At 37.8% G+C, this 288,358-nt stretch overlaps 12 protein-coding genes across 22 annotated transcripts; 6 read left to right on the forward strand and 6 right to left on the reverse strand.

The window, feature by feature from the left end:
• The first annotated feature begins 5,606 nt into the window (after positions 1 to 5,606).
• cdk4 (cyclin-dependent kinase 4) lies at positions 5,607 to 17,515 on the forward strand. Its single transcript, XM_042733497.1, has 8 exons — positions 5,607 to 5,911; positions 7,496 to 7,723; positions 12,459 to 12,594; positions 13,911 to 14,078; positions 14,167 to 14,276; positions 15,099 to 15,149; positions 15,439 to 15,574; positions 16,859 to 17,515. Exons 2-8 carry the CDS (start codon positions 7,512 to 7,514, stop codon positions 16,931 to 16,933), a joined length of 888 nt encoding a protein of 295 aa, XP_042589431.1. The 5' UTR covers positions 5,607 to 5,911; positions 7,496 to 7,511; the 3' UTR covers positions 16,934 to 17,515.
• Positions 17,516 to 20,643: 3,128 nt separating this feature from the next.
• arfgap1 (ADP-ribosylation factor GTPase activating protein 1) lies at positions 20,644 to 45,889 on the forward strand. Of its 6 annotated transcripts, XM_019086583.2 has the most exons (14): positions 20,644 to 20,930; positions 24,181 to 24,245; positions 24,320 to 24,429; positions 24,547 to 24,718; positions 27,203 to 27,303; positions 27,389 to 27,478; positions 31,671 to 31,782; positions 31,866 to 31,922; positions 36,150 to 36,182; positions 38,052 to 38,081; positions 38,434 to 38,490; positions 39,522 to 39,581; positions 41,186 to 41,262; positions 45,085 to 45,889. In XM_019086583.2, exons 2-14 carry the CDS (start codon positions 24,186 to 24,188, stop codon positions 45,329 to 45,331), a joined length of 1,206 nt encoding a protein of 401 aa, XP_018942128.1. In that variant the 5' UTR covers positions 20,644 to 20,930; positions 24,181 to 24,185; the 3' UTR covers positions 45,332 to 45,889. The 6 variants fall into 6 exon arrangements, with proteins under 6 accessions (XP_018942128.1, XP_018942132.1, XP_018942133.1 ...); XM_019086587.2 differs by lacking the exon at positions 39,522 to 39,581 and having other exon boundaries at positions 20,645 to 20,930; XM_019086588.2 differs by lacking the exon at positions 39,522 to 39,581 and having other exon boundaries at positions 20,645 to 20,930; positions 41,192 to 41,262.
• A 3,497-nt stretch (positions 45,890 to 49,386) lies between these two features.
• elmo2 (engulfment and cell motility 2) lies at positions 49,387 to 101,763 on the forward strand. 3 transcript variants are annotated; one of them, XM_042733501.1, is made up of 21 exons: positions 49,387 to 49,642; positions 54,616 to 54,706; positions 54,986 to 55,026; positions 58,647 to 58,719; positions 59,005 to 59,055; positions 59,160 to 59,329; positions 59,737 to 59,836; positions 61,078 to 61,229; positions 63,390 to 63,468; positions 63,971 to 64,021; positions 65,652 to 65,774; positions 67,092 to 67,211; positions 69,777 to 69,881; positions 70,251 to 70,359; positions 77,347 to 77,483; positions 77,570 to 77,733; positions 86,100 to 86,212; positions 86,309 to 86,416; positions 86,507 to 86,589; positions 87,004 to 87,081; positions 90,871 to 91,455. In XM_042733501.1, exons 2-21 carry the CDS (start codon positions 54,620 to 54,622, stop codon positions 90,904 to 90,906), a joined length of 1,980 nt encoding a protein of 659 aa, XP_042589435.1. In that variant the 5' UTR covers positions 49,387 to 49,642; positions 54,616 to 54,619; the 3' UTR covers positions 90,907 to 91,455. The 3 variants fall into 3 exon arrangements, with proteins under 3 accessions (XP_042589435.1, XP_042589433.1, XP_042589434.1); XM_042733499.1 differs by lacking the exon at positions 90,871 to 91,455 and adding an exon at positions 100,476 to 101,763 and having other exon boundaries at positions 49,389 to 49,642; XM_042733500.1 differs by lacking the exon at positions 90,871 to 91,455 and adding an exon at positions 100,476 to 101,763 and having other exon boundaries at positions 49,389 to 49,642; positions 61,078 to 61,223.
• Positions 101,764 to 109,015: 7,252 nt separating this feature from the next.
• Positions 109,016 to 113,081, forward strand: LOC122138843. The gene is made up of 2 exons (XM_042733502.1): positions 109,016 to 109,546; positions 110,274 to 113,081. The coding sequence occupies exon 2, from the start codon at positions 110,462 to 110,464 to the stop codon at positions 111,890 to 111,892; it is 1,431 nt and encodes a 476-aa protein (XP_042589436.1). The 5' UTR covers positions 109,016 to 109,546; positions 110,274 to 110,461; the 3' UTR covers positions 111,893 to 113,081.
• A 15,491-nt stretch (positions 113,082 to 128,572) lies between these two features.
• Positions 128,573 to 172,237, forward strand: itga7 (integrin, alpha 7). Its single transcript, XM_042733503.1, has 25 exons — positions 128,573 to 128,917; positions 149,627 to 149,748; positions 149,854 to 149,933; positions 150,957 to 151,212; positions 151,297 to 151,398; positions 151,633 to 151,840; positions 151,919 to 152,112; positions 153,844 to 153,932; positions 157,753 to 157,880; positions 158,070 to 158,165; positions 158,368 to 158,429; positions 158,528 to 158,697; positions 158,831 to 158,980; positions 159,854 to 159,969; positions 160,195 to 160,378; positions 160,478 to 160,552; positions 160,634 to 160,713; positions 160,816 to 160,893; positions 161,092 to 161,194; positions 165,334 to 165,540; positions 165,621 to 165,737; positions 165,841 to 165,954; positions 167,283 to 167,381; positions 167,470 to 167,595; positions 170,344 to 172,237. The coding sequence occupies exons 1-25, from the start codon at positions 128,730 to 128,732 to the stop codon at positions 170,491 to 170,493; spliced, it is 3,294 nt and encodes a 1,097-aa protein (XP_042589437.1). The 5' UTR covers positions 128,573 to 128,729; the 3' UTR covers positions 170,494 to 172,237.
• An 8,373-nt stretch (positions 172,238 to 180,610) lies between these two features.
• tegt (testis enhanced gene transcript (BAX inhibitor 1)) lies at positions 180,611 to 190,075 on the reverse strand. Of its 2 annotated transcripts, XM_042733505.1 has the most exons (11): positions 189,244 to 189,304; positions 188,969 to 188,974; positions 186,533 to 186,621; positions 186,042 to 186,150; positions 183,322 to 183,439; positions 183,184 to 183,232; positions 181,904 to 182,000; positions 181,727 to 181,807; positions 181,550 to 181,650; positions 180,853 to 180,928; positions 180,611 to 180,744 (listed from the first exon to the last, which is right to left on the reverse strand). In XM_042733505.1, exons 3-11 carry the CDS (start codon positions 186,586 to 186,588, stop codon positions 180,721 to 180,723), a joined length of 711 nt encoding a protein of 236 aa, XP_042589439.1. In that variant the 5' UTR covers positions 186,589 to 186,621; positions 188,969 to 188,974; positions 189,244 to 189,304; the 3' UTR covers positions 180,611 to 180,720. The 2 variants fall into 2 exon arrangements, with proteins under 2 accessions (XP_042589439.1, XP_042589438.1); XM_042733504.1 differs by lacking the exons at positions 188,969 to 188,974; positions 189,244 to 189,304 and adding an exon at positions 189,930 to 190,075.
• Positions 190,076 to 195,644: 5,569 nt separating this feature from the next.
• Positions 195,645 to 208,407, reverse strand: avil (advillin). Of its 2 annotated transcripts, XM_042733506.1 has the most exons (20): positions 208,029 to 208,407; positions 207,750 to 207,830; positions 206,390 to 206,464; positions 205,651 to 205,847; positions 205,342 to 205,450; positions 204,624 to 204,734; positions 204,340 to 204,545; positions 204,138 to 204,216; positions 202,627 to 202,725; positions 201,998 to 202,151; positions 201,689 to 201,789; positions 201,338 to 201,475; positions 200,294 to 200,452; positions 199,763 to 199,942; positions 199,462 to 199,610; positions 197,953 to 198,097; positions 197,564 to 197,752; positions 197,365 to 197,433; positions 197,159 to 197,266; positions 195,645 to 196,314 (listed from the first exon to the last, which is right to left on the reverse strand). In XM_042733506.1, exons 2-20 carry the CDS (start codon positions 207,807 to 207,809, stop codon positions 196,201 to 196,203), a joined length of 2,442 nt encoding a protein of 813 aa, XP_042589440.1. In that variant the 5' UTR covers positions 207,810 to 207,830; positions 208,029 to 208,407; the 3' UTR covers positions 195,645 to 196,200. The 2 variants fall into 2 exon arrangements, with proteins under 2 accessions (XP_042589440.1, XP_018934924.2); XM_019079379.2 differs by lacking the exons at positions 207,750 to 207,830; positions 208,029 to 208,407 and having other exon boundaries at positions 206,390 to 206,485.
• A 2,603-nt stretch (positions 208,408 to 211,010) lies between these two features.
• Positions 211,011 to 225,773, reverse strand: si:ch1073-456m8.1 (leucine-rich repeat flightless-interacting protein 2). The gene is made up of 6 exons (XM_042733507.1): positions 225,553 to 225,773; positions 223,420 to 223,500; positions 222,676 to 222,711; positions 219,407 to 219,568; positions 219,183 to 219,266; positions 211,011 to 212,626 (listed from the first exon to the last, which is right to left on the reverse strand). Exons 1-6 carry the CDS (start codon positions 225,649 to 225,651, stop codon positions 212,231 to 212,233), a joined length of 858 nt encoding a protein of 285 aa, XP_042589441.1. The 5' UTR covers positions 225,652 to 225,773; the 3' UTR covers positions 211,011 to 212,230.
• Positions 225,774 to 241,430: 15,657 nt separating this feature from the next.
• Positions 241,431 to 248,945, forward strand: si:ch211-159e12.5. The gene is made up of 2 exons (XM_042733509.1): positions 241,431 to 242,127; positions 244,742 to 248,945. Exons 1-2 carry the CDS (start codon positions 242,048 to 242,050, stop codon positions 247,665 to 247,667), a joined length of 3,006 nt encoding a protein of 1,001 aa, XP_042589443.1. The 5' UTR covers positions 241,431 to 242,047; the 3' UTR covers positions 247,668 to 248,945.
• Positions 248,890 to 258,046, reverse strand: eef1akmt3 (EEF1A lysine methyltransferase 3). Of its 2 annotated transcripts, none has more exons than XM_042733510.1 (3): positions 257,790 to 258,046; positions 250,278 to 250,389; positions 248,890 to 250,068 (listed from the first exon to the last, which is right to left on the reverse strand). In XM_042733510.1, exons 1-3 carry the CDS (start codon positions 257,943 to 257,945, stop codon positions 249,728 to 249,730), a joined length of 609 nt encoding a protein of 202 aa, XP_042589444.1. In that variant the 5' UTR covers positions 257,946 to 258,046; the 3' UTR covers positions 248,890 to 249,727. The 2 variants fall into 2 exon arrangements, with proteins under 2 accessions (XP_042589444.1, XP_018958875.1); XM_019103330.2 differs by having other exon boundaries at positions 248,890 to 250,116; positions 257,790 to 258,033.
• A 2,960-nt stretch (positions 258,047 to 261,006) lies between these two features.
• LOC122133866 (25-hydroxyvitamin D-1 alpha hydroxylase, mitochondrial) lies at positions 261,007 to 269,546 on the reverse strand. The gene is made up of 9 exons (XM_042733511.1): positions 269,104 to 269,546; positions 268,121 to 268,311; positions 266,864 to 267,060; positions 266,184 to 266,384; positions 265,537 to 265,700; positions 264,519 to 264,685; positions 264,360 to 264,441; positions 262,689 to 262,886; positions 261,007 to 261,721 (listed from the first exon to the last, which is right to left on the reverse strand). The coding sequence occupies exons 1-9, from the start codon at positions 269,299 to 269,301 to the stop codon at positions 261,608 to 261,610; spliced, it is 1,512 nt and encodes a 503-aa protein (XP_042589445.1). The 5' UTR covers positions 269,302 to 269,546; the 3' UTR covers positions 261,007 to 261,607.
• Positions 269,547 to 273,448: 3,902 nt separating this feature from the next.
• mettl1 (methyltransferase 1, tRNA methylguanosine) lies at positions 273,449 to 286,693 on the reverse strand. Its single transcript, XM_042733512.1, has 6 exons — positions 286,487 to 286,693; positions 286,207 to 286,346; positions 283,087 to 283,271; positions 275,715 to 275,828; positions 273,851 to 273,952; positions 273,449 to 273,687 (listed from the first exon to the last, which is right to left on the reverse strand). The coding sequence occupies exons 1-6, from the start codon at positions 286,564 to 286,566 to the stop codon at positions 273,568 to 273,570; spliced, it is 741 nt and encodes a 246-aa protein (XP_042589446.1). The 5' UTR covers positions 286,567 to 286,693; the 3' UTR covers positions 273,449 to 273,567.
• Between the last annotated feature and the right edge of the window lie 1,665 nt (positions 286,694 to 288,358).

Below are 288,358 nucleotides of genomic sequence, written 5' to 3' on the forward strand. Positions count from 1 at the left end.
TAGCAACTAGAAGCCTGTATTTGACAAGAATGGGACAACATTCCTATTCCTAAACTTGAGCAACTTGTCTCCTCAGTCCCCAGACGTTTGCAGACTGTTATAAAAAGAAGAGGGGATGCCACACAGTGGTAAACATGGCCTTGTCCCAACTTTTTTTGAGATGTGTTGACGCCATGAAATTTAAAATCAACTTATTTTTCCCTTAAAATGATACATTTTCTCAGTTTAAACATTTGATATGTCATGTTTGTTGTATTCTGAATAAAATATTAAAATCTGAAACTTCCACATCATTGCATTCTGTTTTTATTCACAATTTGTACAATGTCCCAACTTTTTTGGAATCAGGTTTGTACAAGATACATCTTCAGTCTCGCTTTTGAAAGGTTTAGTGAGCACAGGGAAACATATTCACTGCTTTTACTGCAACAAAACCCCCCTATTTTGTGGGCTGGTGGTTCTCTAGGTACTGGTCTTGGCTCATTAATCTTGTCTGGATTCACCTGTGAGGGGATAGTGACCATTCATTTGCTCCCCTTTTCCACAATCCAAATTGGTGTTACTTTGAGATTTGTTGTAATTTATGTATCTATTTTTGGTAACATGCTATTTTGAAAGTATACTTTGAAGTAACTTTGTAACTACATGTCAACTTATTCTAGTAACCCTAACCTTAATCTAACAGTCTGCTTATTCTGAATCCTGCATTATTGTTGTGGCTTACAAGCCAGCTGTGACAACTCCAAGTCCATGTAATGTGAAGACCTAGCCTGTTTGCAGAATTTGAATATCTAGATCTTTTTGCTGCTTGTCATGGTAAGTGATTGTTCTTGTGGAACTAATGAAACAAGCTGTTTAGTCCATTTTGAGTTCTTCAGAATGACTGCAGTCACACACAGCTGTTCGGAATCAGCTGATTCCAGCCCTGAGCCAATGGGTGGATTTCACTCTGGGGAAGTCAAGTTTTAGCTTTGCAATCATAACCTTTTTTGGCCTGTTAAAACTGAAACCCTGCCAGTAGTTCCTCAAGGCACTGGTACGCTCTTTCAATTCAACCAGATCTAAAATCATCACTGTTTTCATTTCCTGTGATATGTGCTCGATGATCTCGAGAGATTTGAGCGGTGCATGTGTTTCATTCAGGAGCTTCATCAAAGGAGTTTTATATCTTTACTTTGCACTGGTGTATGCAGTCCTAAAAGAATTAGCTTTTTCATGGGCTACACTGGCATTGATTTATATTTCTGTTAGGACGTGTTATGTTTCATGGTGTGTAATTGTACACACATGAATTTGTTTTCTAAATGTACTTCATAATGTGACAACATGATCACATATTGATAAAGCAGAAAACAATTTGTCTTTGCAATAAATAAATAAAATATGGCATTGCATATGTATACAGACCCTTAACTCAGTGCCTTGTTGAAGCACCTTTGACAACGATTACAGCTCAAGTCTTTTTGGGTATGATGTGATAAGATTTGCTCACCTGGATTGGGGGAATTTCTGTCATTCTTTTTTGCAGATCCTCTCGCTCTGTCAAATTGAATGGGGACCATCGGTGGACAGACATTTTCAGGTTTCTCCAGAAATGTTTGTTTGGGTTCAAGTCCAGTCCTTGCTTTAACTGTTGGGATATTGTGCAGGTGCTAGGTGATTTGTCTGGACATGATGCTGAGGCTCATCAGACCATGGGTTGGTCCCTTTTTAAAAGAGGAATGGTGGATTTGATTTATTTATTATTTGTTGGATTACTTTTTCTTTAATATATTGGTATGGTATCTGTACTATTAAAGTCTGCATGAAATCCCAATGCACCCTGATCATTTTCTTAATGCATACTGGTCTATTTGCAAATGAATATGCATATATTTTCAAAATTATGAATGCCGCATTCAATTTTGTGAACAAACAGTTGCTTTTATTTTGATTGTGTGGATCAAGTTTTTTTTTTCACATAAGAAAGCATACATTTATACATTTATACTTGTTTTATAGACTTTAGGTTGCACATTATTTGGATTTAAACACTAGGCAAGGTGTGAATAAAAAAAACAGAAAATAATATCACACTTGGAATATCACACTTAACTTGGAAGTTTTTAGAATTGCGTGGAAAAACAATATGTCCAGCTATAGACAGGCTCTAAAAACTGCCAGGGCCGAGCATATCCACAAACTCATAGAAAATAACCAAAACAATCCAAGCTTGTTATTTAGCACAGTGGCTAGATTAACAAATAACCAGACACCACCCGATCTAAATATTCCCTCACAGTTAAATAGTAATGACTTTATGAATTTCTTCACTGATAAAATAGATAACATCAGAAATACAATAGCAAATGTCGATTCTACAGCGTCTAATACTTCAGTTTTATCCATCGCACCCAAAGATAAACTGCAGTGCTTTACAACTATAGGACAGGAAGAGCTAAATAAACTTATCACTGCATCTAAACCAACAACATGTTTATTAGATCCTGTACCCACTAAATTACTGAAAGAGTTGTTACCTGTAGCAGAAGAACTGCTTCTCAATATCATTAACTCATCATTATCTTTAGGTCACGTCCCAAAACCATTCAAGCTGGCAGTTATTAAGCCTCTTATTAAGAAACCACAACTAGATCCTAGTGAACTGGCAAATTACAGACCCATTTCAAATCTTCCATTTATGTCTAAAATTTTAGAAAAAGTTGTGTCTGCTCAATTGTGCTCCTTAAAACAAAAAAATGATCTCTATGAAGAATTTCAGTCGGGTTTCAGGCCCCATCATAGCACAGAAACTGCACTTGTTAAAATTACAAATGACTTTCTTCTTGCATCAGACCAAGGCTGCATCTCATTGCTAGTTTTACTTGATCTTAGTGCTGCGTTCGACACCATAGATCACGACATACTCATAGATCGATTACAAAACTATACAGGTATTCAAGGGCAGGCTCAAAGATGGTTTAGATCCTACCTGTCCGATCGCTACCACTTTGTTTATTTAAATGGGGAGTCATCTCATTTATCACCAGTAAAATATGGAGTGCCACAAGGATCTGTCTTAGGTCCTCTGCTATTTTCAATATACATGTTGCCCCTTGGTAATATTATTAGAAAATACGGGATTAGTTTCCACTGTTATGCTGATGATACTCAACTATATATCTCAACAAGACCAGATGAAACTTCTAAATTATCTAAGCTAACAGAGTGTGTTAAAAATGTAAAAGATTGGATGACCAATAATTTTCTTCTATTAAATTCAGATAAGACAGAGATATTACTTACTGGATCAAAAACATTACACAGAATCTTGTAGATTACAATTTGCAACTAGACAGATGTACTGTTACTTCCTCTACTGTCAAAAATCTGGGTGTTATATTAGACAGAAACTTTTGAAAACTGTCAAAAGACAGAAAGTCTTTTGAAAATCATATTTACCATGTTACAAAAACAGCATTCTTCCATCTTAGAAACATTGCCAAGCTACGAAACATGTTACCTGTTTCTGATTCAGAAAAGCTAGTTCATGCATTCATGACCTCTAGACTGGACTATTGTAATGCACTGCTAGGTGGTTGTCCTGCATCCTTTATAAACAAGCTACAGATAGTCCAAAATGCAGCACATACATTCCTTACCAGGTCAAGAAAATATGATCATATTACCCCAATACTACAGTCTTTGCACTGGCTACCTATTAAGTTCAGTATCAGTTACAAAACATTATTACTTACCTATAAGGCCCTTAATGGTTTAGCTCCTGCATACCTAACTAGTCTTCTACCACGCTACAACCCATCACGCTCCCTAAGGTCACAAAACGCTGGACTTTTGGTAGTTCCTAGGATAGCAAAGTCCACTAAAGGAGGTAGAGCTTTTTCACATTTGGCTCCCAAACTCTGGAATAGCCTTCCTGATAATGTTCGGGGTTCAGACACACTTCCTCTGTTTAAATCTAGATTAAAAACACACCCTCTTTGGCCAAGCATTCAAATAATGCATCTCATAATTTTGGACTGCAGTTATGTCTGATCAAATGTGCATTATTATTCTTTAGCTTGGGTTAAACTAATTAATTTTTACTTGGCTGGAACAGCGGCTACGCTAATTATGTCTCTATTTGTTTCTCTGTTTCTGCTGGATTTACATCCCGTGGTAACCTAGGATTTACACAAGCTCCAGTCTGGATCCAGAACACCTGAGAAGAGATGATGCCAACCCCTCAGAGGACCTCAGATGATGCTAACCCAGAGACAACATACAGAACTACTACGTTTTGCTATAAGTTTGAATGCATAATTGCTGTTAATAGTATGAATCTTCTGTTTGTTTACGTCTTTTATTGATTTTTCCCAACATTTCTGCCGTATGCACATAAACTGACAGTCATCACTGATAAGCTATTACTAAATATTGTTGAAACTTAATTTCCTGTAAAGTTGCATTGCAATGATTTGTATCATAAAAAGCTCTATACAAATAAACTTGAATTGAATTGAATTGAACTTTCTCCTTTATTTCTCATTAAGAAATAACTGATTTTCAAAGTAATCAGTACAATGTATTAAATCATGAATAAATAGTGTAACGTACATCCTATATTATCCTTTAGGCTCATTGCTGGTGTATTCAGTGTTTAAGGAGCCAACAATTTTGTTTTCTTTGTATTTTTTACTTGTGACACTGAAGTGCCACCTTAAAGGGACAGTTCACTCAAAAGTGACAATTCTGTCATCATTCACTCATCCTTCCAAACTCAAGAGACTTTCATCCGTTTCTGAAACACAAATGAATTTTTAATGGAATCTGAGAGATTTCTGTCTGAGTCCATGCAAACAAAACCCTGATACTTCAAAAAGTTTATAAAGGCACTGTAAAAGTGATCCAGTTATAAAGACATATGGATCAAGCAGTTTTATCCAAGTCTCCTGATTTTGAGATTTTGTTGACCATATTCAACGAGCTGTGAATAAAAGCCTACATACTTAGCTGCTATGTCTTTATGAATTTTCTGACATGTCAAAGTTTTGGTTGCATGGACTTTCAACGGAGGGACAGGTTTCATTAAAAATATCTTCATTTGTGTTTGCAAGAAGAACAAAAATCTTCTAGATTTGTAATGACTTTTTTGGGTTGGTGGACTATCCCTGTTAGTAGATTTAATTCTTAAACTCCTTCCCCTGAGAGTGATAAAGGTTTCACTAATTTTATGACTCATTTTAAGGAGAATTTATTTTAATGCCAATCCAAGATAAAGTACAAAAATATTACACATACAGGGTAGAGAAAAAATAAAAATAAAATAACTGCATGTGCTTATTACCAAGGATTTTTACATTTAAAATGTGAGTAAACTGTTTAATGATCAAGTCTGTTAAGATTGTGCACTTTTAATGAGAAGAGGAGTTATTTAATAGTTAAAGTGTGAGTTAAGTTTAATGATTAAAATGTGTCATTGAGGTGTTTAATGATTAAAATGTGTCATTGAGGTAAGTTTAATGATTAAAATGTGTCATTGAGGTAATTTTAATGATTAAAGTTTGTTATTGAGGTAAGTTGAATGGTTAAAGTGTGTTAGTGAGGTAAGTTGAATGCTTAGAAAGTGTTATTGAGGTGAGGCGATTGGTTGTGTGAGGGGTCTGATCGTGTCGCTCGACTCGCTCCGCCCTGAGATCAGACAGGAAGTGAATGGAGACAGACTGAGAACAGGCCAGAGTTTCATACACACACTTGCATGAAATAAACTCGTGAAATATCAGCTGAGCACGCCACTCAACAGCACACACTACAGAACACAGCACGGCACCTCTGAAGCGCGGCAGACGGAAGAAACTGCTCGGAAGAGATGAGATGGACGCTTTACTCTTCTAAACTAGTTTAACTAGCTCTACACGCGAGGAGAAACGTGGTGAGTGCCTCTCATTGAGTGTTTGCGTGTGTGCGCGTTATATTACACGCAATAGCGTTTCGTTTGATGTCGTGTTCAGAAGTGTTGACGCATGAGTTCGGCGGATGTGATTTGATGACGTGTTATTGACTCTGTAAGTTTAGTGAAAGTCATATTGTAACTGATGAGACTGACTGATCTGCTCATCCCTCTCATCCTGAGAGTGTGGGACTGTTACAGGCCCAGCTGAACTTTACCACAGTACTTCAGACAGCAATACTAACAGTTTGCTTTTTTTTTTTTCTTGAAAGATTCACTAATATAAAACACCATGATAAATGCATATTTTTTGGACAGTCCAACAAGTATCCAACCAGCTGTCTGGGACAATGGTCAGTTATACAGTGAGTTCCCAAACTTTTTTGGAAAGCCACTGATCCCCTTCCTCAAATACAATGGCAGCTCTATTTATACTGTAAAATGTTTCAATATTTTTTTATATTAAGTGAAAACTTTGGTTCCACTTTATTTACTACTATTATAATAGTAAGTACATGTAATGCGTGTAACAAGGACACCTAAAAACAAAGTGTTTTTTTTTTATCTCTATAGAATTACAGAGATTTTCAAAACAGTGTTTAGAAAGCACAGTGAAACACTATTAAAGGGTTAGTTCACCCAAAAATGAAAATTAGGCTGTGAAAAAAAAATGTATAGCCTGAATGCACTGTAAGTCGCTTAGGATAAGCGTCTGCTAAATGCATAAATGTAAATGTAAATGTTTAACTCACCTCTGAGGCATCCTAGGTGTATATGACTTTCATCTTTCAGATGAATCCAGTCAGAGTTATATAAAAAAATGTCTTTGATCTTTCAAGCTCTGTCATTGCAGTCTAGTGGGTGTTGCAGTGCTTCAGTCCAAAAGAAGTGAAATAAAAAGCGCCCATCTATAAAAAAAAAAAAAAGTGTCTCACCTGGCTCCGGGGGGTGAATAAAGGCCTCCAGCAGAGAGTGTGTTTTTGTAAGAAAACTATCTATATTCAAAACGTAATAATCACTTTAATCTAGCTTGCTCTCACTGCGGAAATGCAGCGGAGAGATCGAAACAAAACGAGGATTTGTAAAGAAGAATGTCCGAGGATTTCGATATAAGCCAAGAGGAGACTGGTTTACCTTTGCTAAAGTAAACAAAGCTTCCTTTGATCCTGTAAACAAATGTTGGTTTTCACCAGCCGTAAAAAAAAAAAAAAAGCTGAGAGACTTTTTTTTATGGATGGGCGCTTTTTATTTAACTTCTTTTGGACTGAAGCAATGCAACACCCACTGACTGCAATGATAGAGCTTGAAAGATCAAAGACAATTTTTAATATAGGATTCATCTGAAAGAAGGAGGTCATATACACCTAGGATGCCTCGAGGGCAAAACGCAGGCTAATTTTAATTTTTGGGTAAACTTACCCATTAATGTCAAAAATTTCATTTATTATTATTTGATAAACTTTGTTGGGGTTCCCCAGACTCCAGTTTAAGAAACCCCTAAATGGGAGAGTGTGGTGTCATACAGCAGTTGAGAAGCGTCTCATGAGGTGTTATGGGCTGGTCCAGCTGTTTACTGCAGGTCATGGAGAGTGCGGTGCAGTACGAGCCGGTGGCAGAGATCGGCGGCGGCGCTTACGGGACCGTCTACAAGGCTCGAGATAGAGACAGTGGGCAGTTTGTGGCTCTGAAGAGTGTGAGAGTGCAGACCAATCAGGATGCACTTCCCAAACCAACCGAGCGAGAGGTGGCGCTACTCAAACGACTCGAGCAGTTCGACCATCCCAACATCGTCAGGTACCGAAACACACACACTCACGCATGTTCTGTGCACCAACTTCAACAGGAACCACATTCGGGTTTCGCATCACATTGTACCATAGCTTCATTCAAATTACTGTCATTTTAATTTTTTAAAACAATTAATCCAGAGCGGATAATATTTTATTTCACATCAGGTCTTGCTTCTCCCTCAGATGATTACTGAATGGTACATCATTCCTTCTTCATTATTTAATCATTTAGGCCTGTATGACTCTTTCCAGTGGTGGTCTGTGTTCTGCTCTGCAATGACCTGCACATTAACAAAGATATAAACACTGAAAGTGAGACAGTCTAGAGAAACGGGTCTTCTGTTTACTCATTCTCACAGCTGGGATTTGTCAGCTGTTACTGATAAATCAACTAATTATGTTACATATTTACTTTGTATAGAAAGTAGCAAATTACAGTGTATCAGAGAGAGAAAAGAAAGATAAGGTCTTTATGGACCATGTAATGATGATAATTGCAAAATCAAATATGAAGCAGAAAGTAAAATCATGTCCTTACCCTCCCCACCCCACTCCCACCCCATCTTAAGCATCAGATTCAATTATTCAAATGCTAGATCAGTGGTTCTCAACCTTTATTTTTTTTTCCCACTGGGCCACACTATGGTCCATATATATAATAAATGTTTATGGCACAAATTTTTTTTTTAATATCTGAAAGTACACTCTTAACATCAGTCAGTCCAGCATTATAATAATCAAGTATTATTTAATAATAGAATTTTCAATAATAGAAATTTGATAACCATGTTTGACTGCATATTAGTCCTTTTAACTGAACATTTTAACTGGACTGGTGGTGGTGCTTTTTTGGTCATTCAGTGTTTCTGTAAAAAAAAAAAAAAAAAAACTTACAAAAATACTGATAAGATAATAATGATACGAATTCTACTAATAAGACCTATAAAACGCACTAAGGATTAATGAGCTGCTGGATTCATGAATATTAATCAGGTTTTGTGCATTCGCTCAAACTGATTTGCTGAAATCAAAACAGGTACGATAATAGGTGAGCGCCAGCCAATAAGATTGTCTTTTGCGCATAAGTTCCGCCCACTACCGGAAAACCTCGCAGTTCTTAAAAGCTGAAGAATTCCAAAGGAACGCTGTTATTTTGACAGGAAAATACTGCAAAGATTATCGTTAACATGTAGCGTGTCAATTCTCTCTCTTTCTCTCTTTCTCTCTCTCTCTCTCTCTCTCTCTCTCTCACTCTCTTTCTCTCTCTCTCTCTGAGACAAAGCAACGGCGAGTTGTGCGCCTTCACACTAGAGTTTACGGTATGTCAAATACAGGTGCGTTGCACATCTATTCAAATGAACTGAAAAACAGCACAGATCGCTTGATGGAGAGTGAAACTCTGAAGCGCGCAGTTAGTGTGTTCGGCGAGTGAAAATATCTATGTGCTAAACTTATACTTAGCCTCCAACTTACTCACTGGCGAGGAAAATCTGAGAATTTATTAGCCATTGGATAATATTAGAAATCATTTAGTGGCCCAGAGTGAAGATTTAGTCGCATATGCGAGTGATTTACTCACAATGTAGAGGGTTGTTTACATATTACGTCACCAATACAAACCAACCACATTTATAATATTATAGCTTAAATATTATGATATCTAATTGATTCATTACATTCACTGAAATAAATATTTCTACTCACCATTAATAAACCTGATGCAGTCGGGAGCTGACCAATTTTGTGAAATTTGGCTCGAAAGGAGTAACAGCACAATGAAGTTGCAGTCTTTAAGATGCACGACATTGCAGAAAAATGTGCGTTCACAAAAAATATGGAAAGTACTTTTGAATTCAATAATCTGAGGTTTTTTTCCAGAGATGTTTTGCCACATTTCTGCAATTAAGGATGATTGCTGCTTAGTCAAGTCAAGTCACCTTTATTTATATAGCGCTTTTAACAATATAGATTGTGTCAAAGCAACTGTACAGTATTAAATAGAAAAAGAGTGTCAATAATGAAAAATTACAATAGTAAACACTCAATTTTCAGTTAAAAGGAGTTCATCATTGAATTCAGCTTAGTTCAATTTAAATAGTATCCGTGCAGTCAAGCCGACGAAATTGCTCGAAATAAAGTGTCCCCAACTAAGCAAGCCAGAGGGGACAGCAGCTAGGAACCAAAACTCCATTGGTGACAGAATGGAGAAAAAGCCCTTGGGAGAAACCAGGCTCAGTCGGGGGGCCAGTTCTCCTTTGGCCAGACGAAACCAGCAGTTCAATTCCAGGCTGCAGCAATGTCCCATTAGCCGCTTTTCCACTGTCGGGCCAGTGTGAGCCAGTGCTTTAAAAGGGCTGGGCGGGGCTAATAGCCTTGGGCCTGTAGCACTGAGGCCAATGTAGCGCTGCGTTTCCACGTCGGGCCAGAAGCTCGGCTGCGCTTCACTAAAACCCGCCCTTTACACGCCTCTCAGGAACAATGTCACGCAACCCTTTCATTTCACCAAAAAAGAGAAGTTATCAGGAAACTAATAAGAAATAAGTCACTGGAACTGGCGCGATCACAAAACTAACATGATAAAAGCAGCCGTTTGTTTGCATGTTTTGTGATTTTATTTTATTTTTTAATCCAAAAGCATCGGTGTTTTACTATAATAAGTGATACATTGATCATACTGACATCACATTTACATTTACATCCTTTCATTTCACCAACGTGTTCCCGTCGCTTCTTATAACCCAGATTGCGCGTCTGATGGCAGATGGAGAATTCTGATGACGACTTTCATACCTTTTATGGACCTTGACACTGTTATTTACTTGGCAACCTATGGGACAGTCTCAAGCCGAAGACGAACAGAGCTTTTACGGGTTTGGAACGACATAGGGTTAAGTGATTAATGACAAAATTTTCATTTTGGGGAGGAGTATCCCTTTCACTATTTCCCCGCCATTGATGAGTTATCTCATAATTTAGAAGACGACGCTTCCCCGCTAAAGACGAGTTTTTACGGCTTATCGTTTTTTCACTGTTATATACTCGGGGGCGCTTTTACACATCTGAACGAGTACAAAACCTCCCGAACAAAAAACACACGTGAACAGGACAGAAAAACTAGTGACCTTTTATGTAAACAGATGCATATTATAAATAATGCGATCATCGGCAATAGACAGCATATAAATGAAAACTGCATAATGTTACAGAGTAAAATTATGATCCAGCAAGTGGTATATGGCTGTGCAAGCTTTGGAGGTGTTGATGGAAGCGATTTACAGGATTTATGCTTTGATAATCATACTTAATATTATCCTGATGTAGTTTTTGATGATTTTCTCACATTTTGCTCAAAATTATAAAAAGAAATTTTGGTTTAAAAGTAGAGGCTTTGATCTTTATTTTGGTGTATTGCATATTCAAATATTCGTACAGCAAAATATACTGGAGGCCATCAAATTTTATTGAAAATCATCAAAATCGCAGACGGTGGTTGGCAACTTTTTAAAAAAATGCTGGTGGGGAAAGAGTTAATGCGTTGATAACCACTGATAATACAGGTGCTGCAATTACTGGTTTTCACTGTATATTAAAATTGACCATTTTAACTGACAGTATTTTACAATAAAATCACATAATGTGATGTTAAAGCATGTGCAGTTTTTTCACTGTAGTTTACAGTTAACAAGTTTATACTGTAGTATTTTTCCCCAGTATTTTTCTGTAAAAATTACAAACATTTTAATTGAATTCTGTCTGTACTAGTACTGGTCTTGTTCAACATTTCAGTTTAAACTAGATCTGTCAAGTGATTAAAATTGTGTATCTAATTAATTTCATTGTGTCGTGATTAATTAGTCTAACTAACCCACATCAGATTTGGCTGAGAAATTACCCCAAAAGATAATTTAAAGCCAATATTGTGATAAATGAGAAAAACATCAAATACTTTACAAAAGAAAGGAACTTTAGAAAAATATTTTAATATGGTTCAACACTGAATTTATTACTCATAATTTTAGGCTTCAAAGGCCTAACATAAACTGTAAAATGATCATTTGGTAAATATCTTTAGTAATAGTTTTTTTTCTCTTCTCCATACAATGGAGGTCAATGGTAAGCAAGACAGTTTAGTTTTATTTAAAGACAAATAATTGTCATACAGGTCATAAATTATCATTTTTTTTTTACTTTTGGGCAAGCTATCCCTTTAATGGGATCTTTATTAATATGGAAATATGAAATTCTTTTTCAATAAAATTATACTGTAAGTAATAAAGACTGCCAGGAGGTGGTGATAAATGTCTTAATGAGTATGTCATTGGTTCCTTGATCCATTCATTTGATTTGTTCACATGGCTGATTCCTTCTTCAGGAATGAAGTAAATCAGTTTCTTTATGAATGGGTCTTTGAATCATTCATTTAGAAACAAATTAGGCTACTGCTGTGTGACACAACGGTTCAGCTGTAGCTTTATAGGTGATATTTTTGTTGGCAAAATTAGCGAAAACAGCAATATTGTGTCTAAAATAGGGGTGTGTGATATTGACAAAAAATTATATCTCTATATTTCTTTGGAATTTTGATGATGTTTTGCTGAGCGTGTTATTGTGCTGGTATTTTGGACGGTTTAGGACTTCTGTGGACAGATGACCTTTTTACCTTTACTTTAAATATAAAATAAATTCCTATTATCTGCATACAAACAGGCACATTTGATTTGTGTGACATGTGTGTTCAGGCTGATGGACGTGTGCGCCACACTAAGAACAGACCAGGAAACTAAAGTGACTCTAGTGTTTGAACACGTGGATCAGGACCTCAGGACGTATCTGGAGAAAGTGCCGGCACCTGGACTGCCCATAGACCGGATCAGAGTAAGATCACCAACATGTTCACTCGACTTGCATATCCAGCTCTGTGGAGATTTTCAGAGGATTTGTGTCGTTTGACTGAGCAATGAGAACTGAATTCCATGCTTATCCAGATGTTTACTGTGTCAGACTTCATCTGGAGCTTCATGTAGTAACACACTGGCGTAAATATAGATCAAGTCCAAATGTTTGTTTGCGGTTCAGTGATTTAATTAGTTAAATACACAGTGAAGGAAGCTCAGGCTGAAACTGAATGCTTTCAAAAGAGTTTTCAGACTGAGACAAGACTTCCGTCCACTAGTTCAGACGCTCCGAACCTCTTCTTTCCAGCCTTGTGGTGTTAAATATTTACTGGATGTTTCCCTTTAAATTATGTAATGTTCTAACTGTTCAGGGATGCGTTTCCCACAAGTCCCGTTAGCTAACTATAGTCTCAAATGTCTTTTTTGGTATCAACAGACTTTGAGAAAATGACTCCAGAAAGACGTGTTTTTACTACATTTTAAAAATCATTTTTTGGATTCAGTATTGGCATGAAAGCACTGCACTAGACTGTAGGGTCGTTAAGAAAAATAAAGAGATAAATACTTTTATTCAGCATGGACACATTAAATTAATCAAAAGTCACGGTAAAGACATTTATAATGTTAAGAAAGATTTCTGTTTCAAATAAATGCTGATCCTTTGAATTTTCTATTCTCTAATCCTGATTTCCAGAATGCTGAGAAAAAATAATTAAATCACAGTTTCCACAAAAAAATAAAATAAAAAAATAATAATGAACTGTTTTTAACATTGATATTAAATAATGTTTCTTGAGCAGCATAATAATCACCTTTGCATCTCTGGAATAAACTACATTTTAAAGATATTTCACACAGATTGTATTATTGTAAATGGTTTTTGCTGTATTTTTGACAATGTGCCATCATTACATATGTAATGCAAACGCTGATGGGCAGCAGTGAAACCTCACCTAAAACATGTCACAGAAAGGCTTTAAAATGAAATGAGCCACCCATGTTCCAATCACCCGAGACAGATGTAGTAACACATTTCATTTCAGTGTTCTTGTTACATGCGTAACAGTAGCACTTTATCTTACAGTCCTGTCTCACATGTACATAGTATGATGTTATAGTAATTACAATAACTAAATGCTAACCCTGAACCTAACCTTAACCCAATTTGTTACCCTATGTTACCAATACACTGTAAGTACACTGATATTTCAACCAAATCCTAACCCTCTAGTAGAGACATGCTGCAGGTATTATTATTACACTAGCCCAGATGCATTGTGTTTGCGTGTGATGCAGGATTTGATGCAGCAGTTGCTGTGTGGTCTGGAGTTCTTGCACTCGAATCGAGTTCTCCATCGGGACCTGAAGCCGGAGAACATCCTGGTGACAAGCAGAGGGCAGGTGAAGCTGGCTGACTTCGGTCTGGCCCGGATCTACAGCTGCCACATGGCGCTCACACCGGTGGTGAGACGGAAACGCCTGCTCTCGCGTCCTGAGCGCCGATCGCACTGCAGTGCAAACACATCTGATGCTGTCTTCTCTTGCCACTCAGGTGGTGACGCTGTGGTATCGCTCTCCTGAGGTGCTGCTCCAGACCACTTACGCCACGCCGGTGGACATCTGGAGCACCGGCTGCATCTTCGCTGAGATGTTCAGACGCAAGTGAGTCTGACAGTGATGCTCATAAAGGGCTGTGTGTGCAGTTTAATAGTTAATGAGGCTGAACGCATCTTCCAGGTGTCTGTAAATGCTCATGTGCAACTATTGAGTGTCCTATTAGTGCACATCAAAATGATGCTTTCTTTTAAAAGCCCTCAAAGATGCTGCTTTACCTGCATCCAGTAAATGATGAACCTTTTCATAAGAATTAGCATGATTAATGAACCAAATTCACAGGAATTTTATTTCTTAGATATATAATATAATATTTAGAAATGTTATTTAAAATCTTATTTAGAACATTCAATATATAGATTTTACAAATAACCTGGTTATTGATTTCTTTAAATATATTATCATTGTATCAGCTAAATTCAGTATCAGTCGACCTCTAATTCTTATATATTAACATAGTAGTGCAAACCAATTTCAGTTTATTAAAGAAAACATGTCTTGAGTATTTAAAACTTGCAGTCACCCTGTTTTGCAGTAAAAGAATCTGAAATACATGATTTATTTTGAGATGGGTTTGTTCTGCATGGACTTACACAGATACATTTACATTTATCAGACGCTTTTACCCAAAGCGATATCATTCATTAGAGAGCCAACAATATTTGTAATATACAATGGCAGATTATATACTACTCAGCAGTATATCATTTATTTCTCAGCAGCTTTGAATGTGGCTCATCCGCTCAGAACTATGCTTATGAAAGTTTGTATAAACCATTGATTAATGGCTCTATTTCTCATCAGGTCTGTTGATTAGCTTGTTGATTCATTGGTCATTAATGATTCGTAATGTGGCATCTCATCTTTCAGACCTCTCTTCTGTGGAGATTCAGAGGTGGACCAACTGGGCAAGATTTTTGGGTACGTAAAAACATACATGCTTAGGTTTGAGAAGCTGATCATGGAGAGACCAGCACAGTACATGTCATGGCAGATCATCATCATTAGCAAACATTACCTCTTGCTCTCATCACATGAGCGACAGCAGCAATGGCTGACATGTCAGAGCACTTGATGAGAATGAACCACTGAGTCGACATAAAGCTCATAGAGACAGTCGAAATGTCACATGAGATTCTTGTCCAGTGACTGTGCGTATTTCATTGCTTTGTTAAATCAGTGTGTGATTAACACTGGTGTTGATTGACAGGGTGATCGGCCTGCCGGCTGAAGACGAGTGGCCCACTGATGTCACTCTGTCCCGGCAGAACTTCAGCCCTCAAACCCCTCAGCCAATCACAGACTGCGTTCCTGAGATCAGCGAGAAGGCGGCGGAGCTCTTATTGGTGTGTTTACATGTACATTTACTGTCACTTCACATACAGCTACAATTTTACCAGAGTAAAAAAAAAAAAAAAAAAAAAAAAAACTGCAACTGTGTTAAAGGAGCTGTAAAACTGTAAAAGGCTAGATTATTTTTATGGGGCAAAGAAATCGCACATATTGTCAGATTCTCACTTCAAAATCTCTTTTGTATCTGGGCTAATAATGTTATTATCATCGTCCATAAAATTAAAAAATACAATTATTTCAGCTAGTAGCCAGTTTGATTTGAAATACTAAAACCACTGTAATTGAATACAAATAATAAAAACAAAATTACTAAAACATTAAAATTAAGATGAAAATATAAAAATATAATAGTAGAAAACTGTAGTAGTATAAGAGGTTGCATTTTGACGGACAGGGTCATAAAAATTCTGTCATAATCTATTATTACCTGTCATTTTAATTATTTAATTTCTTGTATTTTTATTCACATTTAAATTTTTAATAATGAACCTAGAGGGCAAGCATATAGGCTTATGCAGTTAATTATTAAGAGAACAGTGACAGCAGAGGCCACTAAAAACAACAAAATATGCTGGGTAAAAAAAAAAAAAAAAATTGGATTCTTTGATTTTTAAAAGATTCTCATTTTTATGAACCAATGTCGATTCTTAAATCCCAGTCGATTCTGTTTTCTGTTGATTAATGAACCATACATACATAGTGCACCTCCCATCCAGTTAATCGCAATAGGCTGAGCTTTGTGCATTGTTACTTTTGATATGAAAAATTCGGTCTCAGTTTCAAATTCTGTAAATTTTATTAGGAAATTAATTCAAGCAATAAATACCGTTCTTTAATGTGGCGTGATAGATCGCTGTAGACACCTCAGATCAAGCGAAGTGAACTGATCATCTCTTTCGCTTCATTAGTGGGTACTCGCCTGTGCATAATCAAAGGCATAGCAAAAGACTGGTGACAGTTTTATTTTTGTTCTGTATCTGATGATCCCGTGCTCTTCTGCCACACCGGAGCGCACTCGCCACCAGCTGGACAGGTGTGGGAATTACAGTTACAAGTTACAGTAGATCACCCTCAGTATAATCTGTCAAAGTGACGGACAGCCTTCAGATTTTTCAGTCTTAAATGACGGAAAATTGTCGGTTAAAGTAACCTCTGAGTTGTATATAAAATAGTGATACTAAATAACACTAATGTAGATGTTTGTTTTGACTGGCTTCTACACACAATAACTAAACAAACACCGTTTTGCTGACTCTCATCTTCCTCTGTCTGAACAGGAAATGCTGACGTTCGACCCATTGAAACGAATCTCTGCACTGAATGCTTTGGAACATCCATTCTTTAGCGAATGAGTGCTTTATTCCCTTTATTCACTGCAGTTTGAGGTCACAGATGCAGCCTGGACCGTGAAGAGCATTTCCCACCATAGGGCTGCGACGACACATCGATGCAGAACCAATACGTGGCTCGATTCTGAGATTTCCGAATGCATCGCTATTCTCTCTGGAATCGATTCTTAACTTAGTTTTTAACAGCAGATGGCGCTCTACTCTAGTTTTTATCTGCACACTCAAATGCTCACGAAGAAGAGCGCTTGTGCGTTCGGCTGAGTCTGTAATTTCACCTCGGCTCAGAATGCTTTTTTATGATGCCAGATTAATGTAAACACAGCCCACTGTGAACACTCTTGTAATTCGCTTCACCTTTTCGAATTTTATGAATGATTATTTTAGGTTCAAGTGTGTGTAAGGATTTGGAAACAAGCAGAGTACGGCTGTTTCTAAGGCATGCAGCGCCATCTGCTGTTCAAAACTAAGCTCAGAATCGATTTGAGAAAGAATCGCGATGCATTCGTGAAATCTCAGAATCGATGCCGAATCATTTCTCGATTCGCGATGCATCGATTTCTTCCCACCAGCCCTATTCCACCACATAAATAACTAAACAACAAACAACAACACCCTTCTTTTTTAAAAAAGCGCGTCCGTCAGTGATTTTCATTTCAGTGTTATATAGGATGAGCAGGGGTGATGATAGACTTAAACTGTCATTAAGTGTCATATTTCTGTGCCATTAGTGTATTGTGGGTCAGTGGGACATCATAATTTGCAGGTGCTATGATGCTGCATTTCATTTCTGGTGGGAGAGCACTCTGTGTGTGAGTGTGTGTTAGTCTGTTATCCTGTGTACAGCATCAGTGTGCTGATTTCACTGCCGCTCTCTATGTTTCCACCAGACAAAACAGATAAACAGCCCCTAAAACTCACTGATTAGTGATCAGGATCATGTCCTCACTGTGTGAAGTCTGCTGAGACAGACGCAAAACAAAACTGCCATTAGAGTCAGAGAAGCCATTCATGACTTTTCCCATTCAACTGAAATAAAATGATTTTGTTTATAAATATATGTGGATTTGAATTTTTTAATTTTAGTAATCATACATGAAATAACATCTAACTGTTACATGAGATATGGTGATATAATAAAGCTGCTGAATTGAATGAAATAGGTTGTAATGCGGCATGTTTGTTTGTGGGAAGGTTATGTAAGTGACGTCATGTTTCTGTCGTGTCATGTCTCATATTGCTGTCAGCTGATGGGTTTTACACCATCATGTTTTCTTGTTTTGGAGTTTTGTGCTGCTGGAAGCCTAATCGTGACTCTCATATGTCTTAACAGACCTGTATCATATCGATGATTAATGTGAGCTGCCTGCTCTCCTGTCCTGTGTTTACATTTACATTTCTGCATTTGGTAGATGCTTTATTCAAAGACACTTTGTAGTGTATTCAAGGATTGTATCTCATAAGTTCTTGCATTCCCTGAGACCCTGTGACTAGTGCCGTGATGCTTCTGATGGCAAAAAGACAAGACACCCGCAGAGGAAACGTTTCTGGCTGGACTCACCTTTACTGATCTAATAACGTCTTTAACAGTACTGGCGACGATCCCAGCAGAATCCCAGTCACTGTGTCTAGCCTATCTATTGCATGAAAGCCATTATGTATGTTGTTCTTGGCTGTTCCTAAAGGTCTACATTTTATTAAAATGTTATTTTATGTTGCAATATTTTTTTCTTTTTTAATTTTGTATATAATAAGGAATGTTTTTGTATTGACGCCAAGTCATTTTGTAGTCATGTCACAGCCTTTCTATGAAGTTCTGTCTTTTCTTGTTCATACTGTATTCTCTGATATTCTTCTGTCATGATTTACTCACCCTCTTGTCATTCCAAAACTACAAGACTTTAGTTAATTTTAGAAACCAATGAAAACATTTTTAATGAAACCTAAGAAGTTTCTTTCCTTCCATTGAAAGGGTCCTGATCAGAAAAGGGGTCCGATGCAACTTTCCCATGGAATGTGATTTTTACTGATGGGGCCCAGAAACCATAGCGGCGCCCCTGAGTCCATCCATGCTTGTACCTTTTGCATGCAGAAAATCAAGGTCTGTTTAATGTATGCACTATTGTATGCATGGATACTTTTGGGACTGTTATGCCATGGCCTTGATTCATAACTATGAACAAGCCAGTCTGTCCCATACATGCCTTTGCTTTGACGCTAGATGATGATGTCATGTGCTATATGGTCTCTTCCTCAAGAGGGCGCTCAGTCTCCCCTTTGGTGTCATATTCTGTTTTTAAGTACTGAATCTCCGGTTATTTCATTCTGATTTTGGCTCTCTCTTCCTTTGTTTTATTTATTGCACATAACCATCTGGATTTTTTTTTCCTTAAGGGAGAGGAAGACAAAAAAGGGTGTTGTAAAAATGCAGGAATTCAACAAGCACATGTGAAAACTTTACCATAAACCAGGGGCATCGGACGGGGGTAATAGTGGAAATGAGTAACAGGGGCCCGCGGCGGGGGTGGGCATAATGATATACTGATTATTATTAATATGATTGATGATGTGTTGTGAAGTGCCCACCCCCTTGGTTGTGTGACTGGGGCCCAACATTTGGTGCTACGTCCCTGCCATAAAAAATCTGAGTGACTTTGATAAGAGCTAGATAATCTCCCAAACAGCAGTTCTTGTGGGGTGTTCCCGGTATGCATTGGTGTTTGTACCTACCAAAAGTGGTGCAAGGAAGGACACCCAGTAAAGTGGGGTCATGGGCGCCCAAGTCTCACTTGCAGAACTACTGTAGTTCAAAATTTTAAACGCTTTATGCTGGCCATGATAGACAGTTCACAGCTGGACCATGGAGCAGTGGAAGAGAATGGTCAGCATGATCAAGAGAAACGGGAGGCAGCTGAGCTAAAATTCATTGGGTCTGAATACTTATGCAAATGTGATATTTCAGTTTTCTCTTTTTAATAATTTTACTGACATTTCTAAAATGCAGTTTTCACTTTGTCATTATGAGGTACGGAGTGTAGATTAATGATATTGTGCATGTTGTTTCAGACAGCGTTCACCTAACATTTAAATGGCAGGAACCTTTCTGTAACTGCTGCAACGTTTAATCAGATAATAAGACAAACCATGTCTTGTTTTAAACAATCCTTTGATGAAACATTAAAATATGCATTAACAAACACAATATGAGTTGCAAAGATCAAGATCATTTAATGATGTTATGTTTCTTTCCTAGCACTGTACACTGTATTTAGGGTGAATCACTTTGTTGTATTCCTGTTGTATGCTGTAGATTAATGCATCTGCTAAATTAATAAATGTAAATCAAGTCAATTATTCCACATCACCAATGACGGAATCACCAAAGATTTTATGCAATGAAGTGGATCAGACAGCACATCCCTGACCCCTGCTGGTTATTAATTAAATATTGTTATTATTTTCTTAAGGCAAAGGGAAAACAAAATAAATATGTGATTTGTAATATTTTTTTTTAATAAACAATTAAGGTTTTTTTTTTTTTTTTTACCTGTGGGGTGTGTTGTATGATCTCTCGCGATCTTCTGAATCGCCGCTCCGCCTCTCTCGCGGTCTCTTTTTTTTTTAGAATATTTATTTATTTATTTTGGTTTTTGTTGCTACGCTGCTTCACTACCGGCAGGGGCTACTAGACGCCGGCGTCACGACGCATGACGTACGCCGATGACGCAGACGTGACGCAGCGCGGATGTCCCAGAATGCCGCTGTCTGCCAGCGCAGCAGTGATCAATGGTCAGGCGAGTCGGATCAACCGGTGATTTAACGCGTTAAACGTTAAGAGATCAACCGACGATCGAAACGCTTCGTCTCGGATGGAAATCGCTCGACGTGACTTTTCATGAGTAAAAGAGATCTGCGAAAAGAGAGACAATCATCATCATCATCATCATCATCATCATCATCTCCTCCTCATAATCATTACCCGAGCCGAAGACAAACCCAGCAGGTAAGACACACGCGTCAGACCCTCGCACTAACACCGCGCGCGATGATCGATCGCATCAATCTGATCATGTTATTGACATATCAGTGTCTTTCAACTGAGAGCAGGCGGTGTTTCATTTCTCCATATTAACATCACTTCTCTGATTCACAAGCTAAAGCTCCGGGATCCTGGGCTTCTGTCGTTCATTTAGATTCCATAATGTAGCATGTAAATATTAAACACGGGTTTTCCCAGACATGAAAATATCCAAATGATGTGGTAGCTCTTTGCAATATAATTAGTTTTTGATATATATATATTTTTGATATTGGGATAAAAAAATGTGTTATGGTCGGCCACAATTGTGACCGGTGGGATAATGTGTAGGCTATGTCAAATTAAAATAGTTATATATCTCATCATGAGGCCCAGCTATTGTAAAATCTGTTTGATCACATTCTAGGGTTACTATTATGCATCAAACCCTTGTACAACACTGATAGGAATACTGAGATAAAATACAAGAAACAATAAAAATACAACCATCACCGTATTTCAAAATTGTTACTTTGTAACATATATCATAAATTTATAATAATTTGACCAGTACTACAGCATCAGTATTGTAACTTAATTTGTAACATTTGAACTAAGAATTTAGTGCAACTGTAACTTTGTCAGTGCAACATTGTAGTGTAGCCTTCACTAATAGCTGTAGTGTGTGATCCGCACGGATGAGAGGTCAGCGGCGCCAGCTCTGCAACAGAGCGCTGTTTCGTCCCACTTTCAGTGCATTTGGCTTCCCATATGAATGGCTAAACACCGGTTCTCTCGCTCGCAGTTATGTTGCTTCTGCCGGCTGTTTATTGCTGTAGATATGCAATACAGAGAGACTGGCGCCCTCTTCTGGAGACGGGGAGGGAATATGCGCTCATTTGCATTTAAGCGATACACTCCAAAACAGCTCTTTTTTTTTTTTTTAGACACAGTCACAAAAATTACATTTTCCAGCTGTTATAATAAATGATCTGTTGGGTACTGAAACTTCACAGAGACATTCTGAGGACACCCAGGACCAATATTACATCTTGTAAAAAGGTGCATAGTAGGTGCCTTCTCATGGTGCAAACAAGAGGTAAACTGCTCTGGTCATGTGACAGTTTGCACTAACCGCGTGACACTGCACATATTTAAAGGGGTCCTAATATTATGCTCTTTTACAAGGTCTTGATTTTGTTTTGGGGGTGTACTAGAACAGGCTCTCATACTAGGTTGCTCGAAAAACACATTATTTTTCACATATTTTACATTATTACAACACCTCTCTCCCCAGTCTGGCATGAACAGCTCGAATAGTTCCTGTATTAAATGAAGGCCCGCTTTCTGAAATACGAGATGTGCTGTGATTGGTTAGCTGGGCCAGTGCGTGCTGTGACTGGTTAGCCGGGCCAGTGCGTGCTGTGATTGGTTAGCTGGGACAGCGTGTGCTGTGATTGGTTAGCTGGGCCAGTGTGTGTGCTGTGATCGGTTAGCGAGTCCATTCTGTGATTTGATTTACAGCACTCGGCGCCTGGTCAGGAAATGTCATGCCCCTTACCATAGCCGCCTGCCAGCTTCAGTGTAAATATTGCGTCAAAATCAAATCAATTTGAGCGTGATTTAAACCCGGATGATTGTAACCACTCTAATGGTGCTTTTCCACTGCATGGTATGGTACGGTTCACTTTTAGGGGGTTTTCCACTGGGTACAGTACCTGGTACTTTTTTTAGTACCACTTCGGTTGAGGTTCCATGTGAACCGTACTGTTACCAAAACCTGACGTGTAAACCCTGCTGATCACTGATTGGCTGCAGAGAATCATCACTACCTGCATCACTGAACATGTGACACAAACACAACAGAACCACTAGATTTAAATCAGCACAGCCAGATAACGATCGAACACAACTGTTTCGAACGAGCGCACCTTTTTTTTAACAACCAAAAAATGGCTGTCGAGGAAGTACAGACGTTCCTCTCCATGATCGCAAAAGCGGATCCAGCGAGATCTTGATGGGGCGATGCAGAATGAAAAAGTTTTTCAGGAGTCGTGGCAGTAGAGGGGGCGCAACAATAACAATGTGAATAATCCCGCCCACTCTGAAGCGATACTAAACTGCAGTGGAAACACAAGCCGAGCCGAGTCGTACCACGCAGTGGAAAAGTGCCATTAGTTCTTCTGTCTTTTTTATGGCTTAATTTTTTTCTTTCTTTTTAAAACAGATAGCAGTTTATTTTTCCTAAATACAGACAAACACTTTTTTGCATAATTTGACAAAATTAAAGCATGACAGAAAATTACACATTATAATAAAAATGTTCTGTTCACAAATGAAGTCCAATTCGAGTTTTCTTTGTCTTCACACATCATGCTGCTCAGGCTCTTTACAGATGCTACAGTTTCATTAATGATGGCAATACATTGTGTGTCATTCTGTGTCAACTCATCCAGAGGTCCCCGCCTCAAGTTTTTGATTTTGGTCATGCTTATTCTGCAGAAAGATAAACATGTAAAGTGATGAAAGCCAAAATATTAAATGTCGTGGATGAATATTTACTGAGTAATCCACTATTTTGTAGAGATTGTTAGGTCTTTTAGTAAAATCTGTTGCTTGCAAAAATTTACCAATTAGTATTCTTAATTCCCAAACAATGAATCATTGTAATTAAAAGGAAGGTTGATGTGACACAGTGTTAAACGTGTCTCTGTCCCAATGTTTTTGGAGTGTGTCGCAGCCATCAAAATCATGATGTGTTCATATTTACAAAATACATGCACGTTGGTCAGTGAAAACTTTGGAAGTGTTTTCTTTGTACTTTTGTCGAATAAATTAAAGTTAAAGAGAACGAACAAATCACAGATTCTTGATTTTATTGCATTTTTACAAAACGTTCCAACTTCTCTGGAATTGGAGTTGTAAATATCAGCTAAATCAAAAATTTTAGCTGGGGACCTCTGGTTGAGTTGACACGGAATGACCCTTATGTATTTTTAAAAATGATAAAAGTTTTTGTAACTTAAATATTAAAAAAAATATATATTTTTTTATAAATTCTAGATAATTTTCTTTTTCATAATATGTAAAAGTCTCAAGATCATTGCATAAAACATTTGAAAAATACATGCTGAAGGCATGATGCTCTTAATCTTAGCTTTATATACTAGAGATAAATCCGTTGTTATCTGTTAATTGAATAAAAGCGTGTGCTGTTGTCTGCCGTGTGTTTCAGGGCGGATGGCGAGTCCCAGAACCAGACGTGTGCTGAAGGAGGTCCGGTCTGAAGACGAGAATAATGTGAGTGTCTTCATCAGCTCCTCGTCCTCTCTCTCTCATGCGGTGTGCTGAAAGCATGCGTGTTTGTGTGTCAGGTGTGTTTCGAGTGCGGCGCCTTTAACCCGCAGTGGGTCAGCGTGACGTATGGCATCTGGATCTGTCTGGAGTGTTCGGGCAAACACCGAGGCCTGGGCGTCCACCTCAGGTCAGACTCAGTTTGTGTCACTGCAGCGGTTGATTTGGGAGCATCTGAAGTATATCTGAAAGTATATCTCAAGTGTGATGCATTCATTTGTGAGTGATTCATTACTTCTCTTCATAGCTTTGTGCGGTCGGTTTCGATGGACAAGTGGAAGGACTTGGAGCTGGAGAAGATGAAGGTGGGAGGAAACAGGAAGTTCCGTATGTTCCTGGAGCTGCAGGACGACTATGACCTCAGCTGGAGCCTGCAGGATAAATACAACAGCAAAGCCGCTGCGCTCTTCAGAGACAAGGTGAGCCGCACACCAGGACCAGATTATTTTCATCATCCATTGATCTGATGACATCTCTAATCCAAAAATTATTTAAACCTTTTTTCATTTAATTATTTTAATTTCAACATGTCTTTTTTTGAAAGCGTTATTCACAAAATGGTGTGCATTGTTAATGTAGTGAGAAAACGTTTGAAATATTGGCTTGGACAAGAAATATTTTTCACTCACAATTACACTCCTCTTCAGATGAGCTGCACGATTCTGGATAAATTGAGAATCACGATTTTTTTTTTTTTTTGTCTCAAATAGAGATCATGATTCTTCTACAATTCTGAACTTAAGCTAAATAATGTGTGACAAAATACAAAATGCTGCAGTCTGTTTAAAAGTCTTTAATTAATTTGAATGAATTTTTACACATTTTAATATACATGTATTTAGAATGTAATATACCAATTTTAAAATTAAAATTATGAAAAAGCGGTTTGAATGAATGATTCAATGACTCACTCATAAATAGTTCACTTGTTTCATTACTGGACGAATCAGTGTGTTTGAACGAATCTCTTGTATGATTCAGTGATAAATTTAAGTGAAACAATGCAATGGACACAAACGTTATTTGAAGTGCCAGTTACTTTCAAAAGAGGATTTGCTCTATTTTGATCGCAACCATAGACATCAATGTTTATATCCGAACTATAAACTTTCATCCCAGTATTTCTGTGATAATATGAATGATGACTGTAAGACAGAAATAATACTGTATAGTTGAAAGACTAGCGCTGTGACTGTGGCAGATTTTTTCCACTGCGGGGGAACAAACGTGCTTGTTTATTTCTGTCAGTGAATACGCATTCTACAAAACAATAAAATAAATATCAAAGAAATAATACAGTTAAACAAGAAAGTAGTCTAAATAAGTTAAATACACCCTGTCTACAGGATGCGAGCGGTGTGACACGAAAAAATACTAGGCTATAGATCTCATTATAATCAGTGATGCTACACCGCATGCGGCGCGACACGACAAATCCCCGACAGTAAACTGTCTCACATCTTGTGTATCTTCATTTAACCAAGTGTTACAACCACCTGGCTCTGAGTGAAGTAACATTACAAAAAACAGGCCACACATGAGACTAAATTTAACAAATAAACATTTAATCAAAAATAAATTAAAATAATAAAAACTTTAAGTGTAAAAATAAAGAAAGTAAACAATCCAGGACTAGAGAGGGAAGATGTACGTCACCACAGTCCAGAACCTCCACTACTCTCTGAATCTTCATCTTTTAAAACCCAAGCGACAATCACAGGTAACACTCCACACCTGTACTTGACTCGCCGTAGAACAACACCACCTAGTGGACAAATGCAAAAAGAACACTGGCCGTAACATCAAGGTTGAGATTTGGTCTCACCACTCTTAGCCCTCAACAGGGCTGTAGAGTTTAAGATAGAGGAACATGTGGAATTGAATATCTCAAAAGATGCATTTACATCACAAGAGCCATCAAGAACACCGGAAATGTCCGATTCAGAAAATAGGGTCTTAAACCTCTCGACGGTAGCCGCGGTTACAGAGTGCACAATAACTCCTGAAAGAGGTCTGAATAGACCAATCTGGAGTAGACATCAGTTACGTCACTTGCGTCACATCGATGAAAACTGCTATGATTACTCTACTTTTAAAGCACAATTTTGATTTTAAAAAATAGGTGTATATAATATTCACATGTGCAGTTCATTGGGGAAGTGTTGTATTAGCCCTACAGTTATGGCATGAAATAATAAACCTATTACAATTTACATTTTACGTAACATTTATTTATTACACTTATGATTTTGTTTTACTCGCAAATGCAAGTTTATAACTCCTAGATCGGACTTTATAACTTGATTTAACTTTAAATTCTGAGAAAAAAGCCAGGATATAAACTCATGATTCCGAGCCGAGGGGAAAAGAGAATGACGAGTTGTCTTTCCTTATCAGAATTGTGAGATATAATATCAGAACTGCAAGAACAAAGTCAGAATTTTGAAATATAAACTCAAATTTACCTTTTTTATTCTTTTATCCCATGGCTATTTAAAAATTATCATTTTCTGCCACCAGATAGACTCCACCCACAAAAAACATCCTATGCTGTATTTTCTCATTCATGCATGTTTATTATTCACTCTTAAATTGTCAGTGAGTTTAAAAAACACATTCTTAAAGTACCATTACTAGTAAAATGCAGAATCGTACCATATTTAAAAGCAGGGTATCGCAATACCTTTTTAGTACCGGTATATCTTTTAGACACTTGATAACAACTTCCTTTTTCAAGATGAGTTTTAAGCTTTCCGATATCGTAAGGGTATAAGATCTGCCTCTCTATCTGGACTGAAGTTGTGATTGTTGTGAACAAATTTTGTGTGCTGAAGGTGTGTTTGATTGCTGGCTGCTTGTACACATGACAGTATTCTGCAGTAGTTTGGGGTTCTGTGTGTTGGGTGGCGACGCTGGCTGAAGGGAAGGAGTGGACGATCGAGAACTCGCCCGCCAGGAACTGGACTCCTCCACAGGCCAAGATCGGCCTGAGCGCCACCCACCGGTACCAGCCGTCCCTCCACTGCATCTGAAAGCGCACACGATGAATGATGATGCTGTTGCTGACTTGTGTGATGCTGTCGTTGTAGGTCCAGTGCCGCTGCGGGACAAAATCACACTCACTCCTCTGATAAGATGTTTGAGGACTGGCTGACTGATGATGTCAACTCCTATCAGAAGTGAGTTTGTGTGTATCACTCATCCATCATTACATGCAGATTTTGAAGAAAGAAGGCCAAAACTCATCACCAAACACCAGTGACTTTGTACATACACTGTGTGGACAAAAGTATTGGGACGCCCAGAAAAGTGGTATATATAAATGTAAGGAATTATTATTATTATTATTATTATTATTATTATTATTATTATTATTATTATATGTACAAGTCACTGGTGTTTGGTGATGAGTTTTTGGCTCAAGATCTGCATTTAAGATCTGTCACACCAGAGGTTTCTGCAGACCAGTCATTTCTTTTTGAACCTTGCCTTATACACAGAGGCATTGCTGTGTTAGAAAAGGGTCTTTTCCAAACTATTGCTATAAAATTAGAAGCGCACAATTGCCTAGAATATCATTATATGCTTAAACATTAATAATTGTACTCATGGAAATAACCAAAGTAGTCAAACCTGTTCATCTTTTTGCATTAAAAAAAAATAAAATAAAAAATACACACAAAACATGAGAAATAAAGGGTAAAGAAAAGTCCTCCCTAAGTGTTGATTTTTTGGTGAATTGCATGGAAACTAATGGGCATCATTTTGACCCTGAACCTTTCCAAAACACGTGTGTCACATTCATGACACTAAATGAGAAAATGTAACAAAATTTCAAGAAATAAATTATGGTTTAAAAATCTAATGTGTGTCAAATTAACCAACAGACAATATGCTTAAAACAGCAAGCTTAAGATTAAATTTCACCAATTTAAAATTGTTATACAAGCAATATCACACTCGTAGACGTGAGGTATGGCTGTATATCCGCACGGCTGTGATTCGGCCACAGCTTACCAATATATCGCCATATATCACGTCTACGAGTGTGATATTGCATTTATACAACAGTTCGACAGCACAAGTGTGTAAATACATGAACAAAAAACAACAGAGTGTGTGTAAAACCCCTCTTTTGTGCAGAACTACTTGGCTGCTCAGTGCATTTGATGGCTGTGTACAAGCTTTTTGAAAGAAAAAATAACTTCCTTGTTCAAAACTGCAGTTTACTGCTGACTCGTAAAACTCTTGTCACCGTCTAATGGTGGAACAATGAAACTAAAATCACCATCACGAACACACACACCGTTTACCAATACTACATACTACTATTATTTATATAAAATATTATTTATAGAATAATAGTATTTAATAAACAAAAACTGGCATCATAAAAGTTGCCTATTTAGTTTAGTCACTTTATTGTCCACGAATGGAAATCTGTCTTTGGCTTCACCACACAAATGCATTTAACATCATCACACAAATTACATGAAAGACAACAAGTAACACAATCAGCCCTGCTCTCATTCAAATCCCAGTATAAAGTTCTAGCAGCAGTTGGCACAAATTACATTTTTCCTTGCGTGAGGTTGCCTAAAACGCCTTTTTGATGGTAAATGCTGAAATTTAATATCCAAAGTAGGGGAACAATCTTCAATAATAACCTGTGCTCTTTGTTTGACTCTTGTTTGATAGATTTCATTCAGTTGTCTTTGTGGTTGTCCTAAAATTGCACTGCTCAACCCAGTTTTTGCTTTTCTTTAACTGGCACTAGTCCATACCACATTGTCATATTAAATCATATAACACTCTCACCAAGATTCATATAAATCATCTCTAAAATATGTTGACTCACACCGAAATGTTGTTACCTCCTAATAAGATGTAATCTCTGCATTGCTTTAAAAAAAAAAATATATTCTCAACATTTCCAGCAGATGTCAATTTACTATCAATAAATGTTCCTAAATATTTAAAACTTCCTACCATCTCTATTTGATGCCCATCAAGTATCAAATGTTCTAACCCTTCAATAAAATCTAGTTTATTCCTACTAATGACCAATTCCTTGGTTTTGTTCACATATTTCAACCTGCCAAAGTGGCTATAAGTTGCTTGGCAATCCAGTCAAAAGTACAAAGGCAGCGCTCTGATATACAGCATTGTTACATAAACATGATGAGATTTTGCCAAAACTATTTGCTCTGGAACAAGAAATAGATTAATGAGACTGAAGACTGGCCATTAGATTTGCCCAAAACGAATTACATCTCATGTTTAACCACTATAGAGACATCAGAGCCAGCGGTAAATTCCAGAAGACCTGGCCAAGGTGAGACTGCTCTCGGCAGGTTTATGAGCACTGAACGGCTGCTGTCCTGGAGCTCACATCTCAGAAAAAATCGAAGCAAATTTTCAAATAGACATTCTCTTTAGGGCTTGACATTAACACCCCCAACCTGCCAAATACAGGTGACACGGTCACTCCTACTAGCCACTTTGGCGGGTTGAATTTTATATACAGTATAAGAGCTCGATATTAATGCTTGTCCAGGACAAGCAGGTTTTTTTGAAGGAGCAAGTGAAAGAAGAGAATTTTACTCACCCAACCCGACAACCAATCACACTAAAGCAACAACTACTCTAATCACATAAAATTCGGTGTAAACGGTGATTGGTGATGGATAATCAACAATAACTCAAAGTACACACAAAAAAAAAACTAAAATGTAAGATAAATAAAATACAATTAAGATACACTTAACCAAACAATAGAACGCAACTACACACAGAAGAAACATAAAAATGTAACTTAATTTTAATATTTATAACATACAGTTAAGCAACATGACACGACCGAGAGAATTAAGTTTTCCTTGAAAACCATGATTGAAAATTTGACATTTTAAAGAGTTAAAATGAGTAGTTCATATACATTTGAGTTCAATATTTGAATTTGATATATTTGTCACAGTTGACTGTTTTTGCTCCATTTGGTTAATGAAAATAGTTCCAAACAAAGCTCACAGCAGAACAGTTGTGCATGTCTGAGCAACACACAGCGGTGTTTCGTTACTGAATGAATCGCCGTTTTGAATTTTGAATCATTTAAGTCAATAATTCAGTGGTCCATTCATAAAGACAGGCACTTGCTTCATTCTTGAATGAATCAGCTGTCTGAACGAATCGTTTGAAGGCATGCTTCAATGACTCATTAATTAAGATTGTCACTTGCTGCCACCTACTGGCGGTTTACTTTCATAGTAGCTTATCTTTGCATTTTTTTCCAACATTTCATATAAAAAAAAAAAAAAAAAAAAATATATATATACATATATATATATATATATATATATATATATATATATATATATATATATATATATATATATATATATTAAACACCAAGCTCACAACATTATTTATGTGGTTATAATTTTACAGTGTAAATGCATTTGTGCTATATTTCATCTACACTGAACTCTCTGTGTTAATGCATCTGAATGCCACTCCAGTCACTTCTGTTTCTTCTGCAGATACTGATTTCAAATGATTGGTAACAGCCCTATATTGTCTTTATTATATTAAGTGAAATTATTAATAAAATGTAAGATTTGTATGTAAAAGATGATGCATGCATTTAATATGGTTAGGGAAAAATGCCCTTTAAATAGGTAAAAAATTACCTGGAATTCAATTTAAATACATTTTCGCATGCAGTATTAAGTCATATAAAACGTCATTTCCCAATAACAAAATTGTGGCCAGTGAAAATGCTGAGTGGGTAGTAAATTTGGAAAACCACGAGCCACAGTGGCCGGTGAGCAAAAAAGTTAATGTCAAGCCCTGGTTATCTTTATTAACAAACCACATATTTGAAGTCCAAATAATTACATTGTCGCCTAAAAATTTATTAAAACTACATTCTGTGACACAAAATCATATTATTCTTAAATTATAGTGGATTTGGGCATCTGCCATGACACTCGCTGTGAGAAATATGGCAAGCGGAGTGATACAAACGGTGAAGCGGTTGGAGGAGCTCTGTTATCACTCTAATATCACACTCTTATCAGCCAATCAGATTCAAGGACCAGAAATAACTTTTGTAAAAATTTGTATATACTTGTACATATCTCAATGGTTGTGATGTATAATTTTTTTTTTTGCGATAATAGAGCTGCTTTATTGCAGTCACGTGACCCAAAAGCTTATGTTTTCTATGCTGACAGTCAAATAAATAAAGCACCTCAGCAAGTGTCCACATCACGTGTTTGTATGATCATATTATTTCATATGTTAGGGAACAGCTGTGATCTGCGGTCTGTTATTATGTGTGAATATTGCTGTGATTTTGTGGTGTTTCAGTGCTGGAGCGTCCGGTGCGCAGGAGAATCGATATGTGGGATTTGGAAACACTCCCAACCCGCCCAAGAAAGATGAAGACTTCATGAACAACGCTATGTCTTCCATCTACTCGGTAAAACAGCAGCAGCAGCTTTGAAATAACAAAGGCTGGTCCGTCATTCATCGTTACCATTGTCTGTGTCGTGTGTGTTTCAGGGCTGGAGCAGCTTCACCGTGGGAGCCAGTAAGTTTGCATCGGTCGCTAAAGACAGTGTAAGTACATTGCTGCACACACACACACAGACCAACTGTTCACCTAATTTTCATCCCACCTCTTAACCTGCTAGTAAAGGACGACAGCAGCCGATCTGAGAATTCTCGTGCCCTGAATATGTTTTATGAAGCAGTGAGACACCGAAGCTGGTGTTAATAATGTGTCTCCTCTGTGTGTTGTGTCTGTCAAACGGTGTACAGATGGGTTTTTCCTGCTTAGAGAATTGTGACCCTGGACCACAAAACCAGTCTTAAGTCGCTGGGGTATATTTGTAGCAATAGCCAAAAATACATTGTATGGGTCAAAATTATTGATTTTTCTTTTATGCCAAGATAAGAAGTAAAGATCATGTTCCATGAAGATATTTTGTAAATTTCCTACCATAAATATATCAAAACTTAATTTTTGATTAGTAATATGCATTACTAAGAACTTCATTTGAACAACTTTAAAGATGATTTTCTCAATATTTAGATTTTTTTGCACCCTCAGATTCCAGATTTTCAAATAGTTGTATCTCAGCTAAATATTGTCCGATCCTAATAAACCATACATCGAAAAATTGACACATAAGGCTGGTCCATGGTCACAATTATGAGGCGTCCGTCTCCATCAAATTTTGTGCCGCCTCTGGTTGTAGCGAAACTCAGGCAGACAGTCATGTGCAAGCATCACTGAACAGCGTCCATTAGGGCTTTTAGTCCAACTGCTCACATTTGAAGAAATACTGATATCTTTACACACATTCACTTTACATTTCTTTAGACAGAATCAAAATTTCTGTTCATTTTCCACTGAATTATGCAATGCGATGAGCATTAGCAGCTTCCAGCACGGTCACAGTATGTTTTCTCTTCCGCGATGGCTGTTCTGACTCGGAGGACGCTTATTCGATGTTCGTATGTCACTCCTATTGTGCGATCATAACCAGCACTCTCATTCTGAGGATGAGCTTCCATCACTAGGTTGAAAACCGATAAAAACAGGTGAGAGTTCAAATAGGTTGAGATGTTAAACAAATTGCGATACAACTGGGGGAAGGATTTATATGAATGTATTTTATAGATGGTATTTTGTTTCTCATTTTGCCTCCGTGTCTGCTGTTTCTATTTCATTCAGATATGTTTTATGTAGTACAGTTTCACAAAACTGCAGTCTGACCATTCTGTTTTTGCTTCAAATTTCGAAATTATACAATCTAATTTAATTAAAAACTGCTCGTGCTGCATGTATGCAGTAGGGTTGCCAACTGTCCCGAATTAGGCGGGACGTCCCGCATTTTGAGCCTAATTGATTTGTCCCGTACGGGACCTCACTTGTCCCGTTTTTTTTTTACTACTGCGCTGATCTAACCACTGATACAACAGCAGTGCTGATCACGACACTTGAGAATGATCACTAGAGTTGTGAGAAGTTCGCGAACGAACCGATTCTTTTGAACTGCTCATAAACATGAACGATGGGAGCCGTTCTTTCTGTCGTTCTTTTTTCCTATGCGTGTTTCACACAGACGCACACAAATGATCTCCTCCGCGCGCGATAGAACAGTTATAGGGGGAGGGGCGCACCCAGCGCAGGCCAACCCTTTATAGCGTGTTGATATTAATTATTAGTTGTGCACGCATCCTTCACGTGAGTACTCCTGTGGAAAAACCCATTGCGTGCCTCTGTCATTGGGTAGGAGCGGAGCCATGACATGTGCACACTGCCGTCACATGCTTACTCCAGTTTAAAAAAAATAAAATAAAAAAAAAAAAATTTCATTTAAAACTTGTTCTTTTAAAAACATTAAAAATGTTCTTTTGTGATACTGTTCTTGTATAGAAATTTTTCACTAAAAGCTGTTTTGCACAGACATTCATTGCAGCCCACTTTGTTATTGTTCATTGACTTGAAGGGGTCCTATTTGCAAAGTTTACAGTAGTAATAGTATGTAGTATGTAGACATTTCCATTTTATTTATTCTAATTTTTATCTACTTTAAATATTTTTTGTTTTCTATCAAAATGTTCTTATGTGATAACAATGTTCTTGTGTGGAAGTGTTTGTAGTAAAAGCTGTTTTGCACAGAAATTTATTGCAACCGGCTTTGTTTTTGATGTTTATTTGTGAGTAGGTATTGTATGAATAACATAAGTCAACGTAGCTTTACACACACACACACTTTGTACTAAAGGTAAATCCAAAACAGTGATGTCACTGTCTAAGCAGAGGGATTTGTGCAACCCTATGGAATATAGTCCACACATGACAAATGAGGTAATAATCAATACTTTCAGAATAATTCAAACTCAGATATGGGTGTGTGATATCTGAGTTTTAATTATTTGACTACAAATCTCACCTCATCATTCCTCGCAGTGATTATTTCCAGGATAAACTGAGATGCCCCCAAAAATGAACTTCAAATAACTGTGAACTGTCAAGTAAGGACTTTTCTCTGGCTGCACAAAAGGACAAAAGACTGCTTGAATCGGTCAAGGGGTAGCCAAAAATATCCATGGAAAAGTAGACTTGGTTAGCAGAGGCATGCCCCTCTTTTCTTCTTTTGCACTTAAATGTTCCCATTTTGTCAAGTTTTGTTTTCCAACTTATATATAGTTTGAGTGAATAAGAATGTTTAGAATTTATTCCCCACCACTGTTTGTGTGCACAGAGGTTGCATGTTCTGAGTTTGCTATTTGATTCCAAGCAAAACTCACAGCATACATAAGCTATGCTATTTTTAGTTTGTCACATGCAAGATTAACATGATTTTTTCTAACCTACAGTGCAGGAGTCACAAGTGGTTTTGTCTCAGTCCTTTAATTGAACCATTACCTATTACCTTTACTATTTGTCTGTGTTAATGCTGCTGTAAATGAACCAAACTATTATTAAACCTACTGTACGTTGCCAAGGCATGAGAGTTATGTATTAATATTTTATTAAAGGGATAGTTCACCCAAAAATGAAAATTATGAGCTTCTTTGTTCTGCTGAACACAAAGGAAGATATTTGGAAGAATGTTTGTAATCAAACAGATCTTGGTCCCCATTGACTTCCATAGTAGGAAAAAATATATACTATGGAAGTCAATGGGGACCGAGATCTGTTTGGTTACAAACATTCTTCCAGATATCTTCCTTTGTGTTCAGCAGAATAAAGAAACTCATACAGGTTTGGAACAACTTGAGGGTGAGTGAACGATGACAGAATTTTCATTTTTGGGTGAACTATTCCTTTAAATTAGCTATCATTATGACAAATGGCTAAAAATCATACACTGTATTTTCGCACAAAACCAGCCCACCTTTTGTCCCTCATTTCATAGAGACAAAGTTGGCAACCCTAGTATGCAGCATCTTTGTTTAGACTGTGATATGTAAAATGCAGTGTTGCCTCTAATTTTAAACTGAAAGAGCACCGGTAAAACCATTTTTTTCCTATTTGTGTTATAAAAATTCAGTTTAGTTTTGTTATTTGACATATTTCAGTTTCTCAAAGAATTGTGCAGCATTTTATCCAAGCAATAATGACTGGACACCTTTTCATTTACAATTTGTCTTAAATCACCTTTTAAAGGGTTAGTTCACCCAAAACTGAAAATTATCCCATCCTTTACTCACCCCCAAGGCATCCGAGGTGTATATGACTTTCTTCTTTCAGACGAATCCAATCAGAGTTATATTAAAACTTGTTTTTGCTCTTCCAAGCTTAAGAATGGCAATGGGCGGGTGTTTCTGCTCAATAGTCCCCGCACTTTCGTCAGTAATCATCCTGAGCTTGCACTACGCTGACGTCATCTGTGAATGTATACAACATTAGAAGTGAGAGAAAAGTGTTTATAACATTTTAAATATGAACTAACCCTTTAAATCGCGCATCAAGGAGGTCATAACTTTTAGCTGTTATGCTTTATTTAATTTAATGTTCAACAGGTTTGTTTTTGTAAAGTGTAACTTGATAATTATAATTTTCTTCAATTATGTAATTATTAGTACACCTAAAAATGTGTCATGTACACCGTGTTTGTTACTGCCAGTTAAAGGGTGGGTACAGTGTCTGCCTCAGTTTGGAAAAACCCTGTGTATTCATTGCACAGCACGACCTCTTCAAGCTGAACTGTTTAATGATTAATTGTGATGAATGATTTTTGTGACTTTATATGTGTGGCAGCTGCTCATGTGTAATAACTAAAGGGATTGTGATTATAAAGACACTTTTTCATCTTCTGTCTTTAACAGACCACAAAATTGGCCAGCCAAGCAACTCTGAAGGTACGTCTCATCAGGGTGATGTGAACCTCTCCAGTCTGATCACTCAAGTCTGTTTTCTGTGAGGACTGGCTTAAAATATCAATTTACCTATTTCAGACCTGCCAACTTGTACGCATTTTGCGTAGCGGATACTCATTTTGACATAAAAAAATACACATTTTGACTATGTCAAAACCTGGTGACTCCTCCGTCCACACCTGGTACTCAAATCAGGCCACCGCAAAAGAAGTGATCAACCAATCAAATTGTTTTTTCAGTTTTGCGTTTAAATATTTTCCATGCATTTTATTTCTCTCCAAACTGGCTCTGTTTGTGAGATGAGGAAACGCCTCTCCGCTATAATGAGCATTTGACAAAGCAACACACACCAAACATCTTCCCTTGAGATGAATTAAAATGACAAGGGTTTTAAAACCTGCTGTCCAACAATGGTCCAACATTTTTTATACCACAACAATGGTCAAGTGTTGAAATAACTAACTTTTGTGATCTGATGTGGCTTCTTATCACAGAATGACACCTATATATATATATATATTCTATACTGTATTAAATGCCATGTCTATTAGAAGTGGAGTATAAATATATTACAAAAATACCGGAGATGGCTTAAAGATGGCTTAATGTTTGATCAGTATAAGCATTTCTATATTCATTTTGTTCAGCTACAGCAATGCCTTTGTCCATATAAGGGATTTCCTGGAGCGTCATCAGTTCTAGTACTTCTGTGATGTTTATGTGGATTGTCTGCACGAGTGCGCCCTCCGGCTCCCAGAATGAATAAAACAGACATTACATGTGTTTATAGCACTAAATACTCTGATGTGCCAAGCCACCAGAACCTAACCAAAAACAGCTGTTAAAAACAGGGGTATTTATTGAAGTGGGGGCTAACTGTATTGTTGCATCACTACTGTTTACTCTAAAATACTGTATAACAGTAATCTGTGTGACTGAGTGCAGACCCTGAGTTCTAGCCTTTGGAAAATATTTAACATTAAATCTTACATTGTGCAAATTTTGACATTAGCCATCTTCACTTTAACAAACTGATATTGATTATTGAATCTTATTAAAATAAACGCATGTGCACGCACACACACACACACACTAATTGTGAGATGCTGAAGAACTAGTGTGTGTGAATGCAGGCACACATGGGCTGCACCTCTAGAAATTAATAAACTAAATCATCATAATCTAAAGAAAAGTGGTGGTTGTGTGATGTGAGGGACGCTGCTCACAGAAGACCATGTTAAAGGTATAGCTCACTCAAAAATGAAAATGTGCTCACCCTCAGGTCATTTAAGATCAGGATGAGTTTGTTTCTTCATCAGATTTGGAGAAATTCAGTATTCCATCAGTGTCTCAGCAATGGATGCTCTGCAGTGAATGGGTGCCGTCAGAATGAGAGTCCAAACAGCTGATAAAAACATTTCATTGGAGGAAGTGTTATGATGGGTAATGGACTCATTTTAGCCAGAGGTCATGGTTTGAAGTCAAAAACGTCTTGATGCTGGATTTGTTTCAGCTTGTGTCTTCTCCAGATGTTCACTGATGGACTGGAGTGCTGTGGATTACTTGTGGATTGTTGTGATGTTTTTATCAGCTGTTTGGACTCTCATTCTGACGGCACCCATTCACAGCAGAGCATCCATTGCTGAGACACTGATGCAATGCTACATTTCTACAAACCTGATGAAGAAACAAACTCATCTTGATCTTGGATGGACCGAGGGGAAGCAGATTTTCAGCAAGTTTTCATTTTTGGCTGAACTATTCCCAGAAGTCCAGCAGTGAGACCTCTGCCGTCTGTAGTTTATATACACTGCTTTATTCTGTCTCTGCCGCCGCCGCTGCTGTGGATGGTTACGGGGCTATAAACCACCGCCTGAGCCGGTAACACTCACCGCATGCTGCACGAATGTGTGTTTGTGTGTGTGTGTGTGTGTGTGTGTGTGTGTGTGTGTGAGAACACCGAGTCAGATGCTCGACATGTGACAGGCGTTCAGTGTGCAGATGCAGCTTGTTTCAGTATGCATATCATAACTTCACTTGATTCCCACCATTCACTGCAGCTAATAAAAACTCTGATCGCAGTCCGTTTGAAGGTCATGTGACAGATCATGCCTCCTCACAGTGTTGATGGTCTCTCATGCATGTGATGCGACTCATGTTTTCATCAGGTTTTATTTGTGTGTGAAATAAACCATTTTGTGAGAGTGTGTTCACCTGTGTGTTTCTCTCTCAGGCTACTGAATTGGGACAGACGTTAAATGACAGTGTTATCAAGCCCACACAGGAGAAGGTAACCAGCATGTTTGTTACTAGTGTGTAACTCGTCTAGTTAGGAGTGAGTCAGCGCTGCCAGTAAATGAGAGACGCAGAAAAATTTTCATCATGCCAACGTACATTCTCTACATTTAGATAAAACTAATTTTGTATACAGGTACATTTATCCAGGTTTAAAAATATTCATGCCAACGTTAAGAAGCTTAGGGCAGGTAATATTTTTATAAATGTTTTTGAAAGAAGTCTCTTTTCACCAATGCTGCATTTAGCTGATGAAAAATAGATAATTCATCTAAATGTTTTCTATGTGAATATCTGTTAAACTGTAATTCACAGCTAAATTTTCAGCATCATTACTCCAGTCTTCAGTGTCACATGATCTTCAGAAATCATTCTAATATGATGATTTACTGCTCTGGAAACATTTCTGATTAATATCAGTGTTGAAAACAGTTGTGCTGCCCAATATTTTTATGGAAACCTTCATACATAGGGTTTCTATGATTTAATAGAATTAATATAATTTTTAAATTTTTTTTTAAAAAAAAAAATAACATTATAAATGTCTTCACTGTAATTTCTGATCAATTGAATGCAGTCTTGCTGAATTGCTTTTAAAATTAATCTTACTGACGGCAAACTTTTGGATGGTAGAGTATATCATACATGTGGTGAGTTGCCTCTGTATAAAAAATTTAGTCTTAAGATTAAAGTTATGAATTCCTACAAAAGTATCTTTCTCAAAAAATGTGCTCACTGTGAGCCAAGTACTAGAATCAGGAGTGTTAGTTTGACCTCCGTCTCATTCTGTTACAGTATTGCAATCATGAAAGTGATATTTTGAACAAACTGTCAAAAATTGTAGCCTTATACAGATATGTTTTTGTGGTGAGATGTTTCTGTGTGAGGTTCAGCATCAGCAGTGGATCTCACTGAATGAGCTCTCTGCAGATGCCATCATGAAGCTAGTTCTTCTGTTTCTGATCAGTGCAAATGTTGGACGACATAGAAGTCCACTGCTCTCTAACACTGCTCTGACTCGTGTAGGTGAAGGAGGGAAAGTTGTTTGATGAAATGGCCGTCAGCATCACAGGTCTGGCCACAAAGGTACGAGGCTGCCGGCTGCTCGCGATCGTCTGATGTGATGCACTGACACACGTCAGCTGATCGGGAGCAGAGAGAAACCCTTGTGCACTTTCTGTGTCTCAACTCACTTTTCTTTCTCTTTTTCTGCTGCCATTGTGATTATGGTGGTGAGTACGGTGATTTAGACATAAAAGAGCTTATGTAATCATGAGAAGACTCTGTGGAAATCAGTCAGTAGCCATGGATGCTTGTTTTAAGGACCCCATGATAATCCAGATTACTTTGGAGTTTTTGGAAAAAATAAGTGATAAAAACATGATATAATTCAGCCATAATATTTCTCGCCATGAAAACAGCCGTAGAAGCTGGAATGGTGTTAAACACAGCCAGACATTCCAGATTCCAGCTCTCTGTGCTCCTAGTTCTAGCAGATTTAACACTTCATGTGTACAGTATCTTTCCTCTGGAATAACAGACTGAAATATTTTTGTTTTGTCTCATGTGCTGAGAATGTCGCCCTGTTATGTTTTGTCCAAACTTACTGTTTAATAGGAAAGACGAGAACTTAAAGTAAACTGTTTCATGGGGTCTTTAAAAATAAAATCATGTCATGTTTACAGTAATACATTACTGCTTTTTAACAAAATAACCTGAAGGCCCTTTCACACCAAAGCAAAAAAAGAAATAAATAATCCATAGCTCTGTTCGCACTGAGAGTGAACGAGTTGAACGAAATGCAAATGTGTCCCGTGTTGGCAAAATGAGTCGGAATGAGCAAATTTTCAAAAAAGATTTTAAAACATTTTCACATTCTCCATTAAAATACCTTCAATGATGTATGACTTGTAGGAATCGGACAAAAAAAATGGTGATGGAGAATTGATTTTGAGAACATAAAAGGCATATTTCGCAATAATGTACTTTATAGGGAGATCGCACGCTCTTCGAAAGGTGCATCTTATGCATGCGCTTTGCAAATGTCAGTTTTGTTTTCATCAGCATGGGTTTAAAAATCATATTAAACTGATTTGTACTCATCTCATTGAGAAATCAATATGAATATTCACAAAGCTGGAATGCTGTGCTTTGCAACAATAGACCTACAACTTGTGGTGAGAAGCAGCAGCAGTGAGCAGAGAAAAAGATACTCCTCAGAAAATGTACAAATAAAGATCATTTTAGATGTTTAATTACTATTTGGAGCTTTGGGATTGCTAGAAGAGGGCTTAATGAACTCAGGTTTGTGAAAACCTCAAATAGGACCAAAACTGACTTTTTTCACTTCTTTTGCCTGTAGCTCAAAATCAGACCATGCACATTCCAACTAATTTTGCCAGCACGGCTCACAAATGTGAACACCTCCGCTGCTGCTCCAGACTCTCATTTCAGTCATAAACTAATGACACACGCTCCTTGTGTTGAACTGAAGTTCAGCAACACTGGGAACTAAAGTGAGATTAAATCCATAAAGTCACTTGTATATACTTTGTCATTATTGGTAGTTTATATCTGTCTGTGTGTTTGATCATGAGGCGGGGTGAAGGGGTCTGAAGTCATGTTCAGCTGGTCTTCTGTGGTTGAATTGTTCGGGGTCAGTGGTGCTGAGGCACTGTGTGTTGTTGCAGGTTCAGGGTGCAGGCGCTAAAGGCTGGAAGGACATGACATCTTTCTTCGGTGGGAAACAAGAGGCCGCTGATGATGGGTAATTACAGATTTATTCAGTAACATTAATTATGAGAAGAAAATTATATGAGGTCTTAGGAATTTAAGAAGGGGATATGTTATTATTACTTCATCATTTTGAAACATACATTTATTGGGGAAAGTACAATACAGCTAGCATTTAAAAAAATATATACTTCTATTCAGCAAGCAAACTGAACAAAACTGACTGTAAAAACATTTAAAATGTTATATTTTCCATTTCGAGCAGTAATTACAAATGGCTCATGCAGAGAATATGATGGCCATGTCGCTCTACAAATGTAATATACGATTCTTTAAGCATCTTTGTATAGAAGTATTGTTGATCTGTATATACTATACTATGATCTGTATTATAACAGACAAATAATATCTTCTCTCCATTTTTAACTGGACATCAGTACATTCGGTCATGTCTGGCAACTTGACATGTTTTCAGTATTATTAGGATGTATAAAAATAAGTGTTTTTGGATATTACAGATTTCTTTGCAAACTGATTAGACTTAGGTTTGACTGTTAAACTTCACACAACTACAAGGATATTTCTGCAATTAATTCACTACTGGTCAATCTATGACATCATTGACACAGATTTAAACTATGAGATCTATAAAGATTTGTTATCTAGGTGACAACATTAGCATTACAGCCTTCATCTCTGAATTTTGTAGATGTAAATAGCTGATTTAAAAAAAAAAAATGCTGTTAGAGCCCTGAGCATCAGAAGCTTATGAAACTTCAGTTATTTATAGGCAGATTTATAGGCAGGCGCACCGGCGGGCAGCTAAGTGTTGCAGAACTCCCTCTGAAGCTGCGTGAGAGACGGAGCAGCTCACACTCTGCTGCAGCGGCTTGTTCACACACAGCTTCAGCTAATGGCAGGGCAAAACAGCCCATTTCGAAAGTGTAATACCTACAAGAATTGATGCCGGAAAGTTATCATATTCACAAGTCATTTGCATGTTAAAGTAGAAACATGTTCAATTCAGATGAAGCTTCTGTGCTGATTATAACGTGCACGTTAACTTTCCTCATGAAAAGTGTGTGTAGGTCCGACAATATCCTCCACAATGTCATCGCTCATGGCCAGTGCACTCTTAAGCAGTTAGGAGCAGCAGGCTGTGTAATATGTGTGAAATCTTTTATTTTTATTTTTGTTATCACTATGGCCATTTGACTTATAGCAGTGTCCAGTGTTATTTGTCCGAGACAAATAGATTTTCCAAAAGGCTTATACTTCGTTGAATAAAATGAGCGCTTCACATTTGAAAATTAAAATGCAGCGTGGGTGTTTTTATGTGTATGTATCTTTGAAAAGAACCGACTGTATTCAGAAAAGCTTTGATGTCATTTTCATTTCGTCTTTTCTGTAATGCCTGAAAAAGTAGTGTTTGTGAGCAGTGCTTATTTGATTACAGCCGCTCCAACAGTGCCTCCTACTGGCAGAGAATTAATTTGCAGTCTGTGGGAAACTGGTGTCTGTCAGTAAACATAGACAAAAAGCCTGCTTCACAACTGTTTTGAGAAGGTGCTTAAGTTTTGAGCCATGTATTATTACTCTAAACTGGGCTACTACTACTATTACTATCTTGTACCCTGCAATAATAATTTGCTCAAACTCACTTTTATGAGATGAATTAAAAAAAAAAAAATAGAAAATCGCCAAAAAAAATCGGCATCATATATTGGCCATCAGGAACCACACTCCATTGGTTTGAGTCTTACCTATCAGATAGGTCCTTCAAAGTATCTTGGAGAGGTGAGGTGTCCAAGTCGCAACATCTAACTACTAGGGTGCCTCAGGGCTCAGTTCTCAGACCACTTCTCTTCTCTGTCTACATGGCATCATTAGGTTCTGTCATTCAGAAACATGGCTTTTCATACCATTGCTATGCTGATGACACTCAACTCTACCTCTCATTCCATCCTGATGATCTGACGATAGCTGCTCGCATCTCAGCTTGTCTAACAGACATTTCTTGCTGGATGAAGGACCACCATCGTTTCATCACAATTTCAAACACAGAACAGCTTGTGGTTCCAGCAAACCCATCGTTTCATCACAATTTCACCATCAAGTTAGGCACATCAACCATAACTCCTTCAAAAACAGCCAGAAACCTCGGAGTTATGATTGATGATCAACTAACTTTCTCAGACCACATTGCTAAAACTGCCCGGTCCTGCAGATTTGCTTTATTCAACATTAAGAAGATCAGGCCCTTTCTTTCCGAACATGCTGCACAGCTCCTTGTTCAAACTCTTGTTCTGTCCAGACTGGACTATTGCAATGCTCTCTTGGCAGGTCTTCCAGCCAGTTCTATCAAACCTTTACAATTAATCCGAAACGCGGCAGCAAAATTAATGTTTAATGAGCTGAAAAGAATACACGTCACATCTCTGTTTATCAATTTGCACTGGCTACCAATAGCTGCTCGCATAAAATTCAAGGCATTGATGTTTGCCTACAAAACCACCACTGGCTCTGCACCCCTTTAACTAAATTCATTATTTCAGACTTATGTGCCTCTAGAAGCTTGCGTTCTGCAGGTGACATCACTTTATTGTTCATCCCAAAGAAGCACAAAGTCACTTTCACAGACTTTTAAATTAAATGTTCCCTCCTGGTGGAATGACCTGCCCAACTCAATCCGAGCAGCTGAGTCCTTAGCCATCTTCAAAAATCGGCTTAAAACACATCTCTTCCATCTTTATTTGACCCTCTAACTTTAGCACTCACTATTCAAATTCTATTCTTAAAAAAAAAAAAAAAATCTAACTACCATATCTTTTTGTATTCTATCTGTTTTTCTTTTCATTTATTATACAATTATAAAAAAGACCTCTAACACTAGCTTGCTCTATTCTTTTTCTATTCTATCTGTTCTGTTTTAATTTTTTATATTATTTAAATGCCCTTGCTACATGTACTGCGTTTAAGCTAACTGAGACTTGTTATATAATTTCTCTTTTGTTGTTTTTGATTGCTTCCATTGTCCTCATTTGTAAGTCGCTTTGGATAAAAGCGTCTGCTAAATGACTAAATGTAAATGTAAAAGAAAGTAAGTCATTCAGGTTTAAATAAATGATGACATAATAAAACTTTTTGGGGTGAACTCTCCATTTAAAGGTTGTTGTTTTTTTCTTCTCTCTCTGTCTCTCTCTTTTTCCCCCCTTTTATTTTTTAAATGAAATAACTCTAAATAATAAACTAAAAGTGCCAGCAGGTGGGAGTAAATGTCTTTATAAGTCTTTCATTCGATTTGTTCAAATGGCTAATTCATTCAGAAATTAAGTTAATGGCTCACTTTATGAATGGGTCTTTGAATCACTGGTTCACACGATTCGTTCAAAACCGCAGATTCATTTAGAAACTAAACACTGCTGTGTTGCTCGGAGACACACAACAGTTCTGCTGTGGCTTTATAGGTAATATTTTTGTTGGCAAAATTGAGCAAAACCAGGACAGTATTGTGTTAAAAATATAACACTATATAAACTTCTTATTTACTGAACTGTTGTGTAAAATCACATTTGTACTCGTGGTATTCGGACATAAGCAGCATTAGTGTGATATTGTTCACACTGCTGGTGTGATATCACTTACCGTGTGATATATATGAAACAAAAACTCATACAGGGCAGTTTTGCCCCAATATCTTGAATTTTAGGGCATAGGGAGCTGTTGCCCTGAATCATATTTGTGAACAGTCAACTATATGAAATGCAACATGACCAATGTATTCTTATAATGCAACTGGAAATGAAATGAAAAAAAAAAGAAAAGACGGTTGTTTGTTTTGCTTGTTTGATTTCAGTTCTGCATACGAAGAAGGATATCAGAACCAGGGGCCTAAGCCCAACTTCTGGGAAACCTTTGGTAGTAACTCAGCTCTCAGCGACAACAATGTAGAGAGGAGCTCAGAAGCCCAGTCCAACAACAAGAATAGTGCTGCAGACGGCTGGGACACCTGGGACAATGACTGGGAGAAAGCTGGAGATGACAAGGACAAGAAGAGCACGTCGAAAGCGGCTGAGGACTCTTGGGACAACAGCGGCTGGTAGACCTGCAGAGGGTTTGTGTGTTTGCTTTCATTGGCCTGTCCTGTACAACACGCATCACAAACACACCTCTGACTAGACATGTCCCTCGTTTCGCCTGTCGTTGTTCGTTTCTGTTGAGAATAAGTTGATAAAGATCTTTTTGATGTCCCTGTCCATAATGGAGATGTTTAATATTACAGTATAAAGTTTGTTATTATAGTGGATTTGACACCAGCAGAAATCTGCATGTCATCTGCTGTTTGTGGTCCGTAGATCATAAAGCTTCAGATCGCAGTGGCTTTCCTGTGTCATGACAGACTCCTGTTTGTTCATGGTTTATTTTATATGTATGTGTTTATTATATATGTGTATATATAATGAGCCGTCAAACAGATTCGTATTCAAAGAAAAAAAAAATGCATTTTTATCATTAAAATCATTTAGGCTTCCTGTTCATAATGTAATCACAATAACCAAATGGTCATCTGTAGAAGCATGACGCATGGGCTTTTCATCGTTTTAGTTATATCCTCAAATTCATCATCCATCACCTCATGCCCTTTTTATGGAAATTGCAAATTTTTTTTATTTTTTTTGCCATTTATAATCAAGTTATGTATTTTGTTTGTTTGTTTCCTTCTTTAATATCCTCTTGTGTTGTCCATATTGTCATTCCAGATGTGAAATGTGCTGTTTATGAGCTCTTGGATTACATGAAAGAACAAATTATCTCAAAGTTTTCATGTAAAACTCAAGACTTGGACATCAGACATCATTATTTATTCATGTTTTTTTTTTCATTTATTTTGGTCTTATATTTGTGATTTCGGCTAAACGGGATGTTTCTCCTTACACTACCTAACTAATAAGGTTAATAATTTCATAATTATCTTCAATATCACCAAGAACACCTCTAATCAAACTAAAAAAACCGAATATTGTTATCCACACATCATGTGTTCATGAATTCATTGACATCTACTGCTCCATGGATGTACCTGACTAGCACATCTCTGCTATGTATGTTTGAATTGTAACAACGCCTGCTGTGTCTGAGGAACATGGGTGAGCTACACTATATTCTGTTAGTTAAATAGTATAGTTAATAAAGCTTTAAACACCACCTGACTTCTGAACTTGGTCTCATATGTAACTTGAACCTGATGAGGTCATGAATTGACAGCTGGACTTTCCATCTGAAGATGTTTCCTGTGCAGTTTTTGAAAATCAGAGCTCAGGAAGCAAACATCTCGTCATTATGCTAGGCTCATCACAGATGGTGTGGACGACAGATGTGATGTGATGGTTGAGCTGTCCTGTGACTGCATTATATTCATCGGTGGGTGTAGAGTGAAGGTTTGAGGAAAGTAAGGAATCAGGAGTCTCTTCACTGAAACAAATGGACCAAAAAAAAGCTTTGGCTGTTATCATGATGCACTGCTCACAGGCAGATCTACTGAAGAAGAGGAATGTCAGAGTCACATGGGGTGCCTCAAGGATCAGTGTTTGGTCCCCTCCTGTTCTCCATAAACACAGCCTCACTGGTGCATGATCATAAGGGTACATGGGATTCCTGTCAGGATATGCAGTTCAGCTCTTTGTCCTTTTCAAAACTGGACTACTGAAATGCTGTATTAGCCAACTAGCACTACTAAAGCAGTGTTCATAATGTTGTGATTTCGAGATAACATGACATTCTACTCCTCAGACTCTGAATTGTGCATTTCTATGGCACCATCAATGGCTAAGTAGCGCCTAAATTTATCTGTAGTGGTCAGATGGTACCGCGGTCACATGGTCCAAGCTAGCCCACGGACCGTTGGCTGAATGTCTGATGCATATGGCACACAAAAGTTAAAACACTTTAGGAGTTTCGAAGTAGTCATCGGATTGGTTGAATTATACAGGATTTCCGGGAGACCTGTGTGTCGCGTTCTTCAATGTTCCGCCTGGAAACAAAGATGACGTGATGCCAAACCTCCTCACGAAAAAAGAAAGCCGTCGTGACGGTGAAAGAAATGAACTGTGATTGGTTGTTTGACATGTCAGTAGGCATTGGCCAATGAAAGCTGCCATGGATTCCAGACCTTCAGCCGTCAGTCTGAAGATCTGGCTATGCGAGACTAGGTCCAAGTTGTGGCTCTCAGAACTTTCCCAACTTTAAAATTGCAATTACGAATTCTGCAAGCCTTTGGTGATGATAGTGTTACCATAGAAACGCATAATTCCAAGTCTGAGGATGCAGACAGCTCCGTGTCGAGCGTCACATTGTCTTGAAATTACTGTTATTATGACAAGGCGTGAATAAAACTTGAACCTCTGCAGATGATCCAGAATGTGGAAACATGTCTGGTACTCAGTTAGCCAACATGGACTAAACTCTAAACTCACTCCACTGGCTTCAGATTTTAGGTTTTGATGCTGACTTGCAGGACTTCTACTGAAAGAACACCACCCCAATACATTCCTACAAGTATATGAGCCAACTAAGGTCACTGAGTGAGTGACGCCTTGCTCCTTCATTGTGTTTCCAAAACCTCTGCTAGAATGAGCTGCTAACCTCTCCCTGAACTGCTGAGACCATCACAGCTTTTTTACAAGCACTGAATCACTCCACAACCTTCAACCAATTTCAACCGCATTTCACTTCTGCTTTTGCTTGCAGTCTGAACTAGTTCAGCTTGCACTTAGTGAATGCAGGACATTGGTGATGATGGAAATGCATCTGTCTGGTGTCATTTTAGAGCTTGATTGATGTTTTCATTATTTGGAGAGCAGTGAAGAAAAAAAAAACACTTTTAGAGTCTCACTGAAGAAAGTCACAGGTTTGGAATGATGTGATGCTGAATAAATGATGACAGAAAGATCACATTTTTGAATTAACCACTACTCTTAAGATTATTAACTGTTTTTCCCAAACTTTTTTGGTAGCCAACCTCTTTTATCTAAAATATTTACTTGAAATACCCTTAAATTTTACGCTAGTATTTCAGTCATTTAACTTGAACAACATATTTGCATGTTCAGTTTTCTGATGTTGATTAATGGAAACATGACATGCAGGTTAACAAATAAAATATATCTTTTTAGTTAGTATTTTATTTGTATTGTTTTTATTGTTTTGCTAGCTTACAAAACACAGTTTGGGAATACTGCTTTAACATACGTCCAGAAATATATTCAACAATTTTTAATGAACGTAATGTTCATAACAATTCAGAGACACTGATGTTTAATAAGAAATTATCTTAACGCACAGTTGAAATTCTGATGTTCAGTGTTTTAAGAGTGTGTGCTGCTTGCAATTCCAAGGTCATGGGTTCAACTCCAAGAGAAATCATGAATAGAAATGCTATAATCAGACGCTGATGCATTCTCCTCTGTGGGGTCGTGAGGATGCTGGAGGAAACACAGCACAGGGCTTATATGTACAAACGTGGATGTTATATTCATTGGTTTCCGTGACAACAGAGAAATGCTGAAGCTGTATCCATAACAACAACTTGCAGGACAAAGGGCTATAAAAACAATGAAGATCTAGAGGAGACAGAGAGAGCATTAAGAGAGCATTAAACATGTCTACGCTCAGAAAACTGCTGAACTGTCATGATGTCATCCTACAAACCCACTGTATCTATGTATCATGATGACTACGTATTAAGTTAAACGTATAAGTAAAAGTTTGATTGAAACATGACTCTTGAGGATTTTACCTCCTATAAGAGAGATCTGATGTGTGTGTTGTCTCCTCTATAACTGATTCTGTGTGAGTAGACGTTTGTATTTTTATATTTAACTTAAGAGACACTACACTCATTCTTCGTATGCCATGTTTTTTTCATCTCATCAGTAGTTTATGGTGTTTCGTGTCATCAGTATCTGAGTCACTATTAACATTATTGCTGATACTTCCAGTACTTTTTAACAGCTACTCTACCCACCTGTCTCGAGGTGACCAGTCAAGTAGTAGTTAACTAGATCTAGATGCTGCTGCAGTGACTCATAGGGGCGGGGCTTGAGCGCGTCGATCACTGCAGCTCGGGTGCTGATTGGCTGTTGTGAGGTGTGGGCGGGATCAGACGGAGGGCTGAATCATTCGCTTACAGTTAGACCGATTTTAAGCGATCTCTGGTTCTCTGTGCTGGGTTATATAGCGCGGATCCCCGATCAACTTTATTATAACAGGTGAACGTACGCATCAGGATGATGAAGAGTGTGGTGGTGCTGGTGATGAAGAAGAAGATGTGATAGTGTAAACTCCGCCCACCAGCCTCCATCTGAACAGCAGCTCACACATCGAGCACAACATCGCTTTTTATCGCTCGGTTTGGGGTAAGAACATCGCGCTGATGAAAACGACACATCGCATCATGAACACGATAAACACACTCAGCGGTGTCTCATTAATATTTGCGCCATTTGCGTGCATTTCAGCAGTCGATTTTGTGCGGATTTCTCAGTTTGACGTTTTGTGATGGATGCATTATGCGGTGATTGCGGAGTTAAACGCGTGTAATTGCGACCAAAAGTGGTGCGATTTTAATTCGCATTGTATCGACGCCCATGATCCGATTCGAGCACGTTAAGTAACGTTCATGTGTGCCAGTGTCACGTCAGTGTCTTTGAGTGTCATTGTGTGTCGTTTAAACGACACGTTCAGTCTTTCATCGTTACTTGATGTATGTGTTGAACTGAACTCATCTACAACATGACTGTAATGTTGTAAAACTCAAACAGCGTTAAAGATAACTGATATGCGGTGCAGTGACATCTACAAGAATAAATAAATGATAAACACACACACACACACACACACACACACACACTGTATGGAAGTAAAATAATGCCATATGTCTTTGAAATAAAAAAAGCATGTTGAATAGCACTAACTGAAAAATAATGCCTTAATTTTTCAGGGCTGGCATTTTTAGGTCCTGAAATTTAGCAAAGTTGTTTATTTAAGCTGTGAATATTTCAATTCAAAATATTTCACACACATTTTCATACTTAAAATTTCAATAATTAATTTTAATTCTTCCAGAATTCACTTCCAAAATATTCAATCTGTTTAAAAATACGATGTATATTATTCGACAGGCAAATTTCGGTCCATTTTATTTCACTTTCCAAATTCGCTTCCACTAATTCAGTGATTAAAATTCGGCAGAAAATGTGTCATTGCACATCCGGGATCTGCAGGAATAGAGTAGATGCATGATCTCTAGCAGCTGTCAGTCGCTCACCAGCAGGTGGCGCAAGCAGCTGTTGATGAAGTCATTTACAAAAACTGACCTGCAGAAATGGAGCAAGCGCTAAGTAGTAGTTTTGATTATCGGGGGCCAGTATAAACGTATAAAAGCTGATTGTGTGTGTTTAATTCAACATCTTCTCTGTTTCCCATAGCCTACATGTAAAAAGCGTTCTCTACCACAAAGGAGATCATAATGCTATTTTACCCAGGGCTTGAAAACGAAAAAAAAAAAAAAAAATCTGTTTACTCCGAGCAGAATCAATATTTGACCGTTTCTGTTCCTGCGTTCCTCTGATATTACCGTTCCGAAACCGGTTCCGGTGGAAGAAATACCGGTTAATAACGTTATCTGCAGAGGTTCAAGAAAACAATTTTCTTTGCCTATAATTTGCCTAATAATAATAAAATACAGTGTTTTCTTTACTCAAAAAAAAAAAAAGGCAAAAAGAGAGATCTGGTAACGTTAGCCAAGTAACAGCCAATGCAGCATCATCTCTTCTAAATTTTGGCCAAATGTAGGCTACTAAACAAACAAACAAACAAAAAAATCTGTCAACACTTTAAAGACATTAAAGTATTTTTAAGATATTTAAAAATTGTTGCTCCATTGTAAAAAAAAAATAATAATAATAATAATTCTGTACAACGGAGCAGTGTAACTTTTTTATTTGTTTCTTTAACTGTATTTTATTTTGATAATGAACAGGCTGGTTGGTTATTCAGAAGCAAGACATTATTCAAAGCTGTCAAGCTTTTACAAAATAATTAAAATTGTAAAGCTTTTGCAAAATAAAGAATACTCTCTGCTGTTTTGTTTTCCTTTCCGAAAACTTTGGAACGTGTCACAGTGAACCGTAATTTAGCAGATTTTTTTCTTTCGTTTCGTTAATCTGTCAGTATGATTTAAGTGAAATATTTTTATTGTATATGTCTATATTCCTTTTTATGTTAGCCTATAGTTTTTCTGTTTTCTCCTTTCACAGAAGCGCTGCAGGTGTGTGTGATCTGTTGAATTCATTCTACATCTTATGAACGAACGCTCAAGGTTTCATTCAGAAATCTGTTAGAGAAAAGAAAACGCATTACGTGGCTCAGTGCACTAACGCAATGACAGATATTAAAAGACCAAACTCAGATCTTACTGATGATGCAAACTATGTACAGGCAGATGAGGATATGAACACAAAGTTATGGAACACGCAAAACTGCACGTTAAACATTTCCCATAAAGAAAACACTTAACGTTTATTGCGTCAAGATAGTGATAATAAATTATTAATTCGGCATCTAATTAATAAAATATTTTTCTGTATATTATGTACATTTAAGCAAATGTGCCCAGAATATGAGCCCACAACCCACAAAGTTTCACCAAACCATTTCTTCTCCAAAAGAAAACCAAGCGCAGCAGTTTTATGTTTGATATTCGCTGCATATTTGCCTAAGCTGCAAAATTACCTCAAAATGAAACAAAGTACAATAATTTATTCAAATTAATGTTACAGTAAATGAATAATTTACTCAAACTGACTAAATATATATTGCATAACTCACCTAGACAATACTTTCCCTAAGTATGTACACTACACAAATTTTTTTTAAGAATATAATTACAGTAATTCACCAAAATGGGGTTTTTCATGTTCCAAGTGTTGTATGTTACTAGTGACCTAGTCTCAGCCTCAGACGTCACGCCCACTGACCGCTGAAGGTCCGGCTATGCGAGACTACTAGTATAGTACTATATAGCTTGCATAATCATCAGTAAAGTGTGTTCGGAGATCTGAGGTCTTATATCACTGTATTAGTTTACTGAGGCGTGTTACACGTCGTTGGGGAATCCTGGAGTGTGACATACGAGGGTAACCCCAGTATTACAGCACAGTCTCACACAAGCCATGATACAAAGTTATGGAAACTAAGCAACCCAAAGCATTATATGCCTTCCTCCTCAGATATAATGTTAGCTTTGTACTTAAACGTTGAGTAAAATAGCATTATAATCTCCTTTGTGGTAGAGAACGCTACTTACATGTAGGCTACGGGAAACAGCGAAGATGTTGAATTAAACACACACGTTTATACTTGCCCCGATAATCAAAACTACTACTTAGCGCTTGCTCCATTTCTGCAGATCAGTTTTTGTAAATGAATGACTTAATCCACCTGTTGCTTTGGTCTTCATCAGCAGCTGCTTGCACCACCTGCTGGTGAGCGATTGACCGCAGCTGGAGATCATGCATCGGTGCTCTACTGCTATTCCTGCAGATCCCGGATGTGCAATGGCGAATTTTAACCACTTAATTAGTGGAAGCAAATTTGGAAAGTGAAATAAAATGGACCGAAATTTGCCTTTTGAATATTATGCATCGTATTTTTAAACAGATTGAATATTTTGGAAGTGAATTCTGGAAGGTGTACAGTATATGAATTATTTTAATTATGAAAATGTGTGTGAAATATTTTGAATTGAAATATTCACAGCTTAAATAAACATCTGTGTTAGATTCCAGGACCTAAAAATGCAAGCACTGTTAATGCAATGCATTATCTTTTCAGTCAGTGCTATTCAACATGCTTTTTTTGTTTCAAAGACATATGGCATTATTTTACTTCCATAACACTCAAATTAAAATTCAGCTCAAAATTGAAATAACAAACAAAAAAATCTATAGCCGGGTTACCATCTAAAGCTGTGAATTTAACTTACTCGCAAAATTGGAATATCGCACAAAGCATTTGCGAACAAGCACCGTTTCCATCCAACGAATCAAAGGAAATAAGATCGTCACTACCTGATAAACTGGCACTATACATCACTAAGAAAAGTAGGAGAAACTACTGAATATAATAATTTTCCTATATAATAAATTACTTGCACCTCAGAGTGAGCAGACGAAACACAGTGAATGTGGATATTGCTTTCGGAGGTGGATGCTGCTGTTTCGGAACGCAGTCGTTTAACAGTTCTGGGAGGCAATTATACAGAAATACTTTGATGACAGACTTTGCTCTGGCATTTCCAAATGACCATATAACAACATTTCAGATGCTGTGGAACGAGATTGGTCTGCTGGTTAGTCAGGATTGACCGTCCCATAGTGCAAAGTCATGACTTTTTTGATGCGCTTGGAGGAATTTATTCGCAAAATGCATTTCCATCTCCCATTATTCACATTAACCCTTTTTTTTTGCACAAGTCAAAAACCACCTCAAGCGACCGTAAAAACTTTATTTGCAAATTAAGGCATTTTTATTTGAAATTCAGCATTTCCATCACTTGATTCTGATGCGATACTTTAAAATGTGCATAAAAGCCAGCTTTTGGAAACTGATGGAAACCCAGCTTGTAACAGACACATTCCAACTCAGAATCTGTTTTAGTGACTATTTGGTAATAGAACTCAAATGTTGAGTCAAGAATCTTACAGTCACTGTCAAAACATTACTTTCTGAGACACCCTACAAAGACATTATTTCACCAGAGTCTGACAATTAAACTGGCTTAAGAGATTCATAAACCATATGCAAACCTTGGCAGTTAAAAGCACTGTTTTTCTGTTGGTTAAAACATTAAATCAACATATTTAAGAACCATCTTAAGCTGAAATACAATTGCTCTTTCTGTAATTATAATCCTTTATTTATTTATTTTTATTTTTTTCTTTTCACACCTGAAATAAAGACAGATGAAGACTCAAAGTTACAGACAGAGATTCAACTTTGCTATAACTGGAAACCTGTTTGCATTTCTGTAAGAGAACACGTCAAAGTCATTGGTTTCTGGAGCGAGTGTGTGGCATACTGATACGAGCGCCGTTCACACTGACAGCGATTCACAGCCACAAAGCCACCGGACGTCATTCAGTTTCTGACCGCTGGAGAAGTGACAGATATGCAAATAAGCAGGGAAGTGATGCACTGACTACCAATGGGAGAGCAGAGAGCGACACAGCCACTAGAAAACAACAGCACAGTTACTCTTGTGCCGTGTAAATGTGTTCTGATGAAGTATGTCATATGTGAGCTGATGGCTTGTGTTTTCGCCGTCAAGGCCGATGCCTGCCATGCCGCCTCCATCAGACATCGTGAAGGTGGCCATCGAGTGGCCCGGTGCAAATGCTCAACTCATTGAATTTGACCAGGTACTGTTTACCACTCATGCGCTAGTGTTACTAACACTGGTGCTTTTGTTTGACCTGCTGAGATTTTTCTCCTCTCACAGGCAGCACACACTTAGGAAAATGTGTCATGGTGATATTATACATCAATATACTGTTGCTCCTGCAGATACTGATATAGCATAAATGAGCATTTATTTGTGGGTGTTTATGGGTAAAAACAGTAACTGTGATTGCTGTAGTATTTGAGGAGAAACAATGTGCTGTTGGAGATTCAGTGTGTGATGTTTGTGTGTGTTGCAGAAGAAGCCGCTGGCGTCCATCATTAGGGAAGTGTGTGATGGGTAAGTCTGTCTCTAAACACTGAATCCACCCTGGCATCCATCTGAACACAGAGCTCTGAACAACCTGAAGCCAAGACAGATGAGCCGAGACCACCTGACCTCAACTCACTCGCTCTCGTCTCTTTATAATAACTCTAGTGTTACTTCACTCATTGTGCACTGTCAGCTTCCATCTTCTGTGACATCACTCAGTGACTAGATTTGCATACTCATGAGATTATCTTGGGTCCCAGTCATGGTTTATATTATCTATCTATCTATCTATCTATCTATCTGTCGATATATATATACATACAGGTGCTGGTCATATAATTAGAATATCATCAAAAAGTTAATTTCACTAATTCCATTCAAAAAGTAAAACTTGTATATTATATTCATTCATTACACACAGACTGATATATTTCAAATGTTTATTTCTTTTAATTTTGATGATTATAACTGACAACTAAGGGAAAAACCCAAATTCAGTATCTCAGAAAATTAGAATATTACTTAAGACCAATACAAAGAAAGGATTTTTAGAAATCTTGGCCAACTGAAAAGTATGAGCATGTACAGCACTCAATACTTAGTTGGGGCTCCTTTTGCCTGAATTACTGCAGCAATGCGGCGTGGCATGGAGTCGATCAGTCTGTGGCACTGCTCAGGTGTTATGAGAGCCCAGGTTGCTCTGATAGTGGCCTTCAGCTCTTCTGCATTCTTGGGTCTGGTATATCACATCTTCCTCTTCACAATACCCCATAGATTTTCTTTGGGGTTAAGGTCAGGCGAGTTTGCTGGCCAATTAAGAACAGGGATACCATGGTCCTTAAACTAGGTACTGGAAGCTTTGGCACTGTGTGCAGGTGCCAAGTCCTGTTGGAAAATGAAATCTGCATCTCCATAAAGTTGGTCAGCAGCAGGAAGCATGAAGTGCTCTAAAACTTCCTGGTATACGGCTGCGTTGACCTTGGACCACAGAAAAAAACAGTGGACCAACACCAGCAGATGACATGGCACCCCAAACCATCACTGACTGTGGAAACTTCACACTGGACCTCAAGCAACGTGGATTGTGTGCCTCTCCTCTCTTCCTCCAGACTCTGGGACCCTGATTTCCAAAGGAAATGCAAAATTTACTTTTAACAGAGAACATAACTTTGGACCACTCAGCAGCAGTCCAGTCCTTTTTGAAGCGAGACGCTTCAGACGCTGTCTGTTGTTCAAGTGTGGCTTGACACAAGGAATGCGAAAGCTGAAACCCATGTCTTGCATACGTCTGTGCGTAGTGGTTATTGAAGCACTGACTCCAGCTGCAGTCCACTCTTTGTGAATCTCCCCCACATTTTTGAATGGGTTTTGTTTCACAATCCTCTCCAGGGTGCGGTTATCCCTATTGCTTGTACACTTTTTTCTATCACATCTTTTCCTTCCCTTCGCCTCTCTATTAATGTGCTTGGACACAGAGCTCTGTGAACAGCCAGCCTCTTTTGCAATGACCTTTTGTGTCTTGCCCTCCTTGTGCAAGGTGTCAGTGGTCGTCTTATGGACAACTGTCAAGTCAGCAGTCTTCCCCATGATTGTGTAGCCTACAAAACTAGACTGAGAGACCATTTGCAGGTGTTTTGAGTTAATTAGCTGATTAGAGTGTGGCACCAGGTGTCTTCAATATTGAACCTTTTCACAATATTCTAATTTTCTGAGATACCTAATTTGGGATTTTCCTTAGTTATCAGTTATAATCATCAAAATTAAAAGAAATAAAAAAATGAAATATATGAGTCTGTGTGTAATGAATGAATATAATATACAAGTTTCACTTTTTGAATGGAATTAGTGAAATAAATCAACTTTTTGATGATATCTTAATTATATGACCAGCACCTATATATATATATATATTATAAATAATATCAACCGAGGTTGATTCAGGTTAAATCAGCTAGAAATAGCTCTTTAAGTTAACATTTCACAGGTTATCACATTTTAAAGGTGCAATGTGTAATATTTACAACGATCTATTTACAGAAATGCAATATAATATACATAACTATGTTTTCAGAGGTGTATAAAGACCTTACTTAATGAACCGTTATCTTTTTATTACCTTAGATTGAGCTATTTCTATCTACATACACCGCGGGTCCCCTTACATGGAAGTCGCCACCATGTTTCTACAGTAGCCCTAAACGGACAAACTGCTCTACTGAGCATTGCATCGATTTATTGAATAATTAAGTAAATATAATTCCTTTGTAAAGAAATCTCATTGCTCTCTGCTGTCTTTACCGATGACGTCTTTACCTGTGGGGGCCACCTTAGCTTCTCTAAAGGGAGGGGTGAGCGGGGGACTGGGCTGATGGTTGCAATTTGCAGCCTCACCACTAGATGCCGCTAGAATTTACACACTGCACCTTTAAGGTATGGTTTATATTTTAGTAAGCATGTTGTAATGAATACGTTTATAATGCAGTAAATGAATGATGCTTAATCTCCAAAGATTATTTTCTCTGTTTATTTGTAACCTGATTGTACACAAATCATATCAGACGATTCATATCAAATGAATGAATCAGTGTAAAAACACGTTCAGAAACAGTCAAACTAATATAAGAACAAATGGACTTGTGTGACTCCTGTTCATCATTAAACAGTCCTGCTCTTAGATGGATGTGCAAGTATGTGAAGCCTTCTGTTCATTTTACTTCAGAAATCACAATGATATGAAAACCCATTTTCATTACGGATTAGACATTCGTGACTTTTTTCCTTCTTAAAATTATGATAAAAAATAAAAATCACTCTTTTTATTTTTTATATCAGAGATATAGAGATATATCTCAGAATTGCGAGATATAAACAGAATTCTGACGTTTTTCTTTGAATTTATGTCTTGCAACTCTATTTTTTTTTTTGTTTCTTCCACAAAATAAACAATAAAAAGGTCATTGACATTTAATCTCACAATTCTGACATTTCTGAGTTTATAGTTAAGTTTATAAATTATTAATCTGAGATTTTATAAATAATATCAGTGATACTAAAAAAAATTTGACCCAATAAAATCAGTTAATTTACATGTTATTATTTTTTACTACATATTATTCATACAATCCCCCCCCCCCCCCAAAAAAAAAAAAAAATGTTGCGTCGTGATATAAACCAATACTGGTATACAAAATGGCACTCAAAAATATTCCACGAGAAAAATGCAAAATTCTGAGAAAAAGCAAAAAAAGCGTCCAAATTTTAAAATAAAAGTCACAAAGTAGCTTTCTTATTTTTTTCATTATGTGGCTTCCAATGATCTTCCAAACACTGTCATGCTGTTTATGCAAAATCATCAAGCACGTTGTTTTCTGATGATTGTTTATGTAAAACTAAGTCCCAGCTTATGAATGTCAATTGTGATGTCAATTTAAACAATAAATATACTGAACGTGACTGTAATGTCTTAATGGTTGAATGTGTGTTTAAATCAATCTTCTAACTCTGTCCTGTAATGTGCTGTTTAAGACTTTCACATCTTTAGATTTGATTTTCTCTCAAGGGTTTAAGATTATTATATGTCATGAGTAGAAAGCGGTCTGTGTGTGTTTCATGAAGGGCTCACGCTGTGAGTGTTGTGTTTGTTGTAGATGGTCTCTGTCGGGTTCAGAGCAGTTCGCCCTGCGTTACGCTGACGGGCCACAGCTCTACATCACTGAACAGGTCAGACTCTCGCTCACAGAGATCCTCATGAACCGTCTTTAATAACCAGCACAGATTATGTTTATGCTCTAGTGTCTGATATGCAGAACTGACTTTTGATCACTGGTAACTAAATAGTCGATACAATAAAACTACAACAATAAAAACATTACATGCTTTCTCAGAATTCATATAAATATTATAACTGGGGTAGGTTTTTTGACTGTGTTCGTGAAGCCAGATCTACTATATACAGACATCCAAAGCTCTAGTGAGGTGTTGCAGTTGTTTGTCTGTGTGTTTCAGAGCCGCGGTGAAATTAAAAACGGCACCATCCTCAGACTGGCCATCTCTCCTGTAAGTCTGAGCGCAATCACAAAACCCTCTGCTGGATTGAGACGGGGATCAGCAGTGTAGACTCGCTGTAGGCCTGACTGGTGTGTGGTGTTTTGTGGTGTTAGATGCGAGCGGCTCGGCAGCTGCTGGAGCGCATCCAGTCTCATGGGATTGACGCGCGTCTGGAGGCTCTGAAAGAGCTGGCCAAACTCTCTGCTGACCCCACGTTCGCCGCAGAGTTCATCAACATGGAAGGCCTGGCGACGCTGGCGCGGCTGGTGGAGAGCGGCACACAGTACGAGTCCTCCACAATTTTGTTGGCGCTAACAGTGTTTTTTGAGAAAAGTCTCTTCTGCTCACCAAAGCTGCATTTATTTGATCAAAAAACTACAGTAAAAACAGTAATATTGAATTTAAAATAAGTGTTTTCTGTGTGAATTTATTGTAAAATGTCATTTATTCCTGTGAATCAAAGCTGAATTTTCAGCATCATTACTCGTTTACGAATCTAATTGAAGTGAAATGGAAAATAATAAATCCTTTGTTTATTGTTTCAAATTTTGCTTGTAGTTATTAGTAACCTTATAGTGGAAATTATGTTGTATACCGTGTTTTGGCAGCACTGGAATCTGTTGCAGTGTGTGTGTTTCAGACACGTGTGTGGGATGCTGCTGTAGACTGATTTGTCTTTTATGTCTGCAGTTTTGGAGAGATGTTGGCCTTCACTCTCACAGCGTTTCTGGAGCTCATGGATCATGGCATCGTGTCCTGGGATCTGATTTCTGTGTCCTTCATCAAACAGGCAAGTAAAACACATTTAACAGCTCTATCTCTTTCTAAAGTAGCCTTTCTCAACCGCTTTGGTTAAAAAAAACAATGGACTTTTACTGGAATTTGATCTTGAAAATCTCTGAAAATTGTAAACTTGTCTTGTATGTGTTTTTCTTCAATACATGCATTATTTCAAGATTTAATTGAATACATTGAGCATTTCAATTGACCTTTTGCTTTGGAAAAAGTATTTTCTAGATGATTGTCTGATGCATAATGGGGGTTCAGGGATAGGTGCTGCTGCTGTAGTTAAAGTTCACAATCACTGTATGCAATCTGAAGCTAGTTAATAAGTCAGTTCATCTAATAATTTGCACATACACTGCCATTCAAATTTGGGGTCAGTAATAATTTTTTATAGACATTAACACTTTTATTCAGCAAAGATGCACTAAATTGATCAAATGTACCAGTGAAGACATTTATAATGTTACAGTTAGATTTCTATTTCAAATAAATGCTGTCCTTTTGAACTCTCTATTCATCTGTAAATGCTGAAAAATAAAATGTATCACAGTTTCAGTATGTATAGTATTATAGTATCAATATTGAGCAGCACAGCTGTTTTCAACATTGATAATAATCAGAAATTTTTGTTGAGCAGCAAATCAAAATAAAAAAATAATCACATAAAAAAAATATACACAAAATAACTTATTAACTATGCTGAAAATACAGCTGCACATCACAGCACTCAATCGTTTTTGTTTACATAATATGTGTGTGTACTGTGTATATTTATTATGAATATATAAATACACACACATGCATGTATATATTTCAGAAAAATATGTTATGTTTATATATTAAAATTTACATATAATATAAATTATATAAATATAAATATATGTAAATATTTTCAAAACATACTGTATGTGTGTGTATTTATATATATACATAATGAACATACATAGTATGCACACATATATTATGTAAACAAAAACTTGTATTTTGGATGCAATTAATCACGGTTAATCGTTTGACAGCAATAGAGCAAGTTTAGAGATATTCGAATAGAAAACAATTAGAATTCTTATAATATTTCACTATTTTTAATGTATTTTTGATCAAATAAATGCAACCGTGGTGCATCTTACTGATCCCTAAAGGAAATGAATTTGCTGTCAGTGTTCAGTTGGATTGTCTGGAAGATTGCAGCTGATGAGGTGAATGATGATGTCAGTGATGTGATTGACGTGTGGTGTGTGACAGATCTCGGGATACGTGAACCAGCCCATGGTGGACGTGTCCATTCTGCAGCGCTCACTGGCCATCCTGGAGAGCATGGTGCTGAACAGCCACAGCCTGTACCAGCGGGTGGCGCAGGAGACCACTGTGGCACAGCTCATCGCACACCTGCAAGTGTGAGCACATACACGCACACACACACGCACACACTCACCGCAGCGCAGGTCACATGCCTCTCTCCTGCACGCACACACACACACACACACTCAGGTACTGACAGGAGGACAGGGCCGCGTGTGTGACTGGACACCTAGAGTAAAACATCACAGGACTGTCAAAGGGGTCATGAAATGCAGTTTCAAACTTTCAGATTAGTTTCTCAATGATAGTTTATATATCCAGTATTGATAAATTGGCTAAGCTCATCACACCGCATCCACGCTCTGTTTTACAGCGTGTCGTGTGTGTTGATACTTGAGAGCCCGAGACAGAAGAAAAACGTCTGCAACAGTCTGTTTCAGCTTGCTTCACTCTAAGCATATTGTTTTAAAAGTGCTTTTATTACTCCTCATGTGTTGGTATGTACTGATTTTATTAGCAGCACAAATACAGTGATACGCTTGATGTCTTAATAGTGTTAAATGTACTGCGTGTCCTCTGAGGACAAAATGCATGGCACTGCCGTATCTTTCAATAAAAGATGTTTAATAAGTGGCAGCATGTATAATGATAATTCAGGAAACTGTGAGCTGTGAAGTTGCTCTTCAGCCATGCATTTATAATGCTAGGAAGGCCATGCAAAGATTTTGGAGCTGCAGTTTCTTTACATCCACTGCCAGAACAACGTCTGCATTATACAGGATGTTCCCAGTTTGTGGTCTTTTGTTATCCTTACGAAAATCAACCTGGTTTTATGGTAGTAGCCATGTTTTTTTGGCGGATTGATTACCATTTGCATAACCACAGTTTCACTACAAATACCATGGTTAAACTTTGGTTAGTGTAGCAAAATCATGGTTAATTTTCAAAGGAATACTTCCTGTTTGCTGTTCTGTTTCAGTTTGTAGTCTTTCTTGTAATTTTGATTATCAGGTGGGTCAGAGTTGGTTATAATGCGCTACACAGCAACGTTACTGTATTCTAATTACTTTTTCTGGTAACGCAGTAATGTAATTGTGTTACATTTTACATTTATGTAATTTGATTACAGTTACTAAAATCAATAGTCAATAAAATAACGTTACTTAAATATATGTAATAAATCACCGGAGAATGAGAGCTAAGATGCAGATGAGTCCTACAACATTTAGATACAATGAAAGGTTGCTTATCATATTTCAAAATGTTGCACTCAATTTCATATATTTTAGTCTGGCGTCATAATTTGGGAAGAGTTCAACAAGTGAAGGTGTACAAGTTTATGTCACAATAACACAAAAGTAAAAATAAGTGACAAATCAGAACGAGATCCTCCGTTGGATTAAGCTATGTCACATCACATTCTTCTTTGTTGTTATTGCTTTGTTTTTAAGTTTTGTTGATATTGCGAGCGTATGCAAATAATACTTAAGTAATTTTTCAGTCAATATTAAATTAATGAAAGAACTGAGTTTCACTTTGTAGTGTGTTTTTTTAGGTTTGATCGTTTGAAAAGTAGACTTGAAAGTAACTTGACAGTAAAGTAATTAGTAATCTGATTACTTTTTAAATGTAGTAATCAGTAATGTATTCAAATAAAACTTTTAAAGAAGTAATAAGTAACTTACTACACTGAAGTGGGTCTTGTTAGATTTTTAGCCTATATGTGTATATAGCCCTTGTGTTTCTCTTGTTGCTTGGTCAGTTGTTGTATGTAAAGGTCGATGTTGTTCCTATTTGCTTTGTTCTTGCTCTCTGTATTCCTGGTTGCCATTTCGTTTCCTTCATTACTGTCTCTCTTCGTCATGTCCCCACCTATTAGAGTTTTTGATAAACAGTCAGGAGTTGTTCAGAACACTCCTGCATGATTTCATACAACAGTGACGCATGTTAAGTGTTTGATTTCAAATCTGGGCGTTTCAGAAGGGTAGAAAGCAATCATTCATATGCATTCAGTTGTAGAGTAGCGTCCTGTGGGCGAATATTTTAAAAAACATTTTGATTCTCTTATTTCATGACCCTTTTAATAATTTGCGATGGTGGCGGTGATGCCGGTTGAACGTGGCCCTCTCGTCTCCTGAGCTCGAGCTCCAGTCGGCTGGAGACATGAGAGAGTGACATATAGTCTAGAGTCCAGAAGTGTTTGAATTCAAGAGCAAGATACCTCTAACTGTGTGTGTGTACAACCATCCCTGCAGGTCCAATCAGGAGATCCAGACGTACGCCATTGCCCTCATCAACGCCCTGTTCCTCAAAACCCCAGAGGACAGACGCCAGGTGAACACACACACAAACCAACTCCAGTCACATCATGACACAAACCTGAGCGATGTGTTCCCAGACCATCATTCACAAGTTTAACAGATCTAACATGTAAAACTAACACAGATTTGTAGCATTCAGTGAGTCTGTGAGGGATACGTGTATAATAGTCAGACATTTCAAACAGCAAAAAACAGGTAGGTGTAGGAAACTGTCACACAAAAAAAAAGCAAAACCAAAGTATAGTTACTTATTCTTTTGTATACAGCAGTCCTTATATCTTATTGGTCAAGCAGTCCATATTTGTTCAAAAATTGAGGTTCATTCAGGAATGAAACAATGTGACTTTCTTCATCAGTCAGTTTGTTGGATGCTCTCAAAATTCCATAGTTTGTTGTGTATTTGTTGCCATGGTTCTGTCTGTGATGTGTGTTTGTGGTGATAGTCTGGCTCAGACATTCACAGACCAGCTGATGTGTGTGATCTGTGTGTATGTGTGTGTGTGTGTTTATGGCAGGAGATGGCGAGTACACTGGCTCAGAAACACCTCCGCGGCATCATACTCAATGTAAGTGTAAATCCATACATAATGCCATCAGATTGCCTTTGTTACTGGTATTCTATTACTTGCTAAACACTTTCAGACAGAGTTGCTAAATGTTTCTGCTAATGAGGAGCTGCAGATTCAGAGCACACAGATCAAAAAGTGATGGTGTACATCAGCTGTGACAAATCCAGAAAACAGCAGGCTGAAAGGTGTAATGAAGCAATGGGGAATTCTGTGCATGCATTTTTTCATATTCTGCTAACCCTGTCAAGAAATATGATTGTTTATTAGTTTATTTATTGTCATTATGGAGATCACACACCACCACCACCACAGACAGACGAATCATAATAGTCTCTATTAATCATAATATATATATATATCACAAGTGATGATGGTTCATTTGCCTTACACCAGTGTCAAAAGTTAAAAGTTCTCTATTTGTGATTTTTTTGCAATTTTTGCAATTCTTTTGTAAAAGTAATTGAACAGTGCAGTAATTGAAAACGCTTTATTTTACAATATCCTTTACTTAATATAGCAGTAACAATAAATAATGCATAATTACAAGCAGCTTGACTAAGTAATGACAACTGTATACTGGGCCAGATTTACTAAACAGGGCATATTAGCGCAAAAGTGCTAAGTGTGGATGAGAGTGGAAAGTTCTGATCTACTGACAATGAGCAAATTAAAGAACACAGACTCAGATGATAATCAAGTGCAGGTGACTGACTAACAATACTGGTGCAGAATAGGTCAAGACATGCTTTTTTGGGTGTTAAATAATGACACAAATACCAGTAAATTGACCAGCGCAAACCTTAGTAAATCACCTTGCTTGATTCATTTAAATGCTCTCCTCCTGTAAATGTTATGTGTGATGCGGAAACTCGGTCAGAAGCAAAAATTATGGTCACAGCTTTTCATGGCTAATGTTTCACTGCATGCTTTTTAGTAAATTGTGACATTTTTTTTTTCATTAATTCTCAATGAGCATCTTTTGATGGAATACAGTTCAGATCCGTCTTCTCCACAGAACGCATGCCCAGTAGTCAGAGAGAGTCAGAGAGGCTTTATCATTTCAGCTCTATACAGCTTGTACACAGTGAAACAAAACAGCATTTCTCCTGGACCATGGACACAAGACAACATTAACTACAAAACTCAAATTGTACTGTGCAAAAGACTAAACATAATTAAAATTTCTTTAATAATCTAACATAATACTAAAACTGGAAGGAGAAGAGGAAGAAAGTAAAAGTAAAAAGTTGAACATAAAACAAAGTACAGACTACATAAAGTGTGCATGCCTGAATGAAACAGTGCAACAGCCTGGGACATTACAATATATGTGTATGTGTATATATATATATATATATATACACACACACATGCACCCAGCAGTCGTGGGTCAGCAAAGTGAACAGCAATGGACTAAGCACGCAGCCTTGGGGAGCTCCAGTGCTCAGTGTGGTGGTGCTGAAGAAGCTGTTTCTGATCCGGACTGTCTGAGGTAGTGATCAGTAGTGTGTATAGAAACATCAGTTTATAGTTCTTCAGGAGCAGTGTGATAATGAGAGTGTTGTTTTAGGAAACACCCCTGCCAGTAATCGCATTGATGGTCTGTCCTTTTAAACTTGCCTTCTAGCACATCATCCGAGGGAATCGACCGGTCAAAGCTGAAATGGCACATCAGCTGTACGTGCTTCAGGTTTTGACCTTCAATCTTCTGGAAGAACGCATGATGACCAAAATGGACCCAAATGACCAGGTAAGTGACTGACAATTGCCTTAAGTCTGAAAATGTTTGACTTGACATTTAGAGAGGGAACAAAATGTATGGTTCAACTGAATAAATGTATTTATTGGGTTGACAGTAATTAATGCAGAGCAGAAGTGTTAAGTATTTGCAGAATGAAACATCAATAGATTTTTTTGTTTGTTTGGTTAGTTCACTCAAAAGTTAAAATTAGCCTGTGTTTTACTCACCCTCAAAGCACCCTATGTGTATGTGACTTTCTTCTTTCAGAAGAATCCAATCAGAGTTATATTAAAAATTGTCCTGGCCCCTCCAAGCCTTTCAGTGGGGTTAAGCGGGTGTTGGTTATCAACATTTCAGAAGACGTGAAATAAAGTGCGTGCATCCGTAATAAAATGTCCCTGAAATGGCTCCGGGGGGTGAATAAAGACCTCCTGTAACAAATCCATGCGTTTTTGTAAGATAAATTCTGAACTGTTGATAACCAACACCTGCTTACCCCCATTGCAAGGCTTGGAATAGCCAGGACCATTTTCAATATAACTCCGATTGGATTCGTCTGAAAGAAGAAAGTCATATACAACTGGGATGCTTTGAGGGTGAGTAAAACACAGGCTAATTTTTATTTTTGGGTGCACTAACCCTTTAAGCTTTGAGTAGAGTAGTCTGGGAGAGTTGGACTCTGTCAGTGGTAAGATAAACAAACACTGAACTTTATATGCAAACCTGCAATAATTAGGAAGTATAACTGTTTTGTTCAATTGTGTGAAAGTGCCTTACATGTAGAGAGCTGAAGTTCCATCCTCACAGCTTTATGATGCTATTTGTAAATAGTTGTTAGAACTACAAATTTGCCACCTACTGGCAACAGGAAGTGACATGTTTCACTCTAACTAAAACATGCGATGTATCTGCCCTAAACTTGATACTGTTGACAAAAGTTCTAGCCTGAAAACATTTACATGCCAATATTCAGTTATAATTTATGGCGCCACCTGTTGGCAACAGGAAATGTCATGTTTTACACTAACTCAAACATACCATATTCAGTCTGCACCAGACTTCACATATTTGATAAAAGTCCTGGTCTGAAGACATCTACATGCCAACATTCAGTTCCTGTCATAGCGCCACCAGCTGGCAGTAGGAAGTTTGACACATATAAATGACTTTGACATATTCCTCCTATCTTTATCACTTTAAATTCATATTGCCCACCGTTAGCTGTTTTCCTAAAGCCATCGGGTGGTGAGCCCGGATGTGAGGGCCTTTTCAGTGCTGCTTGCAGCTTTAATATTCTTGTAATATTCTTACCTCTCTTATATTTAGACACAAAGAGATATCATCTTTGAACTCAGACGAATCGCATTTGATGGAGACAATGATCCCAGTGGAACAGAAAAGAGGAAAGCTATCTACACTAAAGACTACAAGATGCTGGGCTTCACTGTAAGTGATGTGTTTTCAAAATTAATAAACTATGATCATTTAAAAATAATTAAATAATCATCAGATATGATGATAAACTAATACCATTAATTGATATTAAATAATTAACATTAATGTTCAATTGCTTATGCGTGTGATGTGATGTTAAATGATGATCAGTGATGGTGATGTGCTGATGCGTGTGCTGTGATGTTAAATGATGATCAGTGATGGTGATCGATTTAATCGATTAAACGATGTAGAGCTGAAACAACTAATCGATTTAATCGTTTAAAATCGATTACTAAAATAGTTGTCAACTAATTTAGTAATCGATTCGTTGCTAAATAATTTTTATTTGCCGTAAGCGGCTCATTTCGTGCATATTTTAAATCTGCGGTGACCAAAGTGTGGCAGTAATGAGCCACCGGAGGTTTTACTCAGTCAGCCAGTACAGCAGGAGAAGTAGCGAATAGCCAATAGCTGGCCTCGTTTTATGTCACGTGCTTCCCGCACAGCGTCTCTGCAGCATTCAGCGTGATTGGTGAGGCAGGCGGCAGTGGAGTAAGCTCGAGAAAGAAAAAGAAAAAAGCGGAAGATAAAACTAATCGGACGAAGTCATCCAAAGTGTGGGAGCAAAAAGAGAGCAAGCCTAACTGTTAAGCCCTGAACATTTGGTCATGTTGACCTTTTTGCACTGCAATGCAAAGTTTTTCTCAAATAATGAGTGAATAGTGTTCTGCCTCATTTCCCACAGGTAGTCGAATTCCTGTCAGTTCAGGCATAAGCTGTTTTGTTAACATTTTATCGCTTTATTACATTTTTGAATTTTGCACTGTTATAAGGACCACTACATATTTAAATCCGATGAAAATCACAGTGTGCAAAGACTTTTATTTGTGCAGATTATGCAGTACAATGTTGTTTGCAAATGTTTAGTCGTAAAAGCTGATAACATTGCTTTTTAACAATTAACATTTAAAGCTTTGTCGTTTACCAGTTCATAATTCAGTCTTGCAGCCTAATTATGACTGAATGAGAGAGGTTAATGTTTAAATGTATTTGAAATGCACTTTTTTCTAAATATTAACTGCTCTTTTTCACACACAGCAGGTTTTTTGTGTGTGTCCAATTTTTTTTCTGGACAACCTTCTGATGGATTTTACTTTAAATTTTATTTTTAAATGTGAGTTCCATTCAGGTTTCATGCCATTGGCACTTTATTGGAAGGACTGTTTACAATTTCACAGCATAAGCTATAAAGCTGTTTCCCCAGGTATAAGCTGTGTGTTTACAGGAAAAAAATAATAAAATGCAATTTACTGCAATTTTAATTCTGTTTTATTCTTATTCTTCGTGATAATATGTTCTGAAAGATTCCTTAATAAGCTTTGTTCAGGATGTAAAACTACTATAGGAGCCCTAAGGACTGCCATGGTGAAAACATTATTTGAAATCTCCTTGTGAAATTTGCTAGAGTATGTATGGGTCAGTGTTTTTTGATTGCAGAAGAGTTTGACAAAGGATAACTAACACATAATAAAACACAACTCCAGGTATGTTTTTGATGAGGATATGACAATGCAAAATGGTTAAAATCTCTAAAAAGTCTATGTTGAATGATAAAGACCCTTTGTTAATAATTTACTTGGGGAAAAAATGGGCAAAACTAAAATATAAGTACATAAACCGATTCATCGATTAATCGTAAAAATAATAGACCGATTAATCGATTATCAAAATAATCGTTAGTTGCAGCCCTAGTTCGATGATGATTAGTGATAATGATGTGATGATGTGCTGATGTGATATGATGGTTTGATGATTGGTGATAGTGATGTGCTGATGCGTGTGCTGTGATGTGATGTTAATGATGATCAGTTATGGTGATGTTCTGATATAATGTGATGGTTTGATGATTGGTGATAGTGATGTGCTGATGTGTGTGATGGTTTGATTAGGGCTGCACGATTATGACAAAAATAATTGTTGATTATTCCTGTGAAATTGTAATTGCGATTATTAATTACGATTATCGCAATTTACATTTAATGATGTTTATACCATTGTTTGATGCAACTGCATGCGGTATTTTGAAATTCTGAAAATAAACAAGCTGAAAACACTCTAACTGAAAAACTTTGTGCTTTTCTATATTATTAAGCCTCAAATGTCAACTATACATCAGATTGGTCTCTTCTTTAAAGTATAAAAAAATAAAATATATGGATGGTATTATAGTGTTATACTAAAACTAGAATTAAAACAATGGAAAAACCCTTTAGATAACATGTAAAAAGAAAAAAAAAAACGCATCTTAAGCACACAGAATAACATAAGTGGACTTTGAACGATTAATTGACGCTTTGAACGATTACGTAATTGTGGCATCCATAATTGTAATCGCGATTAGAAATTCGATTAATTGTGCAGCCCTAGGTTTGATGATGATTGGTGATAGTCATGTAATAATGTGTGTGTGATGCGATGGTTTGATGATGATGTTGATGTGCTGATGTGATGTGATGGTTTCGTAATGATTGGTGATAGTCATGTGCTGATATGTGTATTTTGATGTGTTCTCAGAATCCTGTGAATCCTGCAATGGATTTCACTCAGACACCCCCGGGAATGTTGGCACTAGACAACATGCTTTACCTTGCCAAAGTGCATCAGGACACATATATCAGAGTAAGGACACACATCCATAACTCTCATCTCTTTTGTTTTCTATTTATTTTGTCAAGCACAGTGTCCTCTTTGTAATTGTTGAGTAAAAGTAATTATGTAAAACAGGGTCAGTTATAATAATAACACTACAATAATAATAATAATACATTATAATACTGGGTTATTCTCCCATATGACCCTTTATATATCTTGTATCACTTTTCAAGGAACAAAAGTTAATTGATTATTTATCTTTTCTTTTGAGTGGAACATGTGGTGTGGTGCTGCTCATGCTCTTGTGTTTCATATAATAACATAATAAAATAGCAAAACAGCATAAAAATGATCCACATGTCAGTTGCCTAGACTTACTGTGGTTTTGTTTTGCAGATTGTTCTAGAAAACTGCAGTCGAGAAGATAAACATGAGTGTCCGTTTGGCCGCTCTGCCATCGAGCTGACACGCATGCTGTGTGATATTCTACAGGTTGGAGAACTGCGTAAGTATTCTGTGATCTTTTTGATTTCTCAGTTCACTGATGAAGGAGTTGGGCTTTGTTTGTAGGCTCAATTAGAGCAGCTTTGGAGGAGATCCAGAGCGATTTCCACCTGAAAATGATCATTATTATTATCTCATAATTCACTTATCCTACAGACATTATTGCTGTTATCCGATATTGACAAAAAATTATATCTCGATATTTTCTGTGATTTTATCGATAACGATAAATAGACAATATTTTAATAATACCACTTACATCTTAAACATAAACATTTAAAACTTACACAAAATATTTGATATTGTTAGCTTTTATGGGCATTTTTACCTTTATAAAGCCTTTTTTTCTAAAAGTGTGCATCTTATTAGTCAAATTTTTACATTATTTTGTCAATTAGAATATTAAGACATTTGGGCTGTTACCAAGCAAATGAAATCAGTGTCAACAAAATGAATCTTTGCAATGCAGAGGAAACACAGAACCTGTGGCATTAGATGTATTTACACACTGTTTAATGCAGCTTAGAGGGACAAAGGATGCTTTAACCTGCAGTTACAAATGCATAAATAATGTTTTGATATTTTAAACATTAAAACTTGAATACTAATGTTTGAAATTATTTTAAAAAAAAATTAAAAAAAAAGATAAAATACAGTGGCATGCGAAAGTTTGGGCACCCCTGGTCAAAATTTCTGTTAATGTGAACAGTTAAGCATGTGGAAGACAAAATGATCTCCAAAATGCATAAAGTTACAGATGACAGATTCCCTTTATAGCCTTTATTTTAAACAAAATCTTTTACATTATCGGAATAACAGAAAAGGAAAAGGGCCAGCAGCAAAAGTTTGGGCACCCTGCATAGTTAGTACCAACCAAAACCCCCTAAGTCAAATATCACAGCTATTAACACCCACATTTCCTTACAACAGTCTTCTAGTTCTGTGAGATTCCAGGGCCGTCTTGCACGCACTGCTCTTTTGAGGTCTGTCCACAGATTTTCAATTAGGTTTAGGTCAGGAGACTTTGAGGGCCATGGCAAAACATTCAGCTTGTGCCTCTTGAGGTAGTCCATCGTGGATTTTGAGGTGTGTTTAGGATCATTATCCATTTGTAGAAGCCATCCTCTTTTCAACTTCAGCTTTTTTTCAGATGATGTTATGTTTGCTTCCAGAATTTGATAGAATTTAATTGAATCCATTCTTCCCTCTACCCGTGAAATGTTCCTAGTGCCATTGGCTGCAATACTTTGCTATCTTCTTATAGCCTTCTTCTGTTTTGTGGGCGTCAGTCATTTTCATTTTCAGAGTGCTAGGCAACTGCTTAGAGGAACCCATGGCTGCTGATTGCTGGGACAAGGTTAGAGGAGTCTGGGTATTTATAAAGCTTTGAAATTTGCATCACCTGGCCTTTCCTAACGGTGACTGTGAACAAGCCATGACCCTAACAGGCTGATTAAGGTCTGATACCTTGGTCAAAGTTATCTGAGAGCTCAAGTGTCCTGGGGTTTCCATTCTTTTGCAGGGTGCTGTTTTCCACTTTTTCACTCTTAAATTGTAGAAAACAAAATAATATACTGATACTGCTTAAAATATTGAAAAATAGTGTTTCATGTTTAACTCTATGCCTTTTGGAGATCATTTCATCTTCCACTTGCTTAACTGTTCACATCAACAGAAATTTTGACCAGGGGTGCCCAAACTTTCGCATGCCACTGTACTTTAAATGTGAAATTAAAACAGCCAGTAGGTGGCAGCAAGTCACTGTTAATAAGTGAGTCAGTGATTGAAACAAATCATTTAAATGGGCGATTCATTCAGAAACGAAACATCATCATGTTGCTCGGAGACGCAAAATTGTACTTTGTTTGGAATTAATTTTTTTGGTGAAATAGAGCAAAAACAGGCAATGTGTACGATGGCAGACAAGTGCAAAACAAATCACAATTCTGAAAACAAAATAACAAATTACAAATGCAAATCTAAAAAACAAAATAACAATTCAGAAAACACAACAACAATTCAGAAAACATTATAACAAGTCAGAAAACAATAACAAATTCGAAAACAAAATAAGTCAGAAAACACAACGACAAATCAGACAAACTGGAAGAGGTAAGTATAGTTTGAGACAGCGCCATTGGTTTGGGAATACTCACCACTGACTAAAGGAGACATCTGTCAATCAAGGAAGAACAGGAAGAACCAGCCAAAAACAGCAGAGTCGTAGTAGAAAGTTCGGAGATGGTAGCTCAGTTTCCGGTTTAAGGGGGTCATATTATGCTGTTAAAAAGAACATTATGTTGTGTATTTGGTGTAATGCAATGTGTTTATGCGATTTAAGGTAAAAAAAACAAACATATTTTTTCTCCTCTATGCCCCGCCTTTCTGAAATGCATCTGAAAAAGCGAGGTGTGCTCTGATTGGCCAGCTATCCAGTGCGTTGTGATTGGCCGAATGCCCCTTAATATAATATGCCGTCTCCCAGGCCAGCAGCACAAGACTCAGTCCAGCTGCTCTGCTCGTGCACATCCCATCATCGGTTCTCTTTTAGCAGTTCAGTCAATGTACTGTTAGGAGTAACTGAATAACTCGGGATATTGGTTTATTTCACGTCAGAGGGAGTGTAAGGCACGTTTATAATCCGAATAATTTAAGTGATTTGTGCATATTGGAGACTCGAACCATTTCAAACGATTCAGTTCGATTTGGTGAACTGGTTCGACTGGTTCACTAAGAAGATCCGGTTAAGTAGAAAGATTCGTTCGCGATCTGGACATCACTAGACGAGACAAAACCAATAAAACCTGTTACAAACGAGGCATTTGTTGCATCCAGTGGGGACATAATTACTGATTATAATGACTTATACTGTCTTTTTATGTGTTGAATTGCGTATCACGCAGCTTAAACATAAAACCACGTTTGCATTTGTGATCTGAGAAACAACAAACAACAAGCCTACTCTACTGCTCAAAACTCAAGTTTGAATCATCATTGGCAAATTTACATTTACATTTACATTTAGTCATTTTGCAGACGCTTTTATCCAAAGCGACTTACAATTGGCGGATACATAAAGCGATTCTTCTTAACAGACACAGGAAGAGCTTGTAATACCAAGTTTTAGACATTGTTCAAATAAGTACAAGCTAGAAAGAGAAGGAATAAATAAAGAGAAAGCCATTTTTTTTTTTTAAATCAAGTAGCTTCGGAAGAGATGAGTTTTCAGCTGTTGTTTGAAAATTGTCAGGGATTCCGCATTCCGGATAGGGGTGGGAAGATCATTCCACCAGCCAGGAATGGTGAACGAGAATGTTCTGGAAAGTGATTTTGTAGTGACCAGTTGTATTTTTATTCGTAGTAGTGAGTGGAAGTAGGCGGGTGCTGAGCCTGTGGCTGTTCTATATGCAAGCATCAGTGACTTGAACTTGATGCGAGCTGCAACCGGTAGCCAGTGCAAGGAGAAATTATTCAAGGCAAATAATTTAAATATAAAAAAACTTACTTACAGGCTGTGAGTCAGAAGCACCAGACTGTCCTTGCAAAGTTTGAACTGCCCAACTTTATAGAAACAGCCATTGTGCCACAGACGCATTGCATGCTACTGGTTAAGGAAACAGTAATCATCCTTCATAAAATGCGCAGCACACATCTGAATATTTGGGTTGGACTGTTCTGGAACAGTGTTGACATACAAATTAACCACTGATTTCTAGTCGTGTCCTCTAGTCAAAAGTAGTTTCGCTTTGACAACGAAACACACAGTGACTCCACAACATGGCAGCCGCGGCAACAGAGAGAATAAAAGTTACGCCTTCTTCCTTTGCGTGAACATTTGGGCACCATTATGCAAATCTTCCCGCATAGTGAAGTAGAGATTTGGGATGTGTTAGAACGAGGAGTTTTAGGGGGGTGTGGTTGAATCTTAACTTTTATAAAGAATATCTCTTTGGATTTGAGACTTTAGTCTTTGCAACTTTACAGATCTTCTTTATGCACCAAGAACTTGTAACACTCCAAAGAGAAAGGAAAAATTGAAATCGCATCATATGACCCCTTTAAATGTATTGTAAGAATTGCCCTTACTATGGAATAAGAAATACGGAGTGTCTATTTACACTTAGTGCAAATAGCCCGCCTTGTTGGCAGAGGCTATGTAAAGTAATTCCGCCCTGCAACATGTGGTTGGGCTAGTCAAAACTTTAAAAGCGGCTGTGAATAATGAGCTCCAGTGGCACAGATGGTTAAGCTCGTGTCGTTGGCTATTTGACATGCTCGACCTGGGTTCTATCCCACCTTTTACCAAACTTTTTTTTACTTCCCTTTTCAAATCTCGTATTAGCAATGGATTCTATTTACACTAAGTGCAAATACCTATGTTACACTATGTTAAAATAGTTTCTGCTATGTACACTACTTGTTGCAAATAGTGGCAATTATCTGCACTTCAGTATTGTAGTACATTATAAAACAGTATGCAATAATGTATTGAGTGTAAAATATAATTTTAATTCAAATTATTAAATGGATGCCACATTATTGGTACAATAAAGCCCTCCCTACACCTACCCGAACACTACCCGATACTTTATTTTAAATTTTTTGATTATTTCCTTAATTTTTATTGAAAATAAATGTCTTTACGATGTGATACACGATTTGAAAAGGGAGATAAAAAAAAGTTCAGCAAAAGGCGGGATCGAACCCTGGTAGATCACGTCAAAAAGCGACGACACACGCTTAATCATCTCCGCCACTGGAGCTATTTATTCACAGCTGCTTTTAAAATGTTGACTAGCCCAATCACATGTTGGCGAGCAGAATTATTGCCCGGGGAGCAGCTGGGGGTTTGGTGCCTTGCTCAAGGGCACCTCAGTCGTGGTATTGAGGGTGGAGAGAGCACTGTAACATGCACTCCCCCCACCTACAATTCCTGCCGGCCCTAGACTCAAACTCACAACCCTTGGATTGCGAGTCCGACTCTCTAACCATTAGGCCACAACTTCCCTGAACTGTTGTATAAAATCAATGTCATATTTGTAATCATGCTGATTTTTTTGAGAAAAAACAGCACGTTTCATCTGATATTCTTTAACTACAAACCTGATTCCAAAAAAGTTGGGACACTGTACAAATTGTGAATAAAAACAGAATACAATGATGTGGAAGTTTCAAATTTCAATATTTTATTCAGAATACAACATAGATGACATATCAAATGTTTAAACTGGAGAAATTGTATCATTTTAAGGGAATAATCCAATCTTATTTTAAAAATCATGGCATCAACAAATCTCAAAAAAGTTGGGACAAGGCCACGTTTACCAATGTGTGGCATCCACTCTTCTTTTTATAACAGTCTGCAAACATCTGGGGACTGAGGAGACAAGTTTTTCAAGTTTAGGAATAGGAATGTTGTCCCATTCTTGTCTAATACAGGCTTCTAGTTGCTCAACTGTCTTAGGTCTTCTATGTAGCATCTTCCTCTTTATGATGCACCAAATGTTTTCTATGGATGAAAGATCTGGACTGCAGGCTGGCCATTTCAGTGCCCGGATCCTCCTTCTACGCAGCCATGATGTTGTAATTGATGCAGTATGTGGTCTGGGATTGTCATGTTGGAAAATGCAAGGTCTTCTCTGAAAGAGACGATGCCTGGATGGGAGCATATGTTGTTCTAGAACTTGGATATACCTTTCAGCATTGATGGTGCCTTTCCAGATGTGTAAGCTGCCCATGCCACAAGCACTCATGCAACCCCATACCATCAGAGATGCAGGCTTCTGAACTGAGCGCTGATAACAACTTGGGTTGTCCTTGTCCTCTTTAGTCCGGAAGACATGGTGTCCCAGTTTTCCAAAAAGAACTTCAAATTTTGATTCGTCTAACCACAGAACAGTTTTCCACTTTGCCACAGTCCATTTTAAATGAGTCTTGGCCCAGAGAAAACACCTGCGCTTCTGGATCATGTTTATTTATGGCTTCTTTTTTGACCTATAGAGTTTTAGCCAGCAACGGTGAACGGCACGGTGGATTGTGTTCACCGACAATGTTTTCTGGAAGTATTCCTGAGCCCATGTTGTGATTTCCATTACAGTAGCATTCCAGTATGTGATGCAGTGCCGTCTACGGGCCCGAAGATCACGGGCATCCAGTATGGTTTTCCGGCCTTGACCCTTACGCACAGAGATTGTTCCAGATTCTCTGAATCTTTGGATGATATTATGCACTGTAGATGATGATAACGTCAAACTCTTTGCAATTTTTCTCTGAGAAACTTCTTTCTGATATTGCTACACTATTTTTCACCGCAGCATTGGGGGAATTGGTGATCCTCTGCCCATCTTGACTTCTGAGAGACACTGCCACTCTGAGAGGCTCTTTTTATACCTAATCATGTTGCCAATTGACCTAATAAGTTGCAAATTGGTCTGTGACTGAATCATGTAGTGAAAGAACGAATTGTAAATGTGCATGCGCATTAGTGTAACGATCTATTAGTCTATTAGTCAATTAGTCTAAACCTACTTCATCTTCATCACCAAGTCAGTGTGTACTCTGTGTGTTTTGTTTGGTTTTAGTGATATACTCGATAACGTAAAATCGCACATTGTTAAAACAACAATAACAATATTATCATAGACGATATATATCGCACCCCCCTAATCCAGAGGTCTTCAACCCTGCTTGTGGGGACCCACTGTCCTGCAGAGGTCAGCTCCAACCCTAATCAAACACCTGAACCAGTTAGTTAAGCTTTTCAGGATCACTTGAAAACACACAGGCAGGTGTGATGAAGCAGACTGGAAATAAACTTTCTGTGTGAAGCAGGCAAAAGTTTTAATGTCATCCAATATCCAGTTTTGTTACACTTTTAAGTTGCACTGTGACAAGTTTCTTTAATGTGTGTGTTTCTGTGATGTACTGTGACAGTCATATAAAGAGAGGCTTGTGGAAATGTGGGTGTAAACTTGTCTTGTCTTTGCAGCGAATGAAGGGTGTAATGACTTCCATCCCATGTTTTTTACCCACGAGCGTGCTTGGGAAGAGTTTTTCTGCGTCTGCATACAGCTGCTCAATAAAACATGGAAAGAAATGAGGGCCACTGCAGAAGATTTCAACAAGGTGTGTGTTACTGAGAGTGTCTGCTAGAGGACAGACAGTTTTGTGTGTGTGTTTGTGTCATCGAACACTCTGTGTGTGTATTTTAGGTGATGACGGTGGTGCGGGAGCAAATCACTAGAGCTCTGGCCATGAAACCACCGTCTCTGGAGCAGCTGCGGGTCAAACTGCGCAGTCTAAGCTACTCAGAGATCCTGCGTCTGCGTCAGTCAGAGAGAATGAGTCAGGATGACTTCCAGTCGCCTCCTATAATGTGAGTAAAGAGCAAATGCATCAGTAAGCTGTATTCAAGATCAAGGATCTCCTACTCAGTAAATTATAGTTATCAGGGACATGCCATGGACTTTAATTTGCATTTGGGAATGCAACATTCTTCATTCAATTTTTCTTCTTCGTTTAGAAATCAAGTTTCAGTGTCACATAATCCTTCAGAAATCATTCTAATATGCTGATTTGCTTCTCAAGAAACAATTCTCATTATTATCCATGTTAAAAACATTTTTTTAGTGGAAACAATGATACCACTCGAACATCTGTATAAGATTTAAAAAAGAGGGAGCGAAATAATTAATTGTATTCATCATGCATGAAAGAGCTAAAAAGTGAGTAAACACATTTAAAATGATTTAATATCTAATAATTTTAGATATTAACAAGAGAAGGTAATCCAGATAATTTTAATAAATGCATTAACAAATTTTGTTAATATATTTGATAAATACAAATAAATGCTGTTCATCAAACTTTATATTTGTCAAACAATCTTGAAAAATTGTGTATCATCATTTCCACACAAAATATTAAGCAGCAAAATTGTTTTCAACATTAATAATAATCAGAAATGTTTCTTGAGAATCAGATAAATTGTAATGATTTCTAAAAGATCGCGTGACACCAAAAACTGTAGTAATGAAGAAAATTCTGCTTTTCATCACAGGAATAGCATTACATTTTAAAATATATAATATAAAATTGAAAACTTTTTTTTTTTTTTACTTGTAATAATATTTCACAATATTGGTGTTTTTTTTTTTTTTTTTTTTTTTTTTTTTTTTTACTTTATCTTATCTTATCTTATCTCAATAATTGTAATGTTTCCAAACGTTTGGCAGGTACTTAAATAATAATAAAAAAATGTATATAATTTACTATAATATATTATAGTACTTTATTATAATATATTGTATTATTGTTATCATGATTATTAAATGTTGCTTTTTATTTTTTACAGGACAATAATATGTATTATTATAATATAAGATATATCTTGTGCTAAAATATGTATTTTTAATAATAAGTGCTGGGGGCGTGACTTGTGGGCGTGGTCAGATTTTCCTTCTTTTTTTGTCTCTAGCTGATCACATGCCTGACTTAAAAACCGCTAATGCATTCATGTCTTTTGAAGGAAATTAAACCAAATTATAGATCTTTATGATTTTTAAAGTAAGCATGAAATGGAGTGATGTGGGGTTGGACCCACAACTCTCAACCTGTGATTAGTTTCTCGTTACTGGGTTTCTATGGGTCTTAAAAGGTCTACCCTTCCACAGTTTAGGCCTTAAAAGGTCTTAAATCAGAGCAGAAAGTATTAAATTCATAGTCATGGCATGAAATCTTGCATGCACTACAAAATGATGTTCTTTCTTTTTTGTTTTACAGTTTAAATAACTAAACATCCTTAAATCCAGTGTTGGGGAGTAACAGTTACTGAGGAAAAAATGTGTAATTAAATTACAGTTACTTATGAAAATGGTAACGATCACAAAGGGGGTTACATCTGAATATTTTCTGTAAAAAGCTAGGATATGTTAAATAATATTAATTTATTGCTTTGCCTGTTTTTGATGTGCACGATGTCTCCAGCCATTTAAAGGCTGTTTAGTAAAGCAATGCTGTTCTGATGCTTCTGATTGGTTGAATTTGCAGCGCACCACATCTGCCAATTACCTCAGTCCACATTGCCATTGAAAGCTTTAGGCTATAACCTGTCTTAAGAGTTGCCACCATGGAGAGTGATAAAAATGTGTTCAGTGCTGAAAATGTTAAAATCTAAAATCATAACGATTTGAAAGTAAAAAGAGGCGATAAAGTCTGATTTTGTGGTGGCTGTGCTTTAAAATAATTAAAATGCTATAATCTTGAGTTTGGTGTTGAGTACTACTGCAAGGTTAACCCTGCCTGGTTTAAATATTTGAAAATGATTACAGTTATTTAGAAAAGTAATCAAAAATTAATCAAATGTAATCAGTTACATTAATGAAGTAATTTCAATTGTTACACTATGCATTACATTTTAAATAGGGTAACTTGTAATCTGTATCCAATTACATTTCCAGTGTAACCTTCCAACACTTCTTAAATCAAGATATTAGAGATGCAAAATGAAGAGCAGTCTTGAGTCTTGTTTTCTGAGAAATTGAGGTTATTCTTAAAACAAGAACAAATATCTGTCAGTGGGTTATGAAAATTACTTAACTGAGTTAAGGTTATTTGTCTGAGACCAATGGCAGATGTTTGTTCTTGATTTAATATTTTTTGACCATTTTCGCAGAAAACAAGACTTATTATCTTCTTTCATTTTGCTTCTCAGGTAAATGGATCTTGATTTAAGAATCTTTAGACATCTGCATGGGAAAACAAGGCAAAAGTACTGAGGAGGATCTCATATGCGTTTACAGTAGGTAGACATCCAAAACGTCACTTCTACCGCCGCTCGAACCGCCGCCGCGGCGTCTGCAAAGTGCATTTGCAGCTTTTGACCGCTGAGTGGCGGTTTAATCACAGGTTTTCAAACAAGCGCATCAAAGCACATTTTCGCAAATAGACGTCAGTTTTGCCTCTCTGATGTGTTACATTTGACGGCTGCAGTCAGGGAAAATGAAAGAAAAACACTATAGTTAAAAATATTTAATATTCACAGATGAAAGTTTGGTAATTATGAAGTTATGTGCATTTCTTAGAACGAATTCAAGCAGGATAAATGTCAAGCCTGTGCCTGAGCCTGTGCTTATATTTTCTCTAAGCTACACAGTATTACACCATATTTTAGATTTGACACATTTAATAGGTGTGCAGTATTATTTATATAATATGAATTATGTGTTATATTATTCAAAAGAAATTGTGGTTTACTTTGCATCAGAGCATTAAAAGTGGTAGCCTATTTTAGTGAGCTTGGCTACATGGATTTATATGCAAAATGTCAATATTCTCAAATATTAGGCCTATATTTTAATTTATATTTTAAAATTACTTTAATAAAACAACATGCATTTTTGTTTATTCGTTAACTGTCCTTTATTTTGACAGACAACTTCTTGGGAAAATATATTTGTCTGTAAGAAATTGTTGCTTGTTTTATAAATTATTTTCTTTTAGTAAAACGTGAGGCACTGTATAATTTCGTTCCCATTATTTAGGCCTGATTAAAACAAGAAACGAATAAATTAAACCTGCACGATTTAGCTAAATTTATTGAAATTCTAAAGAATGGACGGATTAATAAAACGTCCTCACGATTAAACTCAAGTTCTCTCATTATACTCACCAAACTGCAAATTATGTAAAAAAAGTGAGCTTCATTAATAGACAACTTCAGTGATTTTAAAGGGAGCTGCCGTTACTTGCTTACATAGAATTTAAGTAAAAAAAAAAAAAAAAAATTGCAGCCGCATTTAAATGCAGGTGTGTAAAATGTCTGCGTGCAAGATTTGCGCGGCGCCAGTGATGCTGAGTGCATGCGCAGCATTTATTCTTATTTGTTTTATCTTCACTACAAATCTTGTTTGGTTTTATTTTGGATAATTGCATGTAAAAAATCATTTACGTTGTAATGCATATGCAAAATGTGAATAACTATTCATATTTAAGTGTTTGTGCGAAAATTATTAATGCGCATGCAGGACAGGGAGGCGCCCTCTAGATCACTTGAATTTTTTCCTGATAATGAATTAACTTAAAATTGTGGTGTCTCACATACATGAGAAATATATCTACAGAAAGCTTGAAATGTCTTTTAAACGAATCAATTCAGAACGAAAGCATTGTGTAATCTGTGAAGGTTGTATGTCTCTTTAAAGGCGCGTTCATGTGGAGAGAGGCAGCACTGTGAATTTCATCTTGCAGCCGACAAGAAAAAACATTTGTTTATTAATAAATAATTAAAATGTCTCCTTTTTTTTACAATTATTGGGCTACTTCTGCCTGTGCTTTGGGGCAAACTTAATGCATGTGCTTGAGCGGAAATATATTAAGGCTCATTATGGATTATATATGTAAATGTAATATAATCCTGCGATTAGTTGAATAATGACAAATGAACGACTAGTAACTAGAAAAATCTTACATGGGAGGCAGACCTATTAAATAGCCTCTAGACATCTCTGTTAAAGTTTTTAAAGCATTTTATACACGTTTGCATAAATTCTTCTTTCAGAACGGTCCGTAACGGAGAGATGCCTTAACAATGATTTTTCATCTGAAACACAAAAACGAAAATTGAAATAAAATTGATATTTTTTTTTGAGAATGGCCAACCCTTCTCTGCAGATATTGTTGCTTCTGGTTTGTGCATTGTAAATAGGCTAAAAAAAAAAAAAAAAATTAATTAATTAATAATAATAATAATGTCTCCAAAAAGTTTTTTTGTCATGTCTGTAACGCATGTGTATTCCCAAATCTAAAAAAGCCTATAAAACATCATAGACGGATCATACTGATGTCTGGACTGGTCTGGATGTCGTTTGCGAATTTATTTATTTATTTTATTGAGTTAAGGCAACTTCCTCTGAAGTTATAATAACTAATAAACTATATTGCTATACATTAGTCAACATTTGAAGTGGATCAAAACCTTTCTTCAAAGTTGCCCTAAAACCAAAATGACGAGTCCTATCTAAACCTGTTCTGCAAGTTTGATACCCTCATAAGACACTGTCCATATGAAAGACCAAGAGATTCACACCTTTATCTCGACCCCCACAAGCTATACATTACTACCCCAACCCCCTCCAGCTGAACTGAATTTGGTCTGTTTGTTGGCTGTGAGGAACGCTGTGTTCTCATGTTACTGTGTTTGAACATGCCTGCACTCACAGCAGCCTTACTCTTTTTATTCATTATTTTCCCGCAGCCCATATTATTGTTTTCACAAGACCATAATAATAACAAATTATCAATTGATAATTAATCATTATTTTACGAAAATCATTGTTATTTGTGAACGTAGCGTTTGCGAAAGGCTTTAAGACCAAGCGGAGTCCTCCATCAGCTGCTCCCTCTTCACAGCGCGCGTGACTCGCGCTAACTGCGCCCAGCTTCAAAGTCCGCAAATTTTGATTTAACTAAATCAATTTGAGCGAATACAACTTACTGATCATGAGCCCAACATTTAGCAAGACAAAAAAACATTCAGTCTACCTTAAGGAAGATGTATTTCATTGTAAGTTAATGCTGTTAATTAAATAGAGAGTTAAAGAGAGAGAGAGAGAGAGAGAGAGAGAGAGAGAGAGAGAGAGAGAGAGAGAGAGAGAAAAATAAAAAAAAAAAAAACCGTGTTGGCTATTCCTAAACTTGGAGCTCATTATTGAAGTACAAATCCAAACACCAGAAGCAAACTCTCAGTGTTCTTTCATTGAAAAGTATGCATTTTGTTTATTCACAGGCTATATGGTTGAAATAATATTTTAGTTCAAAACTTTAAGTGCCATTGTTTAAAAAATGCTTTATTGGCTAACGCAGCGGTTCTCAACCCGCGGCCCGCGGGCCGCATGCGGCCCGTCACCAATTCAAATGCGGCCCACCATGCTGAACACAATTAAAAAAAATAACTTTCAGTTTTACAATTCATTTTAGTTTTTACATTCATTTAAAAATGTACTAAAAAAAATATAAGCTATAGCCTAATGTTTATATGTAAAATTATTTTGTTTTTCATATATTATTTTCAGACATGAGCAGACCTACGTTCCGCATTTTATGAACACATACAAGCGCACACTTTGGCAGAATTCAATTCAAATAGTCATCAACAGCCATTAGTTCGGTAAAATTGAGCATCAGAATTGACAAATTTGTTTTTAAGGGAGTAAAAAGAAGTGTGGAAATGCCAGCAAATGAACACATACAAACAAGAATATTCACAGTATCAGCAGTGAAGGAGAGTGCTGTATTTTCGGTTTGCGCCGTAACTCACTTGAAGAAGTTCAGGCAAATAGAAACACCCATACTACGCAGCAATCATCCTTAATTGCAGAAATGTGGCAAAACATCTCTGGAGAGAACCTCATATTATTAAATTCGAAAGTGCTTTCCATATTTGGATCAACATAGGCTACATTTGTGAACGCACATTTTCTGCAATGTCGCGCGTCAAGTCATGCTCCCGTGCGCTTCTTACAGACTGCAACTTACAATCGCAACTTCATTGTGCTGTTACTCCTTTCGAGCCGAATTTCACAAAAATTGGTCAGCTCCCGACAGCATCAGGTGTTTTATTTATGGGGAGTAGAATTATTAATTTATTTCAATGAATGTAATCGATTAAATATCATAATATTTAGGCTATAATATTATAAATCAGGTTGGTTTGTATTGATAACGTAATATGTAAATGATATGCGTGCGGCCGCGAGACTTGCACTTGCACCATAGTGCGGCCCGCTGGAAAAAAAGGTTGAGAACCACTGGGCTAACGTTTCATAGCCCTTCAGTTGTTATGCTTTAAAATCCCATAACATTTGTAATTTCACAGAATTTTCACCTCCTAAATCACTAACCTTTAAAGTCACAATTCTATAATGGTCAAATTTACTCAGGCCGATGGCACTTTTAATTACATTATGTTTTTTTTTTTTTTATTTTTATTTTTTTTTTTTAGAATAATTGTAGCTTACATAAATAGGTGAAGCAAAACAAATATGAATAATATTTGGATCGTCACTTATTTTTTCCCTTATTTTCTTAAAGAATAAACACTTATTTTCTACAAGAATAAACATGATAACATATTATTAATTCATAGAAATAATTTAAGCAATTAAAACCTGATAACATATTATTAATTCATAGAAATAATTTAAGCATTTAAAACCTTTTTTTAAAAAACTTGAACTTCAATACTATTAAACTGACTTTAAAATCTCAAGGAGTTTATAAGTTAAAAAGGGTAAAATGTCACAGTGCATGTTAAATAGCCTAAATGAACTTGTGTAAACAATATAATTAGAACTAACAATATAATTCGATTTTTTTTAAATGAACAATTCCTGTATAAAAATGGGACTTTATATCAAACATTTTGAAATCGTCCACAGCTGAGCAACGCACGAAGCAGGTTGAGCGTGAATTTGCTGCACAAAGTCATTTTCAGATGCAATGAAAATTAAAAAAAAAATAAAAAAACCCCTGGATAGCCTAGATTAGGCCCAGACTCTGTTCCTAAGTATATAATAATTATAATTACCCCACAGTAACAAATTTTAACCGATTAATCACCCATTTTCGTTTGCTGCTTGTTATTTTATTTATTTATTTATTTATTTTTTAAAACAGGCTAAAAAATAAATTAAGTTTGTGAGAGGAAAAAAATATATAAGTATATATATAAGAATATATAAGTCATGTATAAGTTGCATTTTATTACATTCAGAAATAATAACGGCTGGCCTAATAATGTTATAATGTGCCAACAGGATATTTTTAGTTCTCTTCACTTAACAACAAATCCTTTAAATTTAACAAATTTATCAGAACAGAACAATAATTACAAATATATAATTATAATGGATAAATAAAATTGCAGTATATAATAATATAGGCTTAGCTATAAACAAACAAACAAAAAATAAATGAATAATAATATAAAGCGAACCATAAGGTAAGGTTGGGCTCTCATTCGGGAGAAATCCAAACGTTTCCATATTCGTGATGTTGCCTATTTAAAGCTTAACTATTATTCATTAGGAAAAATAGGCTTTGTAGTTCACGCTTGTTTCAGTATGACGGGGAAAAAATTAAAAATCATAATTAACAAAAATATGCCAAAGTGGACCGCTGCTCGCGCCGAATGGGCACGGTGAACGGCTACTGTTTCCAATGAATGTGCGCGAGGCACCAGCGCGATCAAACAGCTGAAACAGAAAATACAAAATTTTTGGTCACACAGTAAAGGGGTAATTCAAAAATGCAAAGTGTTATATATAGGCCTTATATTTAATGACTGTTTAATAACAATAGCAAGCATAAGATCCTTTGTGTAAAGGTCTTCTTTTAATTTCTGATGAGTAGACTGTAGCCTAAGACTATCCTACATTTTGAAATTAACTCACTGTACATTTTTTAATGGTTTTTTAAAGATGGTACAATGTTATATCATAATGTTATTGTTGTTTTACCTCCTCCTTTTATCCCATTTTACAATTACATTCAGTTCGCAATCCGTCCCTTTGCGCCACCTGGTGGTAGTTTCGCGAAGGATTTTAACACTTGACTGACTTGAAGTTAACGCCGCGGCCCTGCGGCGGCGGTACGCGCGGCGGTATTACTCATTTTGGTTGTCTACCATCTGTATCTGAGCTTGAGGATCAGCTGGTCTGTTGTGTGTTTCCTCTTGATTGTCAGTGAGCTGCGTGAGCGGATCCAGCCAGAGATTCTGGAGCTGATCAAACAGCAGCGACTCAATCGTCTGTGTGAGGGAAGTTGCTTTCGCAAACTCGGCAACAGACGGAGACAAGGTGCCGAAAGCTCACATCTGCCCGTGACAGCCGCTTCTGCGCTATTCTTCTGTAATGTGAGTTTCCTCTTCTAATGATCTTTGGTTCCTCTCACAGAGAAGTTCTGGTTCTGCCGTCTGTCGTTAAATCACAAAGTCCTGCACTACGGAGACCTGGACGAGTCTCCACAGGGTGAAGTGCCGTTTGAACTGCTCACCGATAAGAGTAAGCGCACTTACGTGACATAAAACTACTGAATATTATTCACATCATGTGTTGCACAGTGTATTCAGACTTCCTGTCATTGACCCACAGTTCCCGTGTCGGACATTAAAGCAGTGCTGACGGGGAAAGACTGTCCGCACATGAAGGAGAAGAGCGCACTCAAGCAGAACAAGGTAAAGCCACTTACTTCATCTTCTCCAGCGCACTATTGAGCAGAACTGATATAGAGAGACAAAGATGGGACATGACACTGATGTTTAAAGCCTGCCTGCCTGCTTCCCTTAAATAAACAATGAATCACTGACTTCATCATCATTATTAAATAATGCATTTATAAAGCAAACATGTTAATATGGTAATATTGCTTGCATATTTATTTGAATATGTTCCTTCGGCTGAGTCTGGTTCCTCCCAAGGTTTTACTCCTCTTAAAGAATTGTTTGGTTCACTTTTTAAAGCAGTACTATCTGTAAAACTGCTATGAAACAATGCACAATACCCAAGCCATACAGAATATCGCACAATCATATTCTGTTTCTATGTTATTTATGTATGACTGATGTTTATGAATGGTGCTGTGTCTGTAGGAAGTGTTAGAGTTGGCATTTTCCGTCCTCTACGACCCTGATGAGGTTCTCAACTTTGTGGCACCCAACAAATATGAGGTGAGTCTCGAAAACAGCACTTAAATCACAGTTCTGTTAGAAATACAGAAGTTCATGGACTGTTTGTTATTCACTAAACTCTTTATGCATTGTTATTTAGGGCTGTGAATCAACTAAAATATTACTCATTTTTTGCACAGATAGTAGTGTCCACATATGATCTGTTGTGTTGTTTTCCAAGGACTCTTAATTTGATCACTTCCATGGTTTTTTAGGTTGTATTTTGCTTCATTGTTGTAATCAATTCTCATGTTTCTTTCTGTTGTTCATGTGTTTCCTTGGTTACAGTTGATTAGCACCTGTGTCTAGTTGAGTTAATTAGTTCATTGTTTTTAGATGATAGTTCATCATTAGTTTACAGTTCAGACATAAATGAAAAATAATTTATTTATTTACCCTTATAAGTAAATTATTAGAAGATATTTTGAAAAGATGCTGTTTCGAAGAATATGTTACCAAACAGTTTCTGGCCCTTAATGACTTCCATTGTAATTTCAAAGTAAAAGGTGACCAGAAATTTTTTTTTTTTTTTCAAAATATCTTCTTTGTGTTCAACATAAAAAAGGAACTCATGCAGGTTTGGAACAACTCGAGGGTGAAGAAATGATGACAGAAATGACATTGATCTTACATCATTCTGGATTACCTTCTCTTGTTAAATGAAGTCTGCGAATAGATCCACTTCTCAAATATTCTAGCAACAAAGGGATAGTAGCATACACTGAATACTTGCATACTAAGCAAGTATTTTAACAATATTTATTTAACCCTTGTGTGGTCTTCATATTTTTGTTACTCAGCCAGTGTTCATGGGTCTGGTGGACCTGCTGCAGTTTAAGGTTTTTAATTCAACACAATCAAAAATGATATGTTAAAATACTCAACATATATCTACTTCATCCCAATTACAAGCAACATAAACAGCATATATGGACAAAATTTGCCCTTTACACTTGTTAGATCACATTTATGAATTAAAGTGTTACAACCTTGTGCAGGAATGGCAGGGGTAGAAACACAAAACTCACACTTCTACTCACACTCTTACAGACTCTTTCACACACACATAAACACACATTCACATACTAATAGCAGCCAAGACAATAGGAGGACAGAGTGAAGGTACACAGGACCTAAAATTTAAATTCTTTTATTAGCCCCGGGTCCAGTGGACCCTAACATCCTTTATGTAAAATAATTGTGTAGGGGGTTGTACAGTGAGTGGTCATTGAAAAAATTTTCTGATAAATGTTCTTCACAGAAAATGAACCAAGTACAATGAGTTTAAAAAAAAAATAATAATAATAATAGTATAATTTTTCTTTTGATAAAAAGTGAAAACGGGTCCCAGAGACCTGAACAACATACAAGGGTTAAAGACATTTTTTTTCTAGTATCAGGGTTAGTATCACCGATACTGATTATTTACATTTACATTTAGCAGACACTTTTATCCAAAGCGACTTACAAATGAGGACAATAGAAGCAATCAAAACTAACAAAAGAGCAACTAAATATAAGTGCAAATGACAAGTCTCGGTACACATAGCAAGGTATTTATACATATATATATATATATATATATATATATATATATATATATATATATATATATATATATATATATATATATATGTATATATATATTAAATAAAGAAATGACAAGGGCCTGGACAAGACATTGTGCAGCATGCTCCATTAGGAAGGGCCTGATCTTTATGATGTTGTGCAGTACAAACCTACAAGATCTAGCAGTTTTTGCAGTGTGGTCTTTGAAAGTCAGCTGGTCATCGAAGAAATGGGGTAATTGTTGATGAACCTAACTGGATGGTGAAGTCAGGGCTGTACGTTAACTTTTTTTGCACATAGCAAGTTTTGTAGCACAGGCAAAACAGTTGTAGCACAAGTATAAAGCATCTGTTATCATGTCTGAAAACAAACAAGTACTGAAAACAAGTAATGGAGTTAATCACTTAAACAAGCATTGATGTTCCATAGCACCAAAAATATAAACCATCACAAAAATTGTTTTAGACAAAGTTTTTCTTTATTTCCTAAAATGGAAAAGTGTAGAAACATAACACTTCTTACACCTCAACATTACACATCAAAGTAGAACAGAACTGTGGGCAGACATCACTAAATAAAAACTAAATTTGCAAACTAACCTATACCATGAAACTCCTCTATGAGACTAATGCTCTCAACAGTTGCATCTTTTTTTACTTTAGTGCATAGTGTGTTTGTCTAGATCTAGCATGTTTGCTGGCCACTCTTTTGTATTTGGTCTCCTGGTCCTTTTAGAAGAGGTCATCTATTTAGCTGCTCTACACCATTTGGATTGAATTCCTCTTTACAAGAGCTGTTGTTTAGCATTGAAATTAAATCCTTTTTCCACTCGGGACCGAAATCACTATATACTGTACATCAGTATTGCTACGCGTGCTACAGTGATAAATTTATTAATCGCATGGACCAGTTTTTTCGTTGCACGTGTGACATATATGTAGCACTGTACAGCCCTGGAAGTCATGCTGTAGATTTGGAGTGGCCAGAAAGACAAGAAGCTCAGTCTTTGCCAGGTTGAGCTGTAGGTGATGTTCTTTCATCCATGCTGAGATGTCCTCCAGGCAGCCTGAGATCTGTGAAGCTACCGTGGGTCATTGGTTGAAATTAGAGATAGAGCTGTGTGTCATCAGCATACATAGCAATGGTAGGAGAAACCATGTGCTTATATGATGGGTCCCAGTGATGTAGTGTATATGGAGAAGAGGAGGGGTCCAAGAACTGATCCCTGAGAAACCCCAGTTACCAGTTGATGTGTTTTGGATACCTCCCCTCCCCAAGCCACCCCGAAAGACCTACCAGTGTGATAGGATTCAAACCAGTGAAGTGAAATCCCTGTGATGCCCAGTGATGAGAAAGCGGACAGGAGGACCTGATGATTGACAGTGTCAAAAGCAACAGATAGATCCAGCAAAATAAGAACTGATGATTTGGAATCAGCTTTTGCAATCCACAGGGCTTCAGTGACTGACAGTAGCGCAGTCTCAGTTGAATGGCCACTCCTGAAGTCTGACTGGTTAGGATCCAGTTGGTTGTATTGTGTAAGAAATATTGATACCTGGTTAAAAACAACTTGTTTGAGTGTATTTGCTATGAAAGGAAGGAGAGAGTCAGGTCTGTAGCTGTCTGTAAGTAAAGTGTTTAATGTAGGTTTTTTGAGCAGTGGGGTTACCCGTGCCTGCTTGAATGCAGTGGGGAAAGTGCCTGTGAGAAGAGATGTGTTGATGATGTGTGTGAGTGATGGTAAAAGTGTAGGGGAGATTGCTTGAAGAATGCCTGGGGGGATTGGGTCTAGAGGGCATGTTGTAGAATGGCTAGAGAGGAGAAGTTTTGATACTTCTGAGGGGACAGAAGGAGAAGAGGGAAGTTTTAGGCATGGATGCAGTTGGTTTGAGTTTGTGTGTGTGTGGAGCTGAGAACTGACTACTGATTGTTCAAATATTGTCTGGGAAGAATGTGGCAAAATCATCAGCTGTTATAGAAGTTGTGGGAGGTGGTGGAGGGGAGCAGAGTAGAGAATTTAATGTTTTGAAGTGGTTTTGTGTGTCTGTAGTGCTGTTGATCTTGTGAAAATATGAAGATTTGGCAGTATGGACTTGAGCAGAGAAAGATGAAAGCAAAGACTGTGTTACATGTGCATATATGTTGATTTATTTAGTTATTTGCCTGACCTCTAGGGGCAGGAAAAGGCGATTACCTTTTGTCTTGTGTTTAATTGTGCAGATTCCTTACAGCTGTGGACCATTAGAGTGTGCTTAAAAGAAGCCAAGTTGCCACATTCCAGGGGCGGAACTTGAGCGGCCATCCTGACACGGAGCTGCGCTCTTTGTTGTGTTTACCTTTTATTTTCCCTGACTATATTTCTCTCATACTTTGTTAGTATTATGTTATCTTAATAAATTTACCAAATTGACTGAGCCTTTGTGTCATCCCTCTTTTATGTTATGGCAGCAGCTGTAACATATATGGGGGCTCGTCCGGGATAAATATGTTTTGTGAGTGTTTGCAGTCATAAGGAGTTTGAATTCAAATGAAGCTAGGAGTGAATGGAAGTCTGCAGCATAAAGCTTATCCAGATGAATGTTAAAGATGCCAAAGACTAAAAGTGGACTGCTATCCTCCGGGAATGAGGACAGCAGACCATCCAGCTCTTTCTAGGAAGGTGCCCAGTTGCCCAGGAGGCCATTAAATTACCACAACATGGAGTTTTATAGGAGCTGTAACAGTAATCGCATGAGATTCAAATGAGTTATAATTGCACAGAGGAGAGTGTGTTGAGTATTTACAATTGTCAGAAATGAGCAGACCAGTGCCCCCACCCCGTCCCGCCCAAACTGACGTGGGGTGTGAGAGAAAGAGATGTTGTTAGACAGAGCATAACATAAACGATTCAACATAAAAGAAGATCATTTGAGAAACATGTCAGTTTTTTCATTCATGCAATGGAAGTCATTGGTAACCAAAACACCTTTGTTACCAATAGTCTTAAATACCTTCTTTTATGTTTCACAAAAGAAAGTAAGTCATTCAGGTTTGAGTAAATGATAACATAATTAAATTGTTTGAGGCGAACAATCCCTTTAAAGTGTTTTTTCCCCTTTTTTAAATGAAATAATACTCTAAATAAGAAACTAAAACTGGCAGCAGGTGGCGGTTAATGTCCTTATGAGTCATTCATTTATTAGATTCGTTCAAATGGCTGATTCATTCAGAAATTCAGTAAACTGCTCACTTTATGAATGGCTTTTGAATCATTGGTTCACCCGATTCGTTCAAAATGCAGATTCATTCAAAAAACTAAACATTGACATTCAAGATGCACAACAATTCTGCTGTGGCTTTATAGGTAATATTTTTGTTGGCAAAGCAGAGCAAAAACAGAAAATACTGTGTTATATTGTATATAACAATATAATTACACAATTATATAGTATATAATACCCAATTATATAATATATATAATATATATTGTAAAATATAACACAATATTAACTTCATATTTACTGAACTGTTGTGTAAAATCACATTTGGGACAAACAGCACTCGTGTGACTGCTCTCACTACTCGTGTGATATCGCTTATATAAATATGAGACAAAAAAAAATCATACAGGAGCATTTTTGCCCCAATATCTTAAATTTTAGGGCATAACTGCATTTATGGAGTTGTTGCCCTGCATCATATCAAAGTCCCTTTCTATAGTCTTTGATCATATTTGATCATTACACACACACACAAACACACACATATATATACAGTGGCGGCTGGTGCTAAAAAAAAATTGGGGGGTGCAAACAACTGAAAATCAAACTGTTAGTAACGCAGGAATGTAAAAGCCTTTTATCAGGTTAGGATGTTTCATTACTGCTTAGCTAAATGACTTAGCTTTATGACTGTTAAAGCATGCAATAAACGTACCACAAATCAGTGAATTTTAGTTCAATTTGGGTTTATTATCAGTAATGAAGTAATCAAGAAAATCATTAAAAATAATAATAATAATAATAGATGTTGCCTAATCACTGCCCAGTAGCACTACTTGAAAATAAATTTTGCTCCTGTTTTCTTTCTCATTGACCTTCTGGTTAAAGTCATCTCAGTCACCAGTCTCTTCTCCATTGACAGCATGGCCAATGCATTCAGCCTCTCTTGGGTCATGCTATTTCTCAGAAAAGTTTTAATTCTTTTCAAGGTTGAGAAGCACCTCTCAGCTTCTGCTTGGGTCATGTGTGTGGTTACAAGAATCTTTAGGAGGTTAGTCTCTGAAAAGACTTCCTCAAGATTGTTCTCCATAAACAGCCAGAGTAGGTCCAAAGCACCGCAACATGCTCTGGACTCTTCCTTGCAGTAGATGAGACTAAGCTCTGTCTTCAGCTTACTCCTGTCGAGCACTGGATAGGCATTCAAAGTCCTGCTCAGTGCATCTTCAGGAAACACCATTTTTAGTTCAAACCTGTCTGCTTGGAGCATAGTGGCACTAATGAGGTTGTCTGTGAAGGAGAACCTTTCTAATGCATGTCTGAGTGTGGTATCACAGACGTACGCAGTAAAGCATAAAAACAAAAATTATGTAGTGATGACAACGTCAGTTTCAACTGCTACATTTAAAATTACCAATTTAAGTTATAAAGGGAGACCACTGTTTTAGTGTTTGAATCCATAATTTCTCAAAACTTCATTAACATGTTCATTCTTAGTAAACATCATGAACTTCTGATGCTCATGGCGCTAACACCAATTTTTAAAACACCAGCCATTTATTTTAATCAAACTCAGACATATAATGCTTCTATAATGAGACACTTAAAGACTCTTATTTGAAAAGAGACATGGTCATTGTATAACTGTATCATCTACACAAGCCATTGTGCATTGTGCAACAAGTTAAACTGCATTGTTTCATTTACCTTCTGTGGGTAACTTTCTTTGGTGGCTACAATATTATTGCTCCCATTGATCCCACAAACACGGAATAGTAATCCTCTCATAGTAAAGTTATCAAAACCAATGGGCAAATTATTATAATTATTTATATTCATTTATATTATTTAAATGTTTCTTTATCTTAAGGATCTACTCTTTGCTACAATACTTCAGCAATTTTTTATTTTTCTAATAAACTCAAAGACATTTACAAATACCCATAGAAGATAAATAAACAATGCAGTTTAACTTGTTAGTAATGGTTTATTTTGACTGCAATAAAAACTCACTTCTGCTGCAATCCGTTCATGACCGCCGCCTCTTCGGTTGCTTTGGTCAACCAGGGAATGGAGAGAATTCTTCTGTATGTCCTGCTGGAACTGCTGGCTGCTCCCCCTGATGTGGACCTCCTCTATGTCCTTCTTCTGGAGTTTGGCATAGAGGAGGTCCAGTTGTGGCATGATGTTGTGGAAAGTTGCAGAAAAAATTAAAATCCTGATCTTCCAGCAGCATGGTAAAGCCTCCTGCCTCTCTGACGGTAACAGGGTCAAAGTCACCTGAGTCTCGTATAGTTTGAAAACAGCGGATGAGGTCCTCTCTGTGCTCAAACACTGTATTGATGGCACGACTGTGGAAGTTGCATCTTACTCTGCTTGATGTTGGTAGTCTATGGGCAACTACTTTATCAAGGACATCGGTGCGCTTGGGTGATCTTGAAAAAAAGCTGGCAAATCCTCCAAGTTCAGAAAAAAAAATCTCACTTTGGGTATGTGAGAAGTGGCCTGTTGCATTGTCAGATTGAGTTGATGTGTATAACAGTGGATGTAATGGGCATTTAGGTAAACATCTTGCATTTTCCTTTGAATACCTGCAGTGGCACCCCTCATCACACTGGCTCCTTCTTACGCTTGGGAGATGAGTTTATTCTACAGTTCCTCTGGAAGGATGACAGCAAGACGCTCTTTTAGTGCTGTAGCGATGGAATCAGCTGTAGTTGAATGCAGAGGAATAAACTCAAAAAACCTCTACTGTACATTGCTTTTAGTGTCAATGTACCACAGCACAAGCACAAGTTGACACTGTGTGTCAATATTGGTGGTCTCGTCGGCGGAGTCCAACAGCTCGTTCTGCACAGTTTTGAAGGGATTGTCTGACATCTGGCTCTCATCATGGCCACGCAAAGCCAGCTCAAACACGCCACAAAATTTCACACAGTCTTTTAATCTAGACAGGATACTGTATGTCTATTTTTTGTGACCTCTTCATTGTGTCTTCTAATGCCAATCCTGTAGCCTTCATCTAGCTGTTCAGCAATGCTAGGCTTCCCAAAAAACTGAAGCCTTATAGCGTTGTCAAGATGGCTTCGGCTACTTTCATGCCACTTGTACTTTTCAGACAGATGTTTTAAGTCGCGAACACCTGTTGTTGTCCACAATGTTTCGGTGCCATGACTTTGAAACAGCAAACACGGAAAACAATAAAAGGCATGATTTGCATCACATCCAGCCAGCCAACTCTATTTGCCATAAGAAGTGCTGGGAAAGCCCCGAGTGTAGGTACTACCGCAATCACTTGATTGCTGATGAATTTGCAAGTGCGGTCGATCTGGTCCAAACTCCTTTATCCTTTTTTTTTTCTTCATCCGAACGCCTTGTGAACGGGTATTTTTGTAAAGATAAAACCAAATTTTCTTTCATCTCGAGATATTGCGTTTGCTTCCGCATTAATTAGTTCCTGTCTGTCAACTGATGATCTGCTGCTGAGCAGAATGAGTGTCATTGAGAACGTTCCAGTCACATGAGGCCAAACATATAAAAACAATATTGATTCGCTCTAACAACAAAAGTGGGAGGGATCGGGGAGAGCGCTGCGCCCCAAGGACAATTTGACACAAACCAATTATAGCTTAGCCTTAAATCACATGCTTTTCAAAAGTTTGTGTACTTACATAGACAATCATTAGTCCAGCGCCCCGCACACACATGTGAAAGAAATATAGTTTTGATTTTTGGATTTTCAATAAATTATAATATGATTAACAGTAGAATACTATGACTAAAATAATTTATCATGAGGAAAAGGAAGATAAATTAATATATATATATATATATATATATATTTAAATTCCTCTTCCTTTTCCTCACCATCAGCATGAAGATCCAACAGTCAACGGAGCCAGCCAGCTGTTGTGGAACATTCTAAAATAAAAGAATATCATTCAGTTACTCCTAGAATAAGAATATGACAAAACATTATTTATATTAGTAGCTTTGTTTTATGAAAGCCTTATAAATCTCACCTTGTTTTTGATCAGCTACCTCATATATCTGTTAAAAAAAATGCTGACTTGACATCAGCATGAACTTTGAAATGATCCAAAACACTACGTGGTGCTATGTCAAGTCACCTTTATTTATATAGCGCTTTAAACAAAAAAGATTGTGTCAAAGCAACTGAACAACATTAAATAGGAAAACAGTGTGTCAATAATGCAAAATGACAGTTAAAGGCAGTTCATCATTGAATTCAGTGATGTCATCATGCAGTTCAGTTTAAGTAGTATCTGTGCAATAATTTGCAATCAAGTCAACGATATCGCTGTAAATGAAGTGTCCCCAACTAAGCAAGCCAGAGGCAACAGCGGCAAGGAACCAAAACTCCATCGGTGACAGAATGGAGAAAAAACCTTGGGAGAAACCAGGCTCAGACGGGGGGCCAGTTCTCCTCTGACAAGACGAAACCAGCAGTTCAATTCCAGGCTGCAGCAAAGTCAGATTGTGCAGAAGAATCATCGGTTTCCTGTGGTCTTGTCCCAGTGGTCGTCTGAGACAAGGTCTTCACAGGGGATCTGTCTCTGGGGCTCTTGTTGTCCTGGTCTCCGCTGTCTTTCAGGGCTGTAGAGGTCCTTTCTAGGTGCTGATCCACCATCTGGGCTGGATACATACTGGATCCGGGTGACTGCAGTGACCCTCTGACTTGGATACAGACTGGATCTGGTGGCTACGGTGACCTCGGAAAAAGAGAGAAACAGACTAATATGAGCGTAGATGCCATTCTTCTAACGATGTAACAAGTACATCGGGTGTTATGGGAAGTGTTCCCGGTTCCGGTTTACCTAATTAATGCAGCCTAAAAATCCTTTAATGGATTTGGATATTAGAAGTGTATTAGTATGTTATGTGTAAGCCAGGTTAAAGAGATGGGTCTTTAATCTAGATTTAAACTGCAAGAGTGTGTCTGCCTCCCGAACAATGTTAGGTAGGTTATTCCAGAGTTTGGGCGCTAAATAGGAGAAGGATCAGCCGCCCGCAGTTGACTAGGTCATTACATGCATAGCTTTTAGGTCCTATAATTAACACCTCTGTTTTTTCAGAATTTAGCAGTAAGAAATTACTCATCATCCAGTTTTTTATATCGACTATGCATTCAATTAGTTTTTCAAATTGGTATGTTTCGCCGGGCCACAAAGAAATATAGAGCTGAGTATCATCAGCATAACAGTGAAAGCTAACACTGTGTTTCCTGATGATATTTCCCAAGGGTAACATGTAAAGCATGAAGAGTAATGACCCTAGTACTGAGCCTTGAGGTACTCCATACTGCACTTGTGAACGATATGATACCTCTTCATTCATTGCTACGAATTGATGGCAGTCATATAAGTACGATTTTAAACCATGCTAATGCACCTCCATTAATGCCAACAAAGTGTTCTAGTCTATGCAAAAGAATAGTGTGGTCAATAGTGTTGAACGCAGCACTAAGATCCAATAGCACTAATAGAGAGATACAACCACATTCAGATGATAAGAGCAGGTCATTTGTAGCTCTAAGGAGAGCAGTCTCAGTACTATGATACGGTCTAAATCCTGACTGGAAATCCTCACAGATGCCATTTTACTCTAAGAAGGAATATAATTGTGAGGATACTACCTTTTCTAGTATCTTGGAAAGAAAAGGGAGATTCAAGATCGGTCTATAAATAACTAGTTCTTTGGGGTCAAGTTGTTTTTTTTTTTTTATGAGAGGCTTAATAACAGCCAATTTGAAGGTTTTGGGGACATATCCTAATAACAATGAGGAATTAATAATAGTCAGAAGAGGATCTATGACTTCTGGAAGCACCTCTTTTAGGAGCTTAGATGGAATAGGGTCTAACATACATGTTGTTGGTTTAGATGATTTAACAAGTTTATACAATTCTTCCTCTCCTATAGTAGAGAATGAGTGGAACTGTCCCTTTGGGGATCTATAGTTCACTGTCTGATGTGATACTGTAGCTGATGGCTGTATGGTTACAATTTTATCTCTAATAGTATCGACTTTAGAAGTAAAGTAGTTCATAAAGTCATTACTGCTGTGATGTTGGGAAATGTCAACACTTGTTGATGCTTTATTTTTCGTTAATTTAGCCACTGTATTGAATAAATACCTGGGGTTATGTTTGTTTTCTTCTAAAAGAGATGAAAAGTAATCAGATCTATCAGTTTTTAATGCTTTTCTGTAAGATAGGTTACTTTCCCTCCAAGCAATACGAAATACCTCTAGTTTTGTTTTCCTCCAGCTGCGCTCCATTTTCCGGGCTGCTCTCTTTAGGCACCCTAGCACCGAGTGTGCTCATTATGCCACGGTGTCAGATTGTTTTCCTTAACCTTCCTTAAGCATAAAGGAGCAACTGTATTTAAAATGCTAGAAAAGAGAGAGTCCATAGTTTCTGTTTACATCATCAAGTTGTTCCGAGGTTTTGGATATGCTAAGGAATTGGGATAAATCAAGAAGATTACTTACAACGCAGTCTTTTGTGGTAGAAGTAATGGTTCTACCATACTTGTAACAAGAAGTAGAATTTACAGTTTTAGGTATATGAAGTTGGCACAAGATAATAATCTGAGATATCATCGCTTGGCTGCATAATAACACCATCAACATCAATTCCATGTGACAGTATTAAATCTAGAGTATGATTTCGACAATGAGTAGGTCCTGAGACGTGTTGTCTAACCCCAATAGATGACAAATTGAAGCAACACCTCCCCCTTTACCTTTTGGACGTGGCTCATGTTTATAACAGTAATCTTGGGGTGTTGACTCATTTAAAATAATGTAATCATCAGGTTTTAGCCAGGTTTCTGTCAAACAGAGTGCATCTAGATTATGATCAGTGATCATATTATTTTAAAAAAGTACTTTTGTAGAAAGGGACCTGATATTCAATAAGCCAAGCTTTATCATTTGTTTATCCGTATTACATCTGTTTTTTTTATGCTTAGTAAGATAACTTTTGTTCTGCCCACTTCCGGCTTGACGTTGCTGGCCTGAGACTGCTGTGATGTGAGGGTTCTGTGGTTCTGCAGAAGGGGATTATTGGCTGCATCCAAAAACTAAGGCAGGTGACTTGCTGCCTCGCTGCCGTATCAGGCAATGAATTTGCAGGCAGCGTTTTTGCACGAAGGCACCTCATGAAACTGATTTTGGACAGGCCTCTGAGGCAGAATAATGGTTTAATGATCTACAGCTAAATATAGAGAGCTTTGGCGATAACTAAGTGGATATTTAATTACTGCAATATTAATTTCTCGCTAGAAATTACATAAAAAGTGGAAAATGTTGATCAAAAACATACATTTACTCACAAACTGACCACCGACCGCAACTTTAAGACGCCAACTTTATTTTTTGGCTTAACTGTCACAGAATTGAACGCACAGGTTTGTGGGATATCGAAGGCAGCGAAGGATACATCTATGCTGCCTTCAAAAATCAGCCAGATGAAGGCATCTCAGGAGACAGGACTGAAGCTAACATTGAATTCGGACGTGCCTTGATGCCTTCCTACCTTGGAATGCGTCCTCCGAAGGCAGCATTTTTCAGTTTTGGGATGCAGCCATTGTCTTTCACAGGTTTTTGGCTGCTATATTTTTAATTTACCACCAGATGGCGCTGTTTTGTCACTCGCAAAGCTTTGAATCTTTTCCCGAAACAGTCAGAGAAAAGGCTTCATTTGTCCATCACTAGTTTGCAGATTAAGAGAAATAAACAGCAGATGTTCATGTTAGCAACTTCTTTAACTTGAGCAAAGGCCGCTAATACACATATAGTTAATAAAACTAAACCATGCATGTTTTAATGCTAGTGAATAATAGGAAACGATCCACCCACATGCCTCTGCTCAATGATGGCGCCTTGATCAGCTGTGATCTGCATCTCTGGCTGATGATGTAACTTCCAGGGAGGCATGCCCAGGCCTGTTGTACACGCCCCAGTCCCTTGACTCCACCCCCATGTCAACACAATGGCAGATAGTGAGACACACTGAAACGTGAAGCGCAAAGGGATCAAACAGTATCACAAGCTCACACCTGACTGAAACGATAAAGCAACATTGCAAATAAATTTTAGATATGGCCATGTAAAAATCATTGCTTTTGCAATTTTTGTTTGCAAATAGCTCATTTATGTTTTCTCAATACTTTCATTTTTGTTGCAAAACTTTATTTTCTTTTGCGATACTTTTATTCTTTTGCAAGTATATGTGGCCCTGTTTTGACTCTATAGCTGAGACAGTCACTGACGGCAAGATTTACTGATTTGTGTCTGTATGTCTGCAAAATCACATCTCTGCAAAACTAGCTCGCAATAGTAACATTACAGGGAAAGTAATCAAACAGAAGCTGTATGCAAAAGACTATAAGCATCAAACTGCGTGCTTAATGCATCACGACAGACTTGCATTCCAGAGTGAAGTGTGGCTTTAATGGGACACCATTGGCCTTGAGTCCATAGATTCACAGAGACTGTTTGTGTTATAGACTTTGTTTGAATATGGTATTTTACACTTTATTGGGAAAAATGTATAATTTGTTGAAAGATGAGTGACCTTTGTGTTGTTTGTTTGTGTGGATCAGTATTGCATCTGGACGGATGGGCTGTCTGCGCTCTTGGGGAAGGAGCTGGGAAGCGATCTCACACGAAGTGACCTTGACACATTAATGAGCATGGAAATGAAGCTCCGCCTCCTCGATCTGGAGAATATCACCATCCCTGAGGCTCCGCCCCCTGTGCCCAAAGAGCCCAGCACTTACAACTTCACCTACAACTATGGATGAGACGTCTGTCCATTCAACCAGAGCTTGTGTTTTCTGTGTCTTTCACTCTTCAGAGGTGAAGTGTGTCATTTGTCAGTCAATTAGATACTTTCCTGCCGGTTTCATGTTCGGAATCACATTGGTAGTTTGACTTGCTGAAGAGTGAAACCCTGTGATGCTTTCAAAACAGCCGTAAAACAGACACAACAACTTCCGACATGACCAGTAGAGTTCAAGATGGACAAAAGAGTAGAAATGACACACTTCACCTCTATACTAGTGTATGTGCCTGAACATGAACTAGTCTTGGTTACGAGAGTATTTTTTCAGTCCTTTTTCAAATGTTTGTAAGGCAGAAAAACAAATGGTTCTTCTGTCTTCAAGTATTTGATTTTAAATGAGAAAAGCAGAAACAGCGTATTAAACATCATTCTGTGTTTAGATATTGTAAGGCATCTAATCCCATGTGTGATGTGATATTAAAGGCTTATATGAGTAACTCAACTGAACAGTTAGTAACTTTGTACACCCCACAGATCTGTCTGCAGATAACTAATATTTACTGACGTTTGCTTTTGTCAATAGAAATATATTTTTGTACTTGATGTGAAAGATACTATATGGTCTGCATGAAACGGAGGAAGAAAGCAAGCAACTGTAAGATGGAAACTTTTTGTGACTCGTAGACTGAACAGGATGAAGGTCTGCGACTGCAACATTCAAAAATTAAAAAGTATTGCAGAAACTGTATGTGATAATAGCCATACGAGTTCATTTAGACATTTAATTGGTGATTTCTTTGTTACAGTACACAAACATGACTGCTCAGTCTAGCTGAAAATATTTACACGTTTATCTTCTGTCTGTGCATTCATATTTGCTTGCCATAATGTTCTGTGTGAAAACAGGACAAACCCATAGATGGATTGCTGACAGAGGTGTGATGTTTATCAGATTTGCTTCATGTTACAGCTGGTAGTTCTGAGTGTTTTAGTGGGCAAGTATTAGTTTTTGGGTTGAAATGTCGTACACACTATAAATATATAGTGCCTTCAGAAGGTATCAAATCCCTTTTTATTTCTCATTGCTAAAAAGATTAATGAAATTTTTTTTTTTTTTGGGGGGGGGGGTTGATTTGATTTTAAGGGAGAAAAAATATTTCATCATTAAAATTTGAAGGCCACTGTATATAAACTATATATTGTACTGCTTTATCACAGTAATGCAATGGATATGTGTGCAATAATAAAATGTGTTAGTCATAGCTTGATGTTTTTCATCCATTTGATAAATAATTTTTGCTGTGCCGCACACCCACATTAAATGCAGTTGCGTACAAACTATATATGGAGATGTAAAAAAAAACACTCAAAAGCAATTAATGTATAAATGTTGACTTGAAATTAAAATGAAGATTGATATGTGGGCCACAATTACTGCTAACCAGTAATGGCTTAGCTAATGAAGCCATATAATAAAGGCCGCTTTGAGCATATGAACAGTCATTGGTCTGTGATAATGGTTATGAATAAGTCAGATGACATCCATTTCGTCTGTTAACAAAAACCAGTTTACAAGAACTTTTGTCTGGAACCCAAAACTGCATTAACTAAAATCCATTGTGTCCATCCTGAGACCACGTGAAATCATGAAATTGCTATATTACCTCTTATAGCATGCATAGAAAGAGAAAGAAAAAAAACTAAAAATGCACAAATTATTAAATTAAATGAAGCCTTTATTAATTATATTTCAAAAATAAGTATAAGGTAGCACTCTTGCCAACATTTATAATTAATATTTACCTGAAATGTTGCAAAACAGAACTATTAACCATCAAATAGTTTTTTTTAGTTTAGTTTAGTTAGTTTCCAAAATTCCAATTTTCTACTGGAAATGGAGTCACCAGTGTGTAGTGAGGTAGCTGAAAAATTCCTAACTTCCATTGGCATTAATATCAGCACAAAAATTGTGTGATGGGACCTTCATGGAATGGGTTTCCATGGCCGAGCAGCTACATGCAAGCCTTACATCATCAAGTACAATTCCATGCATGGGATAGAGTGAGTAAAGCATACAGACACTGGACTCTGGAGCAGTGGAAACCTGCTCTATGGAGTGACCAATCACACAGTTTGATGGGTGAGTCTGGGATTGGCAGATGCCAGGAGAACGTTACCTGCAAGACTACATTAAGACAACTATTTGGTGAAGTTTGTTGGAGGAGGGATAATGTTATAGTGTTGTTTTTAGTGGTTTGACTTATTTCCAGAGAAGTGGAATCTTAAAGGGTTAGTTCACCCAAAAATGAAAATTACCCCAATAATAACTCTAAATCAATCCCATCTTTAAATGACTTTCTCAATACAGATGAATCCAATCGGAGTTATATTAAAAATTGTCTTTGAGCTTCCAAGCTGTTTAATGGCAGTTAGCAGGTGTAGCAGTTCTACAGCTGGTAAAACAATTCATGCAACATTGGTTTGTGTCCTTTTCCACTTGGGAGACCAGACGATGTGGCTGTGTGAACTGTGTGTTTTTATAGTGCTGTGCTGGTGATTAGTGAATGACAGTCAGGTGTGCGTGATCAGTATTCTGGTAATTGTGAGTGCTGATAGGTGAAAGAGCTTGGCGTGTCCGTGACAGAACTCCCCTCTTCGTGTCCCACTCCTGAGGGCTGAAGATACCGACGTCGTGGTTGGCGACCCCTACTGCATTGAGCTGGATCGTGAGGATGGGAGGCATAAAATTCTGCCAACAGATTGGGGTCGAAGATGTCATCCTTTGGAACCCATGATCTTTCCTCTGGGCCATACCCTTCCCAGTTAACAAGGTATTCCAATCTGCCACTACGACGTCAGGAACTCAAGAGCTCTCTTATAGTGTATGCTGTTCCATCTCTAGCACCATCAGAAGAGAGGGTTCAATCAATCAATCAATCAACATTTATTTATACAGCCCTTAACAACACTCAAGGTGAACCAATGCGCTTTCCCATAAAAACAAAACAATAAAAACAAAAAATAAAAGCCTACAACAAAAAATACATAATGCACAAAAATGTCACAACAATTGCTAGATATTAAAAGCCAGTCTAAATAAGTTTTAAGCTTAGCTTTAAAAAGGCCAAGGTCACTAATGGTGCGCATATCAGCGGGAAGCGTATTCCAGAGTCTGGGCCCAGCTACAGAAAAAGCCCAGTCACCCCAGTGTTTGTATCATGACCTTGGGACTCCCAGCTAAAGTTGATTTGTTGACCTAAGAGCCCTGTTTGGCTGACGAAAAGCCAGCATCTCAGTTACATAAGGTGGAGCAAGGCCATTGAGAGCTTTAAAAACAAACAAACAAAAAAATAGTTAAAATCAACTCTAAAAGAAACTGGAAGCCAGTGCAAATAAAAAATAATTATTATTTTTTCATGCTCCCGAGGGATAATTGTAAAAAAAAAGCATAAAGCAGGACTCTGCATCAGCTGAAGGCTCCTGAGGGACCACTGTGAGACACCACTATAAAGCGCATCACAATAATATAATCTTGAACTGATAAAGCATGAATAGCTTTTTCAAGGTCAGAGTGATTCAAAAATGGTTTGACCTTGGCCAAAAGATGTAGCTGAAAAAAACTGGCTTTAACCACACTGTCAATTTGTTTATCAAATTTCAGGCTACTATCAAAAGTCACACTGAGATTTCTGACAGTTGGTCTAAGCTTTGAAGTCAGCGCATCAAAGTCAGAAGTTACAGACTCTCCAAATAAAATATATTCAGTCTTTTCTTCATTTAGATGAAGGAAATTTTGCTCTAACCATAGTTTAATGTCATAAATGCAACCAATTAGTGACCCAACTGCATCAGCATTTTTTGGTCACATAGGCAAATAAATTTGCAAATCATCAGCATAGCAGTGAAAAGCTATATTATGCCTGGCTATAATGGACCAGAGAGGCAGCATGTAAAGTGAAAATAAAACGGGCCCGAGAATAGAGCCTTGTGACATCCCACAAGAGAGAGAAGTGGTGGAGGAGGACGAGTCCCCAGTCACTACAGAAAAGGTTCTATTGGTCAAATATGACGAGAACCACTGAAATGCGGTATCCCGAATGCCAACAAAGTGATTACGGTGAGACAGAAGGACTTCATGGTCCACTGTATCAAATGCTGCCATGAGATCAAGTAGCACTAGAATAGCGGGGCTCAGGGGCATTGCACAAGATTCCGCGCCCTATGCATAGGCAGTCCTGATGGGCCCCCAGTGCCCCCCCCCCCACCACCCCCCAAAAAATTATCCAGGTAAAACAAAATATATTCCAGACTTTTCAAGGGCCCTCTCTTCCTTTGGGGCCCTGGTAATCAGTACTGGTTTTACCCCCAGTCCGACGCCCCTGGTGGGGCTCTTGACATCAACAAACCGAGCAATATCGTTGTGCACCTTTAACAGTGCAGACTCTTAATCCAGACTGGAATTTCTCAAAAGCAGAGTTATTTTCTAAAAATGAATGTAATCGTATAAAAACAACTTTTTCTAACACTTTTGAAAGAAAGGGCAGGTGGGAAACTGCCAAGAGGTGATAATATTAGACAAATATTTTGACTTTGCCTCCTTTACAGCCCTCTGATAATCAGAAAGACAGCCCCTTAATATTTCCAGAGACACAATGTAATTTGTCTTTCTTCCATCTCTGCTCTGCCTGTCTACAGCGCTGCCTAAGGGCACGGGTGGCATCATTTATCCAGGGATCTGCTCTTAGCTTAGGAGATCTGTGCTTATAAGGGGCATTAGAGTCCAAGATTCCAGAAGTGGAATAAAAAGATGAAGGAATAATGGGGAAGTGATCTGAGATGGCAGTCTCAGATATTTCAGTAAGGGAGATAGCGAGCCCATGAGAAATAATAAGGTCCAGCGTGTGTCCAATAAAATGTGTGGGTCGATCCACTAATTGAAATAAATCAAAAGATGTCAGGAGTCATTTAAAATCAGTGGCCCACTGATCAAACGGACAACAATCATGGATGTTAAAATCCCCACAAATCAGGAGTTGGTCATATTTCATAAAACTCAAAACTCTTGAATAAAATTCTTGTTGTATTTAGTTGGATGGTAAACAACAGCACATAACACAGGGCATGTAAACTCAATTAAAAATAACTGTAGTTCAAAACAAGAATAATTATTTATAGATAAAAGTCAGCATTTAAAATTGTCATTGAAGACCGTAGCCATGCCTCCTCCCCACCCGGACGTTCGCGGGAAGCTGAAAAAACAGCACCGAGGTGGGAGGAGCTCTGTTAAGGCACTGTTGTCACCTGGTTTAGCCCAGGTTTCTGTCAACAAGAGAAAATCCAAGGAGTGAAAAATAAAAAAGTCCTTTAAAATAAAAGTTTTATTTGTAAGCGATCTGGCATTGAACAAAGCAACGCGTAATGTGTTGAGGCCAGACTGCTGGGAGAGGCGTGCAATCGAGCAATGATTCTCCTTTACAGATTGCCGTTTGCAGATCCTTACGGGCCGTTGGCAGGCATGTGTGTACTCAGTGTTGGGAACAATGGGCAAAGCTCCATGAGGCAACAAGGATCAAATGCCGAGGACAGGATCAGGTAGGATCTTCTTAATCTGTCTACCACCTCTTCTGCCGTGCTTTCTGTAACGATTAATGGCAGGCAACAGGCAGGGCACACGCCACAGGTGCAAAGGTACAGATGACAGGAATCACGGTGGCATCTTAGACTGTCCGCTAGAGCCACAAATTGTAGGTTTCACCACATAATTCCTTATATTAAGAATAGTCTGGTGATCATATACTAACACAGGTGACACATTCTGTGCAAAGTGTGACAAAATTAACAATAACAGTAAAACACAAAGCAGAGGTAGACTGCCACCCAAACACAGTGGCGCCATCTTGAAATTTTTCTTTTTTTTTCTTTCCTCGTTTGTCTACAGGGCCAGGCTCTGGAGTAACAGGGAGAACAGGTGGGTGACAGGTTTTACATTTACATTTAATCATTTAGCAGACGCTTTTATCCAAAGCGACTTACAAATGAGAACAGTAGAAACAATCAGATCAACAAGAGAACAACAACGGTATACAAGTGCTATGACAAGTCTCAGTTAGTCTAGTACAGAACACGTAGCCAGGGTTTTTTTTTTTTTTTTTTGAATATGATAGACAAGAAAAAGAAAAGGTAAGTACTAGTATTAGTTGGTTAAGTGCAGGCGAAAAAGATGAGTCTTTAGATGTTTTTTGAAAATGAGTAAGACTCAGCTGTTCGAATTGAGATCGGGAGGTCATTCCACTAGCTGGGCGCAGTCCAGGAAAAAGTCTGTGAGAGTGATTTTGAACCTCTTTGGGATGGCACCACAAGGCGTCGTTCACTTGCTGTACCTTCTGATGACATTCACCATTCCAGGCCACCAAAAGTGATCTTTCAACAGAGTGTTTGATTGGTCCCAGGATGACCAGTGCCCAGGGAGGTGTGTGCCGAATGAATGAGTGGTTTTCATTGACTGTGGGGAATGTAGATGTGATTTGGGGGACACCCTGGCAGAGCGGGATCGGAGACACTGGCTGCTGCGATGTTGTCATCTAGGATCCATTGGATCAGGCTAACAATGAGGTCAGTGGGGATAATGGTCTCTGGGTTCTCAGGTTGGTCGTCTGGTGCATGAAGTCTTGACAGAGCATCAGCTTTGGTATTTTTTTCTGTCCCGGGACGATAAGAGATGGTGAAATTATACTAGGTAAAGAACAAAGCCCACCTAGCTTGTCTGGGGTTTAATCTCTTTGCCTCGCAGAGATATTTGAGATTCCGGTCATCAGTGTAGACAACAAAGGGATGACGAGTTCCTTCAAGCCAGTGTTTCAATTCCTCCAGGGCGAGCTTGATGGCAAGTAGTTCTCTATTCCTGATGTCATAGTTCTGCTCCGCCACGGTTAATTTCCAGGAGAAGGCGGCACATGGATGGAGTGGAGCCGTGGTGAAAGCCTCTTGGAGTATCTTCATGGCTGTGGTGGCTTTGGGGTTCCAGGACAGAGACCTAAGCTTGCCTTTTAGGAGATTTGTTAGTAGAGTTATTTAATGGTGGATGGAATGGGCCAGGTCTTGATCGCTTCCCCCTTCCTCTCGTCCATCTTCATGCCTTGAGCACTGATGTGATAACCCAGGAACTGGATGGAAGGTGCAATTCTCTGCTTTGAGATATAACTGATGCTCGCGGAGCTGTTGGAGGACCTCCGAGATGTACTGGCGATGTTCAGCCTCGTTCCGGGAGTACAGTACACCAGGATATCATCAATGTAAACCAGCACGAAGTGGTGGAGGTACTGGCGGAACACCTCAGTCATGTAGCCCTGGAATACGGAGGGGCATTGACTAGACCATACGGCATCACCAGATATTCATAGTGTCCTGTAGGTGTCATGAAGGTGGTATTCCACCCATCCCCCTCACGTATACGGATGAGGTTATAAGCACTCCGGAGATCCAGTTTGGTGAAGATCTTGGCTCCGCAAAGCTGTTCCAGAGTGGATAGGACAAGAGGAAGGGGATATCTGTATTTAACAGTGATATTGTTGAGTGACCGGTAGTCAATGCAAGGCCTCAAGCCTCCGTCCTTCTTTGCCATGAAGAAAAAACTGGAAGCAGCAGGGGACGTGGACAGTCAGATGTATCCTTGTTGTAGAGCCTCAGAAATGTACTCCTGCATGGCCTTCTGTTCGGGGATGGAAAGTGAGTAGATTTTACCTTTGGGCACTGGTTCAATAGGGAGAAAGTCGATGGCACAGTCCCATGGTCTGTGAGGTGGTAATTTGGAGGCTCATTTCGGGCAGAATACATCACTGAAGTGGGATTATTCAGAGGAAATATCGATGGAGCGATTTTCAAGGGGACTCTCAATAGATGTGGAATTAACCCTTAATCAGCGTTTGGGGTCCCAGGGGACCCCACTGGACTTTTCCTTCATTTTTTAAAAGTGTTACCTCCATCTCAGGGGCATGAAACTCCTCGACTTTTCCTAAATAATCTGTCTAAACATGCTCAAAAAAATAAAACTGGGCTTGATTTGGTTGTTCTAAAGGTGTGTAAAAAAAAAAAAAAAAAATTACCGTTTAAGGTGTTTGGGGTCAAAATGACCCCACAATGAAAATGAATAATTATAAAAAAAAAAATTCAATTTTGTTTGTCAAAAAAATAAAAGTAAATCCATTATAAATCTGAAAATTTCTACATATAAACCAAGGTCTGGTCCTGGAGCATAAATAAAAAGTGGAACAAACTTTCTATCTCATAGACACACACACACAAATGTATGTGACTGCAACAGAGAGCATTTTTACAGAAATTGGCGAATAGAATAAACAAAACAGGCATAAATCTAGAAGAAATTACATTTAAATCAAGGTCTGGTCCTGGAGCATAAATAAAAAGTGGAACGAACTTTCTCATAGACACACACACACACACACACACACACACACAAATGTATGTGACTGCAACAGAGAGCATTTTTTATAGAAATTGGCAAATAAAATCAACTAAACTGGCATAAATCTGAAAAAATTCACAAATGCAACATGGAACAAGCATGTTCTTGTAGTAGGTTGAAAAAAAAATATATATATGTTAAAATTAAAGAGGAAACAAGGACACCCCCTTTAAAAATTTTTATTGTTTATAAATGATGCCTTCAACATTTGTTTATTGATGGGTAAATTCATCGTTACATTCTTTGTTGTGGGTAAAGAAAATGTTGCTGTTATTATTGTTTCCTGTAGAGGGCGTTTAGCGCTGTTTAACTAAGGTACTGCACCGGGCGCTTCAGAGTTAATTAAACTTTGCCGGAGCTTACAGCCAGTACTCCTGTCTCACAGCGTTTCATTTATCATTCTACAGGTGAGCAAAAACTATTCTAAAACTGGTCGAAACTGGTGTTAAAAACTGTGTTTCAAACATGTATAGGTAGATTTTTGTTAAGTTACTGAGAAAGACGGTTAGTTTTGTTCATATGCATGCCGTAGTAATGAGTCGAATATCAGATCACACACGAGTGACAAATATGTGAATTTAAAGCGAAATGAGAGAAAATACTCATTTGGGAAGAGTTTAGGAATGTTCCTAAAGTGTTTTATAGGTTGATTGTAATTGGATTATAAAGTTTAAGCAAGTTAAATGTACATTTGCTACTGGAGTTATCTCGAGCCAAAATGGCAGTGCATGTATTTGTGAACTAGAGGCAAAATGGCGTCTTGCATGTAAAACATGAGGTTACTGTGAAGCTAAATGCAAGATTCATTTACGTAACAGTGTGAAAATGGAATTAGTGTTCATGAGGATGTGAAAACATGTGAAAACAGTAGCAGGTCAATGTATTGTGACTGATTATAATGTGTTGCAGAACAACTCAATATAGACAAAAGTAATTTAGGAAAAAGTCTTTATTGAAAAGTTATTTTCTTCAATGGAATGTGTTACAAAGAAACAAGTAATTGTTCTGAAAAGTTAAACCTGTGAATGTTGTGCATACATTGTGAACTAAGAAAAATGAGAGAGTTAATTAAAACTTTGCCGGAGCTTACAGCCAGTACTCCTGTCTCACAGCGTTTCATTTATCATTCTACAGAGCCGGCAGAAGTGGTTAATTCACCTCACCCATTCAGGCTTCCCAGCCCTGATACGGGTAACAATTTGGGGGCTCGTCCGGGATCAGCACCACCTGGTGGTCGGGTGCTGATCATCAAAGAACCACAGTGGTTAAACGTCATTCGTCCCAGACAAGCGAGTTGAACGGCAGACACCAGCAGTCCAGTCATGGCTACTCTTCGAGAACTACGGTGGGAGATCGAGAAGCAGCTCCACCTGCTGGTCAGCTCTTCGAACTGCAAAGCACTCTACAAGGTAGCCCTGTGTTGCGCGGAGGAGGAAGAAAAGGGGGTCCCAGACGGGGATGCAACAGAAGTGGAACTCTACGACTTCATCGTTGATTTCATGCGAGGAGAACAACTGCAGCGTCTAGAGGACCAAGGAATGGCCAGTTTGCTGACCCTTCATGACCTCGTTCATGAGTTGACTGCTACAGAACAAGATTCTGCTTCGGATGTCGCAGAAAATGAAGAGACTGTGGGACTGGTATCGCGACCTGCATCGACATCAGCGGCTGCAAGGGTGCAGGTAGCACAAACTCCAGGTCTGACATCACATTCAAGAGCTGAACAAACTATTCCACTGCCGAGAGTGTCTGAACAAATGACTGGTCTGATCAAATTCTCTGATGTTGCATCATATTTGCCACGTAGAGAGTTCAAAATTTACGGTGGGCAAATTTCTGATTCAAATTCAGACTTGAGTTTCAACAGTATTTGTAAGCAAATTGATGAAGGTATAGCAGAAAATTTCTCAGAGTCAGAAGTTATTCAAAGGTTAAAGGTTATCAAACCTAGTACCTTCAAAGAGATGCTTATTACAAAAGACAGCCTTACCGTAGCTGAGTTGAAACGGTTCCTTAGAGCTCACCTTAGGGACAAAAGTAGTACTGAATTATTTCAGGAGCTGAGCAATGCAAAACAACAGGACAAAGAATCCCCTCAACAGTTTATGTATAGGTTAATGGGGCTTAAGCAGAGGGTGTGGTTTGCTTCAGAACAAACAGAATCTGAGTTTCAGTATGACCGTAAACTGGTCCAAGGTGTTTTTCTACACTCACTGTATCAGGGTCTGAATGAAAAATACACATTTGTCCGGAGGGACATTAAAGCAGCAATAGGTACACAGGAAACCTCAGATGATCAGATCCTAGAACTGATTACACAGTCTGTTAGTGAGGAAACTGAAGGACAAAAACGAATGGGTCACACCTACAAATCCAAAGTCACAATTGCAAGTGTGACACAGCAGGAGGATGTGAAGGGGCAATGTTCTTCACTGAATCATGCCGAAGTTAGAGCCAATCGTGATGCTATTCATGAACTTTCTGTACAAGTATCTGCATTGACGAAGAATCTAGAGAAAGTTGTCATGTCAATGGGCCCTGGTGTTCAACAGCAAACCCAAACCGTCGCTGCAAGTGCACAACAACCAGTAAAATCAGAGGCAAAGGGTAAATGCCAACAGTGTATAGCCCAAAATGTTGAAGTATGTACTCACTGTTTCTTCTGTGGTCAAGCAGGGCACCGAGCTGTGGGCTGTCTCATGAAAAGTCGGGCGTTAAAAGAGAGGAGGTCACTGGGGAGGGACCACCAGTGACCGGAGAAGATCTCGTGTCCCAACCTTCTTTTCATGCACCCAGAGGTGAGCAACCTGTAACACAGAACACATCCAACAGAGCAAAGGAAATTGGAGGGAAGCGTGTCGGCACAGCTGATTGGCAGTCGCTGCATGATAACTTGCCATTTAAATGGTGTCCAGACTCAAATGCTTTTGGACAGTGGAGCTCAGATCAGTATGGCTGGACAGATGTGGCTAAAGAAGAACCTCCCAAACATCGAAATCCAACCACTAGAATCTCTATTAGCAGATAGCCAGCTACACGTCACTGCAGCAAATGGGACAGCTGTACCCTTTGATGGGTGGGTTGAGGTTTTATTAGAGATCACAAGTGGCAAACAAAACAAAATCGCCATCCAAGTGCCCCTTTTGGTGAGTCGAAAATGCATGGACTGTCCGCTGCTTGGGTTCAATGTAATTGAGGAGATCATAAGGGAGAATAATGACGGTGCAAATAACTTGAGCCTAATTGATCTTCTGTCTGAAGCTTTGCAGATGAAAAAAGGTGCCACTGAAACCTTGGTGTCCACAGTGAACTCTAACCTCCTCCAAGAATGTACTGCCAGCTGTATAGTAAAGACTGGGAAGTCAGGAGCCACCATCCCCTGTGGTCAGGTCCTAGAGGTAAAATGCAGAGTAAGAACAGGGCACAAGGGTGGGACCATGATGTTCCGAACCAGCGTCAGAAAGTTTCATCCCCGAAGGGTTGGAGTTATTTCCTGCTGTTGTAAATGTGCCTCCTGGTGCCTCAAAGACAGTGAAAATTCCAGTTCAAAATTCCACAAACCATAACATTTACCTACCTCAGAGACTTGTCTTAGGTAATATCGAACCCATCAGCGAAATTAGACCCGTTTGCTCTTCCTCCAGCATTTCACATCCAGATCAACAGATCAATGGTGCGCTTTTGTGTGCATCCCAGCTCACGTCAGCGGACGATGTCTGTAAAAGGGAACATCATGAGAGAAGAGTTGGAGAAAAATGGCACCCACCTGTTGATCTTGAACACCTCAATAAACAGGAACAAGATATTGTGAGGAAAATGTTGTTTGAGGAGTCAGATGTGTTTGCTCAGGATGAGGGAGACATCGGGTGTATTCCTGATCTGCAGTTGAAAATCCGTTTATCAGATGATACACCAGTCCAGAGGTGTTATAATTCCATCCCAAAACCCTTTATAAGGAGGTCAAAGACTATGTGCAGAATCTGTTGAACAGAGGTTGGATCAAGAAGTCATCATCATCGTATTCGTCACCAGTGGTATGTGTTCGGAAAAAAGACAGTAGTTGCTTGCGCTTGTGTGTCGATTTTCGAGCTCTTAACCGCAAGACCATCCCTGATCGACATCCCCTCCCCAGGATTCAAGATCTGTTAGACAGCCTTGGGGGAAATTCATGGTTTTCCATTCTGGATCAGGGAAGCGCATACCATCAGGGATTTGTGAGTGAGGACTCTAGACATGTCACTGCCTTTAACACTCCATGGGGACTATACGAGTGGGTGCGTATTCCCTTTGGGTTAACAAACGCCCCAGCTGCATTTCAACGATGCATGGAAGGAGTGTTGGAGGGTATTAGAGATGAGTGCTGCGCACCCTATTTAGATGATGTACTGTGTTACTCAAAATCCTTCAGCGACCATGTTGACCATCTTCGAAATGTTTTTAGTAAGATGAGAGAGCATGGAATTAAGCTTCGACCAAAAAAATGTGAGCTATTTAGAAGTCAAGTGCGATACATTGGTCGCTTGGTGTCCGGAGATGGAATCCAAATAGACCCAGCAGACTTGGAGGCGGTCAGGGCCCTGAAAAATAAGGAACCTCGCACAGTGGGAGAAGTGCGGACGCTGCTGGGATTCCTGAGTTATTACAGGTCTTACATCCAAGACTTCTCGAGATTGGCCAAGCCACTCTTTGAGCTTCTCCTCACGCCACCTGGAACAAGAGAGAGTATGCAAAACTCCCAAGTTCCCTTTTGTCGAGGTGCACTAAGAAAGAATGAAAAAGGGCAGCTTAACTCGAGAACCCCAATCGTTTGGACTGCAGAACATCAGGAGGCTGTTTCCAAATTTGTCGAGATGTTAACAAGCCCGCCAGTGCTAGCTTACCCAAATTGTGACCTGCCCTTTGTATTACACACCGATGCTTCGAATGAAGGGTTAGGGGCTGTGCTTTATCAGCAACAGGGCAATAAACTCCGCGTCATTGGGTATGGGTCCCGCACATTAACCCCGGCTGAAAAGAACTACCACCTACACTCGGGTAAACTGGAATTTTTGGCACTCAAATGGGCCATCTGCGATAAGTTTAGAGACTATCTCTACTATGCTCCAACATTCACAGTTTACACCGATAACAATCCGCTGACCTATATCCTCAGCACAGCAAGGTTGAATGCAGTAGGGCAGCGCTGGGTGGGTGAGTTAGCGGACTTTCACTTTGACATCCGATACAGACCTGGTAAAGCCAATGTCGACGCTGATACACTGTCCAGACAGCCCCTGAAACTGATTGAAGTCATGGGTGACCACACGGAAAACCCTATCACCTGAAACTGTGTCTGCTGTTTGGCAGGGTAGTAAAGCTGTGGCCGACAGTGATGTTCCGTGGGTTGCCGCCTTAGAGCTCAGTAGTCCAGGGGAAGATGTAATATGCACTGAGGGCAGCATCTCCACAGTCACCCCTGAAAACATCAAAGCTGCACAACGAGATGATCCAGCGATATGTGAGATAATCATGTTGAAAGAACAGGGCTGGACACCAAACGAAAAAGACAAGAATAACATGAAAAAAGAAACAAGGCGACTTCTCTTTGAATGGACCAAATTGGAGCTAGAGGACGGGATCTTGTACCGTAAGACAGGACAGGCCAGACAATTAGTTCTCCCTCCGCGGTTTAAAACCACAGTACTTAGAAAGTTGCACAATGAAATGGGACTGTAGGAGTGGAGAAAGTGCTCCATCTCGCTCGTGAACGCTTTTATTGGCCCTCAATGAGGAAGGAGATTGAGGAGTATGTAACAACTAAGTGTGCTTGCACAAAAGCATCCACATGTCCACCAACGAGCACCCATGGGATCCATTACATCTAGTTCCCCATTTGAGCTGGTGAGCGTGGACTACTTGCATCTTGAGCCAAGCAAGGGTGGTTGTGAGTATATTCTTCTGCTGGTAGACCACTTCACCCGCTTCGCGCAGGCGTATCCTACGAGAAACAAGTCCGGTAAGACAGCAGCAGAAAAGATTTTCCAGGACTTCATTCCTCGCTTTGGGTATCCCGAAAAACTCCACCACGACCAGGGTAGAGAGTTTGAGAATCAACTGTTTCAGAGGTTACAACAGTTGTCAGGAATAGCCCACTCTAGAACCACACCATATCATCCTCAGTGTAACCCTGTGGAGAGATTAAATCGGACAATTCCGCAAATGCTCAGGACTCTGGAGGAAAAAAAAAGAAGGAATGGAAGGACTACTTGCCTCACATTGTGCATGCTTATAATTGTACCAGACATGAAGCAACCGGCTACTCTCCATTCTTCCTTTTGTACGGCCGATCACCCCGATTGCCGGTCGACTTGCTGTTTAACCTGGAAAACAAGACAGAGGGTTCAAACCAACAAACTTTTGCACGGAAATGGGAAGACAGAATGAGGCAAGCATATCAGATCGCGAAAGAGAACAGTCAAAAGTCTTCAGCAAAGGGCAAGAAATACTATGACCGAGCGGTAAGAGGTGTCATTCTTCAACCAGGAGACCGGGTGTTGGTAAGAAACCTTTCGGAAAGAGGTGGCCCGGGAAAGTTACGTGCATACTGGGAAAAGGATGTACATCATGTCCTAGAGCGTATCGGTGATAGCCCAGTATACAAGATACAATCCGAGACAGGTTCCAAGACCCTTCGAGTGCTTCATCGCAACCTCTTGCTCGCTGTCAATGATTTACCTTTGGAAGATCCCAGTGCTGAAGCTAAGAAGACAAGGAAAGGAAAACACAGAAAACAAGTGAGAAATCAGCTGGAGAATGAGTCAGACTCAGATGCCTCAGATGAGGAGGAACATACTTACCGGTATAACCTTCGTACGAACATACCTTGCTATAGATTTGTGACAGTTCCACCAACAGAGAGTGAACTTGAAACTCAAACAACCCAAAACCATTCTCACCTCCGTCCAACTGCAACAGAATTTTATCCTGACGAAAGAGGTGATTCACCAAGGAACCAGGGTCAGGAGTGGGAACAAATTCTTGAGTCTCCATCTGTTCCTGGGAAAAATCAAAGGTCTGTGATGCCTGATGAGGAGAGGCGAAGGAATGAAGGAGAAACAGTCAGAGTTGCAGAAAATGAAATGGAAAGGGGAACTACAGTGTTGGAGGAAGGAAATGTGAGAAGGACACAAAGAGTGGGAAAACCAAGAGAAATGTACACATATGACACTCTGGGTGTTCCATCTTACCAACCCTGGAGATCAGAGGTACACTCACTACAACTCACACAACCCTATATATCTCAAAATGGGACACATTACTTTCAGTATATGGCCACCAACCCTTGTTGTCATTGTTGTCATAAGGTGTACTGAGGTAGTGATTCAAAGAAGAGAATGAAAGCAAATAACACATTTTCAGAGGTTATTCAGATGTCAGGAGTCATCAAAAAAAAAAAAAAAACAGGGGAGAGTGTAGTAGGTTGGAAAATATATATATATATATATGTTAAAATTAAAGAGGAAAAAAGGACACCCCCTTTAAAAATTTTTATTGTTTATAAAAATGATGCCTTCAACATTTGTTTATTGATGGGTAAATTCATCGTTACATTCTTTGTTGTGGGTAAAGAAAATGTTGCTGTTATTATTGTTTCCTGTAGAGGGCGTTTAGCGCTGTTTAACTAAGGTACTGCACCGGGTGCTTCAGAGTTAATTAAACTTTGCCGGAGCTTACAGCCAGTACTTCTGTCTCACAGCGTTTCATTTATCATTCTACAGGTGAGCAAAAACGATTCTAAAACTGGTCGAAACTGGTGTTAAAAACTGTGTTTCAAACATGTATATGTCGATTTTTGTTAAGTTACTGAGAAAGACTGTTAGTTTTGTTCATATGCATGCAGTAGTAATGAGTCAAATATCAGATCACACACGAGTGACAAATATGTGAATTTAAAGCGAAATGAGAGAAAATACTCATTTGGGAAGAGTTTAGGAATGTTCCTAAAGTGTTTTATAGGTTGATTGTAATTGGATTATAAAGTTTAAGCAAGTTAAATGTACATTTGCTACTGGAGTTATCTCGAGCCAAAATGGCAGTGCATGTATTTGTGAACTAGAGCCAAAATGGCGTCTTGCATGTAAAACATGAGGTTACTGTGAAGCTAAATGCAAGATTCATTTACGTAACAGTGTGAAAAATGGAATTAGTGTTCATGAGGATGTGAAAACATGTGAAAACAGTAGCAGGTCAATGTATTGTGACTGATTATAATGTGTTGCAGAACAACTCAATATAGACAAAAGTAATTTAGGAAAAAGTCTTTATTGAAAAGTTATTTTCTTCAATGGAATGTGTTACAAAGAAACAAGTAATTGTTCTGAAAAGTTAAACCTGTGAATGTTGTGCATACATTGTGAACTAAGAAAAATGAGAGAGTTAATTAAACTTTGCCGGAGCTTACAGCCAGTACTCCTGTCTCACAGCGTTTCATTTATCATTCTACAGAGCCGGCAGAAGTGGTTAATTCACCTCACCCATTCAGGCTTCCCAGCCCTGATACGGGTAACATGCTCTCACTCACACAGACACACACACACACACACACACACAGAGAAAGAGAAAGAGAGGGAAAAGGTATGTATAAATGTATAATAATTTGCAGAAGCAGATAATTCAAAATATATGACAACAACAACAAATTCTAACTTTAACAAAAATACTCATTTTTTATGCATTTCAGAATGTTTAAATATATATATATTCACAAAAGTAACAGTTGTAATTCACAAAGTTGTGAGGAGAAGTTGAAGCATCAAGAAAAATTAAGCGAAAATGAAATGAGTCCCTATGGACCTCTATTTGCATTTTGAATTTGCATATTAGTTAAATATTTAGTTAAACGCCACTTCACACGTATTTACCAAGGTAAGACACACAGTAATTAAAGCACAGTTTTCCTAGCAACGACGATCACGCAGTAGTCTAATGAGAAAACGAGGCAAAACACTTACAAACTGAACACGGCATCACAGTATAGTAAGGGGCGTAACATTTCCGTCACACGCTTGAGACATTTAGCCAATCACAACCCACTGGATAGCAGGCCAATAAGAGCACACCTCGCTTTCAGAACGATGATCTTTGTAAAAATTGATGCATTTCAGAAAGGCGGGGCATAGAGGAGAAACAATGATGTACAGTATGTGGAAAATAATGTTGTTGTTTTTTAAACTTAAACTGCATAAACCCATTTCTTTACACCAAATACACAGAATAATGTTATTTTTAGCAACATCGTATGACCCCTTTAAATCATTTAGGAGCTGAGACCTAGTCTTAACACTTAGTAACCTTTATGATTCACACTTATCCTTAAGTCTAGGAATAAGAGTAAAATTATGTCATTCTAAGAATTTTTTACACACTTAAGACTAAAATTTTACTCTGAGCAGCTTTATACATCGGCACCAGGTTAGGTTCACAGAGTAAGTTACCATGGTAACTGACTCTGAGTATACAGTAAGTTACCTCTCTTTCAGAAATGGGCTTGGCTTATCCTGATTTCTCGGGTTTGACAAACCTCCCATTTTGAAATGGAAAATCCTGAATTTCCCTCATTTTAGGGTTAACATACAAAGAGTTTTCACTTAATATCCTTTCTGACATGGGCCCCTGGACATTTTGAGGACACACACCAAGTTGTGTTACAATCTAAAAGTTGTGCTAAAAACTAAAAACTTGTCTTAATTCCACAACATTTTGATCAAGAAAAAAAATGTATTTGAACTGGATCATCTTTGAGTAAGTGCTAACTAATCCTTGAAAAGCAATTTCTAAATTATCAGCCATTTATACATTAATGTGCTGCACACTGAAATAGACACTGAATGATATTTAAAATGTTTGTAAAGTCAGCCTACAGCTGCTGCCACATTTTCTTTCTTTTTTTTTTTCTTTTTGCCAAGGGATACAATGAAAATGAATATTAGTTCAATAATTTATACTTTTCACCTCTGATATTATAACAGTAAATGAAAGTTACGCATTAACTCAGAAGTATGCGGATATCTTTTTGTGGAGTGCTGGTGAAATGGTGAATAATAATTTCAGAGCTCCATTGATCATGACTCCCTCCCCCCACTAAGTTTGAGATCTCCACAACTTATAGTCTCTTATAGACATTTTTAGGGCACAAACAGAATAAACTTGCATGACACAAACATAAAAGGCACCTTTTACATTAATTAACATTTTTACTTTGGCAGTATGTATTAAAGAAGAAATTTGTAAACTATTTCTGATGGTGGTGAAGCTTCAGCATATTCTAAATTTGAATTTTTTTTTTTTTTTGCATTCTTTATATGAACTAATTTAATTTATGTGTATTCGTTTATGCTCAGGCAAAATGCTTAATGCTTATTTTTGGTGCTAGCTTTGTAAATAAAAAAGACCAATAAACAGCAATGGTAAAGAGATGAGTGCTCAGATGACCGTGTAACTGTGTATTGAATTGAAATACATAAAGTCAGACACTTTCTGCTTCCCTTAGTGATGCTCATGCAGTGTTTGCATATTTTATCACAGATGAAGTGCCTCCTTGGTCATTTGCCTCTCTCTTGGGACCCTATTGTTCCCTGTAGAAATGCGTGATCCCCTTCTAGCAGGATCCCATTTCTGATGTCCCATTTGAGATCTATCTGCTTCCCGGACTTGGCTGTGCCTCCCTTACTGCGGGAGGGTCCCTTTGAGCTCGCTGGTCCTGGGCAGACTGGGTGAGTCCTCCTCTCGACTTGAGAGTTAGGTCCTCTGACCTGGGGCTATTGATCGCTTAATTCAAGCTGGGTTCCTCTCTCTCCTTGCTAGGGGTTGAACCCCACACTCTTGAGCCCCGTGGCAGCAACATTAGGTAGTTGGGCCGCTTGCTTCCTCCCTGAAAAGCTGCCTCTATTTAGGTCAAGCCAGGCAGTGCTCTCCTCACCTCGGAGGGTTGTCTTTGAGCCTGCCGCTCCCGATTGAGCATCTGAGGACTTCTCTCATTGAGTCCTTCGCTCGTTTGAGCTCCATTGAGTAGCAGCCTCAGGTTGTTAGGCCTCTCTTTGCCTCCCTGTTGAGCCACTCTCCTTGTGGGTTGAGCTTAGCAGTGCCCTTGGGGGTTTCATATGAGCACGCCCCTCTTGATTTGAGCGTCTGAGTCCGCCTTCTGTTTTTGAAGTTGGGCCTCCTCTCTTTTGAGCTCCGGATAGCAGTCATGCCAGGCGGCTGGGCCATCTTCTACCTCCCTGGCGGGTTTTTTGTTAAATGAGCTAGATGTGCTCCCCTCACCTTGAAGGGCTTCTTGCAAGCTCACCGGTCCCTTCTGGGCGTCTGTGAGCAGATCCTTCGGAGTCTGTTCTATGAGTGTGCCACAGTCAAGTAGGTTCCTAGGATGGTTAAATACAACTTTGGTTACCCGAAGTTTAGGCTTCGGTTTAGGCTTACAGTCAGAGTTAGGTGTTTCTATACCCTTGTTAATCAGCTATCATTTCCCACTGATTTTAGGAATAAATTATGGGTAGGGTTCAGTTTGGGGTAGGGATTGGGTTAAGGCTATATTTTTGGACAATAATGTTGATCCAGGATCATCAAAAGATGTTGATCCAGGGACATGTCTTACTTGGCAAAATCATGGCGACCATGTGTAGGAGTCTCACCAGCGCTCCACACGAGTGTTCGCCGTCTTTCTTGTGACAGTTTGGTAGAGAGGGGCGGCGTTTTGTCAAGTCAAGTCACCTGTATTAATATAGCGCTTTAAACAAAAAAGATTGCGTCAAAGCAACTGAACAACATTAATTAGGAAAACAGTGTGTCAATAATGCAAAATGACAGTTAAAGGCAGTTCATCATTGAATTCAGTGATGTCATCATGCAGCTCAGTTCAGTTAATAAGTATCTGTGCAATAATTTGCAATCAAGTCAACGATATCGCTGTAAATGAAGTGTCCCCAACTAAGCAAGCCAGAGGCGACAGGAGCAAGGAACCAAACTCCATCGGTGACAGAATGGAGAAAAAACCTTGGGAGAAACCAGGCTCAGTGGGGGGGGGCCAGTTCTCCTCTGACCAGACGAAACCAGCAGTTCAGTTCCAGGCTGCAGCAAAGTCAGATTGTGCAGAAGAATCATCTGTTTCCTGTGGTCTTGTCCCAGTGGTCGTCTGAGACAAAGTCTTTACAGGGGATCTGTCTCTGGGGCTCTAGTTGTCCTGGTCTCCGCTGACATTCAGGGCTGTAGAGGTCCTTTCTAGGTGCTGATCCACCATCTGGGCTGGATATATACTGGATCCGGGTGACTGCAGTGACCCTCTGACTTGGATACAGACTGGATCTGGTGGCTATGGTGACCTCGGAATAAGAGAGAAACAGACTAATATTAGCGTAGATGCCATTTTTCTAATGATGTAGCAAGTACATCGGGTGTTATGGGAAGTGTTCCAGGTTTACCTAATTAATGCAGCCTAAAAATCCTTTAATGGATTTGGAAGTAACTTGACATGACTTGACTTTGAGGTCAAGTTGTGGTTTTTTAATGAGATGAACAGCCAGTGTGAAGGTTTGGGGGACATATCCTAATGACAGTGACTAATTAATAATAGTCAGAAGAGGATCTATGACTTCTGGAAGCACCACTTTTAGGAGCTTAGGTGGAATATGGTCTAACATATATGTTGTTGGTTTAGATGATTTAACAAGTTTAAACAATTCTTCCTCTCCTATAGTAGAGAATGAGTGGAACTGTTCCTCAGGGGACCTATAGCACACTATCTGATGCGATACTGTAGCTGACAGCTGCATGGTTACAATTTTATCTCTAATAGTATCGATCTTAGAAGTAAAGTAGTTCATAAAATTATTACTACTGTGCAGTTGGGAAATGTCAATGCCTGATAATGCTTTATTTTTTGTTAATTTTTTTGCCACTGTATTGAATAAATACCTGGGGTTATGTTTGTTCTCTAAAAGAGACGAAAAGTAATCAGATCATTATCAATCCCTTAATAAATTCCAATATGAATGAATGAATAATAATAATAATAATAATAATAATAATAATAATAATAATAATAATAATAATAAAACAACAATTACACTTTCACAATTACATTTGCAGAAAGCACTTTGTGGTAAACATGAGCCTAAAATTTAAAATAATAAGCCTAATTAGGGTTTATAAAAATACATTTCCAAATAAAATAACATTTGAAAAGTTGTCATTACTGTATACTCACAGTTTGTGAAAATGAACGTTAAATACAGTTAATTACAGAAAATCTAAGAAATATTTGTTAAACATTTATTTATCAGTATCTTAGCCCATACATGTGGCACAGTTTTTGTTTTTTCTTTTGGTAATCTGTTAATTTAAGATACATTTATTTTTGTGTAGTCCTACTTATTTTATTCTTTTTATATAGGTAATTTCTGGTTTTCTCTGTTCACAGAAGTGCTGCAGGTCCGTGATTTGAGGATGTGTGAATCCTCATGGTCTGTTGTTTGCTGCTATTTACGCATACTGTATAAAGCTAAAGCCCTGAAAATGAATAAACAAACAAACATTACATTTTTATCTTACTGGTTAATGATTGACTAATGAGCTTTGGTTGTCGGTCAGGAAAATAATCAAAATGAACAAAAAGCTGTAATTATATGCTGCACACAAGTTTAGCTTAACTCAAAAACTTGCGTACACAAGCTGAGATCTGACATGACATTTGATCATGCTGGTTAGAAATGCTGTGTGACTTGCTGTGACATCACATCAGTGTGCTTAAATACTCTTGCGACAGCCAAGCCGTCACAGTTTTTAGACCCATGCTCTGCAGCTGCTGTTTACTAGCTGCACAAACTAAAGCATGATGGGAAATGGCTCATTAACTACATTAACTATAAAGCTTAATGCACATTAATCTAGAACAATCATGATGTTTTGTTCTTGTCGAGAATGCATGTCTAAAATGCATTTCTATTTCAGTTGATATGTTTTAATTATGTATGAATATTCCCGACAGCTCTTTTTCACTCTTCTCCTGGACTGCAGCCACCTACTTTACTCTACAGTCTATATTCAAGGTGAAGCGTCTGGCATATCAAATGAACCTATTATGATTCTAAACATATAGGTATGACTAACATCTGAGTGTGTGACTGTGTTGGTTGGGGTGCACAAAGATGAAACAGCTACAGGAAATCTCTTATAACTCTGCCAACTTTATTGTCCATTTTAAGGAATTAGATGTATTTATTCTGTGGTTGTACAGACACATTACTCTGAAATTTGTGTTGTGCCAACACGTTCTCACTTCCAACTTGTCACATATTGACGCTTGGTCAGGACCCCTTGGTGTCACTTTTTGATGCACAGGGTACCCCTTTAGCGTTTTTCAACATGCAGGGTCCTCCATTGCTTTAAATAAGAAACCCTTGGCATCAATATGCTGACGCGAAATGTACAGGGAATGTTAGTGTCATGATTAAATTATACATTGTATAATAATATTTCCTTTATTGCATATATGTTGGGGTGTGATTTTTTCAATGTAAACAGTCACAACAGTTTTTTTATACTACTGTACCCTATTTACACATTCATGAGCAACCCAACCACTGCCCCTAACCTCTTAAGACCCTGCAGCCTCTTATGAGGACATTATTTTTGTGAATTTCTCTCAGACTGTACATGTCACAGTTGTAAGTCTGGATGTCCTGTACAGAGCACATTCAGGGCTTTTCAGAGATACCAAATGATTGGATGTTTCCCCATGACCACTCCCTCTCCTTGGTCTTCAAAACTGTCTGAAATTAATTTAGTGACACTCTTATGGAAATATGACACTATTTTTTAGTTATCATTTAAATCTAATTTTTAAATTGTGTGTCATAAATCAACATCTCAGGAAAATGTTATGGGGTTTCAAATCAAAATATGACTTTCTGTTACGAAACAGGATGTTGATTTCATATATGTCCTCTTATGAGGACACCGGGACTAAAAGCATGTTTATTAAGCATTTTGGGAGACATAACAAATGAATAGGGAAATAAATTATATTTAAATATTCTATGAAATATTATATATTATTATGAAAATCTTGTCAATCATTACTCCCATTATTACACTTCTTTTTTCTTTACATGTTGCCACAAAAACACATTAATATGCAAATTAGATTTAGTTTATAGATACATTGTATATAATGAGAAAACCCATTGATGGCCATTTTACACACATTTTGCAGAAAGAAAAGTGGTATATGAAATCATTCTGTTATAACATAGCTGAGAATCAACTTTATACAAAGTTTGGTAAAAAAAAAAAAAATCTTGAAAACTAAAAATGTACTGGTTATTTAAAAAATCAATTGTTTTTGCCAATGCATGTTCATTCATGTCTTTTTATTTTTTTTTTTAAAGAAATTGAGTCCCGATGTCCTCTAACGAGGACATAGCGTAACTCAAGAATGAAATGTCATTTAAATTTTTATTTTTTTTAACATTATTTTTAATTCTCTAAACAATGTAAAGACATGGAAAAAAATAATTTTTCCTAAAACTTTTTTTCTCGAGTCTTAAGAGGCTAAACCTACGATTTGTCAATAAAACACAAGATATAACAGGCAGATACAGCTACCATCATAATTTATTCAAAAAGTATTCATATTAATACAACAGCCTTAGTTGTGAAATGCTATTGGTTCTTGTGTGTCTCGTGACCAATTGTGTCATGCTAAAGTATGTGAGTATCTTTTTGAATGGGATGTAAGCGCAGTAATGGAGTGAGATAATTTACAGCGATTAAAACCTTATGTTTTACTCTCTTCTTCACATAAAGACATCATATGGCTTCAGAAGACTTGGAATGCAACACAATTTGTTTGTAATGCTTTTATACTGCTTGTTTATGGTCAGATTTGCAATAAATACCTGTGACTGCACTTACGTGTTCTATATTGTTCAGAAGTGGGTAGGTTTAGTGTAGGGGTGGGGTTAGGTGTTCCAATGAAAGTGTACATTTTTATAAAATTATTTCTATTTTTTTTTTTTTAAAAGCATGCAAACCATTAAATTACGACAAACAACTGTAAACAACGGAGGACCTTGCACACTGAAAAGTGACTCTAAAGGGGTACCTTGAGCATCAAAAAGCAGTAGCCCCTCACTGCAGAACACAAGATCCAGGGGGCGTGGTTGGATCCACATCAAGGGGGTGGAGATAGGTAGGTTTAGGTATATGTAAGGTGGGAGGAGTTGGATCTGGATCCAACCACGGCCCCTGGATGTTGTGCTCTGCAGTTAGGACCGACTCTGACCAAGCGTCAAAATATGACGAGTTGGGAGTGAGAACGTGTTGGTTGTGCATTGCATTTATTCATTTAGGACAAGCTTTTATTCATGGCGACTTAAAAATTACCCATAACCCACAAAATAAAAATATTACAAAAAATAAAAATCACAACAAGAAAAAACATTTTCTCAAAAACACTCAAAGTACACAGTGGCAGGTACAAAGCCAGAGCTAGATTTTTAGTAAGTGCCTATTATTGTTCTAGGGTGGGTTAGTGCTTGTGGAAGAGGTTTGTCTTCTGCTGCTCCTTGAAAGTTCTGATAGTGTCATCAGATCATGTGAAGTTTAGTTCATTCTACCAGAGAGGAACAGAGAGGGTGAAGGTTTGGGAAAGTGACTTTGTGGCTAGTTGTAAAGGAACATCTAGGAACAAGCATCTTCCATATTGCATGTAATAAGACATACTACTTATAGGAATAAATTGTAACACTCTGCCTTATAGGAAGATGTTACAATGATTAAAAGGGGTCAGATTATATTGTGTGTAGTAAAATAAGGTTTTTTAAAAGATGAGACAAACGACATAATTAGAATGAATAAATAGTGTATTTATACATAATGCACAAGGAACTTAAAACAACACAATAAAACTAGAATAACTTGGGCTGTTAAAAGCAGATTATCCAGTTGAATCGTACCCTAAAATAGTCCTTAAGAATCCCAGTGTGTTGAAGTTCCGAGGTAAAAATGTCCACCGGTGTATATATAATCCAAAGAAAGGGATAATCAAAGATGAGAGAGATACTGGAATGGAAAATCCATTAAAAAAAACCCCTCCATAATCCAGCATGCTCAGTGTTTGGTCTTCTTTTCTTTTCTTTTCTTTTCTTTTCTTTTCTTTTCTTTTCTTTTCAATGGCGGTTGGCAAACTCAGTGTTTGCTCAATGACCTTGTTTGATTGTTATGCTGCTTGCTTTATTGATCACTGCTTGATTGATCACATGACAGGTGACCCATGAACATTTAAAGACATCCACACATTAAATAATTAAGAGGATTAAAATGGCTATTCAAACTATTAAAACTCAAATATATAGATTTTAAACCATCTTAATATATACTGAGCGGTAAAACCGTTTTTGTGTGACAGTGTCACAAAATTATTGCATTTTATATATCATAATGTTACATTTGTTACTGAAAAATGAAGTGAATTCAGGCTTTTATAATATCAAATAAAAGGGAGGAAATAGCCCACTTCATGTCAAACCTTAAATTGGAACAAAGGCATTCTGTTCTGTCTATTTATACCAGATAGTGGTCAGTAGAAAATAGACATTGCTACTATAGCAGATAACTTCAAATAAATAAATACACTAAGCTTCATTGAAATATTAACTTTAGCCTAAGTCTATTAAGCCTACTTTTGCAACCCTTCAGGCAATGTCCTCTGAATTAAAACACTGAAAAGTCATGGACATGTCTTAATCATACAGTATGTGACAGTGCTTTTGATAATATCCCATCTTTTATAATTAACTGTTACTAAAATATGTTTTATTCCTGATGGACTGACACTCCTCACTCCAACTCTGCTCCCCACTCTAAAATAGCATCTCATTTAACACGAGGCATTGAGGGCCAAAGAAGTTCAAAATAACATTCACAAAAATAGCAGAGAGTTCAACAAACGTTAATCATCAGTCTCAGTGTGGGAAAACAGATATGCAACTGTTGTTTTTATCCTACAAGGTAACTTCAAATCAATCCATATTCATATCACTATTAAACTAATTCTGAAATGCCTTACCATGTGTTTTCAGTTTAGAAACTTGTATTCTATCTTTTCAGAAATGGGTTTATAATTTGTGAGATTTTGACTGACAGTTGCATAAGGCCAGAGAGGAAGAGAGCAGGTCACATGACTCATGGAAACAGCTGTGGCCGCATGTCACAACGCATGACAGGCAGGGCTGTGATTACAGCACCAAAGCATCTTTACATTCTCTTCATCATTTAATGTTCTAATTACAGCTCCATCAAAGTCATCGCCTCTTCATGTCTGCTTTAGTTTGTATCAGTGAGATCAGATCTTAACAAAGTCAATTTTGTCATCGTTTACTCCCCTCATGGCATTCAGTGGACACAAAGGAAGATAAACATTCGCATGTCCATACAAAGTGTAAAAGGTGGATGCTATCAGAAATGACGAAAAGGCACCATAAAGTTTCATGAAAGTGTTTTAAGAGTTTCACCTCTTTGTGTGACCCTTACGAAAAAGAAGTTTATTCAAGTGTGCTATTAGTATACTTCTTTTAAACTAAAAATAGAAAAGTATGCTTTTAGTTTACTTTTTATGTACTTATCAGAAATGGGATTTATGTACTCCTAAGAAATATACTTAAAATGACATTTAAGTATACTTGACTTATACTTACAAAAAGTCTAAATATATTTGAACTTTACTTAAGTATACTTAATAAAATAAACTTGAAGTATACTACTTTTTGGTAAGGGGAGGAACAGGCCAAACTGTAAATATGCATTATTAAATATGACTGCATCACAAAATACTGTTATAATGACAACATTATTGTTTCATCAACTTATTCCAAACTTATCACTTTATCTTACTGTACGTTTTGTTAATATTTTCAGTTGGTTATGACTGAAAATAGTCAACCCTAATATTATGATTTTGTAAAGCAAATAGGTTATTTTTGAAAACTGGATATTTGTAGAAATAACATGAACTTACAAACACACTGCGGTGTCATGACCTTGAACACAAGGCTAGTAATGACATGAACTGGTAAGTAATCAACCCTGTCAGGCTATATCACTACAAACTTCCTATAAAATTTTGCCTGAGATGCCACAATGCAACTGAAATATACACTTCAGGACATCATGTGTCTCATAGCATGTTTGAAAGGTTGCAAAATCTACAAATCACCATTTCAAATAGGAAGTTTTGTGAAGTGACCGAACACTGATCTACAACTGCAGGTCCTCGTATTGTTCAGAGTTTAGTCATATCTAGTGATCCTGATCAATGTGCCATGGATCGCTGAGTGATGATGTCAGCTGAGGGGGGTGTGGGTGGTCTATTCACGGCTCTGTGTGTGTGTGAGGAGGGGCGGCCGTGCACTTGTGCAGTCTTTCTGCCTGGAGCCCAGCTCAGACTGGCAGCAGCATACTGACACTGATCATTTCTTAGAAACTTCCCGTGTCTTGTGTTCATGATCAGCAGTTGCTCCAGGACTGTGGTGTTTATCAGAGCCGCTGAACTTTGTCATGTCTCTGTGGCGCACACAGCGGAGGTGCACGGCTGGACTCTGCTGCCTCCTGCTCGCTCTCTGCTCCTGGATCTCAGCGTTTAACCTGGACACAACAACAGTCCTCATCAAGGAGGGTGAAGAGGGAAGTTTCTTCGGCTTCTCTTTGGCTTTACACCAGCAGCTCACACCTGAACCTCACAGCTGGTGAGTCTATCAACTGGATTATTGCTTCGGCTCGTGTTGAAGGCAAAAGAGCTCATTGCCGAGAACGATTGTGACCTGAAACATGATCTTATATAGCAGCACTGTTCATTGGTGTCAATACTTAGATAACACTAGGAATCGTATCTTTCTCTTGATTTTATTATTTTTTATTATTATTATTTCTCTTGAGATTTAGGGTGTTGTGATAAGTCAGTTTGTTAATGTGTGTTTGTGTGAGAAACAGCATTAGATATCTCTCATACTGAATCCCTTTGTGATCAGACACAGGTCTGTTCGTGCTCAGAATGATGTTCAGTCAGTGACACAGCAGATATTTTCGTGCACAGAGACTGTTAAAGCTGGACGCTTGCGTTCTGTCAGACATACAATGAATGTGTGAGATGAGTTACAGTCAGGAGCATTACGCTGTGCTGAGCTCACTGCTTATTATCAACTATTATTAGTGGCCAGCATCACTGATATTATTGCTCATATAAGGGTGATAATGTAATGAATCCTCTAGCACTAAGTTTTATTTATTTGAGGATTTGATTCCACAAATCATGTGTTCTTGAGGAGGGGTTTGTTGCTTTACTAACTGATCAGTTGCACCGTTTTACCTGCCACACCAGAAAAGAGGTGAAAAAGACAGCAAGACTAGAATCTACTAGAGACGTGTACACTGTAATCATGTTTTAACTAACTGTGCATTATAATGTGTGTTCACTTTCTTTAAAGAACCTCTGTAAAATTAAAACATACATACATATTAGTGTATTATATATAAAACAATTCTTTTGTGCAGTGCATGATATCAGCAGTTACATCATGTTTTACACCTTAGAACCAACGCAACTTAATTCATGATCATCCTCTCTGAGAAAACACCAGCTACACCATAAACTAAAGTGCTAGTGTGACTGCCAATGAACATACATGAATGTGCATTGATTTGAATGGAAAGTAGCAAAGCATTTTCCCACAGCTTGAATGAGCATATAGTGCCATAATACAGTACACCAATATTGCTGACAATAAACGTTATACACAACAACTCAAAAAACGACTGCCAACAAACAAACAAACAATAACCATTTATACAGTGCAACTCAAAAATCACTACTATAGCCATCAGAACAAATCCATCTTTTATTTCAGTGTACACATGTACACTGCTGTGCCTTTAAGATGTCAAGTTAGAATTGTTTTGAAAAGTGTTTTCAGACTCCTGTGATCTGATCTGTCCAGCAGGAGCACATCCAGTGTGGCGTCTGACACTTCTTTTGATTTTTTACTCCCTGCAAACACAAAAACAATGGTTACAATTGAGAAAACCTGTAACAATGAACATCTCACCTTACTGTATAATCAGCAGGGAACACCATACTAAGGAAGACGTGTCAACATATCATTATTATACACAAATTAGTAATACAAAATGAGGACCCAACAAAGAAAAACTCCTTATCAAATTAAAATTACCAAACAACAACCAATTCTACACACCCTATTAAACACCACTTCCACTCACCCAACTCTGTGACCAGATGTGCCACTTCCTGGGGACTTCCACGTCTAGTCACCTGATTATACAGGGCTTCCACTGACTCATCTCTTCTGTAAATGTGATATCTCTGTCTATGATGTTTTACTTTTCCCCCTCTCTCTTATGTAAAAGTATTACCCTCTTCTCTATTCACAGTGTCTGTCAGACCTATATGTTTACTAGCGCCCTACACTCATACTGCAGTCTGTCTGTCTCCAGTGTCTAAAAGGAGCTTGTGTGTTTATAAGCTATACGGTTACAAGACACTTTTTTAGCAAGAAGCTGTTAAAAGCCGTCACATTAAAAGTTCAATGCCTGACACTTTAAAGGGGTTGGATTTTGGTCTGAAGCAAACAGAAAGGATTCATTCAAAATCTGACACAGGTTTCAGTCAGTGGCTAATCTTTCTGTTCCCATGGTTAACTGGCTCCCAAAAGTTACAAGTAATGCATTACTCTTTAAATGTCTGGTCTTGTTTTTGTTGTATTATGAGCTCTTATCTTATAGGATTTATGAATTTTTTTTTTGTATTTTTTTTATTTTATTTTATTTTATTTTATTTTATTTATTGTTCAAGTTGTTTAATTTCAATATCTTGTTTATTGATCCTTGAGGGGAAGCTTCAGAAGTGCAGCCAGACATAAATCCAATCTCCATGACACATTGACTTCTGGTGCTTTTTCTTCCTCTTTATAAACGTTTTGGATTACAAAATTGAATGGTTTTAGAGTTCCATGTGATTCGATCCAGGGAATTCCCGAATATATGACTGTTGAACATTGACTACTAACCGCATTAAGTAAGTGTACATGTCGCAAAAAAAAAAAAAGTTCGTTGTTTATGTCTCTTTGAGATCATCATTTCTAATGCCTCTGGCATGCTACTGATCCTTCTCTGACACACACACACACACTGGTTTCCATGTTTTATAGGTTTATCCCGTAGGTGTAATGGTTTTTCTACTATCCAAACTGTATTTTCTATCCCCTTACACTAACCCTGCACATAAAACTTACACCTCACACAAGACTACAGCCATTTTTAGATATTCAGAAAACTTAATTCTGTATGACTTATAAGCTGTTTTCCTCATGTCCCTATAAGGACAAGGATTTTGGATATTGCCATTTTTGTGGGGACATTTTTGTGTCCCCATATCATACCTGAACTACACAAACACACACTAACACACACAGTGACATCAGATCCTCCTCGTCTCAGTGTACAGGCAGTAAATGCACTTTTGGACACAAATGATGGGCTTGTATAAGGAAGTCACATGGTGTCGTCTGGACTGCTGTTACTGTGTTTGCACTCTATTTATACTCAAATGAGAACTGCTGCCTGTTATAGACTAAATGAGAATCGACCTCACAGCCTTCTCCAATATAGGGTAGACACATTTACTGCATATTCTGGTGACTATGTACTTTTTTAGATTTAAGGGAAATTTGTTTTTAAGAAATACTGCCACTGTCTTGAATATCTTCTCTATTTTTTTTTTTTTTAAATAAAATAAACAAACAAATAAATAAATAAATCAGTTAATTAATGGGACAGGTTCTCATACGATGGCTCAAGCTGGAAATCACATATCACATAAATTCCATACACACTCACACACACGCACACGCAATATTCACACACACACACACACACACACACACACACACACACACACACACACACACACATATACAGTATGTGGTAGCCAAAATGATTAGAACACTAGTATTTTCACCAGCTAAAAATGATTTTAAGTCAGTTATTTCTATCTTTTGCTGTAGTGTGTCACTAGGAAATATAAGTTTACATTTCCAAACATTCATTTTGCCATTCATTGTAATAATCCAGTGAGATTTTTGTTTGCACAAGGGGTCTCCACACAGAGATCTGATCTCATCATCATCCAGTCTGTCTGGAATGACATGAAGAAACAGAACAAACTGAGACAGACTAAATTAAAGGCGATTAGCACATCCTCAAGTAATGCAGAGGTCAGACAGATTCGGCCGCAATATCAAAAAGATACTATGTCTATTTTTGAAGCAACTGATTACAACATTTTGGAAGAAATAGTGCAGCACCTAAAATCGTCAACCTGCTATCTACACACACAAAAAGAGCAATCTTAATAACACCATTTTGAGCAATAATAGAGCAATATCAAATCTTCCTTTTATAAGCAAAATTATAGAAAAGGTAGTTCTTAACTTGATCAAACCTTTTGAGCAAATATAGACAAATATCAAATCTTTCTTTTATAAGAAAAAAATTATGGTAGTTTTTTAATCAGCTGAACAAATACTTAAACTCAAATGGATACCTGGACAGTTTTCAATCTGGTTTCCGACTGCATCACAGCACAGAGACAGCACTCATCAAGATAATAAATGATATTCGCTTTAATTCTGACTCTGGCAAAATATCAGTGCTGGTACTACTAGATCTCAGTGCTGTGTTTGACACTGACGATCTTAACATACTACTAGAGAGACTGGAAAACTGTGTCAGGCTTTCTGGGATGGTTCTCAATTGGTTCAGGTCATACTTAGAAGGGAGAGGTTATTATGTGAGTCTAGGAGAGCATAAGTCTAAGTGAACGTCCATGACATGTGGAGTCCCACAAGGCTCAGTTCTTCCACCGCTATTGTTTAGCCTGTATATGCTCCCACTAAGTCAAATAATAAGAAAGAACCAAATGTCCTATCACAGCTATGCTGATGATACACAGATTTACCTAGCCTTATCAACAAATGACTACAGCCCCATTGACTCCTTCTGCCAATGCATTGATGAATTCAAACAAGGAGAAAACTGAAGTCATTGCATTTAGAAACAAATATGAAGTTCTGAAGGTGAACGCATACTGTGACTCGAGGGGTCAAACAACTATGCCGAGGCTTATAGGATAGCCTCAACACATATCAAAGCAGTAATTGAATCAGCATACTATCATTTAAAAAACATTGCAAGAATTAGATTCAAAGCAGTAATTGAATCAGCATACTATCATTTAAAAAACATTGCAAGAATTAGATGTTTCCAGCCAAGACTTGGAGAAACTTGTTCATGCCTTTATCACCAGCAGGGTAGACTATTGTAATGGTCTCCTCACCGGCCTTCACAAGAAGACCATTAAGCAGCTGCAGCTCATCCAGAACACTGCTGCCAGGATTCTGACTAGAACCAGAAAATCTGAGCATATCACACCAGTCCTTAGGTCCTTACACCGGCTTCCAGTTACATTTAGGATTGATTTTAAAGTACTTTTACTCAGTTATAAATCAATCAATGACATAGGACTGAAATACATTGCAGATATGTTCACTGAATATAAACATAACAGAGCACTCAGATCATTAGGATCAAGTCAGTTATAAATACCAAGGGTTCACACAAAACAAGGGGAGTCCGTTTTTAGTTATTATGCCACCCGCAACTGGAATCAGCTTGCAGAAGAGATCAGATGTGCTAAAACATTAGCCACTTTTAAATCTAGACTCAAAACTCATCTGTTTAGCTGTGCATTACTGAATGAGCACTGTGTGATGTCCGAACTGATTGCACTGTATTTTATGTATTCACTGTATTTTATGTAAAATCTTTTTATATTTTTAACTGTTGTAAATTAATTTTAAATCAGTTTCATTTTCAAAGTTTTTAAATTCCTTGTTTTACTTTTTCATGATTACTTTACTTTCTTTTATGTAAAGCACTTTGAATTACCATTGTGTATGAAATGTGCTATATAAATAAACTTGCCTTGCCTTATATCCAGAAGAACTGTGGCACCGTGGCAAGATGCTTCAAGAAAGGATAGAGAGTATATGCCTATACACTTCGGAATTCTTCTGGCTGCTTCTGTCCTCTGTCACATCATCAGTAAACACCAGTAACCCAGTGCCACTGGAAGCCATACATGCTCATGCCATCACACTGCTCCACCATGTTTCACAGATGATGTTGTATGCTTTGGATCATGAGCTGTTCCAAGCCTTCTCCATACTTTTTTCTTTGTCATTCTGGTACAGGTTGATCTTAATTTCAGCCATCCAAATAATGCTTTTCCAGAAGTGGTCTGGCTATTTCTTTTTTTTTTTTTTTTTTTTTTTTGGCATCTAAATGTCTTATCTGGCCTTGTTTGCACATTGCAGCGAACCCTCTGTATTTGCTCTCATGAAGTCTTCTCTTTTGTAGACTTTGACAGTGACACACCTACCTCCTGGAGAGTGTTTTTCACTTGGCTGGATGTTGTGAAAGGGTTTTTCTTTACCATGGAGAGGATTCTCCGATCATCCACCACTGTTGTCTTCTGTGGACGTCGTTTGACTGAATGATGTGGATTCACAGCAACAGCTTCCAAACACAAATGGCACACTTAGAATCAACTCCAGACCTTTTACCTGCTTAACTGATGAAGAAATAACGAAAGAATAGCCCACACCTGTCCATGGCCATAGCTGGGGTTTGCGGAGCCCCGGTGCTGGTTGTACCAGTGGGCCCTATTTGAAATTTTTGATTTATTTATTTAATTGTGCTATTTTCATGTGTCAAGTTTTTATTTAAGTTTGTAGGTGTCCATGTACAGAAACCGAATAATCAAATGTAAAATAGCACTGCATAGTCCTCATTGTAAAAATTTAATATACAGTCAAACCAAAAATTTTTCAGACACCTTCAACATTTCTCACATTATCACATTTTATTTGCTATAGTTCAGAAAATGGTATAATAAAATATGACAAGAACTCAGAGTTAATCTGTGTCAGGACAAATTCATCTTGATTATGTTAGATAACTTTGATAGAAAGGTATGTAATGGAGTAAGATCAACAAAAAATTAAAACAACTGTTTACACAGCAGTATTTACACAACTATCAATACTTTGTTGAACTATTACCTAACAATGCTTAATTTTGTTCAGTCCGTGGTGTAAAAAGGTCGCATTAGCAATTAAAGAAATAACACTTAAGCAAAACATGGTCATGTTAAAGTGTCTAAATAATTTTTTTTTTTTTTTAATTTTACTGGTAGTCCACTGTATGAAGATTTTTTGGGTATAATATGTCACAGATTACTTTATTTTGCTATACTCACTAACATAAATGAACCATAGTGTCCTGCACAGTAAAAAAAAAAATATATCAAAATTTATATCTGGTGACTGAATAATTTTTGGTATGACTGTCGGTTTACTTTCAATTTAGACAAAGTAATTCAGTCAAGAGCAGTGAGTGATTTTCTTTCTTTCATTTTCTTGGAATGACATTAAGGACACCAACAGCAGAAAGATACATATCCGATTTCTTTCTCCACTGTTTACTTTCACTTTAGATATAACTGACAGTTTTTTCGAGGATACTCTCCAAGATGGGTATTTTAACATAATTTTGCATTTGTCGGTACAAGAGCAAGAAGAGGCAAATTTGATGTTCAAGCGCTTTGAAACGCGTCTCTCTGCATGTGCCCTGTGTGCACAGAACACTGCGCATGGATGCTGAATTGGGCTCTTTCACATCTTTATCTGTTTGCATGTTTAAACTTCGATTTGTATTTGTTCGTTCAGGTGCAGGAGGACGCAAAGGAGAGCTCGGTGCAGTGTGCTGTCTCTCTACGTGTGCACAGAACATGGCGTGCGAGTACATAGTTGAGTTTTTCCACGTCTTATGTTTAAATGCTTTAAACTCTTTTGAATGTTTAAATTGGCAAGTCTTAAAAACCAGTGCAAATAATAAGCTTTCATGATGATGTGCAGCAGTGGCCCATCCGCTGCCCTGAGCGTCTTTTCAGGCTAGCCTCAGCCAGTCAGTTGAGATCGCCGTGGGGCCCCCCTCAGCCGTGGGCCCCTATAATTGTCACCACCTCTCACCCCACTAGCAACGGCCCTGCACCTGCTATGAAACAGCTCTTGAGTCAATTGTCCATTTTTTTTTGTCCCTTGTAAAAGGGAGGAGGTACATATTAAAGAGCTTTTTGATGAGAATGCCCTCAAATTAAAGCTCAGAGTGTGCACTCATTCCCATATTCATTATATAACTGTAACTTGAATATGTTTTGGTCAGCAGCTAATATAATAAAAATTGTGCCTGTGTCCAAATATATATGGACCTAAATATATACAGTGTGTGTATATATATATATATATATTAGGGCTGTCATCGTTATTGATATTATATATATATATATATATATATTAGGGCTGTCATCGTTAATGCATGCAATTATTTTTACAATTCTTAAAATAATTGAATGCAATTAACGCAGAATTACTGAAGCACAATTTCTATTCTAACCCAATTTAGCTTCTCTGCTTGCGATGAGATCATTTTAAGCCACTAAACTCCGGGAAAGTTTTCGGTTCAATGATCCAGTAAGCGAATGCATTCAAACAATCTGTCCAAAACAGCGCTAATTTTAAGGAAACCAGGCTGATTACATCAGAGATTGCAGAGAGAACAGAGACGCATGTTGCGTTTTCAGTGAATTATTCATTCCAGAGTGTTTCGCTTTTAAACACGTGCTCTATCATATTCTGTGATTGTCTCTGAAGAGCGCGAGCCCTGTATGGTCAGATGAGATGCAAACTACATTTTCTCGACTATATAACCAATCTCGCTGGTAAAGTTTTAATGGATGAAGACTGCAATCAAGGTAAAGACGATTGCGGTGGCATACAAGAGTCGTACAGTAAGCACGCGTGAGTCCATTATAATAATGCGTGTATGAGTGCTCTTGACGCACTGATCGCACATTGTATTTATACATAGACATTTTCGTACATTCAAGTTGTTTCTACACATTCACGATACTGTTTTGATTTGTCATGGTTTTTTTGCTGTGTTTAGTTATACCGAATGGATCCGTGTAGGCTACAGTAGTAGATATATGCAGTCTTATAAAGTCTACGTTTTTTTGTTTTTTTTTTTTTTGGCATCTCCATGTGGTCCTGTTCGGTATCGCAACTCTAAAATGTAAAAACAGCTCTTTGCTGTTGCACTGTACACATACTATAAAATTAAGATTTTTTTTTTTCCTTCTTTCATATGTGCTTATATGGGCTCCTTATATCATTTGGTTCTTTGGTGTTCTTTAGGAGTTTCTAAGTGTCCTTTTTTGGAAAGACATCTAAATTTATCTTGAAAAAAGCTTGCAGAAAATATAGATTTTTGAGAATCACCCTTCAGTCTTTTGGTTTACTTTGCTGGATATTTCAAATGATGACAAAATAAACATTTGAAACAAGATAAATGGTATATGCTTAATTTCATGACGTGTGCGATTAATTGCAATTAATCACAGAAAAAGGATGTGATTAATTCGCTTATTTTATATACATATATATATATATATATATATATATATATATATATATATATATATATACATATATATATATATATATATATATATAAATGCGGAATTAATATGATTTCTGGTTTGAGCCATTTTGCTATTCCAGTTGGAAAGAATTCTGTGTCTGTGTAATAGGATGAGACAACTGTAGTTTATTGTCCACCCTTGTTTTCATTATGTTGTGTTGGACCTGAAAAAACTGCCTAACTCAACATAATTGTTTCCCATCATTGATGTGACACAGGACTGGAGCATCACCCAATACATGAGTTGAGGCAGACTCTTGCTGGTTCAAAACACCTACATTCAGGAAAGCTGTTGTATGACAATGAAATTGCTGTATGTGTGTGTGTGTGTGTGTGTGTGTATGTGTGTGTGTGTGTGTGTGTGTGTGTAATTTACCATCTATGCTGATCACAGCCTTTACTAAAGGAATGCAAAAATGCGGAGCAGTAAATGTACAGCTGAAAGAAATACTGAAATAGAGCAGGAGGGGGGATTGGCTCATTGTCCTCCATTTAGATGCCATTCACATAGAGTCTTTTTCATGCTAATGAGTTCCCAGAGTTTTTGGAGCACTTGTACCACATCCAGGCACCACAACACAACACAGAGGGCAAGACACGGTCCCTCACATTCTGTCTTCCAAGATCTTCAGCTTTCTTTCCCACTCCATAACACAAAGCTTGTTAAAAACAGTCAGGGGCTCAAAAGGGGTATGCAATATATTCAACGCCCGGACATTTGTGGTTCTTGCAAAACCCTTTTATCGAGACACAGTGCCATGACAAACTCTGGTAAATCTAATCTTTTTTCTCTCTCTAGACCAATCAATTTAACAGCCTAACATTTAAAAAAAAACACCTGGTCAGCTTATGACACTGAAACTGTCTTCAGTGTACAAAGTCAGATCACCAGTGATACAAACATGCTAAAAGGCAATGTGATAGTTATAGTTTTAGTTCCTGTAATATTGAATGATTTACTTCATCTTTGTAATAAACACTAGTTTACTACTAGTGTGTAAGAAAAAAAATGCATTGGTGAGTTTAAGTAATATTTTAATAACAATGTAAAAGTTCAAAAGCATCAAAAGCTGTACAAATGGCTGGTGGCGTGGAGTGCAATGCTTCAGCAAATTGGTATATTTATTACTATATATGGCAGCTCCAAAGGTAGAGAAGTATACAGTAAATGTCTGAACATAATCATTTTATTTAAATCGTACGTTGACTTGATTGCAAATTATTGCATTTGATACTATTTAAACTGAATGAGCTGCATGCACATCACTGAATGTCAATGATGAACAAGTTTAACTGTCATTTTGAATCTGTTGAAAATGCTAAAATAATGAAAGTAGTACCTTCAATGTAATTCTCTACACCTGTGCTTCCTCTCCAAATAAACAAATAAGAATAAACTAAATCAAAAACTTGATTTAATTTAGAACTGATATCATACACCCAAATCATATATAAAAGAACACACACACACGGCAGTCTGAGAACCAGAGAGGAGAGACCTCTGAGTAGAGAACTGTCAAGACACAGTGAGACAAGACCTTAGGCAAGAGTTTAGAGATGGAACAGATGAGAATCATGAGTGGCCACTACATGGAAAGGACAAGCAAAAACGAAAGTGAAAGGAGAAAAAGGAGTAGGGAAACAGATCAGATAAGAACCTATGTCCTGATGTGCTCAGATAGATTGAGGTTGTCAGGGCAAATGCTGAGGATCCAAGCGGTTAATCAGACAGAGTTAATCAGACAAAAACTTTGTGAAAAGAGGTAAAACATGAAAAGCAAACAAGGCCACTGAGTCCTGTGGCAAACTCCAACCTGAAAGGGAAAAGGGTCAAGCATTAGAACCGGATAAGCAGTCTGAGAAAGGCAAAGAGGCCACAAAGAGAAACCCAGGTGCAAAGTCAGGGCCAGGCGGGAGGTCAGTAATGAGAGATCAGTCTGAAACAGCACCTAGAACTAAAGGGCTTGACAGAAGTGGAAGAACTGAGGGGTGCAGCAAGTCCAGACACTGAGAAGAGTCCAAGTACCATGAGAACCGGCTGCCAGATGGACCTCTGACAGGTGGGCAAAAACTGGGGCAAAACCCAAATCGGGAGAAGCCAAGACTAAGCACAGCTTACAACAAGAGTTCAAGTTTTTTAACAAGAAAGACTCCAGCACTGGATACACCTGTGTATCCTCACTCATAGCTTCTCTGGAAGCTTCCTAACTTTCTCACTCCTCGCCTCCTCATGGTGCAATTAGAGAACTAAGTCGTCCTTCAAGATGGCTAACTTTGATCAGGTTAGGGTTAAAAATAATGAGAATAACATAGATGGTTCCAGCTTATAAAGCAATTGAATCTGTCCTCAAATTTTTGTCCAAGTCTGTTCAAGAGTACTTATGTTATGCTCTATCAGAGACCTCAGATGCAAAAGCATTGTTATTTGCATTAACTGCATGGATGGAAAGTGATGCAATATCTCCCTCTGCCAGTGTGTATGTGAGGTACATTGAATCGCTGACAGGAGAAGGTAGTTTAGTCAACTCTTTAGTGGCGACGGCCAACACAAGCACAAGCGCATGCTCCACCCAGGTCATCAGGGTCACAAACAATGTCAGGAGTCACGTCACGATCCACGTCACACTTCACATACTGGCACCACCCTTTTTCCCTCCAGAACACACCTCTTTCCTCTGGCACCTGTGTACATTTGAAACAGAAAGAAAAAAGGAAGAAATAAAAAAGTGGCATGTGACAACATAAGATGAATCAAAGCAATCAAACAACAACATTTCCAAAAACACAGCATAACCTCATAGAACCCTTACACAACACCAATGCAAAGCATCAACACAACTTCTTTAAAGCAAAGCAAGCATACAGGTGAAGGCAGCCCATCTAGTGCAGCTCATAATCCTTTAACTTGTCGATGGAGACGGCCTGACCGCTGAGGAGCCTGCACCGGAACAGCTGAGAGGAAGGCCAACTCATGGCAAGGGATCTCCACCGAACCTGATGGGGACATGGTCCTACCCTCCGGACATCTGCTGCCATCAGACCAGGGGGTGATAAAACAGTCGCCCATATCGACAACAAGATATAATTCTCACTCATATTTGCAACAAGATGCACCTACCACCATCATCACAATGACCTGTGACACATGGAAAAGAGACAACTTTATAACAATCTGTTAAGCAAACCCTATAAGAAGCACGCTGCAACTGGGAAACTGTAAACTTATGGATGTTGCACCACGTCCCGTCTGAACTAAGATATCTGCTTCGAGCCCATGACTTGTTACGGTCACTATACAAATATGCAAGGTCGCCAGTGCAAATATCAAGGCTAGACTCAGTGGAGCTTTAGCTTTAACACTGTGGGGGTGATTAGCCAAGCGTTGTCCAACACAAAACATGCACTGAAAAGAGAGAACTGATCATGCTGGGTCAGTCTCACAATATTTCATAAACAATATGGCTATTTAACCGAGCAACAGCTACAGACAATAGCAAGGGGGTGACAACCCCACAATGTAGTTCTAGTCACAAAATCTCGCCCTGTAGCTCCTGGATGGCCTTAACGCACACTTTATTTTTGATAATATTATCATCACCAACCTCAATGGCCAGCTTTTATTGAGTAAGCAATGTGTCCTTGGCCAGTGCTGAAAAACCCGGCGCCGGGTCAGTTCTAAACATAGCAAAGGCACCATCGAGCGGACAAAGGCCAATACACAAGCGTACAATACCATCCCGCAATGTTTCCTTCTGCCCATCATCAAGTAACAAAGCAGGTGTAAAGGATGTCACACATTCACAAACGACTAGACTGTCTGACCGTCTCAGGTGGGTCACAGCAAAACTACTTCACTGCGAACACAGGGGACTTAGCCAGTGCAGGGCATTGGTGACATCCCTTACTGGTAGGCTGGATGACTGAATCCAAGTCAAGCACATAGAAGTACCAGCAAATGAAAAGTCTCAACTGGTGAGCCAAAGGGTGATCTAACCTAGTGTGCAATCACATAAACAACCCATGCAGTACTGACCTTGGAACAACGATTCACTAGGTAGTGTTTGACAGTGGTGTGTCACGCAGCACAACTATCCGCCCATCACTTGCTAACACCTTTGACATTGGTAACTCTCTTGGAAGGGTGTGTACCCTGCCAAAGATATGCATGTACCCTACCCAGCCCAAGACGGGCGCGTACCCTATGAAGGTCTGGACACTCTGCCTGAATAGACACCCATGTGGCCCTATGGGCAAAGGGCACCTTCTGAGCTCCCTACAAGATGTTGGCAACATCAGTATGCCACACGACAGAGACCATGGATTCACGGACGAAGCTACACACCTGACATGCTGGACTGTCACATTGTGCAGCATGGCAACTAGCATAATCTAAAGGGAGAATATCAGCCCCAGCAACATGATGAACAGAGACCTGAAAGCGGCTTGCAGTAGACAAGAAAGTAGTAACACGTGGGCTCACAGAAAATGCATGGTTTACTGTCAGTGAGCACACACGCCTTCTGTGATGACTGAAGGCAGCAGCTATAGCTAGGGCCTCAGTCTCACACTGAAGACAGTTTGTTTGATTTTTTGCAAAGCTTAGCACTAAAATGTCTGGTGATCAACAACTTTTTCCCCCTTGTAACATACATGGTCGCGCCCAGCCCTGGATCCCCGAGCGAACCATCGGTAACAATCCAAAGTTGATCATCAGGTCGTGGTATTGTCACAGTGTGCCTGCTGAGCCATATGAAAACACTGGGGGAGCTCATCTGACCACACAACCGCAGCCATCTAATCACTACCAGCGGCCATGTTGTCGAAAGGGGCAAGAATCGATGCACAACCCTTAAGAACACAAGCTAGAACTTTATATGCACCAATAAAGGACCGTAGAGCGCAAACAGTTGCAGGAATGTTGGTCTGGACTGGGAGATAAGCACATATTGCATGCCTGGAGGTCCACTAAGACCGTTTTCCACACTGCAAGAAGATGTTTATGGGTATTGGCACCACAGTACAGGTCATCAGTGACCTTGGTTGCCCGTCCCTGTTGAAGGAGGTCGACAAATACATGACAGGTTAAATCCTCTAATGTGGTTTCTGAGCCGGGCATGTCCATGGCACATCTGGCATTCCCACGGACTCCTTTAAATGGCATGACCACACCGCAGCACTTCATAGAAGATTTAGAAAATGGAATTTGGTAGAATGCCTTGGTAAGGTGCAATGATGTATCTCCACTGAGCTATAAGACACAGTGTGGCATCCACATTCAGCATCAGCGACGGTTGGGGTTTGCACACATCGGCAAATGCTGTAACAAGACGAAACCCCCCATAAAACTCCTTGACAAACAACAACATCAATACACACTCGCGCATCAGTCAGATTGGGAATTCAGATTTTTCCAGATGCCCCTACAAACAACGATGGAACAAACCAGTGTCTACAGCAATTTCTGATGAAATATCAAGAACAACACAACCTCCACGAAAAACACTCGTTAACCTTCGCAAGTTCTGCTGGAAGTTCAAGTTCAACACAGTCTCCAGGCCACACAGTATGTGATGAGGTAGCACGAAACACATGAGCTCATCGAATAGCATGTCTGTCTCCATACATCTGATTAGCACCATACTTGTATGTGTCTGATGCTCCACATACCTAGAGCCTAGCGGGGCGGATAGAAATGTCATTACATTCCATAAAGGGGATGCCAGCAATAATGAATCCAAGTTTTCTACCACGAGTCCATCAAAAAAGAGCGTGTGCCCATCTCATTTGAAAATATGTGTGTACTACCCCACCCACCACCAATGGAGACAATAAAACCCACTTACGAGCCCACTCAGCACTTATCAACACTCCAATTCCAAAATTTCTATCCATCATCCCAACATCAATTTTACAATGAAAATGGCATTGAAAGCTTTGTCTGGAGGAGGCAGGGAAGGGCACTTACTGAGGAAGTGATTGTCCTGTCTGCATGCCTCCTTACAATGTGGGCAGGACTTCCTAGATCGACCCAGTGATTCATGTTTCTGTCTTGGAGGGTTAGACATGGCCGAGCACATAGCTCTGGCATCCTCTGGCCTGAGATATCTCTGGTTTGATGGATGCCAGAATGCGTGACTGTAACGCGGTAACGTGGCACACCTCTGCTTTACAAGCTTTGGCAAATCGCTATGTATAAGATGAAGCCAAGTTAGGACAAAAAGTTTTTGATCGTGGGGGAGAGCTCTTCATCCTCTAGCTTCACCACCGTGAGTAATGCCAGAGTCTCTGCATAGTAAATTGTCCTCAACAAAAGCTATTAATCTTTTGTACAAATCCTCTGGACCTTCATTAGACTCAAGTTTAATAGCAGCAAAGACAATGAAACGTGCACCAGTTGATTGGAATCCATAATGTAGTCTGATAGTCTGCCATATGTGATCAATGCATGTGGAGTTTTTAACAATAGTATTTCGGGAAAAAAACAGGGCAGTAGTTAGTGATCTGCCCCAGCATAAGTTCAAGCATGCTGATCTTTTGTTGGCGTAGGCGTCGTTGCGCTGCCGGAACATCGTCGTCATCGTCATTGGTAAAACTTCTGAATGGTGAGGCTCTCGTCTTCTTTTTCCTTTATTCCATCAACTAGAAAGGGACTAACTCAGTGTCCAAAGATAACGTGTAAACAAGGTTCTGACACCAGTTCTCAAATGAATTCACGGTCTCAACTTTCATTAGACACCACTGCTTCTGTGCTCGGTGTGTTTTTGCCATGGCTAATGTCTTGAGTGTTGTCAGCGGAGATAATCCACAACACAGCTTGCTTGCGCTTGTCAGCTCACCGGAACGTTTGGGGAGTGAAAACAATAAAGCTGCCACCACACCAGTGTGTAGGTGTGAGGTACATTGAATCGCTGACACAAGAGAATAGTTTAGTCAAGCCTTTAGTGTTGACGGCCAACACAATGACAACGAGAAGCACAAGCGCATGCTCTGCCCAGGCCATCGGGGTCACAAACAACATCAGGATTCATGTCACTATCCATGTCACACTTCACATACTGGAGCTCTGTAAATATGTGGAGAAAAGGCTTATCTTGGCTTTGAAATGCATTTACAGCACTGAGTGTGTCACTGATTGTCTTACCTTTGCCTTGAATTTCACACTTCAAATGATTCAATTTCCCAGTGATGTTAGTTAGGAAGGCAAGGTCCAGTAGCCAGTCAGTGTACTGAAGCATGAAGGTGTCTGTCCCTCTGGATACCATGAACACTTTGATTTCACACAAATGTTATGAACAACACTGCAAAATCTTTCCTCTGTTTAGGCAGCAAAGTTTAGTTTGGAGCAAAAAGTCACTATATTCAGCTCAGAGACAATGCAGATGTAACTTGAATGTGCTGTTTGATTTTGGACCGGATGCTGTTAGTGGTTTAATCAATCCTTCCAGGATTTTGCGATTCTGCGATCGCTGAAATTATCATCAAGCAAACTCCACAATTTTCGCAAGAGCTCACAAACTTTCATAATTTTCAGCAGATTTTTGGCTTAGATGCATCCTGTCACATCATCGCAATGTGCATTCAGTGAAAGAAAGGTTTCAAAAATGGAATGAACAGCCCCCTTGTCCAAATACCCACGCTTGCAGTTTTGGCCACTTGAGAGTGCGTGCGTGTGACAGGAAGTGCACAAGACTGTCCCAGGTCGTAAAAACACCAAAGTGCAGTGCCCTTAATGCACACTAAATCCACTCCGGAGCAGTATTAGAGGCTTAGTGTATCCCATCATGCATCATGTTCTGGAAATAATGTCTCTGGGACATACAGTGAAGAAAGCACTAGAATTCACCACAGAATCTCTGTGAAATCTTGTGAGAAGCATTCAAATTCGGTGCAAAATTCTGTTAAAGTTACAGAAATCAGAACAAACGCCACTGATGTGGACACCAGGAAAAACAAATCGCCACCATTCACCATGGATTTAACATAGCAAAACTACAGAAACAACTTTTGGTAGAAACGGTCTAATGTTTTCGGGTGTTTTTAAATGCTTCACACAACTATTCCTTTAAGTATTACCAAATTTGAAAGTTATTTTTAATGTGATGACATTATTTGTTCATGCTCCATAGGTTGCCCCATTTATAAAACTAAAAGTTTCATGATGTAGGAAAGCAAAGACTTATTTAAAAATAAAAAGACATTAATTTACCTCTAGTAGATGGCTGCAGAGAAGTACTTACAGGCTTATTAGCCATTTCCACTCCCTAATATATATATTTTGTATTTATTAAATTATATTTAGACATTATGAATGACAATAATAAAAGTTAATTTTATCTGCATCTCAACTACCCAGACAGCACAAGTACATCTGTAGAGCTGGGAAACATCTGCTGTGTAATCTGATAAACATCTCAGAAGCAGTTTTACATGCATTCTAATAAATGTCTATTTGACATCTGACAGGAAACATCTTAGTGTTGTATTGAAGATGAGCAAACACTCAAAAAAATACATCTTGCATATGTAAATACAGACATCAGATAGACATCTCCAAGATGTAGCCTACATGTGCGAGTAGGGTGAGTCCTTTACTGTCAGGTTCTGGTGCCACTTTCTGTAGTACTAAATGGCACTGGTGCTGCTGTCCTCGAATGTTAGTCTGGAGCCCTATAATGGTTCCCGAAGTCAGAAAAGTCATAACAATGTTAGAAGAATGTATATTTTCACTGCAAAACAATAAGAAATGCCACAAAAACAACAACAAATAATCAGAAAAAATCCAGCAAAAACTGTAATATAAAGCCGCAAAAAATCACAAAAAGTTTCACAATAAATCCTGGAGGGACTGTTTAATAACTGGAGTCCATGACATGATCAAATCTCATCACTTTGGCACACATTTCCTGTTGGTGTATAATGCAGTGGTAATGTAGAAAATTGTAGGTAATGTAGAATCTGGTTCTCCTCTGCATAGCGCACCGAAGCCTGTATGCCGGCCAGTCATTGCAGGGGCTCCATCAGTTGTTACCAACTTTTCCAATGGCACGTTCTTGTCTATGATGTACTTCTTCACAACATCATAAATATCAACACTCCACATTGTTGTCTTGAGAGGAATTTATGTCAGAAATTCCTATTTCACTGAAAAATCACTGAAAAACTTTCTGATGAAACCATGAGCTGTACTAGAACAATTTGCACAAAGTCTTGGCCAGCTGCTCTGTTACATTGGCTGGCATAGCTATGACCTGTCTTGCAATTGTGTTAGCGCCAAGTTGAACATCAGAGAGTGCAGACATTATTTTATTTCCATTCTTGTGATTTTAAACAGTTTTTGCTATCACAGTCACTGCTCTCTTGACAATGTCACCATCTGAGAATGACTTTTCTTTTCTCAGTGATGTATGTAGCGGATCAGCTCAAAGGGGAAATATGAATAATCAATCATAACTAGTTATGATTAATTATAAAAAATTAGATCCGCTGTAAGTATTTACTTGACATCTCAGTGTCAACTGTCTGTCAATTCTAAGAATGTTACTTTTCTGTTTAAGGAAAACAACTTTCTTACTGTACAATACTACTCAGAGCATGTAGCAAAAATCTGCATGATAAGGGACTCCAGTTATGTACAGACAATGAACAACCTCAAGTGTGATACAAATAAGATTTATTAACTACATAAACACTTAAACTAGTCTAACACACACACACACACACACACACACACACACACACATAGAAGAGAAATAAAGACATGAAGCTATGGTACAATTTGATATTCAGCAGATCTACAGCCTGGAGGAAACATCAGTTTCTTAGTTCAACACACCTTTGTAAAAATGTGCAAATGATACTTATTGTATCAATTAATAAGACTTAGTTTTATACTTGCACGTCTTGTCTGTCTGAAAGGGTGTCCTGATGCAATCTGAAAGCTTGAGTTGATCTTTGCTGAAGATCTTTGCTGATGAAAAAGAACCAGTTTGAGTCAGAGGATCTTGAAGTGGAAAGACTAGGCTGAAAGCCTGGCACAAGCTTAGGTTGGGTTCTTGAGGACTCTTATCTCTGCATATTGCCCTGGAGTTTCTGCATCTCAAAAACTACTCTGATCTGGTGATCAGTGATCTATAAAGGTGACAATGTCACAATGTGACTTGAGTGAGCCAATGAGTAATGGGAGATTTGGAGGGAAGTTTACGACCCTTTGTCCTCAGGCATATGTTTTACATATGGACTTTGATTGGATGTTGATGAAGATATTATTAAAGATTCTTGTAACTTCCATAGGTATCAGCATATAATATAACATTTAGACCATTAAAATGCAGCCGAAAGAGACCAAAGCATTGATCCCTGTTAACTGTGACCTCTGTTTAAAGAGGTTGTATAAATACATAGTATGCAATTCTAAAATGTTACATTTTAAAGTGGTTGTATAAATACATAAGCAATTACACTACTCTATAGAACAAGGGGTTGGTTTCAAAAATTTAGAGTGAAAACTCTACATGATGGGTTGTAAAACAATCTTAATACATGTGTCCCATGGTAACATGGTTTTCTCACCAGTGGTTTTATCTAGAGGGAGATAGATATAGGCATATATAAGTTTTCTCTTGTCTGATCCACCTTATTCTACAGTTTTTTTCTTGTTTTTGATCCCTACCATAACTCACAGAATAGACTATGTAACGTATGTCAATGTACATTGATATATGCAAACTTCTAAATAATAAAAAATATTAAAAAATATCATTTAAACACCTAATGTAATAATAAATAAAATTTATTTAAAGTTTTAATGTTATATGAAATGTTAACAAAGATCTTTTTCCCACCTTATGTAGTTATCCTGAAAAAAATAAATAAATACGTTTAAGTAAATAAAATATTAGGATTCAGGCCACTTAAAGAATGTGCTTGACCAGATTTTGGTAGCACACATGGAGGAGACCACCATGGCCGGAATTACCACTGGGCTTGAGTGGGCTGCAACCCATGGGCCCTGCCTTTGCCCGTTTACATTTGTTTGATTTGTTCGTTATATGCCAGTCAAAATTCAGAAATTATTAGCCGCATTTCCACTGCGCATGCAATAACTAAACGGGCCAGCCGGGGCTACAGCTTACAACTACAACCTTCAACAAACAGCACAAACTGATATTTATGATTATTTCACATAGAAGAAGGACACACGTATTCACAATCCATCTATGAATTTTGTTGATATAGTGATTTTAATTTGATTGTTAATAGCCAGCATGTCGTTTTATTCAATTAATTTATTGATTAAATAAGAACCTGACATAAGAGGACACATATATGACAATAACTTTTAAACTACTAATAAGCCAAAATATCTGTTTTATTTATTTTTTTTGCTTAAAGTTATTTCAGTGTTTTGATCTCTCAACTGAGAGAGCACATCTTGTTTATTATACTATAATGAATATTTAATATTACATTTAAACTTTGACTACTATAGCCTAGGCATGTTGCATATTAATTGTGCTATTTATGAACTTCAAGGCATATGTTTGTGTTACTCTATAATGATGATATATTTGAGGGCATTTGTAGTGTAGGTATTGGGCCCAAACATGACCTCGAGCCCAGGGCCCCCGCCCCCCCTAAGTCCTGCCCTGCAGACCATGCTATGTTGGAGACCACTGATGTAATGAATTATAAAAATTATGCAGCTATGATTTTGTTTTCTTGAAACTGCAAACTGTTTGTGATGTCGGAACAATGTTTAAAGTGTTAGTCTTCCTCTGCAGGATATTGGTTGGGGCGCCTCAGGCCCGGGGCATAGGAGCTTTGTGGAGCAGCCGTCCCGGTGCACTGTATCGCTGTCCGGTTACACCGGAGAAGTGTGAACGAGTGGACATCGATGGACATGGTAACACTTATTAAGACCAAGTTAGCTTCATTTTAATGTGATGAACTAAAGTGTTTGCTCTGCTAAACTGTATCCATTCAAGGAAAAATATTTCTCGTTTTCTAGTGAGTCTGGACCGAGAAAGCAAAGACAACCAGTGGTTGGGTGTCACAGTCAAAAGTCAAGGAATTGGTGGAAAAGTAGTGGTGAGTATGTTTTATACCTGTGACAGGTAGATTAGAAAGATCTGATGTGCCATGTATACAGTAAATAACATCATGCTCAAAGTTCAGAAGGGTTAGTCAGCCCTGCTCCAGGAGGGCTACCTTACATTTACATTATATTTACATTTAGTCATTTAGCAGACGCTTTTATACAAAGCGACTTACAAATGAAGACAATGGAAGGAATCAAAATCAACAAAAGAGCAATGATATATAAGTGGTATAACAAGTCTCAGTTAGTTTAAACGCAGTACACGTAGCAAGGGCTTTTAAATAATATAATAAATAAAAAGAAAACAGATAGAATACAAAAAGAATAGAGCAAGCTAGTTTTAGAGGTTTTTTTTTGCTTTTGTTAATTGTATAATAAATGAAAAGAAAACAGATAGAATACAAAAAGATTAGAAAGCTAGTTACATTTTTAGAGTTAGAGGGTCAAATAAAGATGGAAGAGATGTGTTTTCTACGTTCCTGCAGACTTAAGTTCCAGTCCTGCTCCGGCACTCATGCTAGTTATTTTCAAGTCATCCTGAACACCTTGAGCTGGTTCAAGTGTTTTTGTTTAGAATCCTTGTAAAGCGGCATACTTCACCTGCCACATCATGAAGTGCTGTCAAAGGCCAGGGTCCTTGGAAGGCAGCCTTCTGTTTATGTTCTTCTTTCAACATTTTTAAAAGGATGCATCAAATGCATCCTTTGTGTCCTTAAAACACCCTCAATCATCAGCACTGAGCACGCTCGAGATCAGGTCCAGCCCAGCTACCCAGCAAACATAGTGACCCTCATTGCATTCTCCATCATGAGCGCTATGCTCATTCAAAACGCAACCTGATAGGGAATGAACATAGATTTAAACAAAGATATATTTAAGTACAACTCAAGTATCTCATCCGTCACTGCTTTCTTACAATGTGGACTTTCAATCCTAAAGTTTCAATTTGGAGAATGGGGACTAGGTCACTGTGGCATGTGCACTACATGATCCTGTTTGTGTTGTGATATCAGACATGCGCTCACCTCTATGAGCTCAGACAACACGTCAACCAAACCTTTGAGACCCGTGACCCGATCGGACGCTGTTATGTGCTGAGTGAAGATTTGACCGAGAGAGATGATCTGGATGGAGGAGAGTGGAAGTTTTGTGAAGGTCGTTCTCAAGGACATGAGCAGTTTGGATTCTGCCAGCAGGGCCTGTCAGCTAGTTTCACACCTGACAAAAACTACATCCTCTTTGGGGCTCCAGGGACCTACAACTGGAAAGGTAATGAGATATGCTTTTGATGAGCTTTTGATGATGTTTTTTTCCCCCTCTAAATCATAATTTTCTCATCTAAACTCATCTCAGGGCTGTTATTTATGGCTAGTCCAATTGAGGATGCTCTGGTCTACAAAACACTGGAACCGTCCAAAAGCTCATTTGAGGACGTCGCTCAGAACAGTTACCTGGGTTTGTAGACAAAAAACATTGACATATTGATATTTCAATTGTTTGTTTTTGTTTTGCAAATTCCATTACACTGGTATTGGCTACTGATGTTGTGGTAGCCTGACAACACTTATAAACTCATATACCATAATCACCGACAAATGGGCAAGATCATATGAAATCTGTAAAATCAAGTACACAATTGTCATGTGCTCTGTTTGGTTTCATTTGTAAATCTGTCCCTGCTCATCACAGGTTTCTCTGTGGATTCAGCCAGAGGTATTATGAGTAAGTCTGAGCTGACGTTTGTTGCTGGAGCTCCTCGAGCCAATCACAAAGGAGCCGTGGTTCTGCTACGGAAGGACAACGTCTACCGGCTCATGCCTGACCACATTCTGTGGGGTGAAGAACTGGCCTCCTCCTTCGGTTATTCTGTGGCCGTAGCTGATCTGAACAGTGATGGGTAAGACACTTTACATGTCCATGTGTAAAGCCATGAATCTGATGTGCTTAATATCTAACAGGATGATTCCACCTACAGTTGGACAGATCTTGTAGTGGGAGCTCCGAATTTCTTTGACCGAAAGGCAGAGATTGGAGGCGCTGTGTATGTGTACCTGAACCCAGCCAGCCACTGGGAAAAGGCACGACCGATCCGGCTCAACGGAACATATGACTCTATGTTTGGCATGACTGTCAGTAGTGCTGGAGATCTGGACTGGGATGGTTATGAAGGTAAGAATTAAGTGTGTTTATACGCTTTAGTTCATGGAATCCCAGAAAAACAGATAAAATTAAATTCTGGATTTGGTTCTTTGTAATAAAAATAAATGGAATGTTGTATTACTGTTACAGTACAGAAGTGAGTACACTCCTGTGTAATACCACAATACTTATAAAGCTATTCTAATAAGTTTTATTTTTCTACATTGAGCCTACTTGTAAAGTGACATACAGAGCTACCTCATCCTTATACCTATTTGACCTTGAATTCAACTATATCACATCATACCAATGTTACACTCATTATATTATAAAAAAAAAATACATACGTAACAGTTACATCTGTCACGGTTTCCTACTGTGAGGAGCATGGAGATGAAGAGTGGAATTCAAACATATAGGCTTTAATCACTTCCAGAGAATAAGGAAAACACACGTAACAAGGGTTTACAAACAATTCTGGACAAGGGAGAACAGAACAAGCTAGAACTCAAATAGGGTAGATAAAGAGGGGCAGACAGGTGAGGAGGATAACTAATAAGAAGGAACATCTGGAACTAATAGAACTAAATGGGGACAGGAACAGGAAGGACCAAATAAGGGCAAGGAAGGCACATGGGGAGCAAACCACACACAAAACAAGGAACAAAGTCTGACAGCATCATTGCCCATATAAGGCCTTTACATTAAATAAAGAAAGCAGAGGAGTTGTGCTGTTCAGTCTTTCACCTTAAAATACTTTTTAAAAAATGATGATCATTGGATTTCAGTCAGATAACATACCTGGCCATGTCATAGTTTTCACTTTTTTCTTCTTCAGATAATCATTTGTGATTTTGGCAATATGCTTCAAGATCATTTTCTTGTTGGAATATTCCTCATCTGCAGACTGGAAGTAATCTTGTCAGCCAGTATTTTGGTATATCAACAGACATGTATGGTGTCATCTACAAATTTCATCTCCTAAGACTCAACACTAATTTATCCCTGACCAGGTTAATGTCATGTGAGATGAAAATCAGAGATGAACAAATGTATTATTTATTTATTACAACAAAATTATCATGGACTCATCAGACCAAAGAATGTGCTCCCAATTTTCACCTAGGCCTCTTTTCATGTTCTTAAGCAAAGGTTATTCTTATAGTTTTGTATTGAAGAGCAAACAAGAGGTTTCATATTATACAATGTCTACCTGCATTGTCACAGAAACTCCTCTGATTTACACTGATAACCCCTGTGCCAATTTTTTTTAAAACTAGATTGTGCAAGTAGCGCCCTTTCTGTTGTGTTATTTTAGGAGGATGGCCATTATCGCTCTGGTTAGTGGTGCTCTGGCTCATTCTATACCTCCTGATTCCTGCAGCAGTCACTGTTTTTAGTTGATCACTGATCTTCCTGTATACTTTTCCATCTTTATGAAGTCTCACAGTCAGATTTTTCAATTCCTCTGTCAATTCTTCTCCATGTGGAATGATGCAGAGCTCATAGGTCTATCACTGAGAAAGTTCAGGTGTTCATAGGTTACTCTAAAATCATGTACGTGCATTGAAAATCGCAGTGTTATCAGTTTTGTTTGCATGGTGTTTTCACTTTTATTGCGCTATTTTCTACTTTGGGATCTGCATATGTGGTTGTCCATAAGAGAAAATACTCTACTTGCCAAAATAGAAATAATGCACTTGCAGAATTGAAAATTTTTTAATCATTTGATATTTTTTACTTGATTGTGTTTGTTTTCAGACATTGCTGTTGGAGCCCCATTTGATGGAGATGGGAAAGTTTTTATTTACCGTGGCTGTTCATCTGGCATTGATACCAAACCCTCTCAGGCAAACTTTCTCTCTCTGAGACACACACACACACACACACACACGCACACACACACACACACATAAGAAAGATAATTATATATATCTCTTAATTTAGTCAGTTATAATATGGATATATAGTATACAGTGATTTTTAGATTTGCATTTGTGTTTGTAATTTGTTATTTTGTTTCAGAATTGTGATTTGTTTTGCACCTCTCGGCCACCATAGAAATACCAATTTTCCACTTCATTATTCAATATTTAGTTAGCAAATCTTGTAACTATTGAGTGAGATTTTTTGTAGGGGTGTCAGTTTACCATGTCAATTTAACATGAATACTTATATAAAAATAGCATAAATAAAAAAATACTCTTGACATGTGATCTGTTTTTCTGTTCAGTACAACTAGATAGAACAGAAACAACAGACACACTTTAAGACACTAAGATACTCTTTAAAGGACTGAATGGACCCTTTCACAAGCAGTGTTGACGCATTTCCATTTTTATTAACATTGTACATCTAGCACATTTTTTTATTGTGATTTTCTTTTCAAATTTTTATGTACATTTAAATGTGCCTTGGCATTAAATTGCGTTAAACTAGTTTAAGTATTTCTAATAGCTGAAGGAGTGACAGCAAAATTGACATCTTTCTTCTGACCAGTGTAATCAATCTCTCAATATATATATATATTTCTTCTTCTTCTTTTGGAAAGTCATAGAAACGCTATCATGGATTTTTGGGGCAAATAAGAATGCAAAAATATATTTGTTGTAGTTTCCATTCAGCACTATAAAAGTTTACATGACCATGACAACTTCCGCTTCAGAGAAGCCCGAAAATGTGAAAAGGGTTAATTATTTGTAATTTGATATACTATCTTAACACTGATATGTGGCACAACAGCCAAAAATGACAAATCTCATGTATGTATAAATATATAAATCTCAATTTCCAAAAATGTACCCTTGTGACTGGTTTTGTGGTCCAGGGTAACATATACAGTAAGGCAAGAAAACGACCCTGCAACTAATAAATAAATGTTGTGAATGGGTAAGAAAGACAAACAGGCATTCCAGAGGTGGGGTGACTTGAGGGAAACCTTGTGTAAAAGATTTGTGCTTCTGGACAGAGGAAAATTTTGGTTTGCTGGTATGTTAGGAAGAAAAATTAGGAGAGATGTGTGTATAGATATACTTTTGTTGCATTATTCCAAATAAATTGATTATGATCCACAAGTAAATGTATAGAGATGAACAAAAAATAAACATTAACAAATAAATAGAATGGGATTCACAAATAAATCTTAGAATTTCACAAACATTAATTAAATTCATAAATAAATCAAATGAGATTTGCAAAAAGAAAAAAAAAAAAACATGTTCACCAACCACAACTTTGTCTGGCATTTATTTGTGAATCGCATCCAACAAAATTTGTGAATGGCTTTCTGTGAATTTGTGGATTTTTAAACATTTCTAGTGACAAGACGTGCTGACAAATCCACAAATGCATGGATCAAGCCAATCAGATAACAGCCACATTTCGCTGACCAATTGTTGACCACTTTCTCGGTTGTAGTCAATCACGTTTTGCTTTACATTCAAGGAAATATAAATCATTATAATCACATATACTTTAAAAAAAAAAAAACGCACAACATCATTAAGGACAAAAGATTCGCACATTTGCTTTGATGCATCCAGGTGCAGCTGTAAACATGACACAATGGCTTATTTTGCCTTTTAAAGCACAATTGTGGTGACAAAAATAGGGTATATATTTATATCTATATATATTATATATATATATATATATATATATACAAATAGGGTAAAAATCTATCATTTAGCCAATATGTATAAAGTCTAATATAAAAAAAATATAATTCATACTAATATAAAATAACCAATAAATAAAATTTATTAACTATGCATCATCTTAGCCAATATGTATTTATGTTCAACACACATGCAACACATTTAAAAATAACCTGTATGTATATATATATTTTTCTCTGCATCTGTGGAATGGCTGTGACTCCTTGAGGGCTCCACAATCTACTGATTGTTTAAAAACAAGCCTCAAGACATTTCTTTTTAGCAAAGCTTTTGGTCCCTTTTAGATTATTATTATTAACTGCTTATCTTTTTGTTTTTGTTTTAACGAGCACTTGAGATCTCTGATGAAAAGTGCATTATAAATATAATGCATTATTATTATTATTATTATTTCTCTACAAACAATGGCAATCATTTTGTAATACACTTAATCAATATTTAAACATATTATTTATAGCTTTAAAGATCGCTAGATCCACATAGATGAGGTTGAAACCAGTTATTTATTAGTCAATTACTTATTAACACTTTTCATTCAATCTCGAATAACATGTTTTCACAAATGTGTTTTTATCCAGTACAGAACTGTTCCCATAACAGAGATGTAAAATGCTGTTCTCTGGCATTTTCAAAAACATGTAAAATATAATACTGTGACTTGGCCTTTTAAAGCCTTTTAAGGCCCTTTGTTACAACCTGCTCGTTTAAAGCTGCAACATAAAATAGCAACAAAAAAAAATAATAAAACAACAAAATATAAATACGCAACATAAAATAGGAATCAAACAACAAAAAATAAAAAAACAATAAAAAATTTTTTATCAAATTAAACAAAAAAAGTAATAAATTTTCCTGTGGCTCAGTGGTAGAGCATTGCGTTAGCAGCGCAAAAGGTTGTGGGTTCGATTCCCAGGGAACACGCATACTGCTAAAAAACTTATAGCCTGAATGCATTGTAAGTCGCTTTGGATAAAAGTGTCTGCTAAATGCGTAAATGTAATGATCAGTGTTGGGCAAGTTACTTCCAAAATGTAATACATTATATATTACTAATTACTGTCTTTTGAAAGTAATTAGTTACATTACAATATTACTGTCTCTGATTTGTAATGCGTTACACTACTTTTAGTTACTTCTGAGTTACTTTTACCACAATATCCACAAAAGTAGGCTATGCATTCTAAATGCCAAAATTTATCTTATTGCTACTCATTATACATCCGGTGGAGGGTGAAGGTCTACTATAACATTACATTTATAAAATCATATTTAGATACTGGTAGGTCTACATTAATGTTACGTTGAGGTAGATAAGCACAAACCGCATTATAACATTCAGAAATAAAGCAGAATGTTATAGCCTAATGTACAAACAATAAACACAATAGCTAGCCGATAGGCTATTTTGAACGGTATTCAGAGCAAGAATGAAAGATATAAGTTGCTCAAGCCAAAACAAATTAATTTAAAGCGAAATAAAAAAGCAAATGGCGTTGTTCTCACGCATTGTTCTGTGTCCATCTCAGATGTAGAATACATCTCTGCAGTCATCTCCTCAACCATCGAATTACAGCAACAGGAAACAGACAAACCTACGATTTAACCTACTATTTTTTCCTGCATACCATGTGCGGGGCTCCGTATGTTTATAACGATATTTGTGATTTTTTTTTTAATTTGCAAATGCCATTTTATTTATTTGTTAATTTAATAAATGTTTGTGAAATTCTAAGATTAATATTCCAATCTAACTATATTTAAAAATTAAAATTTTTTTTTAATTTTTATATTTATACATTTATTTTGTGGATCATAATCTATTAATTTGGAATAATGCAACAAAAATATCTCCATCTCTGTGCACTATACTGAAGATATTTTTGAGTTCTTGGTCACACAAGAAATAAGGGCAACCTAATTGCTGTACTGAAGTAATGATATTCAGCCAGGAGTGCCATCACAGCATTTTGAATTTGATATTTGTCATCACCAAGTTCTGGATGGGCTTAATGCAGGAGTCAAGCGGCTGGGCTATTCCATATCTGGAGGACTAGATGTTGATGGGAATTTTTATCCAGATCTAGCTATTGGCTCTCTCAGCGATCAGGTTGTGCTTTATAGGTGAGATATGAATATGAATATTATGATAATATAAATATGCCTGTATATTTTTTTGACATGAGCTGCAAATTGAAAGCATGTGTCCTGTAACAAAGATGTCTACTGAATGTTTAAAAATAGATGCCTTGCAGTCATTATTACTCAAGAGTTTAAAGATCTTTTGTGACTCTCTGATCGTTTGTCCATTAGGTCACGTCCAGTGCTCCATGTGATCCGAGACATTTCCATTGAGCCTCAGTATATTGATCTGACACAGCACAGCTGCCAGGGCCAAGATGGTGTTTGGTCAGAAGTTACTTTTTATTGATTGCACTATATATATGTTTTTCTAAAGGCTATGCAATTAGATGAGTACGTACTGAACAATACCTGTATTTATATTACTACATAGGTCTTATTGTGTCTTCACATCATGTCTATGACATCTTGTTTGGAAACTTTATTATGTTTTAACAGCACTTGCAATGTGCATCTTGTCTTTATCTAGTGTGGATGTGAAGGCCTGCTACACCTACACAGCTTATCCAGACTCCTACTCACCACATATCAGTAAGATAAACCACATCTACAGTACCATCACATGAACATACAGCATGAATGCAGACATACACATATGTTTGAATGTTTGTGTTGCTCTCCCACATCAGCACTTGGTGTACATTTTGAGGCGGACATAGAGCGCAGGAAGTTGAGTCTTCCTCACAGAGTTCGCTTCCTGGACCGCAGTTTATCAGAGCCGGAGTACGTTCATTCGGTGGAAGTGGAGCTACGTGGACAAAAACATCCTGACTGCAAAACAGTGACTTTTGTTGTACAGGTAGAACATTCATTCATTCATGAATGCATGCATTCAGTGATGTCAGATCACAAGTGATCACAGAAGATGCATTTGAGATGCATGTTAACAGTAGGTGAAATGGGAAGGAACTCTTCTGTTCTCATTTCACTAGGAAAACATTCGGGACAAGCTGCGGCCCGTCTCTCTGGCTATCACACACACTATACGGAGAAGCAGACATCCCCAGCACATGGGACATAAACACCGTAACCAGCTGAGCCCTGTACTGAGCCTCAGTCCCTCAAATACACTCTACTCTGAGGTAAAACGTACTTTCTGTGCTCTACTTTTTGAATTTGGTTGTGATTGGTCAACCACTGCATTCCATGTTCGGATGTTTGTGTATAATGACTCTACACTGTACATTTGTCTCATTAAAGACTAGTCCTTCATAGCTGCGTTAGTTTCATCTCTCTTGTAGCACCCTGTGTTGGGTCGCACAATTAACTGGAAAAATAGCAAGATTACGATTATGGCTGTTGTGACAAATTATGAGCTTTATATTTAGATCTAGTGCCTTTGGATGAATGGTTTCTACTTGCACACAGTCTCAGTGAGACAGTTTCAATGTATTCCACACGTGTCACGTTTTCCTTGCTCCACTTTTACCTTTCATGTTCACTGGTGCACTTAGCATTGATATTAGTATTCCCATTATATTTGTGTGGACATCAGTGAGCTCAGTCTGAAGTGCAGCAAGCTACAGTCATTACGGGTGTTGTGGTATTGTCATACTGTATCCTGGTATAGGCTACATGATGAATATGACGTGGTCCACACAAATTATTTTATATTATCCAATAATTTCATAATCTACATAAATGATTGAGATACGAGTTACCATTTTTCCAATAGTCATGTCACCTTAAATCTTCACATTATAAAAGTATTTTCACTCAATGTTGCATTGCATATTGCAATATTACCCTCAAAATTGATATGTGTATTAATTGGTAAGTAGTCAGATATCCACATCATGTTTATTTTGTGAAAAGGACTAGCTTTCTGTATATTATCTTTTATGTAACATTCATGAAATCGTAATTCCAGTATCCCATGAGGAACTCAAAAACAGTATCCCAACAGTAAAAATGAATGTGCAATGCTTAGTGAAAGCTTTCTGTCTACTTCTCAGGTCAATTTTGTCAGAGAAGGGTGTGGTGAGGATAAAATATGCCAGAGCAACCTTCAACTCTCCTATCAGTTTGGCACAAAAGCACCCATTTCAAATGCCTTTATTCCTCTGCCACGGTAAGTGCTTATACACATATATTCTGTCTCAGTCACTGCATGTGTAGAGTGTGAGCAGACCACATCTACAGTACAGACAGTGCTGACATGCTTTGCTTCATGGACATTCAGAGTCTTAACTCTGACATCTCACATATTTCCATACAAGGGTTTAGTGTTAATAACTCTACTCATCAGTCAGGAGGCCTTCATTATTTTAATTACTCCCACATGCTTTGTGTTTAGAGACGAGTCTGATGTGCCAGTGTTCTCTCTGTCGGATCAGAGGTCAGTAGTGCTGGAGGTCACGGTGACTAACATGCCATCTGACCCAGAAAACCCACAGGAAGATGGAGATGATGCCCATGCCACCCAGCTACTGGTGTCTCTGCCCAACACGCTCTCGTACTCTGGACTCATGGGGCAGCAGGTCTATTTGTGTCTCAGTGACAGCCAACAGTCTTTCTTTTCTCAGTCATATTTCTCCTTGTTTCCTAATCCTGACTGCACCATGTGTTCTTGTCTTGAAGTATTGTGTGAAGTTAATCAGAACGGCTCTCAGGCGCTGTGTGAACTCGGCAATCCGCTGAAAAGAGAAGCAACGGTATAGTAACAGTCTCACATGCACATTTACACTATTCTGACCTTCAGGAAACTGAGTCTGACAATGAATTCTTTATGTCAGGTCAAATTTTATCTTGTTCTGAGCACTTCTGGGATAACTATAGAAACGACGTCACTTTCTGTTCATCTTGCACTGTCCACGTGAGTTCAGCCTTTTCAGTTCTGTTTTCTGCCTGCTATTTGAAAATGTTTCTTTTGTGAGCAAAACAAATGATGTGAAATGAATGTGTAAATCACACACAGGATAAGTGAGCAGCCTGCTTTGGCCCCCGTCACGGCGTATGCGCGAATGGTGATCGAGCTTCCTCTGGTGCTTAGCGGGTAGCTGTTCACTTCCTGTCTCTGATTTTTGATGTTTACACATGGTTTCTGAAATAACATCTTATTTTCAAATGACTGCTGCTCTCCCTCAGTTCAAAATTGTCTGTAAATAGATCTATTAATTTGTTTTGAATATCTCATTTAATGTTTCTTTTAATGTTTGGACTGGGGTTTATAAGTTGTCTTGGTCTCCTGCAGACTGGCTCGCCCCCATCAGCTGTTCTTCAGCGGAGCAGTGAGGGGAGAGAGCGCTATGACATCACTGCAGGACATTGGCAGCGCAGTGGACTACGAATTCATTGTAAGTTCCTGTATGCAGAAGAATATTTTATTGCTCAGAAGATCCTGCATCATATCTCAAGTGCTGCACTACAGATAATTTTTTTTTTTTTGATGTGTAACTCCTAGTTAAATTCCACATTCTTGTCTGCAAGTGTCTGTACAAAGCTAGAATGTGTTCATGTTAAGAATGAGTAACAAATAGTGTCATTTAGGTTAAATTAGTCAGTAATAAATAAAAACAATGAAACTCATTATAAGCAATAAACAAAGGGTGGCATTAATATTTGTAAGAGTTCAGTATCTGAATGTTTACAGACAAGAGCAGTGAGTGATTTCCTTTTTTCATCATTAATGTAAATAGAATAGAATTTAGTATAAACTGCTCTGAGACCGGGGGGAGAAACACTGCTGCAGCAGTGAGAAATGGAGGTGGGAGACGTCATTGCTGAGGAGGTGAGAAATAGAGTTTAGTATGGTAACTCTGAGACTGGTGGAAGAAAAAAACTAATAAGTGATCTGTTGGGGAAAATCACTGCAGTGTCAGTAAGAAATAACAGGGCTCATTTGAGAATGGTGGAAAATGTCGCTGCTGCGGCAGAGACATATTGAAGATTTGCTACATGACAGACCTAATGAGAGGGAGGGGGTGGGGGTCCAAGACGTACAGCTGCCTGAAGGAAATCCCATGCTGGGTGGAAGGCTCACAGCACTGAGGCGGTATGAGTGGCGCGGTGGGAATCTAGGGCTAATTCCCCTTGCTGTAATTTTGAGGGGCTGAATAGCCCGATCATGTGATATTATTGGCATATACAGTATATGCTGTGTGTGAGTGACAATGTAACGGTGGACAGTTGTTGAAGTTGTCCAGTTGTTGTAGTTGAAACAGAGAGTGAACAAAAGAGAATGGCGAAATAAGATGAACTTGAAAATAAGATTGTTGGGCTATTGTTGGCATATATGTATAACAGTTAGTTCTGACCCTTGAATTTGACTGGACAACAGACTTTCTGCTGATATTTCACCTGCGCGTTCTAGAAGGTCTGTCACTCAGTGCAGTGACATTGTAGTGTCAGATTCACTTTCTTTGAGCACGACAAGCTATTTTCATGAATATAAGACTCGGCCTTAAAGGGTTAGTTCAGCCAAAAATGAAAATTATGTCATTAATGACTCACCCTCATGTTGTTCCAAACCCGTGAGACCTCCGTTCATCTTTGGAACACAGTATAAGATATTTTAGATTTAGTCCGAGAGCTTTCTGTCCCTCCATTGAAAATGTATGTACTGAATACTGTCCACGTCCAGAAAGGTAATAAAAACATCATCAAAGTAGTCCATGTGACATCAGAGGGTCCGTTAGAATTTATTGAAGCATCGAAAATACATTTTGGCCCAAAAATAACAAAAATTACGACTTTATTCAGCATTTTCTTCTCTTCCAGGTCTGTTGTGAGCGTGTTCACAACGTATGGAAGACACCTCTGACGTACGACGCTGCTGACGTGTTTTCTTTGTTATTGGGCTCACCAGAGAACACGTCAGAAGCGTCGTACGTCAACAATCACAGCAGTCGTGTTCACAACAGACCCGGAAGAGAAGACAATCCTGAATAAAGTCATCATTTTTGTTATTTTTGGACCAAAATGTATTTTCGATGCTTCAATAAATTCTAACAGACCCTCTGATGTCACATGGACTACTTTGATGATGTTTTTATTACCTTTCTGGACGTGGACAGTATACAGTACATACATTTTCAATGGAGGAACAGAAAGCTCTCGGACTAAATCTAAAATATCTTAAACTGTGTTCCGAAGATGAATGGAGGTCTTACAGGTTTGGAACGACATGAGGGTGAGTCAATAATGACATAATTTTCATTTTTGGCTGAACTAACCCTTTAAGAACAGATGCAGGTAATCACCTGCACTCAGTCAATCTCTCTCTCATCTGCAGAAATCAGCATGGTACACATATGTTATCATTAACTTATTTATTAATCAGTACACATGCACAAAGTGTAAAACAAGAAGGGCATGACCTTACGAAAAAGAAAACACACAAATATATCGGTTGTTGCGGTTCTTGCATTCCTCTGCGGTTGGCTTGTCAATAGCGTGGTATTGCAATATTGCAGTGATTGCAACAGCCCTACGGGAACCCTGCTATTTCTGAGGAATGGCAAATGAGAATCTAGATGACTGGGCAGAGATTTTTTGGATGTATTGATAAGGAGGGAGAAGGATGGGTAATTAATTATTAGCAGGGCACTGCTGACCAAAGATTAGTTCATAGAAAAATTGGAATGATTTACTGGAACGACAGATTTAATATGGAGCCAATCACCTAAATTTTGGAAAGGGAGAAAGTGAGAGAGACAGCAGTTTGAATTTTAACTCCTGTTATAAGTTCTGCTTTAATTATAATGCAAACAGAAGACCAAGTTAACCACCTGAGGAACCGCGCTAGTTCAGCAGAACATGATCTGTATTTGTGGAAACAAAAGACTACAGTGCACTTGATGCAGTTATCCCGTTGGAAGAAAACACTTGGGAGGCCCATTCTTTCAACCAATGAGTAGTGGACACACCAAGTGGAGGGAGAAATCTCTGCTGTGGCAGATAAGTAACACAGTTTAATCATAAAGCTGCTATAAAACAGAGTAACAAAGTAATGTAATGTGCTAAAGTAACAGTTGAGACATCAAGCACTGATGATACAGGCCGTTTAAAGTATCCTTCTTCATAAGCCAAAATTTGAAGTATCGCAGCACGTATGTGTCAACAGTACAGATGTATGTCATCAACATACTTTGTAGAATTTTGCCAGAAGAAGCAGCTATGAGGAATAATCACTTTGAACAGAAGAATCTGACTACCTGCTAAATTGGAATTTGTGAACATAAAGTAAGCCTGGAGTCATTGTGTTCACAATGCATGGTTTAGAGAATCTTACTGATAGCTGAAAGCGAACTATACTCAGACCACCTTCCAAGATGGACTTAGTTTACAAAGGTCTGCAATATTTTTGAGTGCTTACACAAAGGGGAGGGAGAGAAGAGATAGTCACCTTTGCGGAGGCAGCCTCACGCTAGGGTACTTCTGAAAGAAAGATTGTAAGAAAAAAAGAGTGGTACTGTATGCAAAGGAGCAGCCAGAGCGGTTCCTTGTTGCGGAGGCAGCCTCACGCTAGGGGCTGCTTCAATGACAACTGAGGAGGAAGAAAAAGGAGAGGAGCGAAGATGGGTGTGTTTTGGGTAAAGCAAAGTAAAACGCATATCGATATTTAGAGCAGTTCATCTCGATTCAAATGAACCCACTCACACTAAAGCTGAGACTTCCGGGATCCGGTCGCATAGCAGTGATGATTCAGTATTGAAAACATCATTTGAAAAACATAGCAGTGATGATTCATGCTCATCTGCAACAGTAAAGCTGAGACTTGATCTAAGGGATCCGGGTCGCCAATCAGCCAGCAGTGAGGATGAGGAATGCAATCAAGTCATCATAAAATCATAAATGATTTCAAGATAAAAAGCTAAAACCATCAAATCATCCACAAGTACCGAAGGAAAAATTGAACAGACCACGCTCAGAGCAGTGACTGGTCCTGAAGGAGCGATGGAAAAGGTGAGCAGAGCTGAACTTCAGTACACCTATCCATCAATCACCAAACAATTAAAAACCCACATGATGGAGGTGGCTGGGCAAGGAAGGGGTTTATCCTTTGAGTAACGTTAGGACTGATGCGGCTGTATCATTTTACCATATGCGTTTGATGGATAATAGGAGGTTTGGAGCAGAAGTGCAGGAGTTCATAGACAGGAGAAACCACATGGTACCAAACAAACGCAACAAGCCACAGGAGAAACCACATGGTACCAAACAAACGCAACAAGCCATTTGCCTACACAAACACACAGTGTCCTCTGGTGGCCATCCTGGGCACACCAGCTGAAGACTGTGACAACTTTTAAACAATGTTGAAATCTCTTCTGAAACACGGGAGATACGTGTGAGATTGCTGGATGTTGTCTATCTGAGATTTTAGCAGAAGTCTCCTTTTGCTCTCCTGTTTGTTTACCTTCTGTCTAGTAGAAATGGAAAGAACAGGACAGAAATAATAATTTGCAATGATTATTGTCTTGTGTGATGACAGGTGTCTAATGCTGGGCAGTCTCTCCAAACTTTTGGTTCGGCCTCTCTGAACATCCTATGGCCGTACGAGCTGATCAATAGGAAGTGGCTGTTGTATCCGAGTGCTCTGCAGGTGGACGGCCAGCCACCAACTAACTGTGAACCCCAGTCAGAGATCAACCCTCTGCAACTGGCCCTTGACCAGCCGCCGCACACAGAAAACCTTAAGGTACACACAAACACCCATCAAATGGAGCCGCTGGTCATTGATAAATGCCAGTACTGAGTGAGACGTTTATCTGTGAACAGGGCAGCAGAAAGGTGCGCTCGCATCTGGAGACCAAAGAAGACCTTATTCCTAAAAACCCAGTCGGAAAAGTCACTCCAGCTGTTTCTGCATCTGAGAGAAGGAAGTCTCTCACACTGGTGAGTGCGAACCAGGCCAGTAGACAAAATAAGAAATTCTTTTCTGCTGTATATTATTTTATAATCTGGGGTTGTGGGTGATGGATCTGTTGGTATGTTACAGGATTGTTTACTGGGCTCTGCACGCTGTCTGCTCTTCCAGTGTCCTCTACTCACATTCTCCGGCTCGATCCATTTCAGGATCCGAGCACACATGTGGAACAGCACTTTCATTGAGGTGAATGATTGTTTTTAATACTAACACAGTGGGGAAAATACAGAAAGGAGTTTATATGTACTGTACATTATAAAAACACATTTACACTTAACTTCAGACAATAAAACAGTGCCAAAGCAATCACCACAAACACATATAGTACAAGCCCACAGCCAGTGAAATATTATCTATAACTGTGCACAGTGTTTATCCGGTTCATATATACGTATGTGTTGTCATGCACAATGGATTGCAGTACTTCAGTGTGAAGCGTGGTGGGTTTTTAACGCAAGCACCAACACAACTCCTAGACAGAGTAGCAGCAGTCCTGCATTTTCTCCTTTTGCAGACAATATATTGTACCATGGAGAGATGAGCACCCAGATTTTTAACTGTGTGTTACAGAGACTGTTGTGATGGTGTAGGTGTTGGTAAAGCCCTGGTCTCAGGCTCAGAGCAGCTACAGTCCATTTACTGATCATTCAGTGCATAATGTGCACAAAACTGGAGAACTCCGATCAGATTACCTGACTGATGTACAACATAACAATACCATAATCCCTGGATCTGCATGTTTGAAAGATACTCAGACTTTTGATCAAGACACTAACAAGCAAACAAAAATTCCTTGTGCAGAAATTAGTATTCTAGTAATATTCTAATTAGCATTTCTTCATTTTAAATGGACAAAAATTCCAATTACAAGATTTGCACTAAAATGTTCTCCTGATCTGCTGTGCCATCGTTTGCACATTTTCTTCCATGCTGGTCTGTTACTGCAATATAATTGCATTCAGATACAGTCACCTCAAGCACCTTATCGAATTTACATCATAAAAGACACCAATTTTTAATATTAATTGCACTACCATTTAAAAGTTCGGGGTCAATACAATTTTTTTTAAGAAATAATACTTTTATTAATTAAGGATGCATTAAATGATCAAGTGCCAGTAAAGGCGTTTATAATGTTACAAAAGATTCTATTTAAGATAAATGCTGTTCTTTTGAACTTTCTATTCATCAAACTGTAAAAATGGTTTACAGAAATATATGAAGCAGCACAACTGCTTGCTTGATAATCAGAAATGTTTCTTGAGCAGCAAATCAGCATATTAGAATGATTTCTGAAGATCATGTGACACTGAAGACTGGAGTAATGATGCTGAAAATCCATTTTTCATGGGAATAAATTACATTTTAGCATATATTCACATAGATAAGTTATTTTAAACTGTAATAATATTTCACAATACTACTGCCTTCATTGTATTTTTGTACAAATAAAACTGTAAAAAAATGCTGCAATGTTGATGAAGCTTTAATACAAAGTTCCGGCACATTTGTAGGAGTTTTCATCTGTCAGTGCTGTGGAGCTGCTGGTCAGAGCCAATATCACCATAAAATCCAACATTAAACATCTGGTGCTGAAGGACGCTGCTACACAGGTCAGACAACACACACTCACTGTTAATCACACATTCTCACATCTGAGCATGTTCATGTTAGCGTATTCATTTTTGTGTGTGTGTGCAGGTGTCAGTGATGATTTACCCAGAGCACGGGCTCTCAGACCAGCACAGCATCCCATGGTGGATCATTCTCATCGCTGTCCTGGCTGGAATTATTGTTCTCGCGCTGCTCGTGTGTTTACTGTGGAAGGTAAGTGTGCATCTGCACCCACTCAACAAGCATCTTTACCGCAGACGAAGGAGATAAACCATGATATTACCACACAGCCTGCACCCATGACCTTTGAGATTTGTCACTTGTTTGACTAATGTACTGGTGAATGTCCAAAAGAGTATAATTTTGCTTGATGACAAGGTCTAGTTGCTGTCTGATTAATCAGTGGAGTGGTTGATCAGAGCTTGATTACTAGTTGCTAGTTATGTTCATTTCTGGACATAGTCTAGTAATTTACTTCTGGATTCTCCTCCTAAAAAAAAAAAAAACATGCAACAAACAGAGCTGCTATGGCTCACTCTTTAAGATGTTTAAGGAAGAAGGAACTGAGTCAACTGCAGTGGTCAGATGAAACATCTTTCATTTTATGAAACACTTGAAATGTGGTTCTCAAAAGTCAGTCTGCTGTCATTTAAAGGCATGAAAACAAACCCTAAAAATGAACATTGTAAAAATGTACTCGTTCCCAAACTCTTTTCCATCCAAAGTAAATGATTGAGGGCAGTGCTGTAAATGACTGAAAACAGCATGAATGTTTCATAGTTTCATAAAAGCAGCCCATACAACTGGCTATATGATAGGAGGCAAGCACAGCTGTCATTTCACTCATAAAAGATGGCAGAATTCTTATTCGTGGATGTACTTAATGAACTGCACCTATGTAAAAGTGGTTTGTGCATACAGAATGTGACTAAATTGATTCCTTTTCCTACTATCCATTCTATTGTCTTAACGTTTATCATAATATTTCCTCACTTTCAAATTATTTAACCAGCCATTGCTAGTTCCTCCTGTTTTCTTCTGTCTGTACCTACATTTGTTTGCATATTTCTGTTATCTATTCCCGTCTGGTGGAGCAGTGTGGTTTTTTCAAGCGCACGGAGAGGCAGCCTCAGTATGAAACCGAGTATTACAGCGCTCAACTGCAGCTGCAGCCATCTGATGTGGAGAGGAAGCAGGCCACTGAACTTCACTAAGAGCCTCATCCAGCCTGATCTTCCTCCAGCACAGCCGTCATGTGGTACAGCTCCGTTCTGCAGTGGAGTGTGCTGCTGTGCTGTGGCTTTCCAAAACTATAAGAGTCATGGCATGATAACCAGTATTTGAAAAATAATAGATATCCCTAACAAATTAACATCCATGATGTAATACGAGCCACTGTCACTGAAGTATCATTGAGACCTTCTTATTTTGCTAAACCGCTAGGGATTCTCTCCCTAGGAAATAGATTTAGCATGCACATTTACAAAATTACAAGCCACTTGATTTGAGATTTATATTTGTAAATAACTTTTGTTGGCAGTGGTATCAGTGACGCAAGGCAGAACAAGCAATTCATTTCCTGTAACAATAGATAGTAATTGAGCAAATGAACAAAGTAAAGAACACAGATCATTTCCATAGTTAGCATAGAGTCACAAACAAGTAGAGCCTATGATAATCAAGTGCAGGTGACATTAAATAATGATGTGAATACCAATAAATTAACAAGCACATACCTTAGTAAATCGCCTTGCATGATTTATTTTAAATGAATACATTTTGCATCTGAAAGTGAAACTCTAACAAATGCATATGCAATAAGGTTAGCCACAAAAATAACTCTCTCCACTCCACTAATTTTTTACTGTAAGGGTGTTACATACTCCTACTCAACATATAAACATCATTAAAGGAATAGTTCACCCAAAAATTCTGTCATTAAAGGGATACTCATGTCGTTCCAAACCTGTAAGACCTTTGTTCATCGTCGGAACACAAATTAAGATATTTTTGATGAAATCTGAGAGCTCTCTGAACCTCCCATAGACAGCAAGGGTCTTAACACGATCAAGGCTCAGAAACTTAGCAAGGACATTGTTAAAATAATCCATGTGATATCAGTGGTTCAACCATAATTGTATGAAGCTACGAGAATACTTTTTGTGTGCAAAGAAAACAAAAATAACGACTTTATTCAACAATTTGTCTCCTCCACATCACCCTATAGCGGCATTTTGGAGAGTATCACAAACATAAACAACGTTTGCTGTTCTGTGTCAGCAGCACCGTACTTGGATACATTGTTTACATTGTTTACACTTTGATCTGAATGTAAACAATGTATCCGTGTACATATGTTGTCAGAGAACTATCTGAATTCATCAAAAATATCTTAATTTGTCTTCTGGAGATGAACGGAGGTCTTACGTGTTTGGAATGACATGAGGGTGAGTAATCAATGACAGCATTTTCATTTCTGGGTGAACTATCCAGATCATTAAAGATTAAGGATGATGGAAATCTGCTTTGTATTCAGTGCATTAGAGTGTGACATAGAGGCTGATGGTTAGGACATTTAAGGAATACATCTGACTACACCCTGACTCCCTAAAAATTTGATAAAAGGATGTGCAAAATATTAGATGTGAGTAAGTGTTGTTAGACTCTTAGCTTAGCTTGTGTGAGAAGGGCATCAAAAGAAGATCTGATAAGCAGCGGTTGTCAAGCACTAACTTTATAACTCTAAAAAAACAAATTAACAGTTAAAAAAGAGTTTGAAGCTGAAATAGACCAAGCATGGTGTAAATTAATGCCAATGGAGTACATTGTTATTATGACAATGGAATGGAAGTTTATACCTTAGAATAACAAGTAAAATCTCTCACATGATTTTAACCCGGTTATTAAAAAAAAAAAAAAAAAAAAACTTTTTATATCATTGTGCTTCTTTCTCTTTTACAGTGTGGTTTCTTCCAAAGGGTTCGGTATAAAGATAAAGTGCCCCAGTATAAGGCTGTGAAGATCCTGCGGCAAGAGACACAGTTTCAGGACAAGACTTTTATTTTGCACAAAAAACAATGGGCTACCCACTGGAGTGATGGGACAATCTAAAATAAAATGGATCCTTTTGTCCTCAGCAACATGGACACCAACCAGAAAATGCAGTGGACTCACACTAACCTTAAACATATACTGCTACCGATTTTTTTCAGCATTTTATGTTGCATTTTTCATTGCTCTGCAGATTGAAAGAAAATTTTCTTTGGATCTAGCTGGAGATAGACCGTATATAAATGGAAATATATGCACCTAGTATTAAAACCACTGTTTAATGTATTAATGTTGAATTCAGTGTAATGGCGTTTGTGAACTCATAAAACAGCTGTGGTTCTGTGTTAAATACAATTCAGTTCCTTTAGAACTTTGAAACATTTCAATACTGAAACATATTTTAAAGGTCTTTATATCATATGAGGAACATGAAAAGTTTTCAATTTGCCAGAAACTTAACATGCATTATCCAAAGACCCTCATGATAAAAAGCTATTATGTTAAGTCAATTTCATTTGTTTAGCATTTTTCATAGTATACAGTACATCATTTCAAAGCAGATTTACAGAAAGTCATACTGTTTTATCTATGATGCCTTCAGCCCAATCCTTCAGCTGTCATGCTGGTGTCATGAAGTAGGTGGCAGTATGCGCCTTTAAGGGGGTTTGCCAACTGGTATTAAAAGGAAAAGATGCTCAAATAAACACAAAAAAAGAAGAAATGTGCATGTGTGATGCACAAGAACCTGCGAGGTCTGTTCTAGAGCATCACACGTTTGAGCTTCTGTGTTCATTGTATTTGATGAGCACTTTTGTAATGATCTCTCATTTATTTATCGTTTACTTTTATCTGCCGTCAAACTATCTGAGACGTCGTTGTTACAACATGCTGCTATGGGTTGCATCTTCGGATTAGACTGACAGACTGGTGTTCTGACACTGCAAGCTTCATGCTTTCTGACCATGTTGAAATTATTCTTTTACTGTACATATATAATACAAGATGTTTACTGTATATCAGCAGTCCCATATTCACAGTTGTGACCACACACAGTCTGTTTACAATGTCTACCATTGTGACATGTTTCCATCTATGAAAGTCTTTATATAGTGTGTGCATTCTGCAAACTCTGTATACATTGGATTGATTTTAATAACTTTAATGTACTTCAATTGTGCACCAAACACTAGGAATATATAAGTATCGGATCGGGACTCTGTATTGGCAGATACCCAGTAATCAATGACTCGGATCGGGGCACAAAAAACCTGATCGCGACATCCCTAAATTTCAGCGTTCTGAGGGGATAACAGCTGAGCACTGCATCCTGCCTCATTTATTTGAGAAACAGAAAGAAAGAATTCAGCAATAATAATGACGCAGCAGATAGTTTAATCTTACTGCCAAGCTTTTTGTATAAATGAGATTAACAGGCAATATTTACAGTACAGTTCAATGCTGCAAACTTCATATTCTATTTACCGAAGTTATGTTATCGTCAATGTTTAGGCTATGTATAACAATAATGTTAGGATAACTTAGGGGTGGCCAACTTGGTTCCTGGAGAGCCACACTTCTGAAGAGTTTTGCTGCTCTAATCAAACACAGATGAACAAGCTAATCATGGTCTACGGGTTACCAGCAGTGCATCCAAAATTGTGTACTGAGTAGGTACTACATTTGAATATTGAATATCGGTAGTGTAGCACAGTTAAAAGGGGAATTGTTTTCGGTATTTGTACGCTGGGTGTAAACAATTAAGACAATACACAATAAAATGTATTTTCCGCTGAACTGAAACAACACAAGATATACAAAGAGTCCTTAAAGTCTGGTGGTTCTTTACCATAACACAGTATTGAGGAAACTCCATGTGTTAATAGTCCAGTGTGTTCATCCATGTATATACAATCCTAAGTATTATAATCCAAGGTGCAAGTGTTAGTCCTTGAAGGGTAAGTATCCACAAAGGGTACTTTACAATCTAGACAGTAGATGACCATGGTCCTGAGTCCCATTTAAGGGTTTTTTCACATATAGTTCATTTTAAAGTAACCAAACCCAGTTCACTTAAAGTAAACCAGAAAGGGAACCAGCCGAAAGTGATCTCAGTCCTTTTGGTGTTCACTATATAGGTGTTCACTATATAGTGAACTTAAAATAGTGGACTTTATATTGCTACTGTTTCGCTGGTTTTATTGACATGTGAAATGTGATCTTACTGCGGTACTTTATCTCTGTGTCTGATTTCAAGAGGGCAGAATTCTAGATCTCAACTGCATGTCGAGTGGTTCTTTGCCTCTATCATGCATTAAAATCATTTAATACACAGCCAGCCATTACATAAATGACAACAGCATTATTATGTTGGCTTGACAAAGTTAGTCTTGTCTGAGACTAAATTTTCCAACTCTAACTCGTCATAGGGCTTTAAAAACCCTCTGGAGTCTAAGGGTATTTTTGGGGCCTGGAGAAGTTTTGTCATGCCCTGACATTTGTGCTTTTTTCAGTTTCTTATAAATATCTAAATGGCTAAAGTCTAATCTCACTGTAATCAGCACAAACTAGGCTATAATAATATGTGAGCAGCATGTATGTACATGATTGTGTTTTTGAGAAAAAAAATGTTATGCGTGGTTAGTGAAAAACTAAAAATGTTAAATCACTTGAATAAGGCAATAAAACACATACAGAAAATTGGTTCCCAGGAATTTTGAGAACTGGAGCTTGTAGCCTAGAATTTTTTTTTTCTAAATGATGTGAAAATCATCTTGTTTACTCACTTACAGAAAACAATATATTGATTTAAATTTTCTAAGACACTTTTTGTTGGTAAAAGTCATATGCGAGTAGGCGTCAACTATCATGAATTCACACCTGAGAAGACAAAGGCCTGCATAATGAGCTGCATAATGAGCCATTCAGTCAGCTGTGTCACTGAGAGGGGTGAGTTACAAGAAACAATGTGAGGACAAAATAAATCTATATAATTTTATGTTTGTAGTTTATTTAGAATATATTTAATTATCCCACAACATAATTTAATATTCACTTGTGAGTGCAGTTAAACAGTTTATTAGGAAAAATCAAAGCTGACTTTCAATCTGAATTTTTTGCATCATTACTCCAGTCACACAATCATTCAGAAATCCTTTTAACAATCTTATTTTCTACAAAAAAAACATTTATTGTTATTATTATCATCATCATTATTATTATTATTATTATTATTATTAATGTTGAAAAGAGCTGAGAATATTTTTTTTCAGGTTTTTTAGGGGGGATAAATTGAAAGAACAGCAATGATTGTTACATTTGTTACAGTTACATTTATTGTTACATTTATATTATTTACATCAAGCTTTTGAATGGTATAGTAGTGTATATTGTTATTGAAACTCCATAATATTTCACTTGATTATACATTTAGTCAGGAATTATAGTTTGGAAAAAAGTCTTTGGAAAAAGTCTAACTAGTAAAATGTTTACACGTTATGTGAAAACTAGTACAAGTATATAAATAAATTAAAAGAGACTTACTCATGTTTATGAACTCTGCTGAATAAAGCACTTCATTCTTTTTTCTGAGGAAATCCAAATCTCAAATCCTCAACCACATCACATCTTTTTGGGGTGAATTATGTCTTATTCCTCTCATCGCGAAGCAAACAGTAAAATAATAAAAACTTGAAGAACAGTCTCGCTGCGTTGTCTTCTGTTGTGTGGGCGTATTCAAAAGCCGCGCGCTTCAGTGAAACATTTGAATCTCAAAAGCGCGCTCGGCGCGGGGGCGTGGTCGCATTAGAAGACAATGAAGGAAGACGTTAAAAAACGGACATCGCGTTGTTTTCATATGGATTACTTTATCACAGAATATTTGTTTTCAGCAGCACTTGTTTAGTTTAAAAGTAGACATGTCAGGCTTTCTATAGATATCTCTCTCATGTCTCTTCGTTGAGTATTCACAGAGTTACAGTTCATTTTAATGACGCATTTGTATCTGAAGATCAGCGCAGACAAAGGCTGCAGACAGCACTCCTTGTTTGTTATCTTTATTTTATAAGTGCACAAAGTTTTGTTGTTATTATGTCTGTATACAAAAAAAGAAGACCCTTTACAGATTCGATTGATGTATTGCACTTATCTGTACGATCAAAACTGAAAGTGTAATTTAAGTTCTTTTCGGGGTTATCAGGAGAAAATACCCCAAAACGCGTATACGCGTTAATCGACTCCAGAGGGTTAAACAAAAAAGATTGCGTCAAAGCAACTGAACAACATTAAATAGGAAAACAGTGTGTCAATAATGCAAAATGACAGTTAAAGGCAGTTCATCATTGAATTCAGTGATGTCATCATTCAGCTCAGTTCAGTTTAAATAGTATCTGTGCAATAATTTGCAATCAGGTCAACGATATCGCTGTAAATGAAGTGTCCCCAACTAAGCAAGCCAGAGGCGACAGCGGCAAGGAACCAAAACTCCATCGGTGACAGAATGGAGAAAAAACCCTGGGGGAAACCAGGCTCAGTTGGGAGGCCAGTTCTCCTCTGACCAGACGAAACCAGCAGTTCAATTCCAGGCTGCAGCAAAGTCAGATTGTTCAGAAGAATCATCTGTTTCCTATGGTCTTGTCCCGGTGGTCATCTGAGACAAGGTCTTTACAGGGGATCTGTCTCTGAGGCTCTAGTTGTCCTGGTCTCCGCTGTCTTTCAGGGCTGTAGAGGTCCTTTCTAGGTGCTGATCCACCATCTGTGCTGGATACATACTGGATCCGGGTGACTGCAGTGACCCTCTGACTTGGATACAGACTGGATCTGGTGGCTACGGTGACCTCGGAATAAAAGAGAAACAGACTAATATGAGCGTAGATGCCATTCTTCTAACGATGTAGCAAGTACATCGGGTGTGAAGTGTTCCCGGTTCCGGTTTACCTAATTAATGCAGCCTAAAAATCCTTTAACGGATTTGGATATTAGAAGTGTATTAGTATGTTATGTGTAAGCCAGGTTAAGAGATGGGTTTTTAATCTAGATTTAAACTGCAAGAGTGTGTCTGCCTCCCGAACAATGTTAGGTAGGTTATTCCAGAGTTTGGGCACTAAACAGGAGAAGGATTTGCCGCCCGCAGTTGACTTTGATATTCTAGGTATTATTAAATTGCCAGAGTTTTGAGAACGCAGCGGACGTGGAGGACTATAATGTAACAAGAGCTCGTTCAAATACTGAGGTGCTAAACCATTCAGGGCTTTATAAGTAATAATCAAGATTTTAAAATCTATACGATGTTTGATAGGGAGCCAGTGCAGAGTTGACAGGACCGGGCTAATATGATCATACTTCCTGGTTCTAGTAAGAACTCTAGCTGCTGCATTTTGGACTAACTGGAGTTTGTTTACTAAGCGTGCAGAACAACCACCCAATAGAGCATTACAATAGTCTAACCTTGAGGTCATAAATGCATGGATTAACATTTCTGCATTTGACATTGAGAGCATAGGTCGTAATTTAGATATATTTTTGAGATGGAAAAATGCAGTTTTACAAATGCTAGAAATGTGGCTTTCTAAGGAAAGGTTGCTATCAAATAGCACACCTAGGTTCCTAACTGATGACGAAGAATTGACAGAGCAGCCCATCAAATCTTAGACAGCGTTCTTGGTCATTACATGCAGAGCTTTTATGTCCTATAATTAACATCTCTGTTTTTTCAGAATTTAGCAGTAAGAAATTACTCGTCATCCAGTTTTTTATATCAACTATGCATTCCGTTAGTTTTTCAAATTGGTATGTTTCGCCGGGCCGCGAAGAAATATAGAGCTGAGTATCATCAGCATAACAGTGAAAGCTAACAACATCTTTCCTGATGATATTTCCCAGGGATAACATGTAAAGCATGAAGAGTAACGGCCCTAGTACTGAGCCTTGAGGTACTCCATACTGCACTTGTGAACGATATGATTCTTCATTCGCTGCTACGAATTGATGGCGGTTATATAAGTACGATTTAAACCATGCTAATGCACTTCCATTAATGCCAACAAAGTGTTCTAGTCTATGCAAAAGAATAGTGTGGTCAATAGTGTCGAACGCAGCACTAAGATCCAATAGCACTAATAGAGAGAAACAACCACGATCAGATGATAAGAGCAGGTCATTTGTAACTCTAAGGAGAGCAGTCTCAGTACTATGATACGGTCTAAATCCTGACTGGAAATCCTCACAGATGCCATTTTTCTCTAAGAAGGAATATAATTGTAAGGGATTACAACCTTTTCTAGTATCTTGGACAGAAAAGGGAGATTCGAGATCGGTCTATAATTAACTAGTTCTTTGGGGTCAAGTTGTGGTTTTTTGATGAGAGGCTTAATAACAGCCAGTTTGAAGGTTTTGGGGACATATCCTAATAACAATGAGGAATTAATAATAGTCAGAAGAGGATCTATGACTTCTGGAAGCACCTCTTTTAGGAGCTTAGATGGAATAGCGTCTAACATACATGTTGTTGGTTTAGATGATTTAACAAGTTTATACAATTCTTCCTCTCCTATAGTAGAGAATGAGTGGAACTGTTCCTCACGGGATCTAAAGTGCACTGTCTGATGTGATACTGTAGCTGATGGCTGCATGGTTACAATTTTATCTCTAATAGTATCGACTTTAGAAGTAAAGTAGTTCATAAAGTCATTACTGCTGTGATGTTGGGAAATGTCAACACTTGTTGATGCTTTATTTTTCGTTAATTTAGCCACTGTATTGAATAAATACCTGGGGTTATGTTTGTTATCTTCTTCTAAAAGAGACGAAAAGTAATCAGATTTAGCAGTTTTTAATGCTTTTCTGTAAGATAGGTTACTTTCCCTCCAAGCAATACGAAATACCTCTAGTTTTGTTTTCCTCCAGCTGCGCTCCATTTTCCCGGGCTGCTCTCTTTAGGGTGCGCGTGTGCTCATTATACCACAGTGTCAGACTGTTTTCCTTAACCTTTCTTAAGTGTAAAGGAGCAACTATATTTGAAATGCTAGAAAAGAGAGAGTCTTTAGTTTCTGTTACATCATCAAGTTGTTCTGAGGTTTTGGATATGCTAAGGAATTGGGATACATCAGGAAGATTACTTACAAAGCAGTCTTTAGTGGTAGAAGTGATGGTTCTACCATACTTGTAACAAGAAGTAGAATTTACAGTTTTCGCATCTGAGTGCGAACGCTTAAAGGACAAGTGATTTAATTAGAAGTAATAAATAATATTTAACATTAATAAATGTAGTGCTCAATTATCTCACATAACATGACAAATATTTAAAAAAAAACTTAATGGTAAATACATAACATTTGAAAAAGTTAACATTCAAATATACTGTGAACTCATAGGAATGCATATGTTACATGTGCTATAAACTCTAAACTGCATCAAAATTTGATTGTTAAACCACTGTATACAATAAAGTTCAAAAGTTTTTTTTCTCTTTTTTTTGCACGAACACACTGTGTAATTGCATGAGAATATACCAATTAGTATAGATATTGCCTAGTATACACTGAAGTACACATGCATTCTAAAGATGTTGCTAGCGTGCCATCACTCTTGCATTGCACATGCATCGATTAATAATTTTTTTGGGGGTTATATTGAGAAAGTTTCTCAATATAACGAGATACTAAGTCATAATTATGAGAAAGTTTCTCATTATTATGACTTACAGAATCATTTTTCTCAGCTGTGGCAGAAACGGGCTTCCATACGAATCAGTTATCTTTTCAAATACATGATGAGACATTAATTACGTCGTACTCTTTCTTTCATACCTTCTGATGTTCATTCAAATTTATTTCATTCTGTACTAAAGAGGTTACAACGTATTTGTATTTTGCGATAAAATGTATAAAACTTGAAAGCAAAAAAAAGGGGTGCCTGGCACGCTGCAAATAATAATTGGACTTGAATATGTGAAAATTTCACAGTGAAATATTATTTCCAATCATTAGCCTATTAAATGTATTCATGCAATAAAATTCATTTTTATTTTTATACTATAGAGTTTTAAAAGCAAGAACCATATATTGTATAAAAACATGGACGTAGTGTCCGTAACATCATCAGTAGATTTCTGAAGAGCATTTCTGAAGCTCAAAGTGGGTGGAGCCGGCCTTCCCCATCACCACGCGTCACTCTCATATAATCGAAAATGGGCAAAGAGGCGGGAGCTGGTAGATGAAACCACGCCCACCTAGCTTGACTGTGGTGACAGCAGCGGCAATCCACCTGTCACTCAAGTGACCCGCCCTTAATTATGCCAAACTTTAAGGCTTAATCATAGACTGTATAAAAACATGGACGTAGTGTCCGTGACGTCACCCATAGACTCCTGAAGAGCGGTTTTGAGGCTCAAAGTGTGCAGAGCGGGCCCTCGCCATCTTGGCAACGCGTCACCGGGCAACTCTCCCGGATAATCGAGAATGGGCAAAAAGGCGGGAGCTGGTTGCTGAAGCCACGCCCACCTAGCTTGACGGCATTCTCAACTGTGGCAATCCACCTGTCACTCAAGTGGCCACGCCCTTAATTATGCAGAACTTTAAGGCTTAATATAATTTAAATAGATGAGTTTAAAAAAAAAACAGTTGTCATCAAGGGCAAAATTAGCTATATAGACCAAAATCATTTTTTGAACCAGGCAGTAAACATGTTTTTTTCTGCTGTAAAGTTGGGCATTTTAACATGGTGTTAGTTTCAGTTTTTTTTGCGTCTGGACACAGTTTGTCCTTTTCTGACACTAGTTTGACTTCGCCTACAAAAAAATGTCATCACTGTTTACAAACACTGAATTGGTCAATTAAAGGGTTAGTTCGCCCAAAAATGAAAATTATCTTACGTTTTACTCACCCTCAAAGCATCTTAGGTGTAAATTACTTTCTTCTTTCAGGTGAATCCAATCGGAGTTATATTAAAAATTATCCTTGCTCTTCCAAACTTAAGAATGGGAATAGGTGGGTGTTTGTGTTCAGTCCAAAAGCAGTCAAATAAAGCACACACACCCGTAATAAAACGTGCCTCACATGGCTCAGTGGGGTGGGGGGTCTGAGGGGTGAATAAAGGCCTCCTTTAAAATGTTATAAATACATTTCTCTCACTTCCACTGACTTAAATACATGCAATCCGTTCCAGCGAATGACGTGGGACATAAGCGTAACGCATGTGAGAGAGTCTGGCGAGTTTGTTTACAGGAGCGGAGGAAGTAAAGTTTCCTTACTTTACCATTGGAAAACCAGTTTCCTCTTGGCTTGGAATTTTTGGGTGAACTAACCATTTAACAGCATATTATGGTATTTTCAAAATGATATAATAAATATGTGGGGTATTTTGAGCTGAAACTTCAGACACATTTCTCTCCCCATTATTAGGAGAAGTTTTTTGGTTGTTACATATAAAAACATCTGCTTTTCTGACAAATGTTACATCTGGTTCATTTCATCTGTGGCAAAAAATTGTGTGATTGCAACAACAACAGTTTTTTTTATTTCTAGGGCTGCCTTTTCAACTGGTCCTCTGATTACAAGCATCAGAAGAATTAAGCATGCTCAATGCAAATTTATCATCAGAAGGTATAATATAGTAGTTACAGGAGCACAAATGCAATCTGTGGCACCGTTTATTGACATAAGATGCACAATATTCATGAATAAAATAAAAATCTCATCTGTGATCTCACTGATAAATGCATTAATGTTAGACTTGACTAAATTAACAAAATTGGCACTAGCTGCTACAAGAACAATTTAATGTGGCATTGGCAACAAAGAAAAAAAAGGTAAATGAATTAACGCAATAAACACAAAAAAGCAGTTCAGTGAAGCACAACTATGTTATGATTAGAAGGTATTTATGATACACAATTTAATATTGTTGAGAGTATAGGTAAGAAAGTCTACTATCACCTAGCAGTAACAACTCCATTACACTCAAAGGTTTCTATTGTATGTACAATATTAAATCAGTTTTTTTAAGAGACTCCATAAGAGTCCTTTTCTACAGATCTCGAATTTCTGCCTCAGAGAGTTGCATTAAGTCAAAGAAATTAAAGTCCAACCTAAACTTTTAAATAAAAACTAAAAACCCAAAATCAACAAAAATCAACACAAAAACAAAAGAACAAATAAAAAGCCCAGTAACAATTTTCAAAAATAAAATTAAGACACTATCAAATCACACAAAATATAATCAAACTATGTAATCAGATTCATAATGAAGCTGCTGACATGTATTCAGCTCACAGATGTTTTCACTCTATGAAAATTACTTTTTCTCCTTCTTCTTTTCCTAAAAAAAAAATTAAAAAAAATAAGTTACTCATGGAACAAAAGGGATATAAATAATGATTCTGTTATTGACAGCACAGAGCTGATGCAGTTATGATGTTTCAAATACCTTCTCATTCATAGAGAGGATGATAACAAGCTTTCTGAAGATGGTCACAAAGTCCAGGAAGAGGTCAACACAATGCCTTCATTTAAAAACAAAGAACAAACAAAAGCCTTGAAGCATACAAACAAAAAAACAGTGCCATTTATTCCTCTTTGCATTCCTTTTTCATTATGAACCACCTGTGGATGGTTAATTTAAAGAAATAATAATAAATAATATATACTTTAGACACAATTAAATGGGACAGAATAAAACAAATGAGTATTCTAAGAATATACTGGACTTGTGTAAAATGATTTAGATAATATTTTACTCTGTAAAATACTGATATATAACTAGGAATCAACAATATTTGATTTCTTCAGTTTATCAGTATAGGCTGATATTGGGTATTTATTGGCAAGTGTTGGACACTTACCTGTTGACCGTTATTTATGACTATTCAAAACGAGTTTAAACTCAATTTATAAAAACCGTGCAATAAGATCATCTCAGTCCGGAATCAAGCACAATCATTAAGTTAGTATTGATGGGGTTAGCCAAAGCATTACTTCTCATATCTTGTCCTTTCACATAATGCCTTTCAGCTAGTGCATATTAAAATAGTTAATTAGCAAGTACAAATTCATTTTAAGCAACAACTTCCATTATATGATAATTATAGGTATATTGGTAAACACAGTAAACCTCTAAGCCTTACCAGATGTAATCTTTGTCTCCCATTTCTGCCTTCTCAATAATTAGCTGTGTGTCAAACAGCACAAAGCCACACATGATGGCCAGACCCAGATACACATGAGCCTGAAACAAACCAAAAACTGTTACACAAACTATCACACAACTTCATCCCCCACTTTCATACGGTCACATCACATACCTTGAAGAGTATTTCTGAGGCGAAGAACATATTGAAGACAGAGACGAGCAGAAGAACAGTCAGCCCTGACATCAGTGTGCCGAAGAAAAATAAACCAAACCAAAGTTACAGGTCAAAAAACAAACAACTGTACATGATCAATCACCAACGCAACTAGCAGATTTTTTCATGTTTACCTCCCAAGAAGAGATAACTTCTGCGCTTTGCATAGAGAGCGCTCAACGTGAAGCAGGCAAAGATGACAGAGGTGCCCAGGAAAGCAGTCAGGATGATGCTACAAAAATGAACACAATCATTTGCCATGTGTTGAAAAATATCATTACGTGCAGTTCCACAGAGCCACTGAGTACAGTCAAAGCTTCATGGCAATCAGTACATGACACACGGCGAAATGAAACAATTCAGGGAAGGAACAACCCCAGTTACAGTTTTATTCCGTTTTACATTCCATCACTTACTCACCAATGCTGCCCTGCAAAGGCAAAATATCTTAACTCACTAGAGTGTGAAACTGAGAAAAATGACTTTAAAGTTTTTTTATTTGTCCAGCCAAATTAATTATAGATATGACACTGGAAATTTGGCAATTAGATGTTTTAGTAATTAAAATGATCTACATTAAAAAACTGTGAGCTCAAACTTGATTTCACCCCTATTTTGAAGTTACTGTACTTTGCCTTTGCATTGTCTGTAAAAAGTGAGAAGTCACACCAAAGCAAAAGGCAGTAACTTCCACATTATCAATATGTGCTTGCTTATCCCCATTTACAAAATCATTATAGTAACACCTGTATAAAATCTAATGATCATGGGCTATCTCATATAGTAATGTGACTGTATTAGTTGTTTTCTTTTGACCATAACAAGCAGACTTAAAGTTTTATCGGGTTACAAGAAAAGGTTTAATTGCGAACTCTTAGTAGGCTACTGATTTTATGATTGATCATGCTACAGCATACGAGTCCACACGCTTCAAACTAGAAGTTACAGCCTGGTGACTAATCTGCATTACAAAAAAACCTTTAAAGGTTATTCATGATTACGTATTGCTGCATCTAATCTTTACAGTGCTTTGTTATATGGAGCTGTTTGGTAAATGGCGATCTAATTCACTTGTCTAATAAAATGCTTCAGTGACAGATCAGATGTATGAAATTATACAAGTTACACCGTAATTAAAATGTGACAGACTTTATTTGGACAGTAAAAAAATGGTGAAGGTTCATTTTCCCAAAATGGTCATTTCTGGGTCAACTATTGCTTTGAAAACCAGCTCATCAGAGTAAAGCCGTGGTCACACTAGACATTGAGCATGCGAAATTGTTGCGTCACGCTTTTTAAAAACTTACAATCTACTCCACTTTCCTGCAGCGCTGCAGTTTTAAATTTATGTTCTTTTAATTCAGACAGGGGGTCAAGCTGTGTTTTTAAGAAACCCTGTGCTCTGTGAATATTACCTTGGGTTGACGCTAATGACGTAGTCCATGAGCGGGCCAAGTCCAAGACCTGTATAAGGCACAGATTGACATGTTGAGTTAAGTGTTTTAAACACATGATATAGGAAATGAAGTTGTAAAAAAATGTAAACATCTCACCTGTGAAGAAAGCAAAAGCAGCGAGGATGCCCAACCTCTTCTTCTCTGTCTGAGGGCTGTGAGGAGTCATGGCAAGCCAACCCATCATAGCCAGTGATCCAAGCATGGTCAGCCAACCCTGAAAGACAATATCATGATAATGCGTATTAGAGATCCACTTTACAAGAATCTGCGTACTAGCTGAGGTTCTGTAGTATTATATGCTCTACTTCAGTCCCTTGCGAAAGTATTCATACCCCTTCTTTTTTTTTCCCCACGTTTTGTTATGTTGTTGCCTTATGTATGTAGATATTATTACACTTCAAGCGAAGTTAACGTGTGGCAAATTCATTTGAATTGATATGATATGGAAAAGCACACACCTCTCAAAAAAGTGTAATAATGATAAAATATAAGAGCAAAAATCAAACATTAGGATTCGACACCAACCCCACACAATAATGCAAAAACAGTAATTATTGTTGTACAGTCTAACAAAAATTATGCTATATTGTTGTGCGCATGCCCAGTAGCCACAGCTGTATCCCTTCTAGCCTTAACCACAAATCAAACAGGAGAGTAGATTAACTTCGGTGGACTTAAACTTGAAAAATGTTCCATGCTTGAAATAAAATATGTATTTGCATACATAAAAAGTACATATGAAAAGATGATCGGTTCACGTGTGCTGCTTGAACTGAGGCGCTACAGTGATCTCACAGTGCACACGCTTCTGTGTGTGTGCTTCGGATGCGTGCGCTCAGGAAACCGTATATCAGAAGTTTACACTGATATGCTTTAAAATGCATTTCAGCACAATTTCAGCAAGACAGTCATGATAATCAAAACCAAACAGATGTTTTTTTGGCAGAGATCTGAGATACAAGCTGTAAAGGTAGAGCCTGGATACAGATCATGGTGGATCAGCACCTAGAGACGCCCTCGACAGCCCTGAAGGTCACCAGAGACCAAGACAACTAGATGAGCCCCAGAGACAGATCCCCAGTGAAGAACTTGTTACCTAGACCTATCGGAACAAGCCCACGGGAACCAGATGAGTCCTCCGCACAATCTGACTTTGCTGCAGCGTGGATCAACCTGCTGGTTCGTCTGGTCAGAGGAGCCTGTTTTTTTCTCCATTCCGTCACCAACACATTTAACATTAATATACTCACACACATCCACATATACTATTTAAACACAACTCATCTCCACTAATACAACACACAATACAGCACAGATACTATTTAAACTGAACTGTGCTGGAAGATGACATCACTGAATTCAATGATGGACTGCCTTTAACTGAAAATTGAGTGTTTACTTTTGTCATTCTGCATTATTGACACACTATTTTCCTATTTGATACTGTAAAGCTGCTTTGACACAATCTGTATTGTTAAAAGCACTATATAAATAAAGGTGACTTGACTATTTTGGAAAAGGGGGCGGGAAGCAGCAGCTCATTTGCATTTAAAGAGGCATGCAGAATCAAAATAAAAATATTGATATATCGATATTAATCGGTTTTCATTTTTACGGAACAATATAGATTCTTAAATCCCAAGAATCTATAAGTCTAGCCTGTTTTCAGTTAATGGACGGAACATCGAAGGGCACTTCCCATCCAATAAATCAGCAGCAGTGTGAAGTGCGCGTGAACTGATCAACTCCTCCACATTAATACCAGTTTCAGCACAAAATAAACATGACTAAACATCCGAAGGCAAGTTGAAGGAAAAAATTACAACTTTACGATCTGTATCCTGTCTCATGCATTATGTTCACGTATTAAACTGAGATGATGCGCATCAAAGTTGTAGAGGAAAGTAGCTTTGTTACTTTTTAATAAACAAAGTATCAGCTTTAAAATTGTCAAATTCATAACGAAATTCAAACCATAAATAATGCGGCGGGCGCGATCGCTTCAGCACCTCAGTTCAAACGGCAAGTGAACCCATTATATCTTTCTCTTTACTACTAATATAGTACAAAATGAACATGAATTAACATCAAAAGGTAGGCTATTTTATATGAGAGCCTACAGTACAACTTACTGAAATGTCTCATGTAATCGCTCATTCTGTTTCAAACTGCGGAAAATGTGTAAAGCTTGTAAACACTGCCACGTAACAATACATTTACCTCAGTATAACGATTCAGTGTCCATAAGCTCATCAGTCAGCTAGAAAAATAACTATAAAGAGAAGCATTCTGCTATATTTGTGTTCTTTTGCATATTAATATTTTTACTTAACCTGCCGTCTAGGCCTAAATGATAAGAAATTCAAGAATGCAAGGTAAAGCTAAAATTCAACTCGTTCTATAAAATAGAATGCTACTAATAAAGAGAAACAGGCTGGATGTGTGAAAGACATGACAACATTTACAGGATGCATTGAGGAGGAGCCCACACTACACTCCGTGGCCGATGCTTATGGTCCATGATATTGGAACAGATTGTGTAATTGTAAACTGTAAAACAATTCTTTGTCACTTCAAGTTGGAAAAGATGTTTAGTTCCTAAGTTTTTTTTTTCTTATAGGAGCCAATGGCTCCTTACTCAATTTTTTTGTGTGTGTTATAGGCTTCTGTGTAAGTTAGGCTGTTTAAGAAATTGTACTTGCACTCATGCTCCTAAATACATTTTCCAGTTCACACACACCTATTTTTAGTCACAATGCTCGCACTGTTAAGTACTGACAACTACGAGTGAGAAATGCAAAGCATAGAGCTGTTACCGGAAACAGTCTTGTGATGATGAAGATGTAGGAGCCAGCGGCCGCCACCAGCATACACACAGCCAGACTGGCGTAGACATTCTTCAGGTGCTGCTGAGTCGAGCGAGAGCTGCCCAGAAAAACACACACAGACAGATACGAATCAGAAACACACAACCGCTTTAACACATCATTCCATTCTAGGGATGTAACGATATTATCAATATTGGGATATCAAAACTAAGACTAAGTCTCGATAATATCTTGGTCACATGACAATATGAAACGATACGTCTTCAGGGCAAAATAAAAGTTTTTAAAATATATTTGTTTTGGGCCATTATGCTTTAGCACAATATCTGTCAAACAAAGCTCTGGTTGGAGCTCTTAAATTTTAAACTCTCAAAGTGCATTAGATAGAATAATTTAACTGTAAATTGTACAAAATTTATTTTTTTCCCCCAATTCTTCATTCATCATACAGACCTGTAACACGTATAAAAATTACTTACATTTGAGAGAACTTCAAGAGAGCGTCAAAGTTTATGGTGCGATCAAACACGTTCATTTTTCTGCTGCTTCAATGATCTCAGGAAACTACCTACATGAAGACACAGAAAAGATGGCTGTAGGAAAAATACTGACCATCTGTGTGAAGAACATCACTAACCCTGAATCCATCAGAACCAATCAAACGGTCCTGTTCACGTCTGCTACACCAAAGGAATATACTAGGGATGTAACGATTCACTCAACTAACGATTCGATTCAAGATTCTGATTTCACTATTCGATTTTCTCACAATTTTGAGATTTGAAGACATTATACAGTAAATGAAAAGGTGTCCTTTTATTAGGCTGTTGCTTCAAGTTTCTTTATGAAACTGAAATAAAACTAAATTATAATTTTAAGAGTGGATACAGAAGAGTGTAAGCCGCTTGCATACAACACAGATTTGCCAAAATGGTGCTACGCTGATTTGGAGAGACACAGAGGAGAGGAATTGTTGAATAAAGTCATTATTTTTGTTTTCTTCGTGTACAAAAAGTATTCTTCATAACGTTACAGTTGAATCACTGATGGCAGATGGAGTATTCTGACAACGCTTTTCATACTTTCCTGGAGCTTGACACTGTTATTTATTTGGCAGTCTATGGGACAGTCACAAGCCTCCCGGTTTTCATCCAAAATATCTTAAATTGTGTTCAGAAGACGAACAAAGCTTTCACGGGTTTGGAACGACATGGGGGTAAGTAATTAATGACAAAATTTTCATTTTGGGATGGAGTAACCCTTTAAGACTGTGACAGACTTGGTCAAGGGTCAAAACTATCGATTTTTCTTTTATGCCAAAAATCATTAGGATATTAAGTAAAGATCATGTTCCATGAGAATATTTTGTAAATTACCTACCGTAAATATATCAAAAGTTAATTTTTGATTAGTAATATGCATTGCTAAGAATTCATCTGGAAGATTTCGATTTTTTTATTTTTTGCACCCTCAGATTCCAAATTTTCAAATAGTTGTATTTCAGCCAAATATTGTCTGATCCTAATAAACCATACATCAATGGAAAGATTATTTTTGAAAAATTGACACTTAAGATTTGTGGTCCAGGGTCACAAATGTCAACATGCATTTACTCATCTCACTGCACAAAAACAGATTCAGTAGTCCTCAAAATGAATAAAAACAGTCAAATACAAACACAGAATATGACACAAACCTGCAATAATCAAATGTGTAAACACAAATATCCTTTATGTATTTAATCTTATTTTATTTACCGATGTCTTTGCCACTGACATTCGATGATTCAATTCAACCATACTAATTTTTTTTTTTTTTTTTTTTAACTTTAGATAAACTAGCATAAGAGCTTCATTTATGTGTTACTGAAGAGTGCTGAACTCTCTTCTCCTGTGTTCTACTGTACAGATGTGAATCTTCTTTTCCTTCAGTCTGGGGCTAACTCATTTCACTTTTGTTGTAAAAGGGTTTTTATATTTGCATACAACAGAACTCTTTCTATTAAAAACAAACAAGCAAGCCCTTGCCAGATTTAAAAAGTAATGTAAAAGTAACATAACTCATTACTATCCATTGAAAGTAACCAAGTAACGTAATTAGTTACTTTTTTAGGGAGTAGGCTAATGCAATATTGTAATGCATTACTTTTAAAAGTAACTTTCCCCAACACTGGTCACCGTTTCACAACCAGAAACAGTCTGGATACCAACTTTCTTCAAAATATCTTCTTTTATGTTTAACAGAAAAAAGAAACGCACAGGTTGAATTTTCATTTTTGGGTGAACTATCCCTTTAAGACACAGTCTGAACATGGAGGCTAAGTTTATGGAACTGAACCCAGCAGGACATTTCTCTTTTTATTCATATGACTTCAGAAATACACCAGCATAAGTGAATTTTTATTTTTGGGAGAACCATCCCCTTAACAATACTAATCGACAACTTCTATACTGTTAATATAATTAATAATGGTTTGACATTTTTAATGGTCTATTTTTTAATGGAAGTCTAGGCTGTTTAATTATTGTTAAAAAGGTTACTATAATTAAACCGTAGTAAGCACAAACTAGCCATGATTTGTAGTAAAACTGTGCTTATACAAATCATAATCAATATTCCAAACAAACACAGCTACTACACTTTTACTACAAGCCATGGTTAATCTTTAAGTTATAGCGTGAGGTGCAAGGTTTCTCTGAATGAACTTGATCCAAGAAAAACAGGATAAGGTTGACTAAATATGAAAAAAAAAACTAACAAGGACATTTAAGGCAAGACTAAGTCTAAATGAAGTAAACAGCTTACAAAATTAACAAAAATATTTAATAAATCAAAATGGTCACATTTATTTTTTGTTATGAAAGGATTCCAGGAAATGATGTCATTAGGAAAGTTCACTGTGAAACATTACGTACTGTAAAGTACATATTACTTATTTATACATAAGTCCAAATTTCTCAATATGTTACCTAGATTTGATTTTGCTTATTGTTAAATCTCTTAAACACACTGATAATAATAAGAATAACAAGTTTATTAAGGCTTATGACGATATTTTAATATTTTACTTAATGATTAATTGTCCTGCCTTTTTTCCCCCTTCTTCTTCTTCATCATTGTATATCAATGCAGTGTTATTTTCATTTTCCTTTGTCTTGCAATAATAATAATAAAAAAATAATAATAATAACGTGATCGTTTCTTTTGTGTGTTTCTCGCATTGACAGTGTCTGCTCCCCGTGAATGTGAATCAAAGGAAATGGTTTTCTCTGTAACCTTTGGCCTTATCTGACCAGCATTGCGAAATCATCTGTCTACATTACACTACTGAAACGAAGGAGCAAATGACGACATGCGCACTACACACTGTGCCCTGTAGACTTTGAATTCATGTCTAAATAAGAAGTATTTAACTCCCGCACGCGTGAATTACGGACATCGAAAGATCAACACTGAGCGTCCTCACGCAGAGTGAAAGTAAAAGGCTCTTTCCAGCAGCGGAATAACGAAAGTACAGCGAAAGATAGCACCATATTTGGTTTTACCAACTTCACAAACAAACACGCAGCTAGAACCCCTGTGACAGAAACCTGAAGCACTGTCAGCGCTTTAAACACTAACCTCAAACACACGCGCGCGCGCTTCGGTGTAAACACTCAAATTATTCTCATTATTACGCGATAACAGCGTGCTGTAACACAGACACAGAAGTTCGCACGCGATCCGTTATCAAACGCTCTGATCGTGACGTGTTTTAATCTTCTGCTACATTCACGCGACGCGCTGCTCTCGCTCACTGCGTCATGGCTACTCGAAGTTTCTTCATCATACATATTATTTCTCCTCGTTCCATAAACATTAAGGTCACTTTATTACCATAAGATGTGAGAGTGTGCGTCTTCCCGTCTGTTCTCAGAAGGCCTGGACTCGGAATCAACGCCTCCCTGACACGTACAGCGACTGACAAACAACAACGCGATGGCGTCACACGCTCCTCTTCTTCTTCTTCTTTAGCTTTTTTTTCCGAGTTACAGACCAAAATTATAGGTGCATACCGCCACATTCTTCTAAAGACCAGTTTCGTGCAAAAACAAAAATAACAGTTCAAAAAAAAAACAAATAAAAAAAAAAAATTCTTCTAAAGACCAGTTTCGTGCAAAAACAAAAATAATAATAAAAAAAAAAACTCTTCCACCTTCCCTTTGAGAATGATTTATACCTAAAATCCCTTTAATATCCCATTTTCTTCCTAATTTGATTATACATTATTTAATTTTTCCCCCTTTCTTCATCATATTTCTTACAGTCTAATAGGCCTATAACATTCTATACATTTTCTTTGCATTTACAAACCTCACATTTATCTGTGTTCACTTTACTCATAAGAAATAATGTATTATTAAGTCTTGTGTGTCCTAACCGTAGTCTTGTGTAACTGATTTCTTCTGTTCTGCTTTTACTAGAAAATGTTTTAACTTTATTATTACTTTTTGAATATCGTAATATTCTCTTCTTTTATTATCTTAGTCCCAAATCTTTTGCCAGTGATTACCAATTTTGCTTTTAATTATTGGTTTTGCTTAATTTTTTTTACCGAGGGTTTGTTACATATTATTTGTTACAATGATTCTGCTGTGTTTCCAGTATAATGACACAAGGGGGAGTAGAACTGCCACTACAAATAGATTTTCATTTTAATGTCTTCTACACCTTCTAAACAGACAACGTCTGGATCGTGTTGTGTTTTGCGTGTGTCTGTGTGTGTGTGTGTGTGCGCGCGCGTGTGCGTGTGTGTGTGTGTGTTCTCTGTGTTTCCTTGGTTTGAAGTTTAGTTGTCTTTGTGTAAGCAAGGATGGCCAGTATTTATGATACATGGATAACACTTTAGAATATTGTTCCATTCCATCATTAATGAATAACTACACAAATAATGAATAACTAGACAAGAACACACGAGTAATGCAATATAAACACTCTAGTAACTACTGTCATCTAACAAGAAACTCTGATTAATGAATTAGTAAGTCAAAAGTGGTAGTTCACTATTAGCTAATCAGTAACTAATGTTTTTGTTATTCATACCTTCCAAAGAACTACTAAGATCTACTGTATACAGTTTGATAATTAATATGAATAATGCATAGTGTATAATTAATTCTAAAATCAAGGTCATGGTATCCCACTAGTTGTGACTATTACCAAATTATTCATAAAGAACTACTAATTATTTGGACCAGTATCTTGACTTTAGAATACTGATCCAAATAAGTAGTGATTTCTTCAGAAGGATACTAACCAAAACCTTCCATATACCTCAAAAGCCCACAATGACACCAATTAGAAGTTCCTTTAGAAGGATTTGGTAACACTTGAGTCATTACTAGTGGGTTACCATGATCTTCACTTTAGAATTAATCATACATTATGCATAATTCACATTAATTATGAACCTGTAAACAGTAGTTCTTAGTAGTTCTAAAGGGTATATGAACAAATGGTAGTTATCGATTAGCTAATAGTGAACTACCAGTTTCAGCTGAGCGCTATTACTTACTGAATCATTAATTAGAGTCTCTTGTTAGTTAATAGTAGTTACTAGAATGTTAATAGTGCATTAGTCATTTGTTCCTGTGTAGTTATTCATTAACCATGGAACAGTATTATAAAGTGTTGTTACTGGTACATGTATTTCAAATACAAAATAGGATTTTGTCATTTGTATTTGATAGGGTTGAAGAACATTACTTCATATTTTGTATCAAAATACTTTAGTGTTTTGTAGTTTTGTACTACACTATTAATGTGTTGTTACGTGTTACTTGTTACTACACTATTAATGTGTTGTTATTTGTTACTTTTTACTACACTATTAATGTGTTGTTACTTGTTACTACACTATTAATGTGTTGTTACGTGTTACTTGTTACTTCACTATTAATGTGTTGTTACGTGTTACTTGTTACTACACTATTAATGTGTTGTTACTTGTTACTTGTTACTACACTATTAATGTGTTGTTACGTGTTACTTGTTACTTCACTATTAATGTGTTGTTACGTGTTACTTGTTACTACACTACTATTAATGTGTTGTTACTTGTTACTTGTTACTACACACTATTAATGTGTTGTTACGTGTTACTTGTTACTACACTATTAATGTGTTGTTACTTGTTACTTGTTACTTCACTATTAATGTGTGTTGTTTACGTGTTACTTGTTACTACACTATTAATGTGTTGTTACTTGTTACTTGTTACTTCACTATTAATGTGTTGTTACGTGTTACTTGTTACTACACTATTAATGTGTTGTTACTTGTTACTACACTATTAATGTGTTGTTACGTGTTACTTGTTACTACACTATTAATGTGTTGTTACTTGTTACTTGTTACTACACTATTAATGTGTTGTTACGTGTTACTTGTTACTACACTATTAATGTGTTGTTACTTGTTACTTGTTACTTCACTATTAATGTGTTGTTACGTGTTACTTGTTACTACACTATTAATGTGTTGTTACGTATTACTTGTTACTACACTGTTAATGTGTTGTTACTTGTTACTTGTTACTACACTATTAATGTGTAGTTACGTGTTACTTGTTACTACACTATTAATGTGTTGTTACGTATTACTTGTTACTACACTATTAATGTGTTGTTACTTGTTACTTGTTACTACACTATTAATGTGTTGTTACGTATTACTTGTTACTACACTATTAATGTGTTGTTACTTGTTACTACACTATTAATGTGTTGTTACTTGTTACTACACTATTAATGTGTTGTTACTTGTTACAGCACTATTAATGTGTTGTTATGTGTTACTTGTTACTACACTATTAATTTGTTGTTACTTGTTACTACACTAATAATGTGTTGTTACTTGTTACTACACTATTAATGTGTTGTTACTTGTTACTACACTGTTAATGTGGTGTTACTTTTTAATACACTGTTAATGTGTAGTAACTTGTTACTACACTATTAATGTGTTGTTACTTGTTACTACACTGTTAATGTGTTGTTACTTCTTACTACATTATTCATGTTTTGTTACTTGTTACTACATTATTAATGTGTTGTTACTACACTGTTAATGTGTTGTTACTGTTACTACACTATTAATGTGTTGTTACTTGTTACTACACTATTAATGTGTTGTTACTTGTTACTACATTATTAATGTGTTGTTACTTGTTACTTGTTGCTACATTATTAATGTGTTGTTACTTGTTACTGCACTATTAATGTGTTGTTGTTACTTGTTACCCCACTATTAATGTGTTTTTACTTGTTACTTGTTACTACACTATTAATGTGGTGTTACTTGTTACTTCACTTCACTATTAATGTGTGTCCTCTATACTTCCATGGCTCTCAGTAGATTCAGTTTTTGGAGTTGGGTTAATACTCCTTGACAAGTTCTGTTGCTACTTTCTGATTATGTTTCTGGCTACATTTAAAATTGAAACATATTGATAATTTAACAATTGTGGAAATGTTTGTTTTTGGCTTCCAAATAGATGTCCAGTGATTGATAAATAAATATCTGATTGCTGAAAATTGTACCCTAACTGAAGTAACTGTTTAGTAGGGTCATGATTTTGCATACCATTGCATGAATGACTGCCTGACACATAATATATTATTATATTTATAATTAACAATCAAATGACTAAATAGTTAGAAACTAGTTGCTATGAATACAGGTGCCTTAGTTGTCTTCTTAGGAATGGCATGTGTGTCATTGAGTCATTGTTGCTGATGCAAAGTAGGCCCTTCCTTACCAAACACAAAGAAACTCAATTAGAATAGAATTATGAGTAATTTGCAAACTGTTAAACATTAAAGTGTTGTTACTTTAAAACAAACATTCATCCTGGGAGATCACAGGGATATGTGAATATTTGATGCATATGTCAGATTTATTTCATGACTCGGGCAGAGCAAGCTGTTGGTATCAAACATAGTTTACTTAATCAACAGAGTCAGTGTAATGGTGATTTGATGGACATTTTGATGTACCCTGTGTGTAAGTACTCCCAATTTTGTTCATTCCTCTGTCGGTTCTCGTCGTGGTTTGATGTATTTTGTGTTAGTTTCCTTTCAAGTGTTTTCCATGTTGGCTATTTAAAGTATTTCTTGCACTCATTGCATCATGCATCTTATTAGCACTATGATTACCCCTGACAGATAAATACCCATTTCTTGTGTATTGAGGTTTCTGAGAATTTCCTGAAAAGTGATCCATCCAGGGATAAGTTTTTCAAAATGAAGTTTACCAAAACAATTCAAAAACAGTTCAAACCCCATAGAATGCCATTTTTACATCTTTCTTTTCAGGTGTCACGCCCCTGGACTCATTATGTTGTGTTTTCCCTCCATGTGTTCCGTGTCCCATGTTGATTGTGTCGGTATGTTCAGGTGTGTCTTGTCAATTACCTTCTTTATTCTTCCCCTTATAAGTTGCATTCTGTTCAGTGTTTGGTTGTCTGGTCTTGTCGGTGTGTACATGTGTTTCTGCCTTCTCCCTATGGATTACCCATATGGATTATTAAAGACTTTGTATCATCATCTTTCTCATTTACGTGCTTCTCTCTTGCACCACACCGTGACATCAGGGAATTTGTTTTTCTATTATGTTTAATATCTCTATTATTCCAAATGGTATATTTGTTAGGTGACAAGTATTGTTGGTAAGCGCTTGTCTATGAAACTTTGGCAGTTTTACATCACAGCTGCGTTTCAGTAAAAAATTCTAGTCTGCCAACCTGCTGAAAAACTTTTTATAGTTAGTTATTATTGTTATTATTTTAGATAATTTTGTATCAGCAAAGAGCACCACTGTTTACATGTTCTCTGTGTCTTGTCTAAGACTTTTATGTCACTTCGTGTTTCCTGTGGTTTGTGTAGTCAGTTTGTAGTATGTATATTGGTTCCATTTGATTAGCCTTCCCAGGTGTGTCTAGTTATCTTGTTAAACTTCTAAGCCCCCTGTGTGTACCGGTATATACTAATAAGATTTCAGTAATAAAATAGTTGCCATCCATAAAACAGCTCCTTACTTAGATACCTTTGATGCCTCAACCCCTACTGGTTTAAATCCAACAATCCAATAATTTCTGGATTTATTTTCATAATTTGCATGACTTGCAGAGACACATGAAGTCACCAGTGCAGCAGGCAAGCTTGGAATATGGAAAAGCTTTCATTTAGTGGATGAAATATTGCTATTACATTGATTTTGTCAGAAGAAAAGCTGATCTGAACAATGAAGTTGTGACATTACTGTACTCTGATTTGTCATGGCTTGCCCACCAACATCCCTCTGATCCCGATATAAACTGTATAAAATCTTTTTTGAAAATGAAACATTTTCTTATGAACTTATGTCTTTTCTTAAAAAAAAAAAAAACATGACAATTAATGAGATTAATACAACTCTTTTTACTTAAACATCACTACCAATCACCATTCAACATCAACAAAAAACTTTTGACTGCGATCCAGTGTGGATTTTGGTCAAATGATGAGGCAGAAATATATTGTTAGTAACATTTTAAAATAATTTTATGGGAAAGATACATAATAACTTATGTGGGGCGTGAAAGTAAAGTAATGTAACTAGTAGTGTAACTAATTACTGTTGCTAGAAATAATAAGTAAAGTAATACTATTACCTTTTTATGTCATTCATTGACTTAAAAGTGTATTTTTATACATACACAGTATTTCCTCCAGTCTCAAATTATACATAAGAAAATAAATCATTTGAATGGGGAAGCATCTGTTATTAAAGAGTTGCTCAGAAATGAAAACATTTTGCCTCGGTTATGTATTCTATAGCACTTTGTACACACTTTAGACAAAAGTTGTCTTGAAGAAATGTCACTTGAAGAAAAAACAGGAGTAGAAAAATTCAAAACAAATTCTTGTAAATATACACCTTTTTATTTTGCTTTCACCAAAAACAGCACAAGTGCCACCATTATACTGCAATATGATTATTGTGTCTGGAATATATGACCGATTACATTAGTGAAATCAATTATGACAAAAGATTTTGAACTAGGAAATATAGATGCATTGTTGTTCCCTCTTCCCACTACCAGCGCTTACAATACATACGCCTCTTTTCAAAACAATCCCTTTTCCTTCTTAATGGTCTTCTGTTTCCACTGAGGCAAACTGTCAAACTCTTCTCTGGAGATCCCAACTACGGTCTGGAAATCTTCGTCAGAGAGATATCTCTGTAATACCATGAAAAGGAGATAGAAAATGTATGAAAATTATTTTAATCACTATAAGAAAAACTGTTAAGTCGAATGAGGTGACAGGAATTAGAATGTTATATACAGCAGCACACATTGGTTTCAACAAAGCAACACCACACTTTTAATCAAATGTATTCAAATATTTTAGTCAAATTTCTCATAACTCCCTTTCTCTGTCACGCTCCATTTGATTGAGGCATGTGCATTCTTTAAAGTACAACCAGTTTGGTTTTAGGACAGTCTGTTTTGTGAAATGGATTTTACAATACTTACATGACTCTGAATTTACAAGTGTATAACATGTGCTGGAACTACTGTAGTAACGCTCAGATACTGAGCAATCAGCACACAGGTGGCGCACGAATACAACAAAAACCAACCAGAGCAAACAAGACATGCTCATAAACTGGCTAAAATGGTTATGTAACAAGGCATGCCCTTAAATTATTAATGTGCAAATGTACTTTTTTGTAAGAAAAAAAAAATGGAATAAAAATCAATCTGAATGTCCTGATTTTTTCCATGCACATCAAACCTTACAATATAGCAGGGACATTTAAGTCAATTAATCAACATGGGCCATGCATGAAAATGGGATCGGCTCATAATTTGACAGGAAGATGTCAAGGAGGTTTGTGTAGACTGCAGGTGTCAAATTTCTTGGGAACTCTATAAATCCAAATTATGACAAGATTTTCTTGGTGGACAACATTACAATTTAGAGCAAAAGCTGCTTTTTCCCTGCTTATGATAGGATCACCTAGTGTTTCTTGAATGCTTGATCAAGCTCCTGTAAACCAAAACATGAAGCTGTACGCACCTCTTTGTGTGCGGCGTCCACGTTCTCAGGCAGCTCTCCAGACAGTTTGTTAATCAGCATTTCTGGTGGATATTGTGAGATGGTTTTACTCTCCGCACCACTGGATCCCTGTCATGAGAAATTACAATTTGATGCAAATCTTTTATGCAAACCAGGCAAATATTGACTGAAATGTGTATTATATACAAGGGTACAAAGGATCATACAGAATCAACTTTAGTGGGCAATGTAATCTCTCCTAACTCCTCCTTCAGCTGCTCGTAGGTTTTGCCACCCTAGTACAAGGATAAAAGCCGTGTGTGAATTACAGAAAAATGAGTTTTGTTCATCAGCAGAGAATGACTCCTTAAATAGTAGGCCTGTAAACCTCTTTCAGCATGTTTATACAATGCAAATCCAACCTACGCTCCATTTTGTCGCGTCCCAGGCCATGAACCACCCAGTAAAGGTAGGAGGCTCAAAGCCCTGCTTCACCATAATCACAGGTGTGTCAGGGTCCCGGGATCCAGGATGAGTCCGCAGGTATTCCTGGCAAGTTGTTGCAGATTCCTTTCGCTCCACATCATTGGCTTCATTTCCTATCCAAAGAAAGACCTAGAAGAGCCGAAGGCTGTGTTTAGGACTCTAGTAATCTAATCTACTTCTCAAGATATTTAGGGTCAATGCTTGCATTATTATGACAGCTGCTATATTGTTATTATTCAGATGTCGGCATACCGGTGATACTATTGTAAAAGCATTGCCTTTCACCATCAAACTTTACATTTCATTACAGAAGAACAGAGCTGGTTTACCTGATCCCACGTGTCCAAAAGCATGACGTCGTCCTCTCTCAGATCATCCTGTGTGAACTGGGTTACCTCAGTGGCAATAAACTGGCCGGTCTTATTGGAGCATTCAAAAAGACGTGGTTGATGATCTAGAGTAACCTGTTGTAATCTTTAAGAAGACGTGACATCAACAGCCAAGAATGAAGAACTTTTCCCCACATTCCCACAAAAGCTGTCACTGGGGGTACCTTTGTACCATTAGGCGCTTTCGCACTGCATACTTCTATGAACTAGCCAGCAGGGTGGTTCCTAGAGAACCAGTTTCTCCCTCAGGAAGCCAACAGCAACATCTTTATTCGTGACATTTACAAACCGGTGGATGAAGGACGCAGTGATCGGAGCTGTTTTTGTCGTGTGTCATGGGTTTCGTGATAACAAAGATGTTATGTAAATTAAAAGAGCATGAAAACTGACAACTTGCAGTGTTATCACCAAGGCTGAGAAAAGAACACAACGCTGCAGACAACAGATAAATGTCGCTATTGCTGTTTTCATGGAGTAAATATTTTTACATGGCTTTTTTAAAAATGTTGGTGTTTCATATGTATTTCACTGTATAGAACTGTTTTAGACCCTACTCTGGAGTAGAAGCTTATTTAGTTCCCTCAAATGAAGTTCATAGAGCTATGAAAAGGTTCCTCCAGTGCGAAAGACCCTATATTTAACCCTTAAGGGGTGCATATTAGTACCTTAAAGGGGTCGTGAACTGAGAAACCAAAATTCCCTGGATCTTTTGAGGTACTAGAAAACATGCTGTAAGTTTCAGAATGCTGTGCAGTGCCAAGCTGTGGAAAAACAGATTTTGCATTGCCTTCCTTCTGTTCCCAACGTTAGGAAAGAATGGATGAACTTTATTTTGAATGAAATTCTAGACCGCATCAGTAAGAACTCAGTCCTTTGTTTACTTGATTTTACCACAGATTTCTTTACAAACAAGGCATGATTCAACGCGGGATTTTCATTAAAATTGAAACTTAAAAAGCCGATGCTGTGCCGAGTGAATTGATCCGACAGTAATGTTGCAACACAAGTGTGAGTAACTGTTTTATTATATGATCACTATTGCTTTGTCTGTTATAACAGATTGTTTGATATGAGTGTTCATGCATTTTTGACCTAAATCACCGAAGCCTCCATCTGAAGGATGCAGGCTGTCAAACACACACAACTATTAGCCAATCACAGCAGTCGCCGTTTACTTCTGAGTCTACAATCCTCCAGGCCTATTCAAACAGAGCGTTCTTATGAGGGGTCAGAAACAGGACAGAAAATAGCCTACTACTTCAAAAAAAAAAAACTTTTGATGTAAAAGTCTTGATATGGTTATAAGTAGACCTCAGAGAACAGTAGAAAATAACAACTTAGGCAGTTCATGATCCCTTTAAAGATACATATTAGTCCCTAACATAAGGGTAATGTCCCATCGACAGCTTTTGAACCATTTTCTGAAAATAAGAAGAAGGTTTGGTGTACCTTCTGTCGCTTGCATATGGTCCTTTTCCACCTAAGATTTCCCAGAACTCATTTGGCTCCTGTCCCTCAGCCATGATCTCCTCTGATAAGCCTCGACCAATAAAGGAGGCCACCTCCTTTGCCATGGCCCTTTCATCACCACTGGACCCCTGAGAGGTTATATAGAGCTTAGTGCTGCTTTCCCAATAATGTCTATCATGAGGGCAGTAGGGGTGGACATCACATGCTGTACATGACAACTGCTGAGTGCTTTTTTCCAGTAAAATACTACCAGTGTCATGAGAGTAGAAAGACTGCGTACTTTGCCATACCACAGGTAGACGTCGTTCTGGCTTTTCAAGAGGAAGACATCGTTGGAGTTGAGCGAGGCCACCAGAGCTGGCACCTCTATAGCTTTTGAATTGGTTGGGTGAGAGCCGCAGATCTGAAACAGGCGGACGGGCGGCTCTGGCTCCGGGGCGCTCTTTCTGGACGTCCCTCCCTAGGATGGAAACGAAGCAATATTTAAGTATTACTAAAACAGAACATTTATACAGATTATAAAATCTTTAGCTCATAAAGTCAGCGTCTTTCACATAAGGTAACTGGTTATTGTATGTCTGGGAAACGTTTTACATTAGGAACACATTGTAGCAAATTATAATGTTATCACAGTTTCTAATGTAAAAACAGCACATAATGTATAGGTGACAAAATGCTTAAACTTAATATCCTAACAGTAGTTTGTTTTTTTTAAAAGATGTTCTTGCATTAAAAGAAATGTAGGTTTATTAGGCTACATAGTGAACCATCGTCTTTTAAACATCTCTATTTAAAATAAGTCATGTGCTACCTCAAAGATAACCATCTTGCCCTTGAAGATGGCCATGAAGTGCCGTGGTTCCTTCCCCATGGAGACTCGGACTTGAACAGGCTGACCTCCATACTGCTGGTCAAGAGTCACAGCCTGATAGGCACAAGCTGTCACCTCGTCCTGAGACGCATGACGCCCCTGCCAGCAAAACAGACCAGCCTCATTATTACGTGCCGCTTGTCATTCATCGCTCCTCTTCACTGAGAAGATCAGCTGTGTTACGCATTTAAGCTTACTGAGTTCACCAGTACTGTGTAGATTCAACAGCTGTACAGGTGTCAAAAGAGAAAATCACATCTGTTGCTGTAATAAGTTAATGTGACCCTGGAGCACAGAAGCAGTCTTGAGTCTCTGGGGTATATTTGTAGCAATAGCCAAAAATACATTGTATGGGTCAAAATTATAGTTTTTTCTTTTTTGCCAAAAATCATTAGGATATTAAGTAAAGATCACGGTCCATTAAGATATTTTCTAAATTTCCTACCGTAAATATATCAAAACTTCATTTTTGATTAGTAATATGCATTGCTAAGAACTTCATTTGAACAACTTTAAAGATGATTTTCTCAATATTTAGATTTTTTTGCTCCCTCAGATTCCAGATTTTCAAATAGTTGTATCTCAGACAAATATTGTCCTCCTAACAAACCATACATCAATGGAGAGATTATTTATACAGCTTTCAGATGAAGTATAAATCTCAATTTTGAAAAATTGATCCTTATGGTTTTGTGCTCCAGTGTCACAAATGTTCTGGCAGAGAGACACAAAGTAAAAATATCCTGTAGATGTTTGTTTAAAGGGCGTGAAGCACTAAAACTACATTTTCGGATATATGTTTGAGGTGCACAATCATAGAAGACAAGGATTTCTTTACACTACTTTCGTTTTCTGGGTTTATAATTACATTGTGTGAACATCACATGTTTGGATGTTACAGTCTCTCATACTTTTTTGGTGGTAAAATGATCAACAATCATTAGTGCCATAAAACTCACAGATAAAGGAAATTTGTCACTTTACCTTCCACATGTAAAGAATGTAGCTGTTCCTGCCATTAACATCATAGCTGTACAGAATCAGATAGCAGTCACCTCCATAGAAGTATCCATGCATTTCAGGTTCCACCTCCACCATCTCCAAATTCTCAATGCGCCACACCTAAGGACGGAGAAGTCTTTCGAGATGACATTGACTGATGACTTTTTTCATGCATGCTCTTTTTTTTCCATTTTCTGTCAATTATTGCAAAGTTATCTCAATTATCTCTATGTGTACATTACATCCTGATTCATAAGTATGTGCTGTTTTTCACAACTGCATCAATAACATTACTCCTTTAATAATAATAATAATAACTCATCTCCTCCTTACCTGCTTTTGTCCGCTGCCATCATCCACCAAGCGCTCCTGTGCAGCAACATCAGGCATCACATGCATCTTAGCAGCATCGAACTTCTCTTGAGTGACATCAGCTAATCAATGAAAGAACAGAGCACAGCTTATGGACCAGCATGCAGTCATTCTTACTCTGTTCATCATCACAGCTTTCTAAAATCAGCATCATGGCTACAGCTACAGTAAAAACAAGTCTCACAACGGTCTCCAAATATAACAAACTTACACTTCTCTACAAAATACATTGGTGACTTTCAGCTGAAAAAACAGGCATCAGACACGTACCCACTCTCCCTACAGTGTGTGTCCGGCCCAGACCTGCGGTCTGCTCTCTCACGGTCCAGCTCTTGAAGAGTTGTTTGAAGAGAGCCGATTCTCCTCCGTCACTGATAGCCTCCACTTTAGTAGTGAGTGGGTAACCCTTCATTTTAATGAACTCCTGTCAAATTATTAACATTTGTCATTTGGAAGTAAATCAAACATTCATTCAATTCTAATCATGATGACAGCTGATAAAAAACATCACAATAATCCACAGCACTCCAGTCCATCAGTTAACATCTGGAGATGACAAAAGCTGAAACAAATCTTTAACTAAAATCCAAGTCCAAAATCCATAATAACACTTCCTCCAGTGAAAAAGTGCATCTCCAGTTGTCTCTCACATCAAAATCCAGACACATATTTGTTTAGAGCTGTTTAAACGCTGCTTGATCTGTGCAGATTTCTCTCCTGATTCACACCAGAACACTTTTTCACTGGAGGAAGTGTTATTATGGATTATAGACTCAGATTTTAGCTGGAGTGTTATGCAGCACACAGGTCATTAAGCATCGTAGTAATAAGGGAAAAATCACTCTCCTCCGGTAGCGGCTGTAACAACAGAAATGGAAATGATGAAAACAGGAACTCACCAGAGCTCTGGTCATTGCTGCTTGTCTCTCTGCTTTGTTGGCTGTCTTTCCCTTCCACACAAATAGTGACATTCCCCCCTGGTCCAAAATGTAGCAGTCCTGAAAAAAATAAATGAAACTTACCCATATCCCACCACAATAGCAGCAAAAGTGTTTTGCAATATATTAGGAGCGCAATAAGTGCATTGTAATGTACATATTTTTTTATTTAAGTACATAGTAGTTAAGACCAGCTAATATAATGTGTGACCAAATAAAAAAATAAATGAATGAATGAATGCTCCACTTCCTATTAACTAAAATGTTACTGAATAACATAACATAAGCAGTCATCAGTAGCACAGGTATACTTGTAGCAAGAGCCAACAATACATTGTATGAGTCAAAATGATCCATTTTTCTTTTATGCCAAAAATCATTAGGATATTAAGTAAAGATCATGTTCCATGAAGATATTTAGTAAATTTCCTACCGTAAATATATCAAAACTTATTTTTTGATTAGTAATATGCATTGCTAAGAACTTCATTTGAACAACTTTAAAGATGATTTTCTCAATATTTAGATTTTTTTGCTCCCTCAGATTCCAAATTTTCAAATAGTTGTATCTCAGACAAATATTGTCCTTTTAACAAACCATACATCACTGGACAGCTTATTTATTCATTCGAAAAATTGACATTTATGACTGGTTTTGTATATTCTTCGTAGTATATTTATATACACATCATAAATTATATTAAAATGTGTTGCAAATGTAGTAATCAGGGTCAAAAAGGTTGTGCATGTGTCACGTTCTGTTATCATTTCAGTTTCATTTTCATGGATTTCACTCTGTTTTTTTTTACTTGTTCCTATTTATCATCAGTTATCATGATTGCTCATTGTTTGCCTGTGTATTTAAGCCCTTCAGTTCTTTCTGTTCATTGTCTGGTGTTGGTTGTGTTTTAATACACACATTTACTTCTCTACTCATCTTTTGTGGGGTGTGATTAAAGCAACTCCACTATTTGAATGGATTCCTTCTGTCTGTCTTCCTTTGTGGACCAGATTGTGACAGCATTAGTGTACTCCTTTTGATTTTTTTTGATTTTTTTTTTCTGGCCTATGATATATTTTCCTAATAATAAATTCTAGGCCTTGATATTTATGGGTTTAGTGTGCCACGGTGTGACATGTAGTTAACTATGATTCTCAGAGGCGAGTGCTGAGATGCCTTCCACAGTTTTTATGTGAATGTATTCATTTGTGGAAATGGATTTTAAGGTAATGAATTATGTATGTCTCAAAGGGTCTGTTATTGCTTTACAATCCCTTTTCATCAAAAGGTCCCTATACTTTAGAGATTTTTGTGAACTCACTTTCTGACTGACAAATGAAATACAAATGAACACAATTACATGAAAGTAAATATTTGGTCAATGATGTTTTCAATTGACTTGTAATGGTCTAATGGGAGTAAATCATATAAGAGAGGATTAATTATGCATTGTACACAAATGACCACTTACATCGTGATTCAGCATGTCCTGTGTGAGTGGACTGGTTGCAATCTCTGTGATATTCATTGTTCCATTAGCATCCGACACACTGCAAAGTTCAAGGTTTGTTAGAGGACTGGTAGACATTCAAACTAGTACCCCGTGAACATTAGGTGAGCCGATTAATCAATCAAATGACATGTTAGTTAGAGTTGGAGCTCACAGCACTTACTGATAGAGGGTGAGCTTAGACATTTGCTCCTGGTCAGTTATTTCATCCGGTGTCCCGCTGGGCAGCTTCGAGGGCCGTTCACCCAAAACGCTCACCATCATTTCCATTAATGACGGGGAGTTTGCTTCTGCATCCCCCTCAATCACGCCGATTTCTGTCCGCCCCCCTCTCTCACGATCCCTGATGTCCTTGGCCAGCATCATGCCCTTACAGTCAACAAGGAGAAGCATGACACTACGATCTGAAAGAACCCAATACTTTACGATCGCTCATGTAGCTCATACCTTCAGACGTTCTTGTTTGTTGCTTTCAGGGCCATTCCACTGGAGAATGGTCTTGCCAAGATCCAGCAGAAAGACACTCCCAGTGTCAAAGCTGTTCCAGCTCATTTCCACCTGCAAATTGGCCAGTGCATTCGATCATTTGTATCTTGGGAATCACATTACACTCTTAAAAATAAAAGTGCTTCAAAAGGTTCTTCAAGCGATGCCATAGAAGAACCATTTTTGGTTCTCCAAAGAAGCACTGAGTCAAACAACCATCTCTTTATAATCTGAAGAACCTTCTTTCACCACAAAAAAAACCTTTTGTGAAGCAGAAAGGTTCTTCAGATGTTAAAGGTTCTTTATGGAACCATTTAGACAAAAAAAATGTTCTTCCATGGCATCGTGAAGCATCTTTATTTTTAAGAGTGTCAGGATCATTTTGGTGCCTGTGGTACTAAAAGACACTTAGTAATACTTAAAAGGATAGTTCATCCAAATATGGAAAACAAATGAAGATATTTTTAATGTGGATTGGTTTTACGATCTCTTTATGAACTCTTTGAAGCATCAAAGTGGTAGATGCATGGACTGTCAATGGAGGGGCAGAAATCTCTCAGATTCCTCTAAAAATATGATAAAAATTCTTACAGCTTTGGAACGACAAGAGTCTGAGTAGATGATGACAGAATTCTCATTTTTGGGTGAGCTATCTCTTTAAGACAAACAGTTTGCTCACCTCTGTGCCAGTCACTTTTCTTTTTCCTTTCACATGCAGCAGTCTCTGAATGTTGTAAGTGTTTGTCTCCACATGGTTCATTCCCGATGACACCCCTCCGGACTTATAACTAAGGATATATAAAGTCATATATCTGATGCTTTCTGTCATACAAATGTGTGTCTATAAAAAGTAGCAGGGCCATTTCTTTTCTTTTTTCTTTCTTTCTTTTTTTATTTTTGAAAAGCAATGCTTTGAAACTAATCAAAGAAACAACATTACTTGACCGAATGCCTGGAGAGATGTGGACTGCAGTTTTCAGATGCTTACATTATGCCCTGCTTGAAATATCCACAGAAGATGCTGGACTCGTGGTGCTGCACCTCGCGATACTGGACAGGCGAGGAGCCCAGGAACTCATCCAGCTGAATGGCATAGACAGCAGCAGCGCCCTGTTCATCCAGCGTCGACATGGAGCCTATCCAGTAATGAATGTCATAGTATGCAGATTTGCCAGCTTTGCGTGTCTGCATATGGATGAAAGACTTAGCATATAAAACATGAGGCTTGGTTACATGATGCTCATGCACCAATAGTTGTCTAACAGGAAACCATTGAAGGGGTGAGGCAAGGACAATGGGATTGTTATCAGTGTTCAAAAATAAAACAAAAGACAACACAAACTACCCTGAGGGGGAAAAACTGTCCAAGCTCACACGGCACGGCAGGACAGGACATGGCAACACCTCACAGAGAAAAATCCACAATCAACAGAGAATACAGGGAGGATAATTAGGATGAAGAACAGAGAGAACATAGCCAAACACCGAAAAAGACAGAAACATCAGAAGACAACACAGGACAGACAGTGGCCAGGATACCCTCACATAAGAAACAACAAGGAGGGAAGAGAGGGTTGAGCCGCTGAGGATCTGATGCACTGACAAAGAAAAGACAGAGCTCTGCCACCAAACTCAACAGAACCCTGACAGAAACCACATGCAGTTTGATCTTTTCACAACAGAACACATTAACATAGAACGCTTCAGAAGGGTTTTTTCTCACTTACTGAGAGCAATAAATAGCAGTCACTTTCATAAAAGTGTCCATGAAATTTTTCCGGAATCAAAACAAGATCCATTTTCTGGAAGAAGAAAATCTTTGTTTAAAACCTTGACCAAATGACCTGTATACAGTACAAATGTTACCCCCCAGATTACTATTCACAAGCTACACTGCTGTACAGTCCAGCTGTATATACTGCACCTCTGTGTTTGGTCTTACATCCTCATGTTGCTTCTTTGTTATACACAGCAAATGGCCATTTATAGTAGTACTGTATACAGTTTTGTATGCTGCAGCAACCAGCACTGTAAAATTACAGTCAGTCTGTAACTGCAATGAATACTTTGATTGTATTGTTATTTTCAAAGCTTAATGTACTTTCTTGATAAAAAAAAAAAAAAAAAAAAAAAAAAAAAGATCGTCATTAGCCATACTTTAGGAAAGGACACTTTGGAATACTGAAACCGGAAGTAAAATAAAATAAAATAAAATTCTACAGTTATTTTTATTTCAGTTAGGTAGGATAGGCTCATATTTGATTGGATAATTTACAGTATATTTAACTAATAGCTGTTTGCATAATTTTTAAGATCTGATAGCAGTATTATTTGGCCATACAAACATTTTGTTTCTAAAACATAAAACAAATACATAATGTACAGGGCTGCATTTCCCAGAAGCATCGTAAGCCTAAGGAGCCACCAACGGTTTCTACAATCAACTTACCTTACGATGCTTTTGAGGAATGCAGCCCAGATTGTTTCAGCTGCTGTATATATCAATGACTACGGTTTTTTTTTTTTTTCAGCATAACTTTTGGTCGTGGTTTGTAGTCCTATGACTCATGAGACACAGAATTTACACAATAAGTGCCATCCACACAATTCAAATCAAATCTGATCATTTCACAAAGGGCTGTTATTTTGTTGTCTTATATTTGAATGTGTTAACAAAGTTACGTGATTAATTGCAATTTACATTTTTTTTCTATTAGTTTTTTAAATGTTGTTAATTGCAATTTGTTTTTATCGATAACCCTAATTATATTATTAAAACATTAAAATATCAAACTAATCTTGAAAACAACCTTGAAACATCTTCACACTAACATGTGCATGTTTCACATACTGTACATCCAATTATTAATGCAGTAGTTGGCTTATATTCTTGTATATTACATGGAATGTACAAAATACTTCGATCAGTAGATGCTCCTATCAGTGAACAAAAGTGAAATGGGACAGCAGCTCCTCAGCTCATCAGACATGCACCTCTCATATTTCATGTTTTATAGAAAGCATCTCAATCAGATTTTGATAATGTGTTCCACCATCAGCACCTATTGCTGAGAGAATCAAACCTGCCTCGATTCTCCAGATGAGTATCCCTGGAGAGTGTGTGATGGCTCTGAATGTGTTCTGCATGATTCAACAGTGCGCACCAGACTAAAAACCAAGAGAGAAAAGCATACACTGGGTTATTAGCCCTTAATTCAGCATCATTATATTATGCTCCTTTCATGTTTAATACGTAATTGCCATTATTTTACAGATTTTATTACCTTTAGATAAATGTAAGAAAAGTAGTTTTATTAACAGCATACTGTTAAAGCAGCTTTAATTGGAACAAAACAAAAGTGTTACCTTGAAGTCCAAGCAGTGGTTTTGAAGAGCTTTAGAGATGATTCTCCTCAGACGGATCAAGGCTGGTGTGTACGTCCAGCCAGAGACAAGTGAACAAGTCCAGGATTGTCTCTGATGCTAACAAGGCACAGAGCAAAATATGCCCTTTTTTGTCCAGGTCTTCTGCACCGATTTGACAAATACTTCATTTGGTTGTATTTGCCTGCTGTCAGTCGATGCTGAGCTCAACAACCAATCAGGATAAGACGTTAATACAGTCAAGGCAAATGAGCAATGTAAACAAAGAGAGATATTCAAAAGACAAGAAAAGCGATCATAAGCAGTCATGGAGCAGGTTCGTCAGGTGTTCTCAGAGCTGAACTCCCTCCAATCAATGCAACATGGACTGTATCACTCTTTTACTGTCCGGGCCACATTCTTACAGGCTGCTGTCAAATCTTAGGTCCAGTTTGATGTGCAGGATGTCATTTCACTGGGTCTGCAGTACAAACTACAGTGCTTTTGTTCTAGCTTTGCTGAAATGACTTGTGAATGAGATGTTGTGAGCAGTGTTGGGGGTGACACATCACACGTAATCAGAGATCCTTTTTTCCAAGTAACTAGTGAAGTAACCCGTTGCTTGTTCATTAACATGAAAATATCTGAGTTGCTTTTTCAAGTAAGTATCTATAATAATCCCATGTATTGACTGACAGCTCTCGTGTTGCCATGTTGAGAGACATCGGGAGTAAGTGCAGAGCGTTGTGTGAGCTATGTGAACATGATGCTGCTGTAGTTGTAGACTAAATATGAACATGCATTTACTCATCTCACATCAATAAAAAACAGATTCAGTATTCTTCAAAATAAATCAATGCAAACTCAGAATATGACGCAAACCTGCAATAATTAAATATGTTAAATAACAAATATTCTTCATGTATTTAATCCCATTTTATTAATCAGTGTCTTTGCTGCTGACGTTCAATGATCCAATTCAACTATACGAATAAGCAGAAATGACTTTAGATAAACATTCATTTCTTAATTCAGAATGTTGAACTTTTTTCTCTCGCGTCTTATTCTTCGTGTAATCCAGAACGGCAGCACAGCTGAAAGGTTTGTTTGAGCTGCACTCTCTACTGTACAGACGTGAATTTACATTTCCTTCAGCCTGAGCTGTTTTCATTTCACTTTATATCAAACAAACAAGCAAGCCCAGACCAGGTCAGAGAAAGTAACTCAAAAATAACGTAACATTACTTTCCTAAAAAAAGTACCAAAATTGGTTACTTTTTAGAGAGTAACACAATGTTGTGATACATAACTTTCCCCAACACTGGTTGTGAGGTTTTAATAGCATCACGGTATAAAACTGCATTTACAATATAGCAAAATATGTCTGAAGCACTGTTTGCATGTGGCCTTATTGAGGTGCTTATCTGTGTAACCTTTTCTGGACTTTTTGACAAAAATGAAAGACTGTGTCTTAACAAGACAGTTTATTCACATCATTATTGATGGTAGAAACTGCAACACACGCAAGCAGTAGTTGTCGAGTGTTTCCACCTTGTCAGCATTCATACCTTTCCTGCCTTGTGTGCCCTTTTGTTTAGTTGCTGATGGGCCTTTCACAGTTAAATCTTCCATCTTTGCAGCATTGTCATGGCAATGGATGCTCTGCAGTGAATGGGTGCCGCCAGAATGAGAGTCCAAACAGCTGATAAAAACATCACAATAATCCAATCACTCCAGTCCATCAGTTAACATCTGGAGAAGACAAAAGCTGTGCGTTTGTAAAAAACTAATTCTGACGGCACCCATTCACTGCAGAGGATCCAATGCTGAGCAAGTGATGGAATGCTACATTTCTCCAAATCTGATGAAGAATCAAACTCATCTGCATCTTGGATGGCCTGAGGCTGAGCACATGTTCAGCTGATTTTCATTTTTGAGTAAACTATTCCTTTAAAATCACTGATAACAGTTTAAAACATTAAAAATATTTTATTTTGCATATTGATTTACAAACATTATATACACTTATGTAGCATTGAAAAAAAAATTGATGAGGTGATGCACCGTTCTGCCAGCGCTTCTGTGGTCATTACATTTGAATGTCTGCCACAAAATGACGTCAACTGCCAGTGTATCAAAGATTCAAATCATTAGCCAGCACATCCCAGAATAAAGCCTCAAATTTTTGTAAGGCTTCATCTGCCCTTCCCTCCTTAATGCAATAAATTACAGATGCCATCCTGACAAGTTACAGTTGAAGAAAATAAACCCAGCAATCAGCAGACCGCAGTGAGACCAGCTTACGGCCAACACAAGGCAAGGAGCCAGAGGAAGCATGCAGCTCACTGGGTGCAGATTACATCAAAGAGCCAATCAGATCATGCCGAGATTAATAATGTTCATTTTGGCATCCTTGCAACTAAAGCTAAAATAAAATCTAAACTTATAGGGAAAACTACAGTTAAACAGAAACAACATTTAAAGAGTGAGAACTGAAACTAAACTTTGGTTGCAGTGTTGGAATGACAAAACAAGAATAAAAACAGATATTATAACTGAATAAAAAATCTCTGAAGTACGACTGGGCCTGTAGAAATAGGGTGTGTGCAGTAGCAGTGTGGGTGTAAGAGCACACGAATCACCCGATACATCAACACAACCTGCTGCTGTACTCACACACTGCTGAGAGCACACAGACATGCAGCTACACGTCTGGAAAACACACAATACCACGCAGTGTGAAGTTTGAGATTGATACAATGCTTTAAACATTTTTTATAAAAATAGAGCATCATGGGAACAGTACACCCTAGTTCATCAGAAGTTAATGAATATTTGTAGTATTATGTTTCCATAAAGCTTCTGAACTAATTTTATTATTCAGTTGAACACACAGGTGTTACCTTTGTAAAGATTTAAAAATGACATCCATTCTGAGTATAAGATATTTAATATATATATATATATAAAACACACAAACATTGGTCCCATTTCACAAATCAGATTTATTTTATTTTTTTAATGAACCCCACTGTCTTCTTTTACCAGCTCCAGCATTTCAACGAACTATGCATTTCATAGGCTAATGAGCTCAAATATAAAAACTACTGAGCTTAGTAGTAAAGACATCTTGTGACGGATTGTCTGGAAGTCAAAACAAGCACTTTAGGATAAATAGTTACATTATTAGTAAGGAATCAGTAAGTTTTAGAAATTTCCTGAGAAGCAAAATCTTGTGGGGAAAAAAAACAAAAAACAAAATACTTTAGGATTCATCATTGTGATCTTAACAACAAAACATAACATTCACATATTTTTTTAAAAAAATAAAAAAAATTTAAAAAATTTGCCATATAAGGGTTTTTTTTTCTGGTTTAGAATTTGTCTCATAAAAGCTTTGAGGTGACCACTTCTACAAAATTAAGAATCTAAAGCATAAGATTTATAAATCCAGCCGTATTACGTAATGTAAATAAAAACACACCAATATAAAAAATACAGCATCAACAAAAACATCCCTTTCTTGTACATAACTCTTTAAAGTATTAAATCAACTAGTACAAGTAAAACAAAAAACAAGAGTCCATATGATCAACAGATGTTACTGTAACTTGATTTTCAATACAATATCAAAAATGACATTCCATTTTTTATGGATATGGCTGACATACTGATACAAAGTATCACCTTGTGTCCTGAACTGCTGGACAGCTCATGTTTAATAGCAGGGGGAACAGAAACATTACAAAGTCAAACACAAACACAGCTATAAAAAAATGACCAGCAGAAACAAAGTGCAGATTGCTTCTTTTCTAAATGAGTTTGTTGACTGAGGAGCATAACGAAGTAGTCTTCATTTTAACATTTGTGCAAAGGCTGTTTAAGTAAAGGTAACTTGGATAAAGTGAATGAATCAAGGTTCATCAGCACTTCATGAATAATTTTGTGCTGTCAAGCGATTAATCGAGAAATAAAATAAGTTTTTCTTTACATAATAAGTGTGTGTGTATATATTTCAGAAAAATATGTTATGTTTATATGTTAAATATATTTATGTAATATAAATGATATGAATATAAATGTATACATGTAATACTACATGTGTGTGTAGTAAATAATAAATCTACACAATACACACACATATATTATGTAAACAAAACCTTTTATTTCGGATGTGATTAATCGTTTTACAGAACTAGAATAATTTAAGAGAGAGCACAAGAATCTGAACTTTTAGAGAGGCCAGACTCGGAGTCATTCATCCCAACTCCTCCCTCTTCAGCCTCGCTGTCCAGCAGAGCTCCGTCCGGCTGCGTGTCTGGAGTGGACGGACTGGGCGAGAACTCGGACGGAGCGTCTTCATAGCCGCTGCTTTCGTCGTAATCATCTCCACCCTGAGCACCAGGCTTCTGACTGTGCAACACTGACGCACTCAGGGTCTGGCTGACCGCTGTCTTCAGCTGTAACAGCTGGCTCGTGCTCGGATCCACGGAGGTGCCTTCGCTGTGTGCGAGCGGATGTTCGTCTCGGTCCACTGATGTCCCCTCCAGGAGGCAGACGGGCCCCGCCGGCCTCGACTGAAGCGGCTCGCTGCTTCTTTCCTGCAGACGACACAAAACAATCTCGTCAAACATGCCGTTCGTGTGCTCGTTTTCAACTGTTCACTGTAAAAAAAAAATCTGTAAAATTTACAGTAAAAAAACGGCAGCTGTTTTTACCAGAATTTTACCGTAAAAAATATGGTAGCAGCATTTAAGGTTTCACGGTTTTAACTTAAATTTACAGTTAAATACCGTAATTTCATTAACTGATATAATGTTAATATACCAACCCGCTGAAGTACTGAAATCTGTTTTGTACCTTTGTAATACACTGCACCAAATATGATGATGAGAAAATCCCATGATGAACCAAAGCCTATCACAAGCAGCTTTTAAATATTAAAGGTGCTGTATGTAAGATTTTGACTCTACTAATGCATAAAAATACTATAATATGTTTGCAGATATTTAAGAAACATGCTAAGTTAACATACTTGTTTATCTTAACAACAATGCTACAGTCAGTTATTCTCCTTTGAAAATGTGCGTTCCAGGCCGGAATGTCGGTCTCTGTTTTGGTTTGTGAGACCCGCCCACTGCCAGTTTACTCAATTGTATTTTGGCGCCCCGGGTTGCCAGTTGGCGGAAAACACAGCGTATGTTATTTAATACATCGTCAAGTGTGCTCGTTCCTGTTTGTGTCGTCAATCTGGCAACCTCTGTGTGCGTCAAGTCTGAGGAGGAGGGACCGGGTGAAAAAAACCCTCTCCAATATTTTGAATTTGGACTGCAATACCTAGTTCAACCCCTCGGTGTCAATTCTACATACAGCACATTTAACATATTTAGAAGGTGTACAGTGCCATTTACACAAATACTAAACACCATCATGGTAACACACAACACTAAAGTAATGCAAATAAACATAATTTTAACAACATTAGATGTAACATACAACCCTAATGTACACAACTGATAAGAAAAAACTAAGAAGAAACATAGTTATTTTATTATATATAATACAGTATACTACTGTAAAATTACATGTAATGTCCAATACAGTTTTTCACCGTATATATTAGGGGAACTTACCATTAACCATTTAACAGTTTTTTTACTGTAGCATTTTACAGTCTTTTACCGTTAAATTCAAGGTCATTTTTATGGCAGCGGCTATTCGCACAAAGTGATAGATGCTATTTACACTCAGTGAAAATAGCAGTATTTTTTTAACGATATGCTATTTACACTAAGTGAAAATAGTTATAGATTCTATTTACACTATGCTAAAACAGCAAGATTTCCTGCTATTTATACTACTTATTGCAAATAATAGCAATTATCTGCACCTCAGTAATGTAGTACATTCTAAAACAGTACGCAATAATAATGTATGGAGTGTAAATTATTAAATGGATACCAACTTATTGGACAATAAAGCCCACCCTACACCTACCCTTACCCTACCCGATGCTTTATTTTCAACTTTTTGATTATTTCCTTCATTTTTATTGAAAATAAATGCCTTTCCGATGCAAAAAAGTTCGGTAAAAGGTGGGGGTTGGGTCGATTGCGTCAAAAGGCACACGGCTTACCATCTACGCCACTGAAACTGATGTTGGACAAGCATCTTTTTTCAGTGTTAACTATCCCAATCAGACATTGACGGGCAGAGTTAGTGTAAATAAATACTCTGATTTTTTATATGTGCTGATCACTTCACAGGATTGAGAACAGCCGGTTATTATTAGGGCTGTCAAATTAAAATCTGAACTAAGCAAGTCACTGAATTAAAGATAAATAATAATATTGCAGATGCAAGTGCAAAAACCTGTGCATTTGAGTTTTAGGCATGTCAGGAGGCCCTGGACATGATGATGACGCAGCTGACACAGTGTGTTTTTGTTAGTTCAGTTCATTAGATGTGGCACTGCTGCGTTGTTTATTTGAAAAGTGGACTTTTTGGAGGACTATAAAGGTAGGAATAAATAGCTTTAACTTATAAGGATGTGACGTGACCCGAAGACTCGTGAAGTGAACTAACCAGTGTTAATTTCGTTAACGAAGACGACGACGAAAAATATTCGTTAACGAACATTTTTTCTGTGACGAAGACGAGACGTTGACGAGCTAAAAATAATATCTGATGACGAAATTATGACGAAATTTTATGCCGCGTTTTCGTTAACTAGACGAGACTGGACTATAATGTTATTTGAGGACTACCAGACATTCAAAATGCATCCTATAGGCTTTTGTCTTTCAAAATGTGCGTCCCTGTCATTGGATTGCGATCAGATAAGGGGCATTTGCATATCTAGTCAGTATAGCAGCCGCAGTGGATGGATAGACTACAAAAACGCGAACTAGCGTTCTGAAACAATGGCCTCAGCACCCGAAGGGGTATGGATAAGGTAACCAGACGTCCCGTTTTTTTTTCCCGGGAGTCACAATTCGTTGTCGATTAATTTAAAGTTAGTGAAGGCGGGATAGGCGGAATCACGCTGATAGAAGTGTTCTCTCTGTCGCGTGCGCGCACGCTCCACTTCCTCAGTTCTCATAAACAGCGCGCGATCAGTTCTCAGCGCTCAAATACACACACAGCAGTCCAAATGTTTATCGTGTAGAGTATCTCACGTAAATACAGTAGGTTATGGATTAAGTGAACGTGAACAGGTGGGTGAAAACTGAACGTGTGTCAGTATTTAATGCATGCCTTCCGTCTTAAAAGGACAGCATTCCAAATTAAATACCTATCTGTCATTAATGTTAACCAACAAAAGATGTTAAATAAATGTATACATGTGAAGTAAAACCTACAGATATCTGAAAAATGAGTTTAATTTGTATCTCTATTGTATTTGTCTTATTGTGCTTCTTTAAATATATATATATATATACATATACATATATATATACTATTTTTACAAGTTGCTCCTTTTTCACTTAAAGAGAAAGTTCACCCAAAAATGAAAACTGTCATAATTTATTCAAGATTTTCCAAATTCAGTCCTTGATTCAAATTTCTCATAAGCTTAATTGATTTGGTCTAAAGAGAGAAGAATTAATGATTATTTTAATTTGAAAACTACATATAAAATTGCTACCAAAATAAATTCTGATAACTACAGTTTGGCTAAAACTATTGACTAAAAGTAGTGACTAAAAGTTGACTAAAATGCAATGACTTTTCGTCGACTAAAACTAGACTAAAACTATGAAAGACTCAAATGACTAAAATGTGACTAAGACTATTAAGCATTTTCGTCTCAAGACTAAGACTAAGACTAAATCAAAAACGCCTGCCAAAATTAACACTGGAACTAACAGACTCTAAGCAATGAATTAATATGTTTCCGTTTCGTAGAATTTGGTCTTGGTTAAATTACAGTTTTAATTTCTTTGAAATGTGACCAATAGCTGTTTCCATCCAAAGATTCAATTAAACTAATGCGCAAAACTGGAATATCGTATAAAACATCTGCGAATAAAGCACCGTTTGCATCCAACGAGTCAAAGAGAACAAAATCGTTACTTCCTGGTAAACTGGCACTATATATCACTAAGAAAACTAGGAGAAGCCACTGAATATAATAGTTTTCATGTATGATAAATGACTTGCACCTCAGAGCGAGCAGATGTAACACAATAAATGCAATCATTGCTTTCGGAGGTAGATGCTGCTGTTTGGGAACACAGTCGTATAAGACAATTATACAGAAATACTTTGACGACAGACTTTCCTCAGGCATTTCAGAACGACCATAACAGTGTATAGATGCTGTGAACGAGATCAGTCCACTGCTAGTCAAGTTATCCCGTCTCATAGCACAAACTCACATGACTTTTTCAATGCACATGGAGGAATTTATTCTGTAAATGTGTTTCCATTGTAGTTTATGCACATTTTTTCTTACCGGATAAAAAGTTTATCCTACTCAAATGTGCACATACGTTTTTTTAAGTGCATTTTTAGAATTTATGCGCATCTTGGCGTTTCCATCCAGCGGTTTTTTGTTTTTTATGCAATAGTCCAAAATGTGCATAAAAATAGGTGGATGAAAACACAGCTAATGTTTGCTTAAGTAGATGCATTGAGAAATTTTCTTTTTTAATTGGGGAATTTTAACTAAATTCTCAGACTGGCCAACCAATTAGAGTGTTTTTTGTTTGTTTGTTTGTTTTTTTCAGTTAGCCATTCAAATAGTTTCTTTGCATTTTAATTCTCTCCAAACTGGCTCTGTTTGTGAGATGAGGAAAACGCCTCCCTACTATAATGAGAGATGTGTAAATTCTCTGCGTCTGTCTCTCTCTACAAACAATGAAGCTGAGTTTAGTTACTTAAAAACAGCGATTTTACGCCCCCATAGCTGAGTAATATAATGTAGCGATTCAGTATCGATTAATAAGTGTGGCAGCGCTGACAGTTTATGAGCTTCTGAATGTTACTTTTTGCACAGCGCGATCTCAGATCTCTGTGTGCGAGTGGTGTGTGTGCGCGCATCAATTAATACATCAATATAGAATGGTGATTAAAACGGTTTTAACGCATTGGCCTCGTCACACACACACATACAGTGGTGTTCAGTACGGTCACACTGTCTGTTACGGTCTGTTATTCAAAAAACTTTTGAAAAGTTTAAAGAACATTTTATGAAAAAATCTTCAGAAACTATTTGCATGAAAATCAAATAGGCCTATTGTTTTTTTTTGTTTTGTTTTTTATCGTACCATTTAAAAATGTGTATGTTCTGTACAAAGCATTAATGCATTCTGTATAATACAGAGTTTGGGGGGGGGTGTTAGCACAGTGGTTAATCTGAAAAATAAAAAATGGCACGTCATGCCAAAAAGGTTGCCGACCCCTGGTCTAAGCGTTTCTATATTCATTTTGTTCAGCTACAGCAATGCCTTTGTCCATATAAGGGATTTCCTGGAGGTCATCAGTTCTAGTACTTCTGTGATGCTTATGTGGATTGTCTGCACGAGTGCGCCCTCCGAGTTCCGAATAAAACAGACATTGCATGTGTTTATAGCACTAAATAATGGCCGGTCCATAAAAATAATACTTCTCTGAAAATAAATTTGAAGTAGACATGTTTTTCTACAGTTTACAGAAGTTTACTATAAGCTTTAACTAAAGTGTACTGATTTATTGATTTTTTTTTATAGCATTTTAAATCACAGATCGCAAAATGTGCCAAGCCATCAGAACCAAACTGAAAACTGTGGTTAAAAACAGGGGTATTTATTGAAGTGGGGGCTAACTGTATTGTTGTATCACTACTGTTTACTCTAAAATACTGTATAACAGTAATCTGTGTGACTGAGTGCAGACCCTGAGTTCTAGCCTTTGGAAAATATTTAACATTAAAGCTTACACTCTGCACATTGTGTAAACCCAAACTTCCCCTCATTTATTTGAAGCACGCGATTGGTAGTCTGTTGCTAAGCATTTAGCCGTACCCTCCTACACAACATTATTTCACAATGCACTGTTTGAGCAGCGGGGTTAACAGTTAACCTGCTTTCAGGATGAGTCTGTTGTTCTGTGTCTACATTATACATCACACTGTCTGTTAAAGCGCTTGTCTTCTCATATTACTGATGCACCTCCACCACAAAGCATGTCCTTACAATTTGAATAATTAGAATATTATTATTATTTAAGTAGGATATTCTCATGTAGGTTTTCAGCCACTCTGACAGCCTAAGGGCTAAATCATCTCTGGTTAAGATCAGGGATACAAGAGTAGTGTTCACTTATTATCACTTACTAACAAGTAAGCTCTGTTAGATACCAGATCACCACCCAGAGTCCTTTCTCATCATCACCAATAAACAGGTGTCTGATGATTCAATCTCCTCAAAACTAAACTATAATTAACAAGTGATTTCCTACATAGCTGTGCTGGTTTCATGTCTAGCGTATCACTCTCCACTTTATTTTGCTCACAGAATAGAATAATTGCAACTGAAATCTAAAGTACTGTGCAAAAGCCTTAAGCAACTATAGTATTTTCACCAGATAAAAATGGTTTTAAGTTATTTCTTTTTCTGCTGTAGTGTGTCAGTAGGAAATATCAGTTTTGCAAACATTCATTTGGCCATTAATTGTAATAATGCAGTGAGATGTTTGTGCTGCACACAGAGATGTGATCTGGAGTCACATGAAGAAACAGAACAAACTGAGACAGACTCAATCCAGAAGAACTGTGGCAGCGTCTCCAAGACTTTTGCAAGTTCTGTACATCTCATGTCCATTTATTTGTTTATTTGGAAACAAACCTTTTAAGTCAATCAAAGACCCTTCCACTCCACACTTGTCTCCTTTGTTAGGGTTTAAATTGACTTCATTATCCCTTACTTACAACTGAGCACTGGTAAAAACACATCCTCCAGAAGCTCAAGCCTCTTTCATACACCAGAACATTTCCAGGCACATGATAAATTATTAAAAAAACATAAATGAAACAGCAAGGAAGTGAACACGCTCGCTGCTCTCCAAATACGGTTATGTAAGCAGACAGAAACGCCAGCCTGTCTCTCCTCTGGCTTTACGCTGCAGTTTCTGTTTGTTTGTAAATGTGATTACGAAAGCTTAGTCTTCCCTCACCTCTCTTAACCTCTCCAGCTCCTGCTTTAATGAGGCAAGCATGTCCTCCGACTTCCTCCTCATCTCTCGTTCTCGCTCCAGCTCCTGCGGTCAAAAGCACAGCGAGTCAAACAGAAGGACGAGAAGTCCATGCAATGAATCCATTACGCAGTCAAAAGTAATCTTCCACAGACGTTTTCTCGCTCAGGTCTGAAACAGACCTCTATGGTTTACATCAGTCTCACCATGGTGAGATTGTGATTGTCTCTCTGGGCCTCAGCGAGCATCTCCTCCGTGCCCTCGAGGACGTCCTGAAGACAGTCCACCTGGAACAGAAGAGCCTCCTGCTGCAGCTCCAGGGTCCGCACCTCCTGCAGACAGTCCTCGTAGCTCGCTCTCAGCTCCGTCTGCACAGGGGAACAGAACACCCTCAAAACAAGCACCTCAGCCCTTACAAACACTAACCAGGGTTTTACTACAAATAAAACCAAAAAACCATGGTTACTGTACTTACACCATGGTAGCCACAAATTAACCATGGTTTTGCAGCACTAACCATAGTTTAACCATGCTATTTGAGGAGAAACTGTGGTTATACAAATGGTAATCTATACGCCCAAAAAAAACATGGTTGCTTTTACTGTCATAAAACCATGGTTCATTTTTGTAAGGGAGAGTTTGTAAGGTAGAGAGTCAGGATATTTTAACAACATGCTGATCATGGTAGAAACAATCACATTAGAAACATGCTACAAACATGCTAGTCCTGATAGCCACATAGTAGTAACATGCTGATCATGCTAAAACATGCTACCAGCATGCTATTCATGCCATAAAAATGTTAGCAACATAAAACATGCTAGCAACATGTTATCGACATCTGTCTATCTAAATTTACAAACTTCAAGCTTCTACAACTGCTTTAATCTTTCCGGCTAGACTTTCTCAAGGCAACCTAGAGTTTTAAAAGTTTATTTATTAGAGTTTCAATCTTTTAAAGGGGTGATATGAAGCGATTTAAATTTTTCCTTTCTCTTTGGAGTGTTACAAAGTCTTGGTGCATAAAGAAGATCTGTAAAGTTGCAAAGACTAAAGTCTCTAGGGCTGGGTGATATATCTAACGATATGATCATGCGCATCTAGTGAGTAAATCTGGTTCCTTGTTTACCGCTAAATCGCCATCACCTGCTTTCAAATGGTGCGGCATTTAATAGACAGAGCCGTAGATCACTGACAAGCTACGCAATATCGCGTTGATTATCGAAGGCGATACATCTTCGATAATCAACGCGATATTGCGTACCTTGTCAGTGATCTACGGCTCTGTCTATTAAATGCCGCTCCATTTGAAAGCAGGTGATGCCGATTTAGCGGTAAACAAGGAACCAGATTTACTCACTAAATGCGCATGATCATATCGTTAGATATATCACCCAGCCCTAAAAGTCTCAAATCCAAAGAGATATTCTTTATTAAAGTTAAGAGTCAACCACACCATCCTGAAACAGCTCGTTCTAACACGCCCCACATCTCTACGTCACTATGTGGGAAGATTTGCAAAACACCGCCCAAATGTTCACGCAAAGAAAGAAGGCGTAACTTTTATTCTCGCTGTTGCCGCCGGCGTCATGTTGCGGAGACACTGTGTGTTTCGTTGTGAAAGTGAAACTACTTTGTTTGGTTTTCCAAAAGAGGACACAACTAGAAATCAGTGGTTAAGTTGTATTTACAACACTGGTCCAGAACAGTTCAACCCCAATATTCAGATGTGTGCAGCGCATTTTATGGAGGACAAGGACTGTTTCCTGAGAGAGTAGCCTACAATGCCGGTATCTGTTTCTATAAAGTGGGGCAATAACAACTTTGCAAGGATAGTCTGGTGCTTCTGTTCTGACTCACAGCCTGTAAGTACGTTTTCATATTTAAAGAATTTGCCACTGATGATTCAAACACGAGTTTTGAGCAGTGTAGAGCAGCGCTTGTTGTTCGTTGTTTCTCCGATCACAAATGCAGACATGGTTTTATGTTTACGCAGCGAGATACGCAAGCAACGCGTAAAAAGACAGTGTAAGTCATTATAATCAGTAATTACTGTATGTAAATAATCAGAACTTTTTGAAATTGAAATGAAATTATGTATAATCAGTAAAAATGCCTCATTTGTAAAGGGTTTTATTAGTTTTGTCTGGTCGTGCCGGGACACACATCACAGTATGGTGAGGGGCGTAACATTTCCGTCACACGCTTGAGGTATTCAGCCAATCACAACGCACTGGATAGCTGGCCAATCAGAGCACACCTCACTTTTCAGACAGATGAGCTTTGTAAAAATCAACACGTTTCAGAAGGCGGGGCACCGAGGAGAAACAATAATGTACAGTATGTGGAAAATAATGTGTTTTTTGAACCTTAAACCACATAAACACATTGCATTACACCAAATACACAAAATAATGTTATTTTAGCAACGTCATATGACCCCTTTAAAGTTCATATGAAAATCTAGCCCTTAATACATTTAAACGCATACTTTATAAATGATCATGTTGCTATTTTCATTTGAAAATATTTAATATAAAACATATAGGCCTATTACAGTGCATGTGGCATACCATACAGTCATTCACAGAGCTGATTAAAGACAGTGACAGACAGCACTCAATCATTTTAACTAAATATCAGAGTGACTTAGTATTAAATATTGTTGTGTATTAAATAATGACCCAGATCATGAAATACGTTTATTAGCCTTAGAGTAAGAGAAGCACAACTCTGGAAATGAGAGCATCCGAGGACCATTTGAATGCTATGTATATTTATTTTAAATACTTTTAATGTTCTTTAATGTTATCCATAGTATTTTTTTTATGTATCAGTTCAGGCACCGGTACTGTTTTAAAAGTATCGATTTGGCACCGGTATAGTAAAAAAAAACAATTGATACCCAACCCTACACAAGAGCAGTCCATTCAGATATGAAGAAGCTGCCATGACTGCATGTTAAACCATCACACACACCTCACTTTACCAGACGTTTAGGGATGGACAACAGGCTATGCATCAAATATCTTTAGATTTATTGTCACAGACCTTGAAACTCTGGCAAGTTCTTTAATCATTATAATATACTTTTTTTTATAGAGTAAGAAATTATATCAATTTATATAATAAAATGAACAGGACAAAAGCTCAGTCTGGTTTAATGACTTTAGCAGTCATGTGCTCGTGAGGAGAGGCTCATGCGTAACGATGATTTGCTCATCTACACGAAGCCTGGAGACACACCTGTTTATGACTCACTCAGACTCACCTTCCATGAGTCACATCTCCCTCATCCCCTCCACACCTGCTCCTCAAACAGACTTCATGTGTCTCAACACACTTGAGGACTCGTTACGCTGTAGTACTGACCTTTACTGCATGCATCACATGTCACTGCCACTTTTATGAAACAGCAGCTCATGTAATTCATAGCAGTAATCATCAAATCTGGTAGAAAAGGTGAAAAACTTACCATTTCTACGTTTTCAGTAAGTAGATCATCTTCACTTAAAAGAAAAAAAGGACAAATGTTCATTGCTATACAAAACAAACCAATGTTTAAAATCATGAAACTAATGAGTACATCCTTATCAGCAAATACAGTTCTGTAAGAGAGACTTAAAGGAATGGATTTGGAGAAATGTGTCATTGCTCAGCTAATAAATTATATATATATATATATATATATATATATATATATATATATATATATATATATATATGTGTGTGTGTGTGTGTGTGTGTAACAACACATATAATAACAATCCAAAACTATATTTTCCTGTGACTTTTTCACTGGAGGAAGTGTTATTATGGATTATGGACTCTATGTATTTTAGTTAAAACGTCTTAAAACTGGATTAGTTTCATCTTCTGTCTTCTCCAGATGTTAACTGATGGACTGGAGTGCTGTGGATTATTGTGATGTTTTTATCAGCTGTTTGGACTCTCATTCTGACGGCACCCATTCACTGCAGAGCATCCATTGCTGAGACACTGATGCAGTGCTACATTTCTACAAACCTGATGAAGAAACAAACTCATCCTGATCTTGGATAGCCGGAGGATGAGCATATTTTCAGCTAATTTTCATTTCTGGCTGAACTGTTCCTCTAAGCACACTGGAAGAGTGATGTTCTGCTCTGCTGTAATTCACTTTCAATTCAATTCACCGCCTGAAAGCAAACGCTTAAGCTGCAGTCATCACAATACTCACATGGCTTTCTTGTCTTTGTCCTCTTTTTAATGATCCATATCTGCTATCGCTGCGTGACAGGTGTCTGCTCGATTCTTCTGCCTGCAGGACAAAAACAACAATTACGTTACTGATTACAGAATTAAAACAACAGAGAAATGTCATTTCCATTATTTGTCACACGATGTAAATGTGTGACTCTGAAGTGTGTTCTAATGGCAAATATATGCAAATAGTTAAAAATGCATTATTTTATAATAATATAATTCTTTCTTTTGGGCAAGAAAATCCCAATGTCATGTGACTAGATTTGAAATCGTCTTCCAGTACATGAACTTAAAACCTCACAATCCTCTCCTCTGAATTCACACACATTCTCTCTCTCGGTCTAAACATCATGTGAGGATTCAGACCCGTCAGTGCTGGTGTATATAAACCACCGTGAGTGCACTGAGCAACAGTCATTCAGATAAACTCCCTCACACACACACTGATATCATCTCAGGAGTTATAAATACTGTGAGAGAATTAACCTGAGCTAGTCGACAAAAGTGAGCTGTGAGAGGTGTTTCTTTTTCAATTAAACTGTTATGAACTTTTAAAAACAGTTGTGTGTGTGTGTGTGTGTGTGTGTGTGATTTATATTGATTATGCAAAGAAGTTACCTAATCACAGCAGCAGGTGAAGTATTAAAAGTGACCCGTCCCTTTAAACTGAGTCAGTCTTTTATTTATAAATTAAGACAATTGTGATGTAAAAATAAAAAAATAAATTCCTACTAACAGTATAAGTGCACCTCAGGAAACTTTACAAAAATGCAGTCTTTTCTTCATTCCCTTAAATCCTTTAATATCTGGGTAACACTTCAGTTTTGAGACCAATCCTGACCAGTTGCTTATTAGCATGCATATTACTAGCATATGACTGGCTGTTTATTAGTACATATAAAGCACATATGCCTTATTCTGCATGATCATATTCTACATACATTAATCCACCCCATACCTAAACTCAACCACTACCTTACTAACTATTAATAAGCAGCAAATTAGGAGTTTATTGAGGCAAAAGTCCTAGTTAATAGTAAGAATTAGAATAGACCACCAGCCCACAGCAAACGTTGCATTATATCATATAACTTACATCTATAAAGATTTTTTTTTTTCATTTTTAAGTTATTTTTCTCTTCACTAATTTAGTTTTATTACATTTCAAAGCAAAAATATTAAAGCAAAAATTATAAATTAGACATGAAGATATGCTTCAGCATGTATTTTCCATATGCTCTTGTGATATGGCATGGAGAGTTCATCATTTAGTTCAGGTTTCTCTGCTTTAAATAACAAGAACCATTACATTTGTATATTTAAAAAATCCCCCTAACATTACCCACCCCATAAAAATGCTGATGCATGACTTATGTTTACACTAGATCACAGGTGAACTTTTTAATGTTTTATTTCAGGACTGTAGGTGATTTGTAAAAGATGCTGAAATCCCAATGAAAGCTTGCACAAACACACAATCACTACCCTCGTGGCGGGTTTATATAATATTGCATTATTTCGGGAAAAGGCTGCTGACAACACAATATCATGTGATTGCGCACGGGCTGACGTCAGTGAGCTATATTTGAGTTTTTCTCTATCAAATAACTGAGCAAAGCAGGGCTTTTACGTCAAAACGACACTATAAGATTGTAACATTGGCTTTCAGTAAAGTCAGTAAATCGACAAGATAAACATGGACAGCTCAGATAAATCCTATTGTTGTATCACGACTGCGTTTGAAAAACAAAAACATCTTAAAATCATCTTCACGCCGTGTTTCCTCGCGAGATTCAGCATCACCGGAGGGTGTGCTCTGATCAAATAACACGACGCCCTGATTCATGAAGAATTACAGTAAAACTGTTACTAATAATCACGTAAATGTTCGGGGGGGTATTAAAGATGTGTGTTTTCATCATTATCTGTCACATCCTGATGCTACAGTCAGAGAAACCTGAAGAGTCGAGCGTTATGTAACATTATTATTCTCAAGCTATCGAGGCTCTGTATTTTGTAACAGCTCGTGTAATCCAGCTGACACGAACATCAGAGATCAGAAACCGTCTGGAGTCACGACAAAGGAAAGGAGATGTGCTCGACTCACGTCTCTGATAATGTGTCTTAGAGACTCCTCTTCGCTCATTCCTCGAGACAGCGTCCGTCTCCTCAGCGAACCCACTTTCTCAAGGCTGCCTGAATGCATCTTCCCGCGTGTAAAGATCTTCTAGTGTCCAGAGAAAGTGTCGGAGGAGACCGTGTCTTCAAGTGTTTCTCAACCGGAGCAGAAGTGTTGTTGTTTAGGGTGGGTTCTGTTGTGCTGTGGGCGGGGCGTGGAGGCTCTCGAGTGGGCGGGGCGTGGAGACTCTCGAGTGGGCGGGTCTATTTCGCCATCGAGTTTCGTTCTGTGTGAGTTTATCTACGAACGCCTGGATCCTCTGGAACGACCTCAGCTCCAAAATCAAATCGCTGAGGGTGCTTCTTAAATTAGTGAGGGTGCTCTGACTTGAATATAGTATATACACTACCAAACAAAAGTTTTTGAATAGTAAGATTTTTTTTTTTTCAAAGAAGTCTCTTCTGCTCACCAAGCCTGCATGTATTTGATCCAAAGTACAGCAAAAACAGTAAAAATGTGAAATATTTTTACTATATAAAATAACTGTTTTCTATTTGAACATATTTTAAAATCTAATTTATTCCTGTGATTTCAAAGCTGAATTTTAGCATCATTACTCCAGTCACACGATCCTTCAGAAATCATTCTAATATGCTAATTTGCTGCTCAAAAACATTTATTATTATTATTATATTTATGTTGAAAACAGCTGAGTAGAATTTTTCAGGTTTCTTTGATAAATAAAAGAACAGCATTAATCTGAAATTGATAAATGTATTTATAATCACTTTTGACCAATTTAAAGCATCCTTGCCAAATAAAAGTATTAATTTCTATACTTTTCTATAACACACACACACACACACACACACACATTTTCATTAATAAATAATACAAAATATATGTATAAATTGTAAAGTGTATAATGTTACAAAAAATTGTATTTCAGAAAAATGCTTTGTATCTTTCAATTCATCAAAGAATCATAATGTTATATAGAATAATGTAATATATATATATATATTATATATATATATATATATATATGAAAATTCAGCTTTGATCACAGGAATAAATTACAAATATATTCAAACAGAAATCAGTTATTTTAAAAAGTAAAAATATTTCACAGAAATATAAAACAGAACTCAAGATTCATTCGATGGTATGAAGATCAAATTATTTCATTACAAAACAAGTGCAGTGTTGAGGAAAGTTACTTTTAAAAGTATTGCATTACAATAGTGATTGCTGATTTATTTTTATATTTTTGTCAAATGTAATAGCCCTTTCACACACCAAAAGTGAAATGAATAAGCCTCAAGATGAAGGAAATGAAGCTTTTAGCACAAGTTATGTCAGGAACATGCAGCCGTCAGCTACAGTATCACATCAGACAGTGCACTTTAGATCCCCTGAGGAACAGTTCCACTCATTCTCTACTATAGGAGAGGAAGAATTGTATAAACTTGTTAAATCATCTAAACAAACAACAATGTATGTTAGACCCTATTCCATCTAAGCTCCTAAAAGAGGTGCTTCCAGAAGTCATAGATCCTCTTCTGACTATTATTAATTCTTCATTGTTATTAGGATATGTCCCCAAAACCTTCAAACTGGCTGTTATTAAGCCTCTCATCAAAAAACCACAACTTGACCCCAAAGAACTAGTTAATTACAGATCAATCTCGAATCTCCCTCTTCTGTCCAAGATACTAGTAAGGGTAGTATCCTCACAATTAAATTCCTTCTTAGAGAAAAATTATATCTGTGAGGATTTCCACTCAGGATTTAGACCGTATCATAGTACTGACACTGCTCTCCTTAGAGTTACAAATGACCTGCTCTTATCATCTGATCGTGGTTGTATCTCTCTATTAATGCTATTGGATCTTAGTGCTGTGTTCGACACTATTGACCACAACATTCTTTTGCATAGACTAGAACACTTTGTTGGCATTAATGGAAGTGCATTAGCATGGTTTAAATCGTACTTATATGACCGCCATCAATTCGTAGCAGTGAATGAAGAGGTATCATATTGTTCACAAGTGCAGTATGGAGTACCTCAAGACTCAGTACTAGGGCCGTTACTCTTCACACTTTACATGTTACCCTTGGGAAATATCACCAGGAAACACGGTGTTAGCTTTCACTGTTATGCTGATGATACTCAGCTCTATATTTTCTTCCCGGCCCAGCAAAACATACCAATTTGAGAAACTAACGGAATGCATAGTCGATATAAAAAACTGGATGACGAGTAATTTCTTACTGCTAAATTCTGAAAAAACAGAGGTGTTAATAATAGGACCTTAAACTCTGCATGTAATAACCTAAAACACTGTCTAAGACTTGATGGCTGCTCTGTCAATTCTTCGTCATCAGTTAGGAACCTAGGTGTGCTATTTGATAGCAACCTTTCCTTAGAAAGCCACATTTCTAGCATTTGTAAAACTGCATTTTTCCATCTCAAAAATATATCTAAATTACGGTCTATGCTCCCAATGTCAAATGCAGAAATGTAAATCCATGCATTTATGACCTCAAGGTTAGATTATTGTAATGCTTTATTGGGTGGTTGTTCTGCATGCTTAATAAACAAACTCCAGGTAGTCCAAAATGCAGCAGTTCTTACTAAAACCAGGAAGTATGACCATATTAGCCCAGTTCTTATCAACACTGCACTGGCTCCCTATTAAACATCGTATAGATTTTAAAATCTTGCTTATTATTTATAAAGCCCTGAATGGTTTACCACCTCAGTATTTTAACGAGCTCTTGTTACATTATAGTCCTCCACGTCCGCTGCAATCTCAAAACTCTGGCAATTTGATAATACCTAGAATATCAAAATCAACTGCGGACCTATTTTTTTCCTATTTAGTGCCTACACTCTGGAATAACCTACTTAACATTGTTCGGGAGGCAGACACACTCTTGCAGTTTAAATCTAGATTAAAGACCTATCTCTTTAACCGGGCTTACACATAACATACTAATACGCTTCTAATATCCAAATCCGTTAAAGGATTTTTAGGCTGCATTAATTAGGTTAACAGGAACCAGGAACACTTCACATAACACTGTACTTGCTACATTGTTAGAAGAATGGCATCTACGCTAATATTAGTCTGTTTCTCTCTTATTCAGAGGTAACCGTAGCCACCAGATCCAGTACGTATCCCGCCCAGATGGTGGATTAGCACCTAGAAAGGACCTCTACAGCCCTGAAAGACAGCGGAGACCAGGACTAGAGCCCCAGAGACAGATCCCCTGTAAAGACCTTGTCTCAGACGACCACCGGGACAAGACCACAGGAAACAGATGATTCTTTCTGCACAACCTGACTTTGCTGCAGCCTGGAATTGAACTGCTGGTTTCGTCTGGCCAGAGGACAACTGGCCCCCCAACTGAGCCTGGTTTCTCCCAAGGTTTTTTCTCCATTCTGTCACTGATGGAGTTTTGGTTCCTTGCTGCTGTCGCCTATGGCTTGTTTAGTTGGGGATACTTCATTTCCAGCGATATCGTTGACTTGAATGCAAATGATTGCAGATATACTATTTAAACTGAACTGAGCTGGATGATAACATCACTGAATTCAATGATGAACTGCCTTTAACTGTCATTTTGCATTATTGACACACTGTTTTCCTAATTAATGTTGTTCAGTTGCTTTAACACAATCTGTTTTATATAAAGCGCTATATAAATAAAGGTGACTTGACTTGACTTGACTTTGCGATTTTGAAAAAAAAAAAATCTTATCAAATAATTATTTGCTCAACGTATTATTGGTAAAATACTGTACAGAGATCAGAGTGCATGGATTATTTCGCATAATGCTGCACAATTAATCTTTGCAAGGTCAGTTGCCACCTTTAATGTAGATTTAATAGAAACATGAACATAAAACATTTGTAATATATTTACTTTCATAAGAAGCATTTACAAACCCGTTTTCCAACAAAAGAGAACATTTAATGGCATGTTTTGCTCAAACTCATTCAATAACATTCAGACTTTGTTATGTGGCATCATGATGCTTCATTATTATAGGCCTATAATATATTTAAAACTTATAAAGGCTATGTTGCTTGCATTATACCTTCTTGTAAAAATACCTCACCTCATCTTTACACAGGTCATTTTATTTGGACTAATGCTACTACAAAGGCAGTCTATATCAAGCTGATGCATACATGCTCATTCTCCCACTCGAGTTCTAGGTAAGATCTGGCTCAGTGCTCAGCAGGCATCTTTAAGCTATAATCAAACCATGTTTATCTTCCCTTTAACCTGTCTTCAAGCTCCTATGTACTGTACATGATCATCCTCCACATTTGAGTTCCTCTCAATATCAGACTCTAAACTATTTCATGTACAGTAATAATCAATGTACAGTATGATACTCTTAGCAAGCTACTGGTGGTGGTTACTTTCTTATGTGCTCCTCATGTCCAGCCTATCAAGGCAAGGCATGGCAAGTTTATTTATATAGCACATTTCATACACAATGGTAATTCAAAGTGCTTTACATAAAATGATTTAAAATAATCATAAAAAATAATCACAACAATAAAAACAAGGAATTTAAAAACTTTGAAAATTATTAAAAATTTATTTAAAATGAATTAAAACAGTTAAGTATAGAAAATAATTATATATCCAATATAGTGCAATCAGTTCGGATATAGCACAGTGCTCATTCAGTTAATGCACAGCTAAACAGATGAGTTTTGAGTCTAGATTTAAAGGGGTCCTATTATGCTTTTCCACTTTTTGAATTTTAGTCAGTGTGTAGTGTGTATGTTTGGGCATAAAAATGATCTTCAAACTTTCAAATCACAAAGTCCGCTCCAAAGGGAGATATTTCGTTTTTAAAAAATCCCTTTTCAAGAACTACAACGAATGGCTCATTAGGACTACAGCGTTTGTTTTCCGGGTTTTGTGATATCACAAAGCCTCCCATTAGAATATCATTAAAATAAATCCCGCCTACGGAAATTCTAATGGTTGGTGGATGGGGAGGGAGGGGCAAAGTAGTGGTTAGAACACTTGGTTGAGTGCATCAGACAAGACAACGATGAAGAAGTGCTGCTGTATTCTCAAGTTTTCGCAAGTTATTACACATGCACCTGAATAATTATGTATGTAAATATGTATGTTCCAATTATGAAAACGTTTTTATAATAAATTGCTGACAGTACAATACTGGACAATGATGTAATCTGCAGAATTTACACTTCAGTTATGGGACTACAGTGTTTTCCATTAATTGAGTGCGGGTGTTTTTATATGTTTTTTTTTTTTATAGGAAACCGACTGTCTTCAGAAAATGTAATGTCATTTTCATTTAATCTTGCATGTAATGTCTGATAAAGCAGTGTTTTTTGGGGGTTTTTTGAGCAGAGCTGCTTTTTCTACAGCCATTACCGGGGAAACCTTGATTTCTACCACTCCAACAGCACCTCCTGCTGGCAGACAATGAATTTGCATACATATGCCGCCTGGGAAATGGAGAGGCGTCTCACTGCAGACCACAAGATCCAGGGGGCGTGGTTGGATCTGGATCTAGATCCAACCACTCCCACCTTACATTTACCTAAACCTACCCCTGATCCCTAAACCTACCCATCTCCACCCCTAAACCTACCATTCTCCACCCCCTAGATGTGGATCCAACCACGCCTCCTGGATCTTTTGGTCTTTCCCCCCTACTTGGGGAAACACTGGACTATGGTATAAATATATTCAACTGTATAACAGTTTCACTGCAATTCATGTTATAATGTTAGAGTTAAATAAATAAAAGGTGATTTAGCCAAAAACAACAGCAACAACAACAATAACGTTACCACTCTAATATGTCTTGCAATATCCGTGCTTGCAAAGGTTCTGTGTGATCCTCTTGTTCAATATTCTCTGGGTCTGAATCCGGCTCAAATTGATATGTCAGTATTGACTCCATCTTAATGTCATGATCCGGTCACTGCACATCCGTTTATTCACCACACAGACTTTCACACAACAAAGTACACCCTGGACTTCATTTCCCATAAACCCCTGCCTTGGAACTCATTATTGAACCACACCTGTTTCCTATCAGTGACACTATAAAGGTTGCACTCAGTCTTGTTTAGCTCTGTCTGGCATTTCCGAGCGTTTTCCTAGTGTTTGTTCCTTCCGTGTTTGACTCTGGATTGTTTATACCGACTGTGATTCTCTGCTGCCTGCCCCGACATCTGCTTGTTACTGGTTCTGATTTTGGATATCCCCTGACATACCTGACGCTGTATTCTCATCTCTACCTGTTTGAACATTCTCTATATAAACTACTGCATATGGATCCGAACGTCTCTGACTCCATGTAACACTTAACTATACCAGAGCAGATTTAACTTGCTGCTTTGGTAAGGGGTGGGGCAGTACTGAAACACTGTCTAAACTGTTCGCCAATCACAATGCACTGGGATAGCTAACCTATCACATCACATTTAGTTTTTTGGAAGGTGGGCCTTCATCAAACCCGGAACTAATCGAGCCGTTTGTGCAAGGCTGGGGAGAAAGGTATTGTAATAAATGTAAATTTATTAAAAAAATCATGTGTTTTTCGACAAATTCAAGACGTTGTAAAAGAGCATAATAGGACCCCTTTAAATGTGGCTAATGTTTTAGCACATCTGATCTCTTCTGGATGCTGGTTCCAACTGCTCGTGGCATAATAGCTAAAAGTCAAGATAAGCATTCACCTTGAGAACTTCATCTTTGTTTCCAAATGCAATGACTTCAGTTTTCTCCTTGTTTAACTGAAGAAAGTTTTGGCAGATCCAACTGTTAATTTCACCAAAGCATTGGCAGAGGGAATCAATGGGGCTGTAGTCATTTGGTGATAAGGCTAGGTAAATCTGTGTATCATCAGCATAGCTCTGATGGGCAATTTGGTTCTTTCTCATTATTTCACTTAGTGGGAGCATATACAGGCTAAACAAGAGCGGTGCGAGAATTGAGCCTTGTGGGACTCCACATGCCATGGACGTTTACTTAGACTTATGCTCTCCTATACTCACATAATAACCTCTCCCTTCTAAGTATGACCTGAACCAATCAAGAACCATCCCAGAAAGCCCAACCCAGTTTTTCAGTCTCTCTATAAGTGTGTTATGATCAACAGTGTCAAATGCATCACTGAGTTCTAGCAGTACCAGCACTGATATTTTGCCACAATCAGAATTTAAGCGAATATCATTTATTATCTTAATGAGTGCTGTCTCAGTGCTGTGATGCGGTCAGAAACCAGATCGAAAATGATCCAGGTATCCATTTGAGTTTAAGTAGTAGTTCAGCTGATTAAAAACTACTTTTTCAATTATCTTGCCTTTAAAAGGAAGATTTGATATTGGTCTATAGTTGCTCAATATGGTGCTATCAAGATTGCTCTTTTTCAGGAGGGGCTTAAAGGGGTCATTGGATGCAAAATTCACTTTACATGTTGTTTGAACATAAATGTGTGTTGGAAGTGTGTGTATACATCCACCTTTTAATGATAAAAATCCACGCGGTGTTTTTTTTTAAAATCCCCTATCTCAAATCAGGCTGTTCTAAGAATCCTGGCAGAATGACATAGTTCTGCATAGGTTGCTCCCATGATAGTTGATTGACAAGGCCGTCTTACCTAAGAAATGCTCTGAATGAGCTGTGAACTGTCCGCCATTGTGTCAACTCCAGTGCAGGGGAAGACAAAAATGTCTCCGATTAAAGGTGCATCAAGCATTTTTTGAAAAGCGTATTTGACCACAGTGTCAGACTGTGTCCCAAAACACACTTGCAACCAATCAGCGGTAAGGGGCGTGTCTTGTTATGATAGATAGAAGAAATCGCTCCATTTGAGTGCGCAGGACGGATATTAGCAGATCGATTATTGATAGAGACAAATGGAGGATTAAAAAGAGAAAAATATCGTAGGAACAAAACATTAAAAAGAAGGGTTACAATCTGGAAAGAGGTAGGACCTGGGTAAATATCAGAGCAGCTTTCCAGTGGTGGAGAGAATCTCAAGGAGCAAGAAGGGCTCGAATCGGACGTCGAGGTTGCGTTGTTTCTTTTTGATAGGTGAGTAACATTGACTTTGCTTCGTTTCACACAACTTATCCGTGTTGGATTTTGTTTGAATATGCTTGTGTGTCATCTTCACTTGTTTCCGCGAACATCGTTGCCATGGTTGTGTACATCCGTGTGGGGCAGTGATATCAAAATAGGGGTGAAGTCCTGTTGGGCAATGGGCGTGTTTGTTTTGGTGCTTTCATATATCAACATAATTTGGCAAAAATCACTTAGGTCACCTTTAAGTGATTGAGGTGTTTTGTTGTTAGATGTAATAATGAACATAGCAGTCCTCATTTACTCCTGACATCTGAGCCGCTAAATGTTACTTTCATTTTTGAAGGGAATGCACCGATCCCTGATCTGCCAAAGTGCGTTTATGTTCGCACCAATCATTCATGATCCAGCTTCATCTACAGAAGATGTGAGTATAAGGATTTTTTATTAATCTTTGCAAATCACCTTTCCTAATAATGTGCTAGTTATTAGTTAAATGCAGCTTAAGTTTACAGTCTGCTCGTCACCCCATGGAAGAGAGGGGAGGGGTCAGCAGAGCTCATTAGCATTTAAAAGAACATGCACTAAAATGGGTTGCTGTCAGAGATGATTTTGTCAGGGTAAAATGGGGTGTTTTTTACACTACCATTGAGAAATTTTAACCAATGTTATAGACTTTTCATTAAGACCCTAAAAAATCATATCAACTTGGGAAATGGGCATCCGATGACCCGTTTAACAACTGCAGTTTTCAGGGAGCTTGGAAAGGTCCCAGAAAGAAGTGAGGCGTTCACCACTTCTAAGAGATTTGCTTCTAAACAGTTAACCACACTTTTGAAAAAAAGATGTGGGAAGTGTGTCAAGATAGCAGGTTGATGATTTAAGGTGCTGTACTATTTCTTCCAAAATGTTGCTATCAGTTGCTTCAAACCAGACACAGAAATGTCTTTTTGAAAATCGGGTTGAATCTGTCCGACCTCTGCATAACTTGAGAATGTGCTAATCACCTTTCTAATATTACTGATCTTCTCAAAAAAGAAGGAAGCAAACTCATTGCATTTGCTGTTCAAGAGCATTTGACTTTCCAGTGAGACAGAAGCAAAAAGAGTGCAAGTGTTGTTTAAATTACTGTTTATAAGGTTTGAGAAGAAGGTCTGTCAAGCTGTTCCTAGTTCCAGATTGAAAGCATCAAGGCTGTCTTTATAGATGCTATACTGAATTTCAAGTTTTATCTTCTGCCACATCCACTCAGCTTTTCTGCATTGTATTTTCAGGACTCTAGCCGCTGCATTTTGGACATCCTGTAGCTTGTTTATTGAGGATGCAGGACAACCACCTAGCAGTGCATTACAATAGTCCAGTCTAGAGGTCATGATTGCATGAACTAGCTTTTCTGCATCAGAAACAGGTTACCTGTTTCGTAGCTTGGCAATGTTTCCAAAATGGAAGAATGCGGTTTTTGTAACATGGAAAATATGATTTTCAAAAGACAAGCTACTGTTTAAAATAACACCCAGATTTTTGACTGTAGAGGAAGTACATCTGTCTAGTTGCATATTTTAATCCAAGAGATTCTGTCTACTGTTTTTCGACCAATAATAATATCTCTGTCTTATCTGAATTTAATAGGAGAAAATTATTGGTCATCCAATCTTTTAAAATTTTAACATAATCTGTTAGTTTAGATAATTTAGAAGTTTTATCTGGTCTTGTTGAGATATATAGTTGAGTATCATCAGCATAACAGTGGAAACTAATCCTGTATTTTTAAAAGTCTTTTTTACAGAATTATGCATTGGTGATGTTTTTCTAACATGCAGCTGCAAATTACAGTCCAACTGAATGAGTGAACACCAAAGTCCATTTAAGACAAGTCATGTCACTTGGCGGCCATCTTTGAAATGCCTCAAAGGCATCCAAGCGCAACTCCTATCTCTTTGAATGGGGAAACATCAGATTCTACAAAACTGTTCACTAGGCTTGCGATTAAATTTCATATTTGAAATCACCAAAGAAATCTGATAACAACTTTTGCTCAAATAACATTATAAAAAGCTTATTATTAAGGCTAGATCAGCCAGTGCACATGTGAAACAATAATTATTTAACAAATATTATATCTGTATAGTGAACAGGCCTGTCGCTTGATACGATATGTGTACTTTTTCAATTGAGTGCTCAAAATATCAGGTTTTTGTGCCAAAATGTTATGTTAGATTGGATTAGATTAGATTCAACTTTATTGTTATTGCACATGTAAGGTACAAGGCAACGAAATGCAGTTAGCATCTAACCAGAAGTGCAATAAGCAGTAAGTACAGAATATACAAGGTCTACAATATGTTACAAATGTACAATAAATATACAGTTAAGGCAGTATTATGGACATAATTTACAGATTTTTAAATACTATCAGCATGATATACCGATAGGTGTACTATGAACATACTATACAGATGGATTATGTAAAAGTGTATGTACACTATAGGCAGAAACTATGAACATATGAACATCATTATGTATACCTAGTGCAGTTTAGGTTTCCAGGTAAAGAACAATATTACTGTCTTACTGAAGTAGTTCTGATAATTCGCTGTGAACCCACTATTTCCAAAGAATATGTCTATTATTCTTGACTGATGTTGTTCTAATTATTTTGTTTTAATAACAAAGAATGTAGTGTAGCACACAGACTTTATAATCATAGTGAAATTGCTGTTTATTGTGCGGGAGAGACGGGCACAATTCGCTTGCATAAGTATTTTTGTATTTTATGTCATTATGATAAGAATGGATTGGCGCACTATATTATTGTTTTATGTAAAGGTGCTTTGTCAATGGTAGTGTTGTGTTTCTTAAATAAAGAGACTCTTTCTCATGAACTCTTGCTGACTTTTTAATGACAATTGTTATCACTTCATTTCACAGCATGTTCTGTTCCTACATTGTGCCCTCTTATATCATTCAACACATACTAGTGGTCCCAACAACAACAATCACATATTAAATAGCACATCCCCCTCTCTTAAAATAGGACTAAACACGTATATCAATCCAATCATTTGAATATATCAATGTTTTTTTTTCTTTCTTCTTTTTTTTAAAATGTGAAATAGAACTAACACACACACACCCTTAAGATTGAACAGCAAATACCACCACTAAACATTTACAGAAAAGTACATAGAATGAAACAAATTCAACATCATACTTCCTACAAAGTCTCAGTCTATCTGGTTTCTTAACAACATGACTTGAACGCCACAACACAGGCAAGTCAGATTGTTCATTCTGTGACAATTTAGGTAATGACAGATCAGGTTCTAGATCAGGCAATGACAATTCAGATTCAGGTAGTACTAGTTTCAGTTCAGACATGCAATTACTCACTGGATACAGATCTTGTTGATGATGTTTAGGTTTCCCATGACCCGTAGCACTCCTTGTTTTTATGCAGGTCTTGGCATTTCAAGAATAGCTTGAATTTTCTCATAACAGGCTCAACACCATGCTCTGACAGTCTATCTCCAAGAAAAACAATTTCTGTAACTCCAAACTGGCATTTACTCTTGTTCAGTTTCAGTCCATTGCTCTGAATCCTGTGCATTACATTTCTCAATCTTGTATTGTGTTGCTCTAGCGTGGAACCCCAGATGATGATATCATCTATATACACACGGACAGCTTCCAGGCCTTCAAGGACATTTTCCATAGCATGATGGAAGATCTCAGAAGCTGAAACAATTCCAAATGGTACTCTCAGAAAACAGTATCGTCCAAAGGGCGTATTAAAACTTGATTTGCCAAAACCCCTGAGACACATCAACCTTGGAAAATACATTGCACCTGCCATTTCACTTGTGATTTCTTCTCTTTTAGGAATTTGATAATGTTCACGTTTTATGTTCTCATTCAAATCCTTCGGATCCATACATACTCTGATCTCACCATTCTTTTTCTTTACACAGACCATTGAATTAACCCAGTCAGTCGGCTCTTCTATTTTATGGATCACACCCAATGCTGTCATCCTGTCCAGTTCCTTCCTTAACTGCTCATGGAGGGGCACTGGAACTCTCCTTGCAGCATGAACCACAGGCTGTGCATCTGCTTTAAGCTGAATTTGGTAAGTATGTGGAAGAACACGAAATCCTATAAAGACATCTGCAAACTGCTGCAATATTAATGCCACAGATTGATTATTGGTTGACACTACAACATTCTGCACTCTTTTGACTAATTCCAAATGCTCACATGCTTGATCTCCAAGCAGAGAATCATGGCCTTCTGGTACAATGACAAACATCAAGTTGTGAATCCTATTTTTTACTTCCACTTTAAGCCTGCACACCCCTTCAGTATCAATCATTTGTCCATTGCATGCTTTTAGCGGCACACTCTTCTTCTGGATATGTGGCTTTTCCTTCATTGACTTTATATCACTCATACAGATCAAATTCAGTTTTGCTCCAGTATCCAATTTCACTGGAATCACTGACCCATTAATTTGTAATGGCAGAATCCACTTATCAGAGGTTACAGCTTTCACAGATTTCTCACTTTGCACCACAAAGGACTGATCAACATTCACGACATTATCACATGGAATATTTTCACATGTTATCCCACCAACAAAAAATGTTTAATTCAAATCAGACTCTTCCACTAAATGCACACTTCTTTTGTTTTGTTTTTTTTTCATTTGAGAAACACTGTTTAGCAAAGTGATTTTTTCCTTTGTATTTAGTGCATTGTTTTCCATAAGCAGGACATTTCCTAGGTTGGTGGCGGGAACCACAACCCTTACAATTAAAAGAGTTCATGTTTGCAACCTCTGCATTCTTTAAGGATTGCCCTCGTTTCATTTTAACTGCACCAACAGGTACACTCTCATTTCCTGGAGCTGCACATGTACTACTGAATGCTTTTATATCCTATGGATAAATGTCCTCGTGGGTTCAAACCCCACTCCTGGTGCCATGTTGTGTTTCTCAAATAAAGAGACTCTTTCTCATGAGCTCTTGCTGACTTTTTAACGACAATTGTTATCACCTAATTTCACAGTGTGTTCTGTTCCTCTACATTATGCCCTCTTATATTATTCAACACATACTGCCCTCTAGTGGTCACAACAACAATAACAATCACATATTAAATAGCAAAGGTAGCACTGGCTAACTGGCTGAATGACTCCTCTCTGTACCAATCACAACAGGCTTGGGCAGCTGACCAATCAGAGCAGAGTAGGCTTATGGAAGGGAGGGGTTTGCTCCAAACTTGCTTGGATCGAATCGATTTGAAATCATTGGCAAATGACTCTAATATTAAATGTATATTCTGAGAAAATTACAAAGTTTTCTGACCTTAGATGCATTTAAACCTGTTGTAGGGGACTCCAACACAATATTAGGACACTTTAAAATACCATATGACCTGCTCTTTAAATTATATTAAGCCTTAAAGTTCTGCATAATTAAGGGCTAGCACTTGAGTGACAGGTGGATTGCGGCTGCTGACACTGCTGTCAAGCTAGGTGGGCGTGGCTTCAGCAACCAACTCCTGCCTTTTTGCCCATTTTCGATTATCCGAGAGAGACGCGCGGTGACGCTTCGCCCACTTTGAGCTTCAAAAATGCTCTTCAGGAATCTATGGCTGATGTCACGGACACAATGTCCATGTTTTTATACAGTCTATGATTCAGACACCTTCAACATTTCTCACATTATCACAGTTTACTCGCTATAGTTTAGAAAATGGTAAACTGTAAACTGAGTTAAACTGTGTCAGAACAAATTTATCTTGATATTGTCAGATAACTTTGATAGAAAGTTATGTAATAAATTAGGTTGAATAGCTGTCAGCTGTTTAATTTAAGTACACAATTAGATAATACCAATTTAAATCAACCAATTACCAAGCAATGCTTCATTTTGTTGAGACTGTGGTGTCATTAGCAATTAAACAAAAAACACTTAAGCAAAACATGTCAGGTCAAAATGTCTGAATAATATTTGGTCCCATATCTGTATCAGTTTTACTGGTAGTCCACTGTATGAAGAATTTTTGAGTATAATATTTCACAGTTTATTTTGCTAGTAAAAAAACTAGTAAAAAAAAAATTTTTATATCTGGTGTCTGAATCATTTTTGGTTTGACTATTTCAGAGACAAGGAAGTGTAGGATGCATGTGCAGTGTTTTCCAAAGAAAACAGACCAAAACCACAACAGTATACATGCTCATATGTTTTAGATTGATATGTAGCTTCATTAAGAAAAAAACGTAAATGTTGTTTTACAGTTGGGTGGAACTGCCATAATTATAAATAGCAATAGGAATTAAGTAAATAGAGATAAAGCTCATCTTGTACAATTGTTAATATTAATGAGGAAGAACCACATTCCTAAAATGAAATGTGGCTTTATAGCGATTTTCTTCAAATTATAAATGATTCCAAACTATATTGTAGTGTTATGAATATACATATAAAGGCAAAAAGTCTATGAGAGCCTGTAATACTGTAAGTACTGTTAATTGGTACGTTTAATCAGATGTCACATGAGATGCATACTTCTGTCATTCATCATGTTTTTTATGTTGTTTCTGTAAATAAAGAAAATTAGACTTTAGTTCTTTTTAAATAAAATTGTGCTGTCTTTGCAATATGCAACTATTTCACAAATATCAAAATACAGATTCCTCACCATTTTGACAATGAAAATGCAGCATCTTTGTCATCTCATTGTAAAATGATTAGACATCCACATCCCCTCTTTCCTCTGCTCTCTGCTGATGTCCAGAGTTTAGTTCAAAGAGAAAAGCCTGTTTATTACGCTAGAGAGTTTCAGTGAAAGGCAGCATTACTGCCATTCAGAGCATCAAAACAGATTAAACACAGCCTCGTCTATGGGAGCTCGCTGTCTGCAAACTCACCAGTCATGAATGAAAGTCACTGTAAACAAACAGGACACAACGGAACAAGGTCATTAAAAGATCATTAAAGTTTTAGCTCAGCCAAAAAATTGAAAGTCCTGAAAATGTGCTTATCCTCAGATCATCCAAGATCAAGATGAGTTTGTTTCTTCATCAGATTTGTAGAAATGTAGCACTGCATCAGTCTCAGCAATGGATGCTCTGCAGTGAATGGGTGCCGTCAGAATGAGAGTCCAAACAGGTGATAAAAACATCACAATAATCCACAAGTAATCCACAGCACTCCAGTCCAGCAGTGAACATCTGGAGAAGACAAAAGCTGGAATAAATCCATCAAGAAATATGAGTCCATAATCCATAATAATGCTTCCTCCAGTGAAGAAAAAAAAATCTACTGTTGTCTCTCACATCAAAAACCAGCCACATGTTTGTTTAGAGCTGTTTTGGCTTGTAAACAATGCTTGATCTGTGAAGATTTTCAACGGAGGATTCACTGGCGAGCAAGTGATGGAACGCTACATTACTCCAAATCTGACGAATAAACAAACTCATTTATCTATATTATCTGAACTATTCCTTTAATCTTAACCGATATTACAAACATGACTGGATTGATGTTTAGGTGAATTATTTGAAAGTCTGGGAAACATCTCAGTCCCACTAAACCTCATATTCATTATAAGACCTCAAGTATGATTACAAACATACTGTATGACTATGCATACATGAAAAAGGTGAAAAACAAAATGTCTTTTCCACACATGATTACATGTTCAGTTTTTAGAAGTGTTCATAGTGTTCTTTTAATAGTCTCTCTGATTTCCTTTCTTCGTATGACATCATCTTTCTGTCCAGCGCTGGTCCAGTAGCTCAAATCCATCGGTAAAGCATGGCTTTGTTACAAAAACAGTGAAACACACTTTTTGTGCTGAGTAACACATTCCAAGCAAGCAGCCTTTGTGTGTGTGTGTGTGTGTGTGTGTGTGTGTGTGTGTGTGTGTGTGTGTGTGTGTGTGTGTGTGTGTTACAAACACACAGTCTGCGGTGGAGGCTGTTTACATATGGGCAAGATTCTCAGCAGGATTCAGTGCAGAACTATTAATTAAATTGTTGTTTGTGATGTTGAGCGGTCAGACTGATGGGCGGAGTCTTGCGATGGCCACGCCTCTCTTCAAAAACACAGCCACACTTCACTTAAAGCTCTCTGCCTCCACTGTGCTGCTCACTTCATGGTAAGCTTGCATTGTGTCTTTCATTTTCATGACTAATATCAACAGTGCATTAATGGTTTTACTGAGTTTTGCCTTTTGAAATTTGAGATGCTTTCACCTTGAGGTAAAGTTAATGTAAAAAAAAAAAAATACTGTATGAAATAATTAATTTGGCTATGATTCTTCCCTGCTACTAAACAAAACCAATAAGTGTGTTTATGACCGGTTAAAGGATTACAAGATGGATTTCTTGACTTGTGGAGAGAAGGACCCACTGTATGCCAAATACAGCACTTTTCCCGGATGGCATTCTTCACACATGTAAGTTCATAAAATTATTTCATTGAAATGTTTGCCACATTCTTTGAGTTTGTCATTTAGTTTGAAAAGAAAATGAGGAGTTTCAAAAGGTATCCACTTTGCACAAAACTGTATATAAAATAGTATAAAACGTGGCAGAGCAGAGATTGATTTTACAAGATGTTGACATGCACACAATTGGGATATTTTAATTATTGTTATATAATTTGCATTCATATTCTAAAGATAGCGTTATTGAGAGGATAATACAATCAAAAGATATTCCTTATCATTGTGTATTTAAGTTCCCTATTTCCTTCTGTTCAGTGTCTGGTTTGTTTGTGTGTGGTGCACGTGGTTATGTTGGGGTTTCTATCTATTGGATTACCTCACCTTTCTTTAATAAAATACTTAGATTTGATCTTGTTCGCTTCTCCTCGTCATCTTTGGACTAAAATGTTACAGAATACCGGGCCATAAAATAAATGGAGATAGCTTCCATTAATGTTGCCCTGATGGGAAATGGTCACAGGTCAGTCCAAAGCGACTTACAAATGAGGACAATTAGAAGCAATCAAAACCAACAAAAGAACAATAATATATACTAAATGCTATGACAAATCTCGGTTGGTCTAACGCAGTACACGTAGCAAGGTTCTCCATTGTTGCGGGTCCTATCCAGCACAGAGTTGTGGATGTTCACACCCAGCCTTCTTCTCCTGCCTGCTCCTCTATAATCCCAGACATGCAACCCAGATACGCCTGGGGCCTCCAGACACCACTAACTTCTCAGCCAAAGACATTTCTTCTCTGCTATCCTGGTTCACTGACAGCATCCTCACCTCGTCCATCACAGTCTGGGTTCCTGTATCCTCAACGGCTGATCTGCCCAGCTAAGATTACCTGTCAGTACTTGAGGAACTTTAAATCCTGACATAAGATCACCTGCAACCAAGCAATAAATTAGGGCTTATATTTATTATGATTCATCATTCCTCATATATGCCTCTTTTTCTATGTTATGTTTTCACTGTATTATCATATGCTCATATTTTGTCGTTTGTATTATTGTTGTTGTCTTGTTCTGTGCAGACAACCAATGCAAACTCTGCTGTCCAGATTCATGAAACAAAATGAGTGAAATGAGCAAAATACTGTAAATGAAGAAGTACAGAGACAAAATATATTGTATTTTTTTATTCTGAAGGTTGAACGTTGTTAACAGAAACACGTGAAATGTCATAAGCAGAATGTGAAGTGGTGCAAGTAGTCCATAGATGGTTAAAAATGCATTGACATCTATTGATAAAATAAAATGCCAAACCAAATATACCATACTCGATAGAAAAACATGGTAATAGAGTAAATGCATTTGAATGTTTTTAGAAAACTCATTAAAGCAGTAATTTCTTTGTTTTTCCACAACTTCCCACTCATAGACTTGATGGTTGAAACTATTTTAATTTTTTCATTAGTTGTATATCAACATAATTAAAGTGTGGAATTTTTTTGTATAAATTGGTCATAAAACCTTATGAAGTCACAACGATCCGAAAGCTTAAGCTGCTGATTTGGTGCCTCACTGCTTTATCAGGCAATGACTTCGCAGGCATCGTTTGCACACAGAGGCACCTCACGAAACTGATTTCAGACATTCTGAGGCAGCATTTAATGATCTACAGCAAAACAGAATGAGCTTGAGTGATAACTAAGTGAATATTTAATTACAGTGAAACTGATTTCTTGTTAGAAATAACATCAAATGTACAAAAAGTTGGTCAGGAGCATTTACCCAAACTGACCACCAAACGCAACTTTCAGATGACATCTTTAATATTTTAGCCCAAAACATCACAGAATGAAAAACACAGGACTGTGGGATACCAAAGGCAATGAAGGATACATCTATGCTGCCTTCAGAAATCCATCAGATGAAGGTATGTCATGAGAAAGGAAGTGAAGCTGATATTGGATTCGGACGTGCCACGATGCATTCCTACCTTTGAATGTATCCTCCGTAGACAGCATTTTTCAGCTTTCGTACACAGCCAGTATCGTTTTATTCCAATGAGACACAATAATATGTTTTTATGTCTTTTTTAACACATTGGACAGTCATTTACATTGAAGAGTAGAAAAGCAACCCTTTGATTCAATAATTAGTGGACATGCTCTTGCCAGCAAAAATCTCCAAAACTGTTATTTTTCTGTATTAACACTGATTTCATTTTTTCCCCCCGTCTTGTGAAATATGACCCATGTGAATTGCACAGATCCAGTTTTCTTGTCCAAGGGGCCCAATAACCCCTTGCAGTGCCTCTGATTGAGCAGTGTCTCATGTTTTTAAAAAACAAATCAATAAACCTTAAGGTCAAGTGTTGTTTGGACAGGGATCAGACTTTAGGTTAGCTGACTCTTCACTACAGTTAGCTGTTGGAGAAGTCATTAACTTAGGGATTCTGTAATTTTTCCTCCCTGCACTATGAATGTTTTTGTGGTATGTTGTAACTTGTTCATGCGGACTGTGAATGACTTGTTTCGACAGCTCAAGAACAGTTAAAATTTTACAACCTGTTTACATAGAAATCAAGTTATGTTTCTTGAAACTGTACATTACTTTTGTTTTTCTTAACAGATATCAGCACAAACCTTCTACAACCACTTACCTGCAACACCTGTCGGAGTACATTGACTCAACTGGTGAGCCAAAAACTTGGGTGGCATCAGGTACCAGAACTACCCGGGATATTTATGACTTCAACAAGCAGACTGAAATCGCAAATTTTCATTCACACACCAAGTTATCTCACAGAGAATTAACTGATTACATTGGGGAAGTGAGAAATCCTGTACCAATAGAAAAACAGAGATCAGATGAGGGGAGGTATGCAGAAAGAGACTCATATGCACAGCACAAAGGGTGGGAAAACACATGGCCATTAAACTACAGAGAAATAAGAGAAAACTTTGGAACAGACAGTCATAATGAGATGCAAGCTTATGCCGACTGCTATCATCATACGCTTTCCAGAAAACCACCTCGCTTTGAGGTTGGGGAGTGGAGGTCATCTAGGTGTGCTTCAGACATGGAGAAGGTGTTGGGATATGGCCAGTGGACTGCTAGTCCAGACACAACTGAACAATTCCAGCCAAATGCTTTAACGTCACAGAAAAAAGACATAACTGAGCTCATTGGGGAACATCGGTGGAAAAGGAGCCCTTGGAATTTGAGAAATACAGAGAGTGTTTTCCCAGTAGGATCTTTCAGACAGCCTCCATCCTACATGGCACCACCAGCATACAGCTCCCCGAAGAATGGTGACAAGATAGCAGCAATACCAAAAGTTCCTGCAGAGGCAAGTGTGGAAGCATTTGAGGAGCAGACATTTGAGAGCAGAAAAGTACCCTTTACAGATTTGACAGAAACACATTGTGACCCTTCATCAAACAATGGACATTATTTAGAAAAAAATAACCAGAAACAGAACACAGAGAGTTACCGCAGTGTTATCACCGGTGGACAACACTGTTTAGAAGCCTTAAATGCATCCACTGTCATGCAGTACACAACAATAAACACAAAACCACCTTCAACTCAAGCACAGCTTCAGTACAGAGAGTCTCCACACATGACCCATACTGATATTACTCAGACGAAGCAGACCAAACTCACGAGAAGAAAGGGTGGTGAGACTGTGTTTTGTCTAGTCTCTCGAATGGGAGAGGTGTCAGGCTTGTCAAGTTCTCCAGAGGAGCCACTTAAATCCCACGTGTTACCCCTGTTAACTGATTGCAAACCCGATTACAAGCCAATCACCACCGAGCAGACAAATTCACCTCAGCACAATGATGTCAGCAGAGAAAATCAGGATGCAGGCTTGAAGAAGGACGAAGCTGTTGGGCAGCTCGACGGATCCTTAATGTTTGGAGAGTATGGTCACACACCCCTAGATCAAAGATCCAGTTCTATCCAGGATCTGGGTAGTGCAATAGAACCAGATGAAGAAAAAGAAGAGTTGCAATGTTATGTCCAAGGGAACGACTCAGAGTCAAACTGTTTAGCCCAGAAGTCACCAATGCAGACACAAGGACATGAGAAACCATGCAGGGAAATCATAGAGAAATTCCCATTGTGGAAAGAGCCAAAACATCAGCATCACTCAACAGGGATGACAGAGCAAAAAAGCCAGGGGATAAATGATGAGCCTGAAGTTAGCAACGACTCAACAAATGACCAGCAGAGTCTTGTGGTCATTGACGCAACCTGTGTTGTTGTCAAGGTTGAGCTTGTGCTTCTTCCAGAGAAGGAGCATGTCCAGTATGTGTGTTTGACAGAGGAGAGTCCTTCGCCAAGTAATAGAGAGGAGACCGAGGTGCAGAAGCAGCACAGCAGTGTCGTCTCAAGCCAGGAGACTCCTGAAAACAATACTTTGGAAGAGAGAGTAGAAATGATTCTTGGAATTCCACATGAGCATCCCAGGACAAGTGTACAGACACACGAGAGCATTTCAGAAGAACATGACAGCTCCTGTGAAAGTCACATCGTGGATCCAGTAAAAGAGTTTGAGGAATCTCCATCTGCAGCTGCAACTGTTGATGAGTGGCAAGCGCAGGAAAATAAACTGATGGTGGAACATTCCTGGAGTGGGACAACATTGGAGAATAATGAAGGCGTAGAGGAAGTGCTCAGCATAATGGAAGTGGAAAAGCAAACCACTGCACAAGAACCCGAAGCTGTTCTCAAAGACTTTGTGGCTTTCACAAATGCAAAATCCACATCTGAAATCCAACCTGAAAAGACAACCATAGATATGAATCAATCCACAGAACAAGGACATAGACCTGCGTTGGACGACAGTGTGGTTGAGCACAGTACACAGAAAGATAATGAGAACCATCAAACAGATACTACTATGGACCTTACAGAGGATAGTTCAACAGAAGACAACCTCTCAGATGATAAGCGAGTACTTGCTTCAGATTTCTTTACACCTGTCCTTAGGAAAAGTGCAGAAAATTGCGTCAAAGTTGTTTTACCTTCACCTGTGGGTTCCAGGACTCTCAGAAGGTCAAGCTCTTCACCTCATTTGTCATTTACCTCAGCTTCCAACACCTTGGAAGTAACAAATGTATCAGCTACTCCTGTGGTTTCTCACACAGAGAATGAGCCACTGTTGCTTCCATCTTTTACCAACACAGAAACCACCCAGTCCTCCGGTTCTCCCAGTGTTCAGTCAAGCTGTACATCCTCACTCCCCGCTCCTTCTTCTACTCCAGTTCCAGAAGCTTTTGAAAATCCATCTCTCCCACAGACAAGAAATACTCCTTCTGATGATTTACTCTGTACTTCATTGCCCTGTGAGCAAAAAATACAACATGCCAAGTCTCTGTGGGACGCTGTAAGTCGTATACGCAAACACACTGCTCCTGACTCTGAGACAGAGGAAGAGGAGACGGTTGAGTTTGGGGAACAAACTGAAAGTGCAGACACTGACTTGCTTTATCAGAGACTGAACACAAAAGAAGGAGAAGAATTGGAGGATAATACTTTAGAGAACTGAACAAAAACCAAATGATGTTTCTATTCCTGTGCCAGAAAACACTGTGTGTATACTATCATAGCATTACAAGCATAGGCCGTAGTGAAATAGCAACAACCCCAGTGACACCACACACTAATATTTCACTGCTCCAGGCACTGTCAGTCTGTGTATAAGTAGTGGGGATTTTACAGTGACGCTTTCTGCAGTTAACATTGTTATGCCAGTAGGTCTTAATGAGTGAGTCATTGAATCTTTCAATCAACCAATTAGTAGCATCACCTGCTGTGTGTGAGATATGCAATGGTTAATTCTAATGTCTCTTTGTTTGAAAGTATTTTAACATGTAAGAAGGGTGTACTTAATTTTCACATGATTTTCTGCATGATCTGCATAATTTATGTTACATAAATAGTTTTCTTTTTAAGGTAATACAGTGAAATTTGTTATGCCTGTCGCCTGAGGCTGGATTTGTCAAATAATAAAAACTGGATCTGTACAATCAATAAATGAATGAATGATAATATATGGATAATAAATCACTTGCTATTTATCTGTAGCACTCACAAATACAAAGAATTACCTTTTTTTTAGTCCCTTGTAATATATTTCCCTTATAGTGTGATTTTTACAATAGCAATAGGTCTAGAACATTAACCCCCGGGTTCACAGTGTCAAGATGCACACCTTAATGTTTTCCTCTAAGGCATTTTTGTAAAAGTTGCTTAAATATCTTAATTTAACAAAGGCCTAGTCTTGGCTTAAGCTAAGCCCCGTTTGTGAAACTGGGCCTAAAGGTTTTCAATAATGCCTTTTGGATCTTTTACTTCAAAATAAGGTTTTCTTGTATTAGATGTTAAACTTCAACTGTCTACTCACACAAAAACACAATGAGGCCAAATGGTAGGGAATGACAGACTGAAATTTATTAGAAAAGTGTTGTTGTAGTGCAGTATCAGCTTTTGAGTTCAAACAGTGTGGGTATTAAATCAGTGAAACAACAAGAACTGTGCCTATTTGTGATGTACTGTAACTACTGGCTGTGCACGAGGTTCAGTTGCACTGGGATCGTTTGATATTATACATTCTTATTCGATCCTACTTTGTGATTAAACCTGTTGTAAACCTTCAGTTCTCATAATTTCTGCATTACAATGCCACACAAAAGGGACAATAAAATGTATGCACAGTTTTGTTGCATTTCTGAATGGAAAGTTTACTTTTAAGGTACTATTTTTTTAAAAAAGCCTTTGGAAAGCATTAATGTAACTAACAGGAGTCAAACTGGGGCTTGTGGATCACTAACAATACCTTTACTTAAACAACCCTGTTAAAAGACTAGATAAAATATGACTGATTTCACTGTTTCACTGCATTATCAGTTTAATATTTATAGCTGCTGTATCTTACCCATATCTAAAACTTTTTATAAACACACTTGATCCAGCTCATCCAGTCCCTTCATGCACTTCAGTTTCACAAACTCCTCTTTACAAGTTGAAAACTTTTTTTTGTTTTTTTTTTAATAATATTTTTGTTAGGCTTCAGTTCACGAGTTCACACTTACATATAATTAGTTGAGGTATAGTAATGTGTATTTGGAGTGCTGTCCAGGGAAGGGCTCCGAGTTCGGAAATGGCCCGAAAAAGAAAGTAATGTACATTATAAGCGAGACGTTCACTAAAACACTCCTCAGACATCAATGGATGCATTTCACAGAGTAAACTGGCAATTAAATTTATGGTAATCTGTTAAGTAATCTACATGTTTAATGTAAATGTAATGGGATTACAAAATATTTCAGTTGCAACTATAAAGGAATATTTTGTATTATAAATACATAATGTCACATGTATTCTGTTACTCCCCAATGCTGTCAGTTAGTTACAATTAACATAAGTTTTCATTATAAAAATGTAAAGGATAACAACAATTTCACTGAAGTGTACAATGTGCCACATAATTGGTATTTAATAATACGTTTATGCATATAGTACATATTCATGCGTCCCAGCTCCATATGTAAAAATAGACTCTGATACGCTACACAAGACATGCGGTTTGGGGGACAGATGGACGGCTCATCTCAAAGTGGCTTTATAAATATTGATATTGTTCTCAGGATCTCTTTGCACGAGCTCCACGCTGAACATCTGCGGTAACACGCGGTCGTAGAAGTCCTGAGCGCCGTGTTCTCTGCGCATCGTTGACGCCAGGTAGACAACAGCCCCGTCCCGGCACAGATGAACCAGTGTGTCCAAGAGAAGAGGGAAGGTTTCAGGCAGATAGACGATATCAGCGCCCAGCACAAAGTCCCAGCTGGAGGAGAATCGGCTGTGGTCCAGGCCCCACGCCAGCACTGACACAGTGGGGCCGTCCAAGGGCCATCCTGAGAGAGGCGTGTTCGCTGCAATGTTCCTCTCTATCTGAGAAACAGCAGAAGGTAAGTCTGTGATGGTCACATGGGCTCCTAAAAGACATACGAAGATTGTCTGTGAGTAAGAGACTGCATTACATTCATTTTGACAGCAGTGAAAGTTTGGTTGCGTGAGAGAATTTCAGCTCTCCTTATGTTCATGTTGAGATGAATTTTGAGAATTTCAATTGCACAAACATAAATCAAAGCTTTACCTAATCGTGCAGCCACTATGCCGACCAGTCCTGTTCCTCCACCCAACTCTATGATCCGTGTCCCACTGAGATCCAGAGACTCGTTCTCAAAGAACTGACATAAATGCAGAGCCTGTGACAAAACAAGGTCATTGACTTACACTGCCCTCCACTAATATTGGCACCTTTGTTAAATATGAGCAAAGGCGGCTGTGAAAATAGATCTGCATTGTTTACCCTTTTGATATTTCATTAAAAAAAAAATCACATCTTATAACTTATTATTGAAGTAAAACGATTGAAAGTGGGGAAAAAATCTCATGATGAAATAAATGTTTTTCTCCAAAGCATGTTGGCCACAATTATTGGCACCCCTAGAAATTCTTATGAGTAAAATATTTTTGAAGTATATTCCCATTCATATTTACATTTCTTAGCAATTGTCCAGCCATGAATTCCTCTTCCAAGGCAAAATTCCCTTAATCATCTATCACAAGGAGAACAAGAGTGTTGCGCTTCACAAAATAGATAGAAAGTGTCTGTAAGGAAAGAGTTAAAGCATTGAAAATCCCCATTTCCACCATCAGGGCAATGATTAAGAGGTTCCAATCAACTAAAGATGTTACGAATCTGTCTGGGAGAGAATGTGTGTCTATATCGTCCTAATGCAGGGTGAGGTCAGAAAGCCTAAAAAATATATATCAAATACCACATGTTGTTCGGGAGGGTTTCAGGAAAAATTCTCCTCACTCATCCAAAAACAAACTCTAGCATATTGAGCTGTCAGATACGACTGGAACTTCGAATAGCACTGGCTATTGCAGTGCTTCCATGAATATGAACAAGATGTCCAGATGCATGGCATCATGGATTCTATCAAATACCAACAGATAAACAGATGCTGCAATAATTGTGGCCAACATGAACTAGAGAAAGCATGTATTTCACAATTAGATTTCCCCCACTTTCCATTGTTTTACTTCAATAAGAGGTTAGAATTCTGTGAATTTTTTGAATGAAAGATCTGAAGGACAAACAATGCAGATTTATTTTCACAGCCGCCTTTGCTCATATTTACCAAGGGTGCCAATATTAGTGGAGGACACTGTATGTGCCTAATCCATGTAATGGGATTTATTTAATTTAGATTTACAATTAAATGTAATTCTAAAAGATTTAATGGATAGAATTTTAATTATGTAACTATGTCACTGGCTCATCTGCTGTAGATGTGAGTGCATGAACTGATGAACAGACAACTTCACATGTCTGTCGATCAAATATGAAAACTGCAAAAGCAGTGCAATGTCACTGTTGAATGGTTAGTTTTTGGTTGACTGTATTCAGCAGGAGGGTGAGGTTTTCAGCTGAAAACCTTCTCTATTTCAGGTTCTCTTTGTGAAAAGAAATTAATTATGAGGAAATGAGGATTAAATGAGGAAAATGTAAAAAGTGTGCAGGTGAATGTTTTTTCTTTTACAGATTATGAGCATATCAAGTATGCCTAGGAAAGTGGACGAGCCAATGAGAGTCATTATGGGGTGTGTGATGTGTTAGCCCCGCTCCAATCCCAATGCAGACACAAATTATACCCCAGTCCGCCACTCATTTTGAAACCACACTCACTTTATAAGGCAGAAACATTGTTGTGCGCTCCTCATTTGGGAGTCACACTCATGGTCTTCACGGTCAAAAGTGACCGGACACCTGAAATTTAACTTTCTTTTTCTTCAGTAAAATCAATCTAATATATTTTTGTTCAATAATATTTTTATTTTATTTTGTAATTTGAGAAAATGTTATGGTAATAATATTTATGCAACAATTATATATAATAATTATATATAAATTAATAATTATAATTTTTTCCCATTTTTTTCTCTCTTTTTTACAATTATTTGTCAATCAATGCTGTATCTCTGATTAAAATAGAGACTAGGCCTTTAAAATCCATTTTTTTAAAGGCAGATTAGCACCCCCTGGTGAGAGCAAAGAAAGAAAAACATGTAATTTCATGGTGAACCACTAGATTTCTGTATAGGAATCTACAGAGAGGCTTTTGAATTCCCTAGTTGACTTTTTGTCAAGGTTTATATTTTTTTTGTTGTTGTTTTAAATGTTGATTTCAAGCATCAGTTTTTGAATTATTATTACTACAGTCAAATCTGAATACAGAAAGCATTTTGTTTTACAAACATTAAAATTCTATAAAAACGTAACAAACATAAAAATGAATGCTTTATCAGAGCTTAATCCTTCTGGGCCTGATCTGATTTTAACCTATTATTTCAGTTTTCTGACTCATTTTGGCTATATGGTTATAGCCATACCAATTCATTTGAGTGTGTATAATTGTGTGTGTGTGTGTGTCTGTGAGTGTGTAAGTGAGTGTGTGTGAGTGGATGTGTCTGTTTTGCACTCTTGAGGTTTTAGAGTGTAACCCCTTCCTTGCTGTCCACTTTTTTACTAAATTGTAGTTGAATTATTGATTTTATTTTACACAGTTGCTGTGTTAGGCACACCAGTCCATAGGGGTTTGTGTGTGTACAGGTGTGTGTGTGTTCGCTCGTGTGTGAGTGGGTGTGCTGATTTTGCACTCTAGATGTTTTAGAGTTTCACCCTTTCATTGCTGTGCAATTTTTCTGCATCGTGGGGGATTTGTAGATTGTACACACAAAATTTTTCTGTATTTTCAATTTTTTTGCCATTTCACATTCATTTTCTGTGATCGGTCATTTTTGTGATTCTTTTTTTATTTTTTATGAGCACTTAGCTTTTTCGAATCATACCCTCAATTTTTTTTCATACCACCCAGATGAAGCTACGATTTTGAAATATTCAAAATGTAAAATTATTCAGTCAAAAATCAAAACTGACTCCTTGTGCTGCTCCTGCATTGGGCTCTGTTCTCCACGGACCTCTTGTTGTTGTAAGCTGGATGGGCACTTTCTGCAATCTACTAGCATGCCAGCGTGAGCCGCCACTTAACAGAAATGTGGCAGATCCTAGCTGACGGACCACTTGGTAAGGTTTATACCAAAACGATGCCATTTTACTGCTACAGTGAGGTCTGAGGACTCACATCCAGTCCAGTACCTTGATGTTAGTATGCCTGACCTTGTGTCTCTTATCGAAGTTTTTCATCATACGCCCCTGGTTTGTACTTACTGCCACTTTGACTGCTGCTTGGGGGCCAGTTACTTCAGTTGCCAACAAGCCCTGTACTCTGAGCCTGTCTAGGGGCAATTCCATCTCCCGGCCGAGCAAGAGCAGAGTAGTGCTGGCTAGCCCTATAGTGCAACAAGGTTTGATGAAGTGCCATTTGAAATGAGTACCCCTGGACCAGATGCACCCGAATCCTTTTCTTAAGGCTCTGGTTAAACCTTTCAACCCCACCGTTTGACTGGGGATGTTAGAGTGCGGCACGAATGTGCTTAATACCCTTATTGCTGAGGAAGGTGGAGGATTCTGCGGAAATGAACTGGGGCCCATTGTCAGTAGTTGTGGCACGGGGCATCCCCCAATGATCAAGCAGAATGTCCAGTATCTGCATGATAGTCTGGGATGTAACTGTCAAGTCAAGTCAAGTCATGTCATCTTTATTTATATAGCGCTTTAAACAAAAAAGATCGTGTCAAAGCAACTGAACAACATTAATTAGGAAAACAGTGTGTCAATAATGCAAAATGACAGTTAAAGGCAGTTCATCATTGAATTCAGTGATGTCATCATGCAGCTCAGTTCAGTTTAAATAGTATCTGTGCAATAATTTGCAATCAAGTCAACGATATCGCTGTAAATGAAGTGTCCCCAACTAAGCAAGCCAGAGGCGACAGCGGCAAGGAACCAAAACTCTATCGGTGACAGAATGGAGAAAAAACCTTGGGAGAAACCAGGCTCAGTTGGGGGGCCAGACGAAACCAGCAGTTCAATTTCAGGCTGCGGCAAAGTCAGATTGTTCAGAAGAATCATCTGTTTCCTGTGGTCTTGTCCCGGTGGTCATCTGAGACAAGGTCTTTACAGGGGATCTGTCTCTGGGGCTCTAGTCCTGGTCTCCGCTGTCTTTCAGGGCTGTAGAGGTCCTTTCTAGACCTCTCTAGAACTGTCCCTGCTGGTACTTCCTCAGGCCATTTAGAATGGAGATTGTAGATGACAACCAGAAAGGGCTGATGAGGAGGAACTCCATGGCCATGAATTTCCCCACAGATGTCTAACGGTATGTGCTCCCGTGGATATTTAGGCCATGGGACTGGCTGCAAAGGGGTTGGGGCTGGTTGTCCAGTCTTTCCACTGAGGAGACATGGTTCACAGTCCCTGACCAGCCCCTCAATATCCCAGTCTATGCCCGGCCAACAGACCAGGTCCCGGCATCTTTGCTTAAATTTTACAATCCCCAAATGGCCTAGCCTGGCCCGTGTCTGACAGCTTATCAGAATTACCCCCCCAACCCCCCCCAAAACAGCTTAAACTACTGTTTCAGCTATTAAAAGTAGTTCCATTTTGTATGTAATGGCAAAGAGATTATATTTTGTTTCGTTGTTTTATTTATTTCGAAAAACGTTTGGAGCATTTTTTGTTTGTCAAATATAAGTTTTTGTTTTTTAAAGTAATAACCATAGGACAGCAGCAGACAGTGAGCTAATCACATATATTTGAACAATTAAGCCTTCTTAAATCATCACGACTTACCTAAAATAAAATCTATAGATATACTAAAACAGTTCAAGTTTATAACAATGTTTAAATGTTAAACCCAGATAATTGTGTGCTACAGTATATCCAATAATATGCGCTTTGCAGGACATGGAGGCACCAGCACAATCATTGGATACGCCGTCATTTTTGCTCTTAAGGTAAGAGTAATTCATCATTTGTAATTGTACTGGGTCTACTTTTATTTTTGTTCACTCACAATATCATCAAAACTTTGTGCTTTTGTAAAATAAAGAAAAAAAAAACATGATGCGCTTTCTGCCGTCTTGTCTTGAACAGGAGTGCTCCACAAAATTTAACCAAAACTCAGTGAATACATGCCTCACAGACATTATTAATATATCTATAGAAAGCTTTAAATTAGTACTTAACAAAATAAAACATAATAAAACAAAAACCATAATCCGTATTGCAGCTGTTGCCAGGTAGTGGTGACGTGGTGGATGTCTGAGCCCTTGTCATCTCGCAGTGTGAATCCTAAGTGTGTGAAAAGATCCAGTCCCAGGAGGTTGGCACCCCGCTCAGTAATATAAAAGGGAAACGATGGCAGGTGTTTGGAGCCATTGCAGACTGGAACATAAAGAACACCCAGCATAGTGATCTTAGAGCTGTTGTAACCACAGAGGAATGTGCAGGGCTGCTGCAGTGGCAGATGGGAAAAGAACTTGTGGTATGTACTGGCACTGAGCAGAGATGCCGCTGCACCCGTATCCATCAACAGCGGAAGGCTCACCTCACCGAGTAGCACAGTACATGTCTTAAGAGCTGTTTGGCCCGCTGATACATGTCTGATTTCAGTGCAGTCATCAGAGGCAGACGTGATGCTTGACTAGCAGGTGCTGATCAGCATACTTTAGCAAAGTGATTTTTTTTAAGGCAATTCCTGCATGTCTGTCCCCGTGCAGGACAATTTTGACCCCTGGAGTTGTGTGAGCTAGAGCCACAGTTGCTGTAGAAAACGAAACTTCTACGACTTCCTTGTAGCTGTACAAGCTGCACTGGAAAACATGCTTCTTCAGTGTCTATTTTATCTGAAGGAAATGTACCATGGTGTGTATGACAGACTGATCACATTTGCTGTGTGCAGTGTTGGGGAGTAGCTAGCCACAAGTAGTGACGCTTCTAGTGCAACTACATTTTTCAGTAGCTTTACAGTAGCGACGTTACTTTTAAAACAGTGTAGCTTTTCCTGTAGCTAACTACTTTTTCCAGCAAGTAGCGAAGTAACGCGACCAAACGCTACATTCTGTTTTGCGTTCTGATGAGTCACGAGCCTGTTATGCACTGAAGAAGCGTAGCGTCTTCTTCATTACATTTGCGCAATCCTAGAGAGTAAATGGCTGCAGTGAGTGCTCCGTGATAAAAGTGTAGTGTATTAATTGTATAACCATCTTATGGACTAATATTGATATACGTGTGTTTAAATGAATATTGTATGATTTGTTGTTCATGCTACATTATATTTGTAGTAACATCAAGTTTGTTCACTTTATTATAGAACATGCACGAGGGTGATTTGCGAATCTGATCACCGCTGTTTAATATGTTGTCAACAGAATAAAAGTCTTCAAGTGCGAATTGGTATCCATCCTGAGTTTACACAACACAACGCAGAAACAACCCCGTTACATTGGTGCCGTGACCGGATGAGAGTGAGGTTGGGGGGGGGGGGTGTAACGGAGGCCAGCGAGTAGGTTCTGTGCAGATAAACCTGACTCCCCTGATCTCAAGAAACGCACTAGCGACCTTGTTAGTACCTTGTTAGTGCATCCGCCTCCCACACCGGAAACACGGGTTCAAGACCCACTGGACAAGAACGAGGGCTGCATGTGAAAACTTAGGCAGGTGACTTGCTGCCTCGCTGCCGTATCAGGCAATGACTTTGCAGGCAGCGTTTTTGCACGAAGGCACCTCATGAAACTGATTTTGGACAGGCTTCTGAGGCAGAGTAATGGTTTAATGATCTACAGCAAAATATAGAGAGCTTTGGGATAATAAGTGGATATTTCATTACTGCAATATTAATTTCTCGCTAGAAATTACATAAAAAGTGGAAAACGTTGATCAAAAACATACATTTACTCACAAACTGACCTCCGACTGCAACTTTCATACGCCATCTTTATTTTTTGGCTTAACTGTCACAGAATTGAACGCACAGGATTGTGGGATATCAAAGGCAGTGAAGGATACATCTATGCTGGCTTCAAAAATTGACCACATGAAGGCATCTCAGGAGACAGGAACTGAAACTTACATTGAATTCGGATGTGCCTTGATGCCTTCCTACCTTGGAATGCGTCCTCCGAAGGCAGCATTTTTCAGGTTTCTGATGCAGCCCACGTGTGGCAGTGAGGACCCGGGAGAGAGGGGTCACGCACGCAACTCATGCACGCGCACGCACTCACTCAAAGAACTTTCTGTAACATGCTGAACACAACAGCTATGAATAATGCGGGTTTCAAATACATTCAAGTATTAGTTAGTTCACAGAATCATTCGGTTCTACTGCTGCAACACTTTGTTTATGGTCAAACTGTGCGCAACCAGTCTGTTATATACTTATATTATATCATGTTACAAATTTTAAGTGCATGGATCGAGTGGCTATAAAGAAGACCTCCATATACCCAAATGAGTATAGGCTAAGTAAATAAATAAATACAGAAATAAATAAAAACAATTTATTTGAACACAAGACACATTTTGTATTAGTTTTGTCCTTCATTTATCTATGTATTAATTTATTACCCAGATTTATTCTGCAGTATGTACAGGGTCTGCTTGCTGTATTAATATGTAATTCTAATAATAACTTACGGAGTCCCAGACTGACGCAGCGACGCCCAGGCTCGCGCTGTAATCCTGGTGTATCGTGATGTTCAGTCCGTGAACTCTGTATGTGTTATCCGTGCTGAACGTCTCCTCAAACAAACCATCTTCTGCTGGGAAAATGTGCGCGGCGTCTCCGAGCATGACAACAGCTGAAGACGCGTTTACATCGCTGAGAGTGAATGCAGAAGTCTTGAGTACGGAACGCCATCAGATCCAAAAATCACCGGCAGGTTTTTGCTTGCTGCGCTAATTCGCCCTTCAATGTGACATAGGTTCATTTATCTGCTCACAGGCTCTGGTTTATGATCATGTAGATGCATTTCGTCGGCTGCACTCAAACATGAATCTTGCATATGATATGTGAAACACAGTAAACATTGTTCAGATTATTTGTATTAACTTTATTAAGCTGTTCTTAAGTAAACTGTAAAAGAGCAACTTTGATATCGTTAGTAATTTCAAGATAAACACTTCGCTTTACTTATTTTATTTATTTATTTATAAAAATCTTATTTAGTCTCAAATCAGATCGTCATCATTGGATTGCATTGCATTACATGTTTGGATCAATTCAATCTCATCTTACTAAGACATGTTATTGCAGATATTGAGGGATGACTAATATTTAGATCATTTTATGTCAGTAGCCTATTTGCTGTACTGCTATAAAGATCTCATTGATTTACATCACAGGCATCAGAATTTCATCATGTAAATATCAGCATCTGCAGCAAATTCTTATTTTTAAAATAAGTAAAATTGAGCTGTTTTTTTTCTCTCTCCATATTTTCACTATATTAGACTATATGAGCTATAAAAGTCTGATGGATTAAATATGATATAAAACACATATGCAAATTATTTCCTTCATATTTTATCTAAACTTTCAATAAACTAATGGTTTTAATGTTCTGCTGACTGTTATTTCATATGTCAGGCTTTACAAGGTAAATAGTCTATCTATGATATTAAAGGGATACTCCACCCCAAAATGAACATTTTGTCATTAAAGAGCAGGTCAGATGGGTTTTTGAAAAATCTCTCTTTTGCAGTTTATAACGTAGCTATCCTTAAATGAAAACAATCTGCAAAGTTGTTAATCAAAAAAGTGCATGATAAATAAAGATATTTTCTCTCAAAAGAGAGAGTCGGTTCTGAATCGCCGCAACGAGTCGTTATATTTTAGACTCTTTTGCCTGTTACCGGTGTACGTCACTGGGTAATACATTTACATAATCCCCGCCTGCCCGCGAAATGCGAACAGAGTCTGACCTGCTCACAAACACTTCCGCTATTTAGTGTGTTTACATCATGTTGAGAAGATGCTGTGTTCAAGGATACCACAGAAATACAATTCAAAACTTTTGTTGTGTGCATGCCATTTTACTAAGGACTGCTTCTCTAATCTGGGCTTTTATCTTCGTTGGCTTCTAATCTTCTTAATTTGGACTAACAAGCTCTCTGAACCACGACCTGTAAGTAGTATGATTGATACGTTAGGTGTACATTTTCAATTGAGTGCTCAAAATATATATTTTTTGTGCCAATATGTGATGTATACCTAGTGCAGCTTTAGGTTTCCAGGTAAAGCACGATATCACTGTCTTACTGAAGTAGTTCTAAAAATTCGCAGTGAACCTAAGAATATGTCGATTATTGTAGACTGACGTTGTTCTAATTACTTTGTTTAATAATAAAGAATGTAGTGTAGCACACAGACTTTATAATAATTGTGAAACTGCTGTTTATTGTGCTGCACTGGCAGTTACAGGGTTAATGCGGGAGAGATGAGTGATTTCGGCTGGTGCTACTGTGATACAACTGTTCTGCGTTCTGATTAAACGTTAAGACCAAGCGTCTTTTGTCTGTCGTTCTTCAAACATTACAGTAGACATATTTTGGTTTACAAACTGTATTGTTTCATCAGTTAGTCACGTTAGCACTCGGCTAACGTATCCATCTAGTGTTCACAGTTTAGCAGCTAAACTTTAGCTGTGGGCACGATTCGCTTGCATAAGTGTTTTTGTATTTCATGTCATTATAAGAACGGATTGATTATATTATTGTTTTATGTAAAGGTGCTTTGTCAATGCTTTGTCAATTTCCTAATCATTGGCAAATGACTCTAATATTAAATGTATATTCTGAGAAAATTACAATGTTTTCTGACCTTAGATGCATTTAAACCTGATGTAGGGGACTCCAATACAATATTGGGACACTTTAAAATACCATCTGACCTGCTCTTTAATCACATACCCCCATGTCGTTCCAAACCCATAAAAGCTTAGTTCGCATTCGGAACACAATTTAAGATATTTTGGATGAAAACCAGGAGGCTTGTGACTGTCCCACTGACTGCCAAATAAAATACACTGTCAAGGTCCAGAAACGTATGAAAGACATCATCTGCCATCAGTGGTTCAATCCGAATTTTATGAAGTGACTAGAATACTTTTTGTGCACAAAGAAAACAAAATAATCAACTTTATTCAACTCAGAATTGTGTTCCAAGTACGAGCAAAGCTTTTACAGGTTTGGAACGACATGGGGGTAAGTGACTAATGACAACATTTTCATTTTGGGCTGGAGTTACCCTTCAAAATCTTAAACAACCCTACACCACAAGATGGCATCCTTCCATCAGCTGCTGTTCATGGATGACTCTCTGTGATTGCTATCACACAATCACTTACAGGAATATGGATCGCACTGTGCTGCTCACAGTTCAAACTACCAAGAGATGAGCTTTGGACTGCGTCAGTTCAGTTCACCGCTTCATTTCCAAGCGTCTTAGTTGTTACAAAACGAGTTCCAGACCACTAATGTCAATGAAGCATTCAATGTTCAGTCTTGACGTGGCCATCAGAGCAGGCTTTAGGTTTAGAGGACGCTACAGCTGTGTTTTTAGGAGACTGCTGGTGTGGAGCTGCTGGTTTATCACGGGATATTCAGAGCACACGCTGACCCTCTGAGCACTTGCTGGGAAACCCCAGAGCAAACACAGCGTGGCCTTGTGTCCATCACTAGAACAGCACAACCCGGCACTCGCCTTCTCAGAAAACCTGCTGTTAGAATAAGTAGGTTAAACTCGCTTTTGTGGAATTACAGTGGACTAAACTATAGCAGCGAGCCAGAAAGTAAAGTTTGGTTTTTGTGCACTGTTTATAACCAGCAACAGCAAATGCAGTTACCTTTAAAATTGACTCAAAACAACATTTTTATTCAATATAGAAAAATTGTGCGAATAAGTAAGCAATCATACTGCATGTAGTTTCATCAGCAATTTTTCAAGTCTGACTTTTTTTCTGAATATAAGGCTGATCTTATGTCAGTTCAGAATTTCATGTTGGAAAAAAAAGCACTTTGTGGGCTCATAAAAGCTGTGGTGCGTTTCTCTGTATGATTACTGAAGTCTCAAGGAGACGGGTCTGACAAACTGGCAAATTTCAAACACAGTAGCACCAAATCTTCATTTTCTAATATAGACCACGAGCACAAGCTGCTCCTCATTTGTTTTGCACACAAGCGTCTATAAATGAAGAGTTTTTCTCTCTTTCTAGTCTCTCTGTTGCGTAACGAACGTCTCTTCATGAAGATCTGCGGCACGGTCTGTGCAGCTTCATCCAGCAACGGACACACACAGCTTCTCTTGCACTCTTTCTGGGTTATGTCTCATAAGTTAAGGAATCACAGGTTAGTTCTTGAGCTGGTATCCGCTCAGGTAAGGAGCGCGGCTCCTGCTGCAGACGTCCCAGCGTCCTCCTGGCTCTCTGTCACACCCGGTCACTCGGACCGTCACGTCAGCGCTCGATGAAGCGGAGGTTGATCTGTCTCTCTGGGACCAGAAGAGTTCTGGTCATCGGCCGGACCGGATCGCTATCCTCCGCCGGCTCCACATTAAAGTGCATTAAAATCTGTGAGAAAAACAAGCCATGCATTAGAGGTCCAGTCACGACCTTATGATTAAACGTTACCAGCAGTGTTGGGGGTAATGCATTACAAGTAATGTAATCAGATTACTTTTTTTAAGTAACTAGTAAAGTAACGCATTACTTTTTAGTTTAGAGGGAAATATCTGAGTTGTTTTTTTTAAATAAGTAACACTATTTACTTTGTTTCCCATGTATTGATTGACAGCTCTCCTGTCCTAATGTTGAGAGAAATCAGGAGTAAATGCAGTGTTGTGTGTGAACATGATCTTACTGTAGTTCTAGACTAAATATGAACATGTATTTACATGTCACCTGCACAAAAACAGATTCAGTATTACTCAAAATGAATAAAAAGTCAAATACTAACTCAGAGTATTATACAAACCTGCAATTCTTAAATATGTTACATATGACAAATATCATTATGTATTTAATCCTATTTTATTTACCACTGTCTTTGCTACTGACCTTCAACGATTCAATTCAACCATACTAAGCAAAAATGACACATTTGTGTTTGATTTTTGTTGTTGCTGAATAGTGTTGAACTTTCTTCTCCTGTCTGTTTCTTTTAGCATTTCACCTTTTGGTGTAAAAGGGCTTTTACATTTGTAAAATAACTATTTTTATATATATATATATAAAAAAAAAAAAAAAAAAAAAAAAAAAAAAAAAAAAAAAAAAAAAAAACAAGCAGGCCCTGCCCAGATTTAAAAGTTAACTCAAAAGTAACGTAATGCATTATTTTCCATAAAAAGTAACTAAGTAACGTAATTCGTTACTTTTCAAGGGAGTACCGCAATATTGTAACACATTACTTTTAAAACTAATAACTTTCCCCAACACTGCTCACGAGGCTAAATACATACGCACAGATGAACCTGACAATAAGATCAACAACATGCATTTAGAAAACCCATGGGGTGAATTTTCAGAATAGTTGAGATACCCGAGACAGCGCCAGGTAGAGCTCCAGTTCAGCGATGCGCCGGCCGACGCAGCTGCGCTTGCCCACTCCGAACGGCACGGAGGCGAACGGGTGACTGCCCTCGGAGCGGCTCAGCCAGCGCTGGGGGACGAACGCGTCCGGATCGCAGAACTGCCGCGGGTCACGGGACGTGGCGTAGTGGCACAGAGTGATCAGCGTCTGTGAGGATCCAGCAAACACAGACCTTCACATCAGCGTCATGATGATTCAGTTTACACACAGCATTGTCACGTGAGGGATTTGTTCATTAGATCAGAATTATTGCACTTTCATGTAAGCACAAATCAAGGGAACATCAACTCACATGCATGTTTTAATTTATTATATTTAGTCTATATAAACAAACACTCTCCACCCTATGAAGAAAATTCCCTGCTGAAAAAAACTACAGAACCATCGCAAAAAAAAAAAAAAAAAAAAAAAAAAAAAATCTAATGGTTTCCACTACAAATACCATTACAGACATTACAAACCATCAACTTTTAACCATTAAAACCATTAATTTAATTTTTTTGATCACCAGTAGAAACTCACAGGGTCCAATACAGTTTCCATTAAAACCAATACGATTCCCATTATAACCAGTAAAACCATTTCAAATTTTGTGATGGTGCCTATTATTTTTTTGTTTTTGTTTTTTTTTTTTTTTCAGCAGGGAAACTTTTCTCAAAAGCTAAATCTGTCAAATTCCTAATATATTCATTATATTTATGTCTCTGTTTTTAAACCAACAACACAAAAGCCTTTGTATTGTGGCTCAGATGTTGCATAAGTGCATTTATTCAGCAAGATCCCAGATCCGTGTTTGGATTTATTTCAGTTTGTCATGAGAAGGTATGATGGCAGATTAAGGGCTGTGTGAAGAAACACAGACTGGCCGTGTTACGCTTTCATTTTGAACAGAATATCTCAATGGAGAGCGCTAAACTCCAGCTTACATACTGCCTGCTTGCGGTTGCCAGGTTGGGAAGATTAAGTCAAACACTAGTCAGAAAATGTATCCATTTAAAAGAAAAGCTCTGATTGGGGGATTTAAACTCTTGACATCTGGCAACCGTGTTACTAATGATAATACAAATGTCAGGATAAATAACCACCCAAGTGAAAAATAAATATACTAAAATGTATTTGAAATACATTTATTTCATGCCAAGTATCCTACAGATACATTTACATATTTATGTACTTAATAAAAATACCCTGCAATTCTACTTTTACTATACTAATTAAACTTAAAATCTGCTGAACTGGGACAACTAATTTTGTGCTTAATGCACTTTAACTGTGTGGAAGTAGTATTTGATTGTGCTAAAGTATTTAAATATCTTGCATTTAAAGAATGCTAATATTCAAAGAGCATACAATCCTCATCAATAGTGACATTAACACACATTTTAGGCTTAATATTAAAAAAATTTACATTGTGCACAAGCAGTACTCCAAATAAAGTTTAATTATCATTTTTATATCAGTAAGTTTCTGTGTAGATTTGAACTATGAAATAAATGTATTTTAAATGTATTATTTTTTTTACAAGGGCAATAGGCAAATATCGCACAATTATGCTTAATTAAGTGAGAGAAGCATGTTTTATAACCCTACACCGAAGCTGCTGGAGTATGGAGTACTCACGTTTTTTGGGATGATGTATCCGCCGACGGTAATATCTCTGTCTGTGATGACTCTAGCGTTGGCTGGGATCACAGGATAGAGCCTGGAAAGTGTTCAATGCTTTATTTTATATAATGCACAGGATGAACTGTGTCTGATGATACGAGAGAAGACTCGTACCTGAGGATCTCCTTTATCACGGCCTTCATGAGCGGCATGGCAGCCACATCACGCGCCTCGGGGACGCTGCGGCCCTTCATCACGCGCCGAACCTCGTCCCGCAGCGCCGTCTGGACCTCAGGGTGCCGCGAGAGCTCGTACAGAGACCACGACAGCGTGCTGGAGATCTGGAGCACACAAACACAGTGTGAACACATCCTCCAAACAGATATCACACCGAAACATCAGTGTTCAGCGCTCTCCAAGGATGCAAAGACATCAGATAATCACGTCATATCTCGCCACAGCGCAGTCAGAACTCCCGAATTCAGCTTTCATCACAAATCTAGTCTGTTAGTGGAATAACCAACCTTACTCCATCCCTCAAGGCCATTGTAGAAAACCCGTGAAATGTCTAAAGTGACTGAATAACTATAATGCAGGGTTATTATAGCTAAAACTAAAACTAGACCTTAGAACTTACTTGAAATGAAATAAAATATAAAAAACCTATTTATTTTTTTAATTCAGCTAGTTACCAAGGCAACACTTCTCATTTTCATTTAGTTCAACTTGATGTACTAAAATATCTCAATTAAATATAAATGAATAAAAACAATATTAGTGTCCATAACGTTCTGTTTATGATAAGTGATTTCAGTGATATCAATCGTCTGTGTTGTTATCATTGTGCTGTTATTATTTTACATTTAGAGTGATTTTTAAAACTAGCGTTGTGTTAATATCATCGAGTTAATAGTTTGAATTGAATTTCATATTTTCTGTTTTCATGTTAATTTGAGTTCTGGTTTTAGCAATTCTTGTCATTATTAGTTTTTGATGTTTTTAGATGTCTGCACAGTTTTCACTGTAGTCATCTTTATGATGTATTTATTATTTTCAGTAACTGTTTTTATTGTGAATGAGCAGACCGAGCTGATCAGTTGAGTATCTGTCCTGCTAAACTTTCATTAATGCGGCTGATATGACATGATCGTTCAGAAGTCACTGTTTTCTGCAGGTGTGAAGCGGTTCATACCGTGTCGACGCCAGCGAGCAGCAGCTCGGTCACATTGCTGTACACAGATTTCAGAGGAACTCCGGCCTGAGACAGAAAATAGGTGAGGTATCGTCCCTCTAGACGCTCTCCTCGTGCCATCTTCTGCCTCTCCTCCTCAAGACGCTGGTCGATGTGACCTTTAGCTACGGGGACACAAAGAGGTTCAACATCATAAACCTCTTACACAACCACAGTCCAGATGAAAAACACCGGTTGAAATGTCATCGATAGAAATGTGTATTTTATGTACTGGATTCCTTTTAAAACACTACAGGAGTAGTTCAGCCAAAAATGAAAACCCCCTCAGTTTCTCCATCAGATTTCATCACTTGCAACCCAAGCGAAAATGTGTCCATAATCCATAATAATGCATCCTCCAGTGAAAAATTGGTCTGAATCAGGAGAGAAATCTGCACAGATCCCAACAAAACAGCTCTAAACAAACATGTGGATTTTGATGTGAGAGACAACAGCAGATGGACTTTTTCACTTAACTAATTAATATCACTTATTATACACTCATATCAAATTTAAAAAAGGTCTTAATACTGGATGTGTTTCATGCCACTACCTGTTGAATTTCACTTTGTTTCCCCTCAGTTCAACTTTCTGCAAGGTGTACTCACCGAACTGGAACATGTAGTCCCAGCAGCGGCAGAAGGTGTCCCAGGGTTTGGGAAGCAGGCGGTGGAGCCACTGAGGCATGGCCATAGTGAGGAGCGTCATGACAAACATGGTGTTGATGGACTGGATGAAGCGCTCCGTCTCCACAGGGACCACCGGGTCCAGACAGCCGATCCTGGACTCAAACAGCACAGACGAGATCCCTGGAGGAGGAGCAGAAGACATTGACCTCTCACTTTGACAGACTTTTTAAAACCAAGGAAAGAACGCCATGGTTTTATGAATTTAAGACTTTCTGCTTGATTTAAGATCTTAATTAGAAGAAGCATGAATCCAGATTTGTTCATTTTTCTGATACATAAATGTGCTTAGAAGGTTCTTCACAGCGATGCCAAAGAAGAACCGTTCAGTCAAAGGTTCTTTAAAAAAACATCTCTTTATAATCTGAAGAACCTTCTTTCGCCACAAAGAACCTTTTGTGAAATGGAAAGGTTCTTCAGATGTTAAAGGGTCTTTATGGAACCATTTAGACAAAAAGGTTCTTCCATGGCATCGTGAAGCACCTTTATTCTTAAGAGTGTATTACCCAGTGAAAAATCTCAGTTGTGATAAAAGCTCTTTGTACTGAGCAAGTCTTCAAACTCTTTTATTACTTTATAAGGTTTGACTCTCTTTGATTTACCTTCCAGACCGAAGCGGTAGAACTCAGCAGAGATGTCAGTGACGAGGCCGCTGGAGCTCTGCTGCGAGCGTAGCTTGAGTTTGTGGATGAGGTCCGTCACGACAGCGTTGAGTGTGCCGTCATACGCCTCCACAGCTTTAGGCCGCAGCATGTGCTTCCCCAGCAGACTGCGCACGCTCTGCCACTCCTCACCTTCACTGCAACACACACAGATCAACGCATGTCAGTGTGGCGGGAAAAAACACACTTCAAACTCCATCTGCAATGACTGCTTGCAACATCTTCACTCAAGATTTACTCAAGAATCTCTCTTTATGGTATGTAGACACTCAACACACAATATTTATTCGGATGACTTTTGTGTGACTAGTATGAGTAACAAAATGCTTTCTCTGTGTCCAGATTTAACTTGCAATGAGAAAAACTGACACTTCAAATCAACATTTAAACATTAACTTATGCTTAAAGAAGTCTTTAATAAAGTCTGAAAAGATATCCTAATGTGCTTTATGTTTTACATTCTCACGTTCTCTCTCAGCAAGCCGTTTATGTATTTATATATATGGCTATACAGCCATATAGTGGTTACATTGTAGTATTGCAGATGATAAATGGTGCATAATTAATTTAGAGGTTAATATTTAGTGAAATCCCCTTACAGTATTAAAGAAAAAAACAGTGAACTAAAATATTCATTCTCAAATAACTCTGTCTTCATTGATTTTTTTATGTGTTCTTTTATAAGAGTTTGGGCTGTTTAATATTAGGTTTTTGTTTAAAATCCACCACCGTGGCTCCGCCTGCAACATCAAGCCCCGCCTCTCGGGTAAAATATGATCCCGTGGTTATGTTTGGCTACTTTTGCCATTAAGCGATATGAAAAGTTTTCTGAACATTCAAAATATATATTTATTTATGATTTAGAAAGGCTTTTTATTGTTTATGTGTTAACATTAAGGAAACTTTTGTAAAGATTATGGGATTGTTGCTTTTGGATATTCTTCTGAAACAAGAAGCAACATTTAAACGGTGTTGCGTGTTCATACATTAAATAATTTTTCAGTTCTCATTAACCACTCCTTTGAATTTCCTAACAGGACCTGCAGCAACCGATGATTACTGTATACGCTTCCCTGGTGTGAGATGCAGTGCATGTAAAACTGGCTCCTGCCACCAGTGTTTTAATTGGATCATAAAGGACGAGCTGCATGCATGCAATCTGCTAGAAATGCTCTATGAGCGAGCGCTTGTACCCACGCCGTCAGGAGCCCGTATCCCTCGCCGCGGAGCTTGCGGTAGTCCTTCCAGGACGAGAGGTCCGAGCGCATGGGGTGCTGGCCCTCCTGTCTCAGCACCTGCTCGATCAGCTCCGGCTCGGCCACATGCACCGTCAGGATGGGCCCGAAGCTGGCCTTCCACATGGGCCCGTACCTCCTCCGGCCCTCCAGTTCAAACACAGTCACAGGACACTTTCACTTCAGATGCACTATTAATTCACATCGAAGCCATTGACATTCAAAACGATGTGGATTGGTCATCAGTGTCTTAATTTTCAAATAGACTACTAATTAATTAACCCTCTCTTTATATATATACTCCTTGGTACGCTTGTGGTGTTCCTGGTCAAAATGACAGCGCTACAAAAAAATGGGTATAAATTTCTCATTATGCTGTATTATTACCAAATATCAGATTCGATCTTCTTGTCAGCTTGTTTTCTTTCAGTCAGCACAGGTTTGGGAACTGATTGATCGTCGGCTTCATTGATCTGAGCTTTTGCTCCTCATCTCTTCCACAAATAACGCTTAAGGAGCATAAGCTCAGATCAGAGAGGCCTACGATCAATCAGTTCCCAAACCGGTGCTGACTGAAAGAAAACAAGCTGACAAGAAGAACAGAATCCATGATTGAATGATAATATAGCATAATGAGAGATTTATAAGGAATACCAAATAAGGAGGATTTCCAGCACAGCACAAGGGTTCAGAAAAAAAAATAAAATAAACTTTGTAATAAAAAATGTTCTTACAAACATTGTTTCAGTTTATGTTTCCCTAGCCAAAAAAATATATAAATAAATAAATGATTGCTGCTTATTTTACAGCGTTCGTTACCGTTTTTATGCAATACGATTAATCTGATTAATCTTAATAAACTGCATGCTTTCACTACAACTGTGACAGAATGTGTAATAAGCAAGCAGTAACGTTTCTACTGAAGCAACTCGAGATCGCACGCACCTGCAGCTGATGGAGGCGCGACAGTCCGCGTCTGAAGAGCAGGTCCCAGATGAAGCCCGCGGCGGAGGGTCCGGGCATCTGCTCCAGCGTCTTCACCTGGCGTGACGCGGCGCACGCGATGACGTCAGCCCAGCGGTCCGCGCACCTGAGCAGCAGAAACGCGCTCCTGCCGGACATCTTCAGAGCCTGCGGCAGCATCCTTCACCGGACGCTCGTGCAGCGGTACTCTATTTATAGCGAGACTTCCGCGCACACCTTTCCTCGGCTCAGCCAATGGCGTGCCGGGGAGCGCCGACGCCCCGCCCACCGGTCTGACCGATACGCGGAAGCCTCTTCAGAAGAGCAGCAGTCGATGAATCCATAAATCGATGAGTGATGAAGTAACTGGAGAGTGTATCAGGAGATATCACACACACTGTCTATCCGAGCCCACGGTTCGTGTCTGTGATAGTCCCAGGAGGTGATGATGAGATCTGACCTGATTCCACTGACCGTGGCTGATGTCCAGCGCGCTGTGTGTGTGAGCTAATATATCAACAGTACTGAGAAGCACCGCGGGTCTCAGCTGTGCAATGCTCTTTCACAGAAATCCGATGCTGGAGAAGCATATCTGCTGGTATCAGTGTGAAATACAGAGAGTTTTGCTGACCACATTAGGGTCATTTCTACAGTTTGGTGGATTTTATGTCCCCATTCAAACAACACTGCATATTTTTGCAGACAATGTTAATCAACTTTTGTAGTTTTCAATGCATAGATGTCCCCCATTAACACAAATTTATACTGATTAGTACTTAATAACTATAAAACATCTTTTTTGAAGCACTTGACAGAGAAATCCCATGCATGCTTCCAATCAAGATGTTTTTTTTTTAACATATTCTTCCTAAATGTCAATCTTCTGCTAGTCTGTTGTTCTTTCCTAGCTAGTAATGGGCTTCATTAGCATGTAATGGGGAACAAATTTCCTAGAATGAGAAATATATGGTCAGTATTATTAGGTTATACTAACCCAAGATTAGTCATAAGCCTGAGTTGATGGTAGCTCCATTGGTTTCAGTGGGTCTACGCTGTACTTGAGCTTGCGATGCTTTTGGGAAACACATCCCAGAATGTTTTTCTGAAAGACAAATTTTCACTCTGAAAAGACAGAAATGTAAATATATATATATATATATATATATATATATATATATATATATATATATATATTGATTTTGCAAACCTGCACAGCTGTAGGAGTGGCTCATTAACACACAGGCTCTATAATGATCAGGCACAGTGTATGTCAGTGAAGCTAGATGCGGTGGTATTGCAGAAATGCACATGCGCTCAGTGAAATCACTGTTGCAGAGCAGAGATCCTGAGAACTGGCTTTGATTCCTGCACTGATGCAGCGTAAACACAAGCTTAGGCAAGCTCCAGGAGCGCGGCTCTCAAACACTGCCAGGAAGGCTATTCCAAAGGTTACTGTGAAACGGTCCTTCTGTGGATTTTGATACTCTCGGTTCAGCCAGCTGGACTTTTTGTGACCTTAATGGACAGAATCTAGTTTGACAGAAGACTGATCGAGAGTGTTGGTATTATATTATATTGTAATCATCATGCAAATGTGATTTTGAATGCAAAAGGAAGAATGAAAACACTAGTGAACCCAGACAGATCCAAACCTAACATTCTGTGAGGTGAGCGTTTATCATTGCTGACGCGGTTTCTCCTTCAGGAGCGTGCTATATCCACACAGCTGAGCTGCTCAAGGCTTGCATACAGTGATACGAGAGCAAAAGACACAATAAAGATGAGAACACCATGAAAATACTTGAACAGGTCAAACTAGGGCCTTTGCTTTCTATGTACAGGAATGAGGTGACAGGTCAAGTTATGTGGAGGCAAGGTCAAAGGTCATTCTGAATGTCCGGTGAACCCACCTGAAGAACACAGGTTTGATTAGTTTCTTCTTTCTCAGGTTGCGCAGCCGCTGCAGCAGAGTTTTTGATTCTGATTCATTTAACAGGAGAGAAGAGAAATACCTTCGAAGGCATCATGTGATTAATGTTATGAACCCTCTCGCTACTTAAGCACATAATGCATGTGCAAAACTTTAATGGCCTCAATATCTCCTCAATTAAAAAATTACTAGAAAGTGCATTAAAAAAATATCTGCGGTAGCAACATACTGTATCTGAAAGATGTCAAGAATGAATCTACGGTGACGCATTGCTGCCACACACATTATTTTTTCCACTCAATTATGTCATAATAATGAGATGTTATGTCGTTTTAATTACGTCTTTTCTCGTAAAAACGAGATGTTACACCGTTAAAATCACATTTCTTTCTCATTAAAATGACATATTTTCTCGTAATAACGACATCTTTTCTCATAATAAAGAGATGTTACATCATTAAAATGACATTTTTCTCATTAAAATGACATCTTTTCTCGTAATAAGATGTTATGTCGTTAAAAGTCGTGGTATTGGCAACCCAAGACTCGAACCCACAACCGTAGGGTTAGGACTCAAACTCTCTAACCATTAGGCCACAACTTCCCCTTTTTTTTTAAAGTGAAAAAGTCGTTCCCTGACCGGGACTCAGCGTTGAGAGCGCCAAATCTTAACCACTAGACCACCAGGGAGAGATTAAAATCTATCTTTGTGGGGTTTGAACCTGCAACCTTCTGGTAACCAGTCCAATTCTTTGATCACAAGACTACAATTTGAACGTTATGTCGTTAAAATGACATCTTTTTCTTGTTAAAACATCGTTTCTCGTAATAACAAGATGTTATATCATTAAAACAATAACTTTTTCATTAAAACGACATATTGTTCTAATAATAATGACTATGTCATTCCACTATATTTTGAATAATTGATTCTGGCTTGAAATATTTCTTGATTTGAATGACTTAAGTTTGATTTAACACCAAATAGAAATAAGAGCAAAAAAAAAATTAAAGAGAAATGACAAACGGTTTATTTCATTATTATTTGCCTATTATTATTATACTTTCATTCTGTTTGAGAAACGGAAAAAGGAAAATTAAGCTAGATTTTTTTTTTTTTTTTGTGGGTAAAAAAAAGAGCTTTAATATTTGTTTCACATGCATTAAAAATGTTTTAACAAGAAAAAAATGTGTTTTTTTATTAAATCATTATGTAGTTTTAATGACATATCGCGTTATTATGAGAAAAGATGTCATTTTAATGAGAAAACTTGTCATTAAAATGACAATATCTTGTTATTAAGATTATACAGAACATTCAAATGTTCACTCATAAGGTTGTCACTTTGGTGGAAAGATTTTGGAAAATAATTTTTTTTAAATTATTATTCCATGGTAGACACAGACTTCCAAATGAATTGCTCAAGACATCCCAGATCATAACAAGTCAAGGATTTGTGATGTTGCTCATTTATTCTACATACAAAATGCAAGTGACAGAAATAAATCTCTTGAATTACTGTGTGTATGTAATATAGGAGTCACTCCTGAACATGCAATGCAGCTCAGAAACACGACACATGGCAGAACAACACACTTTTGAGGTACGTTTCATTTGGAGAATGCAGTCATCACTGCTGCAGTATTTCAGAGCCTGCGGTCAGCCTGAGAGATGATTGACCATCAGACATGTCAAGGAACCTGCGGTCTGAACACACGTGTGTTTGATCTCAAGAGTGGTCGCATGTGCAAACATTTACTCTGTCATTGCTCAGGTACATGTGACCATACGAACATACGTGTCTGGAAACAACAATCTCAGTCACTTTGGATTTGGATTTTGACAATGCTCTTTAAAGAATAGTTCGCCCGTTACCTCAAAATTATATTCCTTAATTCAATGTATTGTAACTTAAAAGTCATTTTGAATGTCACTGTATTTTATATTAAATTGTATATATATATATATATATATATATATATATATTTGTGTGTGTGTACGTGCATATAAGAAAGTTAATCCTGGATCATGTGATTATTGTAAGGTTATTTGATAACTAAATAAAAAATTGTATTTGGAAATATCTATATCTATAATCCATAATAACACTTCCTCCAGTGAAAAAGTGCATCTGCTGTTGTCTCTCACATCAAAATCCAGACACATATTTGTTTAGAGCTGTTAAAACGCTGCTTGATCTGTGCAGATTTCTCTCCTGATACACACCAGAACACTTCTTCACTGGAGGAAGTGTTATTATGGATTATAGACTCTGTATTTGAGTTAAAAGCGTCTTAATGCTGGATTTGTTTCAGCTTTTGTCTTCTCCAGATGTTATGTTTATTTGCATCGATAGGAAAATAATCAGTTCAGACACAAAAAAAAGAAAGAGTCACTTAATATAATAAACATTTAATATAAAGAAAACGTCAAGAACAGTGTTCATTTTGCTTGCTGATAGTCAAATCATCGGAAATAGAAGCAATTACAGTGCGACGGCTTCATTCGAGGAGCGTCACGTTTGAGGATCTTCCACCCTGCGGAAAACTGCTAAGAAATTCTTGCCTCCGTTTCTCTGAACCTTCTTTCCCTCCTCCGTACATGTTCCCAGATGGCCGATGATGATGTCATCAGCCTGCGACGCAATCAGCCCAAATATCACGTTAACCAACCCGACACACACAAATACAATCACAGCCACAATCTTCTGCTTTAATACGATTACTGCATTCAGGAATTCAGGCCTAATAAACAAGGTCTTAAGTCGTTAAAAGATGAACCGTCAGAGGTAAACGTACCAGTTCCTCCTCAGACACTCTGCAGAAGAGAGGATGATCGCTGAAGTGTTTGACGATCCAGTCGTGGACCTCCTCCACATCAGTATTTGTGTACACTAAACCCTGCACAGGAACACCAAGACGAACAGAAAACACACTGAATGACTGGCCACCACACGTTCATTCACTCAATGTTTAAAGGGGTCATAGGAAGTTGATATGATTCTTTAGGGTCTTAATGAAAAGTCTATAACATACTTTGGTTACAATTCCTCAAAGGTTGTGTAAAACAACACCCTCTTACCCTGTCAAAATCAGCTCTGTTTTCATCAGGAAGTTTTAGTGCATGTTCCTTTAAATGCTAATGAGCTCCGCTGACTCCGCCCCTCTCTTCCGTGGGGTGACGAGCCGCGGAACTTGCTAACTAGCACATTATTAAGAAAGAAGATTCACAAAGATGCATAAAAAACCCTTACACACACTTCTTCTGTATGTGAGGCTGGATCATGAATGATCCGTGTGAAGATAAACGCATTTATGTAGTTTGGGGGCGCATTCTCTTCAAAAACAAACGCAATCCCCTGCGTCTTCAGCGGCTCAGGTTTCAGGAGTAAATGACGACTGCTTTGTTCATTATTACATCCAACAACAAAACACCTCATTCACTCAGGAGTCATTCTTGTCTACATCTGCTCCGGCGGTGAAACAATGGAGGACTGATGACAGTCACTCAGGGCGGAGCTTAAGTAAAACACCAGTGTCAATCAACAATCGTGGGAGGGGCCTGGGTCTGATTTGGAAAAGGGGATACTATTAATAAAGATTAAAAAATACAACTGTGTGGATTTTTATCATAATTGGGTGGATGTGTACACACACATTTATGTTCAAACAACATTTAAAAGTGCATTTTGACCCCTTCAAGTGAGAATTAATTTCTCGGTTCAGGACGTGCACACACGACACACAGCTCTGCATCGCTTCATCTGAACTATTGATTTGACTCTTGCCCAGCACATTTTACATGAAAATCAATGCCGCAGTCCTGCCTTAAATACTTTGAACCGTAACAGATTTCCCTGACAGAGGGGGTCAAAATAGCAGCATAGCAAACATCGGCCGTGTCACTGGCGTTTACTCTGTAGACAGCGCGCACAGAATAATCGGAAGATAAGATTCTGGGAAGTGACACAGGTATTCAGCAGCCCCTTGGTTCTTACCAGCAGTGGGAAACTTTATTTGACGTTGATCGAGCCTCCATTCACTCAGCATACCTCATCTTACCTTTGTCCTCACCCTGCTTCCATCTTCACTGTGGCCAAATCTCCATATACATTGCTGAAGTGGCTCTTCTGTCTTTCTCTGGCCTCTCCAGACGCCCCCCCCACCCACCCACCCCCAGCGGGGCACAGCACTCAGACTGCTGATTGTGCAGTCAGTCTGTATTAATAACCCACCATCACAAACACAGGCCTGGCATTGTTCTGTTCTCATCGACCTCCCCCAGCGCCGTCACACACACACACACACACACACACACACACACACACACACACACACACACACACACACACACACACACCTTCAGACACATGTGCACACATGAGAGGTCATATAGAGATAAAATGACAAGACTGACACGTTTCCTCTCATTCCATATGAATGACACTAATGTTAAGCAAATAAATAAAAATGGATGCTCTGCGAGGCCTCACAAAGAGAATTTACACAAAAAGGACTGCGGGAGGGAGGTGCTTTCAGGTCAGTGCTGCGGGTTAATTAAGGATTTAAACCGGTGCAAAATGTGCTGGCAATTAAAGCCTTGTGCTCAACATCGTGCATTCATTTGTTGTAAATGTCTCATTAAAGAGGAAAGTGCTCTTACCCCGACTCTGAGCGTGTAGGCATACTCCGCCAGTAACGTAGGGCTAATAATGCGCCACTTGTGTTTGGTTTTCTTAAAGTGTGGATCCGGAAAGAGAAAGAACATCTTGCTGAGCTGCAAACGACAGAGAAGAGTTATTTGTGGTGTGTGGAACTGTACAGCTCTTTGTGTCACAGTGAACTGAACCAATGTTAGGGAAGACAGTTGCTCAGTTCAGAACTGTGTACTCTAACAATATCTTGGCTGCACTTTATCTTACAGTCCTGTTCACATGTACATACTAAATAACTGATATAGATATTACAGTAACTGGGTAATAACAAGTAAGTGCACATACAATAAAATAGAGCACAACCCATAACTTTCTAATGGCAGGAATAATAATAATATACCAAAAAGAAAATATATATATATGTAAAATTTACTACAGATTTCTGAGTGAAATTTTTACAAATACTTACAAGGTGTCACACTGACTGATTGAGTTATTGATTGATTTTTGTGTATGGTCACTAGGACCCATTTCTTAATACTTATGTCACTTTTTCAAAACTTCAGAGTGAGCACAACTGCAGTATATGCGGGTTAAACTGTGACTCACTTAATGCTTTGGCACAAAATGCATTAATAAAAACATGAACTGTTTTCTCACTTAGACATAATGCCGAAACTCAATGCACCTACAGACCTTCAACTGAAGCTCAAAACCGAATAAGACAGAAATCTGCAGTAGTATCATATTTAAGTCCTTTTTAAGAAGCTTAACACCTACACTGGTGTGATGTTACTTCAAACAAAATCAGGCTAAAACAAAAGTTGGTTTGATGTTTGTTTGCCAAAGTAAACTCTCCGGAAAAGTTTGCTTCAGTTGGTAAACCCCTTCAAACTACCATTGGTCCGTGGTGATTACAGGTGGGTGTGGCTCCGGGGCTCCGCCCTCTTTGACTTGGAAACTTAACATTGTTTTTTATATTTAATACAGTTCAGTTGTTTAGATTAAAGCTATCTATCGTATTAAGTGTTGTAGACATAAACATGACGTGATTTCACTGCTGCAAACCTCCACATCACTATGATCAGATCCTTTCTTTAATGTTTTCTCACCATTTTTTGTTTGTGTGTTTATTTTGTTATTGTGTGGAAAGCGTATTTACATGATCATCTAAACGCCACTCTGAGTTCAGCCCGTTGGGTCACTTTATTGGGTCGTTTTTAATATTTTTACCCAGATGTTGGGTAGTTCTAGGTCGAAAACAATAACCCAGTGTTAAAATGACCCAGCACCTGGGTGAAACTATTTAAAAGTAACCCAATAAAATGACCCAGCAGGCTGAACCCAGCATTTGGGTTAAAAAAATAAATAACCCAGCATTTAGTTTAATACATGTTCATCTTTTGATTATTGCTGTTGCCTCTAGTAATTCTGTGTGTGATTTTTAATTTCCAGCCCAATTTAAGCCAGCAATATAATAACTTTTAAACAATAGATGACTTAAATAAAACAACCCAGCACGGTGGGTAAAAACATTTAACCCAACATGTGTGCTGTCCAATATTAACCCAGCGCTGGGTTGCAGAATAACCCAAGCTGGATTGTTTTTAACCCAGAATTTTTTAGTGTGTAGCTTCTTTTTACTTCTATTACCAAAGAACGAAAAACTTGGCTTTATATTGGGGACTATAAAGTAAACATGGATCATGTAACATTTGGTGGCAACATGCTGATTAGTTGTACCTCTTGAAATCCGTCAGTGGCCATGATTGTTCCCACCCTTCTGAGGTGGATTTATCCTGTCTGAAACACATCAAGTGTGCACAAACACAGGCACACTAGAAAGATTCATCCTTATCTAGTGTCTGCACTTTTTATTTCCAGTGTTAAGAGTATAAACAAGAGTTGGGGGTATTTCCCCACACAAGTACTCGTCAGTGTGGGTGTCTACTTTTTTTGTCCTCGTAGGTCCAGCAGGGCAGCGGGGAAGGATTCCCGTACCACCAGATTCTCTGGACCCTCAGCCCCATGCAGAAATCACGGCAGAAGTCTGGGAACCTTGTCTGCTTTGAATGGCCAAGGCCTGTCCAAGAGGCCATATGACTGACAGGTAAAGCAACCAATCGCGTCTAGTTTGGCGCCACATCATGTTTTGGAGTGTGGAACTGTCCCCACAATAACAGACCGGTCTGTAAAACTCTTAGACATATTTTAAAGATTATATGCAGCAAACTTTCATTTTTTTCATTCATTTGTATTTAATTGATCCTGATAAGCGCTCATCATCATAGTTGTAAACGTGATGGTTTTCTTCTTTCGTGAGGGGGTTTGGCATCACGACATCTTTGTTTCCAGGCGTAACGTCAAAGAACGAGACACACACATCTCCCAGAAATCCTGAATAATTCAACCAATCCGATGATGAAACTCCACCCTCTCCACATGGAGCCAGCTGGAGGAGGTAGCACTCCCGGCTGTGCGGCCATATGACGGGGATGATGCTTGGGGGGGTGAGGGGGGTTGTATGTGACTAAACAGCCACCCTGTCCCTTAGATCGCCCACGTTACCAGGTTCCCAAAGGGAGTAGGTGTGAGCGAGAAGGGGCACAGCTGCAAACAGGACTGGTGGCATGTGATAAGGTGCACCTGAAGCGAATGAAGTCTCGTCTCTACCGCTGTTATATTCTCCTCGAGAGACCGGTCTCTTCCCCTGTGCATGCATGCTAGTGTCCTCATAGGCCCAGGAGAAGGCAGAACTTGGACCTGTAGCCCTGTGCTGAAATTGTCAGCTACTCTGCCCCTCAAACGCTGTGCTTCCAGCGAAGCAGAGCAGCTATAAAGAAGCTGCTGTCCCTCGTGACCCAGACTAAAGAGTGGAGCAGAAATTTTTGATGTTTCATTTATGTTAAATAAAAGCCATTGCTCCTCCTGTCATGACGCTAGTGTGCTCTGGAGTAGAAAATGGTCAAACTTTGAAACATTTTACCCATTGATAACCAAATGAGCCCTAGCTGGCTGTCATTATGTGAAGCCTGCCAAGTGGGAATCACTGATCAATATCAACGGACGCTACACGCAGCACGATTACCCAATGATCTGCACACTACCGTCAGCATTTCTGCTCCCTGAAGCCCAAGCAGACGTGTGAGGGGTTGTCGGCTAACCTGCTGCTGGCCTGGAATTCCCCCCTTTGTGAGCTTTTATTACACTTAAGACCACCTTGCGCTCCTGCCGTGTCCCGCCGGGGGGAATACAGCCGTTCCCCTTCACATCAGCTGCTAATATTAGAATAACTCTGCACACTAGTTTTTATTAGGCGAATGAATAAAGACAAACTGTAGGATAATTACTGGGAGCAGCAGGCCTCTGGCTGTCTTTTTAGGCCCCATTTCACAAGGTGGAAAACACACTATGTTTTAATTAAGGCTTTACTAAAAGAAAGCAGCAAGAAGGCGCTGTAAATAGAACTGTGGGTTTACTTTTGGGTTGTGCACGTACCTTTCATGCCAAAAGCCCGCCGGCTCTGAAGGATCATTTCAGTCTCATTCACTTCATCCTCTTGTCATGTTCAGGTGTGGTGACGGTATTATTTACATCCCTGAGACACTGACATGTTTTGGTTTCGGTGGTTTTACTGATGTTCGAGCTATGAAAGACTTTGTCCCTTAACTTTGTGCATCTCAACGCACAGTTATTGCAATTTAATGATGCATGAGTGAAGTCAAGTGAGGCTATCGACTCGCTAGTGAAAAAAAGTAACTACACAACACTACATTCGGGATATAAGCATGGCATTTTCTATAAAATAAATATGGCACAAAGCATTTTAAAGGGGTGGCTGATTGCGAGTTCACTTTTTTAATGTTGCTGTTTGAGCATAAACAATATCTGCAAAGTTACGATGCTGAAAGTTCAATGCAAACGGAGATATTGTCTTTTAAAGTCAAATCAGGAAACAACGAGCTTCTTCTCGTACCTCAGTTTTGACAGTGGGGGGGAAACTAAACATGTTGTTGTTTAACTAAACAGTGGTTTACTGGATAAATTGCTCAATTTTCTAATTTGAACTGTGGTGTTTATACAACAATCTGTCTCGTCACATCAAAGAGCCCCAGAACAGAATTTACTGTTTACATTTCCAATGAAAAAAAAAAACTGATATAATTTGAAAGATGAGACTTTGTTTCTTATTAAGTAACAATATATAAAACTGAAAGATTCCAGTGAAGTTCCACTTGTGCAGTTGTTAAAACAATGCTGCATTTGTTCGGTGCACATGCATACCAAACCGAAAGACTCATACCGAAACGTTTTGGTACGAATGTGTGTACCATTACATCCCTACAGTTTTTTTTAATCAACTGCAGTTACTCAAACACATTCTGTTCAGTACAAAAGCATCCGTTAAACTGGAATTGCCCAGATCAGGCTTTTGAGGATTCAATCGTCAGTATCAGCTCACAGTACTGCTGGAGGACAGAAAGAGCTGAATAAGAACACCATTCAAAACAAAAGAAAGAATCGTCATAAAAGGTCAAATTATCTGATAATTGAAGAGACGCACTGACCTTGATGGAAGCTTGTTTGAAGGTCTGAATTGTGAGATATAAACTCAGAATTATGGGATACAAAGTTTGCAAATACCTTATTTTATATTTTATTCCCTCGTGGAAACAGGTTTCCTTAGAGGTCTGCTCTATGACATAATTGTTGTTTCGGGTTTGTGCACGTTTCTACATGTTGATGATTACGTTGATTTGCTAAACTTAAGTTTTTTTGTTTTATTCTGGGAATAATGATTGAGAGGGGATCAGTTGATGGGTTAGTGATGTGAGGACTGAACCCTCTTCAGGGGGAGTCTCTTTTGACCCATCCTACACATTATACACATCTGTCCTCTGACCCTGGTTTTTAAGGTGCAGGTACATGACGGATCTTCCCCACAGGGCACAACCCTTCTCTGCTGGGCCGTGAACTCATACAGGGCTGGTTTTATTTCCCTCGTCTGCAAGTCTAGACAATCTTCTTTGCACTAGACATTATACATAAAACATTTCTTTGCTTCAGTGTTGCGTCCTTGAAGTATACGAGTCCGTAGCTTAGAGAGTGTGCTGCTGGATTGGACAAATCCCAGGTTTATTAATGTTCAGTGGATCAGCGGGTTGCTACTGTTAAAACAGACCACCGTATACAGCTGCTACAGAGAAGACCTGAAGACAAGTCCAGGCAGAGCTGTAGGGAAAGTGTTTAGGTATTTATTCTGGTGTGGAAATTAAAGCATGTGGATTCTAGTGTTGGTGTTGCCCGAGGCTTGATGAGATCTGCTACAACAAGACCAAGAATTGGTGAAATAGTGGCCTGTGTTTCACTGGATTCAGCACGGTACCCCAGTGATAACAAGCATTTCTAGATGACGATATTGGCTACATAACATCAGGATCTTTTCATTATGCACTAAAAAAAAATTATACAAAATATTTTTTTAAGGTAAGTGGTTGCAAACAATTTATTTTAGCTACTTTATATATATATAAAAAAAAAAAATTATATATATATATATATATATATATATATATATATATACACAGTACAGGTCAAAAGTTTGGAAACATTACTATTTTTAATGTTTTTTTGAAAGAAGTCTCTTCTGCTCATCAAGCTGCATTTATTTGATCCAAAATACAGAAAACACAGCAATATTGTGATATATTATTACAACTTAAAATAATAGTTTTCTATTTGAATATACTTTAAAAAAATAATTTATTCCTGTGATGCAAAGCTGAATTTTCAGCATCATTACTCCAGCCTTCAGTGTCACATGTAACATCCAGTCTATCACATATTAATATAATATTCTGATTTATTATGAGTGTTGGAAACAGTTCTGCTGTCTAATATATTTGATGAATAAAAGGTTAAAAAGAACTGCATTTATTCAAAATAAATAAAAAAATTCTAATAATATATATTCTAATAATATATTTTCTTTACTATCACTTTTTTATCAATTTAACACATCCTTGCTGAATAAAAGTATTGATTTTATTAAAAAAAAAGAAAGAAAAAAAAAAATTACTGACCCCAAATTACTGACCAGTAGTGTATATTGTTATTACAACATAATTATATTTTAAAAACATAGCTTCTTTTTTTTTTTTTTTTACTTTTAATTCATCAAAGTATCCTAAAAAAGTATCACATGTTCTGAAAAAATATTAAACAGCAGAACTGTTTCCAACTTTGATAATGAATCATCGTATTAGAATGATTTCTAAAGGACCATGTGATGATGATCCTAAAAATTCAGCTTTGCATCACAGAAATAAATAATAATTTAAAGTATAATAAATTTAAAAACAATTATTTTAAATTGTAAATAATATATCACAATATTACATTTTTTTCTGTATTTTTGATCAAATAAATGCAGGCTTGATGAGCAGAAGAAACTTCTTTCAAAAAAATTAAAAATAGTAATGTTTCCAAACTTTTGACCTGTACTGTGTGTGTGTATATATATATATATGTATATGTATGTATGTATGTTGAAAGTTAGTCAACTAAATTGGTTCACTTACATGCATTTAAAATACATTGATTGCAACCATTAAGTTTGAATTGTGCTTGTAGATTAACTCATGTTTAATACATTGTCATTTTTTACTAAACTTTACATCTTGGTCACTCACACTGATGATGTATGTATTTCAGGTGGTCACTCAGAAACCGAGGGAACATGCTTGCACATGCCTCTCTTGCTTCGGCTCAGGCTAGTGTTCACTGGTCCACCATCAGGCAAACACTGAACCAGAGTGACTCGAGACAGCAAGGAAGAAGCCCTCCAAGAACAACACTGTAAAGTTTGCCTAAGGCCATGCAGATGAACCAGAAGACTACTTTTTGTGGATTGTTTTTGCACCCACAGCAATCACACCTCTTCAGGAAAATGTGAAAGTGTTTTTGAATGACGCGAGGATGAATAAATGACAGAAATGTCATTTTTGGGAGAACGATCCCTTAAAAGAGAAGTGCTGCATTTTTGGCATTCGGTAACAGAACTGATGAGGGAATAATAAAACCGTTTAACACACGTTTATACTGAACAGTGCACAGTTTACAGTGGACCGTTTTAATTAGATTGCCTAAATGGTAACAAATAGCTGCTGGGACACAGTGACCTTTAATTTAATTTATTTATTTTTTTTCTGCGAACCAAGGATGAGAATGAAAAAGATTCTGTCGGCTGTAACCAAAGCAGCGCTGCGCTCACGAATGCTCCTTTATCAGATCAATGCAGTCTAAGCTCCACAGCGGGTCTCTTACAAACATCACACAGTAGCTGATAAACACTGAGAACCATGAAACGCCATCACCGACCTGTCCCTTGGTGAAGAAGTTGGGCAGGTACTTCATGGCGTTGCTGCGCAGGCAGGCGATGTTCTGGTAGCTGCCCGGCTCAGCCGCTCGCAGAGAGCGAATGCGGTCCTGGACATAGTCTGAGACCTTCACCCGGATCTCCAGACCCAGAATCAGCTGCTCGGGGAACAGCTTCGATAACTCCACTATTAGACAGAGAGAGAGAGAGAGAGAGAGAGAGAGAGAGAGAGAGAGAGAGAGAGAGAGAGAGGAGGCGAGAGAGAGAGAGGAGAGAGAGAGACGAGAGAGAGAGAGAGAAGAGACAGGAGAGAGAGGACAGAGAGAGAGAGAGAAAGAGATCGAGAGATGAGAGAGAGAGAGAGGAGAGAGAGAGAGAGGAGCGAGACAGAGAGAGAGAGAGAGAGAGAGAGAGAGAGAGAGAAAGAGACAGAGAGAGGGGCACTATTCACTAGTTGCTCATCAGTATGCATACTACTAGTGTATTAGTACTTATAAACACCAGGTCTATCAAAACCTGCAACCCTTCATATTCTGGCCTCATGTTCTTTTCAACTTCTTTATTTCTTCATTTTTTTATTTGCATTTATTTGTATCTGTATTTGAGATACAGCTATGGGTCATTCCTTGCAAACTCGGTCAGAGTTACCAGAGGTCCCTCAATAGGAGGTGCTGGTGAAGAAAATAATAATAATCAAGAAAAAAAAAATTAGATGTCATGGGTGAATATTTACGGAGTAATCCACTATTTAGTAGAGGGGGCTCAAAATGGCAATTTTCACCTGAGATTCAGAGCCAGATTACAGGAGGATAAAAAAGACTTTCAGAAAGTGAACAAAATCTGTTACATTTTAGCAATCTTTGTGTCATTACGTGACCATTCAGAGATGGGAAAATGACTCTCAAACAGGTATTTTGCATGCAGTTGTTTTGATGGAGAGAAACAAGATACATTTCTAGTTTCGACATTATTTGTTAAATGATCATATTTTTGCAAAGCGACCCACATTTGATTTTTGACCACTGAAAATGTGTTAAATTTAACGGTTTACTCCTGGAGCCGTACTGAGATCTCAGAAATGAACCATACAGGGCCTTAGAAACAAAGACACCAAAATCTAAAAGGCAATTAAGATATCTGTAATAGCCTACTTCTTGGGTTACAAGCATGCAAACAAACAAAAACAAAAAAGTGCTTTTTACCATTTTTGATTGTTCACCACTGGCACATAATACAACAAAGATCGCCAGTCAACAGATTTTAGTAACGGAGCGATTAGTCTAATCTCTGTGTAAAAATATAACAATGCTGCACTCTTTTTGAAATCATTTTTATCCTCCTGTAATCTGGCTCCAAACCTCAGGTGAAATTCTCATTTTGACACTCCTCTACAATTATCTTTTTTTTTGTTTTTTCTACAAAATCAATAATTTGGGCCATGAAAGTTTCTGAAATGTGGTTGATTTGACACAGAAAGACCCTTATAATGTATTATATTCCTTCAGAACGTGGCCAGGATTTAAGGTTTCACAGTTTGATTTGACATGACAAGCCTTAGAGACTTTAATGCTTACATTTCCACAAACATCCACTTCTTGATTACTACACAGAACTATGAGCTAACATTTACAGACCATGAGGTTTAGGCAAGCTTTCCCTGTGATGAGGATGCAAACACACTGATCCTGACTGGAACTCCAGGAGCAGGTGAGGCTCTGTTTAAGGGCAGTGCTGGTAAATGTCGCCCTCGTGCAGCTCTAAGATGTAACTGCACTGATCAGTCAACACCACAAACATTATCATGACAAGACTGAAATTCACAGACTAACACACAGCCCTAATCTAATCAGTGACTCGACGTCAGTGCCCTTATTCTTTTTAAACAGACTCTTAAAGGTTAGACAACAAAACTATAAAATAGCACATGTAGAATGCATGTCACACATTCATATTAAATGCAATTAAAGTGTCTACTTTAATGTTTCAAACTGCTTTTGTAAAGAATAAAATGTTAAAAATTAAATATGGGTGAAATAATGTCAGTGTTACAGATATATTCATGATTATGAAACAACACAGTTATTCTGAGCTGTACTTATTTAAAATATAAAAATAAAGGGAGTTATAATTCTGAAAAACTGATAAATGGGTATAACCTAGTGGTTTGAAAGATAGCATCAAAAATTTAAAATTACAATTAGTTAGTATTTTACTGCTGCAGTGATCCTTAAAAAGAGTTTTTTAATGTCCTCTAATGATTATACAAATTTATTATAATGCTGAATGACATTCCCCCCTCTAAATCATGGTAAAAATGTATGATAGTCTTCTTTTTCCTTAGAAAAAAACCTTCTAATGTATGAAAAAAAATTAATAACACTTTCTCATACTAATTGTCGGTTACTGTTGTCTGTATTGTTAATATTTTATGAATATACTGTATATTCCTGTTAATGCCCTGCCATTTACAGCATGAGGTCACGTGTTCTTTGCTCACAGCTGATTGGTCTGATTTCAGCCTCAGTTACCATGGCGATGAGCACTGAACGAATCCACGCTTCTGAATGAATCAAGTGAGTCAATGATTCAGTAAACTGTTCATAAAGACAGTAGTCGCTTGCCTCTTTCTGAATGAATCAGCTGTTTGAACAAATCTGTTGAATGAAGGACTGAATGACTTGCAGTCATTGCATTTTTTCCCAACATTAAAAATATTTAAAACATTAATTTTATAAAATTCTTTATGCATTTGAAATTTTGCAGTGTAAATGCATTTATAGTGAATATCTGTAACTTAGTCCAAGACTGGGGGAACTGTACTGTTAAATAAATTTTTATTATGTCAATAATTTTTTTGCATTGGAATTGGCAATTGAAAAAGAACAAAAAACAATTCTCCCAATCTTGGATAATCTATATATATATATATATATATATATAATTTATTAAACAGTACAATTCTCCCAATCTTGGATAATCTTGACAGGTCACACTTAAAAATAAAAATAAAATTCGGGAATGGGAATCAGCCAAGAAAACTGCAATTAGTGCTTCTCTAATTTTATATTAACCGAATGTTTAGATATTTTCTCCAATATGTTACATAAGTAAGTACAGATTACCCAGAAGTCCTCCGTATCCGCAGCCGATGTCAGCGAACTCCACCTGCGCGTTGTGTTTGTCCGGTTTCCCGCTTCCGCCCAGCGGCCGGAAATACTCCGGGTACAGCTGAGACCAGTCCATCTGGTCAGGGCACACCGGGCTACCGACACACATCATCATCATCATCATCATCATCATCATCATCATCATCACACACACACACACACACACACACACACACACACACACACACACACACACACACACACACACACACACACACACACACAGCGCGCTTACTACTGGAAGCTGTGGTCGGCGATGGGGTTGGAGTGCGCTCTCTGCCGGTAATAGCGCTTCTGCGGCATGGACACACTCATCCTGCTGCTCCGCGGGAAGAGGCTCACTGTGTGCCGGTTAAACTCAAAATAAAGCGTGCTGTCTTCACTCTCCAAACTTCACGTGTGATGTTTCTTCTTCGTCTGACAGACAGAGCTGAAGCAGGAGCGCGCTCACCCTCTGCTGGACACGCGCAGATCTGCTGGGTCGTGACGTCACGAGCAAATATGTGACCCTGGAGCACAAAACCAGTCACAAGGGTCCATTTTTTAACCCTCTGGAAATTTTATATTTTCAAATGTTAAAAATCGTAGCTTTATCGGAATGAGATGACACTTGGTGACTTTTGTCACATTAGCAATATGAACACACAAAAAACTCATGGACATGATTTGGATATGTTAAAGAGTCCAAAAAAAATAGTCACACTTACCTTCTTCTTTTGGTGGTACAAACTACAAATCAGCCACTGGTCAGGAAAAAAGTGTGCAGCAATCAAGGGGTGACTCTCCAGAATATCAGGAGTGCAAAATAGTTGTTTAAATTATTGACATCTACTGTTTGATAATGATTGTTTTTGCTGTTGTTAGTTTATTATGTTTCATCATAATTGCTGTTCCCTTCTGAAGTTTTATTAACATTTATTGAAGTACATTGAATAAAATATTAATTAATTACAAAATGTTTGTATAGTGTTTTGAATGATCACTTTTCATTCCTTATTTTGTTAGATTTTTTAATTATCAAATACTGAGTAACAAAAATGCTTTCTATGTGTTCCCTTTAAAACAAGATTTTAATGTTTGACTGTAATCATAATGTAAAAACTGATACTTATCTAACCAAAAATCACTAAACCTTGACAAAAAGTAATCTTTCAGAATGTCTAGATATAGATCTAAATGCAAAACCTAAAAAAATTAAGAGATGAGGTCTAAAAAACTATGGGAATCCAAAAGCCTCTGTATATATCTATATAGGGTGCTAATACAAGAGGTTACGCAACATTACACAAGTTTTTATTTTTTTTAATGCCTCCAGATTGCCCAATTCTCACATCAAAAAACGGATTTTAAATGCTTTCACTCTACTTTAATGTGAAATATTGCATTTATTAAAAAATAGTAAATAAATAAAGAGATAAAAAAAAATATATTAATTCTAATGGAGAAAATAGCTCATTAAAATTGTATAAATATTGCATAGTATTATAAAATTCCCTAAAAATCATAAATGATAATCAAAAAATATTATTGAACAAAAATATATTACATTGGTTTTCCTGAAGTAAAAAAAAAGTTACATTTCAAGGCTTCGGTCACTTTTGACCGCAAAGAAGGTAAGTGTGACTCCTAAACGAAGAGGGCCAGAGGGTTAAAATTGATTTATACATCAAGCTGAATAAATAATCTCTCCAGTGATGTATGGTTTGTTAGGAAGACAATATTTGTCTGAGACACAACTATTTGAAAATCTGGAATCTGAGGGAGCGAAAAAATCTAAATATTGAGAAAATCATCTTTAAAGTTGTTCAAATGAAGTTCTTAGCAAGTGCATATTACTAATCAAAAATTAAGTTTAGATATATTTACAGTAGGAAATTTACAAAATATCTTCATGGAACATGATCTTTACTTAATATCATAATGATTTTTGGCACAAAAGAAAAATCGATCATTTTGACTCATACAGCGTATTGTAAGCTATATACCTGTGCTACTTATGACTGCTTTTGAGCTCCAGGGTCACGTATAAGGTCAAGGAGTCAGTGTATATTTAGCGTATAACTTTGTAAAAGATCTGTAACATTAAAATTCTTTTGATGACTTTTTG

The sequence above is a fragment of the Cyprinus carpio genome, chromosome B11 (assembly GCF_018340385.1).
Source record: "Cyprinus carpio isolate SPL01 chromosome B11, ASM1834038v1, whole genome shotgun sequence".
NCBI lineage: Eukaryota > Metazoa > Chordata > Actinopteri > Cypriniformes > Cyprinidae > Cyprinus > Cyprinus carpio.

Excerpts from the sequence above, each read along its gene's own strand:
- si:ch1073-456m8.1 (XM_042733507.1), bottom strand. The coding sequence starts at position 225,651 with ATGCATTCAGGCAGCCTTGAGAAAGTGGGTTCGCTGAGGAGACGGACG. Across the intron at positions 223,501-225,552 it reads TAAGACACATTATCAGAGAC|GCAGAAGAATCGAGCAGACA; the intron begins GTGAGTCGAGCA and ends TTTGTCCTGCAG. Across the intron at positions 222,712-223,419 it reads GACAAAGACAAGAAAGCCAT|AGTGAAGATGATCTACTTAC; the intron begins GTGAGTATTGTG and ends TTTTTTCTTTTA.
- mettl1 (XM_042733512.1), bottom strand. The coding sequence starts at position 286,566 with ATGAGTGTGTCCATGCCGCAGAAGCGCTATTACCGGCAGAGAGCGCAC. Across the intron at positions 275,829-283,086 it reads ACTTCTTCACCAAGGGACAG|CTCAGCAAGATGTTCTTTCT; the intron begins GTCGGTGATGGC and ends TGTCGTTTGCAG. Across the intron at positions 273,688-273,850 it reads GAGTGTCTGAGGAGGAACTG|GCTGATGACATCATCATCGG; the intron begins GTACGTTTACCT and ends ATTGCGTCGCAG.
- tegt (XM_042733504.1), bottom strand. The coding sequence starts at position 186,588 with ATGAACGTGTTTGATCGCACCATAAACTTTGACGCTCTCTTGAAGTTC. Across the intron at positions 183,233-183,321 it reads TGCTTTTGCTTTCTTCACAG|GTCTTGGACTTGGCCCGCTC; the intron begins GTGAGATGTTTA and ends TGCCTTATACAG. Across the intron at positions 180,745-180,852 it reads TCCTCTCTATGAATGAGAAG|GAAAAGAAGAAGGAGAAAAA; the intron begins GTATTTGAAACA and ends TTTTTTTTTTAG.
- arfgap1 (XM_019086583.2), top strand. The coding sequence starts at position 24,186 with ATGGCGAGTCCCAGAACCAGACGTGTGCTGAAGGAGGTCCGGTCTGAA. Across the intron at positions 24,430-24,546 it reads GGCCTGGGCGTCCACCTCAG|CTTTGTGCGGTCGGTTTCGA; the intron begins GTCAGACTCAGT and ends TTCTCTTCATAG. Across the intron at positions 38,082-38,433 it reads ATAAACCACCGCCTGAGCCG|GCTACTGAATTGGGACAGAC; the intron begins GTAACACTCACC and ends TTTCTCTCTCAG.
- eef1akmt3 (XM_019103330.2), bottom strand. The coding sequence starts at position 257,945 with ATGCTCGGAGACGCCGCGCACATTTTCCCAGCAGAAGATGGTTTGTTT. Across the intron at positions 250,390-257,789 it reads CTGCGTCAGTCTGGGACTCC|GCTCTGCATTTATGTCAGTT; the intron begins GTAAGTTATTAT and ends GTTTTGTCACAG. Across the intron at positions 250,117-250,277 it reads CATAGTGGCTGCACGATTAG|GAGCCCATGTGACCATCACA; the intron begins GTAAAGCTTTGA and ends TATGTCTTTTAG.
- LOC122138843 (XM_042733502.1), top strand. The coding sequence starts at position 110,462 with ATGGCTACTCTTCGAGAACTACGGTGGGAGATCGAGAAGCAGCTCCAC.
- cdk4 (XM_042733497.1), top strand. The coding sequence starts at position 7,512 with ATGGAGAGTGCGGTGCAGTACGAGCCGGTGGCAGAGATCGGCGGCGGC. Across the intron at positions 14,079-14,166 it reads ACATGGCGCTCACACCGGTG|GTGGTGACGCTGTGGTATCG; the intron begins GTGAGACGGAAA and ends CTTGCCACTCAG. Across the intron at positions 15,150-15,438 it reads CAACTGGGCAAGATTTTTGG|GGTGATCGGCCTGCCGGCTG; the intron begins GTACGTAAAAAC and ends GTTGATTGACAG.
- avil (XM_042733506.1), bottom strand. The coding sequence starts at position 207,809 with ATGCAGAACACATTCAGAGCCATCACACACTCTCCAGGGATACTCATC. Across the intron at positions 197,753-197,952 it reads TTTTGGACACGTGGGATCAG|GTCTTTCTTTGGATAGGAAA; the intron begins GTAAACCAGCTC and ends CGGCTCTTCTAG. Across the intron at positions 197,434-197,563 it reads GGGACGCGACAAAATGGAGC|GGTGGCAAAACCTACGAGCA; the intron begins GTAGGTTGGATT and ends TCCTTGTACTAG.
- elmo2 (XM_042733499.1), top strand. The coding sequence starts at position 54,620 with ATGCCTGCCATGCCGCCTCCATCAGACATCGTGAAGGTGGCCATCGAG. Across the intron at positions 59,330-59,736 it reads CTGGTGGAGAGCGGCACACA|TTTTGGAGAGATGTTGGCCT; the intron begins GTACGAGTCCTC and ends TTATGTCTGCAG. Across the intron at positions 63,469-63,970 it reads CCCCAGAGGACAGACGCCAG|GAGATGGCGAGTACACTGGC; the intron begins GTGAACACACAC and ends TGTTTATGGCAG.
- LOC122133866 (XM_042733511.1), bottom strand. The coding sequence starts at position 269,301 with ATGCTGCCGCAGGCTCTGAAGATGTCCGGCAGGAGCGCGTTTCTGCTG. Across the intron at positions 267,061-268,120 it reads GGATACGGGCTCCTGACGGC|TGAAGGTGAGGAGTGGCAGA; the intron begins GTGGGTACAAGC and ends TGTGTGTTGCAG. Across the intron at positions 264,686-265,536 it reads TGCTCGCTGGCGTCGACACG|ATCTCCAGCACGCTGTCGTG; the intron begins GTATGAACCGCT and ends TGTGTGCTCCAG.
- si:ch211-159e12.5 (XM_042733509.1), top strand. The coding sequence starts at position 242,048 with ATGGATTTCTTGACTTGTGGAGAGAAGGACCCACTGTATGCCAAATAC. Across the intron at positions 242,128-244,741 it reads GGATGGCATTCTTCACACAT|ATATCAGCACAAACCTTCTA; the intron begins GTAAGTTCATAA and ends TTTTCTTAACAG.
- itga7 (XM_042733503.1), top strand. The coding sequence starts at position 128,730 with ATGTCTCTGTGGCGCACACAGCGGAGGTGCACGGCTGGACTCTGCTGC. Across the intron at positions 149,934-150,956 it reads GAATTGGTGGAAAAGTAGTG|ACATGCGCTCACCTCTATGA; the intron begins GTGAGTATGTTT and ends TTGTGATATCAG. Across the intron at positions 153,933-157,752 it reads TTGATACCAAACCCTCTCAG|GTTCTGGATGGGCTTAATGC; the intron begins GCAAACTTTCTC and ends TGTCATCACCAA.